This window comes from Dermacentor andersoni, chromosome 6, assembly GCF_023375885.2.
Source record: "Dermacentor andersoni chromosome 6, qqDerAnde1_hic_scaffold, whole genome shotgun sequence".
In the NCBI taxonomy this organism is placed as follows: Eukaryota; Metazoa; Arthropoda; class Arachnida; order Ixodida; family Ixodidae; genus Dermacentor; species Dermacentor andersoni.
This window is the reverse complement of record NC_092819.1, coordinates 161,231,375-161,492,035: the sequence shown is the minus strand read 5'-3', so window position 1 is coordinate 161,492,035 and position 260,661 is coordinate 161,231,375. Positions and strand designations below refer to the sequence as shown.

General features: G+C 46.2%; 3 protein-coding genes and 2 long non-coding RNA genes across 6 annotated transcripts in view; 4 read left to right on the top strand and 1 right to left on the bottom strand.

Moving 5' to 3' along the window:
* The first annotated feature begins 18,179 nt into the window (after nt 1-18,179).
* Nucleotides 18,180-142,626, top strand: LOC126523732 (uncharacterized). Its single transcript, XM_055066848.2, has 8 exons — nt 18,180-18,289; nt 56,083-56,291; nt 83,447-83,720; nt 84,824-85,025; nt 92,862-93,207; nt 103,359-103,497; nt 120,192-120,296; nt 142,107-142,626. Exons 1-8 carry the CDS (start codon nt 18,180-18,182, stop codon nt 142,411-142,413), a joined length of 1,692 nt encoding a protein of 563 aa, XP_054922823.2. The 3' UTR covers nt 142,414-142,626.
* LOC140218848 (uncharacterized) lies at nt 49,839-51,470 on the top strand. Its single transcript, XR_011895038.1, has 3 exons — nt 49,839-50,051; nt 50,891-51,002; nt 51,210-51,470. It is a non-coding gene; the product is annotated as an uncharacterized lncRNA (long non-coding RNA).
* Nucleotides 127,229-128,704, top strand: LOC129386846 (uncharacterized). The gene has a single exon (XM_055075102.2). The coding sequence runs from the start codon at nt 127,296-127,298 to the stop codon at nt 128,151-128,153; it is 858 nt and encodes a 285-aa protein (XP_054931077.2). The 5' UTR covers nt 127,229-127,295; the 3' UTR covers nt 128,154-128,704.
* Nucleotides 142,627-215,367: 72,741 nt separating the features above from the next.
* On the bottom strand, nt 215,368-218,361 carry LOC129382714 (uncharacterized). Its single transcript, XR_011895037.1, has 2 exons — nt 218,247-218,361; nt 215,368-215,538 (listed from the first exon to the last, which is right to left on the bottom strand). It is a non-coding gene; the product is annotated as an uncharacterized lncRNA (long non-coding RNA).
* Nucleotides 218,362-222,884: 4,523 nt separating this feature from the next.
* Nucleotides 222,885-260,661, top strand: part of LOC126523458 (solute carrier family 41 member 1-like) — a 440,647-nt gene continuing 402,870 nt past the window's right edge. For both annotated transcript variants that reach the window (XM_050172069.3, XM_050172067.3), the window contains exon 1: nt 222,885-223,159. In XM_050172069.3, the coding sequence (XP_050028026.2) occupies nt 223,095-223,159 (65 nt within the window). In that variant the 5' untranslated portion in view covers nt 222,885-223,094. The remainder of the gene's footprint in view (nt 223,160-260,661) is intronic.

The window sequence follows — 260,661 nt, the reverse complement described above, 5'->3', positions numbered from 1 at the left end:
CAGGTTTTAAAGAAAACATGATTGAATACGAAACAATGCAAAGTCTTCAAGGAATATGTGAATTCCGTCATCTTCATGCAGCTTCAACTAATCAGTGCGAAGACATTATGTAGGATAGGAAGAGAAAACATCAGTGAGCCTCTTCTATTATCAGTCCCTGACAGTCCCGGAATGCTTGGGCCTCTTGTCCCGCATTCAATTTTCTCAATCAGCTTAGGAAACTCTAACCACTAGTCCGAGAGCTGCCATAATAGCATTCGTTTTACCAGAAGTCGCAAACTGCCTGCGGACTGTCAGAGCTGACAGCATATATTTCTTCGGATATATGCAAGTAGCTAGCAGACGGCAGCTGTCCTAAAAAGATGCGCATGACCTTGACGTTATGTTTTTTTTTAAAGAGGCTGTGTTCCTGTGTGTTTTTCCATTGCAGATGGCAAATATCGTTCACTTAGCCAACGCTTTCTTTACATCGGTGCTTCGTGTGCAATCATGCGAGTTTTTCACGGGCGGTCTGATTGTTGCAGCTTTGGTCCTTGTGTTTTTGAATAGTGAAGCACAGCGATCAGACGCAAATGCTTGCTTTTCTTTATGTGTTTCGCGAAATCTCTCACTCTCATTGCTATATGCGTAGTAAACAGATAGTTTCGCTTTTAAGATGGGTGAAAATGGTGTACGAGGAAGCATATCATATTCTATGTAGCTGTTGAATGCTGGTAGCTGGAGTGGTATACGTAACTTGAGCCAGACATTAAAAATATACAAATGCCACATAACTGGACAGAACTGAGGTAATGTTTTTGGCGTTGCTTAGAGATGCTCAGATCTTTTTCATTCCGCCTAATTAGATAATTAGCCTTCATTAATTACCTTCTGAAATATTATAATTAGATGAAAAGTGTCGATGATAAAATTGTAGAGCAACAAAAAATCTCTCAATACAGCTTTTTGTTGCTCACCTACGTGCTACAGAAAAGTGTTTTTTTGCGAGCGTGAAAGCAGCCCGCTAATGCACGCAAAGCTGCCGCGCGACTGGCCACTCGCGGCATTTTGCGTGTATTTTCAGCGTTCCTTCACGCTCGCAAACAAACACTTTTATGTAGCACGTAGTTGAGCAACAAAAAGCTGTATGGGGAGCTTTTCATGTTTCTATACAATTTTTTGTGGACACTTCTTATCTAATCATCATATTCGAAGTTGACTAATGAATGAAGAATAGTTATTTAATTACGCGGAATAAAAAATCTTAGTAACTCCAAGCGACGGCAAACAACATTATACCTTGGTTCTGTCCAGCTATGTGGCATTTGCATATTTTAATTGTTTGGCTCAAATTACGTGGGACGCCTTGTATAATGAAAGCTTCGCCGATTGCTGTTGACATGTATGTTGATCCCTTCTGTTACCAAGTTCGTGCGTTTGCTTTTGGACGTGCAGGATTAGTAGACAGTGTAGACGCGTTCTGTTTTTCACACACGTGGGCCTTTAGTAGATGGTTTCACGAGCTTTTAGGATATTGGCGTGAACTTTCTGGGTGAACAGTGATGTGGCACGACCGCAATTTTGTTTATTTTCGTGTGGCAATGACGCTTGTCTTTCGCAGGCAATGAATGAGCTGGCTTAAATAGAGCGGTTAAGGGGCACGAAGAGCTATAACAAGATGTAAATTGAGCTTTGTGAACATGTCCATTGTGCTGAGGCTGCGATTCCATTACGCAAGCGTTATGGTTGTGTCGGCGACATGGCTTCTGCTACAGCACCATTTTGGAGGCCACGCTACTGAATTCGCTTGGTAGGGCGCGATCTACGAGGACCTAAAAGCAGACGACGGCAACCAGGAGAGTGACTTGTGATCACGGTGCATTCAAACAAAAGCTCGGACAGTCCCCGACAGCTGGATCACGTGACTTTGGTGCGCATTTCTGTCAGTGGTATCCAGACCGGAAGCCTTAGGCGGTTTGTGGACAGTCTGGAACTGCATAATTGAAGAAGCTCGGTGCTCTCATATACATTATGTCCACTGAAGGAGGAAGGTCTTTCCTAGTAATCTGCAAATGCAACTGTCTTGCGTCAACCGATGCCATCCTATGGTTGCATATTTACCAATTTCGTCATGGTGCTTAGTTCTTTACCATCCTCAACAGCATCCGGCTTTCTGTTTATCATGCATATCATTATTGTCGTTCCATTGCTTGTTCAGCAGGCCTTCACTTCTCAAGTCTCATTTTTATCATACCAGGTTTGAGTATCTTAAAACCTGGCCTATCCTCAAAACTCTAATGGACCCAAGCAAGACCAAGTGAGAAAGTAACAAGGCCATCCAAAGACTAGTACACCAATTTGAAGGAACAGAAGAAGAGCTACTGGAAAAAGTCCGTGTAAAGTAATACGGGCAAGGCGAACCCGAAGCGTACACGGAGAGATACCGAGGCGAAGAAAACCGCAACCTAGACAGACCCATCACCAGGGAGGGTGTTTTCGCAGCAGTTAAGGCACCGACCAGCAGCAGGCGCAGATAACAGCAGGCGAATACAGCAGCAGGCCCAGAAAAGATTAGGAACGCACTAATCCACAACCTAAGTGATGAGGCAGTCACACAGCTGACGAACTTCCTCAACACACATTGGGAAGCTGGGACACTGCTAGAGGAATGGAAACATGCGGAAGTAGTGATTATCCCCAAGCCAGGGAAAAAGTTACTAGCAGAAAACCTACGGCCGATATCACTCACTTCGTGCCTTGGCAAGTTGTGCAAGTGAATCATGACAAGGAGGCTACAACAATACATGGAAGACGAAGATCTGTATCCCCACAGTATGTTCGCACCAAATTATCAACCTAAGATCTCCTACTACAAATTGAAGATGGGGTTCTAAGCAACACCCCGTACACCGGAGAAAACATAATAATGGCACCCGATGTCAAAGGAGCGTTGGACAACGTCAGCCATGCGGCCATCCTAAGGGACTGGACGATCTCAACAGCAGACGAAGAATCCACGGTTACGTGACAGCGTTCCTATAAAACAGAACAGCCACGGTGAAGTTTGGAGACCTGCGGACAGACAAGTTCCACACGCCTAACAAAGGAACCCCGCAGGGGTCCGTGATCGCACCGATCCTTTTCAACATTGCAATGATTTGGGTAGCCCGGAGGCTGGAAGAGATCGACGGCATATATCACGCCATTTATGCCGACAATATCACCGTCTGGACTAACCAAGGCTCGCTCAGCCAAAAAGAACAACGACTACAAGCCGCAGCAACATGCGTGGAAGAATGCGTTAGGGAAAGAGGCCTCACCTGCTCGACGGAGAAGCCCGAGCGCCCGAGCTCCTGAGAAGATACCAGAAAAAGAAGCCGTCAGGATTCTGGGAATGTGGGTGTTGAGCAGTCAATGATGCACACACACCATAAACCTACTCAAGCATGCGACGGCACAGGTGGCACGTATTATCACCCGCGTGTCGCAAAAGAGAAGCGGCATGAAGGAGGAAGATACGGTCAGGTTGGTTAAGAGCCTCACAATCGGCTGGATCACGTACGCCCTCCCATATTACAACGCAGACAAAGGCGAACGGGACCCGGCCGACGTCATCATAAGGAAAGCATACAAAACAGCGCTTCACCTGCCGGCCAACACCTCGACAGAGAAGCTGCTGGCCCTCGGACTCCACAACACGTTCGAGGAACTCAAATAAGCCCAATTAGGGTCGCAGCTACCCAGACTCCAGCAGACTACCACGGGCAGAAAACTCCTAAAAAAACTGGGGCACAAAGAAATTGAAAGGGAAGAACAAGAACGGCAAACCCACCCGATGAGTATCGCAGCACCATCGAGCTAGGGTCCCTGCCAAGAAACATGGAGCCGAATTTACACACAGCCAGGTGTAGAAATGGAAAAGCTCTGGAAAATATGTAGAAAAATACCTAGCAACCAAGGCGAACACGGTATACACGGACGCCGGGGTATATCCTCGAGAACGAAGGGAAACAGAACAAAGAGTCGCCACGGCAGTAATAGACTCGGACTATAGGGAAATCGCTTGCGCGTCGGCACGGAGTTGTACGGTAACCGAGGGACAGGAAATGGCTGTTGCTCTAGCAGCTGTGGAGGGCTACCGCAGAATTACCCCTAATAATTCTAACAGACTCCAAGGAAGCATGCCGAAACTACATTAACGGCAGAATCGGTCAAAAAGCGCACCAAATCTTCCTCCGCGCTGGCCAACAGAATAAACGCATTAGACACACCATCTTTTTGGTAACGGGGCATACTGAGACTGAGGGCAACCAGAGGGTTTATAGGATAGGAACGCTCATGAGCATACAAACCGAGCGGACCTAAGCAGAGATCCTGAGGATTTCATGACAGTGATCCCAACGTACTCTGCCATGCTGCATTACCGTAGAGGGACGAGGATCGGATATCCCCCGCCCCACAATACACTCACTCAACAACAGGCAGTTTACTGGCGAAAGCTGCAGACAGGAACTTTCCCAAATTTACATATACTATGCAAAATGTTCCGAAGTCAATACAGGGACACATAGCCGTGGTTTGGCGCAATACCCACACTTTATCACATCACATGGGAGTGCATTACGAATAAGGCATTCCACAAACTAGAATATCCGAGTGCGGAGCAGTGGGAGGCGTGCTCTTCAGCGGCGACCCTAGCCTCCAACGGAGGCTGGTGGATCATGCCCGACGAGCAGCCACGCTCAGTGGTGCCCTGGAATAGGGGCGCCAACCATGCAGGCCGGAGATCGTCATCAACCAATAGAAGATGGAGACATCCGGCCTGACCGCTGAATTACTCTTTCTAGAGCAATTAAGTTTATTTCCTCCTCCTCCTCCTCCTCCTTCAGTCTCTTAAGTTAGTTTTGGCACAACGCAACGATCACGATTCAATAGTGTGTGGCACAACTCTTCCAACCATTGTTTTGTCTTTAAGTTTTCTGCTACTGATCCACGACTTCTGTGACTAATTGCCTTAAGTAACATATTTCATTGCCTTCTTGCCCTAGAAAATGTAACTGGTGCCTTCTTGCGGGCCTTTAATGTGGCAACATGTACACTGCAGACATGTAGGGCATGTTCAGATAAATTCAAATGGACACGTCTCGCGACCACTTTTAATTTTGATTGAAATATTTACTTTGCTGCCTCAGCCTCACGACAATGAAATAAACCTTAATTTTGCGAGATAGAAAGCTGTCTTTGCAAAAAAAATATAAAATCACCTGTTCAGTTTGAAACATTTTCCCTGGATTTTACGAAATCTGCGTTTTCTCCCAGACGACAGGCCAATAGCATTAATTCCAACTAATTACCACAGAGTATCCCAACTATGGTATAAAGAAGAAAAAAATTTGGAAACGCAACATTGCAGATATTAGCCAAAGTTCTTTTTCTTTGCATTTATTAACAACACAGAATTTGGCCATCCTTTTTGCAACGAAAGTTGTAGAAATCTGAGCAAATAGCTATGTCCTCATCGGCTCTCAAAATCCACGGGAAGTGCTCATGTTTGGGCATGGTAATGATTTACTGTACTTTAAAAATTTTTAGAAGAGACTTGATTCATTTAAGAAATTTGTGAATTAAGCGCATTCACATGAAGCAATGCAATCTGGAAAAGCATGTTGCATTATTTGTTTGGTTGTGGAATTTGCCAGTAAAGGAACGGACAGAATAATTAGTACTACCTGCAGGAGATATTTATTGTGGTCCAGCCATAGTTGCAGGTTCCTTTAGGTCACGAAAATGCTACTGGTTAAGGCACGTCCTCAGGGGGGAGGGGGACCCCCCCCCCCGAAACTAAGCGGCATACCCCCTCTCCCCGCCCACACCACCACTTCCCACACATAACTAAGGCGCCGCCAAATCAATGCTGAGATTTCACAGCTATTCGGCGGTGAACATTTTGCTGCCGTTTTCACTCCTTTTGGATGGCGGTAGTTATTGGCCTCTCCTGAGGTGTGCAGGCCAATTTTCTCATCGATTAGGAGCCAGCGCGATTAACTCGAGATGCGTTAAGTTGTTATCAACTATTAAACGTTCACTCGCATCACTGTTGCTTCGTTAGTTCAACCTTCTTTGCTTAGACTCATGCAGGGACCAGCAAAGTGATTGGGTTCGCCGTCAGCTGGTCTGTATGCTCGTGCAACGAGTTGCCACCGGAGAAAACGCCAGTTGCGTTGAACTTTTCCTTTTACTTCATTATTTTTCCTCGAGTGACGGCTCGCCGCGACGCTGGAAGATAATCGGAACCATACACCCGCTGTATGGGTTAGATAAGTTAGAAAATAAATAATGCGAAACAATGTCCTCCATCAAACCTTGCAATAACCCTTAATCCATAAGCAATATGACTGTCACCCGTTATCTCGTCTGGATTTTGCCTAATTGTACAACACTTTTCGTGCAAAATTGACAACTGGAAACAAGAGTTCAAGGATTTTAGAAATTAAGCGATCTTCTAAGGGAGAAAGCCACGGCAACAGCCAAACAGGATGGGAAAGCGAAAATTAACAAATTTAAGTGTTGTTTATGAAAATAATAATGGATCAACATCATTTTATTAATAAAGGAAGTAGAGAAAACGCTGCCGGAAGTGGATAACAATTCCGTATGTTTTGAATGACGCTTCTACATTTATTAGTCGAGCCGCCTGACGTAGCCACTTCTCTGCTGTGCTTAAGTGGGTGTTTTTCTAACCTTCCGCGTGGGCGCAGTACGTCTAAAACAGCAGCGTCTTGCGCACTACGCGATTGTACGGGACTGGCGGCCACGCATCGTTGCAGAATTTTCCAAATAACAATGCGAGTCGGTTTGGGCACTTAACTTGGTAGAGCAGTAATCGAGGGATCCAAAAGAACTGTGATTGCTCCGCAAATGTTTATTTCTCTATAAGTCTTCCAGAGCTAATTCAAAAAAGGCTACTATAGTCGGATACAACTCAAGTCTGCAGTGAAGCCCCGCCTACGCCCCCGTAACCGCCAGACACTTCGCGAGGCTGCAAATAATTTGTACTTCAAACTTTTCCTGTTACCTAAATAAGGCGGTAACCACAAAAATATGGTTATTAGCGCGAAATTTTGTTCCTTTTCACTCGTCTGTTATAGTGGAACGGTGAAAGCCTAATTCTTTATTGAACTGAAATAAAACGCTTGCTTAGCTGCAACTATTTAGTGCCAATTTTCACTTCAATTAGTAGTGAAGTTTCATGAGTAAATCGGGTTCAGCGGTGAAATTTCATTTCCTTAAGAACACCGTAGCGGGGGTATTACATAAGGGGTGGGAATACAATATATACAAACACGTGTTATAATGCATTCGATTCTGTAAATAAAAAGTTGTTACATCTTAAACAAATTGTGAAGAGCAGGTGATGGCAGCGATTTGATGAGGAAGGCCATTCCATTCTTTAGATGCTCGGTAGAAAAATGAAGCTGAAAATGCATTTGTGCGTGAATGTGATTGCGCTACCAGCTGGGGAATGAACTGTACCTCAGACTTTTGAAGAGTGAAATGCTCAGACTTCATCATACACGTTGTCCATGTCCTCATCCCTTCCGCCGATGAAAGGATTTGTCAAGAAGAGCAGATGCTCCTAGGGTATCAGATACGACACCATTTTGAAAAGGCCGCATGACGACGATTTTGTTTGCTTGTGTGATTGGCTGGCTGAGTAATACAGCCCCGCGCGGTCTGTGTGCCTTAGTTGCCAACTGCTGTTTTTTTTTTAAGTTGTACTCTATTATAGTAATCTTTATTTTACGATTCCTTCCTGCGTGAATCCATTTGACGTGGTTCCTTGTTCGACAAGTAAAGGAGAGTTGTATCTCACAAGTGTACCTGTGAGATACACTTTAATTCATTTCTGTATTGCAGATTTACGCGTCTTTATGCCGAATGGCGGGCGTTCTTCACATTTGTATTAGTAACGCTGCACGCCCTCCTCATTTTTATAGAAAAGTTACCTTGTGTTGGGCCTCCCCCTGTAAGTGCCTGTACAGGTTGCTTAGGAAAGCACATACTAACGCACGGATAAATTTTTGGGTGAACACAGTGCGATATTATAACTTTTTTAATAAGAAGGGGAGGGTATGTTGATGCACTCTCGACCGTAACATTAAATTTTTACTGCTTGAGTTAAGAGAATGTTACAGACTGATACTTCTTTCGTGACACAACAAACCATATCAGAATGGGGCTGATATCTGTTTGACGCAGTTGTGGTGCAAGCATGGTTTCTATGTGTTGCTCCTGTTCTACCGGCTTGTTAGCTGGACACTATTATTGGATTGCTTTTTTTGTTTTCGAAGTAAACAACATGCATGGTTTGAGCTTGTTTCAAGAGTGCTTCATTGTTTGGTAAAACAGTAAAATCTACAAGGTCGTTTAATGGAGCCGTGAAAGTTGAAAGCTATGGTCCGCAGTATGTGGCCATGGCAACTCTTCTTAAATGTAGGATATCTAATCTACGAATGTCATAATGTGCATGTGACATCTTTGCCTGTTCCAAGCAAACCACAAATTGACTTGGAACCTTTCCATCTGAAGCTACGAATGATTATATACCAACATGGCTGAGTCTGAACCATTTCTTTTGAGCAGAGCACTTGTAATGACAGTTGCGAATTAGAAATCATTTATTGTTTATCTGAGTTACAATGGTGCTGATGATTATAATAATTGAAGAGGCCTAATTGATTGGTGTTTCCCTTTTTCAGGCACAGCCGAAGGCATGTGCAAGGAGCCAGTCATTCCAATTATCAAACAATCCTTCCTCTAGTCAGTCCATTTCTAGTGTCTAGTCATCCAAGTTCTTTTTTTAGTAAAGTACAATAAACGCAGGTTTGTTCAGATTCAAGTGCCTTGTTGTTTCTTGGACACGAATTTGTATGTATGCTGTGTACACGTCCTGTGCAGAACCCAACTGCAAAATGACAACACTGACATGAATAAGTGGTGCAGAAGACAATGACACTAGGAGGAAACGTGCAAACACAGCACGTTCAGTGTGGTGTATGTCCTATGTGCTTTAATTTCTTCCTCATTTCCAGCTATATCCTAAATATTGCGAGTCATCCACGTTGTAATGTGCGACTTGGTTTGTTCATCGCCCCAAATAACTTGGATTCCAATGAACGAAACAATTTGGCTCGAGATATCCACCAGCATTATCATTTACAAAATATAGAAATTTTGCTAACAGCATTTGCACCGGTCATTACGAAGCAACGTAAAGTTGAGCAAGTTCATATGCATTAATGGTATGAAAATTAAAGCACAGAAAACATGGACCAAAGAACAATGAAAAGAAGGGTGTTTCCGTTTTTCTTTTCGTTCTTTTTGTCTTTTAGGTGCATACCTTTCCTTACCATGGCCTGTCCACTTTTCAAGTTCCGATTTTTTCATTACCAAAGTGCGGGTATATACTATAATTACAAGTACGGGGCTCAATTTAAAGAATTTTCGTTTTACCGAACTTACCGTTTTTCTTATTTGCAAAATACGGGCAATTCCGTGATCACAACTACGGAGCTCATCGTTTTAAATTCAACGGACATTATTTTTACGGGCTGTCTGCTTTATGGAAACCACGTCTTTCATTTACGGAAAAGTGTCCGGCAACGTTTTACCTTCAACTTTTACCCTAAACTGAAGAAATTTTTTTTCAGTGTACCTGTAGTGGGATAACGCACTCTGGAGCACTAATTCAGGTACCTACTTAATGAGGCACTCGACAAGCTTTTCGAGTCCTCGTCCCCCCCCCCCCCCCCCCCTTGAATTGAAGGACCAGTACATCTAAATTCTAAAAAAAAATGTAACAACAAACCTCACTGGACCATAAATAATTTCATATGGTAGCTTCTCTACGGCCAGTGTCGGTTTCGTTTCTAGTGTGTTGTGACGTCATCACGCAGTATGTGGTCTCTGGAAGAAAGGATATTGGGAAGTTATAACAGTCCCTGTGGCTATCTCGCTCGTTCGCAGTGCTGTTAAATCGGCACAACAGGATACGAGGCGATCGAACGAGCCGTAACGCGTGTCGAAATGTCTCAATTCCCTCCAGCCACGAGAGCACATACTGCGTCGTAGCGCCATGGCTAGAGACGGGATTTTGTGCAAATGCCTATTTTGTTCCTTGCTTCAATGTCAACTTTTTGGAAGGTGTGAACATAAATGTAGTGTTAAGAACACATTTAGTAATGCTTTTATCATGCCTATACATGCCTATTTCCGGTGTTAGGGCCTACAAAAGCCTATTTTCGACATCGGCGCTATACATAAACCATATTTAGCCTTCAGTTTCGCTTTCCAGTGTAGTTTCAGATGCTAATGTTACTTGGCAATATTGACTGCTCCGAACTCGGTCGGGTTCAAACAGATTGCGCTGGCTCAGTCTACGTTATTGTTCTTGTGGCTGTATGGCGGTCTGGCAACTTCCCTGCGCTTCTCAGCCTTGACCAAAAGAGGCATCGAAGAGAGTGTTGATTCGGCAATGGACACTTGACTCCCTTTGCTACACTTCAGATGGGGAGTCTATGTTCTGACAAACATGTGGTAAAAAGGCCAGACTTCCTGTTTCGTGTTGCGTGTGCGCTATTGCATTCACCCAAATCTTTGAAGTCGCCCATTATACCGCGATGGGTGGCGTCTGGCGGAGCGGTCGCGACCCTCTGCCATGGTATTCGCTGCTGTTGCTTTTCGCGTATATTGTTCTATGCTTCGAGAAGTGAAGACAACGCTCCTTTGGTTGCCACGTTTGCTCTCACGTTGCTCATTTTGAATGTTACTATTGTTTATACAATTCTCAACTTTCAATAGCCTTGGTTATTGGAATGGAGTGAGGTAAGAACCTTGCATGAGCGAGTCGCAATTCATTGTTCTGTCTCTGTGAGCTGCGTAAACTGAAAAACGAGTGATTCGTTGATCGAACGAACAATTGGTTAGTTCATACTGGAATACGAATGGCGAAATACTTGGCGAAGCTGGCAAAGAATGAGCCAGGTACGCTACTCCCAGCCTGATTAAATTCTGCTTCCTGCTGCCACGTTGATTTGATGCTTGTCATTGTCGAATTTATCGCACTAACGCCTCGCGCAAGACGGGTGCTGCATCCAATTGGTATTACGTCCGTGGGAGCTCACCCGCTCCTGCATTTACGTCACGATGTAGTTGCATGACGCGCTTGGCAGCCCTGTGCTCAAGTGCTATCAAAGAGGAGGTGGCAGGGAGGTCCATGCACTCAGCGGTGTATGTCAGAAGCCAAGGCAGCATGTTTATTAGTGCTGTGAGATCCGCTTCGTATTTCAGAAAACTTCACACATTTGCGCAGATATTTTGCGCGATGAAGAACCATCTAAAACCGCATGAGAAGTTGGAAGGTCACATGGCCAATGTTAAGCGTGAGAAATACTCGAAATTCACAGAGTCGTCTGTAAGAACAGCCTTCAAGAGGATAGCGATGCGTCGTAGCGAAATGCAAGACGATTTTTGCCAGGCCCTAATCGCTGCAAATATTCCACGGATCAAACTTGAAAATCCTTTGCTAAAAGAATTTTATACAGAAATATTCAAAACCACAACATGCCGTTCTAAGCGGGCATTGCGGAAGAACTACCTCCCTCATTTGTGTGAAAAAACAGGCAGAATCAAAGAAGAGCTTTATGAGTCCTGCATATGGGTTCCCGTGGACGAGAGGACAGGCGTGAATGTAAGCTTTGTCGCACACTTTCTTGCTTGGAAGCTTGCAGCAGACGAGAAGACAAGGGTTTTACTTGTGTGCTCGAAGCCTTTGTGGAATACAAATGAGGAGTCTGTACCATGCGTCGTAAACCAACTGAAAGTTGTGTACCCTAAAGGAGTCGAAGGTTTTACAAACACCGCAGGATACATGCGAAAGGCCAGCTGCTCACGTACTTAAGACACGCAGATGGTGTATTTCGCATGCCTGCCGCATTCGCTTCACCGCGTGTGAAGAAGAGTAGAAGCACTAACAGAGACGTTACCGAGCCTATTGCTTCAGCCAAGGCCGTTTTCCTGAAGGCGGCATCTCGCGTGCGCTCATTAATTGAGTTGCCGGACGTACACCGTCAGACAGAGGCCATTATCACTCGTTTGGGAACATGGCTAGAAGCCGTTGAGTGCTACAGTTGCTCCTTTTCAGGCTTAAAAGCAATCAACAGCTTGTAGGGGTCTAGAGTGCTTAAGTCAGGAAGGCTGAAGCACTCTAGACTGCTGTCTCTGAGGATAGCCTTCAAGCACATTTCTTTCGCCTGTGCACCAACTTCACGTTCCTCGGAAACATTCGTAAGAAACTTGAAATTTAAGGCGAAACATTATTTGCGAACATTGCGATAATTCTCGATGCACAGCAACGAATCGGCGCTGTTTTGCAAAGGACCAGTAGTCAAAAAGGTGCCTGCGCAGTTACAAGTGGTCGTGGGAAGAACGCGGAATTTTCTGTTCTCAAATAAATATCGGGAGTTGTTGCCGCTAGGTAGTCTAGCAGCCCTGTGTCGGTTAAGCCATATAATTTCCCTAAGGTCAAGTACGCTTAATAACATTTGTCGACGTCCAGCGTTCTTTCTCGGCGTACAAGCTTGTTCTCAATCACAAAAGGCACAACTTTCAATCCAAGAACCTGGAAATTGTCCTGGTCTGCTATTGTTGCCACAATATTCACCGTTTTCACCACAATATTCACCGACTATATTTGGCATGCTTTCCCAGCAGAGTTCTGCATATGTTCAGTTGCATCCTGGTTTTTAGAAGCATACTGAAATTCGACTCTACCTTCAACGCAGCGTTTGAGCTTCCGACATGCCCTTTTAGGAGTTGACCGCACTGTTGAAAGAAACTGCGCAGCATCAGGTTTCGCAGTTGTGCAGCTGCACTTCTTCGTACCTTAAAATGCACACGCCCGATGGGCCCTAACGTGTGTGTTTTGTTTTTGTCAAAAAGCTCTTCGGCTGCAAAATAACCTTTGAAACGTACTGTTCAAATATCCGAGAGTGTATTCGGCGATGTTGAAAGGCCTTGCCTGTGGAATACCGATGATAAGTGTTTTTCTTTTTAAAAGAGTTATCACGGTTTTATCTAACATGCTCATTCTTTCGTAAACCGCCGTCTCTCTTACGCGTATTGTTTCTGGCTGCGTCTGTTCTGTCGCATTTATTTGCCTGAGGTAGACATAAAACAGCGCACCTTTCAATCAGCATTTCCAAACATTTCAAGCATTCTTTTTAATGTCGGTTTGACTAACGCGACATCCTTAGCAAGCGACAGTGGTCATTGGATATGAATGTGAACAATGCGCTGGTTGAATTAAGCCGATTCGCCGTCATTTGTGGAGCAGGGAATTGAAACAATTCGACAGCTATGTTTAACTGTCGGCACCTTTGAATAATCACAAATCATAAAAGTTTTGCTTTCCCTTTTGTAGATATAGTTCGCGCACGTTTTCGTTTAAAGTCATTTGCACTTTTTGAGAAAATGTCTGGTGCCTCTATATGCGAAATTGGACATCTAAGACGTTGTTTTGCTTCCCTGTTCCTAGTGCCAAAAACACCTTCTTGAATGCTTAACAATTGAGCCTCCAGTCATGACGCAGGATCGTCCCGGAAACCGACGCCGAAACTAGCTGTAAAAGACATCATATTATAATTTATGTATGCCGCTCTGAGGCTTCTCACATATTTTTCTAGGGTTTTGGGGTCCATGACCTTGAGCTAACGCGACAAACACTTGAAATGGTCGAAATTCATATGTCAATACCCTTCAAGGTAGTTCTTGCTTACAGTACAAAAAGTAACACGGATGGGAGTTCAAAACGGCTAGCGTTTATCTTGCTTCCGTCTGTGTAACGCTTTCTTTTTTTGCGTGAGTACATCACTGATGAGCCGTATTGAGCGATCAAGTATTTCTGTCTTGGCCGTAGGACTGCAGGTGTAATGGTGCTAAATGTTCACGAAATAAATTTCGCCTTTCTTCTTTTTTTATTTGTCGTTAACGTCTGTTGCCGCGTAGGCTAGAGACAATTCGGAAAGATGCCGTGGCTTCATGTTCTGACGCCAGTGTTCACTGTACGTCAACCGTCAGTTTGCTGGTGACCTCTTAAATGCAGCGTACCTTTTAGTGAGAATCTTATAGTAGCTGCTGCGTAATAGGCCCCGATAGAAACCGTAACGATAAAAAAAATCAGGGACCTGATCACTGTCAATGATATGTAGACATGCTATTCATAAGTGCTACTGACGCATAGAACTATTGGGATACGCCGACGTCCAAATACCGCTCTTGTTGTGCTGACTGCGTGCAGATGTTCGCGCATCTTGCATCCCCTCTGAGCTCATGTGACGCCCCGAGGCTTACTTGGTTGACAGGAGCTGTGCACACATTATTCGTAAAGCATATAGGCGAAGACGTTTCTCTTGCTTGAACCTCTTCATCGCAATCTGGAAACGATGAATTTGCTAGTCTCCTTATTTTTTCAGGACTGTGAGCACAATTATAGTACGAAGAGTATTGATCCATAATCGAAGCTGATATTGCCGATGTAGCAGACGGCCGTCATGCAATAATGAATAAAAGTGATATTAAGATATTATTTGAGCGGGTGCTAAGTGGTGACTGTACCTGCACTTTTAAGGTGTCTACAAGGTAGACAAAATCTGCAAAGCAACGTATTACTGTTCTACCTAATATGCTCCAGCATTGGGGAAAATGTAGTGTGCGAAACTGTTAACTGTAACAGCAACGCAATTCTCGACGCAGTTAGTCCTTGTTTCTCAAAAGTTGTTATATGCACAATGCTTCTAATACTTCGTATGTGTACTAGCTACCTTCAATTCTACATGTAAACATTGCAGACTAAATACAATCCTTAGGAAATGACATTTGGGGGATTCGCTAATATTTTAGTGACGTTTTTTCCCAAACGTAGGCAGCATAACCATACGTCCCTCTAAATATTATGAGGATTGTCTCTAGTTGTTGTTTCCATTGCTCATAGTTTTTTTTAAGAGCACCGTGCACAGCGACCCTATTGCCACAAAAAAATTCAGCTCGCATGGCGCTGACCACTCGTTGATGATGAACACTGCACAGCACTGTGTTGTGCATTTTTGTTTTTCATCTTGTTTCACTATTAAACGTATGAGTTAAGAAGAACCTTTAGCTTAGGGCGAGCATGAATTCTGCTTTTTAATTACGTGTAAAACGGAGACGTGTTTTTGAGACAACTGCTGGACAGATTTCAATGACATTTAGTGGTTTCGAGAAAAAGAAACTAAAATTCTAGTGATTGCAAGACGCAGAATTTTGATTTGTGGCTAGAAAACTTTTACAGAATTCCCCAATAATGGTTAGGACCCCAAAGCATTGATGCATGAGTGTTAAAAATTTGTAACTCTGCACCAAATACAGTTTTCGCAGTTCTGTAAACTGCGTCTGTTAAAGCATCTAAAGCGCCCAAATTTTATTCTACAATATTTAGGAGGGTTGTCGGAAAGTCATACTTGTAAACTATTGGAATCTATTAGAGCGGTGTGTAATGCATCTATTTTATGCTTTAGATGTCTTATTTTTGTCCTTTACGAAATTACGATAGTATTTCAATGGAGACTTATAAAGCTGTAAACATTACAGTGTTCTTTTTTGGAATTCTGTAACATTGAACATATTTTAATAAAAATACCAACGGCCCAATTAAGAACCTGTGTTCGCTACAGTAACTAGACCTTAACTTTTTTATGAAATAAACCGAATCAAATTTGGTACATTGATTTCTAGTACAAGCCATTTCTTCTTTCCCATGTATTTAGGTAGGAGACCCGGAGCTAAAGCTTCCTCTCAACACAAATTAGACCCTTTGAATAAGATTTAATAAGTTAACGCCATTTTCCAGCCTTCAATCACTTCGGATGTCTCTGTAACTAATGTTATACATGATTAGCATACATGGTTCTATTGATGTGCTGATAGAAGTACTGATACACGTTTTATGCCGATAGCAATTATATGGACACTCAAAGCTCATTTTCGCCATCGGCGTCGCCGTGACATTCCGTATAACGTCCCAGTGCGACAACACTGTCGCCGCGCGTCGTTTGCTGTGTGTGCGAGTGAAAGCACACCAGGTAAGCCGACGATCTCTGCCGGAACTGGCGCCCGCGAACGAAGAAAGCGGACAGCAAACGCGCCGTGTCCCGTTGTGAGAAAGTCCGTGGTTGGTGGGAGGAAGGAAGGGAGGGACGGTGCCGTTGTATTCCGGCATCAAATGCGCATTTAAATGGGCATTTAATAAAAGTAATAGAAAAAAGTAATAAATGAAAGGCTCCACCAAGAATACGTCCTAACCTTCCGCTTTCAAGGAAACTTACAATTATTCATCAAAGCAGCCAAATCATTCGCAGCTGCGGCATTCAAAGCTGTCAGGACGAAGTCCCATGTGAAATAAACGAGGCACACTTGAGCCACAAAAAATTTAGATGAACGTCAAGCACGCCGTGAATAAACGCCGGCGATCAAGGCCGCTGCACCTGTTGTGACGGTGTGCCTTGGAGACCCTTTCGATGAATTGCCCTGTCCTTGCTTGAACGTTGTCCGCACATAGAACTTGGGACACGTTAAAGAACATCGCGGGGTCAGAATTAATCAGGAGTGCGCCACTAAGCATGCACCATAATCCGATTGTGGATTTGGCTCGTACAGTCCCATAAGCCAATTGAAGTTTAATACTTCGACTGCGATGCTATGTTCCATGTGAGTCAATGACAATGCTCAACCCTCTCATAGGTTATGAAATATGGCGCACAACAACGCGTCAAGCATACACCTCTCCCTGCGTGTTCTATGTACTATGCAGACAAACAGCGGTGGTACCCGCAAGGTATCGTTTAACATCAACTCACCCGCCGTGGTTGCTCAGTGGCTATGGTGTTAGGCTGCTGAGCACGAGGTCGCGGGATCGAATCCCGGCCACGGCGGCCGCATTTCGATGGGGGCGAAATGCGAAAACACCCGTGTATTTAGATTTAGGTGCTCGTTAAAGAACCCCAGGTGGTCGAAATTTCCGGAGTCCTCCACTACGGCGTGCCTCATAATCAGAAAGTGGTTTTGGCACGTAAAACCCCATAATTTTTAACATCAACTCACCACTCTCGCGTTAGACTAAACGTTGAAAAATAGAAGCTTTTCGCCATTAACATCACCGCTAATTAACGTATATCAAAGCGGCCAGCACGGAAAGCTTCGCTTACATTGATTCTCGCAGTGCGTGGGATCTGCATAATTATAAAATTTTAAGAAATTTTTAGAAATCACCTGTGGCAGCTAGCATAATTCGTGCCCTTGAGCTAAATGATTTGAAAAGTCGGTCATTACTAGCACGCGAAATCTAAACACACACTAATGTAATTACCAAAAAATCCACTGAATAACTTCTTAATGACTTTACAGCACATATTGCAACCTACAAATTGTAGCCGGTGAGATTGTGAAATATATACACTTTAAATGAATTTCTAGGATGACACCAATCTCGAGATATGATTGCGCAAACTATGGGGCGAAATACATGGGCGTTACATTTAGCTTTGTTCTTCAGTGCATAAGAGAGCATTTTATTAAGAAAGCTAGTAGAACAACAGCGCATTTTTTCAAGTTTTTTAGGCACATATCTCCAGACCGGCGTCATTTTGAAAATTCCAAGTGGATACGCCTTGCAACCTCACCGGTGACATTTCCTAAATTACAATATCTGCTGTAAAGTAAATAAGTCGAAACGTAATTAGTTCTTCTTTTCTTAATTGGTTGCATTTGTTTCCTGCTCGACTATATTCCAGCTCAAGGACTAGAATTATGTTATTTGCAACAGGCTATATTTTTTTTAATTGCATAAATCTTAAAAATTATCACCGTGTACACTGTTGTGGCGCACCTCAAGTAAATTCGAAAATTTCATGCGAGGCATGTTTATTATTCGACAAAGCACTTGAAACTCATCCTTCTTCCTCTTAAATCGCTGTAATCCCAATTAGTTGATGGTTTATTTATTTACTTATTTATTTACTCATTTATTTAGTTATGTACTTACTTATTTACTTATTTATTACTTATTTACTTATTTATTTACTTATATATTTACTTACTTACTTACTTACATGGCTGTTAATGATGCAGAGCCACCAGCGTCTAAGTCTACGTGGCTGTCGCCTCTGGCCTTCCTCTTCTCCATCCTGCTTCTCATGACTTGCACAGTTTTTGTCACCAGGTAAGTCGACCACTCTTCGAACACTACCAGTTAGGACAGCTCCAACTAAATTAGAAAAATGAGAGTTTCCCACGGGACAACAACGAACGTGCGAACGATCACCTCTGAACTACACCGTTGCAGGAAACCTGTCAAATTAAACAGTAAACAGAAATTGCAACGGCTTAATAACACGTAGCACGTGTGCTTACCTGAATTTCATTGACGTTAAATAAACGAATTCTGTAGTTTTACGTACCAAAACTACGATCTTATTAGGAGGCACTCACTAATGGGGAACTCCGTAATATATTTAGCCGCCTGAAGTTATTGGATATGCACCCGATTCACGGCACACCAGCATTTCTGGATTTCGGCCACATGGATATGCAGCCACAGCGGCCAGGATTTGGTCTCGCAACCTCGTGCTCGCAGCACAACGCCAAGCTGCTAATCTACCGTTTATTTATTTGATTTTACAAGACTGCTGACTCCAGTGGGTGGCGTTGCGGAGTGGGCAGCAGACGATGAGCTAGTACGTAGGAGTTGAGACATCGTAGGTTCCTTGATAATTAAATTATGGGGTTTTACGTGCCACAACCACTTTCTGAATATGAGGCACGCCGTAGTGGAGGACTCCGTAAATTTCGACCACCTGGGGGTCTTTAACATGCACCTAACTATAAGTACACGGGTGTTTTCGCATTTCGCCAGCATCGAAATGCGGCCGCCGTGGCAGGGATTCGATCCCGCGGTTCCTTGATATTTGACCAACGTAGCTAAATTATGTTGTGCCTTCAGTTAGTAATTTACCTTCACGGTATTATGTAATGAGCGATTTGTGCCAATGATGTAGCGCTGCACGGAACCAGTGGGGTAGCCAGGAGTTTATTTTCCCTGAAGTGGGCACCCAATTGGCCGGGGACTGCTGGAGGATGGGAAGACGGGGTAGGGCAGGGGGCATGCAGGTGCACAGAAATTTCGGGGCGGAAAGAGGGAGGGCGCGTGCTAGGTCTGCCCTTATCCTGGTTACGCTGTTGCGCGGAACAGCAGTGCTTAATCGCGTATCAGCTATAGAGGAAGTCCTGATGATATCGCACATCTTCAACAACGCCCCTCTAGTTTGAAGGTGACAGCGCGGCGGTAACAGGTCTCCTGCTGGAACCCGAACGCGGGCTTCTTTTCTTTTTTCCTTCTCAGCCTCTTTTTCATACCATTCTGTTTTCTTTTTCAAAGCCATTTCACGTGCAAGTCTGCACTGCTCTCACCAATAAAAAGAATTATGTGCATCCAACACACATATTGGAATTTATGGGAAGCGATGAATAAAAATATTCTACAGTCCCAGGGAAAGAAGATTAGCACAAGTGACTGGCGGCCTGAGGGACAAAATCGCGAGAAGAGGCGCTGCTGTCCACGAGCGTGCCGACAGTGAGCGCCGTGAGAGTGCAACGCACATTCCGCTTTCGAAAGCAAGGGTGGCCGGCAGAGACCGGCACATCTTGAAGCCCGCATTTCGAAAGCTACCATATACCTCACTTTTCGGCCAATATATATGCGTCAATGACGCTACGCAGTGAGGCTTCGATAAACAAAGTACTATTGCTGATAACACTCGCCCCTCAAGAAAAATGGGCTCACGTGAGTAGCCTCTTTGGCGCATAGCTTGGCCGATAAGTGAGGCACGTGATAGCTTTCGAAATGCGTGCTTTAATATTGGTTGGTTTCTGCCAGGCATCCCTGCTTTGGAAAATGAAATGTCCCTGCCACTCTCCCTGCGTGCTCGGGAACAACAGCGCCGCGTGTCGATATTTTGCCGATCCGGCCACCAATCCATTGTGCTAATCGTTTTCCCTTGGGACTGTTCGTATCGATTCACACCGATATATACAATGTTGTTTACTTTTATCCTATGCAGCGTGATATCTCATCCAGAGGTTATGTTTATAGCCTGCACTGCTAGCAAGCTTAAGTTCATTAGCATTCATAAAATTAACAAAAGCATACGGCTCAATGCCGAAGCATATCAATAAGATATTGCAGACCTCGCGTTAAGTTGCCAGGGAAAGAAAATCAGTACAAAATTACGCGAAGTACATGCAGCAAAGAAAAAAAGTAAAATGAAGAAAATAATCTTCACAATTGCTGCTGAAGATGCATTCCCGGACGGGCCTGCAGCCTGAATCTTCTTTGTTTTTGCCCCTCGTTGCCGTCTTAGACGTGAAGAGACAGATAAAGATTGGTCAACAAAAACAGGCCAACCTAGACGCAGTAAGGATAGAGGCAGGCAAATTGCGGTTGGTGCTCACAAACAACTATGCGACTTTAGAACAGAAAGACGAAGATAACATAGAGGTAAGGAATGAGACCTTAACTAGGCTGATTTCAAAAGCAGCAATTGAAGTTGGATGTAAGATACCACGGCTTCCAATAGGTAAGCTCTCCCAAGAAAGGATCTGACAAAGAACGAAAAACATGAAAGTGTCTGTGTTATGGTATCAGATAAAGTTTTCTGAAATGTCAAAGCTGAAAAACAGGAAGAAAGCAAACGATATTGGAAATTGTAACGCCGTCAAAATTGAGGAAGCTGCAAAAAAATGGCAGCAGCATGAAATCACTTCAGAACTTGGCATAATACCAAGCAAGACGTATGCAGTGAAAGATAAGCAGGGTAATGTCATCGGCAGTTTCGACGCTATAGTAAAAGCAGCAGAAGAATTGTATGCTGACCTGTACAGCGCCCAGAGAAGCCACAAAAACTTCATTAGCAGTAGTCATGAAGTGGATACAGCGGCTACTTCTATAACGAGCGCTGAAATCCGTAGGACCTGGCAGGACATGCCCCGGGGAGAAGCAGCAGGAGAAGATAGAATAACAATGGAGTTAACCAAATATGGAGGAGATATTAAGCCTGAAAAGCTTGCGGCTTATTATACGGAGTGCTTCACGGCTTCCAGTGTACTATAGAACTGCAAGAATGCCATCATTATACTAATCCCTAAGAAGGAAGACGGTAAACAATAGGAGAAAGAGAGTCGACTGTTATTGCTGTCAGGAATCACGGGGGCGGACGCACCCTCGCTCCGTCTAGCAGACGGTCGAGATGGCCCAGATCTCAGCGGCAGCCTCCGCTAGCGGGACGGCCCAGACCTGGTCTTGCTGGTCTGATCTGACGGCCTTAAAATTTAACACCGACAGCAATAGAAAATAGGAAATGTAAAGGCCTATCAGCTTCCTTTAAATTTTGCAAACATAATTAGCAAGATAATTTTCAATATAATCATGGAACTCTTCAATCAACCACGAGAACAGGCTGATTTCAGGAAGGGATATTCTACAATGGATCACATTCATATCATCAGTAAGGTAGTTGGGAAATCTGCTGAGTACAATCAGCCTCTCTACATGACTTTCATAGATTATGAAAAGTAGATGAATTCTGTAGAGATACCAGTAATCATGAAGACATTGCGCAATAAAGGAGTACAGCAAGCATGGCAGAATGTATTGGGAAAAAAAATTCGGAGCGTTTCCACTATGTGAAGATGGAAGACCAGCGAAGCTGCATCGCTCAATAGCTATATTAAGTTCTATATGATGTTCATTGTATATGGGTTAAATAAAGGCACAAACACATAACTTCGTTGTTTGTTTTATGTTTTAATATTTTCTTATTTATTTATTTTACGTTTGATATCTTACATTTCATTATTATTATTTTTTACTTGATACGTTACACGGATGTTTCAACACGCATCGTCATAGACTAGAGTACGACCACAACATTCATCGCTCCGGCGCATTGTTTTTGTCAACAGCATAACCTGGTAGTTCGTTCCGCCTTTTGTATTTTTATTACTTTTTATTTCTTATTTCTTTTATTTATTATATTTAATTTTTACTTTATATGTTACACTTACGTTTCGACACGTGGGTCCCACGTGTGACAAGGATAGTTCAAGGGCGCGTTACAGGTCCCCGAGCCAACAGGTGTATGTGCCATTGAGCTCTAATTCATTCAGCATTACCAGCAGGATTGACCCGCACGATGATTTGTGTTTGTCAACATCTCGGACACATTTTTCCCCAGATCCTAGCAATAGGCAGCTTTCCGGTAATATTTAAAAAGATTTATGAGCTATGTTTGTTCGCCCCCCAAAAAGTAGCAAAGTCCCTATCAATAAAGAGGTGAGACAAAGTGATAAGGGTCCCCCGGTGATACGGAGCTTGTTGCTGACTGCACTTTGCAGTGGCTCACGTATCCTGAGGGGGTCAGACAAAAGATATTGCGACGACGTAACGCGTAACAACCACGTTTTGTTATATCGTTACGTAGCAGGCAGCTGTCCAAGCTTCCTCAGAGAGAGCGATAAACAGTTAAGATCCCTCAAACGCTGAAGGCTCATGTTCGTTGGCGGGGGCTTCCTTTATAGCGTGTGGAATGCTCTGGTTCAGGAAAAGGAGAGGGCGATGTCAGCTAACGCTCTGCACGCTTGCGACCACCGCTCGGTAAACGTAGACCAGTTCAACAGATTCTCTAACTGCGTGTGTCGCGAACCCATGCTTTCCGAAGGCGAGCTTCGCAAACATGGACACTCTCTCCACTTGTTCCATCTAGCCTCCACAAGCGAAATTCCTTTCCTGCGTTCTCCCAAACCGGAACTCGAGGATACCGTGACGCATGCGTCACTAGCCCCGCTTCGCTTTCTTTGCTTGCTTTTTTGCTGCGCGGTGCACTTGGGCTGACGGCGTCGCGGGTGAGCTGTGGCGTTTCTCTCGTTTCGGGCAGCACACTATTTCGCGCGCTGTGCCGAGCACACCCGACTGGCGGTGTAAGTGGTACAAGTCAAAGCTAAGCGAATACTGGGGCACACACGAGCGGTTCATGGAGCATGATCGCGTGCTGGAACACAGTAGAAAATGAAATACCCTTGTTGGCCGCGCGCGTGACTGCACGACGTGGCAACAAGCAGACAAAATGGAAGTGCATCTTTCTTGCTGTGCTGCGACGTGAAACTAGAACCCACAGACGGTCTGTTTCTGTGTTTTATTATTTTTCTAAAGTTTAATTCGTCTACTGACGCAACAGATTACACAAATACGAGATGTTGCCTTGAATAATTCTCTAAGTCAGATGTCACTACGAGCGACGTCACAGCAGTGCGATGTACGCAGGCGCACCTGTGCGATATACGTCGACTCTGGCTGGGAGCGCGGCGCCCGCGAGGAGAAGGGCAAACGGCGTTCGTCTTGAAATTTCAGCTCTTTCCGGGACGCGTAGTGATGTAATACTTGGCAGGCGCGCATTGCATGCTCGGCGCTTGTCAGCTCAAAATGACCAGATCTGGTGTCAAGCCCTTTAACGGTTGCGGGCGCCGCCGCTCAGCCTATTTAAAACATCCGGGCTTTCACCGTTCCCACGGCGGCGCGACGGAAATTGTTCACCACACACGTCAATCCTAACAATGCTTAGAAGAAGAAGAACAACTTTATTGAAGAATAAAACGCTCAATAGGTGGAGCCCCTAGACAAGGGCCCCACTGGCGTCCGCGCGCCGTCTTGCTTGTCGAATGATAGCCCTTTGGACCTCTTCCTGTGAACTGGACAGTGCCGCCTCCCATTGTGTATGCTCCGTAATTTCTGTGTGTGTCTTTTGTGGATATCCCGTGCATGCCCATGAGATGTTGTCTAAGGTTGGCGTGGCTCCGCACCATGGGCATGTGTCCGTATATCTTTCGGGATGAATTTTATGGAGAATGTGCAGGTTGTTATATCTATAAGTTTGCAGCTTTCTCCATATAACCTGTTCTTCCTTACTGAGATTCTTATCTGGGGGTGGCAGCTTCATTCTATTTCCTCTGTGATAGTTTAAAATTGCAGAGTACTTCTGGTCAACCGGGATCGGGTTGCCAGAGGCGTCCTGTGAGCACCCGTGGGATGTAGCATGCGCACGAGCTACTCTGTCAGCCTCTTCGTTTCCCCCAATTCCCTCATGACCGGGTACCCATAAAAGGTGAAATCTGGCTCGGTGTTTTATATCTTGTATAAGCCTATAGACTGCGGTGCATACTCGTCCCCTGAGGTAGCTTCTGCATGCCGCTTGAGAGTCTGATAGGATGGTTATTTCTTGTTGGTTTGGTTCCGTCGCTTTGATAGCAAGGGCGATTGCGATTTCTTCTGCTTCCACGATAGTGGTGTTGTGAGTGGAGGCGCTAATGATTTCTCTCCCCATGTAGTCAGTGACAGCAGCTACCCTTCTTTTCTGCCTGCCTGGGTATCTTGCCGCGTCCACGAAGCGGGAGTTTGGTTTGTCGCCGTGCGTTTTTTCAATGTATGCAGCTCTGGCTTCTCTTCTGCCTGCATGTAGAGTTGGGTCCATATTTCTGGGTATTGGTGCCACTTTGATGCAGTTTCTGATTATTGTCGGGATGGGCTTAGTTTGGTTGTTTTTCAAGGAGCTCGTCATACCCTTGTCTGCCAAGGAGTTTCCTACCTGTGGTCGTTTGTGCGAGTCTGTTTCTTTGAGTTATCAGTTGAGCTTCTGGCAGTTCCTCGAATGTATTATGAATCCCTACAGACATGAGTTTTTCGGTTGGGGCGCACTGCGGAATTTGTAGGGCGATGTTGCTGGCTTTCCTTAAGCACAAATTGATCGCATCCCTCTCTGTTTTCGTTAGCTGGTAATACGGCAAGCTTTAAATGAAGCGGCTAACCACCAGACTTCTGATTAGGTGAAGGGTGTCTGATTCCTTCATCCCCGTCCTTTTCGTGGCTACCTGTTTATCATTCTCGCGACTTGTGTTGCCGTCTTGAAGAGGTTAAGCCCGTGTTGGCAGTGTTGATTTGATTGTAGCCAGATGGCTAGTACCCGGATTGTGGTCTTCTCAGGTATTGCATCATTGCCAAGTCTGATTTCCAATTTAAAGGCAGGGTCCATCGGGACGTTACGATTCCCTTTGCCTTTCCAGACTCGTATAATCTCCGATTTCTCTGACCCGCATTGCAGCCCTCTGGCTCGCACGTATGTCTCGATTTCACAGGCAGATGCTTGTAATCATTCTTCTTTTTCACGTAGCGACCCGGTGACACACCAGACTGTAATGTCATCCGCGTATAGGGCGTCCTCGATACCCGGGATGGCTTGTAGCTTTCTTACAAGGCCTATCATCGCCACGTTAAATAGCGTTGGCGAGATCACTGCGCCCTGGGGAGTACCCTAGTTGGGTGCCTTGAAAGTCTTGATTTCTACTGCGCCAAATTTAATCTCAGTGGTTCGTTGGTTTAAAAAGCTGCGAACATAGTTGTATATCCGCTCTACGCAGTTTTGTTTCAGCCTGGCCATCGAGTATTCCTTGATGGCTTACGCTATCAAAAGCTCCTTTTATGTCGATGGCCATGACAACGTGTTCGCTTGATCTTGGTATATTTGTCAGGACTTCTTCCTTCAACTGTAGGAGGATGTCTTGAGTTCGAGAGCTTGGGTCTGAATCCAAACATAGTGTCTGGAATGATTTCATTGTCCTCCAAGTAGTTTTGTAATCTAGAGTTGACTATTCTTTCAAATAGTTTCCCCAGAAAGGAAGTTAGGGAGATTAGTCGAAGGTTACTAATTGCTAATTTCCTGCCAGGCTTGGGAATTAAAACTGTTTGAGCGTGCTTCCACTCCCTTGGAATAGTACCCTGTTGCAATGTTCATTTATAAAGGTAGTATAGGCCTCTAAAGCCTGATCGCTTAGGTTTCTAATCATGAGATTAGTTATCCGGTCTTAGCCTGCCGCTGTGTTTCGGGTCATTTTCGCTATGGCAGCTCTAACTTCTTCGGTGGAGATGGGTTTATTGAGTTCAGGGTGACCCGCCCCCCCGTATTTGGTCGCACAGGGTGGGGGAGATATGTCTGTTCCGAAGCACTTGTTATATAATTACTCTTTGAGTTCTTGTTCCGTCCCTGGGTACGTATGGATTAGCCGTTCCACCGCTTTACAACCGTCGTTCTTGGTTTTTGTTGGTTCCATAATTGCTCTTAGTAGGCGCCAAGTTTTTGCGGTGCTCAGTGTGTCATTAAGGGAGTCACAGAAGGGTTCCCAATTGGACGTAGTTAGTTGCGTTGCGTACTCTTCCGCTTTGCGGGTGAGTTCTGCAATGCGTACTTTTAGCTTCCGGTTCTGTGTCTGTCGCTTCAATCTTTTCGTTAGTCCTCTGCGTGCCTCTTAGAGATGCAGTAAGTGACGGTCTATCTCAGGTATCTCACATGTGCGGGCTATTTCTTTTGTGACTTTATCCTTTTGTGTTCTTAAACTTTCACACCATTTACTTAAATCATCGATTGTGGTGCTTTGTTGGCCCTGCATCCGTCGGTATTTTACCCAGTCGGTAATTTTGGCTATTCCTATGTGTCGTTTGATTTTCCCAGACCGTATTGTGGGGCTGATGGTGTAATGGTCGCTGCCTAAATCATTTAGGGTGTTTATCCATTGCGCATCTTCACAATTCTGCACTATCGTGAGGTCAGGGCTGGTGTCCATGCTCACACTGTTGCCCTGTCTAGTGGGCACTGCAGGATCCGTTATAATTGTCATGTCGAGTTGTTCTGTTTGTTTCAGAATGTTTCTGCCCTTAGCGTCCTGTTTCGGGTAACTAGGATCTTTTGGATTGAAACCACCTACTATCACCAGTGGTCTTCCCTTTACCAGGCGGGCAGTTTACTGCAAGCGGCTGTCAAACTTTGTCTTTCTCTGGCTTGGTGGACTGCAAATGTTTAGTATAAAGGCACTCTTTTTGTTCAAGCCTTTATATATGATTTCTATTAGTAAATGGTTAATATCCATGTCGGTAAAATGATCGTGTTTGATTGCGGTAATCGATTTCGCTGCCAAAGTCGCCATTGCTCTCTCCGAATCCGGGTGTGTGTACACCTCGTATCCCTGAAGGTTTGGACTTCCTGAAGGGCTATGACAGCTGGTGGCTCACTCACAGCTGTGTTAAATGTCCCTTTCCCGCCGGTATCCACGACAGTTCCACTGCCAGATTTCGCAATTTTCTGTTATAGTTGGTTTTTGTTTAGGCATGGTTGCTTTCTTGTGCAATGGCTGCCAGCCCTGGTCTGGCGTATGGCTTCTCGGCTCTCTCTCTAACGTTAGCTCCGGTAATTTGCTTACGCACCGTTTCCATGATTTCAATTTGCAGAGCCTGGAGTTTTTTGTCGGACTTCACTTCAAGCTCAGTCATTTGTTGCGTTAGTTGTGTTATTTGGGATGACACCTGTTGGGTGATCTGTTGCGCTATTGAGGGTAATAGTTGTTCGAAAGTCTCTTGGATTTGTGTCTGGAATGTTTCGACCGACTGCATTCTAGGGCGCTTTTGGGGTGCTTGTACAGCTTGCCCCGAAGCTTGCTCTGACTGCGCCGGTTTAGCCTGTGTGTTCTGTTGCTGCGACTGCATTTGCTTTAGCATCGCATTCTCACACTCTAAGTCGCCTAAGCGAACTTTCATGAGTTCTAGCTCTCGTTCTAGGCGCGGTATCTGTGCAGTTGTTTGATGTGTGTGTTGGGAGGCTATTGCTGACCAGCTCACCTTGTTTTTGTCGCCTTTATTCTTTTCAGACTGTTTCTTGCTCTTCTGTTGGCTGGTGCTTTGCTTCTCCTCTTGTTTTCTGCCCCGAGAGTTGGATCGGCTTCGGGAGGTCTACCTGGTACGCGAGCGGGACCTCTCCGGCGAGTCAGAGTTCTCTCGCTCCGAACTGAGCCACCTCTTCTTGGGGGTCCCTGTGACCTGGTTATGTTGTCTCATACGCTGTCTTCCCCTTTGCGGGACGCGCTTCAGTTTTTTGGTGCACTCTAGTGCCGCTGTAGGATGAGCTCCCCCGCACAGGACACACTTGGGCTCACACTCATGGTCCGCTGGTGGGTCGCGGAGGCCACATTTCGCACAAGCCTTGATAGTTGGGGTTGGACAGACATCCGTTCTATGTCCTTGATTTTGGCATATCTTGCAGTATTGTCGAGTGGGTTGGTACGGTATACATGGCATCTCGCCACCGCAGTAATATACGTAGCGTGGCACGATGGGGCCATCGAACGTCAGCACTGCCGTCCTCGATTTGCCAAGCATACGGCCGTAGAGTTCCTCTTCTCTAGTTCCAGGCTCCAGTCCGTGTATGACTCCCTTAAGGAGGTTGTCAGGCGTGGAGATGTAGGTGTTTACAGAATGTCTGTTGCCTCTCAGCTCCAGCTCCTTGATCCTCAGGATCCGTTCCGCTGTTCGTTCTTCGGGTGTGCTTGTTATGACGATGTTAGAGCCCGGCCGTATCCGCAGCAAGAAATCGTCTCCTATGATGTTTGCAGGTCCGCCACACGCCTGGACTATTGCTCTGGATACCTCATGCGTCCGCAATTCCCGAATCGCCAATCCTGGTTTCGGTCTAATAATGATTTTTATGGCATTCTTGGGTAGAGGGGGTGCTTTTCGGCGTGGGTGGCCCCTTTCCGCCACGCGTCGTCTCATAGCTCTCTCTCCTGTAGGTAATATTGCGTCACGGGCCCCCGTCGCTTGCTCCTCCGGAGCTAGGGCGCACCCGTTGTCCTTGTGCAAGCTCGACGCGCCGAGCGTCTCCGGGGCGTTGCTCCACCCTTGCTTCGTGGTTGGGGTGGTTGACCCCGCCATTCGACTCGGTGGTCCGCGCTTCTTTTATGCGAAGCATATTACTGGAGCTCAACCCAGCTCCTCAGGCGCGGCGGTGTCGCCTTCAATACCACGTGACACCGTGACGTCACGACAGAGGAGAAACGGGGCTACAACTCGCGCCGTCGCTCGCGGCGTCGCGGCGGTATATAAGCAGCTGCGCTTTTTCTAGGTGGCTTTGGCTCAACTCTTGCAAGATGGGCTGGGTGGGAATCGAACCAGGGTCTCCGGAGGGTGAGACGGAGACGCTACCACTGAGCCACGAGTACGATGCTTCGAAGCGGTACAAAAGCGCCTCTAGTGAATGCGGTGTTGCCTTGGAAACGAGCTGTTTCTAAGGCTCAGGCGTGCGTCGCTTGCTCAGGCGCACATTTCGTTGCCGCGCCGAACGCTGCGTTGCTCGACGCTCACCGCGCTTCCAATGCGGGCCGCGTCCAATGCGGGCCGCGTAGTCGCTGCGCCGTAGCCCATTGTCTTACACCCCTTGGCGGGTCGACGGGAACGCTGTCGCGTTCCACTCTTGAAGGCGAAGCAGAGTAACGCATGAGTTGTTTCTTCGTCTAGCCGAAACAAATATAGCCAAGCAACAGCAGTTCACCAGGCTAAACAGTGGTTCAACAACTAAAATAAAGGCTAGTATGCTTCGCATCCTGGGCTTAACCTTAGCTAAGCCACAGCCTTTTTTTTTATTTTCTTCCGCGTTCGTAGGGATAATGCAATTTGCCACGGACCTTGCTTGCTGATGTCCTCGGCGTTCTCAGCGTTGGTGGCGGACTCCTCGTAATTCACCTCGTCAGGCGAGAGAAAGTCCTCATCAACACTCGTGACTGCCTCCATTTGATTTTCGGAGTCCTGGTCCTTGTGCATTGTGGTCTTTGGTTTGTCAGGGTCCATATCGGGTGGAGTGCTGCTCTTCATGTAGCGTTTAGACCGCGTACGGGCTCCTGGAACCGTGCTCTCCGCACCAGCTGCTAAAGGGTTAGCGTGGCGAGTCGAAGTGCAGGCGATGGTCTTCGATTTTGGAAGTACCGGGATCCGCATCACCAAACACTTGGTATCGGCGACATCCCTACGCCTTCCGGTATATCCGATGCAATTTCGGGAGTTGTCCGTTGATTTTGGCAGCAACAGGATACAATCGTAGACGGAGCCGTTGAGACCGCGTCCGCACTGCTCGGCGCCACCTGGCGTTCCAATCAACAATGCTTAGAAGAAGCATTCAAGCTATTACACTGGGAAGGCTTAGGAATGAGCATCAACGCGGAATATCTCTACAACTTTGCTTGCACACGATGTGCTGTTCAGCAACACTGAGCATGAATCGTAACAAATTATTGAAGGCCTTAACCGAGGAAGTCGGAGAGCAGGTGTGAAAATTTTTGTGCTGAAGACGAAGGTAATCTTCAATAGCCTGGCAAAGCAAGGAACAAGAATCCGTGATGGGCAGTTTCTGTACGATAAAATCTTTACCTATGACAATTACCAACAGGGAACACTGATCATGGGAAGCAAATTTACGAAAGAATAAGAGATGGGTTCTAGTACTTACTGAGGTACGGTAGCTAGCTCGGCGAGTCAGTGTAACTGCAACATTGCTTACAGAGCGAACGATCCAACAGGGACAAAGAAAAAGACGTAACACCCACGCTGGCTCAAGACTGAAAGTTTAATTCTTACAGACACCAGATGACTATTAAATCCCACGCAACGCGCACACCCGCCCTCCATCCATTACCCTTAAACAAAGCGCGAAACATGACAGAAGACGGCTATACACAAGATAGTGGGTTTTGATGGTCACATACCTCCAGAAATATTTTACCCTTTGTAGTGTAGCATAAGTAACGCCTTCCTGATTCACATGTTACTACATTTACTGATAAGGCAGGCCTCTGAAATGAAGCGAGCTTTTTCACATCTATTACAGCGAAGCTGCATGTGGCTAGCCGATTCGTCGGTACGTTCGTCGCCTGTACGCGGAAAACACCTCCGCTGCCCCCCACCCCATGCGCTTGTGCGAGAAAAAAAAAAGAGAAATAGAAGCGCGCGATTGGCTGCACCAGTAGTAACGTCGTTGCTATCCGTCGCAGCCGAGGGCGGGTATAGTAACAAATCCGCATGACGGGAATTTCGTATGCGATCTTGTCGTGGCAAGGCACTAATTTGGACCTATGCTTTATCTTCCACAAATTGTGCGCAACTGTATCTGGCATTCTTATGCGTGGCTGAACAGCCCGGCACTCACCGGATAATTTCTTCGTAGAAGAAAAAAGAACTCTACCCCATATCATTTCGCCACATGTTTGAGGCTGTGCCAGCCTGTGCACATAAGGAAGAACTGCTGGCTTTTCCCGGTCACTACTTTCATTTCCATCACTTGCTATTTGTCAGTGTTGTAATCATTTGCCCAGCTTCTCGGCGGTCACCCTGATTGTGTGCTTGGGGTGATCGGCCACGCTTAGCCTGCTGCCTTGATCATTATTAGTTCCCTTCCAGCAAGCAGTCCTGGCAAGACTTCGTTATCGCGGAACGGAGGCAAGAAAAGGCGATATGACTTTGGCTAACTTACTGTGTGCCAACTTGTACGGCAGCAAAGGTTTCACAGAAGGGGGCTTATACGGGGTGTCCCAGCTAAATTTAGCCCGAGTTTCAAGATGTGTGAATGCCACGTAGCCAGACAGAACCAAGGTAATGTTTTTTTGCCACTTTTATGCATCACTCTCCAAAGGTTCTAGTGTGCTCTTTGGTGTCCGTGTGGTTTTGAGAACTATACACAATTCGCGTCGCGCGCGGAATCTGGTAATACAAGCTTCGGTGAGGACATACAGAACAGATAGAATGAGCGATAACATTCGCGTAACTTCGAAAACATGCGGCCACGTCTGGCGCTGAGCGATAACGTTTAATGTTTGTTAGCCGGTGAACAGTGGTCACCGGAGAAAGATAAACAAGCAGAGGTGTCAATATGGACGCTCCAGGCACATTGTTGCCGTCCCTGTAGGCGTCGCCGTGATGTTTCCTATGAAGTACAAGGGTGATGACACCGTCGAAGCGTGTCGTGTACTGTACGTGCGAGGGAAAGCACGCGAGGGAATCCGACGATCGCGACTGTCTCTGGCGCACTCGAAGGAGGGAAAAAGGAGAGCAAGCACTAAGGTCGATCCAAACAGGTCACGAAGCTTCAGGCGAAAAGCGGTTCAGTACAAACTGTGACCGACATCAACAAGGGCGGTGACGGGAGCCGCGATTGAAGCGCGACTATATTTGGAGGGAACAAACACTGGCAAAGAAAAAAGCGATTTTTTTTTTTATTCAAGCGAGACACAGATTCACTCTACAATAATAAAATTCTTGATCAATTTTATATATTCGTGACGAGGTAAGAAAATACAAGTTTATTTCATTTTATTGTTATAAATACATTTCTTTTCAGCGCCCATCGTGACAGGGGGCGTTGACGCCGCTATCACTCGCAATGCAATGCAGCTCTTGATATGTACAGAAAGGCGCGCTCGTAAGGTTCACCTGTTGAAATACGCCCCCCTCACTCGTTTGCTTTTTTTGCTTGTCGACGTTTGTCTGATTTTGGTGACGCGGTTAGCTTCATTGCTTTTTAACCTGTTCAGTCAAAAGTAGTTAGTTACGACCGCCAGACAACTGTTTAGTTGCTTTCGTGCGACTGCGCTGGCCGACGGGCTAGGCGTCCGACGATAGGACCAGCACTCTACACCTAAAGCTTTCATCGGCCTCCAAAGAAAGTATGTTGTGTACAGGGGTGGGATTTTGACAACCGTACGACTGGCCTTTTCCTGCATCGCTTTCCGCGCTGAAAGCTCGAGCATGAGGAGGAGGAGGAGGAGGAGGAGGAACAAGAGGAGGAGGAGGAAAATTTTTATTTGCTCTAATTGGTTAGAAATTAGCGGTGGCAGATTTGGTCGGCCGCCTTCACGGTCTTCTTCCCCATCTGCGCAGGGTCGACGCCCCTATCCCAGGGCACCACTGAGGGTGGCTACTCGGTGAGCGTGCCTTCCTAGTCCATGCTGGACTTTCGGGTCGCTGCTGGAGAGCACCCACTCCCACTGCTCCGCACTCGGGTCTTTTATTTGAAGGAATTGTTGATTGTGAACGCATCCCCATGTAATGTGATACAAGGTGGGCTTGGCGCCGCATCAGGGGCAAATGTCTCTATACTGGGTGGGAAACATCTTGCTTAGTGTGTAGATTTGTGTATGTTCCTGTTTTCAGCCTCCTCCAAGAGGTTGCTTCATGCTGATTTAGGCTGTTGTGGGGTGGAGGGTATTTGATTTGACCCCCCTTATAGTAATTCAGAATGTCTGAGTAGCTTGGGTTGACTGGTAAGGGTTCCTCAGGGTCGGTGCTTGTGGCTGCTCGGTTTGTGTGCTCTCGAGCTGCCTTGTCCGCCCTTAGGTTCCCTTTTATTCCAGCGTGTGCCGGTACCCAGAAAATTGTATGCCTGACTTTGTTGTTAGCCCTGCAGGAGCGGAGGATGTGAAGCGCTCTGCGTCCTTTTGTGCCGTTCATGTAATTCCGACACGTAGCTCGCGAGTCTGAGTATTGTTAAGGAGCTTTCGGATCGGTAGCCCTCGACTGCCGCTAGAGCTACGGCTATTTCCTCAGCTTCCGTTACCGAGCAGCCCTTCATTGACGCGCTGCTGATCTCTTTGTAGTCCGTGCTTGTTACTATCGCAGCTGTCCTTACTATGTTTGTGCCTCTTTTTTTGGCGTATGCTGCAGCATGTGTATATACTGTTGTGTTGTTTGTGGCCAGGTACTTACGACGTATTTCGCCCTTGCATCCATTCCAGTCCCTGTTTTTGGGTAGAGGGCTAACAGTGTATGTTTTCCGATATTCATCAGGAATCCCCTCCGTTATTTGGGTTTCTTGGATTGATTCCACGAAGCCTAGCCTTAATAACAGTTCCCTTCCCGTTTTGGTCTGGTGGAGTCTCATGAGCTGTGCGATACTTTGGGCTTCTTTTAGTTCTTCGAAGGTGTTGCTTAAACCAAGTGCTATTAGTTTCTGTGTCGATGTATTGTACGGCAGGTGAAGTGTTGTTTTGTACGCTTTGCGTAAAATGGTGTCTACGTAAATGGCGGGGCATCTGAATATGTTACTCTAAAGGCAGGCCAACAAAAGAAATTTCGCACCCACGAAAACAAAATGACGTCACTTCTGCTTTTAACGGATATGGCATCACATTCTTTTTTCTTCCGCCGGAAGTGTTCCCTCCACATGCAGATGGTGCTAAGCCCCATGAACCACCGATGAACCGCCATGTTTTGAACGTATGGGCTCCTATGGAAGCGGCGCTACCAGGTATATTTACTTTGCAAGCACGCCGTCTTATATCGCGCTTAAGGCCGTGGGCGGGTAGGAGGGAGGGACGGGGGCGCCGTCGCACTCGGGCAGCAACTGCGTATTTAGCAACCGGGCCAAGGGCAAGTGACGCTCGCGGTTCAATCTCGCACGGGATAGGAAGAAAAGTTGGAAGGAAGCGTGGGAGCGAGGGTGGCGGGGAGTCGGCTTTGACTTCGCCAAGAAGTGCGTACTTTGCACGGTCGCGCGTGCAGTAATTTGAAGGGTATCTGCAGACCGCTCATAATTTTGTGCGCGCTGTGCTCTCGCTGCTCTTGCGTTGAAACTAGAGAGCACGAAGGTCACATCGCTCGCTGCTGCTGCCACGTTTGAACGCACTAGCGGTTGGACAGCGAGTGTCCCCGCTAATCGATTGTAATGTGTTTCATGTTTGCTTGTGCGCGCTGAAACAATGCTTGATAATTCAGCTGGTAAGCGAAGGTTTCCAAGTTTATACGGCCGATGAAACTTCTATCCTTACTTAGTATATATGTACGCTAATTTGCCTTCGCATTGGATGCTTCGCCCTTCCGAACAAACTGCGAGTTTTTTTTATTATTTTCCCGCGCACGGCAAGTGCCGCCGCAGCCCCTATGATTAAGATGATGATGACTTAATGGCTTGGCTTTTGAAACGACGTGGTGACAAATAGTCATTAGCCTGCTTGAGCTATTCAGCTATAGTATGCACGCTTTTAATTCTAGCATTTTTGTACACAACTCTTTATTATTTTTTCGTTTCCTCAAAGCTTCTGTATCTGCCTTGCCTGTATATGCCTGTAACAGATCTGGTCTATGAATCTCCTCCCTCTTTTTTTCTTCACTAATGCTAACAACGCCTCTTGGTTATCTCGACTGCTGATCAGTTTGTGCTTCTGCCGACTTTAAAGCCAAGCGCTTCTGGAAGGTGTACGTTATCTACCCATATCACTGGGCGAATTCGCATTCTATTAGAATGTTTTTAGTGTTCACTTAATTTTTTCTGCAGCATACAAATGTCTCATCTAGCTCCAAATATTTGCTCTGGTATATCTTTGTCCTCAGGCAACCTGCTGGAGCATGAAATCGCAAGGCAATGCCCTTCGTGTTATCATACAGACTTACCTTCTGATTTCTTTCTTCATATTCTTGTAAATATTCATGGACATTTCTTTCAACTCTTTGCATCCGAGTCCTTGTCTCTGTTTCACTCCCTTTCTGATGACTACTCGTCTGTTTACACTTCAAATTAGCATGTAGTTGGTTGCCAACTTTCTTGACATTTTACTCCATTCTGTGTCCATGCTTCTAACGTACAGATATTTGCGCATTTTAACCGACCATCCATTTCAATCCATGTTGCTGAGCCTACAAAACTAATTTCCTCTGCGCTTCTCCGACTTCAAACGAGGCCACATCCATGTCACCCTGCACTGCCTCTATTGTCGTTTTGCCTTGGGCTACCGAAGCCAACCTGCTTACCGATCTTTGGTTAACTTCTAGCCCCGACAAGATATCCGCTTTTAGGCACAAAATGACATTCGCGAACGTTAGCGCTGTCGCCAATTATTCCTATTCAGATTCCAGTTAACACCTCCTATTTATTGTTTCCCCAAAGTGACCTGTGCTTCACTACTGCTGCATTTACTTTTACACTACGTTCAGATTATCTTGGTGGGTGCTTGAGTAGGCCTTTCCTTCGTTTATATATACGCCGACGTAATTGTATTGCATGACTATGGGTATGACTTGATGTTCAATTGACACCACGTAATTACTCGTTTATTCATTGAACGTCCTAAATCTCAATTTCAATGTGCTCAACTTAAGGCCTAGATTTGTAGCTGCATTTCCACATATATTCGCAAGTGTCTGTAAATTACTTGCATTGTCGGCTGGCAGTCCTATTTCCTCCATATACATCAGTCTGGGCATCTTATGTTGCACCATTTGCCCATTACAAATGTATGATAAATCAAAGCCTCATTCAGTTCTTTCCAGTCGTGTATCCATGCCCTTAACATAAAGCGTAAATAAGAATGGAGACAGAGGACATCCTTGCTTGTGCCCTTGGTCAATTTCCACCGCTTGATTAGATTTTCGGCCTTCACATACAATTTGTTCCTGGTTGTCCCTATATATCTGCCTCAGCAGCTCCACGATATCGTTAGCTATCATGCTTGAGAATGTTTCATAATTCCCTGTCTACATTATCGTAGGCTTCTTTAATATAGAGAAATACTATCCATAAAGCTCTTCCTGAGCTACTAGATTCTCTATGCACTGAGTTAGTACAAACATTATCCTCTCAGTGTCTGCCAGGTCTGAACCCATTCTGTAGCTCTCCAAGCACATCATTTTGAGCGCAGCTCTTAGGCGCCTGTTCCTGCGTTGAACGTCGGCGTGCCTAGGCGTCGTTTCTCGGCGTAAATGAGCAAAATCGCAGCGCGAGCACAGCGAAAGCTGAAAGCGAACGCGGAGCGCAGTGTTAGATAAAAGAAGAGCGCGAGAGGAGGAAAGGGGGGGTGTGGAGAAGAAGCCGCCTGCGCGTGCGCTGGGTTTCCGGCGGCGAAGGCATCCGCAGCCGCGTGAGCGATCTCATCTGCGCTCCCGAAGATGGACCAGGGTGGCGTGAGGTGGGGAGGGCTACACTCGTCTGCGGCGTCAGCGCTGCTGAGGTCAGTCCGTGGTGCCACTGTGGTGTTGATCACTGTCCTGCAAGGGGCGATGACAAGCGGCTACGACTAACCCTCGAATGCAGAGATCTAACTTGGCTCGAACTTGACTTCTGGCAGTCTTAAGACAGCTTCGCCGCGCATCCTAAATCGTGCTCGGTCGAAGTCCGGTGAAGTTTCAAGTCTGCTCCCGGGCTAGCACGAAACTGACTTTGTGTGTTATTCCAACATGGGAGCCTCCCGAACGGACGTCGCGCGGAGGTTAGCTACTTTCGAGTTTGCTTGCCACGTCATGGACACAGCACTTTCAGAGGCACAGCCCTTGCCGAAAATTCCGCGACCCGCCCTACGTGAGCGAGGGAACCTGATGGAGCTGTACGACGACAAACAATTCCTCGGTCCATACAGATTCACGAAGAACGCCATGCGACTTCTCGCTATCTTGCCTATCCAAGAAAGAGGGGACAACAGAGGACAGCCTGTGCCTCCCATGGTGCAGCTGCTGATCGCTGTGATGTTTTACGGTGCTTGCACGTTTCAAACAGTCACCGGGGGTCCGGTCCACATTTCTTAGTCAACAATGCGCCGCGCAGTTGGAAACGTGACTCTGCTAATGGCGAAGCATCTGCGCCCGATGCTGGTGCACTTCTCGCAGTCGTGGAAAGATTGATTGCGAGCGTATTTTCTCATCTCCAATGACTACGCATGCCTTCAAAAGATATTAACGCTCACGACCATAGTTACGCTCAGCATTCCGAACTGTCTCGCACTCAGCCACGGTATGCGAAACATGCGCATGAGCATAATAAAAAGTATCTCAAATAAGCCAGTCACGCAGGACATGTGCGCTCACCAGTTTTGTGGCGCTCTCGCTTTTCTTTCACAGCTTCCTCTTTCCGCTTTTGCTTCAGGTTGGTCCAGCATTTTTTCTGTTACAGGTAATCGAGCCGCGTAATCCCGCTATTTCTTTCTATGTCTGATTGTTCTTGGTCAACGACGCGATATCAGTTTTCTTGGATTCCACAATATGCTTGTAGTCGTTCGCAAGTGTCGTCAGCAGGCTCTTTTCGTCTTCTGTAAAACGGGGTGCCGTCTTGCGCTGCGGTGCATTCTCTTGGGGGGAGAGCGTACGTGAGTGCCACATTTCAGCGTCAAAGCCTGTTGATTGGATAGCAATTTCGTACCAAATGCGGCGCGCGGCCGTCGCGCGAACCCCACAACTTGTTTTCCTAACAACACTTTCCCAGCAGACTACACGCGCTGCCAATTTGAGATGTCTACGACTGTGCCACACTCTCCCTCTCGTTGTTCTCGACAAACCCTCCATGTGAAGTAGACAAATCATGTGCACGTGTCATTTTGTTTATTTTGTTTTTATCGGGTGCTGTCTCCCATGTGGGTCCGGACAGGGGACTCTACGGCACTCGGTACTCCTCGTTCGCAGCATATGTCGCAGTTTTTTTTCTTGTTTGTGACTCCGGCCTAGCGCGTTCGAATAGGTTGGCCTTTTCTTCAAAGGTTCACGTAGCCCGAGCAGCACAAGGGCCGTCGCCTTCCTGTTGAAATGCCTATAGGCGAAAAGGTACGCGCGAGCTCCCTCAGAAACCAATCGTATGCCTCGTCTCGGCCTCTTGTAAACGGTTGCCGGCCCAGACGGCGCATGAACGCCTTGCGGCAATCGAGAGCAAAAGCCGTTGAAAGACCACCAAACGAACCAACCATCTCGTTCGCTTCTCTACGGCCAGTTATAAAAACGCGCAACAAGACCTCTCAGTTAAAAATAAGCTAAAAACAAAATAAATGTGACTATAAAATTAATTTGCACTCAAATACACGGCCGAGGAAGTGGCCATCGCCCTGGCCACCCTTGACCCAGCCTGTCACACCATACTGAGCGACTCTCGCGCAGCAATCAACAACTACATCAAGGGTCGTATTTCTCAGCAATCACTCCGTATCTTACAACAAGCCCCGCATTCGTCTGAAAATGAAATCGCCCTTGTCTGGATCCCAGCACACGCCGGCGTTGTCCACCCGCACCTCACCAACCTCAACGAGGTTACACACTCCGTAGCACGAGGACTAGTCAACCGTGTCGGAGACGGTGCAGGTGCACTCGTAGGACGCGACCGCCTTACAAGATACAACGACCTTGTGAAGTCATTTTACCTGGCAAGAAGCACCTTCCCCACCCTTCACCTCTAGTTAAACTGAGCAAAGGCCACCACCCTTCGCCTGTTACAGACCAATACATACCCCTCCCTCACACGCTATCACACCATATACCCCGACATCTACCTGAGCCAGACGTGCAAGGTCTGTAAAACTCAATCAGCAACACTCCCCCACATGCTATGGGAGTGCAAACATCAATACCCAGACCATAATCCCGTGACCCTCTCGTCGAGATGGCACGCCACCCTGCGCAGCTCCCATCTCGACGACCAACTCTGGGCGACCCAGCAGGCCTACCAAGCGGCGGAGAGACAAGACCTCGACGTCCCATCGTGGGAGGCCTAGGCCCAGCCGACTAAACTGCTCTCTCTCTATCTCTCTCTCAAATACACTGTCGCCTAGAAGTGGAGCACCGACTTGAAAAAATGGTGAAACCTGCAACTCAAAAAGCGCGCCAAAACACCGAGGCTTGAAGACCGCTTAAACCCGCTGGGAATGGGCGCTTTCCGCAAGCAACACTGCCCATCGCAGCGGCGGACGTAGCCAGATGGAATAAATTTACCCAAATTATACTTCAGCACTTATGCCCTGGTAGAAATTTGGAAAGATACATACTTTTTTGCTGTACAACGTGCCTTACGCTAATAAATTTATTATTAACCTCGAACACAGACGAGCAACTTACTTTTGCATTGAAGCACAGTCTTGACTTGACGAAGAGAGTCAGCTTGAGCGTCTATGAAACGCGAAAGCCGACTTGGACATTTCGAATTCTCCTTCTTGGTTCGGGCCGACTTCGTCAAGTCAAGGCCAAGCACGATCCAAGTTAGATCTCTGCATTAGGGGGTAAGGCTCGATGTGACGCTCCCTTGCGTGTTATCGCCACTGACATTGGTGGCATGACGCGACGGAGAGCCGCTCCGGTCGCTGGTGGAAAAGCGTAGTGCCGCGCAAGACGGCTTCTGCAGTGACGATGGCTGCGATGTGGAGCCAGAGTAGCGCGCGTCACCGGTATTGAAACAAAGTGCGCTACTCACAGCGTTCTCTTGCTAATATAAATCATGTACCTATACAATCACAATAGAACATATCGATAGGGAACATAAAAATACCTAGAGAGCTTCGCTCAAACTTTGCATTAGGGGGTGTATTAAATGTCGGTGAATGTTTTTCCAGATTTCGACAGTTCTAATTTTATGGCTTGCATCGCCATTGTATGTATCACCGACTTTATTGTAACTAGCTTGTACAAGTTGTACTATACTTATAACCTTCGCATTTGTAGTTGAGGTTCATCGTGATTTCACGCCATCCAGTCGCAATTTTCTTCAATGTAATCGCTTCCTCAATGCATTAGTGAACATTGCCATGTTCTTTCGGCCATTTGAGGTTGTTTATAAGCCGTATTGGGATTTCGTCGAGTCCTGTGGCGGTTTATAAGGGACATTTTCTTCTGCTTTTTTAAAGTAAAAGCTTTCTTTGCTAAGTTTTGATTTCTCAGGCTGCGCTGTTGCTGCTGGTTCTGTTTGACTGTAAATTACGCTTTCGTATAGGCACATGCGCTGAGCTGAGAGCCATCTGACAGCGGTATAGGGAACGCAGCGGCACGCGTACGCGCTGTGATGGGTTGGCGTATTCGGCAAAAAAACAACTAGGCCCAAGGCACGGTCACGAAATCCGGCGAGATCACAACGAGAACCTTTGCTTTTAATATGGAGCTAGCTGGGCAGGCCATGTATTGCGAAGACACATAACCGGTAAACCATTAGAGTTAGAGAATTCGACGGCTGCCAAGGGAACGGAAGCGCAGTCGATGACAGCAGCAACTCATGTGGCGTGATGAAAATAACAAAAGTGCAGCCGAAAGTTCGAATCTGCTTGCGCATGACAATGGTAATTGCAAATTCCTATGAAAGGCGTTTGTCCTGCAGTGGACATAAAAGAAAGTAATGATCATGATGACATGGTAACACTGCAGTGTCGGGATCAGCTTCATTGTCCGCATTGCTGATTTGACAAAACAATTATGCTCCAATGCAACATGTCGGCAACTTTTCCAAAAAGGATGCGCCAACAGAGTGTTTCAACTGTCGAGCGGCAAGCTTCTGGAACGTGTACAGGACCACGCGGCGTACGTGTCAACGGACCATGGTCTTCCTGCGCTCCAAGATCTCTTGTCGACTGGAATTCTACTTCACAATGCTTTCACTTTCTTAAGTCGCGTGCACCATATGGTGTCATAGAAAAAGAAAGCTCCATCGCTTCATGCAGTTTGATAATCCCTTTCTCGTGCCTTAAACACGCTGTTGACATAAATTTGTAGTCATCATCATTATCAGCAGCAGCAGCCACTCTACTCTACACTCTGATTCCGTTATGCCTGCACGACTGCTGATGTTTCGACTGAATCAAACGCTTTCTCGTAATCAATGAAAGCTATATATAAGGGATCGTTATATTCCGCACATTTCCCTATCACCAATCCGTATATAGGTTGGCCAGTTTTCCTAGAACAATCTGCCCACCATCCTTCAACAAATCTGCTGTTACCTGACACACTCCAGCTGCCTCCCCCTTTGCATAGCTCCCAAGGCCTTCTTTACTTCTTCCGGCGTTACTTATGGGATTTCAAATTCCTCTAGACTCTTCTCTCTTCCATTATTGTCGTGGGTGCCACTGGTGCTGTATAAATCGCTATACAACTCCTCAGCCACGTGAATGATCTCGTCCATATTAGTAACGATATTGCCGGCTTTGTCTCTTAACGCATACATCTGATTCTTGCCTATTCCTAGTTTCTTCTTCACTACTTTTAGGCTGCCTCCGTTCCTGAGAGCATGTTCAATTTTATCCATATTATACTTCCATATGTCAGCTGGCTTACGCTTGTTGATTAACATGGAAAGTTCTGCCATTTCTATTCTAGCTGTAGGGTTAGAGGCTTTCATACATTGGCGTTTCTTGATCAGATCTTTCGCCTCCAGCGATAGCTTACTGGCACCCTGTCTGACGGAGTTACCACCGACTTCTATGGCACAATCCTTAATGATGCCCATAAGATTGTCGTTCATAGCTTCAACTCTAAGGTCCTCTTCCTGAGTTAAGGCCGAATAGCTGTTCTGTAGCTTGATCCGGAATTCCTTTATTTTCCCTCTTACCGCTAACTCATTGTTCGGCTTCTTATGTACTAGTTTCTTCCATGCCCTCCTGAAGTCTAGGTTAATTCGAGATCTTACCATCTTATGGTCACTGCAGCGCACCTTGCCGAGCACGTCCAGAACTTGTACGATGCAACGCTTAGCGCAGAGTATGAAGTCTATTTCATTTCTTGTCTCGCCATTCGGGCTCCTTCACGTGCACTTTCGTTTATCCCGCTTGCGGAAGAAGGTATTCATTATCCGTAATTTATTCCATTCTACAAACTCTACTAATAACTCTCCCCTGCTATTCCTAGAACCTATGCCATATTCTCGCACTGAACTGTCTCCAGCCTGCTTCTTCCCGACCCTGGCATTGAAGACGCCTATCAGTAGAGTGCATTTCGTTTTTACTTTAGCCATCACCGATTCAACGTCTTCATAGAAGCTTTCGACTTGCTGGTCATCGTGACTGGATGTGAGTGCGTCGGCCTGTACGACCTTCAATTTGTACCTCTTATTAGGTTTCACTACAAGGCCTGCTACCCTTTCGTTAATGCTATAGTATTCGTGTATGTTACGAGCTATATCCTTATTAATCAGGAATCCGTCTCCTAGTTCTCGTCTTTCCGCTAAGCCCCGATAGCACAGCATGTGCACGCTTTGAGCACTGTATATGCTGCATTTGTCCTCCTAACCTCACTGAGTCCTATTATATCCCATTTAATGCCCGCTAATTCCTCCAATAGCACTGCTAGGCTCGCCTCACTAGAGAACGTTCTAGCGTTAAATGTTGCCAGGTTCGGATTCCAATGGCGGCCTGTCCGGATCCAGATATTCTTAGCACCCTCTTATGCGTGACAGGTCTGACCGCCGTCGTGGTCAATGCTTCGCAGCTGCTGGGGACACATAGTAGGACAATTTTTTGTAAGACACATTATCTCTGCGCTGTCCCGCAGGTTTCAGGAAATGAAATTTTTTTTCATCCACTTCTATCGTCTTGGAATATATTGTAATGGATGAAATATTTTCACCTTTCATAAACTTATAGCAGTAAGCTCCAGTGCCAGTTAACGGTCTCTTCGCCCTGTGAGGAGCAGATCGAACGATGCGTCTTTATGATACAAACGTGGCCAAAACTACATGAATATCTTGAGAAGTACGAGGGAGACTATTTCGGGTGCGATGCAATTTGTCGTAGCGGGCGATAGTGCGTCTTGCATCAGTGAACCTTTACTGATTTTACGAACGTCTAGCCTTGTGCGAATATTTTAAAATTTCGAACAGAAAATACAACATTGTCCTTTCCGATTTCTTCGCCGAACGGCATAGTCGTATTTCACAAATTCAAGTATTCTTTCAAAATTTGCGACTGCTTCACTTTGTGAACTGTGCATGATCTGCAATGTGTAAAAGAGGTAGTAGTAGTAGTAGTAGTATGTTTATTTGGCCATATTATATACAATACAATATGCCCTCGAGGTGAGGCTAAAGGAGGTAGACCAAGCATACCTCCTGACAAGGCCTAAACCCCGATCACACATCATGGAAACGGGGGCCGAATGGACAAAAGAAAAACAATGAGCAAACATGATCACAATAGAAAATAGTTAATGATAGACAATAATAAATATCCATTAACAATAAACAAAACATTTCATAATATGCACATTCAAAAAAACTAAGTATACCGAATTATCTGAAATTTAACCGGGGGGGAAAAGAATCGTCAGTTTTTTCTTAAATACAGACACACTATAACTTTCTAAAGCAATCTGAGTAAGAGACTGGTAGGCATTACACAATGTTATAATTTGATAATCGGTTGTTTGTTTACCATAATTTGTTCTGGGTCTTGCAGTAGATAGGGCAACGGAACGTAGACCATACGCAACGTTTCTTGAATTGTAAGTATTAGAAAAAGAGTTAAAGTCATGTTTGACTTTATAAAAAATGTGAAGAGCCAAACTAAAATTGTATATATGAAAGAAATTGCGAACATGAAATGTTTCGAAAAGATTAGCTTCAACAGATGAACTTGAACTTAATAAACGTAGAGCTCTTTTCTGGAGAGAAAGCAATTTGTGTGAATCAGTTATGTTGCATGTACCCCACACTAGGTTGCAATACACCAGGTGAGACTGAACAAGGGCAAAATATAACTGTTTTTTAACTTGTAGTGGGAGGAGATGTCTAACACGATAAATAACATAAATAGATCTGGCCATTTTTAGTCTAATGTAGTTTATATGATCACTCCAACCCAAATCGCTACGAAAAAACACACCAAGGAACCGGCAACTATGAACTTGCTCGATGTTTAAGTCATTAAAAAATAGTTTGATGTGATGATCTAATGGTTTGTTTTTTGGATGGAAGAGCATAAACTTTGTTTTGTTTACGTTTAATTGAAGTTGATTAACATAGAGCCAAACCGCTAACTCCTCAAGCCAGGTATTACATTGGTGTTCAAGTACTTGGAGACTGGAGCCGGAAAAAAAGACATTAGTATCGTCGGCATGCATCATGATATTAGGAGTTAATGGAATGTTTACAATGTCATTAATATAGAGAATAAATAAAAGTGGTCCCAGAATTGAACCCTGTGGGACACCGAATTTTATCATACCAAAACTGGATTTTACATCATGAATCTGAGTGTACTGTATCCGTGCAGTTAGATAACTTTCCAAAAGTGAATTTGCCACTCCACGGATCCCGTAAGTCTTTAATTTATGGAGCAGTATTGTATGTTGCACAGAATCGAAAGCTTTGCGCAGGTCGAGAAAAATTCCAACAGAAAAAAGCTTAGTTTCAAAATTGTTAATTATAGAGTTTTTAATATCTAACAGAGCAGATTCTGTTGATTTACCGGCCTGAAAGCCATACTGTTGGGGGCAGATAAGATGTTTAGCTTGTAAGAAATTGTTTAGTCGCCTATAGAGTATACGCTCAGCTAACTTCGAAAACAGAGGCAATACCGAAATAGGACGGTAATTATTTGGGTCATTTTTGTTGCCTCCTTTGAATAAAACGGTAACGCGCGCGGCTTTTAATTTGCTAGGGAATACACCAGAAAGAAGCATTCTGTTACAAATATGCGTAAGAGGGCCAGCAATAATATTTACAGCACATTTGATAGGAAAAGCAGCAACTTCGTCATCTCCAGGTGAGCAGGTGCTCCTGAATGAATTAATGATAGAAATAACTTCATCCACTGAAGTAGGGCACAAAAATATAGATTCAGTACTGCAAGAGGGTAAGTATGAGTCAACAGACCTAGTTGAATGACAGCTAGCAGAGGGTCGGTATGCTCCGGCAACTAAAAAGTGTTCATTCAGCATATTGGCAAGTGAAACTCCAGCATAATTCACCCCATTGACTTTCAGCTCAGAGGGAAGACAATTCTTCCTGTTCCCTATAATAACGTTAATACCTTGCCAAAGTAATTTAGGATTGTGTAAGATTGACGAAAACTTATTTATTTAGAAAAACGATTTAGGTTTCTTTAGATCTGAGTTTAATTTATTTCGAAACTTCTTAAACTTAACTAAATCATCCGGGCATCGCGTTTCCAAAAAACGAGAGAACATTTTGTTCTTTTCTTTAATTTGTTTCAAAAGTGCTCCTGTCATCCATTCTTTTCTAGCCTTTCTATCTTTTTTTATAGTTTGAGTTGGGAACGCAGCGTAATAGCATTCAAGCAGCTTCTGAATAAATATATCATAAGCACGGGACGAGTCATTTTCACCATATACATCTACCCAATTAATTGTAGACAACAAGTGACAAAATCTGTAGATGCTCTTTTCATCATTAACTCTACGAGCGTGAACGCGCTTATTCAATTTGGTCGTATCAGTAAAAAGTGAAAAGAAAGGCAAGTGATCACTAATTCCAGAAGAAAAAACACCGGATATGCAACTCTGAGGTGGGAAATTAGTGAAGCACAAATCAATTAATGTTTCAGAGTGCAAGGATATGCGAGTAGGCAATTTAATAGTATTGTCACAACCATTAGACAGCATTATTTCATTTAAGTTAATCTTCAGAGCGTTATCCTCCAAAAAGTTAATATTGAAGTCACCTAGCACAATGATACGCCAGTTGTTTTGGTTAGCAAACTTCAGAAAACAATCAATGAAGCGAAAAAAATTGTCAGAATTTCCTTGAGGGGGGCGATACACAACCATAATAGCAACTCTATGATAAAGCAATGCAGATAGTTTCAAAATCAGTACAAACAATTGAATAATCCGACAAGACCTCAAAGCACAAATAATTTTGCACATATAAAGATACACCACCACCACGCTTTCCATCTCGAAATACTGAAATGGGTTTATAACCAGGAAACTCGCTGACATCTGCATTTGAGGTAAACCATGTTTCAGTGAAGGCAATAAGGTCAAAATTAAAGTTCAGTTTAGTTAATTCAGCTTCTACTTCTTCTGATTTATTTTTTAGGCTTTGACAGTTCAAGTGGTAAAGAGATAGTGTGTTGCGAGGATTGTAAGCACCATCCTTTAGAAAGTCGGTGAATGACTCGGCAGTAAAATAAGCCATTGTTGAGCAGGTGTACTGCGCAGTCTCGCAGCAACAGTGATTAAACCATCTTATCAATGTCCTCCTCACAAGCGATCCTGATGGCTCGTGCACCAGGTTGCTGCACCAGGTTGTACAATACTAAAAATAGATTCTGCGGTATTACGCATCAATATCTTATGTTTGTAAGACATGCAGTACTGTGGGACTCCAGGTTAATTTTTTTTTTTAATTTTGACCACCTGTATTTCTTTACCGCACATACAGTGCATGGTACACGAGCGTTCTTGTATTCCACCACCATGGGGAGGTGAAATCCATGGCTGGGATCGAACGCTTGACCTTGACTTCAGCTGCGCAACACCACAGCCACTGAATTGATGAACAATGCGACAACATTCATCGTTGCCATACTGGTCATAAATTGTGCCTTTAATGTGAAGTGTGTACAATTTTTGTCATTAGTCTTTGCAGGGTTCCGCATAGGTTACCATAGCAATTAGTGAATCGTGAACAGAGTAAACAAACAGAACCCAGCGAAAGCAATCACAACATTATATCGGCCTATGTGCACACATTTAATTTCATTGTCTCAAGCACTCCCATGACGAGGTGTAACTTTACATCAGAAACGTCGACTGTGACACGCAGTTCGCTGATTTCACATTGAGAGTCGAGAGTCAGGACACAACGATGAACCTCTACGAGTCTGTGAGCACGCCGCTCTAGAAGCCAGATATAGCTGATAGCAGCGAAGCTAATGCTCTCGACTGGCAAGAATGATACTGGCTTCACTATTTGTCCGGCTGTCTACGGTATTATTTTAGAGCGAGCCTCTTTGTGGCTAGGGTTCCGTACATATATCATGTGCGCGAGCAAAAATGTGGGAACGCTCCTGTTCATGGGGCAGAAAGGGTCCAAGCGCAATGGCACATACCCCTGTGGACTCCGGATAGTGGGCGTCGGGACCTGTAACACGCGCTTGAGCTACCCGTGTCACACCCGGGACCCAAAGAGGTCCCAGGAACAAGAGCAGTAACACGATTGGAACTTAGCCCAGCCGATCCACGTTGACCATGTCTGCGTTTGCACCGCCCTCTCTTTGTCGGCGTTCCAACAGCCTGCGTGCCTTGTTTCTTGCAGCTCTCTCGCGCCCCGGCTCCGTCACCCGTTTATGTGAGACGAGGTGCCGCTCTCTATTTTGAATTTCACTTCTCTCATCGTAATGGAGAGGCCGCATGTAGCGTGCGCTCCCGGCGACGACTGCATTCTCTTCTCTGTTCTTGCCGTCGCTCTTCGTAGGCGCATTGCTCTTCGGGAGTACGAACTACACTCGGCCTCCCCATTCTGTGTCACTTCTGCGTCCTGTACTAAACAGCTTTGCTGGTAGTCCAACTTTGCAGAGCTGAATTGCTCATGAATTTTGGGTATTGTCACTAGGACCATATAAAGCCAGAGGGCAAAGAAGCCAAGGAAAGCAATGCGACCATTTGCTGTCGTTCAAGTTGAAATGTAGAAAAACTGAAGAAAAGAAGAAATTAGAGTGGACGCAAAGGTAACTTGTCGCCAATGGGAGACAATCAATCATGCTACAGCAATGGCTATCAATCCGTCCATTACCTTGGGCATTTACAAGTATAGTAAATATAGCGCGAGGACTGCTGGCCAGCGTAACTCAGAGCTATGGCGGGCGGAGTGGAACACCCTCTATGCCTAAGAGTAACAAGTGAACTTAGGAGACAAGATACGTGACTTAGTGAAAGTTTAATTGCGAAATGTGTTTTTTCTGAGCTGTGTAAGGTTTGGTAAAACTAGATACACAACAAAATTTGAGGCAGTCAATATCAACGAGAAGAAAGGGAAGCAAGGGGCCCGGCGTTCGTAAGTCTCAACCACATAAAACCAATAGACAATGACAGCAAGTAAGGTATATGAGGAATTACTTGTTTATTTATTTGTTTGTAGATTCTTCTAAAGAAGAAGAACAATTTAATATTTAAAAAGTAAATGAAAAGGGATTAAAAAGCAGCTGCCCTCAGCTGGGATACAAACCCACGTCTTCGCATTACCCGTGCGATGGTCTTACTGATTGAGATACCTCGGCGTTGTCTTCCCATCCAGTTTCGCAGGTATTTATGTACGTACACTAGAGTTATTCCTGGCAGTATTGGCCGGTACCCCCACTCACTGCCTTGGGGACTGATACAGGACATACCGTATGCTGCAAGGCGTAACGTGGTACGTGAACTAGGTAACGGGCAAGTGACCAATCAACCCCCGTATTCTACTTCAAGGCATCAGAGAAGACGGAAACGAGACCCTCGATGTCTCACGAACAAGAAGAATAGGATTCGAGGTACCCGGTTTTTGTAAATCACAACCACATAAATCCAACAGACAATAACAAGCAACGCATAAGGGGAATTAAGTGGGTATTTCCAAATAAACAGCCATTAAATAAAAGGGGTAAAAAAGGGACACTAAAGGTTAATATTAAGTCAACGTGGACTGTTGAAATACCATCCCAGAAACCTCGAGACGCTTGTTTCGTGCGAAGAAGAGACTTATTTTAAGAGAAAATGCGTTCTGAAGCGTCCGCGTACCTCTAGCGCAGTTCCAATCACCCGCCCCAGGCCCCGTACACTCTCAAGTTCAACAAATGGCCACAGAGGGCGAAAAAATCGACCGCGCGCTGCTGCTAACAAAACCAGCATAGTAATATCACTTCGGGATGCTTACGTTAGTTTGAACATTTTCCGCTAGAGGCGCCGTAATAAGCGCAATTTTTTTTGCAAACTTTCTCCTACAATTACCGAAGCACGTTTATTACACGAAAAAGAGGGCGAAATTATCATTGCTAATTTAATATTGTATTCTTTGTAAGTAAGTTCATTGTTTCTTTGTCATTATAAACGCAAATAGCGTTCAGCATCATCGATCTTTCACGTGACCTCTGGCCTGGATTTAAAATTTTTACCGGTATTTTCGAGTGCGTGGCGGCACGGATTCATTCGTTCGTGCGCTCAGGTTGGTTGCTTCGTTTTCGCTAAAACTAGTTTATTGCGCTTCGATGTCACGCGTTATTTAACCTGGGGTGAAGTGACGTGTTTGCAAGCGGACATGTAAGCCCGAAAGTTGGGTATCGGTCGTGAGCCATTCGGAACACGTCTGCATCGAAACGGGAGCTGGATTCTGGTGCGGCTGACAACGGCAATAACGGTGAGTCGTTTAACACCGCTGCTTGAATCGTTATATAATATTCGTCTCATTAACTTACAGGCGGAGACAAGTTAACGAACTAGATCCTGCACAGCATATGGCAGTCGGGATCCTCCGTTGCTGTTTCTAAATAAACCGTTACTTGCGAGGCTGTCGTTATACACACACAATCGGGAAAGAAAGAGCGATATCGGAACGCGCGCCTCATTTTTCATCTTATTGTAGCCGTGGCCATAGGTGACTGGGTAGCCTTAACAATATACATATAAAACTTATTTTCGAGTCCGCCGGCAATTTTTTTCGTCCACAAAATCGAATAATCCTTTGGTAAAATGATGTGAAAGTACAGAATTTAATGTATTAAACAGTTGCAAGCGTGATAATTCACTCATATTTCGTACTTGCTGGTTCCAAATGTTCTTGCTGTTCAGTTTGGTTTACCGTAGGGCATTTATTTTTGCAGTAGTGCAGCAGTGCATCACGTTCGTGCAGAAAAATAATGCATCAGTTCTAATAGCTTCATGACTTTCATGTATTTGCTTGTGGAACCAGCAGTGTGATCTCTTCCAGTGTATAAATGAACGCACAAATGTTCTCATTTGTGATATTAATAATACTTAAACTGTTTACATGCATTGTATAGTTAGGCAGGCATAAATTTATGGACAATAGCAATATTTATTTAACGTGCTGTTTAAGCGCCCTAGAACAGACAGGGTATATTTGCATGTGTTCTGTAGTCGCAAACCATTACAATATATATGTCACACCTTTTTGCATTTCATATTGCAAAATTGTGCTTTTTTCAATTTCTGATTCAGTCAAAATTTCTGTTCCAGACATGCAGTAATGAGGATGGCACCAGCATAAAGCAACACGCTCCACACTCTAAACAGAAGCTGCTGCCTACTACAACAAGGCCATTGTGTGGACATTGGCTGCTACTACAAGGTAAACAACATGTGGTTCAGAAATAAGTATGCCTGATATATGCTGTATTGTCTTGCTAGTCTTGAAATACAAGTCATTTCTTTGCAGCAGAAATGAATGTTTGCTCATGTTTATGGTTCAGTATAATTGGTTCGAACATAAAAGAAAACACACATGACTTTGGCTAATCTGTGCTGTATCTCATGTGTCACCGTTCTGCCCCAACAGAGTCCATGCCAAGCATACCTTGGTCATCACAGGAGCTCCTATCCACACCAACAGAAAGGGGCTGGAGCTGAATTTGCAAGGCTTTTACACCACGAACAAAGAAGCGCATGCAGAAGAATTTACATGAGATATCAAGTCTGCAGAGCACTGTGTCAAGACTGAAAAGAGCTTCAGCCACCATTCCACCAGCGCGGACAAATTGGCTGAGTCATCCAGGTAACTCAAAAAGGACTTTATGGAAATTCTTCGTCTTCAGATGCGCCTGCAACTACTGATCAAGCACGGATGATGCTGGCCAAAAGAGTTCCATTAGTTTGCCCTTAATCAGCTTCCTGGCCATGTCAATTCCATTTGTGCCAAGTGTAATTTTTTTTCTATAAATGCAAGCTTTTTCATTGCCCATTCTCATTAGAGATCATTCATCCTCATCCAAACATAAAGGTCAACCGATTCTTCGCTGATACTTAATACCAGTCACTGTCTAGCAGCATAACATATCTGTAGCAGTACCTTTTAGTGCATGTTGTCATGCACAATTCCTCTCCTGAAATAGCTGATGCAACATCGACATGTTTCTTGCATTAACCTACGCACTGTTTGCTATGCACCATTTTACTTTTCTTGATGTTTTTGGCCTTCAATGCTTGCAGAGCAGGGTGGCTTCTCTCTTGAATGCAAGCTTTCTCATTTTCCATATTCCTAGTCTTGTTGATGGTTGCTCTTCTTCCTCGATAGCCTGGGTCTTTGCGCAAGCTACACTGAATGATAGATTGCAGAATCTGGTTTTGCTGCCCCACTTGGTTGTGGTCGCCGTGTTACATTTCTCGGATGTGGGGGCCTGCTCAGTTACATTGGTAAGCAGTCTCTCGAGGTAAGCATTTGCTCCTGCAGTCCGCACAGCGACATAGACTCCCAGTGTACACACACCATAACTGGTGCTCCCCGTTCATTTTTTCCTGCTGCAGCCATGGGCAAATTGTGCTTGTGGCCTACCTTGGCCATGATTTGCTCAAAACTGAGACCAGCATATGTGCTTACATGGTTCAAAGTGTATGAAGTTGATAGCCGTACGGGGGTTAATGCCTGCGAAAATGGCTGCCAAAGGTGACCCACGAAAGCGACTTGTCCATATTGAGACAAAGTGGGACGCCAAATGTGAGCCACACATTAGTGGCCCTCGACAGAAAAGAAACATGCAGGTTGGAAAGGAGTTAACGCTAAAATGCCGGATAGTCCATTTCGCTGTGTTGGTTGTGGCAGCAAATGCCTGCATCACCTGATTTCTTCGCAATGGAAGTTGCTCATCTTCAACGGCTACTGTCGTTTCAAACAGGTGCGACGCTCTGTCCAATCTGTTTGTACTGCTGTTTGTCGCTCGTTACCAGACCAGCACATGTGACGAAGGCAAGCATTATGCCTGTAAGTAGGCGGCTGAATGAATCCTAAGAGACCCGTGTATGTGAATGCTCACTGTTGCCATATGGTTTGTAGCCAATGTATAATGTATTCTCTGAACACTATGTTATGAATGATTGCCGTTTATTTTTGCTGTTATCTCACTTGGTTACGGTCGCCGTATTATGCTTATTGGATGTGGGGGCCTGGTCAGTTGCATTGGAAAACAGTCTCTCGAGGTAAGCATTTGCTCCTGCAGTCCGCACAGCGACATAGACTCCCAATTTACACACCATGATTCGTGCTCCCCGTTCAGCCTTTCCTGCTGCAGCCATGTGCAAATTGTGCCTGCGGCCTTTCTCAGTCGCAATTAAGCACGAACGGAGACAAGCATACGTGCTTACATGGTCCAACGTGTTTGAAGTTCATAGCCACATGGGTGGAAAGGCCCGCATAAATGGCTGCCAAAGGTGATGCCCACGAAAGCGACTTGTCCATATTGAGACAAAGTGGGACGCCAAATGTGAGCCACACATTAGTGGCCCTCGACAGAAAAGAAACATGCAGGTTGGAAAGGAGTTAACGCTAAAATGGCGGATAGTCCATTTCGCTGTGTTGGTTGTGGCAGCAGATGCCTGCATCACCCGATTTCTTCGCAATGGAAGTTGCTCATCTTCAACGGCAACTGTCGGTTCAAACAGGTGCGACGCTCTGTCCAATCTGTTTGTACTGCTGTTTGTCGCTCGTTACCAGACCACCACATGCGACGAAGGCAAGCATTATGCCTGTAAGTAGGCGGCTGAATGTATCCTAAGAGACCCGTCTATGTGAATGCTCACTGTTGCCATATGGTTTGTAGCCAATGTATAACGTATTCTCTGAACACTATGTGGTGAATGATTGCCGTTTATTTTTGCTGTTCTCACTTGGTTACGGTCGCTGTGTTATGCTTATCGGATGTGGCGGCCTGGTCAGTTGCACTGGAAAGCAGTTTCTCGAAGTAAGCATTTGCTCCTGCAATCTGCACAGCGACATATTTAGACTCCCAATTTACACACCGTGATTCGTGCTCCCCGTTCACGTTCAGCCTTTCCTGCTGCAGCCATGGGCAAATTGTGCCTGTTGCCTTTCTCGGCCGCGATTAAGCACGAACGGAGAGCGGCATACGTGCTTACATGGTCCGACGTGTGTGAAGTTGGGTGCAAAGGCCCGCAAAAGTGGCTGATGAAGGTGATGCCCACGAAAGCGACTTGTCCATATTGAGACAATGTGGGACACCAAGTGCGAGCCACACATTAGCGGCCTCCGAAAGAAAAGTAACGTGCAGGTTGGAAAGGAGTTAAGGCTAAAATGCCGGGTAGTCCATGTCGCTGTGTTGGCTGCGGCAGCAGATGCCTGGTTCACCCGATTGTTTCGCAGTGCAAGTTGCTCATCTTTAACGGCGACTGCCGCTGCAAACAGGCGGGACACTGACCAATCTGCATGAGCCGCTGGTTGTCGCTCGTTACTAGACCGCCATGTGTGACGACGACGGTGAGCCGTTTACGAGCTCGCGTCAAAGATTCCAGTGTATCTCGACATACAAATTTTATTTGTGCTATTGCACGAGAATGTACATACACTGCTTGTCTTCTGCCAATAAAGTCGCACGTTCTGTTCACTCACTTGTGGCTTGTTTGTATGGGCGTCAGTAGAGGCTCTTTGGTCTCCTGGCAATTAGAACGCACCGGCTACGCGGCAGCCGAGGAGAGTACGGCGCGTACGAGCGGATACAAGCGAGCGTACACGACCGGCAAAAAGCGGCCATATTGAATAATGCTCTAAAAAAAAAATGCGCATTTCCGCTTCCTGTTTTAGCAGCGTCATCTGGCGTCCACCTAGGTAAGTTCCATGCGCTGCCGCTGCTTATTTTCGAACCACTGCGGAAGGTACAGTTTCCCTTCTCTAAAGTTGTTCTTTATTCTATGCCCGCCCTCCGATCGAGGAGTATTGACGTCATGGTCTCATAGTAACGTTGCGCCGTCGGTGAGTAAAGCGACTCCCGCAGACGGCGCTACGGCTTTTTTGCACAAAACACAAACGCGCGGCCAAAAACAGAGCCAAGACGGAGCCGACAGCAGCGCGAAAGCGGAACTATGGTGGCTAGCGGAAGGGAAAGCGCACGACGATAAGCTGGTTCTTTAGTTTATGACGCCAACTTCGACGCTCGCTGCAATGGATGACTCTCACAACGACACATTAGCTCGCGATGCTGGGCTCGAGTTCAGCGATTTAAGCACTGATGAACGTGACCTGCGGTTGAGGGCTCGCGCTGCCGCCGTCGTTGAGTACTACTAGGACGACGGCCTGCTTTGAAAGGCACTTCACGCGACTTCAGTAAGTCGGCGTTGAACTCGTAATCCTCTGGACGAAAGTGCAGCGAGCACACTACGTGATTTTTCGGCTCTTTGCCGGCGCGCTGTGGCAGAAGTACGGCACTTAACCACTTCGAACTGAGAGGTTCACTCGTTGGCACACAGTGATAAGTAACGTTTGATTCGTCGCTGCATCTGCCCTTGGCCAAGTTCCGCGGACCGTTCGCGCACCCCACGACATCGCGTGGACGTGGCATTCTCGCTGCTTGTTCCAAATGCAAGTTTTGTGCGCCAGCAGGACCACCGCAGCACGACGCGATAAAGAAACAACTGTAACTCCAAAGCGCGCGCGGCACAAAGTCGAGCGCGCAGAGTCGAGCGAAAACGAAAGCTTTCGTTCCCCCATACTACTCAAGGGTAACGTCAAAATGTCATCTTTTTTTTTTCTTAGAATCGAATAGAAGTAGACAAGTAGCATTTTCTTCCGTCTTATAATCTAATTAAATTATCTCTTTAATACGAGTAGTTGAGTACTAGTGACATAAATTATGATGAGGAGTGCTTTCGTCAACGGGCTAGTACCGGAATGTCGCTGGGGGGTCTCAAATCGTGTCGCGCATTTACCTCAATTTCTCGTTTACTAAAGCTCTGTTCTCGACTATATTGACGCCTTAGACGTTCTAGAGCATTGCTTAATCTCTTTAACTTGACTTTCTGGTAACCTTTAGTGTCCCTTTAAGTGTGTATTTAGAGATAAACAGCAATTAAATAAAAATATAATTATTTGATTACCTTCTTGTCATTTCCGGTTGCATTTATGTGGGCGTGACCATACAAATATGTGCGTTAAGCGACATTTCATACTGTACAATAAAGTTCACAGTCCAACCTCCCTTGCAGCGGGTGTAATAAGCGAGCCTTTCGTGCATTTTTTTTTCTTTCTTTCTTTTAACTTCTTTTTTACTAGGGGGAGCGGGGTAAGGGGATGCCATTAAGCGTACGAAACGACGACACCAAGCGCATACTACCAGCCTTCTGCGACATGCTATTTATGCACAAGCTCGCCATGTTCTGAGCCTAGTGGCGGCGTGAGGTGCGTCTCTGTTGCGGATCGAGTGGCGCAGGTACCGCAAGGACGAGGATGTCCTGGACGAGATGTCCGAGACCGGCGCGGGTGGCGCCGGTGGCACTGCCGTCGCGTCCTGGTCTGCCGCCAAGGCCGCCGCGGCCTCCTCGTCGTCGGCTGCTCGAGTGCAGCCGAGCGTGTCGCCGGCAGGCAGCGCCACAGGTCAACGAGGGCCGCTCGAGCCGAGGTCGGCCGAATCTGAGCCTGGTAGGCCGCGGGCGTTACGCGTTTCACGGGCCGACATGATCGGTAGCAATTTTCGCTGTATGCTTTCATCAAAATCACAGATTGATTTAATGCGGCATAGTTGACGCAGTCTGCGTCTGTTTTATCATCGTGAGCGTTAATATGAAACTAAAGATAAAGTTATTGCCTTGCATAAGTAGTAAATTGCCCTTCTACAATAAAAAAAAAGAACACTCTTATTGTGGCAAGGGGCTTGGTAAGCCATGAAATTCCTAAAAACCAAAGACTGGTGAGGACGCCACCTAGAAGTTTCCGCAATCACATCATGAAATTTGACAACGTTTTCTCGGGCCTAAATTTTCCATCTCGGTAAAGATGTTTCGCTCGCTAAAAGAGCTAGAAAGTGAACTTAGCAACTTTGATAAAAGTTTGCGCACGTATGAAGAAATGGGCCATCCGTGACGGCACGCTGACGTAACGGGAAGGTACAGTGAATGCAAAAGTTTGACCGTCATTCCTTGTTCTATCAGGCTAGCTATAACAAAAGCTAACTATAATATCGTCTCTAAAGAATATTTTATCAGTTGAAAGTGATCTCTTCTTTCTCTTAAATGACACGTATACCTGTTTATCCTTTTTTCCGGTGACCGCATTTCACCCCTTAATAGGTTAAAGTTGTCGTTCAGCGCAAGACGCGCCTGCATGATTTGGTACTTATTCGAATGCTGCCCTTGTTTCTAGCTGTTGTGTTTGTTCTCGCTGAACCTCATGTGATCAAGTTGTATGCAGAACAGGAAGTGTTGTACTTTCTGGAAGGTATACTAGCACCAGTGCTTAACCCAGAACCTTCCACGAGGCATGTATAAAAGCTGACGCGCATTAACCGCAGATCAAATTTTCGACCATCGCCGACTGTGCTTACCGCTATGGCTGTGATTTGAATGCCACTTGCATTTAGGGGCACTAAATTCGCCCACTAAAGAGTCAGTTTCGCGATACGCCGTTTTGGCTACTACATTCTTTACCGCCACTTCTACATGACACCTGGTGAAGGTGCTTGTGCGTTCACGTAGCGGACGCCCCCGCAAAGCCGTGACCCAAGCCCGATCCACGAAGACAACGCCAGCGTCACCCAGACCTTCGCGCTAGCCAGCGACTACAACACTTACCCCCCAAAAAAAGAATTTCTTCACGAGGCCAAGGCCAAGTCAGCCGCCACAGATGACAAATGCAGCAACCCCCACAGCCATCGTCCTGCTGCAGCCAAGGAGGCCACGTATTTTCCGTGGGTTCTCGAACACCCGGAAACCTGTCGGGATACGTTTGAAAGGATTTCGACCACGGTGGAAGAACAGATAAGGCGTCCGAACTGCACCGTCCATACACAGAGCGAGCTGACTACAATTCTGTTTGGGTTTCACCTCCTTACCGGCAGAAGCAATGTAGTGTTCAGAAGATTCATAATTTTCGGTCGTCTGCAACTCCAGACCTTCACACGGAGCGTGTAGTGCTTCGTATTTGCACAAAAATGCCAAATTTGCGAAGTTAAGACATTCAATCGTTAATAGTGTAAATCTAGGTCATTTGTAGCTTTAGAGCGATAAGGAACAATCGAAAAATCAAAACTGATAAGAGATAATGCCGATCGGGATACTAGGGCTACATGAAAGATGCATGGGGAAGCGTATAGTAGGGGTGGGCCAACTGGAAATTTGGGGGTGGGCGAACCTAAATTTGAGGGTGGGCCAAGCTAAATGTTTTTGCGAGGGGCACTTGAATATTGGGGGTGAGCGAACTTGAAATTTGGGGTTAGGCCAACGTAAATTTGGGGGTGGGAAATAGAAGTTTAGAGTTATGTTTACACATACTTAGACAACTCCAAACGAGTTTCTCTATACCTTTAAACATTGTTCTATTCATGAAAAATCGCTATCACATTATTCTAGCTATCGTCTGCATCAATGAGGCAATACATGATGATTTACGTAAGTTCAACCAAAGATATTAAAAAAATGTGGTTAGCCGCAGCTGAATGGAATCAACGGCATATGGTTTGCCGTCATGTGGCGCTCCTCAGTTTTTTTTTTTTATTCCGCTTAATTAGTTCATCTACTAAGATCAATTATGCAAACTTTTCAATATTCGCTGTAGGGCCAAGTGTGTGTCGTTGCGTTGTAGCGGTGTTCACAAATGGCCGATATAATTTCTTGTGGCAACGTACATGATGCGTGGCGATTTTTTTCGGCGTTCATAAAGAGCGCGTGAAATATGAAATAAAACGAAGTGATTGCGCTCTGCGCTATCGTATTGCAGCGCTCTCGATCGTGCGTCGAGTCTATCGTTTATCAGGGACGACAGCGCTTCTTTCCCGTGTGCCACCGCCGAGGATGCTAACGCACATTGGAGCACATGCTGAGAGCCGCGAGCACCATGGGCACTCACTTCGCCACGTTCCGCGCTCACGGTTCTTTTTCAGGACGCGCGGTTGAGACCGCTGTAGTGCGATAGCGCATGAGCGCAGTCACATGTGGTTTCAATGCATATTTTGCGGGCTCTCTTTAGACGCCGAACAAAATCAGGACGCACCATCAACGTTGCCACTAAATATTGTATCGGCCATTTCTAACTTTCCACAGCCAGTCGACAATAAGGGACTGATCAGATTACATGGGCCGTGTGCCTATATAGAGGTTTCGTCAAGTACGTTTCCACATCGCCGAGCCGATAACCATCTCGCAAAATGAGGCGTCGAGTTAAGTGGTAAGCACCGGAAGCCGAAGCATTCGAGAAGCTTAAACAACGCCTGCCAGTCACCACCAATGCTCACCCACTTCGCCAAACGCCGATACGCAAATCCACACCGACGGAGTAGTCATTGTTGCCGTGCTGGCCGAAAGGAATAACACGTTTGAAAGGCTGCAAGCTTAAGCTAGCCGCTCACTATCAAAAGCGGAAGTCAGTTATACTACCACTGAAAAAACTCATCGACGATTACGATATTCCTTACTGCGAATTCCGAGCGCAGCTGTTAAGGATTTTGAGTGCGCGATATATTGTGGCAAAGAATCTTATTTTGAACGACAAGATCCTCTTGGCGGCGCTGAGCCTCTGCTCGCGGAGCTCGTTTAGCAGCAGTGGCAAACAAAGCACATCCACCGGTTGCGTCGTTCATTGTTCAGAAAGAAAGCATGAATACGGGAACGCCTAGCTCACGTCGAACGCATGCCGGCGCATGTGAAGTAGCGCATGCGCAGTGGGCTCGAAGACTTCGTCAATACTTTGTTTCCATATATGGTATCGGTAGACGCGCTCGCTGCATGTGTGGTAACCACCGTGACGCACTCCTCGTGCGAAACTTCGCTTTCCTCCTCACCCTTTCGACATACTATCCTCTTCCGCTTTCCTCCTTGCGTTCTCTTCGCTCTCATCGTCTATCATTCCCCCCCCCCACCCCCTACGCGTTCGCTCTTTCATCCTCCGCTCTCCTCGTTCGTTTTGTTACGCCGAGGGACGCCGACGTAGGAACGGGCGCCTAAGAGCTGCACTCTGAAAGAATGTTTTGCCATCATTTGGGCGACCGCAAAATTTCTACCTTACCTATACAGCAGGCCGTTCGAAGTCGTGAATGACCATCACGCATTGGCATGGCTGTCAAATTTAAAGGAACCATGAGGGCGCCTAGCACGGTGGAGCCTGAGACTGCAAGAATTTGACGTCAGCATTTTATACAAGTCCAGACGAAAGCATCCTGATCACGACTACCTGTCTACCACCTCCATAGACTCGCCGCCGCAGGACAACCAAGACGAGGACACCTTCCCGAGGAACATAAGCGCCGACGACTTCGCCAAACAGCAACGAAAATATTCGCAACTGAAAACCCCGGCTACGTTCTTGGACGGCAAGACTGATGTTGTCCCGAAGGTGTTTACGCGTTGGTTGTCGCCGTTTTCGTTATAGAACTACGTTCTCGCAAAGAACTTCCCCAGTACGCGCAAACTACCTTCTCGTGCACGCAGCACTGCGGCCAGAAGCCCTGGGGGGATATTCTGTAAGTGTCCACCTAGTGGACTGTCCATTTCGGCCGTTGCTGAATGGATGCAGCTGTACGAGAGAGGAGGAGAGGAGCGGCCCTAGCCAATCAGCAGCTGCCGAACTGGACAGTCCACTAGGTGGACTCTTACAGAATACCCCCCTGCACTATTGCACTGTGTACTATTGACCGCGTCTGACCGCCGACGTCGCTTGTTACATCAGCACATGCCGAGACTCAGCGACACAAGACACCACCACAAGGGCATCAGGAATGCTGCAGTCAATGGAGCCTCCATGATGACCATTCCAACAAACAGGAATGGATTTATTGGAGCCCTTTCTTACATCCACATCTAAGAATAAGTGGATCGTCGTGGCTATGGACTACCTTAATCACTATGCTTAATTGCAAGCCCTGTCTGAAGATAGTGTGGCCGAAGTGGCAAAATTCTTCGTCGTGAATTTCCTGCAACCACATTGTGCTCATCATCCACCAAGGAGCGACTTTTACAGCGGAGCTTATCCAACCAATTCTGCAACACAGCCGAACAAGTCACCGGAAGACAACTGCTTACCATCCACCGACGATTGGTCTTCCGATGAGGCTGAAGGAAACCGTCGTTTATACGTTGGCAATGTACGTCGACTCCAACACAGGAAGTGGGATGCCGTCCTCCCATGCGCAACCTTCGCTTACAACACGGCGGGGGAAAAATCATCGCGCAGAACGCCGTTCAAGCTAGTTTACGGAAGCAACCGGGCGCCGATGCTCGACTGCATGCTACCGCACGTCACGGACGAAGACAACCTCAATGTTGCCGCCTGTCTAAGCGCGTCGAAGAAGCCCGACAGCTCGCTCGCCTTTATAAAAACAGTTGCACCCTTTGGGGTGTATATTTGCCACACAACGATATTCGTCATCTGTCTTGTCGGCATTTTCTTTCTTTAACGTGGCGAGCCCGGTACTTTCCAATAACGAGCGGCATGCGCGTTATCGGTGTGACAAAGCATTCCCGACAGGAATGTAGCGGGTGCGGCGTTTTCAAAAAAGGAAATGCGGGCAAGACAGATGGCAATTATCGTTGTGTGGCAAATATACACTCCAAAGAGTGTAAACATTTCTTGGAGTATTCGCATAACGAACCAGAAAATGATGGACAGCCGGCACTACAATCTTCGACGAAGTTATGTTACTATATCGTTACTACATTTGGTTTATATTTTCTTACCTTTTTGCTCTAGTGCTTTTAGCATCGATACGATGCTTTTTAAGAGGGTTGTATGGACATATGTACTCGTTTATCCTTTATTCCGGGGGCCCCATTTCTCCTGTTTACAGATTAGAGTTATCACTCAGCGCAACACGCGCCTGCATGACTTGGAACTTCTCGAATGTTATCGTTGTCTCTATCTGTTGTGCATATTTTCAGTAAACCTTGTAGGACCAAATTATATGCGCGACGCTAACAGTGTTCTACTTTCTGGAAGGTATGCGATCACCAGTGATTACACTGGAACCTTCGACAAGTCATGTATGCAAGCCGACGCGCTGGACCCGCAGACCAGATTTTCAACGATCGTCGATTGTTTTCGCCGTTGTCGTTGGGCTTTGAACGTCGCTTCCTCTTAGGGGTAAAAGTTCGCCCAATAAAAAGTCAGTTTTACGACTAACAATTTTCGCTGCTGCGTCCTTCACTGTCACTACTACTACTACTACTCAAGGAAACGAAAGTAATTCTGTCCGACAAGGGAGCAGCATTGCGCTGCAAGAAACTCGGGGAACGGACTCGCGACAAAGGTGTCGCTCCCAGATTCTCCGCTCCCTGTCGCCCACGAAGATAATGAACTATAGCCGAGAGGTTTATAAGGGACCTAGTGACATTCGTTGCATTGCACCCCAACTTCTGTGCCGGCTGGAAGTGCGTGTTAGAAGATGCTGACAAATATCATAACTAAACTCCCCCACACAAATTGTTAAGGCTAGAGTGAATGTATTTTTTGTTTCTGCAACAGGTCACGTATGATGATTACCAGCAGATTACAGCCGGGGCGCGGCGGGAAAAGTCGATTTGCGGGAACAGCGAAAAACGTAGAAGCAGCTTGCACGCTGCAGGTCCGCCATGAAGAAAGGATATGATCGGCGACACCGTACGGGTGTGCCCGAGATTGAGCTGGAACGGAAAGTTATTGTTCAGAATAGTTTAAATGGACCAAGGTCTACGTTTTCTGGAACGTAACCAGTGGTGTAAACGGTTAAGCCACAAGGCATCACGGAGGCGCTCTATTATTTGGGTCCTAATGGCGGCCAGCAAATAGCGACTGTTGGAAACATGTAGATTCCTTTGAGATAGTGAAGGCCAGATTTGATGTTCTTGTTGCCCAAAAATAATAGGAACATAGCTGAAGCAATAAATATAGAGCCTCATCTCTAGCCAATCAACAGTAATGCTACAGAGAAACGGTCACCCTCATTGATTTTTTTAAGTTTCTGTCACGGTATAAGTAGTATCCGTAGTAATAACTGGTTGTTTTATTTAATAAGGAGACGGTGGGGTTTCGGCTCTGTTTGTTACGGATATTTAGAAACATTAGCCATCCGCCCATTTTCTCGTGTTTAGCCATCTAACATGTTTAGAACAAAATTGAGTGGACATGTGTAGAAGGACGTCTTCCAGGCGGGAATATAATCAGTCACATCGCAACCATACCAAGGTCACTACAGTCGGTGATAATACGTTGTAAGTAAAGGTACTCCATTCATTTGCTTTTTGAGCTAAGGACGTCCGAGCCTAACGTTTTTGACTAACCTGTACTTGTACGAGCAAAGATTTCATGTGTCATTTTTACCCAGAGCAAGAATTCCCTGGTAGAACTTGAGTCAACCAGCAATTTTTGACTAACGAATGCTTTCTTTTAGATTAAAGAGATTGTTTTCATATTGACGGTACTAGCAAAATTTTGACAACAAAAGACCAGAATGGATGCTGTTGCATTTCTTTTGTCCTGCCCCGTTCAATAGAGGTGCTATTCTAATAAGGGCCCGAAGTAATTAATCTACGCTACAATATAAAAACAGTGATATTGTTATAGCGAAGGATTCCAAGCAATCTGCAAGAGGTATTAGTAATATCTATGTGCGTATTTTGACACATTATTCGTTTCTTCTGTCTGCTATCATGCGGCAGTTCAACTTATGAAGGAACCCGTTATTAAGCACGCCCTCTGGACACAATAACCCACGTCAAACGAGAGACCTATGGTCAACTCGAGAACACGCTACTTCAGCTGGCAACACTGTCCAAATAAACAAAGGTGGTTACGACAACCAGGTTCACGACGGCTCTATCGCTTGGTGCTGCGGTCGTGTTCCCCTTTTGTGGCATCGAATCGAGGTGCTTCGTGGAAGCAAATATGGTCTTTGCTGTCATTCACCTTATTTTTGTCGGTCTCAAACATGTGAGCACCCAAATAGCGGAAGTAGTTGACTGTGTGAAAACGTCCGGCCTGCACAGCAAGCCGCTTCAGATTTTTTAGGGACAAAAAGCCATCGAAGCGAGGCGGAGGTTAAAAAAGTTAAGTGTTTGAGCGTATAGCGGGCCTCCGAAAGGTGCAAGAACGAGTTTGCAGAGTTGCTCCACTGATACAGTTACGAGACTTGACTGTTTTCGACCTTCATAGGCAACTCCACACTTCGGCTCGTGTTGCAGTATGTCACATATACGATCTCACTATATATAGGCAGTAACGACGATCGTGCTCTCAGATGCTATATGGGGATAGTCTGCACTGTTAGAGCGAGGCTAAAAGCTGTAAGGTGACTTGGTCAGTGTTTCTTGGTATACAAAGAAAGGGGAGTTCCGTTTGTGTGTCGGGGCGCACCTTCCTTTCATGGTTAGCTGATACGTATGATCAGTTTTTCTGCGTCCGATGACTGGCGCTTTTGTGTGCTCGCAGTACGCAGTGTTCAAGGTAGGGCCCGGGCTTGGGGACACAGCATAGACCGGCCGCCCGAAGTAATTCCCGAACCGAGTGAAACGTGAAAACTGAATAACAACCAAACGGACCAAGTTGAGTTTCTTCCAACAGGTTTCCAAAATTTAGCGAGGGTTTCTTTTGGCGAAGTCAGTTGTATTAGTTTAAATGCATGAATTGGAAACAAATTCAACCAGTTGTAATGGAATATAGGAGTGTGCAGTGTCGGAAAAGAAACTAGTGTCACTGTGCACAGATCTAACGTTCCAAAACTTGAAACTGCACTGTTTGCAGTTGCTTCTAAATTTCTTGCGAGCAAATAAACTCATCGCGCTGAATAAAAAAAACCGCATCTTCTGCTTGCGCCACCAAAATACAGTAGGCTATGAAAACAATATGGGACATTTCGCCTCGCAGCATAACAGGACTCATTATCAACTTCAGACCTTCCTAGGCAATTATTATTTCTGCTACCGCACCTGCAGGCTAAAGTACATAAGCCAGAATATTGCTGCTACTTGGAGCATTAGTAATACTACTGCTATAGCAGAAAACTATGAACAAAAACAAAGGGAGTTTAATCGTAGATAATTATAGTTTATCAAGCCACCGGCCTGAACAAAGTACACTCCGTGATTTGAACGACGTTAAAAAATAGACGTTAAAAAATACTAAGCAATGGTTTACTTGCTTGGAATAAAGTTAAACCGAGTGAAGAGTTTCGAACAAACCGCTATAGTATCAGTCACCCTTACCTAATGCGGAAGTATTTTATTCGAGTCGCTCACCGATGAGTGTCGTCCGCTTCTTTCTACAAACGATGAGGTTATACCTTGCTGCCTTTTCACCATCATCAGACGCAAAATAATACATAACTGTCTTTTGACATCCCCCTTTTCTTATTTTTGGTTTGTTCAGCGCATGCCGTGATTTGGAGACTGTCTTTCGCTGCTAACTTCAACTTGGACCCGCTATTTCTCGGCGTGGCCGCTAGGTAGCGAGCATTTACTTGGAGTCGCGAATTGTTTGACTTCATCACGTATTCGAAACCGGGCTTCGCATTGCAGGCGAATTCGTCTTTGGCTATTCGTTTCCTGACTTAGGCGAGTCATATGCTGACTCTTGCATGCTTCCAGTTTTATATTTGTCATACCGTCTTTGAGTGTGGCTCACAGCATTCAAATCTTTCGTTATTAGCCACACGGAACTTAGGGCGTACAGTTGCTTCCAGCGTACAACTGACCCTTTAAAGGGGTTGTCCAATTATATTAAACCTGAAAACAAGTGATATAGTTTGAGTATAACCAGGTTGACGAAATTGGGTTGGTATAGAAGCTTTAACTGTCGCGTAAAAGTGCATATTCGTGGAATCTCAGGATATTAATGGCGCATGACTTCAGGTGTGCATTTCTGTTACTTGATGTTACACACGTACTGCCGGGTTTTGCTTTAGTATTTTCATAATTATTTCGAATATTTGGACATAATACTGACTTCCCAGCAACAGATTGTGGTAACAGTCATCTACTGTGCACACGTAGCAGCGGTAACTATTTGACGTCATACTGTGTCTGACATCAAACAATGTTTTGGTTATTCGTAGGCACGGAGAAAACAAATATTGGTGTACCGCATTTTCGTAATAGTAAAATACAATCGGCCTTGAACGTCAGCAGATTAACGACACCACTAGTGACCTATTTTATTTATTTATTTATTTATTTATTTTTTTTTTATTCAGTACCTGCATAGTCTTGGGAAGCATTCCAGCAGGGGGGTACATACATATCTACATCAATTGTCACTCATTTCAACACACCAAGCGCGGTAAAAGTTTTCAGTACATTGAATACCTGCAATATTTGAAGGGAGAGCATTCCACTCCCTCACGGTCCCGTAAAAAATTCATAACGCAAGGTGTCACCCTTAAAAGGATATTCATGAAGTTTCAAGGCATGGTCCCTTGTATGTATGCGAGATATACGACGATAATGTAATATATTTGTTCCTGTCAATGCCTGTTTTAGAATGGTAAACATTGTAAAAAAATTTGAGTCTGAGGTCCCTTCTTCTGTCTTTAGATCCTGCCAATGAAGTCTGCTCTTGCTTTCAAGGATACTGAGGTTTTTCTCGTAATTCCTCAGAACAAATCGAACCGCCATGTTCTGAATTTTTTCGAGTAATTCAACTAACTGACAGGTATAAGCATCCCGGCAGATACACGCGTACTCATGTATCGAACGTACGTGAATGAAATACAGCCGTTCTTTCAATTTACTAGGTAATTGGCCAAGATTTCGACGTAAGAAGACGCATTTTTGTGCTGCCTTCCTTCTTACCTCCTCTATATGCCTATTCCACCTTAAATCTGAGGTAAACAAAACTCCTAAGGATTTGCATTCCGCAACCCTGCGTAGAGTAACGCTATTGAATTTGTACTCATATGCCTCGTATGAATGTTTCCTTGTAAAGGTGATGTTTAAACATTTTGAAACGTCAAGCGACATTTCCTATTCGCACACCTAGTTGAAACTTTATCTAAATCACTCTGAAGTGCATAAAAATCACTATCAATAACCCTATACACTACGCAGTCGTCTGTACACATCCCGAAAGATGACGCAATGCCTATGGTGATATCATTTATATATATTAAAGATAAGAGAGGCCCCAAGACAGAGCCTTGGGGTACTCCAAAGGTCACTGCAGCGAGATCAGAGAAGATGCCATTGAGAACCACAGAGTGTCTATGTGAAAGATATTCAGATATCCATGCAATTGCCTTTTTGTGCGACTTGTAGGCGTGTAATTTGCTAATGAGTAGTTCATAAAGCAGAACGTCAAACGCATTACGAAAATCTAGAAACATGCGAGAAATTATCTGCCTTTTGTCTATTGTTAGGGCCAAATCGGGACTGAATTCTACAAGCCGCGTTGTACAAGAAAAAGCCTGCTGAAATCCGTGTTGGTTTTCATTTAATAGATTGTGTTTAACTAGATGTGACACAATACAACTATATATAACGTGTTCCATTATTTTACATGATATAATAGTCAAGGACACTGGCCCGTAATTCTCAACGCAGTCTTTAGGCCTACTTTTGTATACAGGCACAAAATTTGCCATATTCTAGTCGGTAAGTACAGCACCCATATCTAAACACTTTTAGAAAAGACGGCATAAATACAGGCATAACGATTTACAACTAGTAAGCATTGCTGCTGCTATATCGTCTGGCCCATTTGCCTTTCCGGGAGAAACATTTGCTAATATCTTACGTACACCTTCCAAAACAAACTCAACTTCGGGCATTTCTTCATTGCATAGCGAAAATTGCACACTTAGAAGCCGAAATTGGCGATTACTAAATACGGAAGAAATATAACTACTAAATACTTCACTTTACGCTTGTGATCATCGAGTACCGCACCTAAGTATTTAAGAGTAGGGACAGAATTGTCGTTCTGTCCATTACGCCGAATATATTTCCAAATTCTTTGAGATCTACCAACCGTTCCCCAGGGCGAGCAAAATAAGATTCCGTAGCCGATTTGGTGGAATTCTCAAAAGAAAAACTTCATCCTTATTAGTTTGGATAAGTTTTCCAAGGACCTGTGTTTTTCTACTTTAAGTATACCCTGCGCGCCCAGCGCATCACGATGCGCTGTTCCTGATGAAACCACGGTTTATCTTTATCAGGTTCAGATGGAAGCATCCGCGTCGTAACGAATTGATCTCGAAGATAGAAAAGCTTTTCTTTAAGGATTTCCCGCAACTGTTCACTGCTCAAATTATCCGCTAATGTGTCAAACGTTGGGAAGTACGAATCTAACGATTGATTTATAGAACAGTAACCGGCCTTACAATACATCATCATCATCATCGTCATCAGCCCGGTTACGCCCACTGCAGGGCAAGGGCCTCTCCCATACCTCTCCAACAACCCCAGTCATGTACTAATTGTGGCCATGTCGTCCCTGCAAACTTCTTAATCTCATCCGCCCACCTAAGTTTCCGCCGGCCCCTGCTACGCTTCCCTTCCCTTGGAATCCAGTCCGTAACCCTTAACGACCATCGGTTATCTTCCCTCCTCATTAGATGTCCTGCCCATGCCCATTTCTTTTTCTTGATTTCAACTAAGATGTCATTAATCCGCGCTTGTTCCCTCACCCAATCTGCTCTTTTCTTATCCGTTAACGTTACGCCCATCATTCTTCTTTCCATAGTTCGCTGAGTCGTCCTCAATTTAAGTAGAACCCTTTTCGTAAGCCTCCAGGTTTCTGCCCCGTAAGTGAGTACTGGTAAGACACAGCTATATACACTTTTCTCTTGAGGGATAATGGCAACCTGCTGTTCATGATCTGAGAATGCCTGCCAAACGCACCCCAGCCCATTCTTATTCTTCTGATTATTTCCGTCTCATGATTCGGATCCGCCGTCACTACCTGCCCTAAGTAGATGTAGTCCCTTATCACTTCCAGTGACTCGCTACTTATTTTAAGTTGCTGTTCTCTTGCGAGACTGTTAAACATTAGTTTAGTTTTCTGCAGATTAATTTTTACACCCACTCTTCTGCTTTGCCTCTCCAGGTCAGTGAGCATGCATTGCAATTAGTCCCCTGAGTTACTAAGCAAGGCAATATCATCAGCGAATCGCAAGTTACTAAAGTATTCTCCATTAACTTTTATCCCCAATTCTTCCCAATCCAGGTCTCTGGATACCTCCTGTAAACACGCTGTGAATAGCATTGGAGAGATCATATCTCCCTGCCTGACGCCTCTCTTTATTGGGATTTTTTTGCTTTCTTTATGGAGGACTACAGTGGCTGTGGAGCCAGTATAGATATCTTTCAGTATTTTTACATACGGCTCGTCTACACCCTGATTCCGTAATGCCTCCATGACTGCTGAGGTTTCGATACAATACAGTACAAGAACACTTTTCCAGGCGGTTTCTTCACCGTGGGTGCATTTGTAACACTAACGTCAGCAATAAAAATGTTATGGTCGCTCAATCCCGGTAGTACATGAATGTCTGATGCAAAAGCCATTACACAGCAGCAAGTCCAAGACATGGTCAGTACCATCGTCACGTGACATACTGAGGACATATTGTTCAAATGTGTCCACTAGATAAAAAAACGAGGAGTACAAACAAAAACTAACAGACTTTCTGGGAACTGCACACGACCAGTCAATTACCTGCAGTTTAGAGTCACCTCCGATCAAGACACGGTCATTTTTCAACCCTCCAGAAAGTCAAAAAGCTTGTGGGATACGACGCGCTTGTTGGACGATAGTAGGAGCCAAACACCATGCTTTTTCCCGTTTGCCAGCCGAGTCCTACAGAAAACTGCCTCGATAGCAAGTAGTGGGCTTGGCACGTGAACGCAAGGTATACTATTATTTACAAGAATAAGGATACCTCCACCGTGAGAATTTCGATCGCGCCGAAAACAGTGGTAGCTTGCCGGGAAATTTTCAGAATCAAGACCAGAAGAATCTAACCATGACTCTGTGCCCAACACCACCGTGGGCTGAAGGGGACGTATATAGCAGGCATTGAAATGTATTAATTTTATTCTTTATGCTGCTGCAACGTTTCATTAGAACCCCGAGAGGCAATCCCTTTGTACGCTTATGCGAAGGTCACTGAGGAACTACATCTCCCGTTGCACTATCGAGCCGAAAGCGCTTTCCCCGCAGATGAAGCGTATATACTTCAAAACAGCCGTCTCCTTCCCGCTTGTTCAACTTCGCATAGTTCCATAGTTTCTTGCTTTTGTCCGTGACAGATTGCGCAAAATTTTCAGGTATGTTACAACTGGTGCCTTTGAGTTTGTAAGCGTTCAACAGCACCGATTGACGGGATTCATAGGAACGAAATTTTGCTATGACTGGACGCGGCTTCCCTGCCGTATATGGCCCTGAACGATGCGCACGCTCAATGCTCACGACTGTGACGCCAAGCCTGCTTCTGCCTAATTCTGCAATAAGTTCTTCAGATTTGGCTGCTACTTATTTCGGCGATGAATCATCCAACCGGCTGAAGACCAGATTGTTTCTTCTTTGCCTGTTATCGATATCGTCAATCTTTTGGCCGAGGGCTGTCAGTGTAGCATGATCACCTTGTTGTTGGTCTGCCATTGTTGCGACAACATTGTGTACGTCGACTTTGCCAACCTTAGCTTCTAGGGAAAAAATACGAGCCTTCAAGTCTGTGACATCTAGGGTCAATTGGTTTTGTTTTTCTTCGATAGAATTTAACTTCGACATCATTTTATTTTGACCGTCTAGCCGCTTTGAAAATTGCGCTTCAGTTGGCCCTGGGTTAACTGCAATATCCCCGCCACGCAGTAATAAAAACAACAAATAAAGCGCTGAACTACAAAAAACAACCAACTGCCGTTTCGGCTGCCTTCTTTTCGAATGCGACCGAGAAGCAAACTTAGAAAACAGCACTTGGGGCGCAGCCGCCCCCCCCCCCCCCATGACAGAATACGGTTTCTTACAAAAGGTTGCGAGAGCACCAACCTGCGTAAGCAGTAGGACACTGGTAAGCGCTTCCGCCATGCTGCCGCTACCACTCCCGATCGCCGAAATGTCATTGCAGACTATTTGTAGCAAAAGGTGACAGTCAGTGTCATGGGATACACATTGTTGCCTACTTGAGTGACAGAAAACTTCTAATTCCGTCGTGGGGATGCGCACTTGAAGTGTTTCCGAACAGAAATTGAGCAGTGATCGGCTCGAAGGGGGCACCAGGCACACGTGGTCGGGAATGGATGGTAGAGGCACCGCTGAAGAAATATCCGCCGAGGCCTTCGGTTGCACACCGTCACCGCTAAGAGTTTTTGTTTATTTATTATTTATTTAACCATACTGCAGGCCAGTTTTTTTGCGCTAACAGGAGGGGCAAAGAACTGGCCCGCAAATGGGCAAATGGCAAACAATAAATAACAGCAATAAATTCGCACACAGTAAAAGGGGCAAAAGCAACAGCGCTAACACAATGAAGAAGCGATTTTCAACAAAACGAAAAGAACCAAAACAGACAGATCAGAACTAAACGAGCAGCAAATACATACATTTATGCAATTGCAAGTATCTATTGCTCACAAAAGAAACGTTTCAGTTTTGTCGAAGTCTTCGGCCTTGATAACACTTGGCGGCAACCCATTCCACTCTTTAACTGTTCTAGGGAAAAAACTGTATTTGTAGAAATTAGTTTTCGCAAATATAGTTCTCAGTGAATGTTACACTCTGTGCCTTGTTTTCCTAGTACACTCTAAAAACAATGAGAGTTCTAGACACTCTCTTTGAGGGAGTAACTGCTTGTCCCATATTTCACTCTCTTTTCAAGAGTAGATCTACCCTCTTTGAGAGAGAGCAAGGCAACTCCTCCTGACAGGGTTGTGTTACTCCACCGCAAGGGAGTGCTAGTACTCTTCCGCAGAGTGCTAATATACTCCCCACAGGGAGTGCTAGTACTCTTCCACAGAGTGTCAATACTTTCCCCACAGGGGTAATAGTACTCCCGCGGATCGAGTGCTTCTACTCCTACAAACCGAGTACTTCTACTCCTTCAAGGCGAGTGTTTCTACTCCCCCAAACAGAGTGCTTGTAATCCTTCAAAACAGAGTGCTAGTTCTCTTCCCACTAGTGTGAAAGCGCGATTTAGATCCATGGTCACATTTGAAGCGATTCGCAATACTTACATGAGGGAATATTTTATTCCTTCATAAGCAGCTTCTGCACTTATGCTTGGTGAATGGGATGTAGTCGGTAGTCGCTGAGGTATTCACATGAAACATTTTCTCTCTTAAAAGGTAAAAATCTTTATTGATCAGTCACAAGACAAACTGAATAATAATTTGAGAAGCATACTGACAAACACAATATCATATTACAATGATGGATGGATGGATGGATGGATGAAAACCTTTATTAGGGTCCTTTAGGGCGCGCACTAGCGCACAGCGGGCCGCTCCCACGTCGGGACTGAGGCCGAGCCTCTCCGCCACGTCGCGGGCCCGTTGGACAGCCCATTACTGTTCTTCGAGGTTGGGGCTGTGTAGGACCGCATCCCGGCGTGAAGAAGTGTTGCTTTCACCGCCGCGTAACACGGGATATGCCCATGAAATTTAGAACACATCTTGTAATAAAACATAAGTATGTTCTGTAAAGTTTCATCAGTATTAGTGTATAAATATCTTTTCATTTAAATTGGTTCCTTCTGTTCAAAAATAAAGTATGCAATCGAAAGTTAAACATAGAACAAACGTGCAAACTCACAAAGTATTGACACTGTGATCGAAGAGAAATATACGCCACATTACTGGCCAGCAAACGCATTTCTGGCACAAAACGCGAGCACTTACATTACATGGCAGAGGTTACCAGATGAGCTGCTATGCATGGGGCTGGTGATGTAGATAAATTGTGCAAGAAACTTTTTTTGTGTGCCATATTCGAAGACAGCCGCTCATTTGATAACATCCTGTACAGCATATGGATGTTCCTGACGGAGAGTACAGTACATTTAAAAATGTGTTGTATATTCTCACGTAAGGCTCCAGGTCAAGCTAGCTTTGCTTATATTTTACATAAAGTTATTCATGTATAGGCTGCACCCCATTGTTTCTAAGTGTGGCTTGTTGTCCTGCAGCAATATGCTGGCTGGTCTCAAAGCGGTACAGAGGCGTATTATATTTCGTATTCGGTTGGCCTCCTCACGAAAGTAGTTTCCTGGTGCTGTTGGAATTAATCCGTTACACTTTTTTACAATTAAAAAAATTTTAATTTACAATATTATCTACTGTGTAGCAAATGAGTATAAAACTGCAAGGAGCATTGGCATTAAAATCTTGTGCATCAAATTTCTTGTCATATATGGTAGCTTTTCATTCCCATTACGGTAAGAATGCTATATTTCTAAGGAGCAGCTTGCATAATTATATTATCAATTCTTGTGACTTGTTGAATATGCAATCTAACTGAAATATAGCAAGGCTTCAGATGTGATCCAAAAATCAGATGGGATGAATGCGATGCATCAAAGGTGACATAGGGATAAGTCAAGCAGGGAAGTGCACAAAAAAGACAAAGAAGGAGAAGAAACTGAGAATGGCGCCATCCTGTTTCATATATCCCTTCCATGCACGTAGATTTTATGCTACTATGCATATGTTCAATGTACCAACTACCTGAAACCAAAGCTTTTCTCCTAGTGAAGTGGTTAAGATGCGCTAAAGTAAGAAAAATTTTGGCACTTACACAATATTTGTCTCAAAACAAGTACATATGTGTCTAGGAAGATTAATACATCACCTCACATTGCACTCTATCTTAAGTCCAGAAAAATTTTGTCTACAGAAGCCATGTAACTAAGGAGCTCTTCCTTAACACTATATGTTCACATCCGCCAATTGATGAACAAGCGTTCTACTCAGATGCTCTCAGTTCTTTGCATTCAACGCGTCCCTTCCTCCACTAGCATACTTCGTTGGCAAGTAGACTGAAGAAGCCACAATTTTACATTTTTAAAATAATTTTCAATTCCAAGTGACTCTGGCTTCTAAGCCGCAAGGTGTGCACCACAGTGTACACAGCTCAATGCCTTATTTGCTCCTTGCTTTCGCTTTGGGAGGCACAAGCAGTTCTAATGAATTGCTTTCATGAGCATACACGTAAACGATAATGACTTCTTAAACATTGGATTCTCTTCCCCCAATGCTTTCCTCTTCTGGAACCTAAAAGCCATAATTCAAAAATTAAGTAAAAAAATAGATAAAAAGGAAGACATGAAAACCTGCTGCTTCATCTCAGCATTTACAATACAGAATCACAGTGGTTTCTATTTGCACCCTTGCATTCACATGCTGTTAAATGTAAGCTATTACAGCTGGTAAATATGTCAAAGCACCTAACCAAGCACGAGCTGTTGCTTTTTGCAGTGAACACAGGTAACGTGCTCATTGCAAGTATGCATCATGTCACTAAACAAATATGCAATTTAATTGTACCACAATATTTTATCACGTGGATATATCTGTTGAGAGGCAAGACAAAAGGCAGTCACTTCTCACAACTAAACAGCTTTTTTTAAACACATTCATAGCTTCTCAATGGCACTTACTACTATGTGTTTGTCTCCAGAGAGTATACTTGATTTTGACTTTCCAATCAGAGACATTACATAAATACACCATGTTAAGATGACTGCCTATGGCACGAGAGAATATTTATCTCGGTGTGGCATACTGTATTTTGATTTTGTTGACATTTAGTCAAATAGTACACCCAAAACACCCACATTCTATTTTTCTTGTCCAAATTGTATGGCAATGTATTTTGATTCTTTGGCGTGTGCTCCTCTTCACTTCGTGAAGACGCGCTGGGCTTGCTCTTTGACATCCTTGTGTCCTTACAGCTGCCTTCTTGCGTTATATAAAGCGGGTTCCAGAAAAATATCGTGTGCAAAACTCAACACGAGCATATGGAGTAAACAACATCAAGACAGTCAAGGTCATGGCACTAAAAGAAAGTCTTAGCTTTTAGTCTTCCGACTGAAATAACTGCAACAGTCAACTGCTAAACTAACTTCAATTTTTAGATTTAAACAAAAAAGAAATAACGGACAGTTCATCCTCGTTCAGCACCATGTAAAAATACTGCTAATCAATAGAATATTGGTCATTGTCAGATGTCGTAGGTCTGTCATTAGTCTGTGTCGCAAACACCACTTGTGACACATTCTGAGCACGTGCCCAGTGTGCCTCCCACACCATCTCTGCTCAAGCCATAATTTGAAGATCATATCTGCAAACATGATGCTCAGTAGGGATGAAAATATGGTCCTCCAGTTCAATGGATATGACTGGACGTGCCTATAATAAAGGGCAACAAGGCTTGTTATGGCAAGCTTACCCACATTTCAATAATAGCGAGAAAGTTCACTGCGGCCTGCATCTAAGCTTACTAAAAGGCATGAACTGATTTTCATTTATGAGGTGCGCAATGGAGTTCATTTTGACAGACTCGACTACTGTTGCAGTTTCAAATCTAGCATTTTACATTCTTGAAGGCATGTAAAAGTTGCTGGTATAGACCGCAGTTATTAGTTTATTAGACCAACTTTTTTTGTGTACGACAGACGGCTGGTAACACAGAATTAAAGCAACGTTTTATTTTCATACTTTATTTCTCTACTAAAAATATAAAAGCGATAAACATTTTGATCTGTCCTGCAGTATCAAGATGCACACATTACGCTTGTAATCCCCAGCGGAAGGGTGATTTAGCTGTTCATATGACAGAACTCTGAAACGCCAACTCATATTAGCAAATGCACAAGCATGTCCAAAACAATAAGGCTGCAATTGTAATTACACACAGCAGCTGTTATATTCGATGCGGATGCCTAACTCGCTGCCTCACTATTTACCGAGTTCGTAGACATAAGCAAGCTTTCAGATTCGCACCGTGCTCGAAAACCGCAATAGGAAACATAAAATCAGACATATAATCAAACCACTTCAATACATGAGCAAAAACAGTTCAGTCGTAGGGCTAGACACCATCAGAGCGATTTAGTGCGCGACGGCGACGTGCGACAGCTTCGAGCGAGAAAACGGGCCGTCGCTTGAACAGATCGCTTAGTTCTGCAACTCTAGAAATCGTTCCTCGTCTCGCGGAAGCGCTATGAGCGACTATCCAATAGCGCGAAGTCGGAACTGGATGTACATACTACCGATTGTCACACGAAACGAGCAAACAATAGAATTTTTATACGTGCAAGGATAAGAACCTACTGCAAGACCTTCGGAAATATTTTATGCTACTTTTTACAGTAAAATACATAAACTTAAATTTCTAAAGTACGCGTCACGCTAGTTTCGACGCGTGTTTGCAGCCCTCATACTGGCAACGCCGGGGAGGCGTCGCTCATAATCATCGCTCGGACGGAGTACGACTTGTAGGCGACGAGCAAACGCGGCAGCCATCTCCATCGCATCGCTTATAGCTGTCGCGCACAAGATCGCTTATATGGGGTTTATACTTTATTCAGCATAAAACATGGGTTTCTCGTGCGTTTTCAGTATGTTCAAGATAACGCGCCCAACTGACCTTTTGCAGCATGCAGCTGAATGCCTGCGGCAAAGTTTCTTTCTAGCACTGGTGCTGCACGTAACTTCAGTGGTCGCTGATTACCGATGGGCGAGACACCGTGAAGCGCGCGGCGTATTTATAACAAAAGCATGCCGTCAGCAAAATGACGCCTTCTGTTACGTGACTCCTTATTTCAACAGCATTCCGTACACCGTAGATTGCGAAACAGAATAAATTCAAACACACAAAACGCACGCTAAGCACACTCCGCATAGGTTCGAAATCATGGGCTTGGTGAACACACCATTTTAAGCGTCCTTGCGATTTTCAAAGCTCTTAGCGGCAAGTGATAAAATCACATGTAGTTATCGCGACGACTGGCTTTTTCGATTGAGATCGAGAGACACAGCGCGCGATGCCTAGTCCGTTGTCAATCGCGTCGGCTAAGCGCCGCGACGACTTCCTGGTGATAGCATGTCATATACGCAGAATGTGCACCTAAGTTAGAATTCACTCACCGTGGAGGATTTGTTGTTATATCCAACGAATGACGAACGACTGTCGTGTTTTTGCGGCGACGCGAGATGGCTGACACACGATCTCCATTTCTCCAGTGCTGTGTTGTTCCGCAACGTTGAGCGCGCGCCGGCGGAGCAACTCCGAGTGAAAAAGTAGAGCGCTCGCTACGCGTTCCTTTGAACTGTGGCTGCCTGTTTTCTTAGAAGCAAAACGGTATGTTCTTTGCTCAGCTTGCCTGACTGATACATCGCCATGTTTGGGTCCAGCCTCCTACAGTTGAAGCAGATTACGCTACGTTTTGTTCTCTATTGCCGCAAGAGTAGAACGGGCATTGTACTCTCTCTCCGAAGAGGAGAGTGAAAAGCATATTTCACTCTCTCCTTGGTGACGGAGTGAACAATGCAGTTCACTCCACTCGACATTTTGAGAGAGTAAAACAACGCTTTGAAGAGTAAATCGGCCGGTTCACTCCTGCGATGCCCTCTCTAGTTTTTAGAGTGTAGCAGCAGGTGGAACATAACTTGATCGAGATAGGGCTATTTTTCTGGACATAAAATTGTGAAGTAACCAAAGTCGGTTTATTTTTCTGCGTATCTCCAATGTTGAAGTGTTATTACTTTTCATCAGAGACGATGGTGAATCCGTCTCTATATTTTCCGAATATAAACCGTACAGCCTTTCTTTGAACACCCTCAAGTTTTATTATATCTTTCTTAACATATGGGTCTCACAGTGCAGACGCTTACTTTAACTTCGACCTAACGCATGCGTTATAAGCCAGAAGCCGAACACTTACAGGAACATTTCTAAGTTTCCTCTTAAGAAAACTTAGCTTTTGAAAAGCTGACGCACAGATGTCTGAAATGCGCATACCCCATGAAAGATTACTGGTAAGAGTTACCCCTAGGTACTTATATTTATCAAGCTCCTTTATAGTGCTGCCGTTAACGTGGTAAGTGAAGGTACTCGGACATTTTTTTCCTTGTTACACGTAGAAGAACAGTTTTTTCCCTATTCAGTTTTATGCCCCAGTTCTCGCACCAGTCGTGAATTGCCAGAACAGTTGCTTGTAAAGAGGCGTGGTCATTTGCATCCGAGATTGTTTTAAAAACCACACAATCATCAGCAAATAATCTGATTGAGACATCCTTTGGTATTACCTCCATTAAATTATTGATATAAATTAAGAGCAACAATGGCCCTAACACACTCCCCTGTGGAACCCCCGTACAAACTGCACTTGTACAAACTGTTGCCCATGATTAAGGTACGTGGAAATCCGCCTAACAACAAAGAGTGGAAGTCCAATGCTTTCCAACCTAAACAATAATTTATCATGCGGTACCTTGTCAAATGTCTTGCAAAAGTCCATAAACAATACATCTACTTGGCCAGTCATGTCAAGAACACTAAACAAATTATGCAATGTCGATACCAGCTGTGTAACTGTAGATGTGCCCTTTCTAAACCCGTGCCGATGAACCGATAAAACTTTATGTTCGGAGAGGAAGCCTTGTATGTACTTTGAAATCACATGCTCAACATCTTACAGCATTGACTGGTCATTGAAACAGGGCGGTAGTTAGAAGGCAGAAGACGGCTGCCCTTTTTGTGTATCGGAACTACTCGCGCCAGACGCCAATCATCAGGTATTTCCCCCATTTCCACTGAAAAGTTAAAGAGCTCTGTTAGGTACCAAGAAATTTGTTCGGCATATCGCCTCAAAAATAGGTTCGGGATACCGTCCGGCCCAGTAGCTTTACGCGTATCAACATTTGAAAGCAACGCCAAAACTCCTTCACGCGTTACCCGAATGTCCTGCGGGAGGTCCGATGCCGTGGTTCGTGGCTCATATTCAGTTGCTGCAAGTATCGCTGCCGAGAAACTATGCACCTATACAACCTGCGTAAGTAGTAGGGAACTGGTAAGCGCTTCCTCCATGCTGCCAGTTCCACGCCTATATGCAGCTAGGTAACAAGTACTCGTAGTCAAGGTTTCGACGGAACTTCTTCTGGTCAGGCATTGAAGTGAAAAAGGTTTACAGCCACCGACCAAATCAAACGAAAAGCACTCGTAACAAGTATTTCACTATTTTTGTTCAAGAACTTGAAGAATACGTGCAGTATGCGATTATAGGATGATGTACTCTTTCCCACCTACAACGGAGAGTTGTGGTTCCACCCTCACAAGAGAAAGTAGTTCTCACGCACACTTGGTGACGGAGAAAATGCAATTTTTGGATTTGCCAGAAAAAAAAACACCATGCTTATGAGGCGCGCCGCAGTGGGGTATTCCGGATTAATTTCGATCGCCTGGGTTTCGATCGCCTGGGTTCATTCTGGGTGCACAGAATGAACTGTACACGGATGTTTTGCGGTTTCGCTCCCATCAAAGTGCGACCACCGTGGCCAGGATTTGAACCCGCGCCTTTCAGCTTAGAAGCACACCGCCAAAGCCACATTGCCAGTATGGCGAGTTATTTCACTACAGAGAACTCTTGAATTTTGCGAGTCTTTCTAAAGCAGTAGCTACTGCTCTCTCAATAGCTGCAGCATCCAACCCAGGTAACGAAAGAATACAGGTCTGAAGTATTCATAGTCGCGCCCATTCGAACAAACGAAGATTTACTTTTGAGACTGAGGATATGACTGCCTTTTTATGCCTGGTACTCGTACGATTGAGGATGCGTGACCCAAAGATGTTTCCTTCCGTGAGGGGGCGGTATGAACGAGTTGGTAGTGAGGTCCTTAGATAAGGTATAGTACCATTTCATTTCTTTTTTATTCTTTATCAGCTCTCCTTCTGATCTTAGCCCTTTCCCGCCGGTCCCATATGTGATTGATTTAGCGCTGTCATTTAGCAATCGAGCCAACTAACAGTGGTATCACTGTTTTTTGGAAAATGTTCTAATATTTGGCGTGTCCAAGAAGAAGTCGCAGCAAACTCGTGCTGCACAATGTGATGGTCCAGTTGATCGCAGTGTAGTTTCATTACGTCAGCGCACGTACGCGGCCAGCTCGTCAGGCCGACCTTGCGCATCTCCGCAGGCACAAACCTTAGCTGCAACTCCTTTTTCACACCAAATATTGGCCGCTAGATTAAAGTGGTGCTTGAGCTGCACATGCCGTGGCAAGCGACCACCACTCCCTCACGTTCAGTGCGAACAGCAGCTGCAATAGCAGGCAATTTCAACTCTGAAGAAACGTCTGGCCACCAGTGTAGTGCGATACGGCTCACCGGCGCACACGCTTTGTAGCCCGTAAACGCCGCACATACCAACTCAACCTCTGTACGTAGTGTGAAATTATGACACGCCACTTGGGCTGCTGAGTACGAGGTCGCGGGATCGAATCCAGGCCACGGCGGCCGCATTTCGATGGGGGCGAAATGCGAAAAGATCCGCGTACTTAGATTTAGGTGCACGTTAAAGAACCCCAGGTGGTCGAAATTTCCGGAGTCCTCCACTACGGCGTGCCTCATAATCAGAAAGTGGTTTTGGCACGTAAAACCCCATAATTATTTATTTATTATGACATGCCAACGATTTATTCGAGCACTTTAACACCCCGAAGCTACATTGCGGCTATGACAGACGACGTAGTGGGAGGCTCTGGATAAAATTTTACCACCATAGCGTTATTTAACGGGGCATAAATCCAAGCACACGAGGAATTTTGCACTTTAGCCATCAAAACTAGTGCACAATATTCGCGTCTAGAAACGCCCGAATTGTTTTTCCACATAGGCTGTACCTAAAGGCAAGTCCGACGTAAACCTTTAACTTTTATGTTATAGCAATTATAGGGACTCTCGAAGCGCATTTCTGCCACCGGCGTCGGCGTCATGTTCTGTATAAAGTCCACGACCGCCGGGCGCCCTATGCTGTATCTGCGAATGAAAGCGTGTGATGGGAGCCGACGATAGCGGTGGAGGCTGCGCGCGGTCGCGCGGCCGTATCTTGAGGGTGATCTGAGTTCGCAGCAAAGTCTAAATGCGTGAGTGGTTCGTACCTTTGCGCGTGCTGTGTGTCTTCGGCGCTCACTTTGCTTTGGAGCCATACAGCCCGAAGATCACTTCGTCGGCCTCTGCTGCTGCGCTTCTTCACGCCAGCGTTTTCACAGCGAGTGTCCGCGGTCATCGAGTGCGATGTGTTCATGTTGGTTGAGCGCGCTAATTTGCTATGTAAATCAATGCTTCGCCTTTAATGCGAAACTGCCACTTTTTTTTGCACAGGCACGTTAGATGGATTTTGGCAGTTTTGTTTATGACAACACACCCGTTTGCAAGTTTCTGGTTAAGATCATCGGGCATAAGCGCTGAACACCTTAATACACGTTTTGTTCACGGCAGCGCTCCCTGTGTGTGATGTGATGCAGCATGTCTGAGTGTACGAAGGTGTGCATCCTCATCACTGCTCCACCAACTGCCCCATCTGTTTCAAAAGAGTAAATGAGTAATTTCACTGAATGAAAAACGCATTCCAATAGGTGCCTTTTGCCGCGATGCTGTGCAAACGTGTGCCCTTTGGCAATGAACCAATGATGCAGTAACTCCCCACTACTTTTCCACTCCAGTGGTTGGTGGAGGTGGTGGTAACAACTTTATTGAGACTCTGCTCAGTTATGATCTGGCAGGCCCGAGTCCTAGAATGGCCCCTCACGAGGAGTGACCCATTCGGCCCAGGCAACGAGGGCTTTTTGTACTTTTTCATCCGGCGTTCTGAGCAGCTCTTCCCACGTCTGTTGTGAGGGAGCTGGCAGGAGCGACCTGGGAGGGGGTAAGCCCTCGCACCCCCAAAGAATGTGATTTTGGGTAGCCAATGTTTGATTTGTGCAGTTTTGACATATTTCAAACATTGGCTACCCAAGTGGTTGGTGGAAATTCCTCGATTTTGTAGCATTTCGCAGTTATTTTGTCGAAGTTAGAATGGCGATCTACAAATAAACAGACACGTGAACTAGCCGAAGCAGAAAATCTAAACTCTTCTCCAAACAGCTAACTCTGGTGACCTCTCCAATTCGCCTTCGTTTTTCGTTCGCGAACAGGCGCGAGTGAGGTTTCTAACGTGCTGTTTGCTTTGTCGATCATATGTAGTTATTTCGTGACGCTTCTCGAGAAGACGTCTTTAATAATACTTCTCTGCACACCACTAGTGAAAACTAGGCAATTGGTAGCACGATTACGGCATGGTATGAGACACTGTGGGTCTACATCAAGGTTAAAATAATGTTCGGTCATAATTACGACACGTTTCGCCTACTTTAAGTAGAAAATGCTGTATAATTATGGTTCTGCGCGAACTTAAGGTAGATTCTACGTGCAGTAGCGCACTCTGATGGCAATCGGTGCCAGCACGGCTGAGCGCATGCTTTTCTAACAAGCTAGACACTTAAGGCCAGAATACATGGAGCGAACTTTCACGACGAAGTTCGGGCGGCAGAAAATCTGCCGCGGCGCACCGCCGCATGTTCGTCGGGCTGCGCTACATGGAGCGAAGACAGGCCGGCCGCCGCCGGCGAGTCGCTGCGTTGTTAGCAGTGTGGCTAGACGAGGCAAATGCGCTGTCGTGAAACACATGACAAAAAAAAAAACTTTACGACAATTATTATCGCTTTTGAATTACGGAACACTCTAAAAACGCGTAATATTTTGTTTAGAAATGATTTCTAGTCTTTTTTATGTGTTTGAGACATTCATGTGCCGATGTAGTTTAAAGAAAGCGGCGATGCTATGCGTTGTGGCAACACTGGGTGGGTAAACAACTTTCGGCTCCTTCGACTCCGCGGTTCTGTTCTGTGGCTCAACGCGCGCGCGGCCGAAGCAAGCAGACCCGAAAGCAGCGCACGTGAGCTTGTCTAACCATGGCTGTTATTAACTTGTTAAATTCCAGCCGCGCCGCTTTGGATGCCATGAATACGAAAAGTGGGAGACCGGCGTGAACGATAGAGCGGGATCGGGATACACGGACAAGCGGGGAAGCGTAGCCGGAAGTTGGGGCGGATAGTGAGACCTGATTGGCTCGCTTTGGGGCGCCGCTCGTTTGCCGCTTCCGGTATCGTCGCCGCCCGACGAACTTTTCTGCGCCAGCTAGATCGGCGGCGAACGACGATTTCTCCGCCGCCGCGCGTCGCGCGTACGCCGCCGGGCGTCGAACGCCGACTATTCGTCGCATATTCGCTCCATGTATTCCGGCCTTTAGAAGTGATTTTACAGGCCAAATGCATTATAGTTGAAATCTTAGGGTAGAAGGCACGTAAAATGCACAAGACTATGTCTTTAAAAACGCCGAAATAAATAAAAATCATGCAGCCGAAACATCAACAACTTCATTTTGTTGCAGTTAACAAAGAACTGCACAAATAATTATATTTGAAGAAAAACGCAAGGTACATTATTTGTCCGGTACTCCGTATTATTGCAGTTGCAGATCGGAGCTAGCCAGGTGAGCTGGTAAAGTTGTTTGCGTCAGCTCAGTGAGCACATAGTGAGAAAACGCTCCATCGACCAAAGTATGACGGAGGCTGCCCATCTTTCTGCAGGGTCGGAGCAGGAAGCTTCGAGTGTGGGCCAGGTTGACGAAGACGAAGCGAGCGACAGACACACCGCATCCTCGACTCCGGACAGTGAAGGAATGAAGATGCGAAGCCGCCAAGAGTCCGCACTACAGCAAAGCAGCGGACCCACGAAGGGCCCCGAGGTAGCCATGACCGTCGAAGGACGGAAGGGAGACGCTGCACCCATATCGCGAGAATCAAGCGACATGCAGCAAGAACGACCATCAAGCATGTCTCGGCCAATCAAGCAGCTGAGCAGGTATCAGATAGATAGACAGATAGATAGATAGATAGATAGATAGATAGATAGATAGATAGATAGATAGATAGATAGATAGATAGATAGATAGATAGATAGATAGATAGATAGATAGATAGATAGATAGATAGATAGATAGATAGATAGATTTAAGCCACTTGCATTCCTCCCAGCGATTTTCATCCTTTCAATACATTTTTTATGCACGCTGCCTGAGCACTTGCGTAAAGTAATGGCTCAACAGAGGCCTGAGTTCTCAAGCTCTTTCAGAAGCAAACTGATTCTTCCTAATTGAAATGACATTCCTACATATTTTCTTCTTCAGTAACAGACACCACTAAAGCAACTGAATATGGGTGCTATTTTTTTTCCCTCTGATTTATAGTGTCTGCGCAGGGTGCCAAAATATTTCTCGTAGAAAAAATATCGGCTAGTGCACGGGCACGCAGAAGCAAAACACCTAGCTATTTCAGTTCTTTGAAGGTATCTTTGTCCAAATAGAGGGACTACCGGGGTCAACGACAAGCGTTTATAGAAACCGCGAGCTCGAAAGAGATGCTGTTAATCTGTGTGCGGTGCATGTTAAATTCATTCCGAATATATATGTGAATACAGTCACATACACAATGAGAAATTCCATCTTCCCTAACACGACACGCATTGGGGCTCCCTCGCAGACGACACGTACTGGAAGCACTCGAAGAAAATTTAAGCAGTGAAACACAGCACAAACGCATAGAGCGAGAATTGAGGGAACGGAAGTCGGGTTATTGTCACCTAATTGAATGGAAGCTAATTAATACGTTTAAATAAAATGTGAAATATAGTAAGGAAAGGGAAATGCAAGCGGACTAGGAAAGCCAACTTGCCGCAGCTGAAAACCCAACCCACATATTTCGCATAACTCATCATGGCGGCCGTCCTCCCTTCGGCGTTGTTGATTAGCTAGGGATCGCTAGCGCCATTAGAAGTCATAGGAACACATAGTAGACTTTGCATATGGAGCAGGGCAATTCTGGCAAACGGCGCCACACAAATTAGAATCCTAGATAGGGCTCACCGTAAAATCTAAGCTTCACGTTGCTTTCCGGGTGTCGTCGCAGATGCTCGAGCGACGGCATCCAGTTGCCAGAGTTTGTGCGCAGCCCGACGCAGCAGGGTGGCGACGTGGGCTGGCCCGACATGGTGCCCGTGCAGCGCATTCGCCGTGGCCTCCAGTTGCTGGGAAGCACGCCGCGCAGGGACCAGCTGCAGCACCTTCTCGACGGCCGGGACCTGTTTGAGCGAGAGGACGACGGCGTTGAAGTGAGCGGTCGACGTTTGCGCATCCACTTGCGCGTCCACCACGCTTCGTTTGGGCCAATTAGATACGAAACACTGTTAAATGTAAGCTATGGTATTTGCTTTTAAAGCAAAAAAGATGACTTCCTGTAAACAAGGACCCCGTTTGTTTGGGCTTTCCAAACAACGCTGCCGGTTACCGGCCGATGCTTCCGTGGGTAGTTACGTAAGTTTGACGTCAGAATATTGGAGTAAAAACAGATTGGAATAGTTTTGCTGAAAGGACCCCCTCAAATGGTTCGGACAAATTTTGTAGACGCGTAGCGTACAGTTAATCATTAGCACCATAATTTGTGTGAAACGTCTCCTATTGAGAGAGCTACGGATCATTAGAAGTTACCCTCCTCCATAGTCATGCATTTTTTCCTCAACTCGTTCGCCGAGTGATCGGGGCTAAGCTCCGCCTTCACTGACTCGGCATCATGATGGCACGTCGTGTCGTCGACTTCCAGTTCTTTAGGAGCGAGCGCGCGAAGCCTCTCATCTTTCCGCCAGCTGCTTGGCAGTCGACCCCGAGCGAGAGCTATCGAAGCAGAGCATTGCGAGCATTCTGTCGCAGCGCCGAACTTGTCTGCTATTCCGGTAACCACAGGCTAGCTTGGCGTTTCAACGGAACGGTGGAGGCATAAACTCAAGCTGATGAAGGAACTTTAGCGTAGACGTACGGTGAGCTGCCTGATCGGCCTCCACTGGAGGTCCAGCCACCCATGGCGCAGATCTTAACCAACCAAACAAAGAGCTAATATTGCGCTAACCAACTCTAAACATTTTAAACATTTACAAAAACAATGTGTTAACGATTACACTCCTGCAAAAAATTTACGCCAGCAGCAAAGAAGTATACATTTTTTACTGCTACTATGTGTAGTTGAGCTCTCTGCCACCAGGTGGCTGCACTGTGCAGACCATTCACATTTGCGCTTCTGCTCATCCCGTGAAACGAGACGCAACAAGACACGGCTAGGCCGTGTCTCCTTGCGCTTGCGTTTACCCTAATACCGGACTCGCGAAACGCTATTGAGCTAGTAATCTTCCGGTGTAAAGTGACGGCCGCAAACGCGCAAATCCTGGCGCCGATCGGATAGCAGCAGTCAGACGCGCTGCAGCCAGTCCGCTCGTCTGCTTCTTTACTGAGGGACACGATGTCGCAGCTTGACATATTGCCAGTCACTACGTTTGCAGTCCACAACGCAACAAAGTCGGATCATAGTGCTCGCAAAAAGATTGCGACCAACTCTGACCGCGGAGCTCTCGTCCAAATGCAGCATGTTGCATGTGAAATTCGCAAATATCTGCATGTGAAATTTCCTCTTGACCACTCCTTCTTGTTTATGAAACGAAACGTACAGAGCGCCTTTTCGGCGTTCGTATTACATAATGCGAATGCAAAGATATACAGTGCCCAACGCAAAAGCAGATGCCAGTCGAGCGCATGTATTCGCCAGAGAACCATCGGCTCAACACTTTCTTGAACATCATATATCCGATACTGCGAAAAGCCTGCGTAAAGACCACTTAAAGTCACATGTCATCCAGCCACACGCTGACAGTTGGTAGCGTAATCTTAGGGAGGATGCATACAATGAGGAAAAGTAAAAACCAAATTTACCATACACTGAAAGCATAGCAGGCTCTACTGTGTATTTAATTTATTGCCTTATTCTAAAGTTATTCATAAGATTAGATTGCAACGAATTTGGCTGAGGAACATCAACATTAAGCTCGGTCGCGCAAGCCACCAGGTCGCTACATAAGTGATGCTCTTAGCATTTATCAAGATCTCGGCGCGTGTTCATGGCGTGTTCAGACAAAGGATGTTTCCTTCGTTTTGACGAAAAAAAAGTGCGTGCAGTGCCACCGAATCGCAGCGCGCAGCGCAAAGAGTAGTCTTCTGTCTGTGTGCATCTTCTTTCCCCTGTAGTTGCAATAAGCGAACATTTTCTTGCCAAACAAATTTATTTTGATAATGTTTTTGTATCTCCAACCCGTTTGTGGCGGTACGGCGTGGGGCTTTTTCTGAAGATGTCGTACATTGCGGTGTTCGCGGTCGAATGCATTGTAAGTTCGAGGAAGAACAGCTAACCACGATAATTGTAAAACTATTTGACCTCAAAATCTGAGTTTATTCTGATACGGACTATTTCAGAAATACTTCACCGGCAAGAGATTTTCGTAGCTTTTGGTTGACCCGAAAACGTAGAACCATAACTATAGCATGCTGCTAAGAGCGGGATAAGAGGCAAGGGGAGTGAGAAAACAATGACGAACGATGGTTTGGATAAATCAAGGGTCACAGCCGGTTGAGAAAATTCTGTCGTGACTACTGAAGCTTTTCTTGTACGACAGAAGTTCCTGACCTATCACATGAGTTTCTATAGTTGCAACACATTTCTGACATTATTGCAGAAGGAAACCTAACCACGTCCATGTTCACTCTTATGTACCTATGATGTGATTGAATAAACTGCAACTCAAACTCAGAGGGTAACCTTGGGGGTTGAGCGGATGCCGTGTGTTCGCACCATTGAAGGCCAACTGCACTGAATTTTCCCTTTGGCTAAAATGACTGCAAAAACCTAGCGTACACTCTCGCAGTAATCTTTCGGCAATGCCGCAGGGATGGTAACTGCCTAATTTTGTTATTAGAAGCCATTAAATAGCAGCTGTGCAAATGACGCGCGCACGTGGCGGCAAAGCGGTAGCGATGCAGATATGACGAATATTGAAAAACTGCACGCAACTGTTGACCTCCCAGTTGCGCCTATAGGCAGCCAGGCGCGTTGCTCGCTCATCGTTTGCGAGCTGACGGACGTTTCTCTCGGCGTGCGTACTCCGTGCTGCGCTCGTGATTTGAGCTGTTGCAAGTATGCCGATGCGTTGCGTGGCCGTCAAGTGCGCCAATACGTACTCGAACACGAGCGATGGCTGTGCAGTACACAACGCGGATATCATATTGACCGCAAATAAAGACGGGTCAATATGCAGTCAATATGACATGCAGTAAATACCAACTAGGCCAAAGTGAAGTTCTTCTGACACAACGCGGACTAGAGGAAGGCCGAACACCTTTTTTCTGTCCCATTTTTTAGAACGCAAGCGGACACCGCGCGCGCAGCCGGTAAGTACGACGCGGACAAGCCAACGCGGACTAAACAAGTAAACTGCAGTTGACGAAGCTCCAGTAGCTACATTTTCACAGAACCAAAAATGGGGCTGACAGGTGAAGTAGCACACTGCGGTATAAAGGTAATGAACAGGGATAAAGTGCCTCAGAAAGGGCAGCCTTTCTGAGGCACCTTATTCCTGTTTTTAAGCTTCATACCACAATTTCAACAGCACAGTGACCCATGGCATCAAGATCTGCTTGTAAAATGCTTTCTCGGGACGGCTATAAGTACTATAAGCCCTGGCGGCGCACGAAAACCGAATGTAAGTTGTATTCAGGGTCGATATTCTCGAGCAATAATTTCCGGTAGTGCATCATCTTCAAGACATTTCGCGCGTCACTACATCGGATGCGTCGAAGTAGACGATCGAAAGCCTTTCTAACACAGCGCCAGAAACGAGCAGGAACCGTATGCTGCATACGTAACGAGGTAGAACCCAACGCGACGGCCATAGTGTCGATGCGGCGCCAAGCCATGCAGGAATGCAACGCCGCTAGGACGAAATTGGCCAAGCTTTATCAGGGCCGCAGTCCGTCCTGTCTGGCCGTGAGTTTACGCGCACCTAATAGCACAGAGGCACCCTAGCCCGCCCGTGCCGAGCGTCAGCTACTTATCATTCTTTACTAGGATGACAATTTAGTAGGACAATTTACTAAGATGATCCTTTACTAGGACGGCAACAAATCATCATCATCACCTACAGAGAACGGCAAAATATACTTCCCAAGCTGGACTAGGCGGTGTTGTTGACGTTGCTGAACTTTGCGGGAGCAAATGAATGAGTCGCCTGGCAGTTTGGTCGTGTAGGCGTCTTGTGTCGGGAGCACCGGCTACGAGATTGCGTCTCCCATGCCTGCCGCTCGGAGCCACAACAGCCTCGGGAGCACCCGCCACAGAAATCCTACATATTTCCGCACAGATAGTGCCACACAAATAAAGAGAGGACACAAGCGCACACCACTGCTATTGTTGGTGGAGTAAGTCGCGTTCGTTCGCTTTCGCATGCCCATTTATTTAACGTCTTTGCATGCGGCATTTTTTAGCCGTGTCGCGCTGTTAATCGAGGGGACAAGGGTCCCTTATTCAAGCAGCCATTGGTGCTCACTCCCTGCGCTTGGTACCACCACTGATCGTCGGCAGGAGTCGTAGTTCGCACAGGTGCAGCGAGTGGCTTGCCTTGAAAAAGGCGAGTCCACTTGTCCATACGTTGGCTCCCGTTTTTACGGTGTTCTCCTTTTGCTCATCGTCTTAAATTTCCATCTCCCGCTTTCCTCATTTTTTCACTTGTGCGGTGTGGTATCATTGCATGATATATACTAAACCGAGAAACTCGCGTCAAACGCGCCTCACACGTACCACGACACACGATTTCAACAACGCGTCGCGCGACACAACCGACTGTGACGTCCCCGAGGTGTTCAAACTCGTGATGAGTTTATACTCCTGTCATTCAAGCACGTTGGAGCGCTGTCGAGTCCAATCCAAGCTGGGTGTTTCTACAGCGGCACGTTCGGCCACCATTTTGTACAATGGAGACCAGGTAGACTGCAATCGTACCATGTCGTCTGCACCGTAATGCTGAGTGAGCGCAGCCAACTCGATTCGGATTGTTGGACTGTGCAACAGCTATCATCCTTGATCGCAACCGAAAACTTTGATGTGTATCGAGCTTGATCGCGATCGAAAGTGTCTTTCATATATCGCTATAAAGAGCGACGGGGAGCAATAACGATTCAAACCGCCGCTGCTCTTCTCTCGCTAATCAACTCGCGGAATCAAGGTGCTATACAGTGCGGCCCGAATTTTCCTTAAGAAATCAGCTACCTCATCATACGCAAGTGCTGAAGCTCTCAACTCCTTGCAGCTTGCTACTACAGAAATATTGCAACGATGTTGCCGTGTCGTCAAAAAAACACGAGAAAGCGAAATGTTCTTCGCACGTGGAAATCAGCCGACTCTGAGTGCTTCACCGAAAGCACGTCTAAGTGGAGCTGCAGTGGTATTCTCGCCGTCATCAGCAAACTGTCGTAACTGAAGGTGAGGCAACGATGCTGCCCCGAATAATAGCAAGGATCAAGTAAAACGGCAAAATTTTGCATTCCGACTTACTCGATTCTTCGGACGGCGGTTGTCCATCCTACATTCCTTTTCATATCATTTAGCAGGGCCAATCTACAGACGCCGCGATGTGCTTTCCTCACTGTTTTGTAATTTCGCCACGCAACCGCATCTTGGCTACCCGACAGCCGAACAGCGGCGGCGCGAGGAGAAATTTTGCAAAGATCGCAGTTCCATTGACGCCACTCTCCGCCAGGGTAGCGAGTGGTGCTGGCGTCGGTTGGCGAAGTTGAGCTTGGGTAGAGTTAACGTATAGACTCCCTTAAGGGAGCCAATGTTGCGCCCAGGTACGCCATCTTGGGCTTCAAAGTTATGCGGGAAAGCTACTCCCTGTACGCGTAGGAACCACGATCGCGCGGCAATGCCAGTAGCACTCTTACAGCGAAGCTGTTAGCCTCAATTTTGTCGCGATTTTTCTTGGGTTCCTTCTTGTCTCTAAATGAAACCTGATTTACATATGGTGAAAATTGGGCCCTTAAGGAGGGATGGTACCCGAAACAGCATTTCTCAATAATAGGACCAATAAGTACTTCATCTTATGGAGAGGAAGTCCGGCAAGGGTTGTACTTGCACCACAAGCGATTAAAAAAATCGCGTATCTGATGCACACCCACTCGTGAAATTAGGCGGGGCTTCTAAAGAGGTTCCTTACGTTGAAGTAATGCAACACTGATGCAGAATACGAAGGCAGGCCATGGAAAGTGCCAGAAAATGTGTCCGAAAGAATCTGATGCAGATGATGCTGTAGACTACGCCCAACGTGCATACTAGGATGGTCGAACAGTTAAAACTTAAAAACACAATTTCTGTAAATATTGTTTTGACTTACATGAGCAAAATTTTCTCTGCAATTAACGAATGTTTTTTTCTTTGAAATTTTAATCACAAATTGCTCAGGGGTCTTTCAGATACTGAAGTAAAATATTATTTTTGAGTGAAAACTTTATTAATTTACTAATTTCTCGATCCAAAAACCGCCTAGTCAGAATGTAAAATCTAACAAATTGTATGTTAGGAATGCAGTTACCAAATTTGTTTCTTTTACCTCAGTAAGAACTCCATGTCGTAAAGAAGACGAGAGCACTGTCGTAGCTATTGAAGGAAACCCTTTTCTTTATGTTTCTTCACGAAAGTAACTAATTTGTTTAATTTATGTTTTTATAAATGGCATACTACTCAGCCTTCCTGGTGAAATTTCCTTATGTAAGAAGCGGAAGCACATTTGCACAGATTAGCAAATTTTGAATTGTTTGTTGCTAGTGGAAGTTGACATATTTGCCAAAAGCGTTAAAGTCGTCAGTCCGGGTCCCATCCACCCTAAATAAATTGAATGATATGGCGAAACTATAGCGTATTTGGCTAAATTCCCAGTGTTGGAATTAATTACTGCACCCTCGATTTTTCGGTGTTTTCATGCGTTATACAAGCAGTATGTTTCTTCGGTGTCGTCGGTTACAGTGCCTCAATGAACTAACCAAGGCGCCTTATATTCATTGAAAGAAAGGAACCACCTATGGATAATGCTTAGGCAAACTTACAAGTTCATGAACTAATTACGGTCTGAGCAGTAACTTACGTGTGGCAGCACTCCGGAGCGAATGAGAGTTTAGTGGAGGATGCCGAATTTAACCAACCGCCCTGGGAAAACTGAAAACGCCGCCATGAGCAAATTGAGCAAAAATTGGCAAAATGTTATGGTAAATTTATTCTACAAGGTTAGATAAAATAGAGCCTTTGTAATAAATACTGGCAAAGTTTCAAGCGAGCGAGCCATGTGCGAGCAACATCACAAATTATATACGTGGTTTCATTTGAAGGAACTCAACTTATTAATGCTCAAAGAAAAAACAGTTTCCTGGAAATCAAGCTGCGTTTCTGCATGGTACACGAGCGTACACAGTACATGTACGGTACACAGGCGTTTGTACTTTTCACCCGGCTGTATTGTGGTCACCACGCCTGGGAACACCTCCATGACCTGGCGCTCAGCAGCACAACACCGTGGTCACTGAGGTACCGTGGCGGTTATCCCACCTTGCACGAGCGCTTGTGTGATTAGCTAGTAATTTATTCTTCATTTTGTTTTGTGCGGTGAAAGTGCTCGAGAGTAATAAGATTCTAATGAAGCAGCCTATTTCCTTTCCTTGCTTAATCTCCAAGATTGTAACGCTCCCTTGTAACGCAATTTCAGTCGTCATCGTCGTCGTTGATGTTGTTGGTGGTGGTGCTGTGGTGACTTAATGGTGCCGTCGGACAGGCAACGTAGGCCAAATTAGAAGCGGCTATCCTGAGATAAAGTTACAAAACGGAAACACCTTTTACTCATATAGCACGCACGCACATGCAACAAGTAAACAAAAATGCTGGCATACAAAAACAAATACGTCAATGCAAGGCTTGTGTCAACGTTGTGTAAGGCTTCCGTATTGGCTATCCTTCATGCTACATAGCCACACGTTAGCAACCATGACAGCGAGGCTGTTTCGAACGCGTGTTGCATCACATCGGCTTCCAGGTGGACCAGCAGCAGCTGCTGCAACCTCCACGAGAAGATGCGGTGCTTTGCAAGACTGTGCAGACGGACATCACCCTGGCAGCGGCCATTGTGCCGTTCGCGGCGCTGGACAGCGCCCTCTGGCCGATGTCCCCTTCACGTTGTGACACGTGGCCGCTTCCTCCATCGCGCTGCGATACCGCTGCCTCGAAAGTTCCGCCGTTGCTCACCGTGGACTGCGGAGACTACAAGGCCGGCCGGAGCACGGGTCTCGAACCCGGATCCTCGGAGCTCTTCCTGGCTGAGCGACACCAGAAGCCGCTGGCCACCACGGACGCGCCCCTGGTTCATCAGTCCCCAAACAAGGGTGCAGAAAAGATCACTTGCCAAGAAATCATTTGAAACGCTAGCTTTTTATGATCATCTGCTGTGTGCCGGCAGTTATTTATAGCCAGTTAAGACAGCACACACGGGGACTTGCAGCCGATGCTTGAAGTTGCGTAGTGAGGGTAAGCTCGAGTCCACTGTGTTTTCCAAGCTGCTTTACTTTTGCGTTACGGTGGTTTGCTATTGTTATTTTAAATTCATTATTCCGTTCAAATTGAGGCTTATAGCACGCTGAAGAAAGTCGGTGTGAGGAAGTAAAGCCGATTTCGACCCAAGTAACAGATTAATCTTATCCGGTGAACGGAGCAAGGTTTCATACCGTCTCATTAAAGCGCCAAGTGCTATAAATTCACACTTGGTCGAGATTCACGCATTAGTGGCGCGTGCACTGGTGCACTAAAATATCAGATAGCATGGCTAGTGGCAGAGAAGTAAACAGAAATGTGGCTTCAGCGTGCAAGGCGTCTTGCGTTGAGTGGTATGCCTGAAAACGATTCGAGTCCACTTGACTCGACTTCGAAGCAAATATTGCCGTGGCCATCGGCAATGCTGCTAGCAACGATGCGTGCGTTAAAGCAACATTTGTTCAGCTATGATAAAATGTCGTTTTAATTACCAAGTAGGATACCCCTTACAAAATTAGGCTACTGTGCCTTATGTGCGTCCTCGTGTATTCTCCAATTATTTCACCCTTCGTATTAAGAGAAATTTTTAGCTCAGAATTTCCTATATGAGAAAATATATTTGAAAGCAGACATCGCTTTTTCTGGCAAATCATTACAACGATTTTGATGACGTTTGTTGTATTTAAAGAAAGCATTATATTTGAGCAACTGTAACAAGTCAATTTTCAAATTTGTCATATATGTTTACGAACATATTTTTGAAGTGTGCCAACAATTCAAGGCGCTCGAGTATCAAGTGTGCAACTTTGTCCGTAAGCGATAAAAATCATATCAGCATACTGTGCACTGCAACTAATAATACATGTAAAGCGGGGAGAATTGATATATGGTACACCGCTCTAATATATACCACTATTTGTGAGTACAACCTTTGGCAATTCTTCGTAAACATAGAAACATAGTGAAAATGCCTGCTAGAGCTTCTTTAATAGATGCAGTTTACCAAACTTCGAAATGCGGAATTGTCGATCTGCGAAATTCGTCCTTGTATCTTTCTCGTTAACAATTTTCGGCAACTTTTTATAAACTTCTAGGTGCCGAATCAAAACGCTGCTTCCCAGAGTTGCTGTCCTGAGCTAAAGCTTCCTCTTCAGGGCATTGAAAGGTTTCACGATTTAATGCAGAGTCGTGCCACCTTTAATACACTTTCAGAGAACCCTTACAGCAGCTCTTTTCTACTTACTATGTGGTATAGGAGGACTCATACGCCCAACTGAATTGGCATTTCTTGCAGGACTTCGTGACAAAACAATAGTGCATGAAAATGGCAGGTAATCTGATTGACTCACGCATTTTAGCACAGTGGCTCTAGGCGCGCTTTCGTGCTTTCAGCTTGGCAGTAACTTCACGCACTCAACACCAGCCTGGCGGCAATTTATTTTAATGCAAACACAACAATTATTACACGTGAATCGAGCTGGTCGTGATATCATACGCTGTCATTAAACAATAGTAACAAAACAACGAAAAGAAACAAAGTCCCAACGCAGCACAGTAAAAGAAAGAAAAAAGTCCAAAGGTCAGCGACGCAAAGTCCCAAAGTTCATTACCGCTGGTAGAAAGGCTTAAGGCGCACAACGTGGACTATATCTGGTCGTGAGCGGCGCCGCTGTGATAGCAAATACCGTCTGGTACGACCACACAGGCGAGTACGCCAATGCGTCGGATGATCTTGTAGGGTCCGAAATAGCGTCGTAAAATCTTCTGGCTAAGTCCTCGTTGGTGTATTCCGGTCCAAACCCAAATGCGGTCGCCGGGCTGTTACACGACGTAGCGTCGTCGAAAGTTGTAGATTCGGCTGTCGGTCCTCTACTGGTTCTTGATCCGTAGGCGGGCGAGCTGTCGGGTGTCTTCGGCGCACTGGAGATAGGCAACGACGTCAAGATCATCTTCGTCCGTTTGGTTGCGGCAGCACGGCTTCAAGAGTCTTCTTCGGGTTCCTGCCTTAAACCAGCTTGAATGGCGTGATCTTTGTTGTTTCTAGTGCCGCCGTGTTGTAAGCGAAGGTTACATACGGCAGGACGGCATCCCAGGTCTTGTGTTCGACGTCGACGTACATTGATAGCACGTCAGCGAGTGTGTTATTCAGGCGCTCTGTAAGACCGTTCGTCTGCGGGTGGTAGGCAGTTGCCTCTTGTGGCTTGTCTGGTTGTATTGCCGAATCGCTTGGGTGAGCTCCTCTGTAAAGGCCATCCCTCTGTCGGTAATGACTTCTGAGGCGCCATGTCGCAGCAGGATGTTCTCGACGAAGAATTTGTTACTTCGACTGCGCTGCCTTTTGGCAGTGCTTTCGTTTAAGCGAAACGGGTGAGGTAGTCTGGAGCCACGACGATCCACTTATTTCCGGTTGCTGACGTCGGAAAGGGCCCCAACATGTCCATCCCGATCTGCTGAAACGGTCGGCAAGGAGGCTCGATCCGCAGTAGTAATCCCGCTGGCCTTGACGGTGGTGTCTTGCGTCGCTGACAGTCTCGACATGTCTTGACCTAACGGGCGACGTCGGTGATCAGGCGCGGCCAGTAATACTTTTCCTGTATCCTCGATAGCGTCCTGAACAATCCTAGGTGCTTAGCGGTCGGATCGTCATGTGGGCCGTGCAGTACTTCGGAACGTAGGGCTGAGGGAACTGCAAGAAGGTCGTTGGCGCGGACTGGTGAGAAATTCTTCCCGAGTAGGTTGTTTTGAAGCGTGAACGAAGGCAATCTGCGCTTAAATTCCCTAGGCACAACGGCAGTATTTTCTTCTAAGTAATCAATGAGGCCTGTTAGCTCCGGGTCTGCTCATTGATGTTCAGTGACATCTTCCGCGCTTATTATTCCAAGGAAGGCGTCGTCATCCTCGTGATGTTGCGGTGGCGGGTCAAATTGGGGGGGGGGGGGGGGGGGGGCGTGATAGGCAATAGTCTTCAGAGTGTTTTCGTCCGGACTTGTAGAGTACAGTGTTGTCGTGTTCTTGTAGTCTGAGCCTTCCTGGAGGATCCTTGAAATTCTCTAGCCAACACAACGCATGATAATCGCTGACGCCATTGAATGGCCTGCCATATAGGTAAGGGCGAAATTTTGCTGTAGCCCAAACGATGGCGAGGCATTCCTTTTCGGTCTTAGAATAATTGCATTCCGCTTTTGGCAGTGACCGGCTACATGAGCTATCACCCGTTCAAGTCCGTCTTTCCTCTGGACTACTGGCTACTGGCATCAGTGTGTCGAAGTGGGCAAGTACCGTCGACGACTGCATGCGTTGTTTGACTTCTTGAAATGCGTTGGCCTGCTGCGTTTGCCACTTGAACTCGACATCACATTTAGTTAGATATGTCATCGGCTCAGCCATGCGTAACACGTCCCGCACAAAGCGCCTGTAGTAAGCACACATGCCAAGGAATCTACGCATTGCCTTCTTGTCGATGGGCTGCGGCCACTTTACAATGGCGGCTGTCTTCTGCGGATCGGGGCGTGTACCAGATTTGCTGATGACGTGGCCTAGGAACAGAAGCTCGTCGTAAGCGCAGTGGCACTTTTCCCGCTTCAGAATGATCACTGATGAGTTGATCATCTCTAATACTGTCGCAAGCAGCCTAAGGTGATCGTCAAAATTTCCAGCGAAGACAACGACGTCATCCAAGTAAACAAGACACGACTGCCACTTCATTCCTGCTAGCATCATGTCCATGACGCGCTGGAACGTTGCAAATGCCGAGCACGCTCCGAATGGCATGACCTTGAACTCGTAGAGGCCGTCTGGCGTGATGAAGGCGGTGTTTTCACGATCTTTCTTGTCGACTTCCATTTGCCAGTAGCCAGACTTGAGATCCATTGACGAGAAGTATCTAGCATTGCAGAGCCGATACAATGCGTAGTCTGTGCGTGGGAGGGGGTATACGGCCTTCTTAGTGACCTTGTTCAGTCGATGATAATCGACGCAGAAACGTAGGCTTCCATCCTTTTTCTTCATCAAGACAACAGGAGATGCCCACGGGCTTTTGGATAGCCTGACGATGTTCTGGCGCAACATTTCGTTGACTTGTTCTCTTATAGCTTCATATTCTTGCGTCGAAGCTCTGTAAGGGCTCTGGCAGAGTGGTCGAGCGCACTCTTCGGTTATTAAGCGACGCTTTGCGACTGGTGTTTGCTGAATCCTTGATGACGCCGAAAATCAGTCCTTGTATTGTCGGAGCAGACTTCTCAGTGGTTTCTGCCTAACTATGGGGCGACTTGGATTGTTGACGAAGTCTGGTTCGGGAACTATGGTCGTCGGTGTAGATGCGGCAGAATCCAAGGTGACATAGGGGTGACTTGGATTTTTGACCAAGTCTGGTTCGGGAACTACGGTCGTCGGTGTAGATGCGGCAGAATCCAAAATGTCAAAGGCTTTGCTTGTTTCAAAATTTCCTCGATATACGTGATCACTGTGCCCTTGTTGATGTGCTTGAACTACTGGCTGAAGTTTGTCAATAACACTTTCGTTTTCCCTCCGCGCAGTCGAGCGATCCCTCTTGCGACACAAATTTCACGGTTGAGTAGTAGACGTCGGTCACCCGCGATGACGCCTTCTACGTCTAGGTGCTTTGGTGCCGACAGAAATGACAATGCTGGAGCGCGGCGGGATGCTGACGTGGCCTTTCAGCATACTCAAGGCGTGTTAACTACGACAGTTCCCCGGCGGTATCGCTTGATCTTCCGACAGCGTTATCGACTACGACTTCAGGTCGATGATTGCGCCGTGTTGGTTCAGGAAGTCTATGCCTTGAATGACGTATTGTGAACAATGTTGGAGGATAGTGAACGTGACAGGGTAAGTCTGGTCATGAACGGTAATTCTTGCTGTACAAATTCCAGTTGGCCTTATTAGGTGTCCTCCAGATGTCCGGATTTGAGGACCTTCACATGCAGTCTTAACTTTCTCCAACTGGGTGCCAAGAGCTCCACACATCACGCCGTAGTTGGTTGCTGTGTCCCCTAAGGCGGTGACTGCATGGCCATCGAGGAGCACGTCGAGGTCCATGGTTCTTTGTTTTCCGTTTCGGTTAGGTCTCGACGTCTGATTGCGGCTGCGTCGCGTAGATGTCTGGCTAGTACGTCGCGGCATCAGATCCTTCGTCGGTGCGTTCTGTGCTTCCAGGCTTCGTCGGCATGACGGCGTGTCGTTGTTATGTCATCGAGATAGTCTCTTCGGCGTCTTCCTTGGCGGCGGAGGATCTTCGTCATTTCGACTAACAGCAACCGCAGCTCCATCGATTGCTGCTTTTAATTTTCCGGATATGGGTTTGCGGACTGGCCCCGGCCTGGGCCAGTGTATGGACGGCGCTGCGGCGACAAGTAGCGACCTGGTGACGACGAACGGCACGATCATGGAGGGCCCCAGTGGGTGGCACCAAGATAGGCGGCGATATCACGTGGGTGTTCACCTTCCTGTAGGCGACGCGCGTTGATGGCGAACCCTCGCAGTTCCATCTTGCGGTAAGGGCATCGGCGGTAGGTGCGCCTGGCTTCTCCGTAGTGGTAGCAAAGCGGATGGTGGTTAGGGGCGCGTCAAACGTCAGTCTTCCTTGGAATGCTGCTTGGGGCGATGCGTTGGCGTGCTGGCGGCAGCGGTGGTGGTGGTGGACGACGGAACTGTGGCGTCACTGGGCCCTGACGTCGGCGCGGAGGGTGAACGTGATGGCGGGCTACAGCGGCGCACGTCATTGCTTGCGGCTGAGGCTGCGGCGATTCAGGAGTTACTCTGAGTTCTTGGAGCTCCTCACGCACGGCGTCGGCAATAGAAGCCACTTCAGGCTGTGATGAAGGGAACAGCTTCTGTAGCTCCTTCCCCACGACCGTTCTGACAGACTCACGCATGTCTTTGGTGGCCAGTGACTGAACTCCGGCGTAATTTGTTGCGTTCGTTCGGCGGTTGAATTGCTGGTTCTGCATTTCCAGTCTCTTCTCGATGCTGATGGCCTCGCGAAGAATCTTGTCGACTGTCTTCGGTGGGCTTCGTAATGTTCCGGCGAAAAGCTCCTCGTTCACACCCGCATGAGTAGGCGGACATTCTTTTTCTCGGACATTTCCGGGTCGGCGTGGCGGAATAGAAGGCCTTCTGTAAATGGTCTTCTGTAAACATGGCAACATTCTCGTTTGGTAGCTGCACCCGGGCTTCCAATAGAATCTCGGCCCTTTCTTTCCGGAGGGTGCTCATGATGGTCCGCAGAAAGTTACTTCGGAACAGCTCCCACCTTGCCAAGGTCGACTCCCGGTTAACGAAGCACATCCTCGCGGCAACTTCCAAAGAGAAGTAAACGTGGTGCAGCTTGTCCTCAGAGGTCCAGTTGAAAACCAAGATTCTTTCGAAAGTCTCCAGCCAGGTTTGTGGATGAAGCTCCCATGAAGCTCCGCGGAAGGTAGGTGGCTCTCTAGGCTGATGAGCCAAGATGGGGGACGCTGGTGCTGCCATTGTGGCCGTTTACTTGGTAACGATCTTTCTGGTCGTCTCAAACAAACGTCCGTGCTCCAGGGGCAGTCCTTGCTGTCCGCGGCTAGCTCGTTGGCCCTTGGCGACGGTGGTGTTGTCTTCGTGGTTCGGGCTTGGATCATGGCTTTGCGGGGCCGTTCGACACATGAACGCATTAGCACCTCCACCAAACGTCCATCCCGTTCATAACGAGGGCAGACGCAAGGCCAGAGCAGCAGCCATCCTCAAACAGATCAAGCAACGAGACATTAGAGCAAGCTTCGTCGACGCCGCGGAGTACAGCGATGGGAAATTTTTTGCAATCGTTGTGCTCGACTTCAGCGGCAAGATTTCCAATAGCGCCTCCATTTCCACTTCAGACCCCGGAGTCGCCGAGCAAGCCGCCATCACCCTCGCTCTGCTAGGTGGTCGTGGGTCCGAGATATAGGGCGATTCCAAAACGGCAGTTATAGGGCTTTTCAGAAGGGTTGCATCGCCAAGCAAACTGCTCGTCTTCTTAGCAGCTCGAGACGATATGCTCTCACGCATTATGCAATTCAATCCATTGGTTTCCCGCTCACGTAGGGTCGGTCGAGGGGGCTCCCCCAAGCCTCAATGAGTATGCTAACGAGGCTACGCGTGACCTCACCGACCGCGCTTCCCCTGCAAGAAGCAGCGACTCCCCTCCTCCCTATGGCCACAGGGACGCTGGCGCTGCTCACAACGAGATTATTAAATTCTTCTATATGTCTATAAGGGTCTTTCCACCCCCTCACCCCAAGTAGAATAGGGCGCAAGCCATTTCGCTTAGACTTCTGCAGACCAGCACGTATCCGTGTCTGTCCGTTCTCCACGAGGCTTACCTGGACGTGTATCGCGAGGACGCCTGCCCCTCCTGCGGGTAGACCTCCACTCCAGCGCACATCCTCTGGGAGTGCGGGTCAACATACCCTAAGTTCATCAAGGAGGAGTGGGACTCACTTCTGCGTAGCCCCGCTCTAGAAAAGCAAATCCAGGCTGTCCGGCCCGCGACCGGCTGTCCGGCCGGGCTAGGCCTGCCGGACCCGACGTGGGACTAGCCGGGTGCGCGACGAATTCGCCTCCTCACCGAACCTGCAATAACGTTTCTTTACTCACTCAGGTGTCACGTGGTAGTGACGGTGAAGAAACCAAAACGGTAAATGGCAAAACTAGCGTTTTATTGAACGAACCTGTGCCCACAAAAGCATGTTACACCTAAATCACAACCATAGCCGTGAACACAGTCGGCGATCGTCGGAAATAAGATGAGCGGGTCAAGCGCGTCGACTTTTATACGTCAGTCATCGATGGCTCCAGAGTAATTGCTGGGACCCGCGTGTCCTCCAGAAACTTCTACATCACTCGCGTCGCGCGATGAAATAAGATTAAGCAAGGTTCGGGGACAACAGACAGATGATATAAAAATCGATAACTTTCGAGAAACTTCCGATACATGCAAGCGCATCCTGCGCTGTGCGATAACATTTGTTAGACAGGGAAACGCGGTTTGTCAGCCGATAAAGAGAAGCAAGTACGCGTGTCAAATGTAAATGAGAATATCGGTTATACCTGTTTGCACTCTACACCGCTCTCTTTTTGTCTCTTAACGTTATGCCTGGCATTCTCCGTTCCATTGCTTTTTTCGCGATCCTTAACTTGTTCTCAAACTTCTTTGTCAGTCTCCAAGTCTCTGCCCCATATGTCAGCAGCGGTAAAATGCACCGATTTTACACCTTCCTTTTCGGTGATAATGGTACGCTTCCAGTCATGAGCTGACAATGTGTGCCGAATGTGCTCCAACCCATTTTTATTCTTCTGTTAATTTCCTTCTCACCATCAAGGCCCCCGTGAGTGATTGACTTGGGGCTGACTGGCGATCTTGAACTCTTATTCCCATGCCCGGCTATTCACCGTTATCTTTGTCTTCTGCATATTAATCTTCAACCCCACTATCACACTCTCCCTGTTAAGGTCCTCAATCATTTGTTGTAACTTGTCTGCAGTGCTGCTGAATAGAACAATTTCATCTGCAAACCGAATTTTACTGAGATATTTGCCGTCGATCCTTACTCCTAAGCCTTCCCAGCTTGATAGCTTGAATACTTACATTTGGTTAATTCGTTATTAGATACCAAATGAATAAATCGACGCTGAATACTTCTGACTCAAGCAGCACTTTATTGTGGTTGTTGGTTTGCTTGGAACACACTCTTCGTGGCCAGAATGGGAGATGAACAATCTGGAATCGGCCGTAGATTTCTTGATGAGATGGAACTTTGACTACGCGTGGTAATGAAACTGGGGAGATTTAGTTAGAGCAATATCAGTGGCAAAGCGTAGCCGTCGATGCGCATACGTGACACAACATGCACAGTGGCGTCTGCGCTGGCCCGCTGGGGCCTCTATGCAACTCCCGATTGTTATACCGTTGGGAACGAAGGGGTCATAGCGTAGTGCCAGAACAAGGGGCCCAGCGTACCAGGATTATAGAACTGAACTGCGCGTCCCACGCCTGCGCATTGAAAACGCGCCGCCCCACTTTATCTTTTGTCTTCTTTGGCAGCCGGCTGAGAGCGCCGACCGCTTAGCGTACCCACGTGGCGCCGTCGGTGAGCCCTACATTACAAATGTTTTGCTCTACCCTGCGGGGTTTATCTGCCGATTAGCATTAGGAAGTTGATTTCTACTTTCTTCGTCAGCATTTGTTAATATTAACGCATACGTAATTTTTTTACGTATTTCTTCAGCACGTAAATAATGCATACGTATTATTTGAAAACGAATCTTTCTATTAACAGTTTGTGAGCAGAGCGATATAACTTGTTCCTAACAATTTTGTCAATATGTATCTCTAAGCATAGCTTTACTAGAGTGTATATCTAAGGTAAACCATCCTGCTAATAAAAGGGCGCATTATATTCAACTCTGTCGTAATTTCAACTTATCAAGTGTTAAGAAACGAACACAGGAGAGACGAACGAAGGGGGGCTAAACAAGCTCTTGCGCGTTTAAGAGCTTTCACATGTGGCCCTATTTCTGGTCACATTAACCTATTGTGACCCTATTACGCTATTGAAATACGTAGAAAACATTGAAATGCTCTAATAATACATTCAATGCAACATTTCGAATCAAATTTGTTGTATTTGGGCAAAGAAGTTTCATTGTAGCACTTCTCACCTTTGTCACTAGATGGCGCGGCGTGTCCAAAAAGGAACACGGGAGGAGCGCGGTTGCCACGTGATGCATTTATCAGCACTGACACGCTCCGCTGCGCTATGCATTTCGAAAGCCACGCGCAGGCTTAGTGGTGGCAACGCTATTTGGCCTCGATCGTTCTTTTAGATGCGCTAGAGAAGAATGCCGTTGCAGAGCACGTGTCATACATGACTCGTTTCCACTGTGGCAATATGTTGTGACGCTTTCTTGATTGCTCGCTAAACGCTTGACCGTCGATAGTCATCGTGAGGTGGGTTCGGCTGAATTTTTCTTCTCTCAGGCATTGGTGGTGGCGCGGGTGCTGCTTCGGCACAAGATGCCAAAGGTCTGTCTTTTCCATCGCCCGTAACACTACGGGTCAGGGCATCCGGAGAAGGCCCTTCTACCAGCTCACAGCAGCCGCAGTCTGAAACATCACGGTGAGAGTACTTACTGTGTTCATTCTGCCATGTCTGTAGCCATTTTGCTTTCCTCTTCTAGGGGAGAAGTGATGTTACGGTCTAAGCAAAAAAGCCCACTGCATGAGAGGCATCATGCCGAAATTATTAGAAATATTATGAAGCACTGTGCTGGGCCATAAATGCGTGGCACACAGGGAACTATATAGATTTCTAATAATATATGTCTGAAACTGCTATGAGATTATAGATGTTCTGTGGGCTACTTGGTGTACTGTTCAGTTAGAAAGCTGCTATCAAGGGCCAATATTTTGCAGAAGCTGCCACGCGAGATTATTTAAGTGCTTACTGCTGTTATAATTATTATTGCGGGTCTCAAATCGCGAAGTCATGCTTTTACCAAACTTGTTTTTAATTATTACGCGGATGTACTTCAAGCGCCTTGTTACATTGCTTGTAATTCTTGTAGTTGCGATGGAAACTCTTTCATTACGAAACCGCCATTCCTATGTTATATACCTGAATATGATCTACATAGAAGCGCCTAAAGCTTCTAGAGAGATACTAGGACAGTATGTACCGCTTTTTCCAAAATGGCGCTGTGATTGTAGCAAACATAAAAAGTTGAACAGATGTTGAAAACTTTCGAGAATAGCCACTTAGTTAGACGCCGTTATTGTGACGTTTCCCTTCTTACTACTATTGCCGCAATGGAGAAGTACTTCTTTTCGTGTTGGAAGACCCACATGCATTCCACTTCTGTCGCAATTATTTGGGCACCTAACAGGCAACCACCTCCTTAAAAATTTAATTGTAGACTCTTATGTGTCCAAACGAGAACCATTTTTTAATACCTGCCGTAGTGGGTGACTCCATATAAACTTTGACCATTTGAGTTACTGTAACATTCGCCTATATCATAGTACACGAGATAGTACACCTGCATTTCTGCAATTTGCCTTCCTTGAAATGCGCCCGCCATTGTCCGAATCAAACCCACGACATCGAGTTGAGCAGCGCAACACCATAGCCACCGGGGCTACCATGTCTGGCTCACTTTCTCCACTGCACTGATGTTTGATCTTAGTTTGTGTCCCTCTAAGTTTATTTTTTCTTTATCCAGTGCGTCTGTGGCGGCATTCTCAAGCCTAACCGTCTCGCTAAGCTAACCAGAGCGTGGCAGCAACTTTTGCACAAACGGCAGTTGCCGAACAAGAGGCAGAATCTCGCATATGGCTTAAATTATTCTTCGCACTGCCAGTCATCCTATACGCAATATTCCGTGCGCAGGCGAGGGCTGTGACGCTCCGGATGAGCGTTACAGTGACAAGCCAGCGCGGAAACATTCGCTGTAGTTGCTCGTCGAATACGACTTTCCTCCGTAAAAGCACCAAAAGACGAGCAAGTGCGAACGATTGCCGGCAAGTAAATTAAATCACTAAGCAGAAGGAACATATTCATAGTGTAAAGGGGGTGTATTCGGGTCCTAGAGAAGCAGCGACCAACGCGGCAGCAGCAGCTAGGCCGCAGCCAGTGAACGAACTGGGTATGAGCCACACGATGGCAACGGCGCTTTTTAGCTTGCCGATCTTCGTCACAATCACCCCCGGAATTGAAGAGTGGCCATCCTGGCGATCTAGGAAGAGGTGAGAGGATCGTAATATGGCTTCAGCCGGTCAATGTGCACAGTCTCTCGTCCCCGACGACGCAAATCGGAAGATGGTGACACGAGCTCGACCACGTAATTAACAGGTGATGGTTGCGCAACCACGCGGTAGGGCCCGTGGTACTTCGGGAGGAGCTTGGACGAAAGGCCAGGGGCAGCAACAGGCGGTATCCAAAGCCACACGAGTGAGTCTATAGGGACGGGGTGAGGGGGTGGGCTGAGGTCATGGCGCTCTTTTTGGCGGCACTGTTGAGCAGACTTCAAAGAACGGGCGAGTTGTCGGCATTTGTCGGCGTACTGAGCGACCGTAGAAACAGGTGAGTACTCAGCAGGGTCCGGCCGGTACGGTAGAACCGTATCAATGGTGCTGGAGGGATGGCGGCCGTAAAGCAGAAAGAATGGTGAGAATCCGGTAGTGGCTTGAGAGGCAGTGTTATAGGCGTATGTGACGAATGGAAGTACAAGATCCTAGTTGGAGTGGTCAGACGCAACATACATTGATAACATGTCACCAAGAGTTCTGTTGAATCGTTCTGTTAAGTCATTGGTTTGTGGATGATAAGCAGTAGTAGTGCGGTGAATAATTTTGCATCCAGATAGGAGTGACTGCAGGACGTCCGAGAGGAATACGCGACCCCCATCGCTCAGCAGTTCACGGGGTGCGCCATGGCGGAGAACAAAGTTATTCAGAATGAATGAGGCGACGTCTTTTGCTGATGCGGCAGGCAAGGCGGCAGTTTCGGCATATCGTGTCAAATGATCTACGGCGACAAAAATCCATCGGTTGCCTGAGCCAGTAGATGGAAGAGGCCCGTAAAAATCAATGCCGACACGGTCGAATGGCTGAGCTGGGCAGGGAAGCGGCTGGAGAGGTGCGGTGGAGAAATGCGGGACACATTTGCGGCGTTGGCAGGCAATGCAGGCGCGTACGTATTTGTGGACGAAGTTGTACATCCCTCGCCAATAATATCGTAGGCGAAGCCGTGTGTAGGTTTTCGACACTGCGCCGTGACCACACTGCGGATCAGAGTGAAAAGCGGAGCATAAATCTTGTCGAATGTGGCGGGGCACTACTAAGAGCCATGTGCGGCCGTCATTGTGGCAGTTGCGGTGGTACAAAAGTCCGTCGTGGATGGTGAAATGCTGCGCCTGCCGGCGTAACGCTCTAGGTGCCGAAGCTTCCGGAGGATTTGACAAAAAGTCAGATATCATGACGATCCATGGGTCTTTACGTTGCTCTGAGGCCATGTCCAGGATGTCAAGCGGTGAGATATCAGGTCTGTAGGTAGAAGTACTGCAGTCGGAAGTTACTGGGAAGCGCGAGAGGGCATCGGCGTCAGAGTGTCTGCGTCCAGAGCGATAGACGACGCGGATATCATAGTGCTGAATTCGGAGGGCCCACCGAGCGAGGCGGCCCGACGGGTCTTTGAGGTTAGACAACCAGCAAAGAGCGTGATGATCCGTCACCACGTCAAAGGGTCGACCATAGAGATATGGGTGAAATTTTCGAAGAGCCCATACGATAGCCAGGCACTCTTTTTCTGTTACTGAGTAATTGGCCTCAGTTTTTGTGAGTGTACGACTGGCATAAGCGACCACGTATTCGGCATTAGGGTGTTGACGCTGTGCGAGCACGGCACCAAGGCCGACACCACTGGCGTCAGTGTGAAGTTCTGTAGGTGCACTTGGATCAAAATGGCGCAAGATCGGCGGAGACGTGAGTAGGCGAGGAAGAGTCGTAAAGGCATCATCGCAGGCTTCCGACCAAGCAGAAAGTTCATTGTCGCCTTGTAGGAGTTGGTTTAGTGGTGCGATCACAGTAGCGAAATTGCGAACGAAACGTCAAAAATAGTAGCATAGGCCAATGAAGCTGCGTAGTGCTTTTAAGTTAGGGGGCTTCGGAAATTCGGATACGGCGCGAAGTTTAGCAGGATCAGGAAGGATGCCTTCTTTGGAGACAACATGGCTTAATATAGTCAGTTTTCGAGCTGCAAATCGGCACTTTCTTAAGTTAAGCTGGAGCCCAGCATTCCGGAGACAGGTCAGAACTTGATGTAAACGGCGAACATGGGTCGGGAAATCAGGGGAAAAGACTACAATGTCGTCGAGGTAGCAGAGACAAGTGTGCCACTTCAGGCCGCGCAGGATGCCGTCCATCATGCATTCAAAAGTGGCGGGCGCGTTGCACAGGCCAAACGGCATTACAGTGAATTCATACAAGCCGTCTGGTGTTACAAACGCAGTTTTAGAACAGTCAGCGTCAGCCATGGGAACCTGCCAGTAGCCAGAGCGGAGATCTAAGGAGGAAAAAAATGTGGTGCCATCTTTTTTTTTTTTACCTAGGACGACTGGTGATGCCCAGGGACTACTAGAAGGCTAGATGACACCGCGTTTCAGCATATTGTTCACCTGGTCATTGATAACACGTCTTTCGGTCGCCGATACTCGGTAGGGACGCTGCCGAATGGGCGCATGGCTCCCAGTGTCGATGGTGTGCGAGATAGTCGTTGTGCGGCCGAGGGATGTTGCTTGGCAGTCAAAGGAAGGAGAGAAGCCTTCGAGCAAGTGAAGAAGTTCATCGTGCTGCGTCGACGTAAGGTCACTGGCAATAGCTGGCGTGCAAGAACGCGGCATTGACTGAGGAGGCGATACCTCGAGAGCGGCAAGATAAGTGGAGTCGTCCGTCGTGTGAAATACTGATGATGAGGCCAGGGGTTCTGCTCTGCCAAGGCTTTCACGGCGGCGTAAAGTAATTGGTTCCGCCGATGGGTTTGAGACGCACATTAGAGAGGCGCCAGTGTTGAACTCGAGGACGGCGAAGGGCAGTGGTAGTGAACGGCGGCGAACTAAAAGTTCAGACGGAGCGAAGAGTGCTGTTCCGTCATCTACAGAGTCACAAGAGATACTGACAAAGGCGGAAGACCAGACAGGTATAACGGTGTCTTCAGAAAGGTGATTTTGTGACAAGGGTCCCTCTGGTCAGTGATAATATCGCCCGAAATCTGAAACAGCTCGATTTCGGCGCGGGCGCAGTCAATCATCGCATGATGTGTGGAGAGAAAGTCCCAACCTAATATGACGTCGTGTGAACAACGTGGCAACACGATGAATTCTATGATATAGAGGACCCCCTGAATGACGACACGAGCGGTGCAGGCACCGGATGGCTCGACGTGCTGCGCGTTGGCAGTTCGAGGAGACAGTCCAGAAAGCGGCGTCGTCACTTTTCCTGTCTTGCGGCAAATACGGTCATCTATCGCTGAAAGTGCAGCGCCAGTGTCGAAAAGTGCTAGCGTCAATGTTCCTTCTATTGTGACTTCAATAACGTTTTTCGGGGAAGTGTGAGGCCTTATACATTTCGCAGCCACCGCAGTTCTCGCCGCCTAAACTGTGATTTTTAGTTTTCCTGGAGCAGAGGGCTCCGCCGACGGTGAATGAGGGAAAGGGAGCGGCGGCGAGAAGGTGAACGGCGACCGGAGAATGCGGTCTCGACGGCAGGAGATTCAAAGGTGTCAGAATAGTTGCGGCGTTGTTGGAAACGTGGCGCATATGGACGCACATTGTTGGGGACGTTCGGTGTAAGCAGGCGACAGCGACGTGCTACGTGTCCAGCACGGCCAGAATAAAAACAAATCGGACGATTGTCTTCCGTGCACCAATGATCTTGTGCTCGTGCATACTGCACCAGTGGCTGTACTGGAGCGGATACGAACGGGCGCAAAGGCGGGCGAAGGGGACCGTAGGTCTATGGTGCAGGCCTCGAAGCGACTTCGGCGTACGTCAAGGGAGCGGCAACCAGAGCCTGCTGGAGAGAAGGTGGAATGTGGTCGGCTACCTGCTCCTTGATGACAGATTGGAGAGCGGGCGCCAACGGAAAATTTGACTGGCCGTGTGCAAGGGGAATCAGAGGAAGCTGACGAGCCACCTCTTCACGGACGCACTCCTTGATCTGCAGCAGCAGCGACGTGTTATCCGGGGAAACAGCCAAGCTCGACATTGAAGTCGCCTGAGGAGGAGATTGGCGGGTGGCTATGCGTTGTTTTCGGAGTTCGTCGAAGCTTTGGCAGAGACTTACGAGTTCAGAGACTGTCGCCGGATTTTTCGCCAAAAGCATCTGGAAGGCGTCGTCTTCAATGCCTTTTAAGATATGGCGGATCTTCTCGGCATTAGCCATTGTGATGTCGACCCGGTTGCAGAGGTCGACAACATCTTCTATACAACTTGTAAATGTCTCCCCGCACTGTTGCGCACGACTGCGCAAACGTTGCTCGGCGCGAAGCTTGCGAACGGCGAAGCGCCTAAATACCTCCGTCACGTTAGTTTCGAAGGCTGTGCACGTCGTGAGACCACGTTCATGGTTGCGGTGCCACACGCTGGCGACACCGCTCAAATAAAACGATACGTAATTCTGTTTTTTGGTGTCGTCCCAGTGGTTGTGGATGCTCACCCGGTCGTACTCAGCGAGCCGGTCTTCTACGTCATGGTCTTCGGTACCGCTGAAGATGGGTGGGTCGCGTTGACGCAACGGGCCGGGGCAGACCACGGTAGTCACCGGGGCAGCGGGTTGTGGTTGCGGTGGTCCTTCTTCCGGCATAATGAAGACAGGCTGCAGTGTCCGGTTACGAAGTTCCAGAATTCCTGTTGTACCCAGCAGCTCCACCAATTGTAAAGGGGGTTTATTCGGGTCCTAGAGAGGCAGCGACCAACGCGGCAGCAGCAGCTAGGGCTCAGCCAGTGAACGAACTGGGTATGAGCCACGCGATGGCAACGGGGCTTTTTAGCCTGCCGATCTTCTTCGTCACAATACGAACGTCTCCATAAGCCTAAAACGTCAGTTGCTACAATAAAAGAAAGAGTGAAGGTAATAAGGCCCATCAGCCTAAATGGAAAAATAAAGACATAACAGTGTTTCCACTACACATCGATGAATTATCCCATATCCGTAGTATACTTAGCTGTCCATTAAAAGCAACGAACAATTCAAGCGCATTTTATTTAAAGGTGTGCTAAGGAAGGTGAAAGCAGTGTGTATGCCTAACTATGGTCACATCTTATAAAACGTACAAGGTAACTATATTATCGCTGTTACTTTATTAAAGGTACCCTGCAACGATTTTGACGATTTTCTAGAAACGTACTGAGCCGTTAGAGTAGGTCCTTCTGATCATTGACACATCTAAATGCTCCCCGTAAAGCGTGTAATTTATTATAAGGCTTTAAAAATGCACATCGCTGACGATCGCAGCACACTGCTCGGCGGAATTTTAAACCACCCCTACTCATATGACCGAAATCACCCATATGATGTCGGTGGGGCGAGGTATCCGATTGGCTGACCAGGGCGCGTGATCGATAAATTTTCCAACTTTATGTCAAACAAATTATGTTCGTAATAGTCGGAATGTTAGTTAATTTGCTTTTATACAAAGAAAGTAACATAAGGAGACTGCACAAGAACAATTTTTCAGTACACTTAAGCACTTGTGGCACACAGCAAGTGTCGTCTGCTTGTGTTACAACGTGCTCCGTCTTTGACGAGAGCTCCACCGTCAGTGCCGGTTTGTCTTTTCGCGAGCGCTATGATTCGACTTCGTTGCGTTGCGGACTGCAAACGTAGTGACTGGCAATATGTCAAGCTGCGACATCGTGTCCCTCAGTAAGGCAGCAGACCAGCTGACTCGCTGCAGCGCGCCTGACTGCTGCTATCCGATCGGAGCCAGGATTTGCGCGTTTGCGGCCGTTACTTTACACCGGAAGATTACTAACGCAATAGCGCTTCGCAAGTCCGGTATTAGGGTAAACGCAAGTACAAGGGGACAGGGCCTGGCCGTGTCGCCTTGCCTGTGGTTTCAGGAGATGAACAGAAGCGCAAATGTTAATGGTCTGCATGGTGCAGCCACCTGGTGACATAGAGCTCAACCACACACAGCAGCAGTAACAAAATGTAATCTTCTTTGATGCTGGTGTAAATTTTTCGCGGGAGTGTGATCGTTAACACGTTGTTTTTGTAAATGTTTAAAATGTTTTACACTTGGTTAGAGCAATATTAGCTCTTTCTTTGGCTGGTTAAGCTCTGCGCCACGGGTGGCTGGACCGTGAAGACCGATAAGGCAGCTGGCGTACGTCTATGCTAAAGTTCCTTCATCAACTTTAGTTTATCCCTCCATCGTTCCGTCGAAATACTCGGGTAGTGTGTGATTACAGGAATATCAGACACTTTCTGCCCTACGACAGAATGCTCGCAGCACGCTGCTTCGATAGCTCTCGCTTGGGGTCGACTGCTAAGCGGCTACCGGAGAGGTTTCTCGCGGGCGGGGGCGGGCTCCGAAGCAACCGGAAATGGACAACGTGACGTCACATCGTGACGCAGAACCAGTGAAGGCGGAGCTTAGCCCCGATCGCTCGGCGAACGAGTTAAGGAGGAAAAGCATGGCTAGGGAGGAGGGTAACTTGTAATCGCTTGTAGCTCCATTAATACGTAACGCTTCACTTAAATTGTGGTACGAATGTTCTACGTAAGCTGTACCCTACGCGTCTACAAAATTTGGCCGAACCGTTTCAGGGGCCCTTTAAGTATCCACGTTATCCAGCCTCTAACTGTGTAATATGCTCTGCAATTACGGGGAAAGCAAGGAACTTCAATGAACTGCTTTCTGCTTTCTGCTTTCCCATTGAAAGACTACAGACCCGTGATTACATTTTCTTGCAAGTGCTGTTGGCCGATTGGGCCGTTGCAGGGGTGGGGTATAAATCTGATACAAAAGCAATCATTACATAAACAGAGTAGCAATGTGTAGCCAAAAAATGCAATACGATGCTACAGTCTCCAACTTACATATTACATGTTACATCAGATACATTTCCAAATTATACATCACAATTCTACATTCTACAACTTGCATTGGATAAGTTAGATCACGAGGATTCACTTAGGTTGGTTTCAAAATGTTCTACAGTTTGAGAATTATATGTTGCATCCGGTAAAGTATTTCAGTCTTTTACAGTTCTAGGGAAAATATTGTATGCGTATGTGTTCACACGAGGTTGAGGGACTAGAAAGTTCCTTGCGGTGGTCACTTCGTAGGCTCTGGACTGTTGTGGAATTAGGTATCAACGTTAAATATATTTTCAGAAAGCGAAAACAAGAAATTTAATCTGGCTACGCGATGGCGTTCCAAGAGGGGGGTGGGGGTAAATCTAATTCTTGCAGCATCTCTTTTGCAGAATCAGTGCGGGAGTACTTTGAGAGAATAAGTCTAGCCGCCCCTCTTTGCGAGCGCTCAATTTTATGAACTAATCCTTTTTGGTAAGGGTCCCATATGATCCTTGCATATTGCAGTGTAAGCCTTACTATTGGTAAATATGCTGTTAACCTTACGGGGCCGGAGCGAGCTTTAATTTGGGACGTAAGAACCACAGCTTTTTTACAGTGGCAGGGCAAATATTTGTGTTATGATGAGTCCAGTTGAGGTCTTCAGCTATTGTTACTCCTAAGTATTTATATTTGTTAGCGGTAGCAAGTACAGTGGAACTTAGTTGATAATCAAAATTTAGGACGTGCTTAACCTTGTTTGTAAGACGTAAAACAAGTTTTTTTTCTGTCTTTACTTGCGTTTTCCAAGTCTCACACCATTTTTCAATAGACGCCAGTGCGTCGCTGAATATTTTCTTATCATTGTGGTTATATATTCCTCAATAAATTAAACAGTCGTCGGCGAACAGTCGTAGAGTAACGTTTTCATTAATATCAGAACAAATATCGTTAATATAAGCCAAAAATAATACCGGTCCAAGGACAGAACCTAGAGAGACGCCTTAAGTTACAAAAAAATGATCGGACTGGTAGCCGTTTATGTCCACGTACTGTTTCCTACGTGATAGATATGACCTGAATAATTCCACTATATTGTTATTTATTCTAAGCTTTTTTAATTTCATAATTATTTTGTTATTAGGAACCTTATCAAAATCATATGAGAAATCAAGGCAAATTGCATCAACCTGTTTATCGTTATCTATTGCTTTTGAAAAGCCGCGGATGATTTCAATGAACTGCGTGACAGTTGGTAGTTTTACCGGAAGCCATCTTGGTTCGAATATAGTGCTTTCACATTTTCGAGGTACTTATATATTGCTTTCGATGTTATATATTTGAGGAGTTTGCAGCAGACGCAGGTTAAAGAAATTGGTGGATAATTTTTAATATTCTTTGGGCTTTTCGTTTGGTGTATCGGTATAACCTTTCCAACAAGCCAGTCGAATGGAACTAGTTTTCGTTGCAATGATGCATTAACGATAATTTCCAAGTATTGAGCAACCAATTCTTCACCAAACTTCGCAAAAAAAGGCATTTGAAATTCCATCCAGATTCAAAGGTGTCTGTTCTTTATTGTTTAGTAGTAGCGATAGTATTGCTTTATAGCTAATTTGTACTTCTGGCATATCTGGCACGTGTGAAAATGATGATACTGTAGTTTAAGTACTACAGTTAGAAACATTTGAACAGACTGACTGGAAGAACTTATTATGGTAGAACGCAATTTTCGAACTGTCGGTTATGATTTCGTCATTAACAAAAATGCTATAGTAACTTTGAGTGGTTTGCCATAAGTGATGCCATAACTTTTGCCGAGAAGATGCCATGAAGTTCGTGTTTCCTCGTAATATTTCTTTTTTGCTTGCCTAAGCGTTATTCGCAGCTGCGCAGATAGGTTAGATATCGTTTCACGATATCTTACTTTCTTTTTTCTTCCTATTTCTCGCTTTCGACGAAAAATCTCTGGCATTATACAGCGATTACGCTTATTTCTTCTTTTTTTCCTTAGTGGTACGAATGAGTTTACACAGTGCGAGATAATGATTTTGAATGTTGCCTACAACGCGATCACGTCATCCTCTGAGCTCAGACTGTCCAGATGAAACGACAAATAATCAATGAAGCTTGTGTCGTCAGCTTTAGAAACATTGGTGACGTGCGCAATACATTCTTTAACATTTGTTGCGGGAACGTTGGTTTGGATTTGCACAAATATAAGTTGATGGTCTGATATGCCATCTTGATAATTTTCAAACCGTCTTTCAAGAAATCCAATATGGACTGCACTGTTCCCATTTTTCGAGCCCTTTTCTGTAACACCTGTGTTAAATAGTTAGCGAAAGCAATGTCGAGCGGCATGTCGCAGTCAGCTCGTTCCCGCAAATCCATGGTAGTTGAGTTCCAGTCAACCCCGGCAAGTTAAAATCCCCGCAAATATTAACCACTGGTTTCGTGCCTTCCGCTGTTCTAAGTAGTGTTGGATGGCCTCTATGCATTCGATCGATGCGCTAGGGGGTCCATAGATTACTCCTCATTTTATTAAAGTAGCTGCGAATTTGATTGCTTTGGCAACAAGCTCTCTCGTGACTAGGGATACCGTTCATGCCTACACATTCAATATTTTGCGTTATTGTCATTGCAATTCCTGCTCCTCTATTTTCTCTATCATTGTGTATTATTATCTTAACACTTGCAGGTAACAACTCACAATCTTGTATTTCTGCTCGCAGCCATGTTTCCCAGCAATAACTACATGAGGGTCATAAGTGGCTAGCACATGTTTTATGCAGAAACTCGTTTGAGCACATCGCCCATGCGTTGCCGCAGTGCCCACTGGATGCTGCCAGCAAGGGTGCTTGCTTTGTACGGTCTTCCTACGCCGTTGTTAAACCGTGGTTCCTGGCGTCGAGGTTGTCGATTATCCACGGGCGAGGTTTCGATTCGGCAGAATCAGCAGCAGTAGCCTGATGGGTCAGGCGCACGCTCCGTGCGCTCCCTTCGAAGGAAGCGCATATGAGAAGCCCCTATGAGAAGCGCCTGCAGAAAAATTGTGCTTAGCTCTGCTATCGCAAACATCAGAGACCAGTGAAGCTGTGGGAAGGCCAGTAATGTAGTGTCAAACTGCACACATAATCATAAGTTGTTCTGCTATAGCGAGCACAAGAAACCACCGGCGCTGGGGGAACTTAAGGCTTCAGAAAAATCCAAGGCTTCTTCCTCTGGGGGGCGGCGGGTTGCGGTTGCGACGGCGCGCCATTTGAGGCCCCATCCGCCACAGAAGCGATTGGCCCCACGCTGCACCGACGTGACGCGGCGGAAACTGCCGTGCTTTAGCTCTGACGCATGCTAGCTCCGACGCCGTGTACCTGGTAGCTTCTACAAATCCCCCGAAGCAAGCGCGCAGTTTTTTATCGGAGAGCAATGATGTCACACCACCTCTGTGCCCGTCGCGCCACTCCTTCTTTCCCGCAAGGCTCCACCCACCCTCGCGGCGTCGCTATGCTGCACAATGCTATTACCAGCGGAGCTGGTTAAGCTTATAGTTTCTCTGTGGAGCTTTGCTAGAAAACTCAGCCCAGCTGTGCGCCGTATTGCATTGCCTAGCAACCACGTGCGAGAGCACCGAGCCACGTAACCTCCTCGCACCCCATGCGCGTAGAGCGGAGTCGTGACGTCACAGGCGAGTAAAAGCTCGGAACAGCCGGCACGGCGACACACCTCTCGCCTCCTCTACTCAGTGTGTATGTGCTGCTGCCAATGGAAGACCGAAGAAAGTCCGAACGCCCGAAGAAACGGCTTACCAGGAAGAGCGCCATAATGCCAAGCGAGAAGCGATGCATCGCCGCCGAGCTGATCCAGAGCACCGTGCCGAAGCGACAGCTGAGAAGACGCGTTTCAGTCCATGAACGCGAGAGTCGGCGCCTGAACACTCGACGTCACCAAAAAAGCGATCCCGGTCGGCGACTGCTCGAAAACTTCTAGCGCCAAGCCCGCCAAGCCCCGACAACTTAGCAAAACCTAGAATACCTCGCAAAACCTAGAAACAGCTCAGCGAAACCTACCATAACCTCGCAAAAGCTAGAAACGACTTAGCCAAGCCTACCAACAACTTAGAAAAACCTATAATAACCGCCCAAGACCTACAAACAACTTAGGCAAGCCATGTAAAGTCTAGGTGATCACAAGCTGCGCTGTTGACTCCAGCCTTGCACCAGTGGCCCAAGCTGCGCATGTTTTTTTTTTATACTCTGCTTTCACTCTCTCTCGACTCTGTCTCCCTCAGGTCGCCGTTTTTTCTTTTTTCATGCACGCGATGCTATTTTTATACCCTGCGAACGTGAAGAGAAACCCAGCGTGGTTCTAACAGCTCCACTGGAAAAAGCGGAAACTTGTTTGAGCACATCGCCCGTGCGTTGCCCCCGTGCCCACTAGACAATCTTTTGAGCGGTCCTAGCAGAGAAACGGCTACTCGAACATTCTCGTCTGTTTAAAATTAATTTCTATGTCGTTACTCTTAATATTCCTAGTGCTGAGAATATAGGCACTGTATTCGGTGTAGGATATTGTCACTACAGTATGAGTTCAGGTCAGGAGCTCTTTTTTAGTTTGATCTCTTATCACGACCAGACATGCAGCATTTAAGGAATAATACATTGAGGAATGACGTGATCATTGCGGATAAACAAGCAGCAACAGAACAATCCTCGAGAAAACATGAATAACCGTGTCATGTTCTGAAGGTATGGCGTCTAGCTTTACAAAACTAATATGTGTCGGCACATATCCACTACCTACAACTTCTATAGAAGTTCAATTTGAGCTGAGAGATGCATCCGTTGTGAAGAAAAGGCCGTACAGCATGTCAAGAGAAAAAGTTCTCGGTTTGAGAAGAGCTTCAAGAAATGCTCCCCTATGGTATTATTAGGCTATCAACTTCACCATTTGCTTCACCAATAACGATCGTAACCAAGGAAGACGATTAATAACAAGCAAATGGAGCTCTTCCCTTTCCCAATACCCCGCATAGACAAAATAATAAGATAGTTTGGCGTCTGTGCATAATTCTGAAGAACAGACCTGTGTAAAGATTACTAGCAGGTGCCATTAAAAATAAAGAAGCGAAGAAGTTCACAGCATTTGTTGCACCGCCGGGCATATACGAATACAACAGGCTGCCACTACTCGTGCGGGAAAATTATGGAGCCTGGTTAAAAGATTGTAAATTTGGTTCTAAAAGACTGTAGAGGCAAGTTCCCCAAGTCTACGTTGATTATTTAATAGTGTAGTCGAGATAAGAGATTACCACGTGATCATCTTATCGGAAGTCGGCAGTCCTTGAAGCTCTCAGTCAAGCAAGACTGAAAATTAATATCGACAAATGTGGCTTCTTTTGCCAGAAGGTTGTTTTCCTTGGCAGGGTTCTTGCTGGAAGAACGAACAACACCAAAGAGGAAAGTGCGTAAAGCATCTTGGCTCTACCCTGACTTCGAAGGCGGCTAGAAATGCGCAGCGTTAGACACTGCTGTTTCACATCGCAACCATTGCGACACTGCAGGATTAGAATTCGCCGCTTTTGAAAGATCTGTAACTTGCAGCCGATAAGGAACTATGGAATATAGACAAGGTTACAGTCCAGGAAATTCATCTGACTACATAGTAACGACGCAGATACCATCACGCTATTAAATGACGCTTTGCCGAATGACATAGGCCAAAGATACCAGATGTACCGTATATACTCGTGTAAAGGTCGCACTTCTTTTTTTGAATCTTGGGTGGGTTGGGCCTTTACACGAATCAGGCCGATGACGACCCGGTAAAGATTCTTACTGTTTCCGCACCTGAAGCAGAGGGTGAGAGATGCGCAAATGACATAACGCTGCAATAAAACACTTCAGATGCCGGCCCATCGTTCCTGACGTCGCTAACCCAAGCAGGGTTCCCTTCTCTACAGGAGAAATACCACCGATCTGACAATAACCTCTTCCAACAAAGCCGAGGCGATGTGCCACACAAAGAAGTAATAGCGCGGTGGCGCCGGCTTGAGCGGCGTGTGAAGGCGAGAACGTTTTCGGAATAAAGAGCATGCCTTCGTCGTCGGGGATCGACAAGCCTTGAGAAACAATGGGTCAGCTCATCTTCAGGTCTTTCTTACATCCAGGCACTGCATTCCGCGTGGCACGCGCACTGCTGCCAGCCACTTTCTCGTTGGCGTCTATGCGTCGCCCAGTGTAGCAGACGATGCTATCACTTTGTGTAACCGCGCAAAGGACAACGGACGAAGAAGGAAACACACAGGACAGGTTCTTCGTCAGTTGTCATTTGTGCGGTTACACATTGAATTCCAATATCGACCACCAACTGGCCCGCTTCTCCCTGGTAAAGATGCTATCACAATACTTGAAACATGCGTTTCATCACTGCCGGTGCGAAATGTGCTCGGAGTATTTCTACAGAGCACAAACGCTGCGCTGCTAGCGAGACTACCTGGCCGTTTGTTAATATCGAACGACAGGCACAAACCGCCCCGTCGGCACCAGGAAATGTCTCTATTACTTTTCCAAGCTTCCATTAGGCTTATCGTACATATCCATCTTTTATACTAACCACGTCATTCGTCCTTATTTGTTTGTGTTGGAGTCATGGTGCGTGTTTAATGGCCGTTTCTGAACAAAATCAAATAATCTTTATGCCACTGCTTCCAGATGCTGTCTTGATGTTCTTGCCGTTGAATTCACGTTTCAAGCACCTCAATATGAGTAGTTTCAACCTCGAGTGCTTTAAAACTGGGAAAGTGAGCCTCCGACCATGGAAGAAATGAGCGGGAGTTAACATTTATGGTTCCATCAGGTGTTAACTTTCATCCGGTGTTAAGATATGTTAACGGGTGACTACTTATGGTGGCCTCGACTTCCGTTATAACAGCGACTACCTGCTCATAGCCTGCTCGCTATATAAAACATGCATTGTATGTGTAATCATCTGCCCACCTTCTATGGTCTCGATATGAGACTGACAGTATTGTAAATAATTAAATAAATGAATATATAAATAAGTAAATATTTGATAATCGATGTGCCAGGACCCTATTTGAGACTGTCCTTGACACATGGAACCATGCAATCTCAGAACTCACCACACCAAGCAGCGCGTTCTGGTTAAAATTTCCACGAGAGACCATGCAAGCAAAAATAGTCTCGAACTGCACTACCTCCTAAGAGCTCATAAGCCGCACGAAGCTCTCGCAAAGCATGATTAAAACATAAAACATTGTCAAAGTAAACAATAGAAAGGTAGCTGCGGCGAGATACCAGAATATTTCAAACCATGCTTTCAATACGGACTCGACGGAAAAGCAGCTAGCGTCATTTAGCGGCAACGGAACTTCGCTTTCCGGCGGAAGCTTTTGAAATTTTCTGCAATATTTTTGCGTTCAAAAGTGCGGGTGCGGTTCTTACACAAGTACATACGGAAATGCTCGAGACATGATCGTGGTGAAAAAAGTGCGTTGAATCAAGGTCCCCATTATCCGGCCCGTATCTTGTTACCAAAGCTACCAGGCAACAAAAGATCCTGAAAACTTTTTTTTGATTACAAAGGACTGAGAGGCAAGTAGCAGTTTTCATTCAAAGCGTTATTCCGTACCATCCACGGAGGAATTACAACAGAAGTCGGGGAGGATAAAAAATTCCTTGTCATCAGGTGCAGAAGCAGATGGAGATGAATACGGATAACAAGGCTGTCAAAGAAACGAACATGAGGACAGAAGAAAGAAATCAAATATGGCGATTAAGTTATCCTAATTATTCTCGAAGTCTTCATGTTTAATAGACTTTACGCAAGTATCAAGCCTACGTGCGCCTTCTCAAACATTTTATTTCTGGGGTTATATATTCCAAAAGCCGTATCTGCCGCTACGCGCTGTCAGAGATTCTTGGAACCTTCTCAGCTTCGCTTAAACAAAAATCGCACGTAATTTTCAGGTGCGCAGTAAATGAACTTGTGGTTATTGATACCAAGTTATATGTAAAAATATTGAGTATTCGAATGTTAAGCTTTAGTGTGTATAGTTGAGTTCTTTCAAGTGATATAAAAATTACTTTCTGGTGTTTCATTCTTAAGCAACCGATATCTGTACTAATGCGAACAAATACAAATCGATAACGCTTATGCCGGAACGCTGCTTACGTTTTTATATTGCAATCTGACGAGCCTCAATGTTGCACACTGCAGGTCTGAAGGTCGGGACTCGTCCATGGGCATCTCATCAAGCCCGGGCGCTGCAAAGAACAAGTCGCGCTACTTCATCCGACAGGCATCCAGTGGCGAACTGGACAGGTAAAAGAAGCACGTACTTAATCTCTTGCTAATTCGCTTACAGACCATACTTCCTTCTGCATGCTTTTTGTTCAATCACTGCAACAGCAGGAGGACGTAACTGAGACACATACAGCGAAAACACAATGAGGTGTTGGATTGCGAACAATTGTATACTCTACAGGAATAGAGCTTAAATGTCGCGTGAACCGCGAAAACAAGAAAAGTACAACCGAAATACACGCACCAAAATGACTTTTATCACACGTGATTGGTTCCATCCGAGCATGATGACAATTCCCGCGAGACAGCAAGAGTAGGCAGCTTTTGCAACTTCGAACTTGTTCAGTCACTGGCTACTTATCTGATGTTATAATATGGAACTTAGTGGTTACTGATTTACGACCACTACCACGGCAGTGCGGACTTGTCGGCCTACTGTGGGTGATGTGGACATAGATTTTGTACACAGAACAGTGTGCGCGCTTCGTAAACTATATTTACTGCTTAGCTTTGCACTCACTTCTTTTATAAAATGTGAACATGAGTCGCCTACAAAATCAAACCAATTTCCTTCCTGTGACAATAACAGCGTCTACTTAAGCGCATTGTCCCTCCTCCTTGGATCTCTCTAAGCAAATTACCTCAGTTCCCCCAAATGCATCTCAAATTCTTGTTTTAAAATTGGACTCGGCACCACTCTACTTCTTTCCATTTCGTAGCATCTGGTGGTTTGGCACCCGCCGCAGTTGCTTAGTGGCAATGTTGTTGGGCTGCTAAGCACGAGGTCGCGGGATTGAATCCCGGCCACGGCGGCCACATTTCAAAGTGGGCGAAATTCGAAAACACCCGTGTACTTAGATTTAGGTGCCACTCTATCGGCGGCATGGTGATAGTAGTCCTCGCCGCTTTCCGGCTATACTTGGCTGAAGGCAACATTCAAGGGAATGCGATGATAAAGCCATTGCAGACTCCTCCAGGAAATTTTACGGGCAGGTTGGCAGGTGCGTGGGCTAAATCCTGCTCTTTCTTAATCTTTTTTTATTCTCACATCTATATGCATTTTCTTTTTTATCTCGCGCACGAAGAGGACTTATCATAGTACAAGCATAACATGCTTCATAGCATAGATGCCTTTCAAGCCGCTAAGGACACCGCATTTTCCGGACTATTATCCATACCTGATGCACCTGGTTCGCATGAGCCAACTAGGGCTTAGATTAAATTATGGGGTTTTACGAGCCAAAACGACGATCTGATTACGAGGCACGCTGTAGTGGGGGAACTCCGCAATTTTGGACCGTCTGGGCTTCTTTAACATTCACCTAAACCTAAGTACACGGCTGTTTTCGCATTTCGCCCCCATCGAAATGTCGCTGCCGTGGCCAGGTTTCGATCCCGCGAGCACTTGCTTAGAAGCCCAAGTGCTTGGGCTTAAAATAACCAGTGTTTCTTACGTAGTCCGCGCCTTCTGTACAGCCCGCAGAGACGAACTTCGACAGAAATTAAGGGTTAAGCTTTTCTGCAACCAGTAAACAGCAGGTGGGCGAAATGTTTTTTTCACCTAGTGAAAGCCTGGGTTTAGTATTGACTACATATGGGAGTCAATACCAACAGCCGTCAAGACAACTCTCGTCGGGGCCGCTAGAACAAAACAAGCCAAGCATGCCATATTCGGCGAACGGCCTCAACGATGTCTTCTTCGCCTTCAGAATCAATTCTTACCCATGGTCGACTACACTGAGCTTGAACAACGCCGGGAAGGTGCAGAATTTGCTCGCATAATGTCATGGTGTTAGTATATTAAGGTGTATAGTTCATACACCCTAAAATAATTCAGAGTAGCCAGAACTAGCTGGAAATATTGTTTGTGTGCAGCGACGACCATTGCAGAGTTAATTTTGCTATGTGATTTGGCACGGGAAACGTTTGCAGACGCCGTCTCTCCTCATTATCTTCAAGCGCCTCCGATCTTAGAAAGAAGATCATATACAGTTCTCACCCCATGAAGTTTGAACCTTCAATTATGTGTAGTCCGCAGACTGTAATGCGGGAAATATGAAACTACAACCGTTATTTATTGCAGCACCGTTAGCCTAGCGAAACTCATCGTGAAATTCGTCTATAGATGGCTAGCAGTGGCGTAGCCAGAAATTTCGTTAGGGGGGGGGGGGCTCACGTTGCAGGTGGACCTCCTCCTTAAGAGGAAACATTAGGTCGGATGCTCCTATGTAAATACATGTAGAAGGAGAATTCGTTTTCCTCGGCAACCACTGCACCAAATTTGACTAGGTTTGTTGCATTTAAAAGAAAAACTTAAATTCTAGTGACGTTTGTTTCGAATTTTCAATTTAGGTCGTCAATATTTTATTGAAAAGTGGCAAAAATCGAAAATTTTCAGAAAACGAAGCAATTAAGTTTACAACTCTGTAAATCAGCAATGAAAATTGATATCACAATTCTGTGAATTGCACATAATAGTACATCTACAGCGGACAAAATTGATATCTTACACATGAGACCCAAAAAATTAAGTATTATGGAAATACGGCTTTTGCAGAACCCTTGTACATAACATAACCAATTCACGTAAGATAAAAATTGACATATCGAATTTGTTCGCTTTGAATGGTGTAATGGATGCCGTTTACAGAACCGCGATATCTGTTCTTGATGCAGAGCTATTAATATTTAAACTTCGTGCCTCTATTTTTTTTCGAACTTTCAAATTTTTCAAAATATTTTAAACAAAGTTAAGGCCCTAAATCGAAATTCCACTTCTAACAGACACTAGAATTTAACATACTCTCTGAAATGCAACAAATTTCATTAAAAGCGATTCAGGAGTTATCTCAGAAAACCGTTTCTGCGTTTTACATGTATCTGAATAGGCCGCGTCGGAGTTGGGCCCGAGCTAAAGCTTCATCTTAAACAATTTGCCTAGGGATCAAATACACGAATAATAACTGCATTGCCATTGCCAAAGATGCTGCAAACGAATTGTTGAACGCTACGCACTGTTAATACTAGTAAAATGTGTATTTTTTCATAAAAGAATATACTCGTATGTGCCAAAAATTGTGCCCAACATATCTGATGTCAATGCTTCCATGTATTTTGTCTATTTAATAAGTAAAGAAAATATCACACGAACTTTAGAACTACATCAGTTCAAAGCCAGCAAAGCAGTGCATGCCGCTGATATAAAAAAATGTAAAGGCCATGAAATGAACAAGTTGAGGACAAATGTGTTAATGACACTTTGTCATTCAAGATCCTTGTTTACATTCTTGTACATATGCAACGGCCAGTGAAAAATCTCAATGACGCTGCCATTTGTTCCAATGTATTACGCAGCAGCACTGTCACCAGTCGTGTATCGTGAGTAATTGCACCGAAATTATAGTCGCAACAGAGACTACGTATAAAAAGCAGGAGTTCTGCAGAATATACGAGGGCGAGTCTAATGAAAGTGACCCAATGCGAATATAATACAAACGGGGTACTTTAATTAAAAGTAGCCCCCATGAGCATTTAGAAATTTGTCCCATTGACTAGAGTCGCGCAATTCCCGTCTCATAAAGCTCCTTGGGTTGCTGCTTCAAAACGTGTGCAACTGACTTTCACGTCATCGTCCGAGACGAATCTGTTTCCCTTGAGCTGTTTTTTCGGTTGCCCCAAAATGTGGAAGTCGCAAGGCGACAGGTCTGAGCTGTATGGCGGATGTTGCAGCGTTTCCCGCTTGAACTTTGCCTGTTTTGTATTAACCACATCAGGCACGTGGGAACGGGCATTGTCGTGGAACAAGATGACCCCATTCGTCAATTTTCCACGTAGTTTGTTCTTGATTGCGACACGCAGCCGATCCGGCGTTTCACAATATCGGAAACAATTGACAGTCTCTCAAGATTTAGCAAATTCTATCACTAATGGTCCCTGACGATCGAAAAATAAAAGTCAACAACACCTTTCTGGCCGAAATGACAACGGCCTTTGCTTTCTTTGGGGAAGGTGAACTTGAATGTTTCCATTGTAAGCTTTGCCGTCGTGTGTAAGGCTCTTAGTAGCGGCATGATGGTTCGTCTCCGATCAGAATTTGCAGACAAGAAATCGTCACCTTTATTCGTATGCCGGATCAGATGAGTAAAGGCAGCGCTGATCTCCGTATTCTGGCGGTGGTTCAAAATCTTGCGCATCCATTGCACACACAAGAGCCGATAACCGAGATGTTCATGAATTATGCCGTGGACGAAACCATGACTGATGTTCACACGCTCTGCCAGTTCATCGATGCTTATCCTCCGTTCTTGTCTCATCAGCTCATCAACCTTTGCAATTTTGTTAGGGGTGATTGCACAATGGCTTTGGCCCGGTCTGGGATCGTCTTTGCAAGTTTCACGTCCTTCTTTGAACCGTTTGTTCCAACGCTTCTCAGTGGCCAATGAAATGCAATGTTCCATGTACACGGCAGCCATACGGCGACTAATTTCTTTTTGGGAAACACCTTCAGCTGTCAAAAACCTGACGGCACCACGCTGCTCAACTTCTGGAGAGTCCATTACGGCACGCAACCATGTTCAACCCAGTGTATGAGAGTATGAAAGAACATTTATCCTCACACCTGCGTGTCACTTTTGTAAATGAGAGATGCCTGTGTGCTACGCGCAGGCCTTGCAGATAATGAAAAGAACCATAATTGCGCGGGGTGGCTAGGCTCACTTTGGAATGCAATGGAATATACAAATGCGAAGATACAGCTTGATAAAGGGCCAAAAAGTGCCACTGGAAACGAAGTTCACTGCACGTATACACAAAACCTCGCAACAAGATATTTAAACATACGTATAAGTAAGTCTCCAATAAATCTACGTATCTAAGAAAAAGTCACGGTATATTATGCGTCAAGCAAGACAAATAAACATGTTGCGCAATCACAGATTCACAGAATCCTAGATCCTGCCCCCATTCCATCCACTCCCACCGATGTATCGTGCGCGACGAAAGGCGGCGCGCTTGCTCCTCACTTTTCTCCCTTGCGCACACAAGACTGAGCCACTGTCGTCGGCTCACCAATTCCCCCCACCCCCCATACGCTTCCACTCGCACATACATCATGCGGCACGGGGTCACGATGTTATCGCACTTGAACTTTATGCGGAACATGAGGGCGACGGCGACGGCAGGAATGCGCCTAGAGTGTCCATATAATTGCTATCGCAATAATATAATCAGAGTATCCGGCAGATGAAGCGTCCCATGGCCCATTACGTTCCGCAAAAGAAGTAACAAAATAGAACTTTCACCATGCGACAATTCGCTGCACCGCAACAACGCCTCTTTTTTTCTTTTGTGGGGCGGGGGCACCGTAATGAAAAAAAAAAACGCAAAGTATGTTGGTCACAATAGAATGCCTACTTTGGGCAACTGATATGGCGATTAAAGGAATATCGAAGAAAACACGAGACGCTTGGTCCACCAAGAACCATGCGCATACTGCTCGGTATCCTACACCGGCGAGACAAGACTTTCTGGAAAGGTTGCGCTCAAGCCAACGCGCTGCAATCCGTCGAGTCCCCACAGTGATGGCGGCTAGCGACCATTCTTTCTTTTTCTCGTTTGCTAGCTAGAAAGCGTCCAAAGCTCTGCCAGGCGAAAATGCACTCGGCCAGAGAAAACCGAACGCGCACCGAAGTGTGCCGCGCGGTGGTCGGGGCAACACGAGAAAAACGCATGCGCTCTGGCTGGCTCTGGCAGCGCACGGGTAGGGGAGCGAGAACAAAAAAATTGAAGAGGCTGAATGTGTCCTCGCGATTAAAAGTCAAAGTAGAAAAAATAAATAAGAACGTAGTTGCCTTGGCTGGCTTTAATGTCTTCATTGGATGCTTTGGCGCAGATGAAAAAAAATATGACATTTTTTTATGTGGCATGACGGCACGAATGAACCACCACAACGCTTCGTCTCATCGGGCCTCGCTGCGGGCTTTGTCAACTTGTCTGATAGCGTGTTCATTTGGCTTGTCTCGTTGTATGGCCCGATGTGCGGCTTTGGAAAAGTCAATGCACCTTTGGCGTCAAATATTTATGGGAGCATTAAACTTACAAAGTTCCGCAATTGAAAATCTAAAGCACACGTTCGGAAATGTCAATGCACCTTGCACATCAAAAGTTTATGAGAACTTTATACCCATAAAGTTTCGGAATTGATATCCACGCGATCCGTAAATTCCATGATAGAGTGTAGATTCCGCGGCCTCCGCGAAATCTCGCGATGAGCCCGTTCGCCATGAAAACATCCTTGAAACTTTGTGCTCGGATGGTGCTGCTTGCGTTATTTGACTTCCGGTGCATGGGCGTTGCCGCGAAATTCAGCCCGAGTTTGCAATTTTCGCGGTGAAATGGCTTTTCGAGCGTGAAAAAGACGCTCTAGACAAAATCCAGAATGATTTCCGGCGCTGGGGGTTGCTTTTGTCGGTGGTGCATGGACAGCACGAAAAAATTTCGGGGGGGGGGGCTGAAGCCCCCCCCGAAAGACGCTAAAAGACGCTAAAGACGCTGATAAAGACACTAAAGACCGAATCAGCTGGGATTTAACGTGTAGCGGCGCGGCGATGGAGCTGCGCACCACCCCCGCAGCCATAAACAACTCCGCGGGGCGTCCCGCGGGCCTCCCGTAAGCGAACCTTCGCGAGTGTTGGACACCAGGCACACGGACACATGATCCGACTCACTGTGCCGAAGGTCGTGCGCGAGCTCCCTTTTCTTATTACTTTGTTTACTGCTTTCCTTTCGCACTAGGTCCGCGCACCGCACTTCTCTATGCTCCTTTTCCTTCTTTTCTCCTCTCTCTCTATAAAGCCCTCGCCACTTCCGCGCGCTGCGCGCGCCCGCTCAATTCTCTCTTTAGACAGAATAAACTAGACCTTGTTACCGAAAAGACGCGTGTCCGTCTCGTTTACCACGGCTCTACAAAGTGGTGACCCGTAGTTTTCTTCGCGGCACTGCCGAAGTTATTGTGGAGCCATGCACAGCAACGAGATGCAACCAGACACTGAACTTACGGGCACGACCGAGCAACAAGACGTCTCTGCGGTTTCCATCCGACTCCCACCATACTGGGACCGCAACCCTGCAGTTTGGTTTCTTCAAGCGGAATCGCAATTTATTCTCTCTGGCGTTCGCACGGAACAACGCAAGTACCACCTAGTTGTTTCGGCACTGTCACCTACTGCTGCAGAAGAAGTTGCCGACCTGCTTTCTGGACCAGCTTCCGCCACTCCATACAGCGATCTTAAGGCTGCACTTCTCGAGCGCACAACAACATCGCAGCGAGCCCGCATGCAGCAGTTGCTCTCCGCAGAGGACTTGGGAGACCGTCGGCCAAGCCAGCTCCTTCGCCGCATGCGACAGCTCATGAGCGGCAACACAACAGTAAACGACGACCGCCTCCTTCGGGAATTGTTCATGCAGCGCCTTCCAGTAAACGTTCAGATGATACTCGCTACAGCCACGGTAATGGACCTCAACAGCCTGGCCAGCCTGGCGGACAAAGTCATGGAGGTGGTGACGCCAGCGGTGTGCAACGTAACACCATCAAGCACCACTGCGAGTTCAGTGCCGCAAACATCATCCTCCGCCGCTTCTCCCATCGACGTGCTCTGCAATCGCCTTGAACAATTAGTTTGTGCTGCGGAGCGTCATCGCACTTCACCCCGTCACGGAAGGTACCGCAGCTCGAGTAGATCACGGCGTCCAAGAGAAGAACGCTCCCGGTCTCAAACGCCACCACGGGTATGCTTTTATCACCGCCGCTTCGGGCAGGAGGCGCGCCACTGCCTCCGTCCTTGTGCATGGCAGGGAAACGAGCCGGCCGACCTTTAATGGCGACAACCGGTCAGGGCCAAAGCAAAAGTCGCCTATTTCATGTCATGGACAGAACCACAGGCCAGCCATACCTGGTGGACACCGGGGCGGAGGTCAGCATTATTCCCGCGCAACGTTCCGACCGAACTACACCGCCGACCTCCTATCTTCAAGCTGTCAACGGTAGCCGAATACCTGTTTACAAGTCGCGGTCCCTCACCCTGAACCTTGGCCTGCGCCGCGTGTTCCATTGGGTTTTCCTCGTCGCTGACGTTCGCCGTGCTCTTATTGGCGCTGATTTCCTGGACCACCATGGACTGCTGGTCGATGTGAAACGCCAACGCCTGCTGGACACTGCTACGTTGCTCTCTGTTCATGGCGTCGTTTCCTGTGACTCGCCTATAGTCGCCCCAACCACAACAATTGCTGGTGATCCTTTTGCTTGCCTCCTTCAAAAGTTCCCCAACCTCACGCGACCACCCGACTGGACAAAGCCCGTACAACATGATGTACGTCATCACATCCTAACAACTGGTCCACCTGTATTTGCTCGCCCACGACGACTCGCCCCGGACAAACTCCAAATTGCCCGAGCAGAGTTCGAACACATGTTGGAACTTGGAATTATACGACCATCGTCCAGCAGCTGGGCGTCGCCGCTCCATCTGGTCCCCAAGAAATCAGGTGACTGGAGGCCATGTGGGGACTACCGATCCCTGAATGCAAAAACCATTCCGGACCGGTACCCACTGCCTAACATCCAAGATTTCACGTCGGCACTGGATGGCACTACAGTATTTTCCAAAATTGACCTGGTGCGAGCCTTTCACCAAATTCCTGTCGCACAAGAAGACATTCCAAAAACAGCCATTAGCACTCCATTTGGCCTCTTTGAATTTTTGAGAATGCCATTCGGTCTCCGAAATGCTGCACAGACATCACAGCGGTTCATCGACACAGTCACACGTGGTCTGCCGTTCGTTTTCGCCTACGTTGACGACTTGCTTGTGGCAAGCTCATCCCACGAAGAGCACCTCCAACATCTCCATCAGCTTTTTGAGCGCCTATCGGGAAATGGTATCGTCGTCAACACTGCCAAGAGCGAGTTCGGATTACTATCACTTGATTTTCTCGGCCATCGCTTGGATAACAACGGCATCCGCCCTCTTCCTCACAAAGTGCAAGCCATTATGGAGTTCCCCAAGCCAGCTTCAATCACTAAGCTGCGCCAGTTTCTAGGCCTGGTAAACTTTTACCGCCGATTCATAAGAAACTGTGCTATGCTGCTGGAACCCCTCGAGCGCTTGCTCTGCGGCAAACAATCGTCAACTGCACTGCCCTGGGACAGCACCACAGATGAAGCTTTCAATTCCATCAAGCACGCTTTGGCCGATGCCACACTGCTAGCTCATCCCAACCCCAGCTATCCGTTGTCGCTCATGACGGATGCCTCCAGCTCTGCGGTCGGAGCGGTACTGCAACAAGAAGTAAACGGTGGGTGGCAGCCCCTTGCCTTTTTCTCAAAACGCATGACTCCCGCACAAACACGTTACAGTGTTTTCGGCCGTGAGTTGCTCGCCATATTTCTCGCCGTGAAGCATTTCCGGCACCTGCTTGAAGGCCGCTCGTTCACAATCTTCACTGACCACAAGCCTCTAACCTACTCAATCGGCCGCTCTGAATCGTTATACACTCCACGTGAGGTGCGCCAGCTCGCCTTCATCTCAGAGTTTTCAACTGACATACGCCACGTCAGCGGCGTTGACAACTCACCAGCTGACGCTCTCAGTCGCGTGGATGCTATCACACGCAGTCGCTCCAAGAGCTCTATCTCAACATCATTTCCTTTCAACCTCCAAGAATTGGCTACAGAACAAGCTAGTGATTCTGAGCTCCGTCACCTACGTGACGCGTCAACATCTCTTCAGCTTGAACCAGTTACCTTTGAAGATGTGCCAATTGTTTGCGACACCTCCACGGGCACACCTCGGCCTTACCTAACCACCTCTTTCCGCAAGCAAATGTTTGACTCATATCACACTCTTGCACACCCAGGCATTCGCGCATCTCAAAAGCTTGTCTCATCACGCTTCGTCTGGCCGGGCATGAACGCAAATATCAGGGACTGGGTCTGCTCGTGCGCACCTTGTCAGCGCGCGAAAGTTCAGCGGTACCCTGTCCCCCCTACAAAGCCTTTCTTGCAACCCGACGAACGTTTCTCCGTTGTGCACGTCGACATTGTCGGCCCGCTACCTCCATGCCAAGGCTATCGCTATCTTCTGACATGTGTCGACCGCTTTACCCGATGGCCCGAAGCGACACCTATCCCCGACATGTCTGCAGCTACTGTCGCCGCAGCTTTTGTGTCCATTTGGGTATCCCGATTTGGCTGTCCAACGAAAGTTGTCACTGATCGAGGCCGGCAATTCGAGTCGTCCCTTTTCACGGAGCTGCTTCAACTTCTCGAAACAGCCCGCTTGCGAACTGCCTCCTACCACCCTCAAACAAATGGCCTCGTCGAGAGATTTCATCGCCATCTCAAGGCAGCACTCACAGCGCACGGCTGCCCAAACAAGTGGGTTGACAGACTTCCGCTCACGCTTCTCGGAATTCGATCTGCCTTCAAAGAGGACCTCTCCTGCGCTACTGCGGAGCTTGTTTACGGCACCTCGCTTCGCCTGCCAGCCGACTTCTTCGAAGAAAAGACCCTCACCTCCTCTGTAACAGCAAGCGAGTACGTCGACCAGCTTCGCGATGTGTTCCGAAACCTCCGTCCGCAGCCTACACGTTTTAACAAACCCCGTGCAGTGTACATCACTTCAGACTTGCAGGCAGCCACACATGTTTTTGTCCGTTACGGCCCCGTGCGCGGCTCGCTTCAGCCCCACTACCTCGGGCCATTCCCCGTTTTAGAACGTTTCCCTTCCAACTTCGTCGTCGACGTAAATGGGAAACGGGATACGATCGCGCTTGAGCGACTCAAGCCAGCATTCAGCGAGGCACCCGCGCTTAATTATCTCGCCTTCCCGGGACATGCGGACTCCGCCTTGCAAGTGCGCGGTTCGTCACCTCTTCGTCGCGTGCACTGGGCTGCCACTTGTGCATTGTGAGCATCGTTCGTCGCTTCCGCTTCCTCTCTAAGGGGGGAGCAATCTGTAGCGGCGCGGCGATGGAGCTGCGCACCACCCCCGCAGCCATAAACAACTCCGCGGGGCGTCCCGCGGGCCTCCCGTAAGCGAACCTTCGCGAGTGTTGGACACCAGGCACACGGACACATGATCCGACTCACTGTGCCGAAGGTCGTGCGCGAGCTCCCTTTTCTTATTACTTTGTTTACTGCTTTCCTTTCGCACTAGGTCCGCGCACCGCACTTCTCTATGCTCCTTTTCCTTCTTTTCTCCTCTCTCTCTCTAAAGCCCTCGCCACTTCCGGCGCACTGCGCGCGCCCGCTCAATTCTCTCTTTAGACAGAATAAACTAGACCTTGTTACCGAAAAGACGTGTGTCCGTCTCGTTTACCACGGCTCTACAAACGCGAGGGCAGCGCGCACCTCTAGGTTGTGTGTTCTTGAGTAGCACTTGTTATAAATAGAAAGAGAAAACACATCTGGTAGAAATGCACCAAACTAGAGTTGTGAATCAGGTCGACCAAGAATCGTCGGACTGCGATTTGCTTACGCGTTGTCACAGCGACAATCGTTCTCGCGTGTCTGCCATTGTTGTCAAGGTACAGTTAAACGGGAACAAAACACCGGTGGAACGAAGACACAGGAGTAGCAGTATCCGTTATGTCGGACGCAGAATGGGCGACACCATTAACAAACGCCAACCGGAAGGAAGAAACTGTCAATCTTGTTAGGTACGTACAATGGCCCTGTATGGTAAGAGTTTCAATTTGTCTCTAATAATCGGAATAGAGCCAGTTAATTTTCTTTTTCTTAGCATCTGCTAGGTTCAATGCTATATTTAACGAAGAAAAGCGTTCAAGAACCGAATTCTCTGCCCCTCGATGACTTTAGTGCATGGTGGATGCGTGAAGGAAGATCCGTTGTCCAATAAAGAGACACTTTATTCAAACGCCACAGGTTGTATTACGGTCCCAGCCTGATTCCCCGCTTTTATCACGCAAGCAAAACATTTACCATTGAATCATAGGCGGAAAGTTCTTATTTATCCGAGGAGACTAGGGTAAAGAACGCTGGGGCGTGACGGGCGCCTTCCAATATATACATATATATATATATATATATATATATATATATATATATTTATGTGTGTGTGTGTGTGTGTGTGTGTGTGTGTGTGTGTGTGTGTGTGTGTGTGTGTGTGTGTGTGTGTGTGTGTGTGTGTGTGTGTGTGTGTGTGTGTGTGTGTGTGTGTGTGTGTGTGTGTGTGTGTGTGTGTGTGTGTGTGTGTGTGAGCAGGGTGTCCCAAATATCATGCACTACCATTTAGATATATGCAAATGCCAGATAGTTGGACATGGCCAAGGTACTGATGTTTGCCGTCACTTAGAGATCGCTTGGAGATACTTCGATTATTTTTTTCATTCCACCTAATTACATAATTCTTTTTATTTAAATTCTCAATTTCTCAAATATTATAGCTAGATTGAAAGTGTCAATGAGAAAATTGTAGAGCATCATGAACAGCTTCCGACGTAGCTTTCGGTTGCTCAATAGAGGCTACGTAAAACTGCTTTTGCAAGCGTGAAAGAAGCCCGCAATGTACGCAAAGTGCCGCGAACGGCCAGTTGCGGCACTTCTCCCGCACGCTTCCCGCCACTCGCACGCTTCCTGTCCAGCTCGAAACATCCTCCCTTTTGTTCCTAGCGAGGGTGGGCCTTCAGCACTTCTTGTACGGTGCAGCGAACTAAGGAAGCTTTCTTCCTATATGGACAGGTCATCCACATGCCGTTTTCGCGGAACAGATCCGAATCCGGCGTTTGGAAGGAGATTGCGGACCCATTATCTTTTGCTAAAATCCTTGTTCATCAGGGGCGTAGCCGGGGGGGAGGGGCGGGGGCTTATTGGGCTTCAGCCCCCCCCCCCGAAATTTTTTCGTGCTGTCCATGCACTTCCGACCAAAGCAACCACCGGGGTTGGAAATCATTCTGGATTTTGTATAGAATATCTTTTTCACGATCTAAAATACATTTTACCACAAACATTGTGAACTCGGGCTGGATTTCGCGGCAACACCCATGCACCGGGAGTCACATAACGCCAAGCAGCCCCATCCAAGCACAAAATTTCAAGGGCGTTGATGGCGAGTGGGCTCGCCGCGGCATCTCGCCGAGGCCGCGGAATCTGGGGAGCGCATGGAATTCAATTCAGAAACTTTATGGGTATAAATCTCATAAACTCTTGATCTGAAAGGGGTATTGACATTTACAAAGTTGTGCTTTAGATTTTCAATTGGAGAACTTTGGGGGTTTAATGTTGTTATAAATATTTGACGACAAAGGTATATTGACTTTTCTAAAGTCTTACATCCGAACATACACGCTAGCAGACATGTTGACAAAGCACGCAACGAGGTATGATCAGACGAAGCGTTCCGGTGGTTCATCTTTGCCGTCATGTCACATAAAAAAATATCAAAATTTTTTTTAACCTACGCCAAAACATCCATGTCAAGACACTAAAGCCAGCCAAGGTAACTACGATCTTAATTATTTTTCTACGTTGACTTTTATCCGCGAGGACACATTGAGCTGCTTCAATTTTTTTTGTTCTCGCTACTTTACCAGCGGGCTGCCAGAGCCAGCCAGTGCGCGTATGTTTTTCTCGCGTTGCCCCGACCACCGCGAAGCGCACTATGGTGCGCGTTCGGTTTGCTCTGCCCGAGTGAAGTTTCGCCTGGCAGAGTTTTGGACGCTTTCTGGCTAGCAGACGAAAAAAAGAAACAATGGTCGCTCGCCGCCATCACTATGGGGACTCGACGGATTGCACTGCGTTCGCTTGTGCGCAACCTCTCCAGAGAGTCTTGTCTGGCCGGTGTCGCATACCGAGCGCTATGCCTATGGTTCTCGGTGGACAAAGCGTCTCATGTTTTCTTCGATATTCCTTCGGTAGCCAAATTAGGTGCCCAAAGCGGGCATTCGATTGTGGCCAACATACTTTCCTATGCATTTTTTTTTCATTTCGCGGTGCCCTCGCCCCACAGAAGGAAAAAAAATATATTGTTGCGACGGAGCGAATTGTCGCATGGTGAAAGTTTGATTTTGTTACTTCCTTTGCGGAAAGCAAATGACGCTTCAGTTGTCAATTGCTCTTATTATATTACTGCGATAGCAATTATATGGACACTACAACCGACTTCCTGCCGTCGCTGTCGCCCTCATGTTTCGTATAAAGTCCAAGATCGATAACATCGTGACCGCGCGCCGCATGCTGTATGTGCGAGTGAAAGCGTAAAAATGGGGAGGGCGTGGAATGGGTGGGCCGAACATGGTTAATCAGTCTGGCGTGCGCAAAGGAAAGGAGAGGAAAGGAAAGGAGTCTTGTGTGCGCATCATCAGGGGCCATTACTGATAAAATTTGCTAAATCTTGAGACACTATCAATTGTTTCCGATATTTTGAAACGCCGGAACAGCTGCGTGTCGCAATCAAGAACAAACGACATGGACAATTGACGAATGGGGTCATCTTGTTCCACAACAATGCCCGTCTCTACGTTGCTGATGTGGTTAACAGAAAACTGGCAAAGTTCAAATGTGAAACACCGCAACATCCGTCATACAGCCCAGACATGTCGCCTTGCAACGTCAACATTTTGGGGCAACCGAAAAAACAGCTCAAGGGAAGCACATTCGTGTCGGACGATGACATGAAAGATTCAGTTACAGACTTTTTGAAGCAGCAACCCAAGGAGTTTTATGAGACAAAAATCACGCGACTCGTTAGTCAATGGGACAAATGTCTAAATGCTCATGAAGACTACTTTTAAATAAAGTACCCCGTTTGTCATATATTCGCATTGGCTCACTTTCATTTGTCTCGCCCTCGTATATCTTGCAGAACTTCTGCTTTTTATGCGTGCTCTCTGTTGTGACTATAATTTCGGTGCAATTACTCACGATACACGACCGGTGACAGTTGATCCTACGTAATACATTGGAAGAAATGACAGCTTCATTGAGATTTTTCACTGGCCATTGCTTATGGACAAGAATGTAAACACGGTCCTTGAATGACAAAGTTTCACTACCGTATTTGTCCTCAACTTGTTGATTTCATAGCTTTTTCATTTTTCATATCAGCGACATGCACTGCTTTCCTAGTTTCGAACTGATATAGTTCTAAAGATCGTGTGATATTTTCTTTACTCATTAAAGAGACAAAAACATGGAAGCATTGATATCAGTTATTTTGGGCACAATTTTTGGCACATACGAGTATATCTTTTATGAAAAAAAATACATATTTTACTTGTCTTGACAGTAGGTAGTGTTCAAGAATTCGTTAGCAGCATGTTTGGCAATGGCAATGCAGTTATTGTTCTTGTATTTGATCCCTCGACAAATTGTTTAAGAGGAAGCTTTAGCTCGGTCCCAACTCTGACGTGGCCTATTCAAATTCATGTAAAACGCAGAAACGCTTTTCTCAGATAATCCCTCAATCGCTTTTAATGAAATTTGTTGCATTTCAGAGAGAAAGTTAAGTTCTACTGTCTGTTGGAAGCGGAATTTCGACTTAGGGCCTGAATTTTGTTTAAAATATTTTGAAAAATTCGAAAGCTCGAAAAAATAGAAGCGCGATGTTTACAAACTAATAGCTATGAATCAAGAACAGATATCGCGGTTCTGTAAACGGCATCTATTATAACAGTCAAAGCGGACGGATTTGCCATGTCAATTTGTATCTTACGTGAATTGGTTGCGTTGTGTACAAGGGTTCTGCAAAAGCCGTATTTCCATAATACTTTTTTTTAATTCATGTGTAACATATCTATTTTGTCCGCTGTAGATGTACTATTAGATGCAATTCAAAGAATTGTGATATCACTTTTCATTGTTGAGAGACAGAGTTTTAAACTAGATAGTTTCGTTTTCTGAAAATTTGCGATCTTGGCAAATTTTGTGCGATTCGAAACCAACAGTCACTAGAATTTAGGTTTTTCCTTTAAATGCAACAAACCTCACCAAATTTCGTGCAGTGGTTGCGGGGAAAAACGAATTCCCCTTCTACATGTATTTAAATCGGAGCACCCGAGCTAAAGCCTCCTCTTAAAGGGAAGCTGAAACACTTTTCGAAAAAAATGAGTTCTCTGCGGCATTCTACAGTTTTGAATCCCCTGAACACGAATATCTGGTTCAAAAAGGGCGGAAACAAACGCAAGCGGCTGTTTTTTCAAGAAACCGCGGACCAGCGCCTCAGGGCATCGCGCGAACGCCGCTGTTGCCCGTGATTGGTCGGGGCCGCTGTGACGTCTTTCGCGGCAGTCTCCGGTCGGCGCCGCCGTTTCAGAGCGTAGCACGCTGTTCTGTTCTGGCTTCATAGCTGAGTTGTAAGCATTATGGAACGTTCTCGCTGTCTCGGACAGCTTGTATTTTCGCCGTACATGTTCGAACCGACAGCCGATACGGAAAACGATGGCGGCAACGGCAGCAACGACGATGTTGAGTGTGCCAACAGCGAGAGCGATGTGTGCACCTTCTCGCGCGTTGGAAATCTTAGCTGGTACTTATGTTTTTTTTTTTTTTTTCATGTAGCTGCAGGTTCCAATGCCGGGAGAAAAAATGCGCTAAAGTGTCACTGGGAACTTGCTGCTGGAAGAATGCCGAAGCACTAACTTCTCATTAGATTGTAAACACGGGTGCAATTCCGCGATGACAAGCACCTTGCCGCTGCTTGTCTAAAGTAGTCCCGTGGTTTTTTGAGTATTGATGCACGATCCCGAACATAAGTGCCGCGTTTCAAAGCGCGCACATGCAGTGCTGCGGGGTACAGTCGTGGAAGTTGTTTATCATACAAATCCAGAGATGGCCAGAGGTATTATATGTGCAATAATCATACTATGGTTCGACGACTTTGCGATTGTGGCTCGATCAAGAATCGGTATGCGTGCTCCATGCTAGTGTTGACATAAAGATATTAGGCAGTTTTAGCACCGCCGTGTGGTAAACACGATAACTGCATCCGTACGTTGAATGTCACTAGGCAAGCCTATACTCCATTTCATACCTCAGGTGCAACGCTGTGGAAGCTACGCACGAAGTCCGGTCACCAAAATTTACTACTGCGCGCGTTTCCGTCTATGCTTCGCAGCGTGCCAGCGGCGTTTGCTCGCGCGAGCATGCACGTGAAGCTGCCGCGACGGGCTGCAATTAAAAAATACCGAAAAGAAAATTTGATTTAAAAGAACGTGTTAGCAGACGTATAAGTACACGGATTGTTTCTATGGGTAAATTCTTTCTTTTTTATGCGAAACATACTAGCCGCAGAACCACGCTCTTCCTTGCTGCGCCGCGCGCGGCCGCGTAGCTACCATATGACGTCATAACAGCTGCAAAAGCGGAGGCTCAACTCGTGCGCTCGCTTGCGGCCGCGTAGCTACATAGCCGTGTCTCAGCTCGTGCACTCGCCTGCGGTCGCACAGATGGTACTGCGGCCTAACTCCCGCTCCTCCCGCTAGGGCACTGACGTCACAACTGCTGCAAGCCGGGCTCAACTCTTGCGCTCGCCTGCGGTCGCACAGCCGGTGCTGCGGCCTAACTCCCGTTCCTCCCGCTAGGGCACTGGCGTCATAACAGCTGTATAAAAGAGCGGCGCGCTCTCGTCGAGGCCAGTTGTATAGCGCGATGGCGGGAAAGGAAAGGGCCGCTCGTCAGACCGCAAAGCGCAAGTTACAAAGAGCCACGGAAACGGCCGAAGAACGAGAAGTTCGGCTTGCCAAGCCACGTGCACAGTACGCGGCTAAACAGCAGCGTTCCTCCACAGAGTCCGAGGTAAAGGATGAAGTTGCGAGTGTATCTGGGAGTACTTCTACTCTAGTATGCTTCGCATCCTGGGCTTAACCTTAGCTAAGCCACAGCCATTTTTCATTCAGAACTGAGCTTATATATGGAAAATTTTCTCAAAAATCGGGTCAAGCAACACCGAACTTTTTCTAAGTGCGAACGCAGCCACTGCAAGAAGTATCTCAAGCCTCCACAGCGTTGCACCTGATGTATGAAACGGAGTATAGCAACGCTAGCAACAACGCGTTTCCGCATTTGTCGTAAGGCTATCTGGCTACGCTAAAACTGTGTCACCAGACGTTAATGGCTGCGAATGTTCGCATTTCTCGAGTGCATCAATGTGGGCCTAATCAGGCTTTCATTAAACTAGGTGCACGTGCATGTGCTGCGTATTGATGGAAGATGAAGAGCACAGCACAGTTGATTTCATCGGCACGAACTTATCTCTCCTCACCGCACGGACCCACTGCGCTGCAAGCTTCTTGTCCTTCGGGAACCTGTGAAACACCACATCGTCTCGCCAGCCTGTGTTCGCGCAGCCGAATGCTGCACAGAACGAGGGCACGTTGGGCGCCCTTAGCTGTAGGCACTCACACAGCACAGAAGGAAAGAACAGTTTACGAAAATCGCAAAAGAAAACAAACGTGAGCGGCGGCGGCGGCAGATCTCTCATAGCGTCGTTCAGTAAAACGCAGGACGGAAAGAGGCATGCCAGCACATGCCAGCACGCCGGTCCGGCAGCTCGGTCCCCGCCAGTGACGTCACTCTCGCCGATTCTCTCCTCTGGCAACCACCTCACCCGGCGCTCCGGGAAGCGATGGGGGCGTGTCCGCGGGGGTGATTTAGAAAGCGATTGCCGCCCCTTATATTAATAAAACGAAGAAAAAAATTACGGAGCCGTAAATTATTAGGTCTGTTCTTTCCAATCCCAGCAATTCAAGGAAATTGAAAACCGTTTCAGCTTCCCTTTAAGGAGGAGGCCGAGCTGCTACGTGAGCGCCCCCCCCCCCCCCCCCCGAACGAAATTTCGGGCTTTGCCACTGTTGCTCGTGGACTATATAGCCATTCAAATCATAAGTTTGAGGCGGTCTTCTTACAAGCGAAGAGGAAATCGGCGATGTTTTGATGCCGGTGAACATGCGATGGTACATTCAGTGTGCGCGGATTCCGTGAAATGGTTCACTGGAAACATGACGCGAAAAGAAATCACCGGCTAGGAATATAGCTCATCTTCTAAACAAAGTACGTGGCACACGCGCAGTTAATTTTCGACGTTATGTTCTCGATGATCGATGTGAAGCCCCTATCATAGAAATTTATCTGCTAGACAATCAGACGTTGCGTTGCTTAAGCTGCTCACGAATCCACCAGGCGCTGGGGTTGAACCAACGTCATCAGCCAAGGTGCGACCTGATAAGGGCAACTGTGGCAGAAACCATAATCGATGATTATCAAAGTGAACGCGAAGTCATTGGGAAAGTAAACTATGCAACTGTGCATGGTTGCTTGAGCAACCTACGCGTCTGCACCCCGTAAGTCCTGCAATCAGCGCCGCTTAGTCTCGGCTACCTGTTCGGTGACCGTCTACTTAGCGTGCCACCGTTCTTCGACCACTGGTCGCTTCTTGCTCGCGCTGCCTGGCGAGGCGCTGCTCCTTGGCTGCGCGTGTCTCGTCGGCCCGTCGCTTCACCTCCTGCCTCCCTACCCTCGCTGCTTCGTCACATACTCTCGTCTCTGCAGAGCCTGTACACTCTGACGCATCTCTTCCGTTTGATACTTTCAGCAGCCCATTATTGTATCTGCAAGTAAAGGCCTATGCGCATTATAGTGTGTCTAGCGGAGCCCAGCCAAGTCTGTCTTTGCCGCGAGCACCCGTACCGACAAGTGGAGCAAAGAAGCGCCGAGCCAGTAGCAGCGAGCGAGCGGGTGCACGGGGGCGCACGGGGGCGCGCGCGCATCGGCCACAAACCCTCCAACCTTGAGCTGGAGGCCCAGTTAAACACGGCTCTTACTAGAGAAAATAGTTCGCATTGAAAAAGAGACGCCTATTCTGCTGATAAGATCGAAACAGCATTAAGGAGGCCAACGTGGAAAGGCGCCCCCCTAAGCACAGGGGCTACGAGCGTTTTTCATTTAGGAAGGAAAGGTTGTTGTATTGATATAGAGAATGGGATACGTGCGTATTGACTGTTTTCTAATGCACTGGTACTGTCAATGCGTGTCTTCGCACAGCACCATGATATCTTGTATACCGTGCGCCCCAGCTAACTTAGTCAAGCTGTTGAACGAAAACAAAATTATAAGACCCAAAGCGTTCGGTCATAACAGCCGCTCGAAGGCGTGTCTTGCGCCATGTCGATAAAATTATAAGACCCAATGTCTTCGGTAACCAGCACCACTTGAAGGCGTGTATTGCACCTTATTTCCAATCTTTGAACAACTTGGCTACGTCAGCTGACAAACGTTATATAAATATTCTTGTTATTCTGTTGTACTTACACCTGTAGCTGCTCGCATGCTGCCAGTGCGTAGCACTAGCAATAAAGTTGTTTATCAAGCCAACGCCTTACACTGCACATGTAACGCAGGCGTACATGTTCCAATGTGAAGTAATACATGAATTGCGCATCGACTTCGGAGCACAGCAAATAATGGCTGTTTTACATGCAATCCTTTATGGTATGGCACCTATGCGAGTGTATAGCATGCAAGTACACTAGGCGGTGTATGTTCGCTGTTTACACTTTCGTTCACTGTTTAGTTTCCTTACAGTCTTGCAATTTTCTCTCGACAAATCGTCAAAAATGCATACCTGCTAATACAAAGCCTCAAAAGGCATTGGCCTTTCGTCTTCTTCTTTGTGACGGTCTGCTCAGAATAAATACTTCAGGAATGTTTGTCATAACGTATTTGTAACTTCTGCAATTGCTTTCCGCCTTGGCTTGTACAAAGGCGTGTTCTTCGACGTTATAGGCTTTTACTCCGCAGAAGCTGTGGTTGAGGACATTATTTCGACACCTTCTTTTCTGTGGAAAATAAACATCATAGCTAAGCAGCCCAAGAGCAAAAGATAGCGAATGTATGCTGCAGCTGCGCCAATCGTAAAATAACATAACTTCCAAGTTTTGATAGGCACACAGGAACATTCTGTAGTAGACGTGTTGTTTTTATTATTATTCTTATTTTCTTTGCACGGGGTTCACGAAATTGTAAGCCAGTTGGCCACGTCATATTTGTGTATGCTGAGACCGCAACTTTCGTCGTGGTCTCAGCAGGATTTAAGCCTACTTGTTTTCTCTAAGCTTAGCCACAACCCCACTTGAGTTAGTCAGTAGAAACGCTTCAGCCATTGGTGTACAAATCAAATGAAACTCACTTGGATTCATTCGAAATATATTTTGTGGAAAACATACGTCGGCATATTATCCAAACAAGGAAGCAGCCGTTAACATTGAGCTCAACAACTGCGTCCGTATCCTGAAAAAATAAGCTATGATGCTAGAATTGTTTATGCAAATATCATGTGAGCAAATCCTGATACTGGACAAGTAGTAACGAAGACGGCCGGCCAATGGCAAAGAGCACTTGCCAATATTTGTGAGTGCGGTCCTGCGTCGGAGCGAGCCGACGCATAATATGTTGCCGGTTGTGTACTGAGTGCATTGTCTATGTGTTGCTCGTGTGATACGCATCTGAAGCGCGCGTCAACTATAAAAGCTCATGTAGCATGCAGCTCATGCCAAGTAGTGTGTTTTCGTTTCACTGCCGCCTTTCTGCGACAGTATTTTGATGTCAGCAGTTTCAGGCACATCGTGCCCCTAATGCCAACAAACATTTTGACAGGTTCTAACTAACATTCATTGAGCAGATTTTTTGGTATTTACAACAGCGGAACACTGTTTTCTGTTATTGTTCTTTTAATAAGTGCCTGCTTATGTAAATGATTACGAGTTCCCAAGGCCTGAAAATTGCTTTCGTCATATTCTTCTTGAACTTTCGGTACCAAGATACGGCAGCGAAGCAGCCGCAGCCACTGACAACCACATGGCGTCCGTGGCGGCAAACGCGGCCATTGGCCACGTAGTGATGCAAGCCATCGAGGAAGCGTCTGCTTCCGCAGACCCGACATCGGAACCGCCGTCCGAGCTGATGGGGACCGTCCCGAGGCCGTACCACGAGTCCTCCGTCGGAGAAGGCTCATCGCAAGGTGGCTGGGCGCACAGGCTTCGGCCAAACGCGGCCGACGAAGACACCTCTGTCTCCTTCCAGAGCTTCGACGTCGAGGCCCAGGTTTCGGCCGCCGAACGCCAGTAGCGGCCAAGGGAGTCTCAATCGGTGCCACCGTGACGGCAACGATTTGCGAAGCGCGTAGTCATGACAGTGGCTACATTGTCACCGCAAAATGCTGACGTGACGTCTTCAACAAAGGCGCAGAGCAACGGTTAGTTTACGTAAGCGTTTTATACGTAAACGTTTAGTTAAATGAAGCCGCCCATATCAAAATAAAGGAACACTTTGGGCACGTTGCACGATGAGGTTTCGTTCTTGGTTCTTTTGTATATCGACATTTGTCTAAGGCTTATTATCACATGTGTTAGCACGCATACCCGTTATACGTTCTTGTTATCTCGTGCATTTCCTCTAGGAACGTATGTATTGAAAGTGCTGTATTTAATAAAGGAAGGTGACCAAATGCTTATGTCAAACTGCAGATCCATCTGCGTTTTACCTTTTTTCTTGAAGGGCGTAGAAAAATTTATATTTCGCAGGATTTCTGGTTTTCTTTAGAAACATAATCTCCAAACAGAACACCAGTATGCCTTTCGAAACAACATGTGCACGAAGCTGGCTCTCCTTAAACAAAACGAATTCAGTCTGAGTGATTTTGTAGACCACTTATCAACTCTCGGTAGTTTTGACGATTTGTCTGAAGCCTTTGACACCATCAACCGTGAACTGTTGGTCCGTATGATGGCTCATTATGGCATTCTTGGCTTCGTCGTTGACCTCATGAGATCACATTTCAGAAACAGAAAGCAGCCAGTGCAGGTTAACGTCATTACCTCCGAAGCTATTCCTTTAAATTTAGGTGTTCCTCAGGGTAGTTTCTTTAGTCCCCTTGTATTTCACATTTCCTCCAATGATAGTGTAAACAGTGACAAGGATACCACATACGTCATGCATGAGAACAACACCAGGTCACTGCTTTCATCCACATGTGTTTCCTCCACGTGGTCAGTCTCAAATACCGTGCTGGCAAAGAGACATAACTGGTGGGCTAATAACGGACTAGCTAATAACTGCGAACAATACTAAACCCATTTTAACTCTACCCAAAATTGTGAATGCTTATTTTCAACAGGATATGTGAGTAAATAAAACAAATATCGAAGTTGTCCAATCAGTCAAATGCTTAGGGGTGCACTTCGATTACTACTTGACGTTGGAACAGTGATGTTGCTTTTCTTACAGGAAACGTTCGCAGCCAGTGGGAGTAGTGTTTTTCTCAATTATTGCCCTTGTTCAGTGAAACGGTTGATATATAATTTTCTCTTTCCTACTCGCATAAATTACTGTGGTCTTGTATGAGACACGACTTCCCCAACCAACATTTTCAAACGGTTTCTTGTGCATAAAAAATATAATTCATGCCATATGTAAAATTCTGCCATATTTTTTTGTTCAGTTGCGTTTTTCCGCGAACTGAGAACGCTTGAAATAGAGCCTCGCTTAACTGTCTCTCCGTTACTTACGTACCTACATATAAAAAGGTTCAACATAACCTAACATGCCTTACCTCTATTGCAAATATAAGAAGGCGCGTTGCCATTGATAATACCTGGAATGCGGTGCTTTGGTGTATACAAAAATTACGTACGAGCTACTGTATGCAGATGATGCGCCACGAATTGTGAAGCTTGCTGAAGGATGTCGTCATTAACCAAGCTGCTGTAGTTACATGTTCTGGATCAGATTTGTAAATTACTCGCGGAAGAGTTTTTATCAAGTGAAACATTTTTAATGGCGTTTAGCGTGTTGCCAATTGGATTTTATTAAGCAGATTTTTTTTTTGGCGATGTATGCATATTTTATCTCATTTTCTCTGTAACGTTGTATAACGTACATGCTGATTCTTTGTTGGTAGTCCTTGCAATTTTCATAAGTATGCTAGTAGCACTTCCTTTTCCACTCTCACCCATTAAAAAATATGTGAACGAGAATGTACGAGAAATATTCTACTGCGATTATTGCTTCATAGACTGTACGATTTCTCGTAGACTGAACGAGTTCTCGACTTCACGTGTGTACGAGACCGCGTTTCTTCCACTAAACAAGATTCTCGCACATCATGAACGACTTTGTTTTTACGAGCTGAGTCCATAAAAAAAGAACGAGCTTGTACGACCTGCGAGAGTTTGAACCCTGAAAATTATTGGCACCTCGTTTTCATATTTATTATAATAGTGCTGGTACAATTCTTGTAAGTGTACTACATGTACGATCACTTGTGCTGACCTGAACACTTGTGTATTGTGTTGCTGTAATGGTTTGTTCACAATTCTATAGTAAAGAGTAATTTTCAGGTGAAAAAGATGTCAGGTCAGATAATGACTCGTTCCTGTGAATTAGGGTATATGCAAGTTATTGTATAAATTCATTCAAGCTTTAATTAATTTCATCATTAGAATCGCTCATCGATAGCTGTAATGCTGGTATCATTGCATTAACAGAAACGTGGCTACAACCCCATGTGCAAGATTGTGAAATTTTTGACTTGTCTCGATTTCGTACCTTCCGTTGCGATCGCACTATTCGCAAAGGCGGAGGCGTACTACTCGCTATTTCAAAATCCCTGCAAGGTCATCAAGTCCACTTATACTGTAACCTGGAAGTTGTGTGCGCGTGCGTTGATATCGGTTACCGTAAAATTACGATTGTTGTCTGCTACCGCGCTCCATCCTACCCATCCACTTTCACCACTGAGCTTCACGATGTGCTTAACACCCTTACTTCGCGGCATCCTTCGAACCCCATTATATTATTGGGGGATTTCAATTTCCCCAACATATGCTGGACTACTGAACCTCCGCACTGTTATACATTTTCTTCGCAAAGTAACGACTTTCTTGATCTCTGCTCTTTGTTTTCCCTAACACAATTAGTATTAGAACAAACGAGGATCTCGGAAAGGGCTGCTAACCTACTTGACTTAATAATATGCTCTCATCCTGACATAGTTGCCAATGTGTCATGCTTACCGGGATTAAGCGATCACCTGGGTCTTTCTTTCAACATATTATTTCCTGTGATAAAACCAATTGTTGAAAAAAAAAATTTACCACTACGATAGGGCAAACTTTGACGATATTAATATTCATCTAGCTAATTTTCTTTATCCTTTCCTAAGCCAATTTGATGATCGCACGGATGATGAGAACTGGACTGTTTTCAAAAATAAGATACATGAGCTCACCGACAAGTTTATTCCATCAAGCGTAATATCCTGTAATGTTAAGAAACCCTGGTTCCATTCCTAGTTAAAAAGGCTTTCAAACCGAAAAAAAACGACTGTATCGAATAGCCAATAAAAGTTCACTGGCATCGAAATGGGACGCTTATAAGGAGGCAAACAGTACTTACACAGAAGCTATTAAACTTGCCAAAAAGAGTTTCCAAGTACACACTTTGCCCACAATGCTTGCGAATGACCCTAAAAAGTTTTGGCGTGTTATTAACCCTTCCAAAGACAATTCAATCACGTTGATTGATTCCAATGGTTCACCGGTACCCGAAGATGTATGTCCCCATATCCTTAACTCTGTGTTCTGAAACAACTTTATCGTATGTAGTAACCCTGTGCTTCCAACTCTCGAGTCTTGCAGTTACCCACCTATGGACTTTATTATCACTGAACCTCTTGGGGTCGCAAATGTAATTAAAGGTCTCAAGTTGTCATGAAGTCCTGGTGCTGATTTGGTTAACGCGAAATTCCTGAAAATACTTTTGCTTATTCATCTGTTCTGCTTTCGAAAATTTTTCAGCAATCCTTAGATACCCATCGGCTACCTGCAGATTGGAAGGTCGGGAAGGTGGTCCCACTTCATAAGTCCGGTAGCAAACATTCGCCACTCAACTACCGCCCCATTTCCCTCACAAGCATTCCTTGCAAGGTTCTTGAACATATTCTGTACTCACATTTAGCAAAGCACTTACACAATAATTCATTTTTTACAAAAGCACAACATGGTTTCCGAAAATACTTATCACGTGAAACCCAACTTCTTTCTTTTACTCACAGCCTTCATCTTTTTCTCGACAAAGGTTCTTTCGCAGACTGTGTTTTCTTTGATTTCGTCAAGGCCTTCGACAAAGTGTGTCATAAATTACTTCTATTTAAACTTAGTAAACTTAATCTTGATCCTCACCTGTTTGCATGGCTTGAACATTTTCTCTTTAATCGGTCGCAGTATGTTGTGTTAAAAAATCATATGTCCCCAGCTAATCCTGTAGACTCTGGTGTGCCCCAAGGATCAGTTATAGGCCCTCTTCTTTTTTTTAATTTACATTAACGATTTACCCAATGACGTTTGTTCTAATATTTACCTTTTCGCAGATGACTGTGTTATCCTCCGTGAAATCTCGGACAAATCTGATCACAAATTCTTACAAGACGATATAACCGCTATCTCTAACTGGTGTGACGTATGGTTAATGCAACTTAACGTAAGTAAATGTAAATGTATGCGTGTAACTCGGAGCCATATTCCTCCACCGAACTATTACCTTAATGATACTCCCCTGGAGGTCGTAACCTCCTATAAATACCTAGGCGTCCACATAACCTCGTCACTTTCCTGGTCGTTGCACATCGACAACGTAATAAACAATACTAATCGCATGCTAGGTTATCTTCGCTAAAACTTTTCTTCTGCTCCTACATCATTAAAATTAATTCTATACAAAACGCTTATTAGGAGTAAAATGGAGTACGCCTCATTCATCTGGGACTCGCACCTCGAAATCCTTACTCAATCACTTGAACTAATCCAAAACAATGCCGTACGTTTCATTCATAGCAATTACAGCCGTACATCAAGCGTAACTGCCATGAAAAACTCTTTGCTGCTTGCTCCTCTCTCAGCCCGGCGTAAGTGCTTTCGCCTTGGTTTATTTCATAAACTATATTTCCACATTTCGTACCTACGCGATAATCTAATATCACATCCTACCTACATTTCCTCTCGCATCGACCATAGCCATAAGGTTGGAATCATTCAGTGCCGCACCAGAACCTGTAACGAATCATTCATTCCTAGGACCTCTCAGGAACGGAACCACCTTCCCGGCGCAGTTGTCGCAATCAAGGACAACTCAAAGTTTCGTTCGGCCTTATCAGACATCATTACTCCCGAATGCAATTAACAAATCACATTTATTGTTTATTGCTGCTTTGTTTATTTACTTGTGTATGTTTTTTTACCCACTCCCCTCTGTAATACTTCGGTCTTGAGGGTACAATAAAATAAAAAGAAATAAAAAAAATAGTGAAGTCCTCTGAATATAAGCAAGAGCATACCATAGATGCCACAAGCGTTCTTTATTGGACATTCTAATGGTATTTTGATACACCCAGTCTGCTTACACATGAGCACTGGAATGTGTTGCTTGTGTGAGAACTTGCAGGGCACCTGAAGAAGTAAAGCTGACAATTTCTCTTCACTCACGCAATAACACATAGGCGTAAGCAGTTTCGCATACGTTCACACAGGTAAAAATGCTTCATCATTCAGAACGTACGAGATACTGAAGCACTTTTATTAAAGATAAGTGGTTTCCTGCAATGCTTATGACCCCTAAAGGAACATGCATTGCTGTGTTAGAATAATCCGTCACATTAGCATGTCACTAAAGCAAATGTCATCACACTTAAGAAAGAACACGCACACTGTTTGATTAACAATAATTACTGGTATTGAAGCAACTGAAGCAACAAGCCTAAAATGTACCTTTAGAAAGCGGCACGGACAGGTCGAGCTAACTAAATTACTTGGAAAATACCCTTCTACCAGCAAAGTAAAAACCATGGTGGCGTAGTGGCTTTGACATTGCACTGCTAAGCCAAATGGTGGAGGGTAAACTCCCGACCACTACGCCTACATTTCGATGGCGGCGACATGCAATATCATAAGGTGTATACGGGGCATAAAAAAGAACCCGGTGTTTACGAAATGAATCCGGAATCCCCCACTGCAGCGTACCTCGTAATCATGTTGTGGTTTTGCCAGATAAAACGGTACAATTTAGTTTAGTTAAAGCAAATATTATATGCATAAGCAAAAATGCTTATCTAGGATCATCTGACAGCAGCATCTGACCAAAGATTTGCCATTAGATTTGTATGGCCCATTCTGCTTCACGTTTTTCTTAATCAAATTATATTTGGAGTGCGGGCGCTGGCAGCTCGGGCAAAATTGGCATCACTCCTTAAAGTGCATTGTATTGTTTCAAGCACAGCACAAGCTTGATTTACGATTGTTAGCCTAGGCAAATGATTTGCAAAATTCATGACACCAAGGACTCCTGGACAAGATCACTAGTCACATTTGGCCCTCTTTCATACGTTTTTGTCCACAAAATCGTGTGCATAAATACATTAACCTGAGTTTGCAATTTGTAATGTAACTTATTTCATAACAATGAATATAGGGTCACTGACCCAAGTCAAGCAAAAAAAGCACCTGTTCTGGGAAATAGGCTCGGGAGTTTTTCTCTTGCTTCAGAAGTAGTTTACTGCTGGCACGTTGCAGGTCACTTTCGTTAGGGTGGGGTGAATTGCCACAGTATTGAAGTTCATGCCTTTGTGCAGAATGTCAGTTGCAGGTTTCGTGGGCTTGTAGGAAGACAAGCTCAAGATAACTTCATCGTTTCAATTGGCTGAGCGTCGCTGTGAAGTTGACATTTAGCTGTATGCGCTGGAAGGCACAAATAATGATCTGCTCTTGTTCGCACCTTGCGAAGAATGCTTGACTTTCCAAGCCCTTGATTTTCTGTCAGCACTGAACCATTGCTGCCAGTAATTTCTTCCCAGCTGGCCAAATTATCTTGAGGTCTCACACTGACATTACTCATGCCTTCAAATGCAAACATTTTGGATTAAGATTCTTTGCAAGTCTGACGTAAACGTGGCACTTACAGATCTCTATTCTGTAAGCGAGTGAGACAAACCAGTCAGTCTTGGTTACAATGCTCTGTCAATAATGTCTGCAGAAGGTGTTGCCAAGGGCTCAACGAAAATTCATTTAGTCAGGTCACATGACGGTGAAGTTGTGGTCAGTGACAAAGTAAGTGACCATCATCATGTTAACGACGAGATGAATTTTCGTCAAACGTTTCAGTCCTAAAAACTACACAGAAGATGTAACCAAGATTTGCCGGTTCGTTCACTTACGTATAGGAAATCCACTTCTAAGTGCGAGCATTTCTTCAACCACACTTGCAAAGCCAGGAGCCTTATCCTGAAAAGTCTGCACTTGAAGACACCAGTAGCGTCAGCTTGAGACCAGAAGATGATTCAGCAAGCGGAGATCTCCGCTGCGAAGAAATTACTGACAGCACAATACAACCATGCCAACAAAAAATGAAGGGCATGGAAGCCGATGTATTCTTCGCAATGTGCCAACTACATGGTCATTGTTCATGAGTTCGCGGATGCACAACTCCATGCCAACTCCATGCCGATTCTAAAGAGGCAACGGTGCAGACTGTTGTACGAAAAGTGTATGCCTTACTTAATAAAAATGCGCCCACTAAAACTATGTAACTTATGTTTAACTCTGGTCTTACTAGAACCTAAACCTGTTGTTTAGGGCAATGGAACAAACGTCAACACTGCTGCCTTGCACGACTCGAGGAGAGTCATCTGCGCAGTGAATGGTGCCGTCAGTGCACTTCCTTCCGAAGACCAGGCCTATTCCTGCACTTTCAGTGTGCTGTACAAATTGCAGATGCACATCCCACAAGCTTTTCTGCCTCAGTGTGAGAAAAAAACCAGTGTGGTAGCTCCAAAACGCATTGGACGAATGAACGCAAAGCCAAACCAACCAACCTAGCATGTTCAGTGGTAATAAATATAGCCTGACGTCGGCTTTTCCCACAATTCTTTCTCGGCATGGAACAAGCTTGCTCTGCTATGTAAGCACGTAAATAACGAAAAAGCATGTATGACTACATGTGAAAGAAGCCCACAGAAATAGTATGCAGAGTACAGAGCTGTAGATGGATATCAGACACTACTATCGTGCTGTAGACCCTACGTCAGCAAAACTGTATAACCTAATCTATAAATGACTGGATTCGCGACCGTACTAATTTCATGCTCAGGTGATTTAGCAATCATCTGGTAGAGCACAGCTCCCTTACCACATTTTGTTTGAAAGCTGCGCAAATGTGGTAATGTATAAGGACAATAGATATGGAGAGATTTGTTAGGCTGCCTTATATGTGTGACGGGGAATCTATAAGTTGGCTTCCCCTCGAGAGAAAAAAAGTAATAATAATTATTATTATTATTACATTCATTCTCTTCGCAGTTACTTATCCAGCTTGCATAAGCAATAGTGCTTATGTGCGAGGCTGGGCAGCACGGCAGGCAGTGCACAGGCGTGTACACGGATTAAAAAGAAACTAAAAGAGGTACTGTAGTATTGAAAGGCATGCGCATACTATGTCTCTAAAGTAGATTACACATAAATATATTGTAATCCAACACAAGTACTGAAATAGGTTCGCGGAAAAATGATCCAATAGTAACAAATGCCTAAAGGCACATCGTATAAAACAGCCTGTCGGATGTGCTCCGTCATGCATACGTGTTTACAAAAACCTGAGGGAAAAGTTTTACAAATATGGGTATTACGTATCACCCATGACCTTAGAAATGATTTTGTTTGTTTAAATGATCCTGTGATCTCACTGTCATTCAAATTAATAAAATTTGCAGCCACGTAGAAAGCACACCTCCTCTTACCATAGTTGGCGTACACAGCAGGTACAACATGTTTTTCTTTTTTTTTTATCTGACGTAAGGAGCGGGATTTCACGTTGGGGCTTTTGAAATTAGTAGAGAAGCAATTCTCACACAAGGCGTCAAAAAATACTTGCTGGTCGACAAACAACTTATCAGATTGTAAAATTTTTTTGTTCTTTAGTTTATTCAATACTGCCAGCCGCCATTTGGTAACCAAGGCAAGAGTGGAACAAGCATACATCGCTGTACAACGCGATGCAACAAAGCGAGCGCACGCACAATAAAAAAGCAGGCACAGGAGCAAGTACAAATATTTTGCGCTTCTCAAAAAAAGAATGCAAAAAAATAAGAGCACGAGCAAGCACACTGCGTCTATAACAGAGACACGACAGCAGATAAGAAAATCTTGGTTTGTCAAGCCGAGCACGTCACGCGGAAGCCCGTTCCATTCTGATATTGCTTTTGGAAAGAAAGAAAACTGGTAAGCTTTAGTTCGGCATCGTGGCACTACTATTGTCGAGTTGTGTTTGCCGCGTGTTGGGCGAGAAGTATTATATTCCATGTAAGAATCAAGATTATTGTTTGTTAAATTATTATTAATACCATGCAGCAGTTTTAAACGATGTAACTTGCGGCGGAATTGAAGCGTCTGGAGTTGATTGTCTTAGTAAATTTGAGACAGACGCATGTCTACCATATGCGTTGTAGATTAATCTTAGTGCATTATTTTGAACACCTTTGATACGATTTATATCTATTTGGGCAGTGCACAGCCGTGAACCGGTGTAAGTGGATGGCAGTTTCGGTTTGCTTGATGATTTTCATGGAACGCAACCAACAAATATTATTCCGTTCTCGGCGGGGCTAGCAAGAAAGTACATGGTACAGCCCTCTCGTTACGCGTTCCTTGAGTGGGCATGCTTTTCGCATTGTTCGCGTCTAGCCGCCTCATACAGAGCCGCAAACTTGCAAACTTTTTTTTTTGCGAACCTCGTCGCCTTCACAAGCCAGTTACTCCAAGCTTCGCTTGAAAACGTGACTCACCTGTCTCACACACGAAAACACCGCAGCAGCCGACGTTCATGACACCTTCCCGCTGACACGCCGCTGGTACACGAATCGTTGATTTCTTCTCGATGGACGAATGGAGATTGGTGTTGATGGCAGTACGGACGAAGAACAAAAATTACGGAAGGTGTCTTGGATAAATTCTGTTTTTATGTATAAGAAACGCGCAAAATTTGGGCGTATAATTATTATTTTGTAGAAGGATTGAACAGAACTCATTAAAACATTTTATTTTTTTGCGCCTGCGTCCTCTGGCGTTTGGTGAGAGCACTAGTTCGTTACGTAGCCGTGACGTAGTTCCTGTGGCCAGATTTCTCGGAGTGTCCGCTCTTAGTCTTTCTCTATATGCCCGCGTCTCTTCCAAAACCTTTCGAGACTAATCCGCTAGGGCAGGGTGCATGTGCCGTCGGGCCATGATATAGGCTGATGGAGCCTATATTGTTGGCTTCCCTCACGCGCTTTCACTCGCTCCTACCGCATTCGGCGCGCGGCGACGGTGTTATCGCCCTTGCACTTTATGCAAACCATCACGGCGAGGACGAAAGCGAAAATGCGCCTGGAGTGCCCGTATAATTGCTATCGCAATAACATTTAAGCCACGGCGCCTAACACAACATTATACTACGGAATATAATCTTTGGAATCGGCAGAGCTGCTTACGAGCCTGAAGATACGGGCAAGTAAAGAGCAGATCCTATGGTCCTAGACATCCATGTACAAGGTACATCGTGAACTAGACATGACAAATAACGCTGTCTTTTTGCACCTCGCCAAAAAGAGCCAGATGAAAGAGCTGCATTGTGCTGTATTATGCGCGTCGTTCTAATTTCTTACTGCATTCACAAATGGCATCTGAGCAAATATGATTCACCTTTTGTTGAGAAATTACGGCTACTTAGGCGTGTAAGCTTTATGACAGTAAATACGGGAGTGCGTGCCACTCGGCACATGAAAAACTATCTAGCAAAGGACTGGCAAACTTACAGTTTGTACAATTATCGGGCTCATTTGTTTACACCGCTTTGCACGCCTTGCCTGCTTCAGTCACCTAAGTCAGGCCGCCAATCGTGATTGCATTTGTGAAAAACAGCGCATTCAAACTCTATTTCTCTCTCCCCCCCTTTTCATTGTATAAAAAGGTTCCGCAATTCGCGGGTTTTGCACTGTCAGAGGCACTGTCAAACGTGTCTTTTCCTCTGTGCGATTGGCAGATAAAAAAGAGCTTCGTCAGCGCCCACGGTTACTTCAAGCGCTATTCCTGTGTACTCGCCTCGTCCTTCTTTCTTTCGCGCTTCTCTTTTCCTTGTCAGTTGTTTCAGATGCCATGGAGTCGCAAATTCGCGGTCAAGCACTAGGATGGAACGCGTCCGCTAAAAGTACAAACTGTGAGAGCGCGTCTGCCTGTCGCTACAACGCTTTACGTGTGCTGAGTCACAATGTTTTTCACTGTACCTTATACTGCGGAATGCGAGAACGCAAAGCATCTAAAGGTTGCGGACTGACACTGCTGAAGGTGCTCGCTTATGCTCTTCTATTTTCATCGTGCATCGTCATCATGGAACACATAGAGTCAAAACAGCACGGACAGCGTCTTTGAATCATCGTGAATGATGCTATTTATGATGACATTGTAGTGATGATTTACCTCACTGGCAGCGCACAAATCAAGGGAGGTCGCTAGGAGAATGTGAGGACATTGCCTCACTGGCGAACCTTATAAAGTCACTTATCCACCACTTAGCTGCCATAGATTTCTCCTCTTGTTGCAACTGAAATTGTAGTGAGGTTTTCCTCCACTACGGGCTTTTCATTCCGTAAAATAAAAGGCACAGGCATTACCCGTCATGACAGATGCTATTTCTCTTCTTTGAAGAACCTGCCTGTCGGCAAATTGTGTCATATGGTGTATCTTATTAACACGCTGTAATTTCAATCGGCAAGAGTGTGAATTTGCAATCTCTACAGTTGTGCGTGCTCAACATTCCATCAAATAACTAGAAGTAGGAGTCTGTCAGCTGTGGCTGCTAAATATGCTCACACACCTGCAGCCGAGACAGAGCATCAGGATTTCGCCTACACGGCTTTCAATGTCAGAAGGCACTTTTATTCTGGCCGAAATGGTATAAATCTGTGAATGCACTATGTCGACACTCTACTGGGGCATCTATAGTTTCAAATGAATTCGCTGGTTTTTCTAACCTTAGAACTTTTTCACGTGCCTACTTTTGCTCAAACAAAATTATTTCATTGATGCTTCCGGTAGACGATTATCAGAGCATAGGAATAAGCAAAGCCATACTACCATCTCCACGGGCAGTTCGCCAAAGAGAAGGAAGAAGAAGCGTTTGCAAAGGCCGCGCATGGAGGTACCATTCATGAGTAAGTCGGGTAGAAAACGTCGAGAAGAGCCTACAGCGACGAAAGAGTACATCATCAGTGGGACCTCAACGTTGCCTGGACACGATGCAAAGTCATTCATGCTCGCCTTCGCGTACTCTTGGTTCGCTCTGGGCACCATCGTCACCGCGACGTTCCTCTCCATCTTCTTCGTCTGCATGTGTGTCCGGTTCGCATTCTACCCTGACAAGAACCAGCTTCTCGTGCAGCAATGCCGCCTCAATGCTAGTTATTGTCCCCAGCGGCGACCCAGCCAGCCCTTCGGTCTGGTACCCGAACGCACACTCATCTGCACACTCGGCCCTAACGCACTCCAGCGACGCGCCTACCCGGCTGATGGTATATGCAGCCTCGTCATCTTCACCCACGTACGGTACGATCCACAAAGAGGCACCCTTGCTCCAGCAGTCAGCAACATCGTCACCCGTAAAAGCTGGCGCATCTTCCAGAGGCGAGCGCTGTTCTACAAGGTCACGTCATTTATGCCGTCCTTCGAGTGGACGACTCTTCTCCCTACCCTCGACGCGCACCGTGCGCGCGAAATCAACGACAGTCTCTCACAAGCCAACATGCTGGGTCTGGCGCTTCTCAACGTTCGCCTCCCCGTCCGAGCTCTACACTCGGTGGTCTCCGCACTGTTCCTGCTGCAACGTGCCAACCCGGGCATGTTCTTGGCTCTGGGCGTATCCTTCGAAGAAATGATCGACGCCAACGCCGCGTCTCTCGTTCCGACGGAGCTCCTGGACGCCATGGTCACGCCACTGCGGCTCTTCGTACTCGAGACGCACTTGCCGTCCACGAGATCTACTGGAAAAGACTGCGTCGCTGGATACGTGACGACCAAGGAACCGTACGACGACGTCTCGCGGCTTACACTGCGGGGAGCGTCCTCGATGCTGTCTCATCACGCATTCACCTTGGTGCAAGATGGCGTACTGGCCCGCTGTTTTTCGGTACTGGCTGGCGCTCTCGTTTTCCGTGCTCAGAATGCGTCCTCTGGTTTAGTCATGCGGACCGGCTCCTCCTGCTCTTCGTGGCACTTGGCCAGCCTAGGCAACTTCTGCAACCGCAGCACAGTCTACCTGGATAGCGTGTTCCACGCTGCGTATAGCCAGAGCCCCGAGGCGTTCATTACGTTCGAGAGTGCCTACCACGTGGATGTCAAGGCCATTGCGTTGATGCAGAAGTTTGTGGAAGCCGATTCACCCATCTGCCTGGCTGTGTACGCACTTGACTTAGACGTGATGCCATCGGCGAGCATAGAAAGTGCGTCGTGCAGCGAGAGACCGTGGTGGTGCACGCTCGCAGAGGCTTTGTATGCAGCGATGAAGGCTGTTTCCAAGGCAGAGTTTAAAGACCAAGGGTAGAAGAACCAGGAGAGGGAACTCATTGGCGCATAAGAACGCATTCTTCGGCACATATCCAGGTAGCGGCTGCCAGGCTTCTTTATAGATATAAATTGATTGCTAAATGCGTGCAATACCGGAAGCATTTTTGCCTTTGACAAAAAAATCTGTGAAGTGCAAATTTGTTGCAATCATTGTGATAGAATCGCCTTGGCTACAGAACACTCAGCACTTATAGACAATTATTCACTAAATTTCTAAGTGCGCGTACAAGTACGTCAATTCCTCTAAATAATATACCACTAGAATTCTGCAGTGTTGTTTGATTTGTTTCGTTTTCATTGCATGGCATCATTGCGTTTCTATGCCAGCCTGTGCGGTGAAATGCTCAACCAGCGGCCAGGGCAATATAGTTCAGTGTTTTTGTCCGATTATGTTGTGGATGCCTCATTGCTATACATTTAGGGTCCACTTCACCTGATTAGATAATGTACAACATACTTGTAGAGTCCGTTGTGTGCAGTAGGCGCAATACGATGCAAGGACTGACGATTTCACGTTTAATCTAGACAAAAGAGCGAAACAACTTTACACAATGGGTAACTGACATCTCTTATATACACAAAAATGCCTAATGAGTGACGGTGCTATATCAACGGAGATAACGAATGACTTGATTGGAGTTTTCTTAGCCTCGATTTCTACAGTAGAAACCAAGTTCAAGCAATGCCGCGAAAATGAAACAGCCTATTCCAGATGCGATACCTCTGCTAGGGCACAAGAACATAAGTTGAAGACGACACAACATGGTGTCGCGTTGTACCGGCTTCACATCATGTCCCTGTCCTTAGCGCAACTAACAAGCCAGATGAAATCTTATGCACGCACGTCAAGTCTGGTGGCCGCTTTGGGAATCACAGGTCCAACTTATCGTCGTGTCTTGAATTAATATGTCCGCAATGACTGGCGTATATTCAGACAACGTTGGCTTGTGGTGTAGGGGTGCGAATGGGCCAATAGCAATACGTATCTACATTCCGCAGACCACGATTACCTCATACTTGCTCGGCAACTGTGGTGCAGTACAGTCTACAGGAAAGAATGGACCCCTTTGAAAGCATTTACTACGTTTGAAACTGATATTTGCTACCTGCTATCTGCTGGGCGCAGAACATCGCTCAGGGATTCGTCGAAGACAACATGCTAAGTAAATAGGGGTTTCCGGTTGGCCTGCAGTTGAACAGGCTGCGACGGTGCCTGCCACGGCAAAACTAGAAAATATTTCAGGTATAGGCAAACGCTGTAGCAAGCGGTGGTGCTTGCTTTCGTGCTCATCGCTCGCGCCGAACCATCACAAACTCAGTCGATGCCCGCGGGATTTCACGCGACTTTGCTGGGTGCCGCTGACCGAGTTGGCGGATCTGCCACGCGGTGAAAGTGCGCACCCGCGCGGGCCTCATCTTTAAAGTGATCTGCGATGTTGGCAGAGTGTAGAGCACAGCGCATACAGGTAGCTTTGTATGTGCTCTGCTTTCGACGTTTCTTTCGCGTGGAAGCGGGGGATGCACGAAGGTCAATTCGATCGAGGCTGCTGCCACGGTTCCTTACTCCAGCGTACTAACAGCGAGTTCCCGCGCTCATCGAGCGAGATGCGTTCATGTTTACCTGTGTGAGCGTGAAACCTGGTTTGTATAAACTAAAGGGCCCCTCATCAGGTCTGAAAATCTTGCGCTGACAAGCGAAGAGCATACAATGCGCGCTAACGATCGTGTTTGCAAAGAATTACACCGCTACGCGCCAGGTAAAGGCCTGAAATTTCAATCCGAACGCCGTTTTCCCTTACCCTCGCGGCGACCGCGCTCGAATCCGGACTCGTGTCCCTGCGCCCACGTACTCGTGTGCGAAGTCTGACGTCGCTCGTTATGGCACGTGACTTCGGGAATTATTCAAGGCAACATCTGTTATTTGTGAGATTTGTAGCTCGAATTGACGAATTGAAGTTTAGAGCAAGAGAGGTGCGCTTCCCCTTCGTCTGCTTGTTCCCACGGTCATGCAGTCACGTGCGCAGGTACCAAAACTATGCGATTTTCTACCTTGTTTCAGCGCGTGATCATGACCTTCGATCCGCTTGTTCTCCCTCAGAAGTCATATAGCACTGAATACTGAGGCAGTCATGCGTCCTTGTCATGTGTCCTTGTGCACAGCGCGCAAAATCGTGCGCTGCGCGAAACGAGACGGTTATAAGAGCTCGAGTGCAACGCCGTCAGCGAAAGCGCGCAGCGCCGAAAAAAAAAAGGAGAAAAAAAAATGAACACGGGGCCCGTAACGCATGCGCCACGTGATCATCGGGGTGTGGTAGGGGAGGACGCAGGGAAGGAATTTCGCTTGCTTAGGCTAGACGGCGCGAGTGGAGGGTGTCTAGCTATGCAGTGGAGCTGGCCTCCTGAAATCATGGGTTTGCGGCACTGAAATATTTCTATTTCGACTATTATTGAGCCGATTTGAAAAATTTTTGCGTCATAGCACTCCCTAGAGGTCACGTAAGAACTTCTAGCGTATAATCAAATTTTTCTATGGTGTGCCTGGTGAGAGGCTTTTTAAAACAGATTGGCAGGCTACTTGGCTTGAATTCATGATAGAATGTGCAAGCGCGACTGAGCGAGGACGTAGAAAGAAACACACACATAGAGACAGCGCTGTCTCTGTACATCTGTTTCTTTCTACGTGCGTGTTGAGTCGCGCTTATGTGCACATTATATCATTGTTAATTTAGTTAGTTAGGGAATGTTAACAAGTTTATACGGCCGACAAAACTACTATCCTTACTTCGTATAGCTATCTATTAATTCGCTATCGCAATCGGTGCTTCGCCTTTCAGGTGAAACTACTGCTTCATTAAGTTCAACGTCAGCAATCCTGCCATCGAAGCTGTGTTCGGGCCGGCCAAGCATAAAAAAAAATCGCATCATAAAAATCTCCGCATAAAAAAAAGAGCCTATCTTGCGATGACTGTCAGCTAATGCTAGCATTCAAGCAACGTAGCGGCCATCAATATTGGTAAAATATTGTTTATTTAATACCTGTAATGGTAATTCAGACGCATTCCTTGCTTCCACTATAAAGACACTCTCTCTGGTATAATTTGTCATTGATGTGGCACTCGCCTGCCAGAGTTGCCAATGAGCAGGACGGCGTGACGACGGCTGTACAAAGGCGAAGTACCAGTGACGGGAAGACAAAGACGGTAAGGTGACGACGGCATCAAGACGAGATGACGATTCCGAAACGTTGAGGATGCTATGACGAGGACAGCGTGACGACGCCGACATGAAGGCTATAGGTCAGGTTATATTCCAGCGTTTTCAGCTCCGCAAATTACGTTGGCCGAAGCAACGCTCGCTCGGCACAAATTCGACGCTCTACGCTCCAACCGGCTGCCACTGCACCGAGCGCCCCAAGATTGCGCGTTGCCACAGCAACCGTCTCAACGCATGCGCAGAGAATCAAGAACATGGACGCGCGCGCCCTCTGAGTTTTATTTTATTTATTTCTTTCGCGATCGCGCGCCTTCTTTTTTTTTTTTCTTTTTTTTATACGCACCAACCTGCAAGCATTGTCGCGGTCTAGGAGTCTTGTTTTTCGTGCTTAATACCATTGCACATCTTTCGGGGATGGCATGGAGCAACCCTGCACGACGGAAGCTGGTGCTGGCATTGTTGCTGCATCGTTTGCGCCGCAAGCGTAGGCGATCAATCTACATTCGGGGGATTTTGGACAAGCGCATGGAACTCGGATAATACCATCATATCGTGCAGGATCTCCGACAAAGTGACCCCGAGTACCATGTTAAGTACTTCAGGTAGGTGAGCAAATGTTGTAAACACGGAAGGCTCGCGATATTCAGGAATACAAATAAAGTGAAATTCCTATAAAATTCTCTGCGCTTGCAGTTTGCGAGTGCGACCGTCTGAAAGTGGCGAAATAAGATCAGCTTTACATTTCATTACGCAGGATGACAAAGCCTTCTTTCGAGGAGATACTGAGCCTTGCGTAAACAGGATCGTTCATCAACTAACTCAAAGAAGACCCATCAGCCTGACGGAAACATTCGCGGTCACATTAAGGTAAATACCCGTTCCCATTCTTTAGTGGGTAAGTATTCTTTGGCGAAAACCCCAGCACGTCACGCGAAAAGTGTAATGTATTGTAGCTGCACAAAAAAGGCCGCGTAATTTGCATACGTAATTTGCATACGACATTTAATCGTTATAATAGTGTGAATGTATATGACGAAAGCTTTATAGGCGACACGGAAAAATGAAAACCAAATAAAAAATTATCCAAGTAAACTTTCACAGGGGTACATAGGGCTCCATAAAAACGCACGAAGAAGCCTATAATATGGATGGGCCCATTGAAATTTGGGAGTGGGCCAACTCGAAATTTAAGACTCGGCCAACTTAAATTTCAGGGGGGCCAACTGGAAATTTGGAGGAGGGCCAGCTTAAATTTGGGGGTGGGCAAGTTGAAATTTGGAGGTGAGGCAACTTTAAATTTGGGCATGGGCCAACATGAAGCTTGGGGGAGGGCCAACTAAACTTTGGGGTGGGCCAACAAAAATATTGGGGTGCCCCAACTAGAAATCTGCGGGTGGGCCAAGTTAAATTTGGGAGCGGGCCAACTTGAAATTAGGAGGTGGGCCAATGAGATTTCGGGGTATGCTTACGCCTACTTCGACAACTCCAGTGGAGTTTCTGCATTAGTTTCTTCTGCAATTCGAAATAAATTGTTCAGAAAATAATGTGTCTGGGCGTTATATTTATGCATACAACACCCGTCCAGTTACCTTATGAATGTTATTACGGTTACCTTCTTTCTAGCGTTTCATGAATTCGTGAAGAAGCAATCAGTAATCTCCACAATGGTCTTCAATACACGCACGATAAATTGGCACATCATACTCCAGTTACAGAAAAATGGTGTACTTAAACTTTCCCGTGTCTGTTATTAACGTCGTTCTGACACCACCGTGGTGATTTGTGTCATTGCCCTGCGAGTAATATATCAGTTTTGGTGGAAGAGAAGCAAGGAATCAACATCATTCTGATGAAATTAAGATGAGTTGGCATCTAGCGGAGAATGACAACTTGAAAGTGAAATTAAAATGTGATCTTTTCTTTCCGCAGGTTCCTCGCTACCGGAGGATAAATCGCGGATATAGCTATCAGTTACTGAATGCATGCGTTGACAGTAGCAAAGATCCTGAGGGAGACGTTGCCGGCCATCTGGGACAAATAGTCACCTGTCGTGCTTAGGTGTCCAGCCACAGCGGAGTGGGAGCGCATAAGAAAAGATTTTAGCATGAAAGGAACTTTCCCAATTGCATCGGTAGTATTGATGGGAAGCATTTCGCCATCAAATGTCCCGACCCTACCGGATCAGATTGATTCAACTACAAGGGATATTATTCTTTCATTCTCCTCGCTGTTGTGGATGCTAGCTACAAGTTCACCCTTGTTGATATCGGGGCACAAGGCCGCTTGTCAGATGGCTCATTTTGTAGAGACAATACTCTCAGAATCCATTTTTAAGGAGGTACTCTGGGGTTACCGTCAGGCGTGTCGAGGCGGCCCGTTTGTCTTGTGGGTGACGCGGCATTTCCCTTGCGAACGTACCTGATGCGCCCGTACACCGGGAAAAATCTGAGGGAAAAGAAACAAGTTTTCAATTATCGCCTATCTCGGGCACGGCGATGTGTAGAAAACACGTTTGGAATTTTGGTTTCAAGATGGCGAGTGTTCTTGGCAACGGTAGAAAATGAGCCACACTTGGTTACCGATATATTAAAGGCTGCTGTGTGCCTGCATAACTTTCTAATGGCGGACAAAGCGTATTGTCCTTACAACTACGGCGACAGCGTCCTAGGGGAGACAGTGCAGAATGGCCAGTGGAGGCAGACGGTAGCTCATATGTTGGCACTCCGGGTGCGTCGCCAGCAAGCAACCGGCCGGCTAATGCTGTCATGGGTTTGAGAGATGACATTGCTGATTGCTTTGTGTCTGGTGAAGGCGCCTTGCCGTGACAGTTGAGCTTTGTCAGACGCAAATAGGCTGTAGGGCTCATTGCTTAAGGCATAAGGCATGCTTTTTCGCACCCGCGTTCTACAACATTGTGTGCAGGGCATCAATTTCTCAAACACGATCGTGGTTGAAAGCACCAAACCTGCCTTCTTGGAGTAGTATATGTCACATTTGCCGTGACACTCACTCGATGACATTATCTGCTTGTCAGCAGTGCCTGCTAACCTAAGTAGCTCGTGTTGAACAGCTTTTTCCCCAACAAATAAGCGTTATGTAGCCGAGGGGATACAATCGTTACGTTACGCCAAGAATTATGTTTTTGCAGTGTTTTATTGTATCACAGTTACAAATATGTTCTACGTATCACAGTCGAAAACTATATTTTTAAGAACATTTAGAATTGCGTAACCTTACCTCAGTTACCTATCACAAAAATTTGAAGTACGACATGACACACGTTGTGATATTTCATTGATGAAATTTTGTTATCTGGATAACAAAAAGACAATAAAAAACAACTGACTTCTCGGTTTTCTGTTTGCCTCGTGAGCACTAGTATTGCATAAAATTTTACAGTGCACTTTGATTTCTAAGTCAAACTTAAACTTAAAAAAATATTAATATAATGAGAACCTTGATACGATTGAATTGACAAAGGTCATTTCCACAATAAGTTATTTCAAACATACAGTACCAAACTGTGCAAAACATTTCTTTCTTTTAGGCAGTGCGAGGTACAGCAGCCATCTGCTTTATTCTGAACGCAAGAGCGAAAATAATTGCAAAGTTCGTCAATGATCAGACGGCAAATTCCGCAATTATTTTCATTATCCGTGCTTTGCATCTGGCTGCAGCTTGCCTGGTCATTCTGCCCAGGGACCTGCCTATGGACAAGCCAAATTCCTTACTTTCAGCCATTTTTTGTTGCAGATGGGACAACTGTTGCTCAAGTACGTCTTTTGCTTTACGTTTTTTAATGTATTTTCTTGATGGCTCTTTTGTCGCCTGCACGGCGTCTTCGTCCTCGTCATGTATATCTGTGTGGCCCGTTGAAAATTGTTCATGGTCGCAGCTGCTGCTTCCTGTTGGCGAAGATGTGCCTTGCTGTATCAAGGTAAAAATTGTCCCGCTGTGGTGTCGTCGTCTCCTGCTAATGGTACCTCCCCGAGGCTAAAATACATGTTTTTTGCCGGAAGTTGTCTGTATGTGTCTTCCTTTGGTGTGTGATTTAACTTGCGGCAAAAAAACATGTCCTTTAGCAAGGACCAACTAGGCCAACAAGCAGTTCTCCTGTAGGTTGCCCGTGGTTCCACAGAGCAAAGATATACGTTACTTAGACAGTATATTATCACGAGGTAGTGACAAAAAAAAAAAAGATAAACAAGTTCACGTGTCAATATTTTCTATTAAAATTTGACGAACTGCAATTCGGAGCCTTTGAATTCTGCGCTTAACAGTAAATTAGCTTGGTTCCCTTGAAAACTTTTCACCTACGGCTTATTAGCGCACCAAACAATGTTACTTAAGCTTTTACACTTGTGGACTCCTTTGACAGCCTGGAAAACTAGACTGCGTGATCTTGCTGAGATTATGACTGCACGGAGACAACCTAAAATAACAACCTCTATACAAAAATTTTCACTCCTAATGTATATATATATATATATATATATATATATATATATATATATATATATATATATATATATATATATATATATATATATATATGTGAAGGAGAAGAAAGGGGGTTAACCGAGGGGCCCGATTTTTATGCCATATCATAAGAAGCCAACAAACACTGAAACCAAGGACAACATAAGGGAGATTACTTGTGGTTAACGTGAATATAGAAACGATAAAAAATGGGAAAAAGAAGTGGATGAAAGATCAACTTGCCGCAGCTGGGGAACGATACCACAGACTTCACATGTATGCGAAGGTTCTGTATACGTGTGCGTGTGCGTGCGTGCGCGTGCGTGCGTGCGCGTGCGCGTGCGTGCGTGCGTGTGCGTGCGTGCGTGTGCGTGCGTGCGTGCGTGCGTGTGCGTGCGTGCGCGCGTGCGTGCGCGCGTGCGTGCGTGCGTGTGCGCGTGCGTGTGCGCGTGCGTGCGTGTGCGCGTGCGTGTGTGCGCGTGCGTGCGTGCGTGCGTGCGCGTGCGTGCGTGCGTGTGCGCGCGTGTGCGCGTGCGTGCGTGTGCGTGCGTGCGCGTGCGTGTGCGTGTGCGTGCGCGTGCGTGCGTGCGTGTGCGTGCGCGTGCGTGTGTGTGTGTGCTGTTTATCTCATCGAAATCAGAAGTAAACAACAAACTGTAATGTTTTTAATGTTCTCGAAGTTAGCTTTTCATGTTGAGGAGCGTGTTCCACCAACGACGTCTTTGCAATAGCACCCTGAGAGACCTGCAGACCTTTCAGCATACCTCCTGCGAACTTGCGACGTGCGCTTTGTGTCAGTGTAGTGCAGCAAGTCGATAATTTTCTATTAGCAGTTCGAAAGCTTCATGTTATATCCTCCCCCTAATTGAAATATTTCTAGAAAGCAGGACGCGCCTGAATAGGAGGGAGTAAACAGTTAGTTATCTTTGTTGTGCTCAATGTTTTACTTGCCGGGATACTGCAGCTAAGCAGAAATACAGCGCTGCTTTTTTGTCAGTTTTCTTTTTTGCGTAGTCGACGTAAGATCACAGGTGCTATACATATTATTTTGGTGCCATCGTGGACCCTACCAACAGCTGTTAAATTTGCTTTATGTTCAGTTGGCAGCATACAAGGGCGACATTGCAGCACAATCTTGTAATCGTACACTACATCCTACAACCCGAAATCGGGTCGAGTTTTTGTTTCCTGATAACTGGCCGCATGATCGAGCTGCCCCAATGACATCAAAAGCCGACCCATAATTTCTTGCCTGCTTCTGGACGCTGCCGCACATGCATCTTCGTGGTTTGAGCTACCCCGCAGTGGTACAGGGTGGTCCTTTATGAAAGGGAACACGCGAGCGCGTGGCCCGTGCTCTGCGGAGTCTGCTTAGAGCGCCAGCAACAGGCAGCAAAGTGAAGCACTTCCGCTTGCAGCGCCATCTACTGGCGGCAAGCGGCTGTGGACTGCCTCCCACGCCAGGTGGATGCGCAACAGGCGGAGCCTGCAACGCAGCGCCTGCTGCTAGCAAACCGGACTAGGTATGCCAGCACATTGGAAACGTGGAAGGAGCAACATTTGCCCGCTAGTTAATAAGCACTCCCTGCGTATTTTATGGTGTAAGCATTCTTCGGCGAGTACCGCAAGATCTGTAAGTGTAAACCGCGAAAACGCAAAAAGTGTAATGCCTTGTATCTGCACAAAAATGCGTAATTTGCGAAGTTACGACATTTAATCATTATAATGGTTAAAATGTAGATGATTGGTAGCTTTATCAGCATGAGGAACAGTTGAAAAGAAGATTGATTAGAGAGAATAACAATACAGATAATAGGGTTCACAGAAAATCCATGGGAAAGCCTACAGTAGGGGTGGGCCAAATTGAAATTTGTGTGTAGGCCAACATAAATTTGGGAGAAGGTCAATTTAAATTTAGGGGTGGACCAACTTGAACTTTGGGGGTGGGACAAGTTGTAGTGTTTGGTAGTGGGTCAAGTGGCAGTGTGGGGTGGGCCAACTTGAAATTTGGGAGTGGGTCAATTTAAATTTAGGGATGGACCAACTTGAACCTTGGAGGTGGGCCAACTTGAAATTTGGGGGTGGGCCAACTGAACTTTGAGAGTGGGCCAACTTAAAATTTGGTAGTGGGCAAAGTTGAAATTTGAGGGTGGGCCAACTTGAAATTTGAGGGTGGGTCAAGTTGAAATTTGGGGGTGGGCAAACTTGAAATTTTAGGGTGACCAACATAAATTTCTCGGTGAGCGAGCTTAAAATTTTGGGAGTGGGCCAACTTAGAATTTCGGGGGTGGGCCAACTTGAAATTTTGGGAGTGGACCAGCTGAACTTTGAAGGTGGGCCAACTTAAAATTTGGTAGTGGGTCAAGTTAAAATTTCGGGGTGGGCCAACTTGAAATTTTAGCGTGGCTAACTTGAAATTTGAGGGTGGGTCAACATATATTGGGGGTGGGCCAAAATAAATTTCTCGGTGAGCGAGCTTAACGTTTTGGGAGTGGGCCAGCTTAGAATTTCGGGGGTGGGCCATCTTGAAATTTTGGGAGTGGACCAACTTAAAATTTTGGAAGTGGACGAACTTGAAATTTTGGGGGTGGACAAATTTGAAATTTGGAGAAATTTGCAGGTGGGCCAACTTGAAATTTGACCGTGGGCCAAATCAAATTTGGTAGTGGGCCAAGTTGAAATTTGAGGGTGGCCCGACTTAAATTTGGGGGTAGGCTTATGCACACTTTGACAACTCCAGTAGAGTTTCTGCATGCATATTTGCAGTACGGAGCCCTGGTTACCCCCTCCCACCATAGCATGAATAAACGTCATATAATTCGGTGCGGTTTAGAAGAGAAGTGCACTCAAGTGAAACGTAAGCTTAGGTAACTAAGCGTAATTATCTTTTTATTTATTATTCGGGCTTAGTTACTTTGATAGTGACGACGTTTGCTTAATTAAATAACCTTAGCCAAAATTATGACGACGACGTTTATGTATGTACTTAATAATTAGATTGCTTAATCATGTCTAGCTAATCTCAAGGTGCCCTTAATTCTTGATTAGGCTCGGTTGATCTACCCTTAGTAAATTTTGATTAGTCCAATAATTTAACATAAATTGATTTTAATTAGCTTCAGTATTCCTAATCATCCTCTAATTATCACCGTTACACTTAACTAAAATTATCGTAACTAATTTCATGTATTTATTAACCTTACTTACACTTATACCTCTCAGTATTCATTATATATAGTCAATATCATAAATCTCATTAGTCATGCATAGTTATAAGGCATTCTCATATGCACCTCCGTAGGAACTCATACCTATGTGTGCAGTGGATCGTGTCACGCGGTACAGATAGAAAAACTGGACGGACGGATGGAGAAAGTTCCGAGGGAAGAAGCGCTAAAATGCTTACGCATTAATACACGTACGCCAGGAGTACCTAATAACTACCGGGCGTATATTGACCCTTCCACGTTTCCAGTGCACTTGCATATCCAACGCAGTTTGATAGCAGCAGGCGTTGCGCTGCAGGCCCCGCTCCTTGCGCAACAGTCATACGAGGACGGGGCGGGGGAGTCAGGGGGGGGGATTCAAGCTAATTCTAGCAGGCGCTTGCCTATCGGCCATGCCTGGTTATTCTGGCCGCCAACAGATGACGCCACAAGCAGATGTTCTTCTCCTTGCTGCCACATGCTAGCGCTCTAAGCAAACTCCGCAGAGCGCAGGCCACGCGCTCGCGTGTTCCCTTTCATAAAGGACCACCCTGTACACGTTTTTTCAACTAGCAAACAATTGAAGCACGCAAACACACACGCACACAGACAAACACACATACACGCACGCACACTCACACACAAACGCACGCATGCACGCACACAATCGTCTTCAGTGCTTGCATATTTACCAGCACGGTATGTAAACAGCGAAATAACTCACTTTCTCGGGCGGCCACAGTTCTTCTAGAATTCCATTGACTGTGCGAATTCTCACGTTCGCTTTGAAACGAAGCCGCTCCGCGTCCCCAACTCCACAGCCTTTGCCTCGAGGGCGTAGCGATCTCACAGCCTTTCCCAAGGTTTCATGCATTCTTTGACTAAAAACAGCAGGAATAAAAAAAGTAATTACGCCTGCCCCAGCAGTGAATAATTTATTTCTGTATCACAAATCACCACTCAGCGAGGAAGCTTACCTGAAGCGAGACTGCATTGGCAGCGGATGGCTTCCCATGCATTGTTTCTTGCTTGACCGCGGTAATCCAATCGTCTTGTGTCATAAACGCACGGGTGGGAGCGGATTCCCTCGAGGAGCTGTTCGATCACAGAATCCGAAGCATCACACACGTTCTGGCTGCTTTCATTCATTGGTTCACGGAATGTTGTCGCACTAGCGCTGACTTCGCAGGCGGCCATTGCTTCTCTGACGCGCTACCATAGAATAAAGAACCAATTTAGAGAAGCGAAACTGTACCTTCCGCAGTGGTTCGAAAATAAGCAGCGGCAGCGCAAGGAACTTACTTAGGGGGACGCCAGATGACGTTGCTCAATCCGGAAGCGGAAGTGCACTTTTTTTTTAAGAGCAAAATGCAATATGGCCGCTTTTTGCCGGTCACGTACGTTGGTACGCGCCGTGCTTGCCCAGCCGGCTATGCGGCATGCCTCAATGCCTTCGCTGCCGCGTAGCTGGTGCGTTCTAATTGCCAACAGCCTCTACTGACGCCCATACAAACAAGCCACAAGTGAGTGAACAGAACCTGCGACTTTATTGGCAGAAGACAAGCAGTGTACATTCTCGTGCAATACCAGAAATAAAATTTACATGTCGAGATACGCTGGAATCATTGACGCTTGCTCGTAAACGGCTCACCGTCGTCGTCGCACGTGGTGGTCAGGTTAACGAGCGACAACCAGCAGCGGAAACAGATTGGACAGAGTGTGCCATCTGTTTGCAGCGACAGTCGCCGTTAAAAATGCCCAAATTGCATTGCGAAGCAATCGGGTGACGCAGGCATCTGCTGCCGCAGCCTACACAGCGACATAGACTACCCCGGATTTTAGCCGTTCGCTCCTTTCCAACCTGCAAGTTTTTCTTTTGGGGGCCGCTAATCTGCGGCTCACACTTGGCGTCTCACATTGTCTCAATATGGACAAGTTGTTTTCGTGGGCATCACCTTCATCAGCCACTTTTGGGGCCTTTCCACCCAACTTCATGCACGTCCGACCATGTAAGCACGTATGCTGGTCTCCGTTCGTGCCTAATCGCGGCCGAGAAAGGCCAGAGGCACAATTTGTCTACGGCTGCAGCAGGAAAGGGTGAACGGGGACCACGAATCACGGTGCACAAAAATTGGCAGTCTAAGTCGCTGTGCAGGCTGCAGGAGCGAATGCTTACTTCAAGGGACTGCTTCCCAGTGCAACCGACCAGGCCGCAATATTCGAAAAACATAACACTGCGACCGTAACCAAGTGACATAACAGCAAAGTTAAACAGCAATCAATCACCACATAAGGTTCAGACAATACATTATACATTGGCTACGAACCATGTGGCAACAGTGAGCATTCACATACACGGGTCTCTTACGGTACATTCAGCCGCCTACCTACAGGCATAATGCTTGCCTTTGTCGCACGTGGTGGTCTAGTAACGAGCGACAACCAGCAGCAGAAACAGTTTGGACAGAGTGTCCCACCTGTTTGCAGTGACAGTCGCTGTTAAAGATGAGCAACTTGCAGTGCGAAGCAATCGGGTGACGCAGGCACCTGCTGCCGCAGCCTACACAGCGACATGGACTACCCATCTTTTTAGCTTTGACTCCTTTCCAACCTGCACGTTTCTTTTATTTCGGAGGCCGCTAATGTGTGGCTCACACTTGGTGTCCCACATTCTCTCAATATGGACAAGTTGTTTTCGTGGGCATCACCTTCATCAGCCACTTTTGGGGCCTTTCCACCCAACTTCATGCACGTCCGACCATGTAAGCACGTATGCTGGTCTCCGTTCGTGCTTAATCGTGGCCGAGAAAGACCAGAGGCACAATTTGCCCATGGCTGCAGCAGGAAAGGGTGAACAGGGAGCACGCATCACGGTGTGTGTCAATTGGGTGTCTATGTCGCTGTGCAGACTGCAGGAGCAAATACTTACTTCGAGAGACTGCTTCCCAGTGCAACCGACCAGGCCGCAATATTCGAAAAATATAACACTGCGACTACAACCAAGTGACTTAACAGCAAAATTAAACAGCAATCAGTTACCGCATGAGGTTCAGACAATACATTATACATTGGCTACGAACCATCTTACAGGCATAATACTTGCCTTTGTCGCATGTGGTGGTCTGGTAACGAGCGACAACCAGCGGTACAAACAGATTGTTCAAACAGGTGCGAGGCTCTGTCCAATCTGTTGCCGTTGAAGATGAGTAACTTGCATTGCGAAGCAATCAGCTGATGCAGGCATCTGCTGCCGCAACCAACAAAGCGATATGGACTACCCGGCATTTTACCTTTAACTCCTTTCCATCCTGCACATTTATTTTCTTTCGAGGGCCGCTAATGTGTGGCTCACACTTTGTGTCCCACTTTGTCTCAATGTGGACAAGCCGATTTTGTGGGCATCTCCTTCGGCAGCCATTCTTGCGGGCCTTTCCACGCATACGGCTATCAACTTCATACACTTCGAACCATGTAAGCACATATGCTGGTCTCCGTTTTGAGCAAATCATGGCCGAGGTAGGCCACAAGCACAATTTGCTAATGGCTGCAGCAGTCAAGAATGAACGGGGAGCACCAGTTACGGTGTGTGTATACTTGAAGTCTATGTCGCTTTGCGGACTGCAGGAGCAAATGCTTACCTCGAGGGACTGCTTACCAATGCAACTGACAAGGCCCCCACATCCGAGAAACGTAATACAGTTACCACAACCAAGTGGGGCAGAAAAACCAGATTCTGCAATCAGTCACTTCAGTGTAGCTTGCACGAAGACCCAGGCTATCGAGGAAGAGCAATCATCAACGAGAGTAGGAATATGGAAAATGAGAAAGCTTGCATTCAAGAGAGAAGCCACTCTGCTCTGCAAGCATTGAAGGCTAAAAGCATCAAGAAAAGTAAAATAGTGCATAGCACATGGTACATGGGTTAATGCAAGACACATGCCGATGCTGCATCAGCTATTTCAGGAGAGGAATTGTGCATGACAACATACACTAGAAGATACTGCTACAGATATGTTAGGATAGTAGACAGTAAGTGGTATTAAGTATCAGCGAAGAATCGGTTGACCTTTATGTTTGGATGAGGATGAATGATCTCTAACAAAAACTGGCAATGAAAAAGCTTGCATTTATAGAAGAAAAATTACACTTGGCACAAACGGAATAGACATGGCTAGGAAGCTGATTAAGGGCAAACTGACGGAACTCGATCTTTTGGCCAGTGTCGTCCGTGCTTGGTCGGATGTTGCAGGTGCATCTGAAGACGAAGAATTTCTAGAAAATCATTTTTGAGTTACCTGGATGACTCAGCCAAATGTCTGTGCTGGTGGAATGGTGGCTGAAGCTCTTTTCAGTCTTGACACAGTCCTCTACAGACTTGATATCTTATCCATATTCTTCTGCATGCTCTTTGTTCTTGGTGTAAAAGCCTTGCAAATTCGGCTCCAGCCCCTTCTTGTTGGTGCTGATAGGAGCTCCTGTGATGACCAAGATGTGGTTGGCATATACTCTGTTGGGGCAGATGGGTGACACATGAGATACAGCACACATTAGCCAAACTCATGTGTGTTTTCTTTTATGTTCGAACCAATTATACTGAACCATAAATATGAACAAACATTCATATATGCTGCAAACAGCAAGCCAATACAGCATATACTGAACATATTTATTTCTGAACCATGAGTTGTTTACCTTGTAGTAGTAGCCAATGTCCACACAACGACCTTGTTGTAGCAGGCAGCAGCTTCTGTTTAGTGCGTGGAGTGTGTTGCTTTATACTGGTGCCGTCCTCATTACTGCATGTCTGGAACAGAAATTTTGACTGAATCAGAAATTCAACAAGCAAAATTTTGCAATATCAAGTGCAAAAAGTTGTGACATATATATTGTAATGGTTTGCGACTACAGAACACATGCAAATGTACACTGTCTGTTCTAGGGTGCTTAAGCAGCATGTTAAATAAAGATTGCTATTGTCCATAAAATTGATGTCTGCCTAACTTCAATGCATGTCAACAGCTTATGTATTATTAAGATCAGAAATGAGAACATATTTGCGTTCATTTATACACTAGAAGAGATCACACTGCTGGTTCCACAAGCAAATGCATGAAAGTCATGAAGCCGTTAGAACTGATGCATTATTTTTCTGCACGAACACGATGCACCGCTTCACTACTACAAAAATAAATGCCCTACGGTAAACCTAACTGAACAACAAGAACATTTGTAACCAACAAGTACGAAATATGGGTGAATTATCATGCTTGCAACTGTTTAATACATTAAATTGACCATAATGACTATATTTTCATCCCTACTGATCATGATGTATGCAGATATGATCCTCAAAATATGCCTTGAGCAGTGGCACAACCAGAGATGGTGCGGGGGGGCGCACTAGGCACGTGCTTAGGATGCGTCACAAGTGGTGTTTGCGACACACCAGACTAATGACAGACCTCTATGACCTCTCACAATGACCAATCTTCGACTTATTAGCAGAAGTATTATAACATTGGGGCCAAACGAGGACGAACTGTCAGTTATTTTTTGTTTAAATCTAAAAATGGGAGTAAGTTTACCAGCTGACTGTTGCAGTCATTTAGGTGTTTCGCCTGCATTTCAGTAGGAAGACTAAGAGCTAAGACCTTATTTCAGTGCCATGAGCTTGAAAGCTGTCTTGATGTTGTTTTACACCATGTCCTCGTGTTGACTTTTGCACACAATCTTTTTCAGGCACCCGCTTTATATAACGCAAGAAGGCAGCTGCAAGGACACAAGGATGTCAAAGAGCCAGCCCAGCACGACTTCATGTAGTGCAGAGGAGCGCACGCCAAAGAATCAGAATACATTGCCATGCAATTTGGACAAGAAAACTAGAATGTGGGTATATAGGGTGTACCATTTTACTAAATGTCAACGAAATCAAAATACAGTATGTCACACCAAGATGAAAACTCTCTTGTGCTCTAGGCAGCCATCTTAACATGGTATACTTATGTAATGTCTACAATGTGAAAGTCAAAATCAACCATGCTTTCTGGAGACAAACACATAGGAGCACGTGTCATTGAAAAGTTGGAAATGTGTTTAAAAAATGCTGATTGGTTATGAGAACTGACTGCTTTTTGTCTTGCCTCTCGATAGAAATATCCATGTGATAAAAAAAATTGTGGTACAATGAGATTGCATATTTCCATAGTGACATGATACATACTTGCAATGAGCCTGGTGCCTGTGTTCACTATAAAAAGCAACAGCTCATGCTTGGTTAGGTGCTTACATACATTTAACAGCTTTAATAGCTTACATTTAACACCACGTGAATGCAAGGGTGCAAATACAAACCACTGATTCTGTATTTTAAATGCTGACATGAAGCAGGCAGACTTTCATCTCTTCCTTTTTATCTATTTTTCACACCTAATTCTAGAATTATGGCTTCCTTTTAGGTTCTAGAAAGGGGAAGCATTGGGCGAAGAGAATCTAATGGTTAAGAAGTCGCTATCGCTCGCGTGCATGCTCACCAAACCAGTTCATCAGAACTGTTCCTGCCTCCCGAATGGAAAGCAAGGAGCAATTAGGGCCTTAATTGTGTACACCGTGGTGCAATCCTTACGTATTAGAAGCCGCAGAATCACTTAGAATTGAAAATTATTTTTAAAATGTAAAGTTGTGGTTTCTCGAATCTACTTGCCAACCAAGTATGCTAGTGGAGGTAGAGATGCATTTAAAGCAAACAACTGAGAGCATCTGAGTAGGCTTGATCATCAATTGGCGGATGTGAACATATAGTGTTAAGCAAAAGCCCCCTAGTTTTATGGCTTCTGTAGACGTTATTCTTCTGGACTTAAGGTGGAGTGCACAGTGAGGCGATGTATTAATATTCCTAGATGCGTATGTACTTGTTTTGAGACGAAGACTGCGAAATGCAATAATTTTTTTTTACTTTAGCGCATCTTAACCACATCAGTAGGAAAAAAGCTTTGGTTTCAGGTAGTTGGTTCATTGTTCAAGTATATGCACTGTCGCATGCAAAATCCACGTGCATGGAAGCGATATGTGAAAGAGGATGGTGCCATTCTCAATTTATGTTTTGCTTCTTTGTTTGTCTTTTTCGTGCACTTCCTTGTCGGTACTTATGCTTATGTCGCCTTTGATGCATCATATTCATCACGTCTGACTTTTTGTTCACATCTGAAGCCATGCTATACTTTAAATAGATTGCATATTCAATGAGTCACAATAATTGATCATGTAATTATGAAAGCTGCGCCTCTGAAGTATACCATTCATACACTAATGGGAATGAAAAGCTAACATATTTGACAGGAAATTTGATGCACAAGATTTTAATGTCAATGCTCCTTGCAGTTTTATACTCATTTGCTACACCTAGATAATATTATAAATTTAATTGTATTTTTTGTGAGAAAGTGCAACGGATGAATCCCAACAGCACCAGGAAACTACTTTCGGGAGGAGGCCAACCAAATAACAAATATTATATGCCTCTGTACCGGTTGGAGACCGGGCAGGATATTGCTGCAAGACGACAACAAGACACACTTGGAAACAATAGGGTGCAGCTCATAAATGAATGACTTTATGTGAAATATAAGCAAAGCTAGTTAGACCTGCAGCCTCACATGAGAATATACAACACATTTCTAAATGCACTGTACTCTCGGTCAGGAACACCCATACGCTGCACAGGACGTTATCAAATCAGCTGCTGTCTTGGAATATGGCAAACAAAAAAGTTTCTTGCACAATTTATCTACATTACCAGCCCCATGCTTAGCAGCTCAACTGGTAACCTCTGCCATATAAGTGCACGCTTTTTTCGCAAGAAATGCGTTTTCTGGCCAGTAATGTGGCGCATATTTCTCTTCGATCATAGTGTCAATACTATGTGAGTTTGCACACGTTTGTTCTATGTTTAACTTTCCATTGTATATTTTTGAAAAAAAGGAGCCAATTCAAATTAAAGGACATTTCTACACTTAATACTGATGAAGCCTTAGAAAATATACTTCTGTTTTATTACAAGATGTGTTCTAAAGTTCATGGGTATCATTGTAATGTGATTTTATATGTTTGTCAGTATGTTTCTCAAATTATTATTCAGTTTGCCTTGTGACTGATCAATAAAGATTTTGACCTTTGAAGAGAGAAAATGTTTCATTTGAGTAATTCGGTGACGACAGACTACATCCCATTCACCAAGCGTAAGTGCGGGATCTCCTTATGAAGGAATTAAATATTCGCCACTTCTAAGTATTGCGAATCCCTTCAAACGTGACCATGGATCTACATCGTGCGTTCACACTATTGGGAAGAGTACTAGCGCTCTGTTCTGAAGGAGTACGAGCACTTTGTTTAGCGGAGTAGAAACACTCGGCTTGGAAGAGTAGAAGTACTCGGTTTGGAGTAGTAGAAGCACTCCGTCTGGGGGAGTACTATTACCTCTGTGGGGAGAGTACTAGCACTCCCTTGCGGTGGAGTAACAATCTCTATCGGGAGCAGTTGACCTACCCTCGCTCAAAGAGGGTGGATCTACTCTCGAAAAGAGAGTGAAATATGGGACAAGCAGATACTCCCCCAAAGAGAGTGCGCAGAACACTCTTTGTTTTTCGAGTGTAGGAAATAAATTTTCAATGAAAACACTTATGTGCATGTCTTCTTTGATCCCTAGAATCATTTTTATATCAGTAAAGTGCATCATTAAAGTATCGCTTTGCTTCAGCAAAGAACTTCGTTGATTTCTAATAAAAAGTTGCAAAAATTTGTTTTAATTTATCCCTATCATTCTTACATGGTTATGAAATCTGAAGTATGCTTAGCACCACAGTTCAATACGACAGTTTATCTTTGTACCTTAATTTCAGCACAATGGGTCATGTAGAAGTACAGCAGTCAACCCTTGAACTTTTTAAAAGCAAAGAGTGGGGAAAGATTTCTTACCTTCGAAGCAAGGTTGCGCCCTTCGAAAATGGTCAAACGTCGCAGCAGACCTATCAAATCAGCCTAAGTTGACCTCCCTCATGTATGTTCGGGGAGACAAGTAACTAAGCTAGTTATAGCGCGATGCAAAGCTAGAATCACTTGATTTATCACTGACAAGAATTATCAGGGACTTGTCCATGGTGTTGGGCTGCTGAGCACGAGGTCGCGGGATCGAATCCCGGCCACGGCGGCCGCATTTCGATGGAGGCGAAATGCGAAAACACCCGTGTAGTTAGATTTAGGTGCAGGTTAAAAAAGTCCAGGTGGTCTAAATTTCCGGAGTCCTCCACTACGGTGTGCCTCATAACCGGAAAGTGGTTTTGGCCCGTAAAACCCCATAACTTAATTTAATTATCAGAGACTGGTGGAAACGATGCAGAGCCCACTTTCACAGCAGCGTAGGCAAACTGTGTGATCACAGCGAGGAATATAAATGCATAAATATATAAATCTATAAATTTAAAGGTTTTGTAATCATGTGCCTAACGCTACCAGTCAAGAGTGAGGACACACTGCGGACGCCATCTTGGATTATTGCATGCATTCCTCCTATCATGCGTATTTCTTTTGCATCTTTGTGTACTAGAACAAAATTTAAAGTAAACATATTTCTTATGTGTTTATATGTGCGAAAATCGATTGGAAGTCATCTGTGAGACGATGCCAACTGTTTGCTCTTTGCTGAGCTGCTTTCAAATTGCCTAAATAGCACGACAGTTCTCCACAACCAATTCGCAGTAAACCAGCCCGTCTCAGTTGTATGCCGCCACGAGTACTGCGCGGCGGTAAGCTGGACTAGAAGTAATTAATGCTGCCAACTGAGCTTCAGGAAAATAGCCATGCACTGTCTTCAACAATCTCACACTGTTAGTGATGGCATTTGCCAAGAATTCAGGAGTAAATACTTCAAAAGTACACATGACAATCATTCATACAAAAGGCTTGCGCAGTGAGATAGGGTCTTTGCTAAGAAGCCTCTTTCTATTGCTATGCGACTAGAATCTCTGACATTGCGTCTGACTGATTTCTTTCATGACAAGGTGCAAACCTGTTGGTTACATGACGCAACAAAGTTGATCGTTTTCTTTGGTGCTTGGAAAAACAACGATGCTAAGATGAGGCAGCTCTCAATCATGTGGAACACGCATACATCACAAATCTTTGGAGAGCCTGAAGCTACATTATCATTTAAACAACACTTTTGCGTCAGTTTTCGGCATGACTAGCTCTTTTTCAGTGCATATTTCTCTCTCTGTTAAGATAGATTGCTCAATATCCTTATGCACTATACTATTGTCGAAAAGAATGGACTACTGGGCATGTTGCAAGAGACTCGTGTTTTACAGCAAGAAGGCAAGCTCGTGTTGCTCCTGGCTTTTCTTGTAAATAGCAGCTCTTAGGCGCCCGTTCCTGCGGTGAGCGTCGGTGTCGTACTTCGAAACCCAGCGAACGAGAGCGAGCACGGAGAGCAGCACGCGATGAAATACGGCGAGAGCGAAGATGCCGCGAGGAGGAAAGCGCAGGAGGAGGGTGACCGATGAAGCGGAAAGCGACGGAGGAGGGTATGGCGAAAGCGTGAGCAGAAAAACGTAGTGCCGCGCTAGACGGACTATGGTGACGATAGCTACGAGATCGCGATAGAGTAGCGCACATCGTTAAGGAGCCTCTATGTGATCGCTCACCTACGATGCGTTCGCGGTGGTGCTTACATCAAGGCACTCTATGCATCGTCTATTCACAAAACCGCTGCATGAGCGGAGGTCTGTCTGCGGCGGCTGCTGTGAATCGCGCCCACGCGTCATCCACGTGCTGCCTCTACCAATCTCCCGAATAGCGAAACAATATAATAATAATAATAATAATAATAATAATAATAATAATAATAATAATAATAATAACTTTATTACCATCTACTTGATGGAGGAAGCTGCAAGCAAATGCTGCTCTAGTAGAGGCAGCTTGACGAGGCCCGCAGCTTCCTTACAGAATATTCGGGAACAACAATTCACACATGTACACACACATGCGTTATACATATTTTCGCAACGTCAAAACAGGGGTTCTAGAGCAGAAGGCACTGCAGCAGGTCGCCGTTTTATTTATGAGCGCAGCTGCAACTTCTTCACTGCGCTTTTAGAAATACGCTCATGCACACTCGGGTTCTCCTCTTCTTCAACGGAGTACACGCGCGGCATTTGCGTCCCCCCGAGGAAAGAATCGTCCCGATACACAATTTAAGCGTATGAGGGTGCTGTATAACGGCACATATTTAAACGCGCAAAAAAACAAAAAAAAAAAGAAAGACAAAAATTAAAAGTTAGTCCGACAGGTACGGCTTCATGCTTCATGTGTTCGATGAAAAAATGAGCTGCTTCGGCTGCTTTCTCCCGCTGGGTAGCTTTCGTCTCCGCGTAACGCGCCAGGTAATCGGTGGCAACAATGATCCATCTGTTGCCAGCTGTAGAAGTTGTAAATTTGCCCAGGAAATCCATTCCAACTTGGGAGAATGGCTGGCCTGGTACCTCGACCGAATGTAAGGGACCTGCAGGTTTACCGGGAGGTGCTTTGCGTCTTTGGCAGTCGGCACATGTTTGCACGTGATGTCTTAGAGCAGCGCATAGCTTTGGCCAGTAGTACTTGCATACTTGCGTCGGAGTCGAGACAATGTTCTCATGTAGCCTAGATGACCTTCAGTGGTATCATCGTGGCATGCTTTTAATATTTCTGTTCGAAGTGATGCCGGTACGACAAGCAGGTAGGTGCTTCCACTCGCAGAAAAGTTCTAATAGAGAACATTGTTCCGGGGACAAAACGACGGCAGTACCTTGGCATAAAGTCACGGAACGTCTTTAACTCGGCCTTCCAAGAAATTAATTACTGGTACTCTGGGTCGTGGCGCTGCTCTTGTGAAATGGTGACGGCGTCGACGACGACCAAAGATGCAGCGTACGCGTCAACGTCATCGGTACCTGAGGACTCGACGAGCGACCGCGAGAGACATTTCGCGTCGGTGTGCCTCTTCCCTGATTTGTAAACTATGGTCACGTCGAACTCCTGAAGCCTAAGACTCCAGCCTGCCAGACGGCCAGATGAACCTTTCAGGTTAGTCAGCCAACGAGGAAGCCAACGGCCGTACAAATAAGGGCGAAAATTTATAACCGCCCACATCACGGCGAGACATTCCTTCTCGGTAGTCGAGTAGTTTTCCTCCATACGAGAGAGAGTTAGGTTAGCGTAGGCGATTACTTTTTTTTTTTTATTTTATTAGACAACTCTCTGTTTATTAGACAATACAATTACAATGAAAATGTAATACAGAAGGAGGTCCCAAAGTAAAAACTGTCAGGGGGACCTCCTGTTACAACATGTACAAAATATGTAATATACGATTAGCAACGAGGGTAAGAACAGCGTGAAAATACAATCAACATATTAGAAGTAATTACTGAAACATTGGGTAGTGGAAGATTACACAAAAATTAGCAAAAATAATTCCATCTTGAAATACACATGAAGGCACTATCATTACAGTAATTGAATAGAAGTATAATGATTATGAACAAAAGTGTGCAATGCAACAGTGCATCAAAATTAATTTACAAACGGCTGATAATCCAGCAACATAAATCGAGAAAAATAATGAAACGTGGCTACACAGTAATAAATGTATACACACACGCATACATAGATACATACCAATATGTAGACACACATATAAACGTATGTACACTTGTCGAATGATCAGGTAAGGTATGTTGTTAATAAGAACTGTTTTAGAAGCCGCCGGAAACAGTGTAATGAAGAGCATGATTTAATATTTGATGGCAGTGAATTCCAAAATGAAATTGCGGAAAAGAAGGCTGTCATTTTACCGTAGTTAGTGTTGACTTTAGGAAGCAAGAGATTATTATTTCCAGAAAACCGCGTGTTATTTGTATTGAAAAGTTGCGTTGAGGGAAGTAACTCAGTTGGAATGTCACTGTTTCTACTTCTATACAATATAAGACATAGTTTCAGTTGAAATGTGCAAGTTAAGGGTAGAATTTCAAGAGTGCGAAAAATGGGCGCTGCTGACGCGATGTATGAACTGTGGGTAATTATTCGGACCGCCCGGTTCTGAAGGTGAATGAGGGTCATCTTTTCGGAGCCATCTTGCCACTGCACCAGTACGGCACCCAGACCAACATTGCTCGCATCAATGAGAAGTGCTGTAGGAGCATGCTGGTCGATGTGCGCAAGAACAGGAGGCGTTTGCAGGCGTTGGCGTAGTTCGCTAAATGCTGCTTGCTCATCCCCCCCCCCCCCCCCACCGAAAGGGAACAGCATCTCGTGTCAGATGTGTTAACGGCGCAGCAATACATGAAAAGTTCGCAATAAAGCTCCGGTAATAGGCGCACAGCCCCATAAAGCACCTCCTCACTGCCTCCTTGTCCGACGGTGTGGGGAACTTAGCCACAGCGTCTATTTTATCTGGATCATGTCGTACACCCTCGTGACTGACGACGTGGCCGAAGAAGCACAGTGCACTGAAACGGAAATGACATTTCTCGGGTTCTAACGTAAGGCATGCCGAGCGTATTGCTTGTATAACAGTGAGTAGCCGGCTTAGGTGCTCCTCAAATGTAGCGGAAACGCTATGACTTCGTCTAGATAGACCAAGCATATTTGCCACTTCAGAACTGACAGTACGGCTTTCATTAGACGCTGAAAAGTGGCAGGCACTGAGCACAAACCTCAAGGAAGCACCTTAAATTCGTAAAGACCGTCTAGGGTCACGAAGGCAGTTTTCCCACGATCTCTCTCATCGACCTCGATCTGCGAATACCCGCTTTGTAGGTCCATTGATGAAACAATGTACATGACGCAGCCTGTCCAGCGAATCGTCGATGCGTGGCCGCGGGTAGACGTCTTTCTTCGTGACCTGGTTTAATTTGCGGTAATCGATGCAGAATCGCAAAGTACCGTCTTTCTTTTGAACTAATACCACGGATGACGCCCATGGACTTTTCTAAGGCTGTATCACACCATCCTTGAGCATCTTTTTAACGTTTTTTTTAATGTCTGCACGGTCCTTTGGGGCTACACCGTAGGGATTTTGTCGAATCGACCGCGTAGTGCCCTCTGGGATCATACGGTGCTTGGTTATTGATGTTTGTTTGACCTTTCACATAGTCGAAAAGCAATCTTCGAACTGCAGGTCCAATAGGCGCTGCTGCTCCGAAGTGACAGGGTGGAGCTGACGTCGACAGACAAATGTGGCGTGGGCGGCATGGTCGTTTCTTGTAGAGCAAAACAATCTGTTACTTGAGTGATGTCTTCGCAGCCGCAATTGCGGTACCTTTCTGGATGAGACTCCGTTCGTTGCTCAAGTTCGTGACGACTTCCCCATGCCCATGATTCATGCCGACTACGCCTGTACCAATGGAAACGCCTTGCGTGAGCAAGAGTGCAATAATTTGCTCCGCCATCATATCCCCGTGGTAGGGCTGCTTGCATGATGCAGAGATAAGACGGCAGAATCGCGGCTGAATGGTGACATCGTCGGCAATTCGCAAACGCTCATGTTTCCTGTCATTCATCCTGTCGCCACATAGGCTGACAGAAAACGTCACCATACGTTCAGAAATATTTTTGACTGCGCCGTGATCTCGAGGAAAATCTGTCCCCTGGATGAGGTATTTGCAGCAGTCGGGGAGTATGACGAAAGTCGCAACAAAGTTGGAATCACCGATGTGAATTCGGGCGGTTCATGTTCCTGTTGGTGTCATTAGCTTACCCCCGGCACTTATCATGTGCGGCCCTGTCCATGCGTCTTCACCTTCCTGTTGCGGTTGGCCACCTTTAGCCACATAATCGAAAATTCTGCGCCAGTGTCAACAAGTGTGGTGACGTGATGTCCATCCACCAGAATGCTAAGATCGGCAAGGGCAAAGTCGTCGGCGTGAGTATTCGTCAGCGTTAGCAATCGTCGTCGTCATATCGTCTTCGTCGGAAGCGTGGGGGGTATTTTTGGCGTGACGACACAAGGCAACATTCCCGCCGGCGGTCGCTGCCGTTAGTTTTCCAGGCGCGGAATAGGGGAGCGACTACCCCAGCCGACTTCAGCGGTGAAACTCTGGCGGTTTGAGGAAGTGGAGCGCTCAGGTGAAGGGGACTGCCAGAGACGACGTAGTGAAACTGTTTAGCAGGATGACAGCTGAGAACTGTTCGGGGCGCGATGGTCGTCGAAGTGCAGAGAAGTGGCAGGCGAAAATGGACCGCCTCCAGCATCTGCATGGGAGCAGTAACGGGCAATAGGGCCTGCTCCGCCGCAATGGAAGCATAGGGGTCGACGGTCGGCCGCGCGCCACAAGTCGGTGCCGCAAATTGGAGGTTGTCTCACAGACTCCCGTCGCCATAACGACACGGGAACGGGCCGTGGCTGAAATGGCGCTACCGGCGGTGAAGGGGAAGGATGTCGGACCATGTCGGCATAGATCGGCGGACTTGTTGCTGGACATGGGGCTGGTATGGAGAAGGCTTGCTGCAACTCCTAGCGTACGACTTCGGCAACAGAAATGACTGGCGACTCTGTAAGAGGAATGCCGAGCGCTCGCAGCTCTTCACGCAGGATTCTCGAATCATGTCCCGCAAAGAAGTGTGGTCAATAATCTGAGCTACGGAGCTGATTGGCGTGTTGCTGAGCTGGTAGCCCAAGCGGCGACAACGTTGCTGAAGCGCTCGCACAATGTCAGTTGTTTCCTTGATGAATTCGTCGACCGCGGGTGGCGGGTTTAGGTGAACACCGAAACAGTGGTTCCTTAATTCCCCGCATTAGGTGACGCACTTTCTTTGCCTCGGTCGTATCGGGGTCAGTTCGGCGAAACAGACGGGCCATATCTTCTGCATACATGGCGGCGTTTCGTTGGGTTTCTGTACGCGACGCCTCAATAAGTTGTTGCGCGTCATCTCGCCGGTCCAAGCTCGTGAATGTGTCGAGGAGCTGACGGTGAAAATTGCCCCACGTTTGGAAGCTCGATTGCCTGTTGCTGTACCATGTACGAGTGCTATTTTCTAGGGCGAAATAAGCGTGGGCGAGTTTTTGTTGTTCCTTCCAGCGAGTTACCAGAGCGACGCGTTCGCCTTGTCAAGCCAGCCCTCGACATCATTAAAGGCATCGCCATGGAATAGTTCGGGGACGAGAGGGTGTTCAAGAGTCACCTGGGAAATGCTAGCCGCCGTCTTTAAAGGAGCGAGAAGCGCCGATGATGTAGTCATGCTGGTGGGAGTAGCAACAACAGTGAAGTCTGGGCTCAGTCCGAGCAGGCGTCGACTGAAACGGTGCACTGGAGTCGTTACGAGAGGTGCAGCTTCTGAACTGGGTGTGCGGCTCCGAATAGGGGTTGCCCGCATGGCGTAGCAAGTTCCAGTACCTCCACTAGTGTCGCAATGTCCAAACAGGGGTTGTAGAGCATGAGACACAGCAGCAGGTCGCCGTTTTAATTATGAGTGCAACCGCGGCTTCTTCTTCACTGCGCTTTTACAAATACATTCATGCACACTGGGGTTCTCCTCTTCTTCAACGGAGTACAGGAACCGGCAAGACATATACCCGTATGTGCCCACATGCGCGCATATACGCATACACATACGCGTGTACATACACAGCCACTGGTATCCAGACCAAAAATAGTTTGACAGCTTGTGTAGTTCTCATGGTGAATACAAATGAAACAAGTACACGCCGCTGAAGATATATATATTGTTACGCCCACAAAAGGCGTTACTTTGAAGCCGGGTAGAGTTAGAAGCGATGGCCTTGGTCAACTGAGCGCCTGTCGAGATTCAGCCAGCCAGCCACACGTCGTCGTCCTCGTTCACTACCCTTCGGTGCCCCCGCATACTGTTTGTTGAGGCGTGAACCCACTATGCACCTAAGCGCGTCACATTCGTGAACCCACTATGCACCTAAGAGCGTCACATTTCCCTCCGCGCAGACGAAGCCCGCCGGGCAAGTCAAACAGGCTGTCGAGAAATAAAGGGCTTTAAACGGGCGACATGCGAAAGTTCAGTCTTTGCTGACCGTCGGCCATTTGATGTGAGACGTGCTATGCGGTAGGTTAATTCGCTGATGCGCTCCGTAATAACATAGGGTCCAACATAGTGGGCCAGCAGTTTTTCACATAGTCCACGTTTCCTGGTTGGTTTCCAGAGCAACACTAAATCACCAGGGTCATATATCACGTGTCGGCGTCGGCGGTCGCAGCGTGCCTTCGAGCGGTCTTGTGAAACAAGAGTGCGTAACGAAGCAAGTCGTCGGGCTTCTTCAGCAAGACAGACTGTCTCTGATATACAAAGATTATCGTGGCTGGAAAACGGGAAGATAGTGTCTAGTGTATAACGAGGTGGACGAGCGTAGAGAAGAAAGAAGGGACTGTAGCCTGTAACTTCATGCTTTGAGGTGTTAAATGCGTACGTAATGAAAGGTAGCACGCTGTCCCAGTTCTTATGATCTGACTCGACATACATGGACAGCATGTTAGTAAGAGTTCTGTTCGTGCGTTCCGTAAGGCCATTTGTTTGGGTATGATACGGGGTGGAATGTCGAAACCTTGAAGCACATAGACGAAGCATCTCTTCGACCACGTCTGCAGTGAACTGCCGCCCACGATCGCTGATGATGACTCTGGGAGGTCCATGTCGGAGAATGACAAAACGCAGCAGAAAAATACACACTTCGGTTGCAGTAGCCGATGGTATTGCAGCTGTCTCACAGTAGCGTGTCAAGTGATCGGCACACACGATAATCCAGCGATTCCCATCGGATGAACGCGGGAAAGGACCGAGGAGGTCGATGCCAACTTGCTCAAAGGGAGAGCTGGGGGGTGGCACTGGATGGAGTTGACCAGGAGGAGCACTCGTCGGACGCTTATAACGTTGACACTCGCTGTAGCTGGACACATACCGGGCGGTCGTCTGGCGCATTTTAGGCCAGTAGAACCTTTCTTGGAGGCGGTAGAGAGTTCGCGCAGAACCCAAATGTCCAGATGTTGGATCGTCATGCATAGCGCGCAAGACGGAGACACGGAGACTCTCCGGGACCACCAGAAGATATCGTGGGCCTGTAGTAGAATAGTTCTTTTTGTAAAGAACCCCATCACGAACACAGAAACGAGTGGATGGTGCTGATTGCCTTGCAGTAATGAGCAGTGGTTCTAAAGTTCTGTCTTTTTGTTGCTCGACCTTGAAGGTATTTATATCAGGAAATCCCGGCTCCAGTGATGCGATATAGCAGTCGAAATTGTCCGCGTCGCAGTCCGTCGTTGGAAGCGGCATGCGCGAGAGGCAGTCAGCGTCGGCGTGTCGGCGGCCGCTTTTATAAGAAACGGTAAAGTTATATTCCTGTAAACGGAGTGTCCAACGCGCAAGCCGGCCCGACGGATCACGGAGATTAACCAGCCAGCAGAGAGAATGATGGTCTGTCACCACAGTGAAGGGGCGCCCGTACAGGTACGACCGGAAGCGCTGTACTGCGAAAATAGCTGCAAGACATTCTTGCTCTGTAACGGTGTAGTTACGCTCGGACTTACTTAAAGAACGACTCGCATAGGCGACGACGTGTTCTTTGGTGTCGACGCGTTGAATAAGGACGGCGCCGATGCCAATACCGCTAGCGTCCGTATGAACTTCTGTGGGAGCCGCATGGTCGAAGTGTCGGAGAATGGGATGAGACGTCAGACGAGACTTGAGCTCACGAAAGCTAGCTTCACATTCAGGAGTCCATTCAAAGGGAACGCCCTTCTGGAGGAGGCATGTCAGCGGATACGCGATGTTGGCAAATCCACGAATAAACCGGCGGAAGTACGAGCAAAGCCCTAGGAAACTGCGTAGCTCTTTTACATGGCGAGGTTGCTTGAAGGCTTCCACCGTAGCAGTCTTCGCTGGATCAGGCCGTATACCGTCCTTATCTACTAGGTGTCCCAGAACGAGTGTTTGGCGCTCTCCAAAATGACACTTCTTCGAGTTGAGCACCAAACCCGCTTTGTCCAAGCAGTCTAGCACAAGATCGAGACGTGCGTTGTGCTCACTGAACGTGCGCCCGAAAATCACTACATCATCTAGATAGCACATGCATACTTCCCACTTCAAACCACGCAGGATGTTGTCCATGAAGCGCTCGAAAGTTGCAGGCGCATTACAGAGCCCGAACGGCATCACATTAAATTCAAAAAGTCCATCTGGTGTTACAAATGCCGTTTTCTCCTTGTCTGCCTCGTGCATAGGAATCTGCCAGTACCCCGACCTCAAGTCAACAGACGAAAAGTAAGACGCTGATGAGAGGCAGTCGATAGCATCATCAATACGCGGAAGAGGATATACGTCCTTTTTAGTGATGGTGTTGAGGCGGCGGTAGTCAACACAAAATCGCCATGTACCATCTTTCTTTCTAACCAGGATTACTGGCGCTGCCCACGGACTACAGGATTCTTGGATTACATTCTTATTTAGCATTTCGTGGACTTGGTCATTGATCACCTTGCGTTCCGACGGTGAGACTCTGTATGGTTTCTGTCGCAGCGGTTGGGCAGATCCCATATCGATGCGATGGTGTATACGAGAAGGAGGAAACAATGGTGGTCCCTCTTGCTGGAAGAAGTCAAACAGTCTGGCATGTTTTAGCAGAATATTCGCCACTTCGTGACGCTGCTTAGTGCTGAGCGACTTGTTTACCATAGTCAGAAATGAGGAGTGCGCCGCAGGGCAGACATTAGCGAAATGGCGCTCATCCGCAGAATCAAGGGCCTCTGTAAGAATGGCGAGCGATAGCACGTGATCTTCATGGTAGGCGGCAAGTTTCAGACCCTGTGGTAGTATTGCAGGTTCACTCGAACAGTTTACGGCCCATAAGTTGGTGCGTCCCTGAACAACTTACACCGTGCAATACGGTATCAGTACATTCCTCTTGATGCAACTCAGGTGAACGGGCTCCACGGTAGCGTCAAACGTTCCGTCGGTGGTGGGGAAACAGGCGACTGAAACACACGTTGCGGATAACGGAGGCACAACTGTATCCCGGGATACACAAAGCACACTTTCAGGATACGGTGGGGCTTCCATAAACGCCGCAGCAAAGCTCGTACCTACACTGATTTCACCCGTTTTGCAGTCGACGGTGGCACCACACAGTTTCAAAAAATCAAGACCCAGGATTACGTCATGCGTAGAATGAGGTAGAACAGCGAACTCCGCGTTAAATATTTGACCACCCAAGGTAACGTCTACATTACACACGCCCACAGGATACAACAACTCCCCACTCACTCCGCGAAACGTATCGGCACGGTCCCAGCGAAACATCACCTTTCGTCCTAGGAGGCTTTTAAACGCAAGACTCATCACTGAAACGGTTGCTCCCGTGTCCACTAAGGCCATGGATGAAACCCCGTCAATTAATACAAACACCTTATTCTTAAACATACAAATGGTTGGAGGTATCTCTGTCGATATCGAAGATTGTCCAGCGACCTCACCTCCAACGGCCGCGCTGGCTAGTTTTCCGGAGGTGGCGACGGGTATCGACGCCGCGGAGAGGGCGACCGGCTTACACGAGGAGCGGGCGGTGGTGTCAAGCTGCGATCGGATGCTGGAGAACGGTTCCGTAGCGGCTCCGGGTGCTGGTGAGGCAAGCTTCCTAAATATGTGTGCGAGGGCGAATATGTTTCGCCCAGAGGAGCGCGGTACCGCCTAGACATCGTCGATCGGTCGAACCTCGGTGGTTGGCGGCGATTGCAGTACCTGGCAATGTGACCCAAGTCGCCACATCTATAGCACACAGGTAAACGACGATCGATGAACTGCCCTTCGAAGCGCTCAGCCGTGGGGGGTCGTGTAGCAGAGCGGAGCGGCGGCTGAGCCTGCTGCACAGGAGGAACAGTCGGTCTGCGTGCAAACCTGCTGGGGCGAGGGTGTTCTGCTGGTCGGTGTTCGGGCGTAAATGTGTCCGCACGTGGCCATGGAGCACCTCTGTGGTTGACGTCTGTGACACATACCGCCGGTTGCCAGGAAGCGCAGGGTGCGGCAGGCGCCATGTGTTGCGGGTAATAAGCGTCAGGTTGTCGTATGACGTCGCGCGCAAGTTCCTGGTGCCGCAGTTCTTCACGCACGATCTGCCGTATAGTAGACGAAATATCGGCAGACGGGCTCTCATCGACGCTGGCAATGGTTGTCACATTCGCCAGGCGTCCAAACTTTGGCACAATGCGACGTGTTTTCAACGTCTCAAACGTACGGCAATGACGCACGACATCTGAGACGGAATCAACGTGTTCCCGACTTATGCGGAAATTGTATACATCTTCTGCAATTCCTTTGAGGAGATGTCCGACTCGGTCTTCCTCGGACATCTGCGGATTTACGATTTTGCACAGCTTGAGGATTTCCTCTATGTATATAGTGCATGTTTCTCCAGGAGCTTGAGCTCTTTGAGCAAGTGTTCTCTCGGCGCGTTTGTTTGGCGTGGGTGTCGCCAAAACACTTCTTAATTTCCTCGACAAAGTGCTCCCACGTTGTTAGGGAGTCTTCGTGGTTTTCATACCACATCAGCGCTGTCTCACTCAGAAAGAGTGCAACATATTCAAGCTGAGTGACAGAATCCCAACGGTTGTAGCGGCTCACCCTTGCGTAGTGCATCAGCCACTCGTCGACGTCTTCGCCCACTTTTCCCGCGAACGAGCGTGGTTCCATGTAGTGCCGCAAAGGTCCAACTGGCGCGGACCTTTGAGAAGGTGAAACTATAGCTGGCATTTGTCCACCTCCGTCCTGAGCCATAGGGACGGTCGTTGGCAAGAGACCGGCAAGACGACGGCTCCGGCGAAGTTCTGGATGTTGCGACTCCGTGGTACGTTCTGTCGTACCCAGCACCTCCACCACTCTGTTACGCCCACAAAAGGCGTTACTTTGAAGCCGGGTAGAGTTAGAAGCGATGGCCTTGGTCAATGATGACGATATGTAGTGTTTAATGGCGCAAGGGCCAGGTGTGGCCAAAGAGCGCCATGACAAGTGGTGATGTTGACGATGTATTATGGAGATGTGACTTGGCTGTAAAGTGGCCTAAAAATAGTTGCTGTAAAGTGCATAAAATCTGCGTGATATAAAATTATGGCGATGATTAATGACGAATACTATGAACAATAAAATCCATCGTAAAAGAATGACACAGAATAGTACATATATGAGATAATAAAAAATACCTGGAGCACTGTTGCCTCACCGGAGCCCTTGAAACACAAGAGCCTAGAGGCACGTGCTATACAAAAGAACTATCACAGCGCTATCCTCTATAGAGAGGAGGCGCTACGAACGTGTGGGGCTAATAACATGCAGTACAACATCTTTCAAAAAACCTAGGACGGCGTTGGTGTCAAAGAGTGGTTCTGGACCAAGTAACATAACGGGATGAAGGGGGATGTGGTGCCGGTATGCTAAGAGAAAATGTTTCTTTCTTTCGGATTCGGCTTCCCGACACTCCAGTAGGACGTGGAGGACGGTCAGCCTCTCCCCGCATCTACCACAGTTTGGAGGCTCGTTTCCCGTGAGTAAAAAGTTATGTGTGCCAAAAGTGTGTCCTATTCTTAGACGACAGAATAGGACATCTGTCCTGCGGGATTTTGTTACAGGAGGCCAGAAACCTAATTGTGGCTTTATTACATGCAGTTTATTATTTATTTCTTCGTCCCACATGCGTTGCCAGTGGTTTCGTAGTTTCCTTCTTAAGAAAGGCTTCAGGTCTTTGACAGGGACCGAAGCAGTAGGACTAACTGCACGTAATGAAATTGATGTGGCCATCTGGTCCACTAGAACGTTACCTTGGATGCCCCTATGGCCAGGCACCCAGCATATAATCACATGCTGGTTAGATGCATATGCTTTACATAACACGGAATAGAGTTCAATTAAAACAGGATTTTTGCGCTTACAGAACGATATCAAAGCCTTCACAACACTTAGGGAGTCCGTAAAAATAACTGATTTTTTGAGTTTTGTTTTCCTTATATGCTTCACGGTCGACAATATTGCGTAGGCCTCAGCCGTAAAGATACTAGTTTCCGAATGCAGTACGTCGGATTCCGAGAAGGATGAACCGACGGCTGCATAGGACACCCCGTCGTGTGACTTCGATGCGTCTGTGTAGAACTCCGTACAGGAGTATTTGTGCTGGAGTTCCCGGAAATGCATTTGGATTGCAATCTCTGGAGCGCTTTTTGTAACTTCCATGAAAGATGTATCGCATTGTATCAACTGCCACTCCCAAGGAGGTAGCAGCTTGGCTGGATGCATTAGGCGAAGTTCGAGAAGTGGAACATGCATTTCATGACTAAGCTCCCTCACACGCAGCGAGAAAGGCTGTCTTACGGAAGGACGATTACGAAACAGTGTAGCATATGTCATGTCGTTAATGATGTTAAAGCAGGGATGTTCAGGATTAGAGTGGACTTTCAAAAAATATGTTTGGCTGATGTATGTTCTCTGGATATGAAGTGACCACTCATTCGATTCTGCATATAAGCTTTGTACGGGACTCGTTCTGAAAGCTCCTGTGGCTAAACGGATACCCAGATGGTGAACAGGGTCTAGCATCTTTAGCGCGCTCGGGGCGGCAGAGTTATATACCACGGCACCATAATCTAATCGTGACCGGATGAGGCTCTTATACAGATTCATTAGGCACTTCCTGTCACTACCCCACGTAGTCTGGGATAGAATTTTCATTAGGTTCATTGTTTTCAGACACTTTTCTTTGAGTTGTTTAATGTGTGGGACGAAAGTGAGTCTATTGTCAAGTATAACACCTAGAAATTTGTGCTCTTTGTTTACAGGTATCTGTTGTCCACACATTTGTAAGCAAGGATCCGGAACTAGGCCTCTCTTCCTTGTAAACAGCACACAAGAACTCTTTTGAGGATTGATTTTAAAACCATTTTTCTCTGCCCACCCTGACACCTTGTTCAAACCATGCTGTACCTGTCTCTCGCATACTGCGAGGTTACAGGATTTGAAGCCTATTTGAATGTCGTCCACATAGACGGAATACAAAATGACTGGTGGTAAGGAAGCACGAAGCGTTGTCATTTTAACAATAAAAAGTGTGCAACTGAGCACGCCTCCCTGGAGTACACCAGTTTCTTGTGTAAAAGGACGTGACAGCACATTGCCGACTTTCACCCGGAAGGTACGATTGGACAAGTAGCTTTTTATTATGTTTATCATATTACCATGAATGCCCATTTCCGATAAGTCTCGCAAGATGCCGTACCGCCACGTTGTGTCGTAAGCCTTCTCCATATCCAGAAATACCGATAGGAAAAACTGTTTGTGGACGAAAGCGTCGCGAATATATCCTTCAATACGTACAAGATGATCGGTTGTGGACCGCCCTTCTCTAAAGCCACACTGACAGGGATCTAGCGCTTTCTTCAGTTCAAGGAAGTGAATTAGTCGTCGATTAATCATCTTTTCAAATACCTTACAAAGGCAGCTTGTGAGGGCTATCGGGCGGTAACTTGCCACTAAGGAAGGATCTTTGCCTTGTTTCAAAGCAGGGACAACAATGGCTTGTTTCCATGCGGTTGGAAGGTACCCCACAGCCCAAATAGTGTTAAATAGTGCAAGTATTGTAACTTGCGTGTCACTGTGTACGTTTTTAATCATTTCATACATTATTCTGTCAGGTCCTGGCGCAGAGCTCTTGCATGCGTTCAAGGCAGCTCTCAACTCTGCAATACTAAAAGGACGGTTGTATGGTTCGTTCTGACGACATTTTCTGATTAGAGGTTTACATTCTTCTATTTGTTTGTGTTTGAGAAAGGATTGTGAATAATTTGTTGAGCTTGACACGTTCTCAAAATGCTCCCCAAGTGAGTCTGCCTGGTCTTGTAGTGTATCGCCCTGTGTGGTTACCAGGGGGAGTGAATGTGTTTGCCGCCCTCTAATCCTATTAACTCTGTTCCAGGCTTTGGCCTCATCCCTAAACGAGTTAATGCTCGATAAAAACTTTTGCCAGCTTTCTCTTCTGGCCTGTCGGCGGGTTCGCCTGCCTTGGGGCTTTATTTTTTTAAAGTTCATAAGATTCTCTGCAGTGGGAGAAGCGCGTAGCAACCCCCACGCCTTGTTCTGATTCTTACGGGCGATCCTACATTCGCTGTTCCACCACGGTACACGTCGTTTGCATGCCAGACCACTCGCTTCGGATATGCATTTTGATGCGGCATCTATTATGAATGATGTAAGATACTCTACAGCAGCATCAATTTCTAGAAAAGACATGTCGGCCCATGAGATGTTAGTGAGAGTTCGAAATTTCTCCCAGTGGGCTGTGTCTATCTTCCACCTAGGAGCTTGCGGAGGATATTCGTTTTCTTTATGTGATCTTAGCAGTATAGGGAAGTGGTCGCTACCGTAAGGGTTGTCGGTAACTTCCCATTCAAGTTCAGGCAGTACAGACGGGGAGACTATACTAAGATCTATTGACGAAAAGGATCGGTTTGCAAGAGAGTAATATGTGGGTTCTTTCTTATTGATAAGGCACGCTCCAGAAGAAAAAAGGAACTGTTCAACAAGGCGACCTCGCGCATCTATACGAGAGTCGCCCCACAGGGAGCTGTGCGCATTGAAATCGCCAAGAAGAGCATAAGGTTCTGGCAATTGATCGATCAAGGAGTGAAATTCATGTTTGTTCAGTTGGTAATGCGGGGGTATGTAAAGGGAGCAAATGGTGATGAGTTTGTTTAGTAGGACAACTCGAACCGCCACTGCTTCAAGGGGCGTTTGTAGCTGTAGAGGTTGACACGCAATACTTCTATGAGTAAGAATCGCAACACCACCCGATGATGCGACAGCATCATCGCGATCTTTGCGAAACGTAACATACGTACGGAGAAAGTTTGTGTGTTTAGATTTTAAGTGTGTTTCCTGTAAACACAGCACTTTTGGATTATATTTGTGGATGAGTTCTTGCAAATCATCAAGGTTTCTAAGGAGACCTCTGATGTTCCATTGAATGATTTGTGTATCCATGTTTAAGGTAAATTGGTGCTGTGTTTACGGAAACGGAGTGGATGCCTTATATTACAGAGCCCTTTCGAGGCTCTGTAATAGGTGTTTTGTTCTTTTTGAAGCGTTCGAGCGATTCTCGACGCTCCTTAGGCGTTTGGTGCGCCTTGGGGACAGGTGTAGTGTCCATTGCCTCGTGTGAGACGCCGGACAAGCGCTCTTGCGAGCGAGAGGTTTTCAGAGGGAGTCCCGCCTTGGAGGGCAAGACCCCTGCGCCCACCAGCCCGGAGGTCGATGGGGCTCTCTGAGGGATTTGGCTGCGCTGGCCGTTGCCAGCGCTGGACGGGGCCTCGGAGGTTGGGGCAGCCTCGGCTGCGCCCACCTTCGGGGTCGATGGCTCCGTCTGCTCTGTTGGCGGAGCAGCGCTAGCTGCAACCACCGTGGGGGCAGATGGCGTGACTGGCGACTCACTGACTGTGGGTCGGACAGCCGCCGGAGGCCGTTGTGACGCTGCCCCCTGACGCGCCACATCGGCAAAGGTTTTCCTGGGCAGGTACGATACCCGCCTACGTGCCTCTTTGAAACTAATATTTTCCTTTACTTTTATTGTTACAATTTCCTTTTCCTTTTTCCACGATGGGCACGACCGCGAGTACGCGGCGTGCTCCCCATCACAGTTTACACAGTGGAGATTGTTTGCACAAGCTTCAGTGGCGTGTTCAAGGGCACTGCATTTGGCGCATGTTTGGTGGCCTCGGCAGCTCTGCGAGCTGTGGCCAAAACGCTGGCATTTGAAGCATCTTAGGGGATTTGGCACATATGGCCTGAGACGGAGCTTGATGTACCCGGCCTCTACAGACTCGGGCAGAATACTTGAACCGAATGTGAGTATCAGGTGCTTTGTTTGAATTTCTTTTCCATCCCTTCTTATCTTAATTCTTCTCACATTGACGACATTCTGATCACTGAAGCCCTCCAGGAGCTCAGCCTCTGTTAGTTGGAGCAAATCGTCATCCGAGACAACGCCGCGGGTGGTGTTGAGAGTGCGGTGTGGAGTTACTGTTAGTGGAACATCTCCAAATGATACTATACTGGGCAACTTTTCGTACTGTTTCTGATCATGGAGCTCTAACAAGAGATCACCACTTGCCAGCCTTGATACCTTGTAGTCTGGGCCAAGGATATCAGTTAAGGACCTGGAAACTAGAAAAGGGGAAATGTTTCGTACTTGTTTGTCGGATTGTTCTGAGTGGATGACATGGTAACGTGGGAAGTTTGGTCTTTGACGTCCAAGGAACTGGAAAACTTCATCGGTGCGCCCTCTTTTGTGAGGGCGATCAGGAAGCGGAGGGAGAGAGGTTGCCATAAAGGGATTGAATTTTCGGCAATAACGCCAGCCACCCACCGTGGAGTCCTACAAGGGGACGCTACAGGGACTGTAAGAACAGGTCCTGCAAACGCCAGCTGTACGTTATCACTATAACCAAATATGAGATAACCTAGGTTGGTTATTCACACAAGGTTAACCCTTGCTGCCTGGAAAATTGGAAGTAAACGGAAGCTAGGAGGAGACAGGAAAGATGAAAAAGTAAGAGAAAGACGAAGTTTAGAGGAAGAGAGAGACAGGAAGAGGCAACTACCGATTTCCCCCGGGTGGGTCAGTCCGGGGGTGCCGTCTACGTGAAGCCGAGGCCAAAGGGGTGTGTTGCCGCCGCCGAGGGGCCGTAAAGGTCCAAACACCCGGCATTGGCTCAACCCCCAGGATCCCCTTTTCGCCGGATACGGCTAAGCCGCGCACGGCTACACGCGGGAGGGTCCAACCCTCGTGTGCTCGGGTCCATGGTGTCGCAACACACCAAACGCCTGCTGACGCAGACGCCCCTGCGGGGGGCCTTGGTCAACTGAGCGCCTGTCGAGATTCAGCCAGCCAGCCACACGTCCTCGTCCTCGTTCACTACCCTTCGGTGCCCCCGCATACTGTTTGTTGAGGCGTGAACCCACTATGCACCTAAGCGCGTCACATTCGTGAACCCACTATGCACCTAAGAGCGTCACAATATATATATATATATATATATATATATATATATACAGGTGCATTCAAATACCCGTTTATACATACAGACTTTATATACACACTAACCGAGTGGAAGTACACTTAACGAGTAACTTAAAAATCCTGCACATACATGTCTCTCAGTTGTTTGGCCGTTATTTGCGAGAAATCATCGCCTAGAATGATATATTTAATTAGAAGGATTGCCAGTGTGTATGATAGCTTTTCCCTTAAATAATTTGTTCTGCGTGTGACCACACGCAATACTCCGTTATGACGGGTAACATGAATTTGTCATTGAGTTCGAGGCTACGAAGTTCTCGTAGAAAGGAGCAGTTCAGTTTTGCTTCCCGCCGAAATGCAGTTGTTAGCTTGTATTGGTATAATTTTAACACAGAAATTATGTAACTTCCAAATAAGTTTATATATAGTATTGGAGTTGTAGGGCACATTAAAGAGCAACGGAACAAACTTCCTTTCCAAAACAAGTAATTTAGGCAAACTAACAAAAGTAGTTGTACCCCACACCAATAAGCAATGGTAGAGGTATGAATAAAAAATAAGAGTTATAAATGAGAAGTTTAACTTTAAACGGCAACAGCGATTTACATTTCCCCGTCATGCCGATGACTCTACATAACTGGATTGTTAGAGGGACAATATGTTCGTCCCAAAGCATTTTACTCGAAAACGTTATGCCGAGAGTTCTCATACTAGAAACCATTTCTATTCTTTTGTCCCCATATAAAATATTAACATTTGAATGCAATGGCTTATTTTAAGCCAAAGAGCACAGCTTCGGTGTTTTTGCATATATTTGTAATTGGTTGATTATTCACCAGTCCCTCAGCTTACAAAGCATGAGGTTCGTTTCATACTCTATATCTCTACAATTTGTCCCTGAAACAAATATACTGGCGTCATCAGCATACAGGACATATTTGGCGTTTAGTTAAATATTCGTTGCATCATTGATCTAAGCATTCAAAAGAAGGGACCCCAAAACACATCCCTGAGGAACTCCTTTTGAAGTAGGCTTCATATTTGAGCAATGCATATCTATCTGAAGAAATTGCTGTCTGCTTGCCAGGTAAGAGTTAATTAGTGCTAAACAATGACCTCGAATGCCATAGCTATCTAGTTTTTCAAGCAATGTTAAATGGTGAATATTATCAAATACTTTCTGAAATCCGCATAGATGCCAAGCAGAAGTCTTCTTTCTTTGAACTGGGATAAAACGAATTCCTTTTGTTCCAACAGTTCATGTTGGCTGGATTAAGGCTTTCTGAAGCCGAATCGGGCAGATGATAATATCTTGTTCATCTCAAAAATTATTAAATTGGCAATGTAACTTTTTTTCCGAACCCTTAGAAAAAATAGGCAATATGAATATAGGCCTATATTTCTGGATATCATTTCTGTCTCCCTTTTCATATAATACAGTCACTTTAGCGATTTTCATTCTTTTCGAAAAAGTTGCACTGCACAAACACAAATTGAAAATGCATGTAAAACACGGTGTGATAATATGTAACACGTGCTTTACTGGTCTAATTTGCATGCCTTCAATATCACACGCGGAACCATTTCGCAGTGACCTGAAAGCAGAGAAAACATCATTTTCAGAGACAGGCTCAAGAAATGATGAAAAGGTGTCTAGCAACAGGCTTCAGCTTAAACAACGTCTCAGGTGAACTGTTTTGATTGTTCCTAACAAAGTGATCATTAAACATAGTGGCGAGACAGATGGCAGATATCTCATTGCCATTTATGTTCAGCTTTTCTGTACGAGAATATTATTTATTACAATCTAGGACCGTATTTAACCTATTCCATAAGAAATCAGGTTTTGGTGCAGGGCACTCAAATTTATACTGAATGTGTCACATTCTGCTCAATTTTATTTCCTTATTCAGTTAAATACGATATATTTTGAATTGATTCAGTGTGTCTCTGTCCTTATTTTTAATAAATTTATGACACAACTCGTTTTTGCGATGTATTTTCGCAAGCAGTTCAGGTGTTATCCAGGGTTTACGAATTTTTTTGCCTAAGGTAATTCTTTTTTTGGGAAAGTGGTACTTGTACACTACAGAAATTATAGCTATGAACATTGTATATGCCTATTCAGGGTTGGTGTTTGACCGATAACTTCCAGGTCGCAGGTTAACATGTGAGTTCTAAAAGCCTTAAGGTTGGCTGCTGTAATTGGCTAAGTGAAACATCTCACATCTCTCTTCTCTGAACACTATGTTTAGGTATCATGAAAAATTTTGGAAGGTGGTCACTTATGTCGTATGATAGCACACCGGCGGTTATGCTTTCGTTCTGTATATTTGTTATGAATAAGTCGAGTCAAATTTCACTGCTCTTAGTGATTCGGGTTGGCGAAGCAATCAGATTTTCACAACCATTTGACGTTACTATAGTGATCATTGCTTTCTGGTATGCTGAATTTACAGACATATCTATGGTAAAATCTCCACCAGATATCAAGAACGAATTATTTTCGGAAACAAAACACAGAAACTGTTCATGGATACAAAACATTTTAGGAAGGTTCCCATTTGGGAGCCTATAACAAACAGAAAACACGTATTTGCCGGCACATACCGTAAGTATATCGAAGTCGTCACATGCGCTAAAGAACGATGGATGCAATTCGCAATTCATTGCATCCTTCCATAGCAACATAACGCCACCCCCTCGACGATTTGGACGATTTAAAAAATGACAGTGATAAGGAGCCAAGCTAAGTTCATCGCCGTAATCTTTGAACCACGTCTCTGTGGCAATGATGCCGCCGAACTAAAAGGAAAAACTAGAGATGTAATCCACGACATCTGTTAGTTTAGTGCAGATCGAGCGCGCATTCAAGTGAAGGCATTTCAAGGAATTTTCATGTTTGGTTACACCAAGTGCATCTAATTCTTGCGGAAGAAAATATCTATGTTGTGTCATACTGGACATTTAACAAAAGAGTGCAATTATCAAAGTACAAACTAAGCAGGAAGGTCATGTGCATTTCATGTCACAAGTGCTCGGTTGCCACCCACCCGCCTCTAAAATACCTTGCCATTTCAGTGCCACGCGTAACGGTACCCTTTTTCTTTCGCCCATTCTTTCACGATACCAAGTAAGTACCTGTTGTTACTGGTCAGGTTTTCGAGTACGAAAGCACTGGAGTTACTTTCCTTCAATATATGTCTGTTCTCAAACCACTGGTCTCGTCGCGTTTGCCTTGTGAACCTTACTATCACACCGGGGATCTTCTTGCGAGGTCTTGCTCGAAGGCGATGTATGGCACTAACGTCTAGCGCCGTGAGTTCGACAACCTGCATCATGTCAGCGACACTGTTCACTTTGTTTAGAAGATTTTCTTGCTTAGAGACAGGAATTCCATGAAATTCTAAGTTTTGCCTTCGATTTCTCCATTGAAGCTTGAAGTTTATAGAATACTTAGTGCAGGTACAATAATATTGATATTTAGTACAGAAAAAGGTCCCATAGTGTTAACCAATTTAGGGGGACCTTTTATAAAGTTAAGAAAACACCAATACTACTTACAGTAAAAAATCAGCGAATTATAAAAATACAAAAACTGCAAATATAAATGCGAATACATAATGAGGCAAAAGAATAATACAATGGAAAATATAAAACGATAGGGATATGTCTTAACCTGACGTGATATATTTAATAAACGGTGCTGTAGGTTAAACATGAAATTGTGAAACTGATGTTTGAATGACGATATAGAAAAGGCACACTTAATGTTAAAAGGCAACGAATTCCAAGGTTTGATTAAAACAAATGCTACTCTTTGTGAACCATAGTAAGTTCGTACCTTAGGGAGTATAAAACTGTTATTGGAGGAAAAGCGCGTAATATTTGAATTAGTAACTTGTCGGATAAGAAAAAATTTGAAAAGGTCATTGTCTTTAACTGCTTGACAAGCAAATGTGCAGACATTAAATTTGATTAGATTGTCAATATTCAGTATTTGCAGTTCCCGGTACACATCAGTAATATGTGAAGGTCGGTTGCTCCAGGTGAGAATGCGAATGGCTTGATTCTGTACATGATGGAGGGACGAAAGGTGGTAATGATATGTTTGACCCCAGGAAGCAATACAATAATTTAGATCACTGAACGAGTGCATAATATAAGGTGAGCAAAGTAGTCAAGTGAAGGTAACATGTAGCTTTTAGTAATACCTTAATACCATAGGAAGTTTTCCGCTGTAACTCATTAATATGCAAATTACATTTAAGAGAGAATCAAGTTTGATACCAAGGAAGGAACAATGATCTGATAAAGGAATAGGATGTGTGTTTATAAAGAGGGGCATAACTTGCGTGTTATTTATTGACTTGGAATAGAAAATTAGGAACTTCGTTTTCGAGGGATTTATCAAAAGCCTAATTTTAGCTCACCATGCACTAACGATAATAAGTTCTGCATTAAGGGTTGTTGTATTGTTGTTTATAGAATTACTTGCACATAAGACAGTCGTGGCGTCAGCATATACGATGCATTCTGATAATGTGGTTAGACACTGTGGAAGGTCGTTAATGTATAGCAAAAATAAAAGCGGTCCCAGAATTGAGCCTTGCGGAACGCCGGTGTTAATTATTTTTAGTGGAATAGATGCCGGAGATGGATATTAATTTCTCAACATCTGATCAGTAATTACGGAAAAGATTGAGAGAGTTGAAAATAATGCCATAAAATGCAAGTATAGAAAAAAGAATGTCATGATTAAGTGTATCAAAATCTTTAGTAAAATCTAAAAAACCGAACCAACGAAGTTACCATTGTCAATTTCTAGTTTACATTTTTCTGTGAAGTAAATGTGGCCTAAGTTAGTCGAATACCCTTGTCTAAACACAAATTGGTTCGGATGAAATAGGTTAAATTTCTTTAGGTAACTAGACAGGGGAACATGTATTAGTTTTTCAATTACTTTGCTAAAAAGGGGGAGAATGGATAACGGCCTATAGTTAGATATCAAGAATCTGTCACCTTTTTTAAATAGCGGGATAAGCTTACTCATCTTTAACTCAAGCGGAAATACACCTGTTTCAAAAATTAGATTGATTATGTAGGTGAGGACATCCGCAATATCATAAACAATCATTTTGACGTGGTTAGTAGAAATATTACCGATACCTGCGCTAGAGGATTTTATGCTAGTAATTGTTCTTACCTCATCTGGGGTAGCAGGAAAAAGAAGAAATGAGTGACCACAATGATCAAGTTCACCATGAGTACTGGCTGGAACGGGTATGGAAGAGGACTAGTAGTCACTGAATGCATTAGCGATATCTAATGGGTTAGATATTACTGATCCTTCATGATGAATGTTGGCCATAGGCGGATTAATGTTTTATTGAGAAAGAAATTGGTCAAGCGCCATTTTTTTATATTTGAACCATTACAATTAATTTCGTTTTCAAAATAGCGCTTTTTCGCATCCTTCATTAGAGTATTCAATGTGTTACAATATTGCTTGTAACGATCAAGTAGATGCACATTAAATGGCTGTCTTTTTTTGTTTTTTTATATGTTATCTGTTTTACGCAGGCTATTAAGTAATTCCTTTGTTAACCATGTGTTTCTAGGGGAAGAATAATGTTTGGGGCACTGTACAGATGTTGTCGATGAATATACGCAAGTGGATATTGTAGAGATGAAAGCGGTGCATGTTGATTCAATATTATTCATTGAAGAGACACAAGACGAATCAGAATTAGATACCATTTCTTTCAATTTATCGCGATCAAACTTATTCTTAACAAAGCTTACACTATTAGTGCGAGGACTGTTATCAAAGCAAAGTGCAACTGGGAAATGGTCTGTAATATTGCTTTGAAGAATGAATGCGGAGGGGGGATAAAGAAGGTTCGAAAGTGCATGGTCAATAAGCGTTCCCAAACCATTATTATTGCAACGGGTGGGAAGAGAGAGTAGACATTCAAGACCATAACCTTGGAAGCAGCTGACATGCTGAGTTCGATAAGAGGAGGTAGCATCAAGTAAACTATAGTTAATGTCACCCAAGATGATAACGGACTGTATTTCCTTTGAAAGAATGTCAAGAAAAGTGTCAAGTGCTTAAGAAAAAGCAGGAATCGGCGAATGTGGTGACCGATAAATGGTACCAAAGACAATATTACTATGAATGCCTATTACAGAATGGTCCAGCTCAATCCACACCGACTCACAATCACAGATATTTAAGTGAAGATCAAGCATACGCTTGCATCTAATGTCGGAGCGAATAAACATATCTAAGCCACCATGTTGTGATGAAATGCGATTGCAATATTCTGAATGGTATGATGGAAAACCATAAATATTTTTATCTAAATCACTCAGCCATGTCTCAGAAACACATATAATTGAGACAGAATGAAGACAAGAAGACAATAGACTGATAATCGCGAAAATGTTTGAGAAGACTACGTGAATTGAAATGAATCGCTGAATGATAGTTATCTGAAAAATAAGATTGAATATCGTTAACGGAAATGTGCGACATGCAATCAGATCAGAATAGGAGGAATCGAGTGGGAAAAAGAGAGAGAAAGATTAATCAGTTAAATTGAATATCGCAAGGTCCGAGTCACTCCTTATGCGAAAAACTTTGCTGTCAGTATATTGCCTCGCCTTGATGACGCAGTCATCAGTCCACAAAAAAAAAAAATTTTTTTTCTTCAGTTGCAAGGCCTTGCTGAATAATTGCTTATTCTGTGGAGTGAGGTGGTAATTTACAAAAACAGCTTTGCCTCGTACTTTGCTGAATCCAATGTCACTAGTGTTAAGGCGTGCCTTTCGGAATTTGCCGATGAACTCGGTTTTCAAGGCTCGAGAGCGAAATCGGACAAGCAAATGCTTTGTGTCAGTAGTAGACGGAACACAATGAATGACATTAATATCATTAACCGAAACAGGGCATTCTATATTAGAGGCAATAGTTTGAAGAATTGTGATGCAGTCTTCACCCTGGGCAACCGGAAATCCTTTGATTTCAAGGTTTTTTCATGAGTACTGTTCCAGATCACCAATTCGTCTTTCCAAAGACTCATTATGCGCAATTAGGGATTTGTTCATTGCAGTTAGTTCTTCCTTTTCAGATTTGAGGGATTCAACAGTCCTGTTCAGAAAATCAAGACTGCTTGTTAGTCCCTCTATTTCGTCTTTTAGACCTTTAATGATCAAGGAAGGCTGGGAATCTAGCTTGGATACTACAGTTGTCGTTGTCTTGTCAATCAGGTTATCAAGTTTGTCTTTAAAGGTATTTTCTAGCTGTTCCACGCGTTTGGATAGTTCGGCGACACTTGACATAGTTAAATGACAACACCGGAAGCAGCAGCAGCAGTGGCGCTAAATTATACACAAAATTAATAGCAATATATTGACAAGGAAAATGTGCAAGAACCTGTGAAGCCGAGAAGAAAGTCAAGCATGCACACACTGCTACACCGCCACTGCAGCTGCCGCTGAATGAAGTTGAGTGGTCCGTAGGACGCTTGTATAGCCAAGCTGCTGGCGACCAGGCGCCGGTCCAGATCCGAGGGCTGCAGTAAGCTGTCAGAATCACGCCGGGAGCCCGATGACGCACGCTGCTGGCGATTGGGGCGGTTACTTGCACGTGCAGGGTCGCGAGTAGGTGATGAAGATTTGTTTAGGCAGGCCGATAGCGCAAACCTGCGAAGCTGAGAAGAAAGAGTCAAGCATGCACACACTGCTACACCGCCACTGCAGCTGCTGCTGAATGAAGTTGAGTGGTCCGTAGGACGCTTGTATAGCCAAGCTGCTGGCGACCAGGCGCAGGTGCAGATCCGAGGGCTGCAGTAAGCTGTCAGAATCACGCCGGGAGCCCGATGACGCACGCTGCTGGCGATTGGGGCGGGTACTTGCACGCGCAGGGTCGCGAGTAGGTGCTGAAGATTTGTTTAGGCAGGCCGATAGCGCAAACCTGCGAAGCTGAGAAGAAAGAGTCAAGCATGCACACACTGCTACACCGCCACTGCAGCTGCTGCTGAATGAAGTTGAGTGGTCCGTAGGACGCTTGTATAGCCAAGCTGCTGGCGACCAGGCGCAGGTGCAGATCCGAGGGCTGCAGTAAGCTGTCAGAATCACGCCGGGAGCCCGATGACGCACGCTGCTGGCGATTGGGGCGGGTACTTGCACGCGCAGGGTCGCGAGTAGGTGCTGAAGATTTGTTTAGGCAGGCCGATAGCGCAAACCTGTGAAGCCGAGACGAAAGAGTCTAGCATGCACACACTGCTACACCGCCACTGCAGCTGCTGCTGAATGAAGTTGAGTGGTCCGTAGGACGCTTGTATAGCCAAGCTGCTGGCGACCAGGCGCAGGTGCAGATCCGAGGGCTGCAGTAAGCTGTCAGAATCACGCCGGGAGCCCGATGACGCACGCTGCTGGCGATTGGGGCGGGTACTTGCACGCGCAGGGTCGCGAGTAGGTGCTGAAGATTTGTTTAGGCAGGCCGATAGCGCAAACCTGTGAAGCCGAGACGAAAGAGTCTAGCATGCACACACTGCTACACCGCCACTGCAGCTGCTGCTGAATGAAGTTGAGTGGTCCGTAGGACGCTTGTATAGCCAAGCTGCTGGCGACCAGGCGCAGGTGCAGATCCGAGGGCTGCAGTAAGCTGTCAGAATCACGCCGGGAGCCCGATGACGCACGCTGCTGGCGATTGGGGCGGGTACTTGCACGCGCAGGGTCGCGAGTAGGTGCTGAAGATTTGTTTAGGCAGGCCGATAGCGCAAACCTGTGAAGCCGAGACGAAAGAGTCTAGCATGCACACACTGCTACACCGCCACTGCAGCTGCTGCTGAATGAAGTTGAGTGGTCCGTAGGACGCTTGTATAGCCAAGCTGCTGGCGACCAGGCGCAGGTGCAGATCCGAGGGCTGCAGTAAGCTGTCAGAATCACGCCGGGAGCCCGATGACGCACGCTGCTGGCGATTGGGGCGGGTACTTGCACGCGCAGGGTCGCGAGTAGGTGCTGAAGATTTGTTTAGGCAGGCCGATAGCGCAAACCTGTGAAGCCGAGACGAAAGAGTCTAGCATGCACACACTGCTACACCGCCACTGCAGCTGCTGCTGAATGAAGTTGAGTGGTCCGTAGGACGCTTGTATAGCCAAGCTGCTGGCGACCAGGCGCAGGTTCAGATCCGAGGGCTGCAGTAAGCTGTCAGAATCACGCCGGGAGCCCGATGACGCACGCTGCTGGCGATTGGGGCGGGTACTTGCACGCGCAGGGTCGCGAGTAGGTGCTGAAGATTTGTTTAGGCAGGCCGATAGCGCAAACCTGTGAAGCCGAGACGAAAGAGTCTAGCATGCACACACTGCTACACCGCCACTGCAGCTGCTGCTGAATGAAGTTGAGTGGTCCGTAGGACGCTTGTATAGCCAAGCTGCTGGCGACCAGGCGCAGGTGCAGATCCGAGGGCTGCAGTAAGCTGTCAGAATCACGCCGGGAGTCCGATGACGCACGTTGCTGGCGATTGGGGCGGGTACTTGCACGCGCAGGGTCGCGAGTAGGTGCTGAAGATTTGTTTAGGCAGGCCGATAGCGCAAACCTGCGAAGCTGAGAAGAAAGAGTCAAGCATGCACACACTGCTACACCGCCACTGCAGCTGCTGCTGAATGAAGTTGAGTGGTCCGTAGGACGCTTGTATAGCCAAGCTGCTGGCGACCAGGCGCAGGTGCATATCCGAGGGCTGCAGTAAGCTGTCAGAATCACGCCGGGAGCCCGATGACGCACGCTGCTGGCGATTGGGGCGGGTACTTGCACGCGCAGGGTCGCGAGTAGGTGCTGAAGATTTGTTTAGGCAGGCCGATAGCGCAAACCTGCGAAGCTGAGAAGAAAGAGTCAAGCATGCACACACTGCTACACCACCACTGCAGCTGCTGCTGAATGAAGTTGAGTGGTCCGTAGGACGCTTGTATAGCCAAGCTGCTGGCGACCAGGCGCAGGTGCAGATCCGAGGGCTGCAGTAAGCTGTCAGAATCACGCCGGGAGTCCGATGACGCACGTTGCTGGCGATTGGGGCGGGTACTTGCACGCGCAGGGTCGCGAGTAGGTGCTGAAGATTTGTTTAGGCAGGCCGATAGCGCAAACCTGCGAAGCCGAGACGAAAGAGTCTAGCATGCACACACTGCTACACCGCCACTGCAGCTGCTGCTGAATGAAGTTGAGTGGTCCGTAGGACGCTTGTATAGCCAAGCTGCTGGCGACCAGGCGCAGGTGCAGATCCGAGGGCTGCAGTAAGCTGTCAGAATCACGCCGGGAGTCCGATGACGCACGTTGCTGGCGATTGGGGCGGGTACTTGCACGCGCAGGGTCGCGAGTAGGTGCTGAAGATTTGTTTAGGCAGGCCGATAGCGCAAACCTGCGAAGCCGAGACGAAAGAGTCTAGCATGCACACACTGCTACACCGCCACTGCAGCTGCTGCTGAATGAAGTTGAGTGGTCCGTAGGACGCTTGTATAGCCAAGCTGCTGGCGACCAGGCGCAGGTGCAGATCCGAGGGCTGCAGTAAGCTGTCAGAATCACGCCGGGAGTCCGATGACGCACGTTGCTGGCGATTGGGGCGGGTACTTGCACGCGCAGGGTCGCGAGTAGGTGCTGAAGATTTGTTTAGGCAGGCCGATAGCGCAAACCTGCGAAGCTGAGAAGAAAGAGTCAAGCATGCACACACTGCTACACCGCCACTGCAGCTGCTGCTGAATGAAGTTGAGTGGTCCGTAGGACGCTTGTATAGCCAAGCTGCTGGCGACCAGGCGCAGGTGCAGATCCGAGGGCTGCAGTAAGCTGTCAGAATCACGCCGGGAGCCCGATGACGCACGTTGCTGGCGATTGGGGCGGGTACTTGCACGCGCAGGGTCGCGAGTAGGTGCTGAAGATTTGTTTAGGCAGGCCGATAGCGCAAACCTGCGAAGCTGAGAAGAAAGAGTCAAGCATGCACACACTGCTACACCGCCACTGCAGCTGCTGCTGAATGAAGTTGAGTGGTCCGTAGGACGCTTGTATAGCCAAGCTGCTGGCGACCAGGCGCAGGTGCAGATCCGAGGGCTGCAGTAAGCTGTCAGAATCACGCCGGGAGCCCGATGACGCACGCTGCTGGCGATTGGGGCGGGTACTTGCACGCGCAGGGTCGCGAGTAGGTGCTGAAGATTTGTTTAGGCAGGCCGATAGCGCAAACCTGTGAAGCCGAGACGAAAGAGTCTAGCATGCGCACACTGCTACACCGCCACTGCAGCTGCTGCTGCTGAATTCCAGGTCATCTAGCTCCAGATGTACTAGAACCCTCTCGCCAGCTGTGTGTTTGGATTTTTGTTGTAGCATGTCCACTCTTTTCCGAATTTCCTTTGTTTCCTGCTCTTGTGTGGCCACCCGTTCAAGAACTTCGCCGTATTTCTCGCGCCACACTTGGCTCCGTTTGGAACGTGCAGCACGAGACAGATCGTGCTGCACAAAAATTTCCATTAGGAATTATCGCAATCGTGGGTGAATTTTTGTACGCGTTTTTACATTCTCAGTTCTGAAGTAGGCGTGATGGCACAACTACTTGGACGTCTACTGCTGCTCGTGAGGACAGCGCTCTACAGCATATTTTTGGATGAAAGCGCTTGATTTACCGTACACTGAATCCACATAAATGAACTCAAGCTTAGTTCAGCATGGCTTGAGAATTAGCAGCAAATTCAGAACTGCTTCCCTGTCGGGACGCAGTTTCTTCTGGGCTACATTATAGGGCTTAGTTTAAAAAGTTGATGCTATTATCAAATGCATAACCTCTCCACTTGCTTTATTTTGTCAGGTGGTTCCCTGAGGTTAGCAGACTGGATGTAAGTGAAGTATCTTCTGCTTGTAACCAGGAGGCATTATAGAATTCTCCACACACTTTTCCAGATCATGTGCGTTGTTTGAATAACCATTGCTATCAAAAAAAGTTTTTTCTAGACAATGCCAATAAAATCAAGACATGTTCGTCTATTTAGAATATGAAGGGGGATTTCTGAACGCTATCCTCCTGTTTCTGCTTCCATTTCACGGACGCTATTTGCATCATTTGTGATCTTGTAGGTGTTCTTGTTTCTAAAGGGGGCGGAGGGTTGTACGCATTTCATGATGGTCAATATGCTTTAAAAAGCTGTTAATAATAATAATAATAATAATAATAATAATAATAATAATAATAATAATAATAATAATGCATTTAATTGTGCCACAGCTAGGGTGCACGATAGTGGAGACCGGCAGTAAAAGCTGTCATAAATGACATCTTGACAAAGCCGCAGGCCTCCATGCACATGACAGCAGAGCAGCGGTATTGCTTATATGAGAAAAAAAAGAAACACAATAGACAGTACAGTACACAGTACACAATACACTCTCATAAATTAATTCCATTTTCCGGAAATGGATAGAAACATAAAATTATCGTGATATAAGGCAGAAAGCAATAACAAAAATTCTTCGAACTAATAAGAACAAAAATTCATACGCAGTTATATCCTACTAAGGTATAAAAAATACAGTTCACAACAATTCAAATTATAATTCAAAATACAATACAATTCAAAAGTACAAGTCACAAATGCAATTTACTCGTCAGGTGAAAATAACATCCATACATATGCAATAAAAACGAGTAATGCAAACATGGTATAAGGCGAAAGGACTTAATTGTAACAAAAGTAAGTTGAGAACAAAAATAACGGAATAAGGAGCATAAAAAAGAGTAGCGTATTGCAGATTGCAAGTGACATTCAAAGGCATGATAATTCGGTCATGTAATCTTTTCGGAGTTCTTTAAATGTACATATTTCCAGCTGTATATTTTCTCTATTCAATTTATTTAATAATCTCGACAACTGATTTTCCAGTTTTTGAAGTCTGTATGGTGTGCGGTATCCCTCAAGAGAAAAGTGCATAACAGCTGTGGCTTATCAGTACTCACGTATGGGGCATAAACCTGGAAGCTTACGAAAAGGGTTCTACTTAAATTGAAGACAACGCGGCGAGCTATGGAAAGAAGAATGATGGGTGTAACACTAAGGGATAAGAAAAGAGCAGATTGGGTGAGGGAACAAACGTGAGTTATTGATATCTTAGTTGAAATCAAGAAAGAGAAATGGGAATTGGCAGGACATGTAATGAGGAGGGAAGAACCGATGGTCATTAAGGGTTACGGACTGGATTCCAAGGGAAGGGATGCGTAGCAGGGGGTGGCAGAAAGTTAGGTGGGTGGATCAGATTAAGAAGTTTGCAGGCACGGCATGGCCACAATTAGTACATGACAGGGGTTGTTGGAGAAGTATGGGAGAGGCCTTTGCCCTGCAGTGGGCGTAACCAGGCTGATGATGTTAAGGGTGTGCGGTATATTTTTACGTTGCAGTATTCGCCATAAGGGGTGAAATGGCGAGGGGTGGTACCGCCTTTTTTTATTTAGAAATGTACCGTCATTTTATATTTCCTGTTTATAAAGCTTACTTAATCGGTAATCGTATTTCATCAAATAGGCATAACGTTCAATTTCGAAAATATTTCATGCGTGTGAAAACGACTGTGTACATTTTTTACTGTACGAAGAAACTTTTTGCAAGACATGGAGCTTCTGTATATCTTCCTTCGTTGTAGACGCTCACACTGATTGACAGTAGTTTAGCCTTCAGGAAAGCAGGGTGTTATAGATGACCAGCATAAGCTTCCGTGACAAAATACTACGGTTGCGATATCTGAGGCCTTTAACTTGAGAGAGTTTTGTTGCTTGATAGTTGATATGATGATCCCAGTATAAAGTCTGATGAAAAATTGCTCCTAAAGTTTTCAACGTAGAAAGAATTTCGATGAGAATAGAGTATAAGATTATATTTCTATTTACGGTTATATTTCTCCCTTTTGCCCGGAGCAATATGCGTTTCGTCTTGGACACATTGACCGTCAGCAAGTTTTTTCAGTTCATTTTTCTAAAGCAAGCAGTGTGGATTCTACGCAGTCAAATAATTCTTCAAGATGATTTCCTGTTAGGAAAATGTTAGTGTCGTCGGCGTATACAATAAATTATGCTATAGGATAAATGTTTGTAATATTATTTGTATACAGAGTGAACAATAATGGGCCTAAAATATTACCCTGAGGTGGTACACCGCAAGAAACCATATACTTATACGCATCGCGGTGAAGTTATATAGCACTGCTAGTGTTACATTACTGAAGAGTACCCTTCAAATCCCATTATTATCTCTTCGCCGAAAGGAATCACGCATTTCCATTTTTCATGAAATCTACTACCACAACGCATCTCTCCGCCCTCTTTGGATCCAACCTGCGCCTTATTTTTCGGCTCGTCGTGATCACGTACTTAAAGTTAACGTACCCCATCATAACACCGTCGCGTTCTCACAATCATTCCTTCCTAGGACTTCAGTTCTCTGGAATAATCTACCTAGATTATTAGTAAGCATCAGTGACCCCACTCTTTTTTAAGAATGCACTAATCAACATAATATAATGTATGGTGGCAAATGGCATAATTACGTACTTATTCGTGAACATCGTCTGCTTGCTAAAGTGTACTCTTTTTCTGTATTTTCATATTATGTAAGTCTCTTTCTTGGTTGTTATGAATGCATTACTAGTTTTTTCATATTGCCTTTTGTTCCCTGCACTGTGAATTCCTAGAACTAATATTGTATTTTTTACTCTTGAAGTGTAATCTCGCCCCTATCCTCTGCAATGTACAATTATGTACCTTGAGGGTATCACAACTGAATAAATAAATAAAAGTGAAAATAAAGAATCTCGGAAGATGGAGGCCTCACGTGAGCTCCTGACAAAATGATAAAGGCGAGAACGTGGGCCAGTGTGGTGTGCAGTTTTTGTAATAACATGTCGCTTACACTTTGTTCGCGCGCAAAATCTCGCTTCGATTTACTGCAATACACTATGCTTAACAGCGGAGGCCTCAAGTGAGCACCTGAGATGATAAGTTGCGTACACCTAGTACGCACGCCAATTCTCACTTTCCCTCATCTCATTACATTCTATGCTTCACCTCATTATAGAAGTGTATTGCGTTGAATCTATGAGAAATTACCATTGAACCTTTTTTTCGCGAACTTTTAGGTATCACAGCAAGCTCTGTGTTTTAGCAGAGTTTCCTGCTTGGTGTACGTTTATTCTAATAAGACACGAGGCAATTACCTGTTGGCCACGTGCGTTTCCTTTAACGATAGCCTGCTGTCTCGCACCTCACGCGAATGCAAAGCCCTGCGAGTAGCAGCAGGAAGTGTTTATGGTTTGAAGAATTGCTTGAAGGCTTCTGCACGCGCATCTGCAAATATTTGCGTGCTTCGCATTTCGCATCGCATAGGTCAGCCACTCTGTGTGTAACCGTATTATTCTAGACAAGTGCACGCAACGCGTAACATTTGAGGCGGAAGCCTTAACTGGTCGTACTTACGTTCTACGAAATATGCGTATCGATATGCGCGTGTTGGTCGTTACTCTTGTGGCCTCAATACATGACTCCATCGTCTCGCCGTCTTCCTTTTCGCTCTGGCCGTGTCCGCTTTCCACAGAAATGCCTTCAGCGTGGTTAAAAAACGGAGCAACGCGGCTTTCGGCACCCAGGCGTAGCGCGGCCAAAGGCGAACGCACGACGTTTTGGCAGTTGCACAGCGTCTGTTGAAGACTTTGAAGTTGCTTCACGGGCCTCGCATACGCCGCAATGGACGTGATGCCTGCTCCTATCACCAAACTGGGACTCAATGTCCACTGCTTCGCCTGGTTCACCGCTCCTGCAGCCAACGTTGCAGCGTGAAGGCCAGTGCGCGCGATCTCGACAAAAATCGTCCATGCGATCGCACTGCGCCAGCAACATCGAGGAGACGAACGAGGAAAACTTGTGGAAGACGCACGGCATCAACACAGCCACCGGGATTCTGGCACGCCTAGGGAGAAGCGCACACAAAAGGAGCAAAGAAACTTCTCCGTAATAGTACCCATACAGCCACAGTGAGACCGTCAAAGAGCAAAAGCCCCCCCTGTTCACTCTCTCGCCCCGCTTGTACTCGCGCCTGCGCACTCAGGCCTGGCTATTTCTGAAATGAGACACTCGCGCAGCTCCGGCATGCCACCAGAGTGCACGCGTAAAATACACATCAAATCTTGTTACGTCCAGGCCCCGAGAGCGCACACGACATACGCTTCCGAGGGGAACAGGCGCGCTCATGGGGCTTCTCGCTCCTGCCACGCATTCATATATGCCTATTATAATAAATAACTAAAGTGTTCAATGTGACCCTGTAAGTATCCGCTATAGAGCGCTGCGCTTGTTTCCACTCGCTCGCCTTCAGCGCATTGCCTAATTCCCGCACTGCAGCTGTGTCTCTTTAGAACTACAGTGTTCGCAGACGATCGGCTTCAAGCACAGCGCAAAGAGCATGACAAATATTTCATGTAGGCGGCTAGGTCTGCTAATGTGGCGTCTCATAACTAAAGTTGAAAATAGAGAAGCACAAGCTCATTAAGTGATCAAGCACGTGCGATCCAACACCAGGATGCCTAGTGAAGCAGGGACAGCTAGAGGATTCAGCGCACGGGCATTGTCTGTCTCTACAGTCGATGTGCTGTAATGAATGAAAACATGCAGGACCACTCAATGTACACCGACACCGCACACAATCCTCCCACGATTACGACTACTCTTCCATTCGGCAAAGATGCCAGCCGGTATCAGCCGAATATTGAAGAAAGAAGTGCTCAACGACGCGCAAAAGCCAGCAGACACTTTGAATAGACTCCTTTCGAAGCTGGCTGAGCGTCTAACAAGAGAGAAAGCTCAAGGCATCGCTTACAGGACCGTAGATCAGCTGTACCGAGTGTCAAGCGACGTACAATGCTCAGCGATTGGAAATTCAAACGCGACACCGGGACCGCGTGGCCGCCTGCTCTTTTTGCGCCACCGGGAAGTGCTGGTGGACTGCTAGAGGACCAAAGGCAGTCGCAATTCGTCACAAAGGCCCTGGATTTCATACTATACCAATAAAGTCAGCCTGGTGCGCCCAGCTCTCCACTGCGGCGAGAAATTATGCAGATCCCACGCATTGTGGGAATCGATGTAAGCGACACTTTCTGTGCTGGTTGCTTTGATTGGCGATAATTAGCGATGATGTTTCCGGAGAAAGTTTAATTTCGTCAGCGTTTAGTTTAGCACGAGAGTGGTGAGTTGATGTCAAACGTTACCTTGAGTGCACCATTCCTGTTTGTTCGCGCAGTAAACAGAACATACAGGGAAAAGTGTTTACGTGATGCGTTGTTGTGCGTCAGATTTAATACCCACTGAGAGCGTTGAGCACTGTATGGCCTCGCATGGCACATCGCATCGTGGCTGAAGTATTAAGCTTAAATTTTATTATGGAGTTATACGTGCCAAAACCACAATCGGATTATGAGGCACGCCGTAGTGGCGGATTTCGGATTATTTTTGACACCATTGTGCTCTTTAACGTGTCCAAAACTCTAAGTGCATGTGCGTTTTCTATTTTGCCACCGTCAAAATGCAACTGCCCCAGTAAGGATCAAATTCGCAACCTCGAGCAATGCCATAGCTCCAAAGCTACCGCGGCCGGCACAGAAGTGTTGATTTGACGTTCGACTGCTTCCGCAGTGTCGCCTTGACCTTGCGGAACACTTTAATTAACGCGGTCCTGCTTCTGCCCACCCTACGTAGGTTGTGCGCTTGATGTATATGCATGGTGTTAGCAGAAACATACTGTTTCGTACCTTGAACTTAAGTTTATCCAGTTTCCCAGCAACCGCTGTCTTTTCCATGTAGCGTTTTCTTGTGTTCTCACGTCACCTTTTCCTCCTCCCCTTGTATGAGAACTGCCTCTTCCACCCCTCACCTATATAGTTCTATCTACGTCTCATCTGGAGCCGCACGTTTGTAGAAAAGCAAACGCTGCAGTTTCTGCGATGCTTTTGCGGTGGGTCACCGATAATTACAGCTGTAAAGATGCTAATGTGGCGACGCCCAGGGAGCTCCAGAGGGCATTGATAGTATTAGACGGGGGTGGGGTGCAAACGAGTTTCTCGGTTCACCTTTTGCCTCTCCCTCGCTCCTGTCATGTATGCACATGCTTTGAGCCAGCCCCCGATGCAGTGTACCAGACAGCAACAGCAGCAGCAGCAGCAGTGGAAAATTCGAAGGAAGAGGCAAAGAAAGTGTCGCTTTAAAGAATTATGCAGATCCCACGCACTGTGAGAATCGATGTAAGTGGAGCTTTCCTTGCTGGATGCTTTGATTGACGATAATTAGCGGTGATGTTGACGACTAAAGCTTAATTTCTTCTACGTTTAGGCTAATACGACAGTCGTGAGATTATGTTAAACGTTACCGTGCGTGCACCAATGCTGTTTGTCTGCGTAGTACACAGAACGCACAGGGACAGGTCTTTGCTTGAGGCGTTGTTGTGCGGCATATTTTATAACCACTGAGAGGGTTCAGCGTTGTCATTGCTTCACATGGTACATCGCAATGAGGCAGGAGTATTAAACTTGAATTCGATTATGGGACTGTACGTGCCAAAACCACACACGGATTATGAGGCAAGCCGTAGCCATACTGGTGGACTCCGGTTTAATTTTGACGCCGTGATGTTAGCATGTCCCAAAATCTAAGTGCACAAGCGTTTTCTATTTTGTCCCAGTCGAAACTTGGCTGCCTCAATTGGGATCAAATCCACGACTCCTCGCAATGCCATAGCTGCAAAGCTAACGTGGCGTGCACAGAAGTGTTGCTTTGACGGTCGACCGCTTCTGTGGCGTCTCCTGGACCATGCGCTGCGCTTTAATTAATGCCGCTCTTCTTCTGCACGCCCTGAGTAAGTTACCCGCTTTACATATTTGCATGACGTTCATTTTCCAGAAATAACAGCAACGTACTGTTCTGTACCTTGAAGTTACACTCATCCTGTTTCTCCGCAACCGCTATCGTATAGTAGTGGGGTTTCCTTGCCTTGTCACCGCCCCCCCCCCCCGTCTCTTATATGGGAACTGCCTCTTCTGCTCCCTCCTGTCTACAGTTCTATCTACGTCCCCTCTGGACTCACACCTTAGTAGAAAGGGAAGCGCTGCAGTTTCTTCAGTGATTCTGGGGGGAGTCGCGAATAATTACAGCTGTCAAGCGGCTAATCTGGCGACGGCCAGCGACCTCCAGAGGGCATAGTGCACATTCAAGCCGGCGGGGTGAAAGCGAGTTTTTGCAGTCGCCTTTCCCCTCATACTGGCGCCTGTCATATATATACACGTTCTGAACGACCTTCCGACGTGGTGTGCGCGACAGTAGCAGCCAACCTTTACAAAAATTTTTATAGAAAGTCCATAGACAGTCTATAGACATTTGTCTATGACGTCTATAGACTGTCTATGACGTCTATAGACTGTCTATAGACATTTGTTTAGACTAGTCTATAGACAGTCTATAGACTTATGGCCATACACATTTTATAGACTAGTCTATAAAAATATCTGAGTTTATAGACTGTCTATAGACTTATGGCCATACACTTTTTATAGACTAGTCTATAAAAATTCTGAGTCCATAGACTGTCTATAGACGGTCTATAGACTTATGGCCATACACTTTTTATAGACTAGTCTATAAAAAGTCTGAGTCTATAGACCTATGGCCATACACGTTTTATAGACTAGTCTATAAGAAGTCTGAGTCTATAGACTGTCTATAGACTGTCTACAGACTGTCTACAGACTTATGGCCATACACTTTTTATGGACTAGTCTATAAAAAGTCTGAGTCTATAGAGTGTCTATAGATGACATTTGTCCGTAGACATTTTATACACTTCAGTCTAGAAAAGTAGAACTCTATATACAGTTCTCTACTTTTGTAGACTGAAGTCTATGGAATGTCTATAGACAAATGTATATAGATAGTCTATAGACTTCAGTCTACAAAAACAGAACTTTACAGTCCGATACACTTTTTTCTATGACATTCTGCAGACATTTGTCAACAAACATGAATTTTCATTAATCTATAGACACTCTATAGACACAGACATCTTATAGACAAGTCTACAAAGAGTGTATAAGGCCATAACTCCATAGCGGCTATCTACAAGTTAGTTTACATTTTTCTTTACATGCGGTAGCAAAACGTTTTGAATGTATTTATGCATGTGCACATGTTCCTTTTCATCTGCACTTATGCATTACCGTTAGTAGATTAATAATGCTCCTGAACCAGCTGTAGTTTCATATATGTTGCATAAACAAAGAATTTATATGGTGCTGAATCATGCAGTGCAAAAAATAAAACAGATGCACCGGCAATGCATTAACCGTTTTTATTGCTCGATATAATAGATGAATTCCTTAAATTCATGTCTTATGCTATTATGGAAACAGATTAAATATTTACACTACTCCTTCGCAAGCATGGTCGCCAGGCTGGCCTTGACCTTTGTGTCATTAGTCCCAAAGGTGCTGCAGGTCTATGCTGCAAATAAGTAGATGCAGCAATGTGAGGCAAAACTAACAAGTGTGTATTCTTAGTATGTTCATTAAGCAGCTTAATATATTTACTCAAACCATCTAAGTCAATACTTAAGGTTGTTTAACTATGACTAATGGCTGCTTGTCAATACAAATCAGTACCTTTATACAATGTTTTATTGCATGGTAAGGTGAACAATTAAACAGTCACAACTGCTGCTCGTGCCAGCAACAGTATGTTCCCTTTCATGACAAGTTCATATATGATGCATTAATGTGCTTATCCCAAATGGTGTCTATATTTATTGCTGAAACGTTACCCAGTTGGGCTGTCTGTACATTTTTTTTTGGCTGGTAGTTAAGTATGCCCGTGCAGAGGGATATCTTCAGAAGACGTGACTAGAATATTCACAGTATCATGCCTAAGATTGTAATTTATTTTGCTTACTACACATTTGTCTTTCTCATACTTTTAAATGAATGGGTCATTGGCCATAACTTCAACAGAAGGCAGATGGGTTGATTGTATTGATATGGTCACTTAATTTCTTACAGGTAATGAGGCCTCTTGGGCATGCTAACAGGTTTCCAAGTTAGGTATACCACATGAGCACCCGAAATACCATACGAGCACTTTGTGTCATGGCACGACAAATATGCACCTCCTAGGAAACAGAAGTGATAGTATAGTTCGAATGAATTCTGCCACAGTAAATTATTCAGTGCTTTGAAAGATGAAAGTTTTTTCTAAGCTATCGAGGTTCAGGACGTTTAGTTAACGCAAAAAAAACATATTGAGTAAGAAATGCCTTGTCAGTATGCTTGACTGTTTTTTTTTCAATAAATAGAACCAATTTCCCTAAATTTTTATGAAGGGCAACGTTTTAAAAATATATTTACCACAGAGATTCTCTGGAAACTTTGTATGACATATAACAAGACAGCATACCTATGTGGCCATTTTAAAATTTCCCGATCTTTTTCCAAGCCTTCCCTGGCTGTTTTCATGAAACTTTTTTGGCAATCTATGACGCCTGCAGTTTAAGTGCAATAAAAAAATATTGTGGTTTAATGCTTGCCAAGTACTGCCAGTCCATAATAGTTAGATAAAACGAATAACACGTCAGTCACTTGACATGTAGTATTGGATGCAACTGACTTGAATCCCTTGTTTAATAAAGCTGACAAGGGCTTCGGCAAGTTCGTAATTGATGGCCACACGAGTTCAGCACGGAAGACACAGAGACACACGTAAAACAAATGCAACAATGTGAGGGAAAACTATACAATGAGTTATTTTTACGGTTCAATAGTAGTTTTCTATATAATTTCCTCTCATCACTTATGCCTCTAGTTAACTTTGTTTACCTCTGACTAAGGACTACATGGCAATATTAATCAGTACCATTATGATGTTTCGTTATATTACAGTATGATAAGCAGTTAGACAACCGTAATGGTCGCCGTCGCCAGCAACGGTACGTTTCGTTTCAAGACAGGTTCATGTGACACACAGTGTACTTATAAAAATAAAAGAAATGCGAGAATCCCAAACGATTCTGATTTGAATAATCTGTGCGTTATCTACTAAGAAAAGACCACCAAATTGATAATCTGGCTTTTTTTTTCTTTTGTACAGCGCATATAGTATGCAGTCTGTCCGAGACGACGGCACTACATGCAACAGTAATGAAAACCGGAACACTTATTACGCACGACAAGGGCTTCATACCATGCACGATTGGCACAATGCGAATCTGCACCAGCAGCTGCCTAGTGATTAAGAGCACGTAAACTGCATAACGCCGAAGCATCGAAAGGCGCTTAACGCTTTTCATATAGCTCGAAAGATAACTTCTGCTGCTAAACTGTTTAAAAAAGAGACAAAAAACAAATCTTCCAACTACCGTCAAACGCAATGCCTTCTGTTTGAAACGTGTAACGGTGCTTCCCGGAGCCACTAATTTATTGTTCTCCAATTTTTTCGGCTAAGTTGCGAAGCTGCGAGTGACTGAGCTTATCGCAGGTTTCATGCTCCAAAAGCGTTTGTGGTTGCATATAAATAGATTGGGTGAATCTCGAGATTTCTGCTTGATATTTCTTCACGTCTCGTGTTTTGCTTGCGGTAACTTGCCAAAATTATTTAGATTGGTTGCCAGGAACCTTAAAAATACTGCTACTCTTAAACAATGCGAAAACTGCAGCCCACACACTGCTGATGCATGCCCCGCAAACACGGCCTTTCATCCGAGTAGGTTAGCAGTTATTCAACTATACGTGTCTGTCTGAACATTCTTGATGCTAACACAATTTCGAGATATATACGTAAAGCGTGTCACGAGAATTTCACTAGACATGCGGCGCTGCATTTATCGCGGCCGTATCAAGCGCCACGAAATGAGATCTACAACACTGGCTGCCCAACATACACAATCCGCTTAGTGGTAGCTCAGTATCAAGTTAAAACATGGTGTACTTCCTTCTTTACGCACGTAAACTATAATGTTAAAATCAACAAGCCCGAGCGATCGCTCGCCGTAAAACATTCCGTATAGTAGAAGCGAGAACAAGAGCGCGTTATCAAACCATGTCAACGACAAACCGACACTATACCCGAGTCGCCTGCGCTACATGCAGCCGCTTCGCGCTACGAAAAGCGCTTACCTAATCATGCATGATCTATTGAAGCAAAACAGCTTTGCTAAAGCTTACCGTTCAGCGTAGTTGACGTGTGATGCCACAAAGAGGACACGCATACACAGACACCAACGTTCAGGCAGACACTGCACACGGGTACAACCGTTTACGTGCCTCGCGCACTCGTTGAGACGGCGCACCGCCGCGCATGCGCAAGAGCTCCGAGCATGCGCAGGAGCTCCGCGCGCGAGGGCGTGCGCGCTCGGAGGAGTGTGAGCGCCTTTTTCCTCCTTCATTTTTTTTGTCTCTTTCTCTCTCTCTCTCTGCGCGCCATGCGCGCCGGAACGGGTGGCTTAGTCATCTTTATCACCATCATTCACCTTTTTTCATGGACGAAGGAAATGCGTTGGCAGGTTGTATGACAAACGCTGTGGGCTATCGTATGAGACTGGAACGCTAACATGAATGCGCTGTTTGTAAAAGCCGTTACAGGGCCCTTCAGACGTTTCAGACGCATTATTGCCAGCGTCGATTAGTAATACAGCGTACTTGTAGCATATCTTTCAGCGTACCGCCAAATGTGATTCCCGCACGTATGTTAGTGCTAATTTTCTGTTCCGATGATAGGTCAAAGCAATCAGTACAGCATTGAGATACTCATATGCGTGGCTGCGCAGGCATACCACCGGCGAAATACTGGGTAGGCTAAGAGAATTTGGCACCTATTTTAAGTGAATGAGAAACTTTGATGGGTTTATAGTGCAGGCTATCAGTCAACAAAAAACCGCCCGATGTTAGTGACGCAGCCGAGATATGAAGACAATGTGAAAAGTATCCGAGAATCGGACGACACACAACGCGAACACCACATGCGCGACATCGGTTCATCGCACATTCACAAACATTACGAGTGTCTTTGCTGTTAGCTTGATGCCTGTTTGCAATCCACTTGTAGCTGAAGCTGGCGTTCATAACATCTATTATAACAATTGGATCGGCGTTTTGCTTTCTTTATTCTACTGCCGCGAAAGTGATGCGACAACTGTGAAGACTGTCTTGGGATTGCCGAGAGCGACTACGTAGATCATATCATGTGGTCAACAAATGTGGAGGTATACACTATGTGTATACTAATGTCTACAAATAGGCTCTACAGCAATCTCAGCAGTATACAACTTCAGTGGCTTATATGAAACGCAGCTACGTATTATCCACATGTACCTGCGCTTGGTTAGAGCGTACACGGGTTGGGCCCAGATTAAGGATGTTTGTCTATTGTTAATCTATAGACATGCAAGACCACGACAACTTAGAGGCAGACCAGGTGGTGAATTCACCACCTGGTCTGCCGACTTTCGCCCCTTATTCACCACCTTTGCCACATCATCACCATCTGACCTTCACCACCTGGTCTTCGCGAAGTGTACGTCCGGGATGCAGCCAGGTTTAAGGCCTTCGGGTGCCTGGAAGACCTTGGTGACTCGGACGGTGCCTGCTCCGCCGCGATCCTCGTTCGGGGCAGCTGCACCGAACGCAGACTAGCAGTCTGCACGGTTTACCCGCCGCGCCGGGGTTGCGGTGCCGTCGTGCATGAACCAGTGCCATATCATCGCGTTCGCAGAGGGCGGGCGGTATGGGAACTCGGAATTACATATTATCGACTTTCTTGTATAGACATTCAATACACCGGGAGTAGAGAAAAAGAAATAGAAACCTTGTCGACTATTGTCCATAATATAGAGAGTCTATAGACAAGGTATGGCCAAAATAAATAGAAACTGTATCGGCTTTCGTCTACAGGTAGTTCATATAGAGGGGAAATAGACAAAGAAGAAACAAACACCTTATCGAATTTTTTCTATAGGCCGTATATAGACTGCGCGTAGACAAAATGAAATTGAAATCTTATCGACTTTCGTCTATAGAAAGTCTATATACAAAGTATTAGGACAAAAATAAATAGACACTGTATCGACTTTCGTCTAAAAGTAGTCCATAGAGGGGAAATAGACAAAAAGAAACAAAGACCTTAGCGACTTTTTTCTATAGACCGTCCATAGACTGCGAGTAGACAAAAAGAAATAGAAACCTTATCGACTTTCGTCTATAGAAAGTCTATAGACAAAGTATGGACAAAATGGATAGAAACAGTATCGACTTTCGTCTATAGGTAGTCCATAGAGGGGCAGTAGACAGAAAAGAAACAAACACCTTTACGACTTTTTTCTATAGATGGTCTATAGACTGCGAGTAGACAAAAATAAATAGAAACCCTATCGACTTTCGTCTATAGAAAGTCTATAGACAAAGTATGGAAAAAAATAGATAAAGACTGTGTCGACTTTCGTCTGTAGGTATTCTATAGAGGGGAAGTAAACAAAAAGGAAACAAACACCCTATCAACTTTTTTCTATAGACCGTCTATAGACTGCGAATAGACAAAAAGAAATAGAAACTTTATCGACTTTCGTCTATAGGCCGTCTATAGACTGTATCAAAAAAGTCCAAATCTATAGAAAGGAAAGGTCGTCTATGAAAACTCTATAGACTTTCTATAGACAGTCTAAAGTCATTTTTGTAATGGACGGCAGCTCGCAGCAGCAGAAGGAGTGGGAAAGTCGAAGGGAGAGGCAAACTTCACTTCGAAAAGCGCCGCCAGCCACATGCTCCCAGCATCGCGTTTCAATCGCTGAGCATTGTAAGTACGTTGGGAAAAGGAAAACTGTTAACAAAAGGATCAGGCAGCACAGTACTGGCGTCAGGACCTTCTCTTGAGTAAACCGTGAAATCATCAAGCATTCAGAAGATGTTGTCGAGAAAATATTGTTCCATGAAACGCAAATCCTACAGACATACAAATCTCGAAAGAGGCTATTATTGAGCCAGGTCACATCCACAACACGGCAGACAACGACGACGTGAATAGAGTCTGATGCCGAAGCTAGATTTACGACAAAGAAATGACAATGACAGCATCCCGACGACGGGATGATAAAATTATATGACGATGAGTGTTTGACGTTGACGCTGTGACTACGGTGGCATGACAACGGCGGCATGATAAAGATTGAATGATGACGCTCCTCGAAGAGGCAGGACGTTGGTTGAGGGAGCTTCTGAACAACATTTTGCAATGTGGTGAACGCGGTTTAAGTCACGGAACCGAGGCCTCAACGAGGTACCCCGTAATACTGACACATTTCATTCGTGCTCACTGCTAAAGCGCCACTGGAATTTGTAGAGCGCAGCTCTTAGACGCCCGTTCCTGCATTGAGCGTCGGCGGTGTTATAACTGTAACCGAGTGAACGAGCACAGCGAAAGATGAAAGCGAACGCGGATCGCAGCGGTAAGGAGAGCGCGCAAGGAGCACAGTGAAGGAGGCTGCAGTCAAAACACGAGGCGGAGGAGGAGCGGTGGGGAGACGGCCTGCGCACGCGCTGCTTTGCGGCCGGCACGACATCTTTTGTCGCGTGAGTGATCACATCTGGGCTTCAGAGGGGTGAGGAAGGGGGGGGGGGGTGCTGGGTGGCGTGAGGTAGCGAAGGCTACGCTCGTACACGGCGTCAGCTGCGGAGATTAGTCCACGGTACCAGCGTGTGTGACGTGATCACTCCTCCTGCAAGGGGCGATGGCGAGCGGCGAAGGGCTGCTCGTTCCCCCCAATGAAGGGCTGCCCTCGTCGTTGGTGGAACGAAAGCGTGCGAGAAAGTTTAGTGCCGCGCAACGCGACTGTTCGGAGGCGATGGCTCCATATTGCGCCGCAGTAGCGCACGTCGTCTGTATGAAAACAAAGCGTTGCTTGAGCTGCATAGTGCCTGCTGTGAAACGCGCCCAGGTGTCACCCGCACGCTGCCTCTGGCGATCTCCCGATTAACGGGGCAGTCACGGCAGACTTCACTCCTTGTTTAACGTGCCGCAGGAGACACACTGTCCGCGCCAGCTAACGCTACTTTCAGCGCTCTCTTCCTAATATAAACCGTGTACTTAGATAATCATAATACAAAATATTGACACGCGAAATGAAAACACCTATAGAGGTGCGCTCAAATTTCGCATTAGGATGTTTCGTAATCGTCGATGAGTTTCTTTTTTCTTTTTTTTTATGAAAAGATGGCCTACATACAGACCGAAGGACGGACGGACGGACGGACAGACAGACAGACAGACAGACAGACAGACAGACAGACAGACAGACAGACAGACAGACAGACAGACAGACAGACAGACAGACAGACAGACAGACAGACTACAAAATCGACCGACACAGAAGGACTGACAAACACAAAGTGGCCGAAGTAGGCTAAAATTCTAATGCCATTAAATAGAAATTAACCACAATTCTTACTAATCTGAGCGTCTGTGTAGTCTGTAGGCAGGCAGCGCCACACAGTGCTTTCTTTCATTTCTCTTTATCGCCGAGCTCGATCGCAGTATTTTGTGTGCTCGTGAATCAAATACCCCTATTTCTTACTTCAAGATGAAGTTCATGACACTGTCTCTCTTGTGACTTCGTCAACTCGCTTCTTAAACTCTTCGCAGAGCAAGAAATAAAGGAAACACAAAGCAAAATGTCTTTCTCACTGAACAACGTACGATCAATTCTATTCACGCAGGTGCATGTCGAGAGAAACGCTGCAAGCAACACATGGGCACAGCTGCTGCGCAGATCATCAAATAGAAAGCGAGCACTTCTTTGAGCGACAGAAGGAGCAGACGGCGCGCCGGCGAGTGTTTCTCTTTGGTGCTGACGTGCAACGACAGCCACTAGCACGGACGTGAGCCGCTCTCGCTCGAAGCGGCTTTGATGTGCCGGACAAGCATGCGCGTGTTCCTGTTGGCTTTGTGATCCGTGCGTGCCGCGGACATGACATGTCGCTACTGCGAGCGGTTCAAGTCAAGCAGCCACTGACCGCGAAACGGATATGCCGACGAACGACGTCTCTCGTGCCTCCGTAGTCGGTGTCGCCGTTCCCAAGGAACCGCTACGGTGCGTACTGCTGTGAGCGCAGTCTCATATGTTCCGTCCTCTAGTCACCGAGGCGACACACTACTTCAAGCAGAGCTTTCACTGGCATGAGTGTTGGAAACTTAGTGAGAATTTCGCTGCGTTTACCGACTTTTCAGTCATCTTAACGAAAACTTTTCCTTTTTAAACCATATAGCGACTTTCTAGCGATGTGAATAGCTATTAACTTGCCCTGTTGGGGGAATTCCTCCGCTGACTTTGACTAAGTTGAATGCCTCATCCTCATTACATCGCATAGATATCTGTGCGTCTTCATTTGTCGCCGCCTTCAGAGGCGTTCCTGTGAGCTTATAGTCAGCCATCTGGGTGAATTGAAGGTGCTTTTCGTGGATAAAGTAAGAACGTTAGACCTGACATGATTTTAGGAACTGGGGAGATGTTTTTCTCTTTTCACATTTGGACAGTTAACTCTGCCAGCAGAAGGTAACTCAGACATTCAACGACTAGTAAAGAAGATGTCTAGGGGAAACTAGAACATCAAGAAGACATTTCGGTAAGCTTGTCACCAACCCTGAGAGTTGTTAGGTAAACAGAGACTGTTTTTACACCTTGACCAGGGGCGTAGCCGGAGGGGGGGGGGGGGGGGGGGGGGCTATGGGGCTATGGGGCTTCAGCCCCTCACTGAAATTGTTTCGTGCTGTCATGCACCGCTGACCTAAACAAACCCCTGACGCTGGAAATCATTCCGAATTTTGTCTAGAATTTCCTTTTCACGCTCGACAAGGCATTTCAGCGCGAACATTGCGAAATCGGGCTGGATTTCGCGGCAAAGCCCATGCACCGGGAGTCACAAACCGCAAGCTCGGACGGGGCGTCCGAGCACAGTTTCAAGGGCGTATTGATGGCGAGCGGGCTCGTCCCGGCATTTCGCTGTGACGACGGAATCTGCGGACGGCATGGATTTCAATTCTGAAACTTTATGGGTGTACAGTTATCATAAACGTTTGTTGAAAAAGGCGCATTGACATTTCCAAAGTCGTGCTTTCAATTTTCAATTCCTGAAATTTGTGGGCTTATTGTTGATATAAACGTTTGACGTCAAAGGTGCACTGACTTTTTTAAAGGCGCACATCGGACTATACAATGAGACAAGTCAAATCAACAACACTATCAGACAAGTTGAGAAAGCACGGAGAGAGATCTTATGAGACAAAGGGTTGTGGTGGTTCGCTTTTGCTGTCACGTAACAGAAAATGATATCAGCATATTATTTTTCCATCTGCGCCAAAGCAACCATGTCAAGACACTAAAGCCAGTGAAGGTACCTATATTCTTGTGTATTTTTCTACTTTGACTTTTATTTGCGAGGACACATTGAGCCTCTTCAATTTCTTTTTTGTTCTCGCTACCCGCGGGATGCCGAAGCCCGCCAGAGCGCATGCGTTTTCCTTGTGTTGCCCGAACCATCGCACGACGCACTTCGATGCACATTCGTTTTTCTCTGGCCGAGTGCATTTTCACCTGGCAAAGTTTTGGACGCTTTCTGGCTAGCAGAAGAGAAAAAGAAACAATGCATGGTCGCTCGCCGTCATCACTGCGGGGCAGGGTTGACAGATTTAGCGAGTTTCGCCAAATTGTCTACTTTTAGAGGCTCCTGATGACCGAGAATCGTGTTTGGTGACTTGGCTACTTTATGGCTGCTTTTGTAGGTGGTAATTGTTATAGGTACTGGCCGAATTACACTCCCCCCCGACGGCCCCCTCGAAGCAACAACCGCAAACGTCAGATCTTCAAGGCCGCGCTTTCGTGTCTTGCGAGCTACAGCAGCAAATTTAGGAGCCGAAAATATATCATAGCCGCCACATTCTCAGTGGGCCTCTACGACTTGTCACCCTGGGCTGTCCAATACTGCCCGAGATGCTTCATATGCAATGCTCATTGGCTGGAATCAACGCCTCGAGCATTTCGGGACTGTCATTGACGGATAATTGAACTGGCCCAAGCAGCTCCCTCCGAGTAACAGAAAATAACCAATATTATAGGCAATGCTTTTGCGTCCATTGAATGACGGAAGCAATAGGTGATCTCCTAATATCACCCCAGCGACGGTTACATCTGTAGAAAATCTCGAAGACCATAATTCTTCGCGTCAGAAAGGACTGCAACAACCAAAAAGATTTTATGGCAGCCATGACATTACAGGTGCCATTGTCTACGTGATTACATGCGACTGCGTACCAGGGAGCGGAAAACGTGTGTGACGTCATGAAGTTCGCCCGGAAACGTTTAAACTGAAGTCAGCGGCATAGATCTAATATAATCATCTGTGCAAGGACCCCGTTCAGCAAGTTTATTCTATTGAAACCGGCGATACCACTTCGGCTATGAGAAAGCACCGCAAGTGTGTGGCAGAAATTATCAAAGAACTTCAGTTGGTCATACATTATGATGAATGACGATACAATAATATGTGATAACTACTGTTTTGTTCTGTTATTTTTGTTTGTCATCAGTGCAGCAGGAAATTGAAGGTCTTTCTCGTCTGTTCTTTATTTTCGCGTTAAAAATGGGCAAATGTTCGTTTGTTGCATCGTGGCTAGATTTTTGGCTACCAATTAAATCTTTTGCCGTAGTTGGCGACTTTCTTGGCTACTTTTCAGAATTTTTCGGCTAGTTTTTGTCCCGAAGATTTGGCAGCCCTGCTGCGGGGACTCGACGGATTACAACGCGTTCGCCTGAGCGCAATCTCTCCGGAAAATTTTGTCTCACCGGTGTAGGATACCAAGCAGTATGCGTATGGTTCTTTGTGGACCACGTGTCTCACGTTTTCTTCCCTATTCTTTCGATAGCCACATTAGGTGCCCATAGTATGCAATCGGTTGTGTCCTACATGCTTTCTATTACGTTTTCTCATTTCCGTGATCCCGCCCCACAATAGCAAGAAAGGCGTTGTTGCAGGGCAGAAAATTCGATTTTGCAGTGAAAGTTCGATTTTATTACTTCTTTTGCCGAAAGTAATGCACCACGGGACACTTCAGTTGCAGGGTGCTCATATTATTGTGATAGCAGTTATATGGACAATCCAGGCGCATTCCTGCCGTCGCCATCGCCTTCATGTTCCGTATAAAGTACAGGGGCGGTAACATAGTGGCTGCGCGCCACATGCTGTGTGTGCGAGTGAAAGCGTCAGGGGGGGAGGGGTGAGCCGACGATTATGGGTCAGTATTCTGTGCGCAAGGGAGAAAAGCGGGGAAGAAGCGCGCCACCTCCTGTCGCGCGCAATACATCAGGGTGAGTGGAGGGACAGGGGGGCTGTGGTCTGCGAATCTGTGGCTGCGCAACATGTCTATTTGCCTTGTTTCAAGCATTACAGGCTGTGACTTTTTCTTAGGTACGTAAATTTCTTGAACCTTATACCTGTAATTAAATATCTTGTTGAGAGGTTTTGTGTATACGTGCAGTGAACTTTGTTTCCAGTGGCACTTTCTTGCCATTTATCAAGCAGTATCTTCGCATATGTATATTTCATTGTATCTTCGCAATTCTAATGTACGAGGGCGAGTCAAATCAAACTGAGCCAACCAATTCCGCGCAATAATTGTTCTGTTCGTTATCTGGGAGGCATGCGCATAGCACACAGACATCTCTCATTTGCAATTCACACGCAGGTGTGAGGATAAATGTTCTTTAATGTGCTCATACACTGGGTTGAACATGGTTGCGTGACACAATGGACGCTCCAAAAGTTGAACAGCGTGGTATCGCTAGGTTTTAACAGCTGAAGGAGTTTGCCACAAATAAATTAGTCGCCGTATGGCTGTCGTGTACGTTGAACATTGCATTTTATTGGCCAATGTGAAGCATTGGAGCAAACGGCTCAAAGAACGACGTGAAAGTTGCAAAGACGATCCAAGACCGGGCCAAAGCCACTTCAATCACCCCCAACACAATCGCAAAGGCTGATGACCTGATTATAAAAGAACGGAGGATAAGCGTCGATGAATTGGCAGGGCGTGGGATCCTCAGTCATAGTTTGGGTCACACTATAATTCATGAAAATCTCGCTTATCGGCTCTTGTGTGCGCAATGGATGTCCAAGATTTTGAACCACCGCCAGAAGAATGAGAGGTTAGGCACTGCCTTGGCTCATCTAATCCGGTATCACAATGAGACTGACGACTTTTTTCTGCAATTGTGACCCGGGACGAATCATGGTGTTACTACTACGAGCCCGAAATATGACGGCGAAGCTTACAGTGAAACATTTGAATTCACCAGCCCCAAAGAAAGCAAAGGCCATCATTTCTGCCGGAAAGGTGGTGTTCACTTTTTTTTGTTCGATCGTCAGGGGCCATTATTGATCGAATCCGCTAAACCTGGCGAGACTATCAATTGTTTCCGATAATGTGAAACGCCGGATCGGCTGCGTGTCACAATCAAAAACAAACGACGTGGAAAAATTAAGAATGGTGTCATCTTGCTCCACGACAATGCCCGTCCCCACGTCGCTGATGTGGTTAATACAAAACTTGCAAAGTTGAAGTGGGGAACACTGCACCATCCGCCATACAGCCCAGGCCTGTCGCCTTGCGGCTTCTAGAATCGGGGCAACTGAAGAAACAGCTCAAGAGAACCAGATTCGTGTCGGACGTACGATGACATGAAAGAGTCAGTTACAGCCTTTTTCAAACAACCCAACGAGTTTTATGAGACGGGAATCATGCCACTCGTTAGTCAGTGGGACAAATGTGTAAATGCTCATGAAGACTGCTTTTAAATAAAGTACCCCGTTTGTCATATATTTGAATTTGCTCACTTTCATTTGATTCGCCCTCGTACATTTTCCGGACTTCTTGTCTGCGAAATATAAAATATTTATATGTGCTCTCTCGCGACTATAACTTCGCCACAATGAAAATACACGACCGGTGGCAGCATTGGTGTCGATACATTTGAACAAAGGACAGCAACACTCAGATTTCTCCCTGGCCGTTGCATATGTATATACATGTAAACAAGGTTCTTAAATGAGAAAGTTTCGTTAAAATATTTGTTCTCAACTTGCTCATTTCATGGCCTTTACATTTTTCTTATCAGCGGCATGTACTGCTTTGCTGGTTTCAAACTGATATATTTTTAAAGTTCGTGTGATATTTTCATTACTTAATAAAAAGAGAGACAACATGGAAGCATTGATATCAATTATTTCGGGCACAATTTTTTCGACACACGAGTATATTCTTCTGTGAAAAAAATACATATTTTACTTGCCTGGACAGTGCGTGCCCATTCAAGAATTCGTTTGCAGCATCTTTTACAATGGCAGTGCAGTTACTATTCATGTATTTGGTGCCTCGATAAATTTTATAAGAAGGAGGCCGAGCTGGAACCGAAATACCCGACACGCTCGGCGACGCGACAGAATGTTCGCAACGCACGCTGCTTCTATAGCTCTCGACTGGGATCGACTGCCAAGTAGCTGGCGGAGAGTTTGGAGAGGTGTCGTGCGCTGGCTCCAAAACAGCCGGAAGTGGACGACACAACGTCCCACCATGAAGCAGAGCCAGTCAAGGCAGAGCTTAGGCCCGATCACTCGGCGAACGAGTTGAGCAGGAAATGCATGGCTATGGAGGAGGGCAACTTGTAAGCCTCCGTAGCTGTCTTACGCTTCACAGAAACTGTTGTGCGAATGATTTACTGTAGCTGTACCGTACGCGTTTATAAAATTTGTCTGAACCCCTCGGACCCTTTAAAGGATGCGCGTCTTATACAGGTGCACAGATGCGTGTCGAAGTGAATGTCGAAGTGAATTATTTGGGGCAAGGAGCCTCTAGTTAGTCAATGGTAGTTGTTCGCTTGCCTGAATTTTATTCGCGTTGCTTTCTAAATGATAAAAGATTCCATGCTATCGCGGTCGGAGTTAGCTACATTCTTTTAGTGAACTTCAGTGAACCTTACCCGCGCCGGAGCAAGGGTGAGAGGGAAAGGCGGAAAGAAAGAGGAGCAAGATTGGTGACAATGACAACAACGAGAAAAAGTGAATCGCATAATGGGCAGGTCTACTCAAAGTCTAGATTACAAATTTGTGTGGTTTAAGAAGTCCGGACTCGGTAGTCTAAAAAAGCTCACGATCTCAAGAACCCAAAATAGCATGCTCACACAAAGGTTGGTTCGGGAGACGGTAAAAAACAGCAGCCAACGTCCGCAGAACGTGCGCGTACTTCGTGACTGCGTACGGATAATATCGAGTTCTGCGGAAGTTTTGTCTGCGGCGGCTGCATATTCCTTGCAAAATAATAAGTTTGCCAGACTCAGCTCTAGTCGACGTCTACACAATGCGAAGCATTCCTGATTTGTCGAGAAAAGTTTTACGCAAATGACAATGGTTTTTAGCGCAGTTTTATGTAGGGTTCATATGATGTAGTGTTTACATTTAGAGCAAGCATAACACATAATACCTGACATAATATGGCAGGGTATAAGGCTGAAAGCAAACTGAAACCCAGCAGCACATATACCCTATGGCCCCAGGGGCACGTGCCCAGTACATCCCGAGTGCACATACCCATTCGACCCGGTAGCACAAAATTTTGACTTCAGATCATCGCGATCAGCCTACCAAGAGGGCGAGATACCGCGCCTGCCCTCCCGGAAAGAAAGTGGCCCTACTCGTGGAAGCATGTTTCGCCTTATAGCGGCACTTGCTTAGGGCGCAAAAAATTTGGTAGGTAACGTAGCTGGTTTGAAGACGCCGTTTCTTTCCGGTAACAGGTGGCGGCCACACTGCGCCCTCAAAGTGAAGGCTCCCTCAGAGTAATGGAAGGCACCGGGACGGTACAATCAAAATGAGGAGAAAATAAGTGTGCTGTCACAGGACGTGAAACACGTGACAGAAGACCAGTAAAAACGGGTCAGTCTCAGTTGACACCAATCGAGCGCACGCTCCTAGTTCGTCGTCTTCATTTTCCACATTTGACCCTGCCGGCGCCGATAATATCCAGTACAATCACTCCCCGAAGTGATAGGAGAAATCCTGCAGACCTAGGGAAAAAAACAGCATTGGCGGGTCGTAGCGAAGTTTAAGGGGCAACTCCGGCGAATTTTTGATTTCACATATCTCGATGAAATTCTCTGGGTACATTCCTCTGAACACTTTCGCCATGTCTTCAAGAAAGCAAGTTTGAGAGTTGAACATATTTTTTACAAATGAATTTTAAAAAGTGCCTCGGAATGGGCCACGTTACCACCTCCTCAATTAACTGGCCACATTGTGTATGACGTCACGAGTGTTCCATACAGGGCATGCTGGGATCATGCAGACGACAGAGAGGAGAGCGTCGATGAGTGGACGATCGGGAGCTAGTGCACGGCGTGAGAAGTTGCGTTCCCTGTGGACAGGCAAGGGTTGGGAGCTAAGTGATGCTGGGTTGCTAGCTGCAAGAACTTCAGCCCTCGCGATGCGCACACGCAGTTTGAGCCGATGTCGATAGCATTCCGCCGGCGTTAAGCCTTTATCCCATAGTCGTGCGCCTACTGCAGCCAGATCTGAGCGACTGACCTGAAGCTAATTAAGCCATCAGGAAGAACAAAACTCCGGCAGTTCAGTTTTCACCATACCTATTTGAAATAAACCATTCCTCATGTCGTACAGTGCACGCAGTAAAACAGAGAAGGGACGACGCGGAGCAGTATCGACATTGGTACGTTGCTGTTTTCGACGGAAAGCTGCCAGCCTTACTCGCCGGTACTTCCCTGAATTAAATGCGATTGCGAATATGGGTGTATCTTAAAAAATAGCATGCAGACTCATTAGTTAGTTTTCGAGGTGCACTGCTTGCCTCGTATACCGAATGAGCAGGAAGCGTAGGTGCCTTCAATACAGCAGCATAAACGACCGCCTCGTTCAGCTGCCAACGGTGTCAATGCTGGCATCGGCGTTTCCGCGAGAAAACTGCACGTTCTCTAAATGAACTATCATACGCACAAAGCCCTCATCTTCGTCTACTTTACAGAACATATTGTGTGCACGAAGAGAATGCGAAGATTGACAAGTAGGCAGCATAACAATGCTCCTGTACTACGGCCTCCAGCTCACTGTTGTCTAAGGTGTGTTGTCGCTCATATCAGCGTGATTCAGAGTGATGCAGTAGGGCTTATATGCACAAGATCTGCCTGTTTTGATATGTTCTAACATTAACTTATGTCACCAGTGAGCGGCTAGCATTGTATCTCAAGCGAACGACGAGTGGTCGCTGTACCTGCCAATATAAACAATGCACCGGGCGGGGCTTCGACCTGCCAGAGGCGTTCTTACGGGATACAAATGTGAAAAGTCGCGCTCCACATATTATAGCGAGCATGCGAAACGCTTCCCCGAGAAAAGGTAAAACACCTAAAAGGGCAAGCAGCACGTATAAAACCAGTGTTTAGGGCTACCCTTGGTCATCATGTTGCCGCACATTACGTATAGCGCATGGGCGCTGGCATGGGCGCATGGGGTGGCGGGTAGAATACAAACAGCAATTCATGGCTATTTAATTTGTCAGAAATATATCTCTCAATATTTGACAGATCCGAAAAGCTAGTGCAGCTAACATTGTCAACCGAAGCTCCGGCACGGTCGCGAATCAGCTGAGCGTCTGCAATTCACTGGTTTCGTTCACCCAGTGGGCAAGACCGGCATGTTTGCGCGCCTTCCCCGCTTGGGACGCTGGTGACATAACATGAACAGGTTCACACAGCTGCTTGGTCATATTTCGGTTTAGTTCTTGTGGTTCTTTTATTGTTATTTAAAATTATTGTCAAATTTGCCCAACAATTCTACTATCAGACGCCTGAAAGGGCGACTCTGGAACCTAAATATTCCATTCCCTTGAATAGGTAAAAAAAGAAATCGCAGGAGTTGCCCTTTAAGCAGTGCTGCATGTTTCGCGCCCTCGGCCATGGTGATCAGAAGACGGCTCGAGCGGCTCGATGATGTAGTTCACGGGTGACGTTTGCTGCAGTACGCGGTAGGGGCTGTGGTAGTTCGATAGAAATGTAGTGGCTTTGCCGGGAGGTCTGGTCGGGACCGGAAGCCAGAGAAGCATTCCAGGGTAATAGCTAGCACTAGGAGCGCATGCGCCATAGCGAGGTTTTCGGCACCACTGATCTCGGGTGATGAAGGAGCGAGCGAGTTGCCGACATTCATCAGCGTAAATAGCAGCTTCTGAAAAAGGTGTCACTTCACAAGCGTCGGGACGGTAGGTGAGAATGGTGTCCATGAATTAGGCAGGCATTAGTCCATAGAGCAGAAAGAAAGGAGAGAAGCGGGTGGTAGTTTGCGCGGGAGAGTAATAAGCGTAAGTGACAAATCAAAGAACCCTCTCCCAATTGCAGGGATCGCAAGACACATACATCGCAACCATGTCGACGAGCTTAGGATTGAAACGTTCCGTCATGCCGTTAGCTTGAAGATGGTAGGCGGAAGCGGTGCGACGAATGATGTTATAATCCTTTAGCAGGGCATCGATGGTGTTAAAGATAAATACACGGCTACAGTCACCGTAAATCGCGTGGTGCACCGTGTCGCAGAATTAGGTGGCAATGAAAGAAGGAAGCGACAGCTTTCACGGTGTAAGCCGACAGTGCAGATGTTTCGGTGCACTGTGTCAAGTGGTCTATGGCAACAATGATCTACCGGTTACCATCACTAGGGCTTAGAAGGGGGCCTTAAAGATCTATGCTAACCCACTCGAATGGTCTGGCAGGGCAGTGCAAAAGTTCTAGGGGACCTGCGGAACTCTGAAGAGGGGTCTTGTGGCGTTGAGGGTTAGCGCATGAACGCACCTACTGGAGAAGGAATCTGTATACGTGCCTCGCCAGTAATATCGCAGAAGATAGGAGTCTGTTTTGTAGACGCCAGCGCAGCCGCATTGGGGGTCATTGTGAAAACCTGCGCAGATGTGTGAGCGGAGATGACGGGAAATAACGACGAGCCATCTATGGCCATCGGTGAGGTGATTCCGTTGATACAACATATCTTCGCGGGGGGCAACGTGTTGTGCTGGCGACGAACGGTGCGTGAGAGAGACTAATGTGAGCGGAGAGAAAGGAAGTCCAGCAGTGAAGAGATCCAGGGATATTTACGCTGCTCGGCCGGCATGTTGTTCAAGGTAAGGGCTGACAAATATCAGGTGGAAGTTAGTGAACAAGCAGGGTCAGAAGGCAGAGGAGAATGGGATAGAGCGTTGGCACGTGAACGGCGTCCAGAGCGATAAATGACATGTATGTCATACTCTTGAAGGCGCAAAGGCCAACGACCAGTGGAGTCTTTCAAGGACGATAACCACCATAAGGCGGGGTGGTCAGTTACGACGTCAAACTGACGGCCATAAAAGTAAGCACGAAATTTGGCTATTGCCCCAGCAATGCCAAACATGCATTTTCTGACACAGAATAGTTTAATTATGCTTTGGTTATAGGTACGACTGGCAAATGCGACAACGTATTCGTCAAAGCCGTATTAGCGTTGGGCGGGAATGGCACCAAGTCCGACACCATCTAGCATCCGTGTGAATCTATGTAGGCGTATTGGGATCGAAGTGGCACAGTACTGGAGGTGACATGAGGAGCCGGCGGGGCCTCGTAAATGATTACACGTGTGCACAGCGCAAAAGACGAGGACTGAAGGAAGAACACAACACAGGCGCTGACTTCAACTGATCTTTATTTGCGAAATAACCAGAACTATCTACATGGGCAAAAGTAATGAAAAATGACTTCTGCATTATGTCGCACATGACCCCTATTGCATCACAGCCGGATACTTCGTTTTTGGTGAAGGCAATAGACGGCATGCTGAGGAAAACGTCACCCAGCCGTGGTATCTTGTCGGCCTAAATGACTTCACGTGTAAGCTGTTCTCGGTGTTTGGAGATTACGACGCAGTTTTCAAATTCAGTCACAATGCTCTTTCAATCGCTTATTTAAACATCTGCCTGTTAGGCCAACGTATTTCTTTCCGCAAGTAAGGGTAACAATGTAAGCCACACCTAGGGCGCATGCTCCAAACCCCTTCCTATCGTTCGTTAGTAGTGCAAATATATCGTCGTGTGCCATGAGCATTCACACGCCTACAGAGGAGTGATAATTTTTCCGGGGCAGAAAAAACAACTTTAACATCTAATTTACTCTCTATCTTCTTCAAGCTGCGTGATATCTTGTGCAAGTAAGGGAGCACCGCGACTGGCTTGTTGTCTCTGGCAGCGCCGACAGCTGGTCCTTTGTCTCCCAGCTTGATTTTCTTTATCTTTTCTGCTACTGAGACTAACAAAAGCAAAGGGTACGCAGCATTTGTTAGACGGGAGGCCTGCCCAAGGAGACTGTGCGATAAAGAGTGGGAGCAAAACTTATTTAGGGCATTTGTGAAAAAAATATTTACAATGTATTGTTTAACCAGCTTGGAATGGGCATCGTCCTCCTCTTTTACGCTGGGCACATATGTCAAAGTTGCATCACCAACTCGCCCAAGATTCCACCTTATCTCGGAAATCAGTCGTCACACTCAGAATTCTGAGCCGAGAAGTCAGACGTGCCAGTAAGAAGCTGCATGAAGGGGGCTGTGACCGAGGTGAAATTACGGCAGAAACGCCGGATATAGGAAGACAAACCGACAAATCTCCATAGTTCCTATGAAGTAGTAGGCTTGGAGAACTTAGCAACGGCGCGAATTTTCGCAGGACCTGGCACAATTCCTTTTCGAGACGACGTGGCCTAGGATCGTAAGCTTACGGGCATGAAAATGGATATTTTTTTTATTTGCATCCCCGCTGACCACGGCAAACCGGAGTGGAAGATTCCATGGAAGAGCACAATCATCAGATGGTGTAAAAAGAGCAATTTATGAGGATAGAGTCACAAGAGAGGGGCGCTAAGGAGGCAGAGAAAGGAGAGGTGATGACGTCAGTGGCGACGACCGATTTAGGAGAACGGTTCGGGAGGTCGACGGTACTGTCACTAAACGAAGACAAAGCCGGTCGCGCACGAGTGCAGTCGGCAACAGCATGACGCACGGAAAGCAAGTCCCAACCCAGAATAACGCCGCCATGCAAATCACGGCGCAGAACGACGAATTCAACAAACTATTGAGCATCGTGGATCATAATACGAGCGGTACATGCGGCCGATGGCTTGACTTGCTGCGAGCTTGCGGTGTGTAGTGAACAGGAATCCTCACTTTCTTGAGTTTGCGGTAGAGGGCTTAAGTTGTGACAGAAACAACTGTCCCTGTATCAACAAGAGCTGCTATCCTGACGCTTCCGACAAGTACTGCGATTTCGTTGGGAGGCGAAAAATGAGGCCTGGAAAATTTCGACAACGGCGCAGTTCTTGCCTCCGGAACTGCGGCTGTGATTTTTTTTCCGCACCAGAGGTGGAACGGCGAACCATGGATTAAAGAGAACGGTGGCGAGGAGAAGGAGAATGACGTCAGATGGTTGTGGGGCGGCATGAATACGAGCCCGAGTATCAGGAATATTACGGTGCGAAGGTGACTAGGGAAGTTACCTGAGATTCCGCGCGTCATCACAAAAATAAAATCCACGGCGGCGACAGAAAAACGCAACATGTCCCGGAATACCGCACATAAAACAAATGCGGCGGTTATCCGAAGTACCCCAGGGGCTAATAGAAGGTCCCGAAGACGACAACAGTATGCGAACCTCGCGTACCAGACGTGGCAACGAGTAGAAACCGGCTGTGGGTCTGGAGGTAGTAGGCATCGGCTGCGCATGAGGTCGGTTGAGAGCGACAGCGCAAGTGAAAAGATAAGTCACACACGGCAGTTGAAAGGGAGGTAGGAGCTTCTTAGCAACTTGCGCCTGCATCACACGACGGAGCGACAGGTCTAGCGGGGAAGCAGGCTCAATAACACATGCCACAGTACATAGACGACAAGCCATGTTTTTCCGAATGTATTGCTGAATTTGCGGCAGTAAACAGGAATGATAAGCACCCGAAGCACCAGGGTTCCAAGGTCGAGAGGTCCGCCAATCGCAAGCTGGTACGACTGGCAGAAAGGCGCTGTTTGCGCAGTTCGTCGTAGCTGTCACAAAGCTACGACGCGAGAGCAACTGTCACACGGCTTTTGGCCACGAGCGTATCGAAGGGATCGTCTGTGCCTTTCACAATATGCCTCATTTATTTATTTATTTATTTATTTATTTATTTATTTATTTATTTATTTATCCTATCGGCTGCGGTCATGCAGGCATTCACGCGCAAGAGGTCGATGACATCCTTAACGTAGCTCGTGAAGAGCTCAACCACGCAAACGCTGTTTAGCGTGGAGTCTGCGCACAGCAGGACGGCCGAAGAACAAAGTGAGCGTCTCTCTGGAAGCAGATCAAGTTGGAAAATGGGCTTCGTGGTTTATGAACCATAGGTTGACCAGATTGGTCATGTAAAAGATGGCATTGATCAGCTTGGTGTGGTCATCACACTTGTTATACTCAGTAACGCGTTCATACTCTGCAAGCCGTCCTCCACGTCATGATCGACTGTGCCATTTAAGATCGCAGGGGCGCGCTGAGGTACCGCACCAGAACACACTACAGCCGTGGGGGCGGAAGCGTTTTGGGAAGGGCCGGCGTCGTCGGTCATTGCGGAGGCAGACGATAAACTACGGCTTCGGAGCTCCAGGGCGGTAAACACGAGCACCCAGCGATTCCACCAAATGCCACGGAATGTTCTTCTAAGTCCGCAAGGCACCTGACAGAAGACCGGTAAAAAGGGAAAGTCTCAGCGGGACGCCGATCGAGCGCGCACGTTTAGTTCGTCGGCTTCCTCTTGCACACTTCACCGTGCCGGCGCCGATAATCTCCAATACACTACTTACGAATTCGCCTGCAGTGTCATGGCTTGTTCGTTGTCAATAAAACACCTAAAAAGCGATATGCGAGCAATCTGTTGTTATCAGGCGCTATGCGACTTCCTACCACCAGCACGGAGACATTCTGGCTGTGCTACACTTCCCAACTCCTCTGGCTGCAATTCGGGGAATCTTAATTAAAGCAAGAGAATAAGCATGGCACGGAAACAGTCATATAGGCTTGTTCAGTGCCGATAACGACGAGTTGAAGTCAAAATTCAATATTACGGGAGAGAGTGGAATGCTTCTACCGGCAGCCGGCAGCCACAGCCGGTACACATTTCGAGTCGTTGTCAAGAATGAAACCCTCTGTGCTCTGCTAGCAGGTATAAGTATTTATTAGTTCATTCCTTCTCTTATACCCTGAAAGTAAAACAAATGATTCGCATCAGTATTTTAGATCACAAGAATCGCAGCCACAAACTTACAAAAATACCAGTAAGTTCAATTCCCATGTTCCCAGGTCGTGCATGGCATACTGTCCAGTCATGCATGAGTTCCAGCGCTACAAATCATATACAACTGGTTTCTGTTTTCAACTTCAGCCACAGTGCGTCGCTACCTGTCGTCTGCGAGGCTATCATCCGCGTTCTCACGACTTACCTTTTATGACCATCTTGATAGTGCATTCATCTGAGCTAGGGCAGTGTCGAGCAAATTCCATAAGGTATGCCGACCGCCATAAGAGGAGTGAAATCGGCAGCCCGCTAACATGCCCTGGCAAACTGAAAGTACGAACACGTCCCACTGACTGCGGTGTCAGCAACCGCCTACCAGGGCGTCATTATGGAGATCAAGTATAAGGGCAATGCGCCTTTAGCAGCTAACTGTACGCAGCGAATTCCTCCGGCGCCCTTTCGGAAGAGATCAGCAAAGTGCAGCCAAGGCGTTGGCAAGGCGTATGTCACAACTTCGGTGCGCAGCTGGAAAAAGGCTATTCGCGCTTTATCTTCTGCCACTAACTACGCCATCTGTGGGGGCGATTTGTGAGCTCTCTGACGCGTGTAGACCTTTATAACAAGCGCAATTTCTGTTGGGCAGTTTAAGCTAGATCAAGCAAGTTCAATGATGCACCTGCTTTTTGCCTGGTACTTTACATTTACATCCCATTCCATGGGCGATGTTTTATTAAAACATTGTTTTTGAACCCACGAGCTGTCAGCCTTTTAGCTGCGTATTTATAATACTGAACGAATGTTTTAAACATTCCTTTAAACACGGGAATATAGCGTAGGCGTGTGCATCATGGATATCACAAGGCCACGAAACGACGCGGCTGTCCGTTGATGTTTCCAACAGTTGCGATTTCTGCAAAACTCATCGTGCACGCAGATTTTCTCTCAGTGATCAAAAAACGCCTCGCCACATGCCCTAAGATGACGATGTCGTGCTAGTACACGCTTTATCTCCTGTGTTATGACTGAAAAAATAGGACAAACAATTTTCTCGACGCGCTGCGTTCCGAAGAATGTTTTGCTCTCCACAAAATACCAAGCATCTATCACAGTACTACAAAATAGTAACATCTCTCGCCTCCTTTAAACGCAATGCTCACTAATGTTGCATTTTGCTTATCGGGCATGACAGTAAATCCGTTACAAAAACGTATTCTTTGCTCTCGCAACAAATAATGTGTGCAGGTACGTACAACATGTGGTTACAACGTAGGCTGCACAGCGGAATGTGCGCAAAGGCGGCAGTTTTAGAACTCTGGAGGCGCGACTTCAAGTGCAAGCGATGGGTGAACACTGCCAATGGATAATTCAAGCCCAAATATCTCGTGCGCTGCGTACTGGGGAGTGAGTCGCTGCGGCGTAGTATGCGGGATGCATTTTCCAACTGTATTCGAGGTGCGGATATCTCATGTGTATTCTTACGTGCGGAGACGCATCATGTATTTGCTAAAGCAGCGAGGCAAGAGACCAAAATGTTAACCAGCTCGTGCTGATATGAAGCGAACAAGAAGCTGATATGAGCGAATAAGATACGACAAGTCAGCACCCTTCCATGCGCTCACCACTTGAAAAACCTACTTCTGCGGTTTTCGAAAGCTCTTCTCTTGCGACTCAAGCAGCACTGATCACAAGCTGTGTAGCATAACCCTACATTCATTCTTGTGAACAAGCCTACACTTCTGCAGGCTGTCGCAACTCTGTCGCGGTGAAAACTCGCTAGCCTGCCAGAGCGTGTCGTGCCGTATTGTCATTCGAACGTAGCGCGCAAACACAAACACCGACAGCCGCGGTCGTCAGGCAGCGAAGTCGACATTCGACGCTTTTCGCGTGCGTTTGACGCACAATCCGTGGAACTAAGGACACCTGTAGAAGCGCCGGAGAGCGGTATCGAAATGTAATTTCTTAACTTGCACTCCGGGGCTATGTATGACGTTGAGCTGTGCTGCTGCGACGTAGTAAACATTTACTGCCTTAGGCCACCGGGAAGTCTTGGCTCCTTTAGACTGTTATGTTTCTCGTAACGCAAACGACCCTTAGTGCATCTAAGAGTTCAAAACGGAGTTGCTGATGTAAGACACATCAGGCGCTGACACTTTCTGAACAAGATCGGTGTGGAATACAAACAACGTCATGGTCGGATATTGCGGCGCGTTGACTGTCTGCTTCAGTCAAAGGGCACTGCAATTTTTTTGCTGTTTCATTTATTTTTCTTACTTTTTTGCAGCACTCACGTGAAGTTTTAGTCGGATTCTTATATCGCATGGCAGTACGTGGTATAAAATAATAAACAGATCACATTCAAAATGACACCGTTTATCTGGATGGCAGAACATGTCAGTAGACCTGCTCAAGTCACGGGAACTTCTTGTGACTGAACCCAATAAGTTACCCGTTAATATTCTGGAAAAAAAACTCTATATGGCTGAATTTCGATTTCAGTCTCTGCCGAAGTCTCGGCTTCAGTGGCGTGCTTAGCGTGCTGGCACAGCAGCATCGAGAATAAAACACTAATTGAAAATATTTAAGAGTTTCTGGGCTGAAATTTAACGCTTTTTCATGTGGTTAACGAATGGATGCTTGACAACCTGCGTAAGCAAGAAAACACACGTGAGAGTCTGTGAGCTACTTGGTCGAGCTTCCGCATTGCTTGACGGCAACCATCATAAAAAACGCTCCATCGACACCAAAGACATCAACGAACCGAATGATTTCGCAGAGGTCATTCCGTTCGTTGGCGAGCAATCTGGCGAGCAATATGCTATGGCATTTGAACGATCAAAGAAAGCTGTGGCAGTTTGTTTATTTATTTATTTATTCTTTTTTTGCTGCTTTATTTTTTACGTTAGGAGCATGGGATGGAAGGCAGCGCTAGAGCCATCTACCCCAAAATTCCAAATTCCCTGCTCAAGCAACAATGAAAAAGAAACTCTATAAGGAAAAGACTATTGGTGCGCCTAAGCAATTGTTATGATGTGTAAATGCGATAGCATTACTTGTCGCTGAATGTGTGGCTAAGTTGTACTGCTGAGATTAGTGTTGCGGCAAAATGTTGTTGAATTTACTGCTGTTGAGTTATGTTTCGCAGTGAAATGTTGCTGTTTATGAGGTCGCAACAACGCAAGATGACAAATTGGCCACATCAACGCGATAGCGTTAAGGAACCCGTGTCGCAGAAAATCTGGTGTCGGCGCCGGCGCTGGCGGAGTTGTCCGTGAGCGAAAATTTCCGTTTATATTTACGTATATGTAAATGCCACGCCTTGCTATATTACGTGCTATATATACGGGTTTCATTGCCCCACCATTCTATCACTAAAGTTGCTCAAGCCTTTTCCTACATTCTTGACGAAGTTATTCCCCTGAATTTTCAGAATAAAAGCCCACAAACAAGTCATGAGAGGAAACACCGACAGCGCATGCCTTTTACGTTAAATCTTCTCAGACTTAAATATTGAAAGTTTGAAATAACAGAAACCTGAAAATGATGTAATTTCTTTTTCACGTTTTGCGGCTGGGCTCCGGAGTCAACCCAGCAAGAGTCCACGTTTATACGAGAAAGCTCGCCTTCGTGCATAGTGTTCGCCACCAGCGTTTCCCGGTATACACTGCGGTTACATAAGCGAAAGTTGCCGCGAAGCTTGAGTAGCAGTCAAGAATTTTTGAATGCTATGGCGTTCCACACTTAAAGGTGAAGCTTAAGCGTCATCCACGTTTCGCGGTCTCTTGGCAGAGCTTTATTGGAGGAGTTCTCGTTAAAGTAGTGTTTCACGCTCATTGCGTTAAGCGTTCTTTCTCGATGACACCACTTCGCCTAACAATGGCAGTGCTTTTCCGAATGGCATCATGGTGTTGACATTACATTTCTTCATCGGGTTCGTAGGGGAACTCCATCTCACACTCTTGGGGGATGTCGTAGTCGTTGTCCAACGGGTACCTGAAGCGCGCTGCATCTTGTTTGTTGTTGTCGTCCATGGGCTTCGGCGACGGCGTCTGCGGGACCATGTTTGTTGACCGTAGCATGTCCTTGTGGTCGAATTAGTATCGCTGCGTTGCTATGGTATCGTACTTCGAAGACAATTGAATGGGGCCTCCGGCCGTGTTTTGCTGTCTCGCCTGATGATGTAGGCGCGGGCGATCCAACTTCGGACAATAAAGATTCCACAGCGCGGACAGTGGCGACTGCTCCTATCATGCGCCATCTAGTAAATATCCCACCAGGTAGAGGCTAGCCGCGTAAACAGCCTCGAAGTTATTCATCAAGGTCGCCTATTGCAACGGTTCGCCACTGTAACGGTGGCACAGTGATTAGCGCGCTCCGCTACGGAGCGGCATGAGTTAGCGGTGGGGCAGAGGATTGAATCCTGACCGTGGCCAGTCAGGATTCAAGTTATGTCACCTTCGTCTGAATAAAATAAAACGGCGACAGCGAGGATTCGATCCCGCGCCCCACTGCTAACTCTCCGTAGCGGTGCGCGCAAACCCCTGCGTCACCGTTGCATTGCGCAATGGAGCAATGAGAAAGCAACGGAGGTTGCTTTCGCAAATCTTTTCTATTGAGACACTCGTAAGTTTGCTGCATTCACGTACGCTTTGCTCATTTCTCCTGAGAATGGTTTCGCTCTATCACTTCACCATGTCCGACGAAAAACACAGCGACATAGTTCACTAAAACACCCGTCGCCCACAGTAGGTACCTGACTTTGGCAAACTCTCCTCGTTGTAACTTTTGGAGCAAAGCAAAGCACCATGGAACAAACACGCATGATGTTTGTAGCGGTGTGTCGCCGCAGGATCTTGTTTTCAGGCGAAGCGTAGCGCAGCGTCAGCGATGCTCCTTGCAAACTTCAGTCACCGGATCACGGCTCAGAATAAATGCACGCGGCACGAATGGTACATCGTAAGCGCGGAATTATATTTCCGGCATGGTCGACCATCACAAACAGTTCGAGAATTCACTATGGCGAGGGGCAGGCGAACACGACTGACACGACTCGGCCCGGTTTGAAGCGCGGGCAGCCATCTTCTCCGTCGACGGGGTCACCGGCTGTCCGGCTGTGTGACGTGAGTCAGGAGGGCGCGCCCATTGGCGGTGGCTCGTGTGCATCTGCCTTTGAGGGGCAAATGCCGCTGCCTTCTAAAGTTTTACTCAAGTATAAAAGGGGACGCGTCTTCAAATTATACTACGAAAAATAATAGACGAATTATTGCAAGGCAACGACGTAGGACGGGACGGTTTTGGAGAGCAAAAAGCGTGAATGGGCGAAAAAAAAAAAAAAAACATTTGGAAAAGGAGCTGGTGCTGCGAAATTTCAACAGGAAAAAAGCCGAAGATAAAATTCCTAAACGTACAGACAACTGGTTAGACGAGGTTCTCGTTAGGTTGATTAGGGCCTAACTAGGGCCAAAAAGTAAAGAATATCTGTTGACTGTAGAAAAAACATGTTTACAAGATAAGCAAATACAATACAGTTGGCGATAAAGTATAATGAATTTAATTTTTAAAGGTTGCAGAATTCACTCATATAGGTCGTTGACCATCACGTCGGTAAGATACCGATTAACAATGCATTCCATTAAATTGGAACTGCAAGCACGTCCAAAATATAATGGCATATGGGGAGAACTCGAAAATTGCTTCAGCATCATAGGCGTCTAGATGGCAACTTATTTGTTCTTCATGGTGTATTGAAATATCCAAAGAAAAAAGAAAATTGTTACATATGGCTTTTTTTAGACATTACCGGAACGTATGACAACGTGAAGCGCAACATTTCGTGGCATATTCTGGAAAGCGCAGGTTTAAGTAACAACTGTATACAGTTTTTGTGAGAGATTTACCTAGTTCAGTTAAGTTCAGTTTTATTTCCTTGAAGGCCCTTTTGATAGGGGTATATTATAACAGATGGGTGCAGTTGATAATGCAACAGAAACACAGGTATTCAGGAAAGCCGTACAAGAACGCTACATTTTCGCAATTGCATAACAACAGAAAGAATGACGCGTGAAAAAAGCAGGTTATTTTTCAGCCAACAAAGACACATTTTCGAAACACGATTTCCGGCAAGTGATTTCAGCGACATGGTGGGAAAGGGCGTTCCAGTCTGATGCTGTGCGGAAAAAAAAAGACGAAGAAAAAGAGGTTGTGTGGGGCCGCGGCCGTAAGACTTCTAATGGGTGCGCAGTTCGTAGCGATATGCGTGCGGGTGGTATGATATATCGCTCGTTAAATAGGGAACTGTAAAATAACTTATCAAAGAGGCAAAGGCTGGCTGTAGCGCGGCGACGTGCAAGAGACTGCAGATCAGATTTTGCTCTTAAAGATGATACGCTTACGTCATATGAGTAGGATGAATGGATGTATCTGACGGCATAAGATGTTTTAAATCATGTCTATAATTCTACAAGGGTCGCACATGGGCGTATCTCCCATTCCAATGCGGAACGAGGCCTTTGTCAACGCCACCTCATGCCAGAAGTGGCACAATACTGTCGCCTCAGAACGGTAAACATTTTAAGGCACTTGTAGCTTTACGTATGGATAAAGTGTATGAAGATGACGCTTAGGGATGTTGGAAGAAGACCACTATTTGTCTATCGTAGATTTAGCCACGATATGAAGCTCTCTTTCAGCTTGACTTGCGCAATTTGAACTTGTCAGAATTCCATATGGGCAGACCGGGCTGCTTCGTCGGTGATGTCATTACCAGCAATGCTGGTATGTCCAGAGAGCCACTGATATATCATTTCATGCCTTTAGCGATAGCTTGATGGTGGTATTTTCTCATCTCATATGTCAGCTGCTCATGAGTCCTCTGATATAGGGCAAAGTGCAGACTATGCATTGTTGTCTTAGAGTCGCAAACCATGAGTTATTTCTGAGGTGTCTCTTGCATCGGATATTTTACAGCTGCATGCAAGGCAACGAGCGTTGCCACCGTTGATGTTGTTAAGTTTGACAGTTTGAATTTGATTGTACTTTTCGTAACCAGAATGACAACCGCACCTGGAGAGCTGGTAGGCATGACCAAACCATCGGTATCGATGTGTAGTCGGTCTGCGTATGCCTCATTGATTAATAGCAGCGTCATCGGTTTCAGAGTTATTTTTGGGTGATTGGCTTTCTTTACATCAGGAATACTTTGGCGCAATTGAGGCTGTTGGAGACACCCCAAAGGAAATGAAGGTCTTGCTGGTTGTGAGTGTCTTGATGAAGGACAATCTGGATGGGTAATCATAACTTTAGAAGAGGTTGCACGAGGCCTCTGCGAAGGCAAGAAAGCCAAGTTACGATCGGGCACGCGAGAAAGAGGACGGATATGCGCCCCAAGACAATCCACAGCAACATATATTTCTATGGGATTATCTTTGGCGAACACGATTGTTGCAGGTGTTGATGCGCAGCGAGGAAAACCAAACCAGGTGCGCAATGCTTGGCCCTGTAAGCTCTGCAGTGAGCGAACATTTGATTCCCACATACTGTACAACAGTGGAAGGCTGAAGCGTAGATATCCTAGGAATCTTCTAGGATCTGTACAACTGAAACATGGAGCGTACAGATATGTCCCATGTTTTCCCGTAGATTAATAGCAGTACCTGGGCACTCAACGACAGTTTTTCCTTCAGGTACGTGCAATGAGGGTTCTAGGGAAGATTTAAGTCGATAATTAGACATAAAAATGGATGAGTCTTTCCGTAAGTGATAGTGTGTTCAATAATGGAGATTGGGTACGCCGTCACAGGTCTACGTGTTGAGGCAATCAATGGAGATTTGTCGGTTGATACAGTCAAGTATTGTGTGTGAAGGTATGCTGATGTCAACGTTGCTGCCCGCTGCAATCGCGCGCGCGCCTGCAGGCGAGTAACCGCAAAGGCCCAAACGCAAATGTCATCTACGTATAGCGAGAGGTAGATTGTCTAACGTAAAACTTCAGGTAGTCCGGTGAGTGTCACAGTGAAAGTGAGGCTCAGTCTCCTCCCTGAGGCACGTAGCAGTACGTGTGAAGTTCTGCTGTGGGGCCATCTTCTCCTTGTACAAAAAACTACCGGCGAGTTATGTAGTCAGATAGCCAGCGAAGCATGCGGCCGCCTATTCCACAATTCTCTAGGGAGCTGATCATAGCATCATGCGACACGTTGTCATACCCATATTTCACGTCGAGAAAGAGCCCAACTGATATGCGCTTACGGCTTTTCTTTTGTTGCACAAACATTATGAGGTCAGTGACGCTATCAATTAAGGAATTACCGCGACGAAAGCCTGCCATGGAAGGGGGATAGCAAGTAACATGTAAACATGGTAGCATGTACCGCTCGAGATACCATTCTAGATATGTAAGGACTATCTGTTCCATCATATTTACGATGTAGCTAGCCAGAGAGATAGGGCCATATCCCATCAAGTCCAGCGGAGATTTTTTTGGCTTTAACAATGGTACCAGTTTACTTAACTTCCATTGCCGGGGAACCGTAGCTCTATGCCATGAGTTGTTAAAACTGTTCAGAAGCGCTCTTCTTGCCTCTTGTCCAAGGTGTCCCAGGGCAGGATAGATGACACCATCAGGGCATGCAGAGGATTATCGTTTAGAAACCCCCAGGGCAGCTTCGAGTTCTTCCATGGCTAAAGACACGTTGATTTCTGGTACCCGAGCCACAGGGAGGTCACTTGCATCAATGTTCGTGTTGACAGGCTCGCCAGTGACTCTCGCACAGAATTCGCCCACCGCACTAAGCTCAATTTGGCCAAGATGGAGGGCCAAGCTGCAAATAGGTGTCGTTGTCCTAGGGATGACCGAAGACCACCCACTGTCCTCCAGGTATGTGAAATCGGCTTGCGAGGATACAGCCATTCCTAATGCCTTCCATTGTTCACCCTCTAATTCGTCTATGCGATGCTGAACTCTCTTCTGAGTGCATCGTGCGCCTTCAAAATCATAAATTGATTCAGTGCGTCTGCATTGTCTTTCTGCACGCTGCCGAATCACACGAAGTCTCTCAAGATCAATGTCGAAATCAGTTCGATTCGACAACAGCGATAATGAATACTTCGCAGCTTTCATTGCTTCTGCGATGGTGTCGTCAACGTTGAAGGCAAAATCTCGCTGACACACTTGGTCCATAAACGAAGTAAACATCGTCCAGTCAGTGCTCTTCAGGACAGCACGAGAGAAAAACTGAGTGATTTCATCATTATTGAAGTAGGTGCGAATGTGATCACTGCCAAGATTGTTGATGCCGCAAAACCATTTACCATGTGAAGTTAAGCTCGATGGCATGAAGGTCTAGTCCAGGTACCTGTTGTACGTAGGGCTCCTCAGATACATCGGGCTACCATCGTTCATGATGCCGAGGTCATCATCACTGGCAAGCACGACACAATATTCCGCCCCCTGGAGCGTATACGTATCTTGGTGCTTCCCCAAAGTATGTTTTGCGCATTGAAGCTCACAGTGATGACCTAGGGGCCATCAGTTTCCTTTAATTCGTGTTTCAGTCTTTCACAATCAAACCACATTGATATAGGGAGATGTAACAACCAAGAAGAGTGAAAGACACTTCTTTTTTAAGACGCGCAGGTATACGTATCCTTTGTAGCCAAGAGACTGAATAGTGTGCGACACATATGTCAAGTCCGTTCGGATGTAAATGAGAACGTTCGTCCCTTCGTCACGTGTTGAAAAAGGAAAACCTTTGTAAGCAGATAACCTGCCAGCAGTTTACACGTTTGGTTTTGAAATCGCAAGTATGGTAAACCGATTCTTTCAGACACATTGGCACAAATCCGGGAGGCGGGACTCAATGCCACTGGCATATTCCATTCAAAAATCGTCGTACTTCTAACTTCAGGGCGAAAAGAAAGTATTGGGCAAGCCATAGTGCTTATGTGTTGGGTAAAACGAGAACAAGGTGAAAGCCGGAGCCTTTCATGAAGTGGACTTGTCTTCTTCAAGGTTACAAATGCTTTCCTAGACGCGGTATATATAGGTATGGTTCTTCTAGAGGGGAGAAAAGGATAACACCGGTGGCTGAGGCAACGTCCGATGGTGTGTTATTGGCGAGGTTGCAGAATTGAAAAGAAAGGTGTGCCGTTCAACGTCGGTGGAGGAATGTGAGGCAGCTTCGTGTATGAGCCGGTTGACGTGCCAGTGTGGGTTCCTTTTTACAGCGAAAGCTCTATATGACTAGCCTTCCGTAGCTTTTTCGGCGTGCGGCAAGACAAACGAACTTAGCGATTTCTAACAAACCCATACGCAATGGGTTTCATTGTTTGCTTTGTGTGCGATCACTTACTGGTGCAGTGAGGCGGCGCAAATGTCAAAAAGCGGAACAAATTAGAACTCTCGCCGTGAAAAATAGCCCGACATCAAAGTTATCGCAGTATACAGGCAGGAAAGGTATCGGCCCTAAAGACAGCTTCGTTATCGATGGGGCACACCGTATAGTTCGCAAACCCGAAGAACAACATACGTACAAGGAGCGCCGGAGGGAACAACTACGAGACTAAACGGCGCCGGCGCGAAACGGCCACCAACAAAAGAACAATCCCGCGATGCTGAACGAAAACAATTGCGAACCTGGGCAACGATTCCTCTCTGTGAAGATGGAATGGCAGCGAAAGCACTTTGCTTTTCGTTTGAGAGTTATGACTGTAGTCAGCTTTCGCTGACATTCCATCTTCACAGAGTGGAATCGTTGTCATTTTTTTTTTCGTGGAAGGAGCCTGCACGACGAGAGGGGGTGGGGGGATTATCTGCCCTGTTAGAGGTCGGTGAACTATCGGCCTCTCTGAAAGAGAGAATAAAAGCAACGGTAGAAATTGTTACTCGCTGAAAGAAAAAACTGGATAAATATATAAATAAAAAACGAAAGGGAGGTCATAGAATTAAGGTTAGATGTACCCTCGGCTCTTTACCCCCAAGCTAATATTCAAGTGGAATGTTGTTAAAGGAAATGCATCTCTTTCTTTTGTTCATGTTCAGGAAGAATACTGCCGGGAACAACTTCCGAAACTACTCATCAGCTCGGCAGCATAAATTTATCTCAGCCGGAATTAAAAAACAACTTGAACAAATTATCGAAACTATAGAGGAATTCCTACTGGATAGATACCAACGCAAACGTATTGGAGCTGCAGATCAACCCAATAAAACTATCATGACCCCTACAGAACATAGCCCCACCGATATTGCTACGACAGAGCATCGAGAGCACTGCAGCAACGTAGCAAACATATCACAGAATATAAATCCCGAAGAAGTTAATATCTTCAAACTTGGTCTCGGGTTCTGTCCTACAAACAACGCAGTATATGAATACCAACTCAGCAAAACTATAACAGAGTTTTTAAGACGCATGCGCATCAAGGACCACTTAGCACCTAGCCTATGAACACCAGAAACCTAAATGTTCCCAGACATTGATTTATACATAAAGCTAGCTTCAAAAAAAATCTAGAATCAACGAGGCATTGCCGCAAGCGCGAAAATTCCTCCCCCGCTCAGCACCAACTTCTTAAAGACCTAGGCGAAAGAACTGATATTGTAATAAAACCAGCAGACAAAGGCGGCAGTAACATAATCTGGCCTATAGAAAACTGCAAAAACGAGGCCTTCAAACAATTGAGCAATCACACCGATTATAGAATGGTCGGCTCTAACCCAACTTTAGACTACAGCAACTTTGTGCATGATACACTAGTGGAGCTCCTGTCCAGAACAAATCGCCCAATCGCCCAATCGCCCTTCATGATGCCCAAGAGCAAAGAAGCAGGTCGCTTTTATCTTCTTCCTAAAATACATGTTTCCCATTGAAGAAAACTTTTCAGCAGAAATCCCACGTAGGACTACAGCGTATAATAGCAACACACCTGCTGAGTCACTATCTAGCTTCTTAAAGCACAACCTGTCAAACATCCACACCACCCTCCAATCTCTTGTTCAAGACACACCCCACTTCCTTCGTATTGCCGACGACATTACCGCAAACCAAATCCACTCCGGCCGCGCTATTCTAGTCACTTTAGATGTTTCTGCCCTTTACACGAACATACCCATGAGTGAGGGAATTGAAGCCGTATCGAAATACCGCGCAGTCAATACCCAAGCGCATGCTGCTGAAGTTTACCTGTCTCTCCTTAGGTTACTACTCATGCTCAGTTACTTCAAATTCGATTCCATTCACTACCTGCAAACTTTCGGCAGTAGCATTAGAACACCATTCACTCCCACGTTCGCCAACATCTTCATGGGAGAGCTTCAAGCAAGTCTGAGAAGATCATACCCTTTAAAAAACCCCAATTATCTGCGTTACATTCACGGCACATCTATACTGTAGGAACATGGCACAAGCGCGTTAACCGACCTGATTAGCCACTTCACCTGCTTTCACCCGACTATTAAATTTACTGCTCAGGACTCTCCCAGTCAAATCAACTTTCTTGATAGGATCGTCTACAAAGAAAATGAAAAACTGAGAACGGCACTTTACCGGAAGCCTACGGATAGCCAGCCTAGAACAGTCATCAACCGCGACAGTGTAAGCAAAGGAGTTTTTATTGGACAAGCGAAAGGAATAAGAAGAATCTGCAGCGAAAACAACGACTATATCCACCACCTAAATGACCTTAAAGCAACGCTAGCAAAAAGAAACTACCCAGAAGTTCCTCTCAACAGAGCTTATGATGTCGCCTCAAGATTTGAGAGGCAATCAGAATTAGCTAAAGAACAGCCTGCACCAGAATCTGAGAGACCACGTGTCTTTATAACAACTTATTCAATGCCCTCCCAACATAATATCACCATACGAAAATACCGCCCGACATTAACAAGTAACGAGCGTCTGAGAAGAGCATCGACACAGATTGCCTATTAAGTCGCTTCTTGTTACCGTTGGACATCACAGGGATAAAGGGGATGGTGTTTGCATCGGTGTTCCGCATGGACCCAACAGTTTGTGTACTGTAGGACGCAGAGGTCCTGGTGTCCCTTATCTTCGCTTTGCGGGTCCGAACAAACTCGAAGTCATCGTCATCGGAAGGCACCTCGCAGCTGGGCGAGTAGACATGGGTATCGTAGCTGTCACTCTCAGGCTGTAGCCGGATCCGTTTCTTGGAGGCAACCATCACTGACGCCACCGGTTCCTGCAGACGCCCTGGGCGGTCCACTTCCATCGCCACCGAACTAGGCACGGCGACTGTTAGATGCACTGGAGGTTTCACAGAAATAGCCAGAGATAGAAAAACAACACTCCGGCAAGAGACAATTCATCCGTTGACGGGAACAATATAAATGAAGCTGTACGGGGCGATATGGGCTGGAGAAGTTTTGAAGAAAAGAAAAGAAAATTTATTTCGAAGAACAACTGAGAAATATAAAAAATGGCTCCTAACAGTGCTGAAATATTTGAAATATTTGTACGGGAAGAAAATACTGACCCGCCCTGGAAGAAAAAAAAACAAGGAACCTTATGCGCAAGTATGCGACCGCTATAGTAAGCAACAGAACGACAAAGAACGTGAAACAGAAAATCCCCGAGGCTGAGACAATCTCCACGATGGCGGCAATAAAAAGAAACCTGCTATGAATAACTACCTCAAAGTAAAAAAAAAGCTAAATCAGGAAAGAAACAATTCATGATAACTCAAAGACAAGCTCTTTGCTTTCCGGAGTGAGATCAGGATGTCTTAGAACGCGTAGCTGTAAAGCGAGGTAGTCCAAGGAAGACGAAGCATGTGCTCTCTGCGGTAAAGCTAAGGAAACCATGAAATATTTATTACACGTTGAATGCGAAGATTACCTAGCTGTCGGTTTAGGCTCCGCTGGCCTCCTTTAAGTCCTTAGGTTCAGGGATAGCAGAGGGAAAGTAAACATGTCCACAATATAGATTAGTAAAAGGCGATCTGGGAATTGGTGGCACCGAAGTGGGAGACCACAAACAACGGAGACGTACAAAAACGAAGGTCTCACTAATGGTTCAGAAAGTTCAATGCTGGGAATGCCGTGTGTCTGTGTGTGTGTGTGTGTGTGTGTGTGTGTGTGTGTGTGTGTGTGTGTGTGTGTGCGCGTGCGTGCGTGCGTGCGTGCGTGCGTGCGTGCGGACGATCTATGTGTGTGTGTGCGCGCGTGCGTGCGTGTGTGGGTGTGCTTATGTGTGTGTGTTTTAGTAATTGAGGCAGCAGAGGAGGCAAAATAACAATAAGAGCTTTGTGACGCAACCCACCACACCGTTTCAGAGGAGACGTTTCTAGCATCCATCCATCCAACCTGCTGGCGCCTTACGATGGCCGCCCCGTGCTTGTGCACAATATGAAATACTGCACCCAGGACAATTAGGTAGCGTACACCAGGCGGTCTGGAGATCGATCAGCATGGTAGGACGCTGCTCCCGCCGCTCCTGCTACTAGATACGCATAAGACAGTTGAAAGGATTTTCTAACCACCCCTGCCCCAGATGAGGGAAAGGCACTGACGCGCACACACGCACAGACAAACATCACTAGCCTCTTCCCTGCCGAGGAGGAAAAGGAGCGAATGCAAACACGCAGCTTAACCGTCCCAATCGCTAAAGGAAGACAGCACTGGTGAGCTTACGCGGACATCAGAGCGTCGCGCGCGCCGTGACGAAGGACACGAGGATGCGGGCCAAAAAGCCAACGTCTTTCAGCCGTTCGGCCTCCTAGCCATTTTATTTCGATAGCAGTTATATGGACACTCCAAGCGCATATCTGCCGTCGCCGTTGCCGTGAGGTTCCGTATAATGTCCGAGGGCGATAAAATCATCGCCGCGCGCCATGCGCTGTATGGGCAAGTGAAAGCATGCGAGGGTGAGCCGGCGATTGCGGCTCTATCTCGGGCGCGCAAGCGAGGGAAGCGGCGAGGAAGCGCGTCGCTGTTTCGCGCGCCTGCCCGGACCGCCTTATCTTGAAAAAGGAGAAGTATATTATGGGGTTTTGCATGCCAAAACGACGATCTCATTATGAGGCGCGCCATAGTAGAGGACTCCGGAAATTTGGACCCCACGGCGTTCTTTAACGTGGACCTAAATCTAAGTACAAAGGTGCTGTCGCATTTCGCCCCGCATCGAAATGCGGCCGCCGTGGCCGGGATTCGACCCCGCAATCCTCGTGCTTAGCAGCCCAACACCGTAACCGCTAAGCAACCACGGCGGCTTGCTGTAACTTGAAAGCCATGTGCGATGGGTACAGAGTGCGGCCGCGTGCTTTCTTTTCGCGGCTTAGTTCGCGTTGACTGGCGACGCAGCATGGGAGTCAATTCGCTCGCTTCTGCTGCCGCGCTTCCTCGCTCCAGCGTTTTGACAGCGAGTTATCGTGGTTGTCGACAGAGGTGTGTTCGTGTTTGTTGCTCGTGCGTGTGTGACACCACGCCTGTTAATCTAGTTAAAATGCTTATGCGTATAATCTTATACAGGCGATAAAACTACTATCCTTACTTTGTATAGCTAGCTGTTCACTAATCTGCCATTGCAATCGATGGTTCCCCTTTCGGGCGAAGCGACGCCTTTTTTAAACACTTCCTTGTGGCATGGCGCATTTAAAAGTCCAGGCTTTCATCGCGACTTTGGCGGCGCGTCACAAATTGTTCACTGCACAGGCTAGTCGTAACAACACACGAACTCATCATTGCACGCTTTACGCGCACCAAAACCGAAAAGACATTCAATACCTATAGGACTGTAACTTTTAGTCACGCTGACCAGGACCACGTGTTCGTTGATCAATTTGTCACTACTTCTACTGTTCCTGTAGCACTCCCCAGTCTCAGCTTTAGCAGACACTTAGTGGTTGATGAAGGAATTAAATAGTCATGTGTTTTCGCGCTTTGGCTTGTTGCTGCCAACAACAGTAACTAGCAGGCTGTTCCGGGACTACCACTTCAGCATGTTATTGTAGGCAAATCAGTTCTGCTGAAGCCCGTTGGTTGAGGAAAGTTCGTGAAATTCGCCATCCACCCGACTGTGGCACGTAGCTCAGCTGCAAAAGAAACATGACGTGGTTTTTTAAGAAACCATATTTTTCCAACTGGGAAGTTTTCTTTCTGTGAAACCCGTATGGGTTTCCTTTGAGCTTCCTTCTTCATTCGGGTAGATGACCATATTTCCATCTCGTGTTGTCGACGTAGGCGTCGCCATAGTCGCTGTTGCGGTTGTTGTTGCTGTTGTAAATGCAATAAAAGGGTTCAATCCGAGGCCAGAACTGGTGATATATACGTTGTATTATTCCGTCGGGATTATTTTTCAGCTTATATTCACCAGTCTTCGAAAACTACAGGTACACGATCTTGCATACAGGAAACGAAGATGCTGACATGATGCCTCACTTCAAACAGATTCCAGTTACAGTTAAACATTTGCTCCCTTTAACACGTGCATAGACCTCAGTAAATATTTTTCAATGGCAGGTGCCTAATGCTGTCACCGCCCCCCAGATGACCCCCCGCCCCCTAGCACGACCAAAAATCTCTCGGTACCCCGTGAAGGTCCATGGAATACAGCCTCAGAAACCTTCACCTAGAATCTGAAATAAAACGAGCAACTGTCGTGTAATATGCAGAATTGGCTAATTTTAGCGTAACTATAGCGCTTTGCGACCTTTCTTTCAATGCATTTGAATTCAGTTTTGCGTACAGTAATGCGCCGTTCAATCAAACGAACATCATAGCTGAAAAAAAAATATTATTGGAAGACCTTTCCGACAGGAATGCAGAAACACAGCTGCCTTAAACGCGTACGACAGGGCGCTCAGCACCTGCGAAATCATTAGACACATTTGCCAGTCTGAGTGGCTTAGAACACACATGCGTGACCGTGCAAGAGACGCGTTACGTTTCTTGTTTTACGTGCATATTCGCTCATAGTTATTCCGGCCCATTTCCTGCTTCTCGCGCGGAAGCTGCCGATGTCTGTGACGCAGCTATGCGCACCTTGACACGGAATCGGCGCTCGCTCTGGCACTCGCTCACGCGTCGCCAACTCTCGGCACCCCGGGGCCGCGTCCAGCTGTCGAGCATCGCGACGGCGAGTTGAAACTACGCGTGAGGCGCAAGTTTATTGTCGCGTGCGCACGCTCCAGTTGGCCGCCGGGAGAGGCCCAGTTTATTTTGCGTCTGTGGTCACTTCCGTTCACCGGAGTATTTTGTCACGGAGCTGTCGCCAGCGTGAAAAGGTGAGCATGTTTTTCCCGGACACTTCTCATTAGATTTACGGAGGCATGCGGAATGAAATCGAGCGTCTGTATTGTTTAAACTAGTGGATATGGCATAAAAGAGCAAGAATAACCTTCTGAACATATTGCTAGTGTAGCTGGCTTAAGCCTAAATTTCGAGTTATAGGCCAATTTTAGGAACTTGCGAGAGCAAACTTACTCACAGACTCATAATGCGCTGTTTCGGTGGGCAGTTGTTTTTTCATCCACTTTCATTTCCAATTATTTATAATCTTTATTTCAAATAAGAGCTACAAGTAATTTCCCCCACACTGTTCTTGGTGACATTGTTTGTTGGCTCTTGATGATATGACTATATGACTAACAACAAATCAGGCCCCTCGGTTTCCGTTCATCTCATTCATTTACAGAAGGCGTTTCTTTATATATACAACAGAAAACTGACGAAGGGTAAAAAGAAGGACACCGACTACTGAAAGAATACTAGAAAGACGTTTGGGCTCCCCTGACAGGAGCCTTATTCACAATGGAATCAAGGACTTGCGATAGAATGTTTATATGGCTTTAAAACATGACGTAAGCAGCGCGTGTAATTGGGGGGGGGGGGGGGTTCCGTCATTCTGGTTGAGAGGGCTATCTGGCATTTGAAATAGGAGGGTTTGCAAGTGGTGTCTTGAAGTCAAATGTCTTTCTTTTTCTAATATCTTGGCGTTATCCCAATCAATCCTGTGGCCCAAGTCGCCTGCATATTCTGCCAAGGGGTTTGATGCGCTCTTTTTTCTTTTTCACATCGTTGACATGCTGCTTCAACCGCTCTTCTAAATTGCCTGTCTCGTCGATATATACGCAGTCACAGCCTTCACATGGAATCCCGTAGACGATGCAGGGAAACTTTGTCTTCGGAAGCATGTCTTCTGGCGTTTCTGGCATAAAAATGTTTCTTTTTTGAAATTCGAAATAATTATGGGGTTTAACGTGCCAAAACCACTTTCTGATTATGAGGCACGCCTTATAGTGGAGGACTCCGGAAATTTCAACCACCTGGGGTTCTTGAACGTGCACCTAGATCTAAGTACACGGGTGTTTTCGGATTTCGCCCCCATCGAAGTGCGGCCGCCATGACCGGGATTCGATCACACGACCTCGTGCTCAGCAGGCCAACATCATAGCCACTGAGCAACTACGGCGGGCTTTCTTGATTGAAAGCTCAGGACTCAGAAACAGATGTTAGCTTTTTGATACAAATTAGTGTCTTTCCAAGATCAAGCTAGAAGAGCGCGCTTGCTTAGAAGTGCACTCTGATATTGCACCGAAATTTCACATCGGTTGATTACCAGAAAACATGTAACGCCACTATAATTTAAAAAAAAAACATCCTGCGAGAGATTGCCGCACGGAGAACACTGCAGTTAATATCGGCAAGTGTGATCACTTGTATTTAAAGCAAAGAAATAAAACGTGCAGATGTGGAACCCACTGCCTTATTAGAAATGTTTCCTGCGGTTTATAACGGCCATAGCTTTGAAATATTGGCCAGCATTTTGTGCTCATACATTTTTGCCGCGGTTGGTGGACCAACTGAACAATTAGTTCTTTCTTATATGCGACAGCACGAGGAGTTCTAATACTGTGGAGCTCGCTATCCCAAAATCTTACCTAAGAATAAAAAGAACACTACCTGAGATAACATAAGCAGAAAGGCTTCGAATAAGTAAAACCTTTCTCAATCGCTTACAGATAAAGAAACACACTATACACAGCCTCGTAAGATACTGAGAAGTTCATATAAATTAGCAAATATACGCGAGAAATTCGCATAATTTAAACTCACTACACGGTTTCTGGCACGCATGAGAAGTCTCTCCTAAGAATCAAATGCTTCAATTCACAGAAAAGGGCATGAAACGTTGCTATCGCGGAAAGGCTATAAAATTAAATGGACGCTTTAAAAATAACAAGCTAAATACAGAAAATGTCAGTGATACGAGAATATTATCATGACGTCATCCTGAGAAAACAATTTCGTCCCACAAGTGAACAGAAAGTGCTCATGACTATTGCAGAAATGTGAAAGTCGGCAAGCGCCCGCTGGCGTTTACGTTTTTATGGAGACAGCTGTTAATCATTTCACGTCCCTCGAGGTCTTCGGGGCCACCTTCTCCATCGCAGGAACATAATTTCCTAGAAGTTTCTCGAGAACGTATGCCATAGTGCCGGCAAACACTGGAAATATCCCGACTTAGATTCCCACTCGGAGATGTTATCTCTCATTCAATCTGCAGATACTAAGGCAAAGAACACAGCACCTATTCCTGGCATCTTCGTCGACATCACCATGAGCCTATTTTATGCCCATGCACTGCAGGAGGAAGGCCTCTCCATGCGATCTCGAATTACTCCTGTCTTGAGCCAACCAATTCCAGCTATCGCCTGCTACTTCACCCCTCACTAATTAGCTCGACAGTTTATTGATGAACAGGCGCCAAAGGGAAAGAATATATGAACGATGCCATGGGCAAGAAGCGAGAGGCAAGGCAGGAAAAAGAAAATCCGTGTCTCTCGCACCTCCCCGATAGCGGAGAATTCCTCAGCCTCGAACGGAGATAACTAGGACTACGGTTGCCAGTGCTTGTCTCTTTCTTCTCGATATGAGATTAGGAAGCCTTACATTAGAGGGCACGAGCGGTTTGCGCACTCAAACGTCCAAAGTCCACTTGAATTTTGCTGAAACTCAAGCGACTTGCGAACTCAAACGAAAGGCTAATCCCCCACCTGCGTACCCTAACCTAGAACGCTCTATATACCGCGCGCGCCTGCGAATCTATACTCCTACCCATACTGCGCGAAAAATTGCGAGACTTACTGCGCATGATATTGGGCCAGCTACCCCCATGCTGCTTCGCATCATGCGCGAATGTCGAATGCTGTTGAATGCCTCTACAACAAAATGGCCTTATAATAAAAGATTTCCTATGTCCCGGCCAAATTCCTATCGACCATGTCGACTGTGGAGGCCTCTATAGCGGATTGATGGAATGTAGGCGCCCCCGTGGGCTGATCCGTTGCTTTACAGCGAAAGCCTTCTGCCGTAGCCGCCACAGAGCGACGACGCACATAGGTAGCGAGACCGTGCGAAACGGTTCGTACACCGCAGTAACTATAGTACTATCTTCCCCCCCAACCCCCACTTTCAACGAACCTGAAGATCTGCTCGGAACTAGCAACTAATGACATCGTGGAGGCCATCAATGATGGGGTGGATGTGGAGGTCGACGAAGAAAGCGGTAATGAAGAGCCTGCTGACAAACCTAGAAGTTGGATGAAGCAGGCGACAGCGGCATTCGGCGCACTGCAGCTGTACCTGTCGTCACTTCCGAATTTCATCCCTGAGCATGTGGTGCACTTAGTCGTCATAGCTTCGGCTGCAGTCTCACATTACACCGAACGAATTGTACATAAGAAAATTGGCGACCAAATTCACTAAGTATATCGGTAATTCATGGCAAATAATAACGGTTCTCTTTTGTTGAATGGGCTTAGCCTGTTCTACTGCGAGTGGTACGGTGCGCCATCCTTACGTCAAAGGCTACCTGTCTGACAAATGATTTGTAAAAACTCCTAAGCAATTCATTAAAAAGGCGTTTTACTATATTTTGCAGTGGGCGTACATGTCACTGAAAGCTCATGATCTTGTTACAATACAATACAATATCGCATAATGATCACATAGTTTCACACGCCGGATGATCTAATAAGTGCACTATGCAAACAAAAGCATTTCGATAATATGCCTGAAGATGGAAAGTCTTGTGTAATCTCAAACGCCGTCAAATATGTTCACGAAAATATGAGTCAACTTCAATTCGCGACGCACTTATCTCACACCGGAGAAGCAGCTGGCCGGTTACCAGCCAAAAATTTCCCACGATCAACTGTACAAAGAACGCAGTGATTCGGGTTCTCGCTAGAACTACGGCAATCAGAAAAACAACTCAAGTCATCACGCTCAACGACAGCAGGACGAAGGCCTCTCCCTGCGATCTACAATTACCCCTGCCTTGCGCTGGCTGATTCCACCTTGCGTGTGCGAATTTCCCAATTTTATCACCGCAGCTGGTTATCCCGCCGTCCTCGACAGCGATCATCTCCTCTTGGCACCCATTCTGTAGCCGTTATCTACTCTACGCATTACATGGCTCGTCCAGCTTCATTTCTTTATATTAATCTCAGCTAGAGTATCGGCTATCCCTGTTTTCTCTGGTCCACAACGTTCAATTACTGTCTCTTAACGTTACGCTTTAACCGCCGTGGTTGCTCAGTGGCTGTGGTGTTGTGCTGCTGAGCACGAAGTCGCGGGATCGAATCCCGGCCACGGCGGCCGCATTTCGATGGGGGCAAAATGCGAAAACACCCGTGTACTTAGATTTAGGTGCACGTTAAAGAACCCCAGGTGGTCAAATTTCCGGAGTCCTCTACTACGGCGTGCCTCATAATCAGAAAGTGGTTTTGGCACGTAAAACCCCATAATTTAATTTTAACGTTACGCTTAACATTTTTCGTTCCTTCGCTCTTTGCGTGGTCTTGAACTTGCTCTCGAGATTCTTTGTTAATCTCCAAGTTTCTTCCCCGTAGGTCACCACCGCACAGTATAACTCGTTAAAGCGGATGTAACCACCTCCTCAATAAACAGAAACGTAATGACTTTGATTGGATTTTGTTGTAACTCTAAGGTCACACTGCTGACTTAAGTCAAAAAGTGTGAAGGATGGCTGATCCTAATAAGATGGGCGGTAATTCACACAACGAAAGCACGACAAGACTTTGTATTACAATGTCGCAGTAGAATAAAAGGAACTACGCGATGTTTCACACGACAAACCCACACGAGAGGCAAAACTATTCTCAGAATCGCACAGCTTGGACAACTTCAAATTTTGTTTCGTCGTTGATGCCTTTTGCAACTGTGATTCCGGGCTTTCCTTCGTGTTTTTCGAATAAGTCAACATGCGGGTGGCAAGGGCATCTAGAAGTGAAAACCGGAAAGCACTTCACAGGATAAAAATTCAAGCAGTCACTTATCTAGTCTGAATAATCGATTGCCAAAAGACATCAGTTTGATAAGCTCGTAAGTGAATCTTCTCTTTTGCAACTCTAATTCTTAAAAACTGCAGTAGCGTCTGAAGCTTGCTCACAGGACATTGTCTCGAATTTTTATTCCGTTCACCTTCAGTTCACTAAAAAAAATTACTCCTAGTGTATATACACGAAGGGCTGCCAAGCCATCGTGCATTAAATCCTACGCTATATTTCCGAAAGTGAAAATTAGTTGCTAACACGTATAGGCTACAAGCTGCTTTTTAAACATGCGATGTCATAATATTCGCTATAAGGTAGGCTAGCTTGTGAATAGTGCTTTTCGCTAATCTGTATTTCTGAAAAAAAAAAAAAAATAGGGATCCACCGAGTGTCGACGCTGCACAAGGCAGACGTACCCGGTGGTTCAAACGATTCGATTTATAAATGTTCCCTATATTTTTTTTTTCTTTTCCTACGTCTTCATCGTGTTTTTTATTCACTCATTTCGTATGTGATTCATAACGCACTTCACGCGCAATTACGTCGACCTCGTCTTGTTTAGAGTCAACACTTGGTGGACCCTTTCCTCTGAGTGGAGTGCACCAACTCGCGTCCCACATTCCGGGGCGTTGGTCTTAACGCGCCAATTTGAATGCGTACGCCTGCGGCCCAGCGCTTGCAAACCGCGAGCCGTGAGGGGGATGCGCCAAGCAGTTCCATTCCGAGCCGAAGCCATTAATCTACACGCACATCCTACGTCACATCGTCTGTCACAAAGAACACTACCGCCACCGGATAATGCTCTCACGTGAGAGGAAGCCGCGGTATGGCGGAAACTCCAAACACATAACACTTAATTCTGTACCACAACACACACGCTGCGCTGCCTTCTAAGTAGGTGATTTGCT

Excerpts from the sequence above, each read along its gene's own strand:
- LOC129386846 (XM_055075102.2), top strand. The coding sequence starts at position 127,296 with ATGCACAGCAACGAGATGCAACCAGACACTGAACTTACGGGCACGACC.
- LOC126523732 (XM_055066848.2), top strand. The coding sequence starts at position 18,180 with ATGGCTGTTAATGATGCAGAGCCACCAGCGTCTAAGTCTACGTGGCTG. Across the intron at positions 56,292-83,446 it reads GTCGGCCGAATCTGAGCCTG|GGTCGGAGCAGGAAGCTTCG; the intron begins GTAGGCCGCGGG and ends ATCTTTCTGCAG. Across the intron at positions 103,498-120,191 it reads CCGCAGTCTGAAACATCACG|GTCTGAAGGTCGGGACTCGT; the intron begins GTGAGAGTACTT and ends TGCACACTGCAG.